Source organism: Pholcus phalangioides, unplaced genomic scaffold, assembly GCF_987345545.1.
Source record: "Pholcus phalangioides strain wild (caught in Gottingen) unplaced genomic scaffold, Ppha-v1.0 ptg000007l_1, whole genome shotgun sequence".
NCBI classification, from domain to species: Eukaryota; Metazoa; Arthropoda; class Arachnida; order Araneae; family Pholcidae; genus Pholcus; species Pholcus phalangioides.
In genome coordinates, this window is record NW_028301600.1 from 62,743,337 (window position 1) to 62,989,503 (window position 246,167).

The following is a 246,167-nucleotide window of genomic DNA, read 5'->3' on the forward strand; positions in this document are numbered from 1 at the left end:
GCTTATTTTCGGTGCTTAAGCCAGACATTGTACAGTGAAAACTATAGCAGTGGTTTTCAACTTGGGACCCTTGTGGTCCTGGGATATTCTAAGGGGGCCACGGGTGGAAATCAGACGGAAAGGGAGCCACGACAAGTGCTACAGACACGGTGCTGAGGTTTAAGGTGCTCAGTCACAGAGAGCGGTTAGTAAAGCTTTTAAATGTAATATGTGGGGTAAAATGTGACCACTTTCACAATCCAGCAGAGCTGTCCATAGAATGATGGCCATCTTAATCGAATTTTCTTGCAATTCCCACTCGAAATGAATTTAAACCATGGCGTTGTGCGATCGGTGGTGTAGATTTGTTATCGTTCACTATTCGAATAGATCAATCGGGTAGCACCATTCCGCAAGCGTCCAATCAGAACGCTGCATTCGTATCGCACGCAGGCTCTCAGCTTCATTCTGATCACAATCGAAGTTCTTCTGATCACATTTGAAGTGAACAGACGTGCTTTTTCCGCTGAGCAACCGAGAGTTAAGATTTGGTATTCAACCCAAGTGGGATACTCGGTCAGCGTGATTAGTGGTTAAATATTTTTCCTCTGAAAATGATACATTTTGCATTTCGACACCCATTGGTGTCGGAAATGCATTAAGATTTTTTGTATTTTTCGTGTATTTGCTTTATTCGTTGGTGACGAATAATATTTGTGACATATATAGCTATCATATTATATTCAGATAACGTCTTACTTAAACTTCATTTTTTTCATTTGTGTAAAATGGAATATTAACTTTAAATTTTATTGAGTACTTAGTTGTTTACGTGGGACGAAAAGTCAACATAAAAAGTATTTTGTTGGTAAACATAAAAAGTCGGTAGTTTTTTGTGACATTTCTTAAAAAAAAATCTGTTCGAATAAATAAGGAATTGAGCATATTCAGAAAAAAAAATTGTATTGAAATTTCAGCGGAATTTAGTTATATCTCCCGATGTAATATGAAAGAAATTACAATATGAAGCATTCTTATAAGCCCCATGATATATGAGTATAAAAGCGCCACCCGTGAGGGTTATTATTAATTATTATTGAAATAAATCTTTACATCTCAAAAATATAAATACACACACTTTTTTGTGCTTGGAAATAGTTTTTTCATTGATATTTATTTTTTCTATTCATTACTGTCATACGTGAGGTAAAACATTTCGAAGTCACTTTTAAACAGCGATTCGAGTCTGTCATGGGCTATGACGTGTTGAGTTTGAAATCATTTCACCCATTAATTTTGAATTTTAATAATTTTAATATTTCTCGACTAATTTTCAATTATTTCTTTCATTAATTAATTGATTAATTTTTCATTATTTCGTGTTTTCATCAATTCCGAATTTTCATTAATTTTTGTGCTAATCTGTGTGCGAATTGCATCTTATTATGCGTTTATATTTTTGTGTGAAAAATTTTCAGCATTCTTGTACATTCTGTAATGATGTGTGTGTATGTCCCTTTAGGATGTCGATCTCTCCTTTTCCCCCATATAATGTATAAAATCGGTCTCAAAGGACCTCCAAAAACGTGTTGTGCCTGGGACAAAGGCATCGTTAATACGCACCGGTCATTGGGACAAATTGATTAACATTTCAATTTCTCTGAAACATTTTCATTCTTGAAGGGTAACCAGCTTGGCACTTTTTTGACATTATTAGGGAAAAAATCATGTAATCAATATCTTTTAGCGCACCCCTAAAAGCAGCTTAAAAGTACGCCGAATCATGGGCACACTCGGGAAATTGTAAATGCTCGGAACCAATTGTTATCTTACATTTCAATTTAGAGCTGTTTTCGCAAAAAAAATTCGACAGTCTGTTAGATTAAAACGAATGAAAAGACCAAATGAATTGGTTTTTTTAGTCCCATAATGCTATTGATATGACCCTCATTCTTACTCGTATATAAATTAACTTTGATATTCATAATATGCACTTTGCAAAAGGCATCTCAAACATAATAATAATGAACGATCACGTTCACTATTATTGTGTTTCATGAACATCGTGACAAATTTAGAAATTTGTGCTCTGAATATGAGTTTTCAATACGAAAACCTACAGAAATTATCCTAAATGAGGGAAATTCAGTAACTTTTACATGTTTTTAATTTTTCTTCATAAATTGAAACAGATTTTTTTAATTCTTATGTAGTCAAATATACATACTTATATTTCTTTATAAATTGTATTTGCAAAAGATTAAATTAGATTTTGTTTGAAAGTGTATTTATAAAGAAATGTAGAATAAATAAGGGTCTTTTAACACACAGATCATTTTATTCAAAGTATCTTGTCTCTGTTATGTATTTAATGTTGTTTCTTAATTCACACACATGAACTAATTTTCTTGAGAATTTATATTAATCTGTAGCTTAGTTCCCTGATTTTTGGCAAAAAAACTAGACAGAATAAGAATGCAATTCGGTATAACGGAAACAGTGATTGTGCTGCTATCTATGTGTAAAAATGTTAACTGCTAGGAAAACAAAAGGTATACGCGTGAAAAATTTCATTTCATTTCTAATTCACTATCGTAACTAATGAGAGAGAGTGTGTGTGTGTGTGTGTGTGTGTGTGTGTGTCTTCATCTTTATAAAACTATAATACTAGTACTCTGTAATTGATATTTTTTTAGATAAAGTATAAACAATTTTTTTTAATCAAATTTCTCATGCCTGAGCAGATTGATATGCAAACTATTCGAAATAGCTGATAATCATCGCAAATTTTTTACATCTATTTTATAATATCCGAAATCAAAACAAAAAAACTTTAGCTGATAATCAATGAACTTTATCAGCTTTGTTAAATAATTTTGATTAATAGTAGTTAAAAAAAAATTTTAGAATTATTTGAAGCATAGAAGTTATATGTGAAAGAATTTCACAGGAAAAGAGTCCTGCAAAATTCCTGGTGTCTTAGAGCCTCCAAAAAACCGTGCCAAAAGGAGCTTGCGAGAGGGAAAGGGGCTAACGTCGTGTTGAAATATCACAATAATTAAAATAAAAACTTTTTAACGTTTTTTTAGCAAAAGATAAAGAATACACAAAAGAATTTAATGATATAATTCCATACTATACCAAATTATAATGTAAATTAATGAAAATATAAGATTATTCAATATTTTCACTAATTTAAATTGTCTTCACAATATATCTTGATAACTGCCACAATCATAAAAAACTTTTTTGAAATGAGATATTTTATTATCGTTTTAATGAAATTTAAAATTTGAAAATCATAATAGAAAAATGTACTGTGCCAATTTAAAATTTAATTTTACACATCACTTAACATTTTTATCTATATTCATAAATTTAGAATCTGACGCAAAAAAAAAAAAAATCGCTTCTCATTCATACCGATTACACTATCCGATATAAATTTTGACGTATAACAGCTGTGATACCGCACTTCAGAATTTACTTCTCGAGTGATACCCAAAAATATTTCTTTACCAATAACATCTCTTTCGGTCAAAACTTTGAATGTAACCCGATTATTTTCCAAGAATTAATGGATTTGCGTCCTTTTATAATTAAAATTACGATAAATGTGATTAATTAATCAAGTGTCCAATATGACTCGAACCAGTGTGTTCGTCTTTAAAGACAAACCTTTGAGACATAGATCCAGATTGATTTCATGAAAACGAATACTCCTCATCTCTAACTTATTTAAGAGAAGATAATTCGTTATATATTCGACAAAAGTGAGTATCAACTGCTTGTACAATTAAGTAATTTGAAAAACTAAGTCTTTCGGTGAAATCACAATCAAATACTACCTAAATCTCTAGGGAGAGAATCAAATCACTAAAACTAACTTCGCGACGTCCCAAGAGACTAGTGCAATTATTATGTCAAATACACTTAGAAAACTGTGAAAATAAGAAACAAGATTTCTCTTGGAGATAATCGCATTATGGTTAATTCGAGTAAATTATAATATTATTTCTGATGGCAAACATGTTTCCGTAGAATACTTGGGCCGCGATGTGAAAATTATCAGAGCATTATAATTATGTATATTACTCCTTGGTGATGGTATTTTTCTCGTTGAATTCTACCCATTAGTAAACATTTTGGTGACAATTCCGCAGATCACTAAGCAGGAAGCGATCCAACAAAGTGTCACGCTTTTATGATTCAATACTTTTACGCCGGTGAAAGGTCATCTTTCATAAACATTCGTCAGAGAGAGATACAATTAAACGTTGAACGCCACCAAGAGTTTATGTCGCAAGATTTATTCTCTTTTGACCTTTCAAACAACATACTAGAAGTCCCATATCTAGTTAATTACATCTCGTTGTAATTTATATGGTGCTTGATTTTCTTTTCCTATTTCACATCAAAATAATCTAACGTAATTGTTGAAGAAGTTTTATGTAATATCATTGTTCGTGTTGGTTTTAGAGCTTTTACTTTGTATTTTTCACGTTCCATTTTTTTCATTTGCAGATGAAAAGAATTTCGAGAGTTTATAAATAACCTCATATTTTATACAATGTTTCATTCAAAATATTTTTTCTTTTGATTACAATGAGAAAAAACGAATAACTTCCGACTGCAGATAATGAATTTTTTTTATTAGAAGAGACATTTTTCGTTCTATGTTTCATTTTAATTAAGTTTCTGCTTATTATTATTTTTTTTTACATCTCTTCAGATAGAAGAAGTTCCCCTCAAGTCTAAATAACTGTTCGATGTGTACAAAAAAAATTATTTTTTTAGCGTTGTTCTAACGTGAGATTCGGCGTGAATAAAAATACTGGTAACATACTGAAAAAACATTATCAAAATTGATAAGAAGATGCTGTTTATCCATCTCTTTTAAAAATAACTTTAATTAACTGGTCGATATAAAAATGTAATTGCAATGAGTTATCTATATAATGAAAATAATACAAATTAGCCTAACAAAAATCCGCTTCCAAAATCTGGCTCACAGCCAATACACTGAGTGACGTCTTTTCAAGGATCCAAGAGACCGAGTTCTCTTTGTTTTATGGATCATAAACAACGGGTCATAAACTATTCCAAAAACAAAATTGTGTATTGTTATTCATCTGATGGTCAAAGTACAAGAAAATATCATCTTTGAGGTCAGATTATGTTTCGTATTTGCATATAATGAGATAACATTACTTTGATGACGCAATAACTTTATACCACTTGATCATTTCAAAATAGTAATCTATATGAATGTATGGTTAATGACTTTTACGCTTTGTTTAAGTTCACTATTCGATTTCAAATATATTTTAGTAATAGGCATAAAATCAAAGTTCTCGTGGACCCTAACATATGTATATTATAATCAAAGATTTTTTTTGTCAGACTCATACAGGGTGATTACTTAATAACCATTGCCGCATTTTATTGCGATCCGTTGATCCTAGAGGCATACTTCCAATTAGAAAAATTATCCAAATAACGTGTATATAGAACTCAGATGCATCATTCATGTTGTAAGGGATTGTGTAGTTACTAAAATAAAATAAAAAATTAAATTTTTATATTGACATCCTGTTAGAATGTTGTTGCAATGTATCCCCTGGGATCAACAAAGAAAATTCCACGTTTATAAGTGCAATATTCGCATAGATATTATATATAGAAACATATATATAGCTCTTCAAAAACTTTGCTCCAATTTTTGAAATCAAATATCTCTCAGTGAATGAAATATCTCTTCCACTTAGAACAGTGGAATTTTCTTTGTTGGCGTCAGTAAAGACAGTGCAACAACTTTCTAATTGCGTTTTTGATCACAAAGAGTCCATATAAAAGGTTATTATTTTTTATTTTAATAACTATTACTATAAAATAACAACCCCTTGTGCAGCATGAATAACGTATATATATATATATTAAGTGCTACACGTTATTTGAATAATTTTCTAATTGCAAGTATGCCTCTAGGATCAGTGGTTTGCCAGTAAAATGTGACAAGGGGAATTAAGTAATCACCCTGTATATTCGGCTCTCATAAAGGCATATTAAGAATTACTAATATGAACGTGGTATAAAGAATGGGAAGTTTACGGCTGAATTTTTTTTTTTAATGGAATGAAAATATTAAATGAAAAAATATTTTTTTTCCAATTTACATGGTAAATTAATGTAGTGAGTAATCTTAGTTTTCCTTCTTTACTTACCTAAGAGAGAATGGCAACGGAAGAGTGAAAAAACGGACAAGCGATGACCAAATCTATAACAAAAAAAACGTCACCATAGTAAAATATAATTTGGTCTTATGAGGCAATTACTGTCATTTCTTCAGTGATTTATTCTAGCAGGATGTCTCCTGATCAGCATCAGGCTTCCCTTAAGTAAAGATCACATTTTTCCATAACCTAAGTCTCACAACTCAGCTTCTTTCTTCTCATCGAAGCTGCCATATGAGACGATTTTTTCTTGTTACAAGCTACCTTATCTCACATTCATAGTTGACGCGTCAGTCGATTAATGTTGATTTGTTTCTTCCTATTCGGGTAAATAGATATTGCTAACAAAAGAATGAAGAGAAACAGGGATGAATTGACTTAGATTGAGGCTAATTTCGAAAAGAGAGGGTATTTGAGTTCTCTCATTTACGAAGCAAAACCTACAATCTTCTCTACTGTCTATTTAAAACGTGTAGATAGTAAAATTTGGTCCATAGTTTTGTATTATTAAATCCGATTTTTTTTATTGTAACTTCAAGTATTGTTTTGTTTCAATATTTGATTTTTAAAAAATTATTGCAATATTTATAAACTGAAGCAAAAAAAGTACAGTGATTATACAAGGGTTTAATAAAAACAATTTCTTAACTCAGAGAATTTTGGCCACCCAATTCAAACAACAAACACTTCAGATAATGCACGCACCAGTTACTAAATAAAAAAATTTTTACCGAAAATTCTCCGATAGGTGGCACAGTCACTCACGACAAATCATATTTATTCAATATTCCTCCCTCTTCTATTCACGGATATACGGAAAACAGCCCGTAACCTGCCACATGTTCAGCTGTGGAAAACACGGTTTTGCAAAGTGCTGTTAACCGAGAAGATTGAACATCCATAGAGTGATTTGTCAAACGGCGATGAAGCGGCGGAACTTCATTTCGATGTCCTTGTATTTGACGTACTCAGTATAGAGATTTAGAAGTTCGTCTGGTGTTCTACCTTGCATAATCATATCCAGGGTGCCTTAAAAATGGTTACACATTTGTGAAAGGTGACCAAAAAATAAAAAAATAATAAATAAAAGATAAGTAAATGTATGAGTGATAACACAGGTACAGGGTGGGCAAAAAGTCCGTAGAAACTTTAAAAATGAATAAAAACCGAAATAAAAAACGGTTTGCAGGGTTAGTATCGCTAAATGGACGCCAGAACTTTGCTACTGGACTTATCCCATTGCTGAGATCTCTTCCAGCCCAGCTTCGTGGCAGAGTCCGGAACACTTTATTTTGAGTCAAAAAAAAAATTTACGTTCAAAATGTTTACAAAATTTCCCCAGACAATTGGGTATTGTCGCGATTAACAGATTTTGTGGTGATAACAGTAGGGTGACCATACATCCCGTATTTCCCGGGACAGTCCCGGTATTTTCTGTTTTTTTGGCCATCCCGACTTTTTGGCAAAAGCGTCCCGGTTTTTCCCGTATTTTTCACGAATCCTACTTGAATTTTTATTTTTTATTGAAGTCAAAGATTGAAATTTTTTTTCAACTCATAAATTATATTATGATAATTATAACTATAAATGAGAATATTAATCTCCCACATTTGTCTTGGTGAACGTTTTTTTTCGTGGAATTCATTTTAATCCACTGCAATTTGCAGTAGTGATTCATTTCCCGCCATTGTGATTTTTCCGCAAATTCAACAATATTTGGTAACTTTTTCGGTTTCGGCGTCATTTTTGGCAATAATTGGCGATGTCCCGTTTTTTCCCATATATTTGGAATCTCAATTTCCCGTATTTCTCTGGAGAAAATATGTTCAGCCTAGATAACAGATGAATGGGGTTGGTAGTTGGAGAAAAGTTCCGGAGTTTCGTTTAGAAGAATGAATGTACATTAACGAAGGTGTATTTTATTAAAAGCACTTTTTTGTCTGTGTGGAAGAGGCCCATGCCATCTCATCCGTTATCTTACAGTTATCGTATTATATACAAGGATGCATGCAACAAAAAACAAAACGAATATCTTACTGTACAATATAAGGTTAGCATAGCTAAGGTCAATTTTTTTTAAGACAGGAAAAAAACCCTCAAAAAACAGCCCATAGGTGGCGCCGGTACGAGCGACTTCGGTGGAAATATGCAAGTGAGACGGTAATAAGAACTTGCGCTCTTAATCCGCACCCAGTTCACCGTTGTAAACCGTGTATGTGGACCTGCTGCACTCTGCCGTTGCTGGATTTGTGACTCGCCTACAATGCGTTATCCTCTTTGGTCCTGGTCATTTGGAACACATACTGCTGTAATAAACGATTTGGAGGTATTCTGTTCGTTATTTGCGTATCTTTTCTTTGACTTTTGTACGTCAGCGCCACATATCGGCGGTTTTTAGTTATTTTTTTCCTGTCTTAAAAAAATTAGCGTAATCTAGCGATGCTAAGCCTACAAACCGTTTGTAATTACAATTATTTTTCCGGTTTTTATGAATTTTTAAAGTTTCTACGGACTTTATGCCCACCCTGTATATATATATATATTTTAGATTTATTTACGTTCTCAAACATTACAAATTCATTAATTTTAATGAAGTACAGAATAAATATCAGGCAAAACGTTTATCTTAATGGGGAAAAAAACAAAATTCGATGTGACAATGTGTTCACGGGCGATTGATAATCTCCAAAAAATAAAAGCAGTTTTTGCTAATTTCACCAAAAAATTTCAAACGAATAAAATTTCAAATTAAATAAATGTATTAGCTGGATAGTTGCATGAATCAGGATTGTTGTAATTATTTATTTGTAACCGAATTCTGAAAAAAAATCCTTTGAGTGATTTTTTTTCCTTTTAGCTCATTAACAGCTCCGTAATCTATTTACTTGAAATTCTGAAAATAACATTAATTAAAATTCTGCCCATTTTTTTCTTTTTGCGGATCTCTATTATTTTCCGAGACGTGATGAAACATTCGAAGAATTTAAAAGAAATAAATCATTTCCAAATCTGTTTTCAAAAATTTCATTTTGTTTTCAAAATGAGAAATGAGAAACATACATACATACACATATATATATTGTTGATTTTTCATTTCACTAAATATTTCGTTGAATTCATTGAAACAACATTAACGAGAAAAAAATAAACTTCATTTGTACTGAAAGATTATTTATTTCGATAAATTTTTCTAATCTTTTTTTGCTTTTGTTACTAAGTCTTATATTTTCTCCAGCGTCAAAAATAAATTCTCTAATAAACAAGTAATTATTCACCTCTGCGTACATTCAACTTGATCTTTCATGTATGAATTATACCTTTTAACGTTGTTAAAGATAGTCATCTATCTGCAAGTTTATGAATGGCTCTTATCCTATATTTGACATCAAAACCTATTATTTGCATTGACTGAACTAATTAGTTCTTGATAATTAGCTACGTCATGTTTCGATAATTAGCTATGTCGTTATTGGGCTCCATTCTTGAATTATTGTGTGAAGCTTCCCACATTGAAGAGAAGCTTTAAAACGTAATTGCCATCTCTATTCCACTGCAACTACTTTTTAACAGCATTAGCTCACTTATAGAGAAATAATATGATAATTAACCAAATGAATTTTTTCACGCAGAAAAAGAAATTATCGCCTTAAAAAGTATAATTCCCATCAGCTTATTATCATCAATAAAAATCAAAATTTCAATTTTATGCCATTACGACAAAATTAAATTCTAATTATCATCTAATATTAGAATTAATCTAAATTACATAGGTAAGTAGATAACACATACGAAGGTCGTTGACTGAAAACATTGAGACAGATTCTCGATGTAAGGGTCTAAGGGTGAATAAGACTTTTAATTCTGGATCCCATGTGAGAATAGAAAATTCGTGTGTATTCTCTAATATCGAGTCGGTCTATTGTAAAGCAGACACGCCCGATTCATTAAAAACAATTGCTATTCCCCTGGTGGAAAAATTAAGTTGACAAATCTAACTCGTAACGAAGCTAGATAGAAAAGAAAATACCAATTACAGAGTTCTAGAATATCGTTGAATATTCTAGGATCGGCACCACGAAACGGAGCATAATAATAACACTAGAAACATCAGGAGAAAGTCAGATGTGTAACTACGCTTACTGTGTGGTGTGAAACGAAAATATTAGAAATTATATGCAGTTACGATATAGAACAGTATTCACATACACACGGTAGAGTCAGCAAATATCTTGCAATTGTTTTTTCAATTATTAAATGCATCTGTAAGCATTCATTCTCAATGACTCTTTCGGATTATTATTATAAGTTTCTTTGTTTGATGGTACCGATTTTACAAATTCGACGATCCCCAGCAATTTGGGGTTGGCATTTCTTTTCCTACTTTGCTTCATTATCCTTTTTCATTATCTAACTTCTTTTAATTCATGTTGTAATTGTTTCTAACAGATCTAGTTTCATTACAGGTGTATTCATTATACCTCTCTTTTTACAGTAAAATATGTCCATATGGATTTCATTTTGGATCCTGTGCATTTGTCGCAATTTGAGTACACCAAGTGTGCATATGCATACTAGGTCAAACATTCCTGCACCCTGAATTCAGTTTATTCATTTATTTTAAGCATGTATTAGTGATATATATAAATATATACTAGGTGTCATAAATTTTCTTTCTTTGATAGTTTGAAGGGCCGTTCGTGTTCGGGAGGCTGTGATGAATGAATTGATGCTAAATTTGGCAAATACTTCTTTTTCAGCATGTAAACGAGATAATTGGCATTCCGCCACTGCAATACGTTACAAAATTTCAACTAAATGGAACGGCAACATAAATTCCATTGTGGAATCGGAACAAGTAGGCCTACTATCGAAACCCACCAAGTGCGACGGAACTGCATAAAACCTCCGAAAAAGCACAAAATGAAGCGCGAGAAGCAAGAGTGTTTTCACCGCTAGGTTCTTCGTTCTCAACAAAACACGAGAAAGAAAGCCTAACGATATAGTTCGGTGGAAAATAGGCTTTCTTTCTCACGTTTTATTGAGAACTTCGAGGTAGATGTGAGCGAAGTCAGGGCCATGCTATGTTCTCTTATTTCACGATTTTTTTCGACTTTTTCGGAGATTTTATGCAGGCTCATCTAAACTTGGATCACAAATTCCAAATCTCTTCGTGGTTTTTCCATAATACTCTTATTCCAATTTTCACATAAAACTTTAATGTTGCCATTGCATGCATTATTTCGAAATTTTGTAACTTAAATCGCAACTGCTGCGTATTTTGAAGTGACGGAATATCTCGAGAGCACGCTGAAAAAATGATTTCCAAATTTCTCATCAAACCATTCATCACGGCCTCCCGCACGTCCCTTCCAACCAACGAAGCTGCTTTCTTCCTCTTTATATTTAGTTCATCATTTCACATATGAATTGTATTTGGTGAGACATATTTATATGTTGACCTTAGATCAGTGTAAATATTGCAAATTATGTTGTGTAATAAAATATAGCATTTCAATCTCATAAGATATGTATGAGATGATAGCGGGCTGCGACTCATAAAGAAACGCAGTATTTGGTCTCATTTTTCCATATGCGTCGTAAAAGTAAAGTTTAGAAATTAAACAGTAGGTTTTTAAGAAAATAAAAATGCATTCAGTGAAAATGAAATGTCAGAACACACAGAGAAACTCTGAATATTTTATAAGAAGCAAGCAGCATGACGAAGAAGAAGGTGGCGTATAAATATTTTCGAGAGATCGAACATGTTGGTTATTTCTGGCATCTCTCGTGTTCCTCTCTCGTTCAACATTCAACTTCAAAGTTTTCAAGAATATACATTTTTTTTTTCAAATACATATCAATATAGAAAGACATTTTTCTGTTTGAAATCTAGTTTATGTCACGAAGACAAACGATACTTTCTTTAATTCATTGTTTGTACGAGGATGTGTAACATGAGCCCAATTTCAGATGAGAGTGAAGAATAGACGTAAATATTTGAGTAAATCAAAACGTCACGTCTTCGTATGAAAGTTATGAAGTAAAAAAAAACATTATTTTACAAACATTCACAATTTTAAATTACAAAAACAAATATCCTATTCGGGGGGAGGTGGCCACCGCTTTTCCAAGCCGTGCCACAATTAGGATTATTTTCGATGCGCGTGCCACTCTTTGAATTTTAACGCATAGACCATACATCCTGTTTTTACAGGACACGCGAGCATTCTCTCCGATCCTGTAAAATCTTGTTTGGCTACCCTCTTTATTTTTCGTAAAAACGTTTTACTCTTTTGAGTTCTAAATTGTTTTTATTTTCGAGTTATAAATTCGATTATCGCAATGAATGTTGTGTGTGTACGTACACGGGTGGCGGAAGTTTTTGGAAATTGTGAGTACTCATCTTGATCTTTACGTAGGACATTTTGGTTTCTGAATCAATTCAGGCGTGCTCAAACCCATGCCATAAATTACTGTGGGACAGCTCCGATGCCCCTGTGCACGTATATCGGTAGTAGAAGTTCATCTTACCTACACCATTTTGGGCATAGACACAGGAACCTGAGGACTCGGGGTGCTTTGGCTGCCCCCCCCCAATAAACTTTGTGAGAGGGCTTACCCCCCCCCCTCCCCAACCCAACACCAAGAATTCATGGATATATTATCCAATTTCATTATTCAATGCATGCCCCATGCGGACGATCCTGAATCTCGTACACATAGGACGTCCAGCAACTATGCCCAAACATGAAAAACCGAACAGAAACGCATTGAATAGAAAGATATCACATGATTATTATTTTAGAGTGCTTATATATCATACTAAATATAGGTTTAGCAGCCTACAGTTCGTAAGAAAACGATTGTTTAAAAGTTGGAGAGAATTTTTCGATTGAAAAATGGAATAGAAAACTTTAAATAAACTGTAATTTTTGAAAGGCGTTCACGTGCCACTCCTAATGCTATGCCATGCCAGTTGTGGCACGCGTGCCACAGGTTGGCTACCCCTGGTATATCGGGTGTCCTGCAAGTGCTAATGGGGCCTTTGTGTCATCAACCGTTCGTCGTAGAGGTATGATTCCGGTTTAAAAAAAAAGTCAACAGGCGTTCAAAAATTGCCCTGTCCCAGTTTTGAGAATGGAGATACAATGTTTCACAAAATAAAAAAAAATCCAAATTTTTATAGGGTCCCCATGTTCTCAAACTTCCAATCAGAAAGCTGTTGCCCTGACTCTTTTGAGGCGAACAAGTTTTTAAGTGCTGAAATATTCGAATTCAAAAATCAGAGACGAGACGGCAAACAAGGACTGCATAAATGAGGGAAAGGAGCGTTGTACACTAATTTTTGCTGTCCTTTCATAACTTTTATTCGATTTTTGAATTGAAATATCTTAGCGAATATTGAAACGGAATACGGAAACATGTAATTTATTTTATTCTGTTGTTTTTTTATTTATTTTATTCTGTTGTTTTTTATTTATTTTATTCTGTTGTTCTGAGAAGATACACTGCAAAAGCTTTCTAACTGGAAGTTAGAGGACAAGGGGTTCCTATTAAAATGTGGATTTTTTTATTTTGTAGCACACTGTATTTTCATTCTCAAAACTGGTACAGGGTAATTTTTGAACGCCTGTTGACTTTTTTTAAAACCGGAATCATACCTCTGCGACGAACGGTTAATGACAAAAAAGGCCGCATTAGCACTTACATGACACCCCGTATATAGAAAGACATAGAACAAAAACTGTAGTACTCATTTTGATTTTTAATTTTGCAATAAAAACTAAGATCAATTAGCAACATTTTGATCATTTTTTCATTAACCAAATGTTTGTATTAATTGCGCATTTGTTGCTGTAGTTTCTTTTATTTAATAATTGAAATAATTAAACGTAAAACACAAAAATATGTATATGTTGGAAATGCTAAGAAAAACGAATAATTAAAAATTTAACAATTTATGAAATTAAAAATGTTTAATAGTCTATATTTTTTTCCATGATTATTTTGTGAAAGAAGAACCCTTTGTCGTGTAAAAACACTTAAGGTCACTTTTTAAGTCAAGTGCTTTCAGTCGTTGATTTCATTTTAACTCGCTTATGAAAAACTAGCTGTTACCGGGGCTTCGCTGTCGTGGATTTAGTAATCTGAAAGTTACTTTGCGAGGATTCCCCAAAACACATTTGAACACCTCATGACCCTCTGGGGGGCTGAACTTTCAGAAATGTCATCTTAGTGGGTATCTACATTATAAAATATAATACTGACCATAATTTCATATTTATAGCTTCAGTAGTTTCGGATCGGCCATAATTGCCTCATATAGCCTTTGAATCTCCTTATGACCTCCTTAGAAGTCGAAATTTGAAACTTCCTTCCTTAGTGAGTCTTAATATCATAAAATAAAACCACTGATTAAATTTCGGGAGCGGTAGCCCAGGTCGATAAGATACTCGCCTAAAGTACCAAAAATTATTTAGAAGTGTCACGTGTTCGATTCATTGTCAGAAACTTTCCTGACACAGGGATACAACAGAAACGGCAATATGACCACGGAAAATGATTACTACCGCATGAGTTATGATTACTCCGAGGGGTTAGCGCACCAACGTTTCGGTGAGTAAGAAAAAAATTCTTATGCCGTTCGGAATCGGCAATAAATTGTAAAATTGTAGGTGCCGGTCTAATTAGCCCTTGTGTGCAGAAAATGACCGTGGTGCGACAAAAATAATCAAATGATCTGACTAAATTTCATGTTTATAGCTTCAGTGGTTTTGCCTCGGCCATGATTGTTTCATATATCCTTTGAACCCTCTTATGACATCTTGGCGGTCGAATTAAAAAAAAAACCTTTCTTAGTCTAGGTTATAAAATAAAACTACTGTCCAAATTCCATAAATATAGCTTCAGCGATTTCGGCTCGGCGTGATTTCTCTATGTAGTCTTTGAACCCCCCACCCCCCCTGACCCTCTTAGGGATCGAATTTCGGAAAACTCTTTCTTAGTGAGTCTTTACGTCATGAAATGACTGGCCAAATTTCGTATTCATATTTTTCAGCTGTTTTCGCTCGGCATGATTTCTCTATACAACATTTGAATCCCCTTATGGTGCTCTTAGGGGTCGAATTTTGAAAAACCCCTTCTTAATGAGTCTTTGCATTATAAAATGAACCTACTGATCAAACTTCTCATTTTTATATCTTCAGTGGTTTCGGCTTGGCGATGATGAATCAGTCAGTAAATCAGGACATGTTATTTTATGTGCATAGACTTATGTAGACGTGAATCAAGATTGCGGTGTTCACCCTCTTCTCTTAAAAGCCAAAAAATAATACGGGAAATACAGTATTACGAGTTCTGTCCCGTAAATACTGTAGGTATGGTCACCGTATGACCTTTACTGCCTCCAAGTCGTTGTCCTCTTTTGTTGGAACCTTGCCTGAATGCACTACAGAGGATCAAATAACTAATGTTGAAGAAATTCTAACAGCAGAAAACAATAAAAAAAATTCATTGCTTCGTTTCTTTTCTCCATGATCTTAAAGACAGTGATATAATACAAACAAAATCGATAAAAATCGTAAATCTGATTGAATTGGTCAATGTTTTTAAACTTAAATATTTTTTTTACAATAACAATAAATTGTTTTTTACTGGAAAATAAGTGAATTATTTAATACACTTGTATCTTTTTGTTCAGTATAGTTTGATCATTTGACAATTTTTGTCGCACCACGATCATTTTCTGCACACGAAGGCCAATTAGACCGGGACCTACAATTTATTGCTGATTCCGAACGGCTGCCTTTTTTAATACTCATCTTGAGGTTGGTGCGCTAACCTCTTGATGTGGGTCACTCTGAGGTAGTAAACTTTTTCTGTGGTGATATCACCATTTCTGTGGTACCCCTGTGTCCGGAAAGTTTCTGACAAGGACGAACTCCGGGTATCCAACTCGCAACATCTCTAAACATTATTTGGTACTTCAGGTGAGTATATGTTATCGACCTAGGCTACCGCGCCCTTCAGTATAGTAATTTTTTTCATTGAAAAATCCTCTCAATAACTTTTGAAATATTAATTTTTAAGCTATAATGTAATTATAAATTCTGCAAATGTGCATAAATATATTTTTGAATCATTATTACAAATTTTAAATCAATTATTGTTCCAGTTTGTTTAGACTAAGGAACGAACTATATTTTGTGATTAGCTTTTTATTAAGTGGGAAATACCCAACCTACTGTTTGAGTATAAGATACAAAAAAATTGAATATGTTACGATTTTTCATGAATATTTTAATATCCGCCTAAAAGTTCAATATTTTTTGTTTTTATTGTATTTATAGTTTTATTTTTCATTTTGAATTACTGTGCTTTCCCATTCCGTATTTCATATGAGTAAAATTTTTCAAGCGATATCGGAAGAGACTGACATATTTTATATTACAATGGATGCTTCGATTTTTATCACTGCAAATACGTTATCTTTCAATACTTTAACTAGTTTTGAACTAGCAATTTTGATTTTGTTTGGCTTCTTGATGGTTTTATTTTTTTTATTTTGGAATTTCAAAATCACTAAACGTTCTTTATTGCTTTTGCTTGAAGATTGAAAACTAGTCTAATCATTAATAATACTAAATTGATAAAGCAATAAAGTTTCCATTTATTTGCATGCTATCGAAAATTGTTTTATCAAACGTATAAAATATCAAAGCCCATTTTTCTTATGATTTGGATTACTCTTAACATTCTCAGAAATTGAACATCAACAATTTTATCTGCAGTATATAAATTTCAGCTTCTGAGTAAATTAAATATTAGATCTCTAGTACAATTTATTACTAATTATTAATCGTCTCATGAAATTATTAAGAAAAATATTGTTTACAGGGATTAAGTTTTAATTACGTTTGCATCATTTTCTCAAACATATTTAAATATTTTCTTTATATGAACAAAAATTTCACCCATAGCTCATATAAATTTGTTTCAAAAGTTCATTTCAAAAAATAAATAAATTATATGCAAAATATACATGATTTAAAAAAATACCTCTATAATAGCGCATATCAATAATTTATTTTATCTAATATTAAAGTATGATTTCATTGAATTATATTTTAATATTGGATAAAATATGTAGAATGGTATTAGAATATTTCCAGTGAAAATACACGCTTTTTTTCCTATGCAACATCATTTGATTAGTCATTGCCGATTCTGTTACCATACGACAACATCTTTTATGTATATTCTGCAACACATGCTGTGCATCAAAGAATTCCAATTTTCGAAAATAGGAAAGAATAAATATGAAAATAATTAATTAAAGGAAAGCACTGGAGTTAGAATAAAAGTAAAATATTTGTTATCATAAAATTTGCACAAAACATGTAGCATGTTTTGAAATGAATTTCTGTTTATCTGAAGATGATGTCACTCTCCACTATTACAACCAAGGTTTCGATAGCTGGCTGAATCGGAGTAAATCCAGGAGAGAAGATTTTCAACGGACCTGCAGGGAATCGAAAATACGTCCTCTCACTTCCTAGCGTATTTGACTACAAAGACAACGAAAATCCTCTATCCTTAAAAAATCTGGTCTCAGAATGAGCAATGAGAGCTACGGACTGACAAGGAAAGAATTTAAAGGTGTCATCCCAAAAAATTATGGAAAAATTGAAGTACGTTCATCTAACCCAGAACACAAAAACAAAAAAATAGCGGCAGAATGCAATTATTAAAGCCACAAAAAATGATTGAAAATGATAACAGTTGATTACTCATCAGCTCTCGCGCTTCTTGGCGATATCTATAAGAAACTCTCTTTTCCCTCTTTCCTCAGAAGCGGATAGTCACCATTTTTTTGCAGTTTGTCGTGCCTTCCCCACGAGATTTCCCTACACATCAGCAATTCACGCTACTGATATATCTAATAAGAGCGGTTACGGGCAGTCAGTTCTGGCGCAGTCTGGTAGAGTGTCGGACTGACAATTTGAAATTACGGGTGCGATTCCAGCTTGTCGCGACTGATATATATGTATATATATATTTTTTTTTTTTTTTTTTTTTTTTGGTTTCTCATATTTTTTTTTTCTTCATGATCTCTGATTTATTCTTCTTGGCTATTACCAACACCTTTCATAGCAGAAAGCCTCCGCGCGAAGCTCGCGACGTCACTAAATTCGTCTATTTCACCTATAGTCATTGAACATACTACAAAAAAGGTAAAAATCTCGCATACGTCGGCCTGCTTTATCCGATGGTTACAGGTGAAATGGACGACTTCAGTGACGTCAAAGCTTCGCGCGGAGGCTTTCTGCTATAGAAGGTGTTGGTGTTACCCAGTAATGGGTTCGTCCCCCAACCACGAACGACGCCGCAGTCCTTAATATAGTCATTACTGCTTCCCATAGGAAATCATAGATACACTACTGAATCTTATGTCTATGCAAGAAACAAATCATATTGTCGTCAGGATACGGCGAGAAATCTTTTTCCTTTTTTTTGTTTTTGAACCGCAGAGAGAAAAAAGTTTTTCTCTCTATTTAAAAAAATGATTACAGCATCGTAACCGCCCCACGCGATAGGAAAATAGTGATAAATGACGAAATAAAAGCGAAATCGCATCACCGTCATATCGGGAAACCCGCCCATATAGTTCTGTATAATTTACGTCGTAATAATCCATGTAGTGCACACGCACGACAAACTGCAAAAAGAACCGGGGCTGCAGGAGAGCATTTATCGGGGTGCGAGATGTGGAAAAAAAATTACATGTTGACATTATTCAGAAAAATTTAAATAGTGCTATAAAATTGAGTTTTTCAATCCTGAAAGGAAATATGAATCCAACCTATATTTTGACACCTCGTGTCTTGGCCTTCGCTTGCAGAAATACGTCACGTGGAATTTGCGTTGTGAATTTTTTTTTTCGATTAACAATCGTACCTTCTTTTCAATTGCGGTTGAGAAAAATACCATTATTCAAATATTTAAATAAACTATTTAAATTTAAACTGTGTGGTTTGTTTTTACATTGCTACCTTAGCATGTGGTGCTTAGATTTGATAATGTAGTTAACATGTGACTCCGGAAAAACGTCAAAAAAATTTGAGTCAAATGTCGAAGAAACATTAATTTGCAGTTGTTGAGACTGGGATATATATGTATATATATACAAATGAGGATTTATTTTCAATGAAAATTTTTTTTCGAAATCTCAAAAAAATGGTGAAAAAAGGTAACTTTTATATATATATATATATATATATATATATATATATATATATATATATATATATATATATATATATATACTGTATATAGACAGTTTCGATTTTGAATTAATTTTCGAAAAAATAAAGAAAAAATTATAAAATATTAGTCAGCCGAAAAGGGCATTAAATGATAATAAAATAATTCACAAATATCAATGGAAGATCAATGGAAAATTAATGTAATTAATTACAGAAAAAAACTGAATTTCGCAACGCATAAAAAAGAAACCGCATTATCCAAGGGGGTGCGGGGAAGTTAAGTCGCATTGCACTGGGGGATGCAGGAAGGAAAAAACGACAAGAAACACTGTTTTAAAGACTTTCTTGTTATTTTCCTCCAGCTTTTTTTTCTAAGAAACTTCTCACTAGTTGTTCTCTTTTTTCTCTTTATTTCACTGTCTGTGCTGTACCGTCATCATGTGTTGTTCGAATGACGTCACTAATACTGCGGTTATAGTGGAGCGAAGAGGTTAAGCGGTACGAGGATTTCGACCGGGAAGAAAAAATGCATAGAGGGGGAGGAAAAGATGTCTGCGTATTAAAAAAGAAGAGGAGGATTAAAAAAAATGGCCGGAGGGTTTCTGAAATGGGGGTAAGGGGGTGATGAGGATGATCCCTCCACAGAAGAGGGAAAGAAAAAAAAAGGTGAAATGGATCAATCAGCAGATAGCGAAATTCAGCAGATCGCGGTGAAAACAAACCGGATTGTTCAAGTTGCGCACCTCGTTGGGTGGCCTCTTTCTCTTCTTTGTCTCGCTGCTCGAATATGTGAGATTTAGAACAAAACAATTGCATTGTTTTGTTCTACATCTCAAGTTGACACGTAGTCGACCGCGAGGTACGGGAGTGCATAATAGAGACTAACGACGAAAACAATTGCATTGTTTTGTCTGCAGATTGGTCCGTTTCTCACTGTTTTTCTTTCCCTCTTCTGCGTAGGGATCATCGTCATCATCATCACACACTTATATATATATATTTCAGAATTTCTCTGGCCGTTTTCTTTATCCTCTTCCTCTATACTCCTATGCATTTTTTCTTCCTAGACACTATTTTTGAAATTCGTATCTCTTCGTTACGCTATAATCGCATCGTAATAAGACTGAATGAATGAACGCCAGGGTCTCTGCCACCGGACTTATCCCGTTGCCGAGATCTCTTCCAGCGCAGCTACGTGGCAGAGTCTGGAACATAGTGTGTGTGAGTGCACCTAACAGTCTGAGTGTCTAGCTAGTGTTGTGTATGATATTTCAGTGCTGTCATCTGTACTTCAAATTGTGAGTGAAGTGTAATGATTGAATATCGCATTCGCGCCTTGAAGTTGGGAACCACAGAAAACCAACTTCAGCCGACCACCACTGTGGGGTTCGAACCCGGATCCTCGCATCGCGAGTCCGTCACTATAACCACTCGACCACCACAGCGGAAATAAGCCTAATAAGACTGTAGGGTGGCCGGATTTTAAAATCCATTCATGGCTTCTATTGGCGCGTTCACATTATTAATATTTACTAATTTTTTGTGTGACCCGTAATAATAATTCCGTCGAATAATTTTATACTTTTGTGCACATTTTAATGAGTAGAATTATTGGTAATTTTTTGAAACTTTTTGCGGATGACACCTTTGGTCCCTTTCCTTGCGAGTTAGGTCTGGCTGTCCATTTACGGCCCCGTTCAGCGCACACGAGCTCTAAGGAATGAAGACTCGTTGTCTTTGTAGTCTAGTGGTCCAGGGTGCTCACCTGGCAAGTGAGAAGAAGAGCGTTCGATTTCCCCAAGGGCAGTTGATTATTTTCTGGATTTATTTGCGCATCAGACAGTTGTTGAAACCTTCGAATTATGTTTAGGCTGAAAATTTATTTTCGGATCACTAGTTTTTTTTTTTTTCATTTCTTCGTCATTCTTCTCAGAAATAGTTATTAAAGTAAATCTGTTAAAGTACAATTAGCAAAATAAAGCAGATAATCAATATTTCGGAAAAGAAACCAAAGAAAAAATCGGCCTCGAATGTCACAATTTTGATAATGTTTCATGATAATGTTCAAATTGTTACTCGTTTATCGAATTAGTACTTTGAATGACTGTGATGTAAATTTAACAAAAAATCTCGTATAACAAAGAACAATCACGTAGGTCATACACACTCAACCTATGACTCACGGGCCAAATGTGGACCTTGAAGTTATCTGATGTAGCCCGTGACTTCAAACCTAATTTTGTAAAAATGAAGTGACATTCCCAGATCACCAAAGTTATTTGTGGTGCAGTTCCCGATCACGTGTGAGCCACGGCATATTTCCAGATCACTTGAGTGGCCCATGGTACATTTTACGGATCACTTAAGTTGCTTGCGGCACGTTTCCAGATGACTTTATAGTGACCCATGAAACGTTCAACAATCATTTAAGTGGCCCATGGCAGATTTCCCGACCACTTGAGTAACCCGCGGCACATCTACGGATGACTTAAGTGACACGTGATGCATTTACATCTTATTTAAGTGATCTCGCAGCACAAGGGCGTAGCGAGGGGGGACTTGGGGGTCTGGTACCCCCCCCCCCCCGAAATGTGAGAAAATGACTGAAAAAAAGGGGAAAAGGTGGCCAAATCTATTGTTCTATCACTTTGATCGCCTCCCCCGAACGAAATTTCTGGCTACGCCCCTGCAGCCGCACCGTTCTAGATGTAATTAGAACTGTGCTGCAGGGTGTAATTAAAACTGTGCTCACTTAAGTGGCATGTAGTATATTTTAATTTCAATTAAGTGCCCGCGATTCATTTCTAGATTACTCAAGTGGCTCGTGGCACATTTACAGATTGCTCAAGTGACCCACGGTGCATTTAAAGATCACTTTAAAGGCTCGCGATACGTTTTCGATTGATCCAAAAGATTGATCACCCTTGACGAAGATCGTATCTTGCACTCGTAAGTTTTCTAGTAAATACATGATTATTTATGGATTATTTATACAGATTCCTGGTAAAAACAGGTTTTAATTTGGCGTGCAGCTGTGTGTTTGTGTGTGTGTGTGTGTGTTTATTCTAAAACATTTCACTCTCCAGGGACATTTTATCTTTGTCTTCGACACAATTGCTTAATTTTAGTGGACGGCCTTTGAGGAAAATTGAAATATAGCACCGAATTGGTGCTCTATTTCACTCTTTTTCCGGTATTCCAAATATTTGTATATTCCTTGTTTTATTTTGTTTTGGTTTTTTTTTTCACTGTGTAACCTTTCGCAATAACTGAAAAGATTTGCATTGGATCGCTCCGGAAAATTAATAGCTGAAGTAATTCTTATGTGTACTAAGTAATATATACAAAAGGAGATCGGTAAAAAAATTTTAATTATAGAGTTTTCCTATTTAAGTAATTGCAGAGAAAATAAAATCAACAACATTCCTATTACTATTTTGGGAAGTTTTTGGCATTCTGCCAATGTCTTTTGTCCATTCATTTCTTCGTACCACAGTCATTTTATGCAGTCTAATGGGCTAATCAGACTAAGATTTATGGTTAATAGCCAGTTGAAGACAGCTAGACGAATACATCCCCGCCCGAATCCAGACCTACACTGCAGAAAGTAATGCAGTATTTATCCTACTAATGTCTTTTGTTTTGATATACGTTTTTAAAATCTTACACAAGAGCATACTTTGAATTGCACTAATCTTTTTTTCATATATTTTTTATTTTAATATTTTACGGTCCTGTTTATCAACATTTGAATTTCTCGTTTCAGTGTTTTAGTGTACTTACATATTTTTTTAAAACATTTAGACTGTTTTTGGAATTTCATTGTTTTACGATGTACAAAAATACCAAATAAATTCAAGGGCTTCCTCATTTATTCGTAATAAAAAGGTATTTTTATTTTTTTCGGAGATTGGCTGAGAATTCGGCGAAATCCGCCAGATGAATAAAATAACACTGAGGAAATACTCCATCTCTCTCTCCACTACGATAATCTTCTTGTATCTTTTAATATATTTATATCTCTCGAGAAACCAGGAAAAGGTGTCTCATAAAACATTTATGTCTCACGTTTTCACAGAACATGTCTGAGTGTCTACCGATGGTCAGTGAAAGATTCCGGTAGAAATCAACTGAAATAGTAGCTAAGATTTACTAGAAATAAATTTTATCTTATTTGAGTATGAGTTTCTCGGGATTCAGTGCTTCTTTTTTGTGAGAACTTTTATGTGGAAAATTTCCATACCCATCACAAGAGTTCAGGGAATCACTTTAACAAATTGATTTTTATATTAATTTACACCAAATCATTGTCGCAGAAAATATGTACTCTCTTAATTTTAAAAATTCGTCAACGTCAGCAAAAACAAATGTATGATGACGAGGAATTGAAGATTTTTTTCACCAAGAATAATTTTTAACATCAGCAAAAAGGATTTACCTTTCTAACAATGAGCTATACAATATCGTCACGGATATGATAGTAACTTTGCTAGTTCCGTTCAGAAAAAGTCGCCATGCGCTTTTTTAACTCTAGTGTTATAGTGTGATATGCATATTGAAAATGAAAAAAAAGTAAATATAAATATCAGTTCCACGTGTGCATAATTTTGGTGCATTAAAGAGTAGTGTTGGTGTTTTCGGTTGTCTGGCAAACAAACGAAGAGGATCAGATTCCATAGAGACATCAGAACCTTATACGGTCAGACTTGGTTAATTTGAAATCCAAAAGCACTGAAAAGAAGTTCGAATTATCCAAAACTCGAATTATCCGATTAATCTATAAAATGACAGCAAATTGCAACTTAATCATCGACATTCACATAGTTTAATAGTCAGTTATTAAAATTTTACCGTCAGTTATGAAAATGTTATTACTTGTAATTTATTAATAAAATAATTTATATATACGCATATATGTACAGGGTGATTCAGAAAAGGTGAGAAAAACTTTAAGAGGTGATAGTACACACCAAAATACAAAAAATTGTCAAAGAATGAATGGTCTAACATGAAACGAAAATGCGCTAGCACGTTTCGAAACGATCGTTCCGCAAACTTTAAAACGACATACCTGTTGAAATTTATCGGGAGAAAAAGAACACCATGCATGGAAATGCAACCTGAATGAACGAAAGAACTTTGCCACTGGACTTATCCCGTTGTCGAGATCTCTTCCAGCCCAGATTCGTGGCAGATTCCATGCAAATGTAACCTGGGGAAAAAGAAGAAACCGTATGCAAATCTGCGTCATAGTGAATAAAAGGCGCGGACGCCAGCCCTGTGAAGCTATTCCAGCTTGCAACCGTTCTAACAGTTACAACGTACGGGTGTAATGGCGTACTTTAATAATACTGAAAATGCAGACATGTATGAATGAAATGCATGACTACTTCTTCAGTATTACTAAAGTGCGCCATTATCCTGTACGTTACAACTGTTAGAACGGTTGCACGTTGGGATAAATACACAGGGCTGGCGTCCGCGCCTTTTATTCACTGCGACTCAGATTTGCATACGGTTTCTTCTTCTTCCCCAGGTGACATTTGCATGGCATGGTGTTCTTTTTCTCCCTATAAATTTCAACAGGAATGACGTTTTAACGTTCGCGGAGCGGCCGTTTCAAAACGCGCTTGCGTTTCATGTTAGACCATGCATTCTTTGATGACAATTGTTTGTATTGGTGTGTACTATCACCTCTAAAAGTTTTTTCCATCTTTTCTGCTGCATTGTTCCACTGTTCTAACATTAGCTTCATGGCAGAATTTCTTGACCATGCTCAATGATGGATTTACGGAAACAATTCATGATCATCCATTAAGAAACTGCGTTCCAAATTTTGCTTATCATTCTTATGCGATCAAGGAAATATACTTTCATTAACGTATTATAATTTGTACTTTTCGACACTTTTCATGTTCTTAATAAGATTCAGATTTTAAAAAGTAAGCCTTGATCCATAAGTTGAACAATATCATCGGTAGTATCAAGTTGTACATATTCTTGATGCACTCCACCTGAACAATGTTAAAATGGATATTAAATTATCAAAAAGAAAAATTAAGAAACACAGGACTTTTTTCAAACTATTATTTGTCTTTAAAAATTTCTTATTTAGCAAATCGAGCAAAAAAAACCTTTCTTCTTGTAGAATTTTTCCAGAACAAAATTGCTTATACAAAAATTATAATTATCACAGAAAAAGGTTAAATTATCACAATAAATTAGGTCCTGATGACGGCTCTCCATTGAAGAGCTGAAACGCGTCGACCATTCGACCAATGGAATTTATTTGTCTTGAAAACGTGACAATTTTTGTATAAAAAAATTATAATTTTTTTCCCTCCAACTTCGAATTATCTAAAACATTTGAGAGAAATTCGAATTAAATAAGGAATTTTAACATTAAATTCGATAGGAAACTCAAGGGGATTTCGTAAGAGTTCGAATTGCCCAAAATTCGAATTAACTAAGATCGAATTAAACAAGTTCTGCTGTATCATTTTTAGCTCTTTTCAAATACAGTCAAACCTCTCTATCTCGAAACTGAGGAGACGGAAAAAAATTTCGAGATAGAGAGTTTTCGAGAAATAGTTTTTTTTGGTAAAGAAGGAAAAACAAGCCAATAATGGCAAAAAATTCGATTAATAAAAACTAAAAAAATACCGTACTTTATTTTACTATATACTAATGAAAATATTGGTTACACAATCAATTATACAATCGATGTTCAATCACACTGTATGCAAATACACTAAAACACGTTTGAATTGTTTTTTGTTGAATTTAATTTAATTTGCATACCTTATTTAAAATAATCCTTAAGCGTTGATTGATGCATATTTTTTGCTCTTGGAGCCTTCAAAACCTCATGTATACTAGCAAGAAGAGAGAGAACTGCAAATATTTCTGGCCCTATCTTCTCCGATTGCTAAATGAAATGACGCAGCGTTTTTGCAGTATGTTTGGCAGTTTTCACTGTTAGTTTTTCTAGTTTCTCTGAGTCATCTTCTACTGTATTTTTGTCATCCGAATCAACCATAGTTCATTCATTATTCATAATCAACCATTCACCAATAATTTCAGTTTCAGTTAAGGTGCTGTAAGTTTATAGTGAAATTTTTCCGCAAAATCTAAAAATGAATAAAATTTACAGCTTCTAGCGTGTTTGAGTTCAGTGTGATGCCTCAACGTTTTCAAACTCGAGTGAACCACCAGTCTGATCATTCATAATGATATGAAATGATTGGTTCCACACCCGCAGCTTTCTTGAAGCAATTATGAATTGTCCATTGACTGACTTTTTGCCATGCTGAACAAGCCATCTACATGGCATCCACTCCCTACCCCCCATCAATCACATTATCCGCCTGTAGTTGGCAAGATCCATCAACACAATGGGCTGTAATACGAATGATCCTTTCTTATCAGTTTCCTACATCTCCGGAAAAAAGCCAGATTTGCACGAAAGAAAAGGAATTCTCGTATTTTTGTTTTACTATCATTGGGTTTGCCTTCTAGATAGAGAGTTTTCCGAAAATTACATCGAGACAGAGAGGTAAAAATGCAAGGATTTTTTTAATTTTTCGAGACATAATATTGCCAGAGTTAATTATTGTGAGAGAATTATTAGAGTTTTTCGAGAAATAGTTTTTGAGAAAGAGAGGTTCGACTGTATTACCAATAGCAATCTCAACGGTTACGGATAGTAGCTGAGAATGTTTTTATAATACCAAATATTACGCTGGTATATTTAAAACAATTTTAACAACTGTTGATAGCAGCATTTTTATTCACTCGTGTACCGTTATTACTACTTTTGTATATAGAATCGTCGCAAATAAGGAAATAAAGCAAAGAGGAAATCTCAACTAAACCTTGGTATGCATATTGTAGAATACTATTTCATTTGATTAAGCATTGTTAGTATTGGTGACACTTACGCCAAAAAAATTTCAATTTGTGTGACAATAAATTTGAGTAGAAAATGAGTTCTCTCCCTCGGGTATTGCTCCAAACAATATTAAAATGAGGGATTTAAACAACTGCAAAATCAATTTTTTTTATGTAAAGGAGATTGATTTTCTGATGCGTCCGAAACAATATGGGATAAACTAAATCGTTTTATTTACTAAAGAAAAAGTTGCTGTTTCTTTTCTTAACTAGTGAGAACGAATATCACATCATTCATATGCAAATGAGGTAAGACAACTAAAAAACTTCAATGAAGACAAATTAGCTAGAACACAATACTGTAAGGAAAAAAAATATTATTATCATTCTATAAAATGTAAAAGAAGGTAATATGGATTTAGGTGATGAAGCAACGGCATATCCCCCTTTTAGAGTGCTAACAAGCATTTCCAATTATTTGTTCACAACAAAAAATCAAGTTTATTTTTTATACCTTATATATTTAAAAAATAATTCTTTTATTTTATCTTTTTGTCGGGAATTCCCCTGGATAGAAACCTTCAAGAGGAAATATGATAACCTTGGGTGGAAGTGATCGGGAAGATATGCACATACTTAAATGAATGACAGCCATATTTCTATTGGCTGTGTTCTACATTTAAGTATTTTAGTTTATTTTTTTAATTATACCCATCTTTTGGTTGCTACATTGTAAACCGCACTGTTATACATTGCAGACCGGTTCTTTAAGGAAAATCTCACTCATCACACCGGCTACGTAACTATAACACGAGTTAATAGGAGTTGACCAGTGAACAATAAGTTAAGAGCTATGATACACGTTTTCGTAGGTTTTTTTCAGTATTACTTCTTTATATGAACAGGCTTCCCTCGCTTTATGCGATTAATTGGTTCCGCAAAATAGTAAGACGAAATCACGTAAAGTGAGTTGAATTTAACATGGGAAAAATATGGATAGGGGTTAGTTTTCTTCAGAAGGATTTAAAAAATTGAACCCAACAACAAAGGAACTTTTATTTTATTAATTAGTTATTCACACTTATGTACTGTTATATCAATATGTTCGGCTGTCCCGCCTTTACAGGCATACGGCAAGGTGGGTTCGACGCAGCGATCACAGTTTCACAGCGATAAAAGCAAACCAACTCTCTCGACAATATACTGAGCTTAAAGAAGTTAACAACAAAAACATATAAAACACTTCAAAGTAAACATACAAAAAAGTAATTATGTGACAAACAAAAACATTAAGACTTAAAATTATCTTTGAAATAAATAAAAGCTTAACATATAATATTAAAATAAAATGAAGGATATAAAAATATGCAGATTAAAACACAAAAACATTAGAACTTAGAAATCCAAAAAAAAAAAAAGACATTCTAGACATACAAAACTTAAAAAAAAAAATGTTTATATAAGCACTCCATATCAACTTATGTATAGAGTGTTCCGTTGAAGTGGCAACAAACTAACTCATAGTGGTGATATTAGGCATCAAGTGGAACAATAATTTCCATAAAAGTCAATAATAAGTGCAAAAACATTTACTTGACATCATGATTACAATAAAGCCTGTGCAGCACAGTTCAATGTCAGAAAGTAGACGAAGAGAAATGGTTACAAGAGATTTTGTACTTATTATTTTACTTTATTTCTTACACCAAAAGTTGTAGTCATGCTGTCAAATAAATGTTTATTCTAGTTATTTTTTGTTCCGCTCGACGTCACATCCTTCATAGTCATTTTTGCCATTTTAACCGACTACACGCGGTTTGCGATACTATGTTCTACGGAAATTTTTGTTCCTCTTGATGCCTAATATCACCCCTCTGAGTTTTTTACAACTTCAAAGCAACACCCTGTACATGAATAAATCCCATGTATTTACGCAATATGAATGAATTAAACTAATACTTTCTGTCTTCACTACTTCTGATTGATTCTAATGAGTTGAGTGTAGATGTTTTCTTTCCTAAAGAGATCTTTCCCCTTGTATAATAGGCTGATGACACTTTGAGGAAACGTTCGAGATTCAGCTGACAAGCAGCATTTTTCGTCTCATTATAAAAACTTAATATCAAAGTCAGAGAATTCTGCATATTTCTCGCAAATATGAAAATTCCAGTTTCACTGGGACTGCTTTTTTTTATTATATTTCTCATGGCATTGTCATTGTGTTACCAAACATTGTTCATCAGTGAGATCTGAGAATTTCTCTCATATTTGTCTCAGCTACATCATCAAATCTACTAAAGTGAAAGGATTTGACTTTTATTTTTTTTATAATATATGAAATGATTCAACTATAGTATATAATTATATATTATATTTTTTTAATACCTTCAATATTTGCAATCCCGTTTCCAGGATTTAGGTTAAACTCCAAGCCGAATTTCGCAGGTTGGAATTCCTGGAATAAACTATTAAAAATCATGAAAATAGCGAAATCACGTAAAAGCCACAAATATCTGTATTTGTATTTTCTTATCTCTCTTTCTTGATTATTTACCTTCTTCCTTTATCTTATAGGGCGATTTGCCTGTTGGGACTTCAAATTTTGTATTTATAAGTGAATAATGCTTAACCATCTCATGTAGTTGAGTCAAACTTTTCAAGGTATAGTACGCATGAATGGCATGCATCATGATTTTTTTTTCCGGAGTTCAACCTACGTGTGCAATCTCGACCAAGTAGAATTTTATACCTCAACTACATGAATTCCGGTAAGCTTCTACTGTTATTAAAAATGTTTTGACGATGTTAAATGTCTCATCTTATTTTGCTTGTTGACCAGTATATGCCTTTGACAGTGACCCTCAACAAGAGCTAGTCAACCCTCTAGAAGTCTAGATCATGAATGGAACTTGAAAGGCAAAGCCTTCCTTTCAGTCGATAACACTTCTTGGGATTCTTTTATGTTCTCTAGGTGCGTAGGTATTTTCTTAGACGCATAGCCCTTACATATAAAAGCCGGAAAATTACGCGAATACAGGTTGCTTCTTCGGAAACCGTCCCATGCCTTACGACGAGGTTCTCCCGTGCGTGAGTAATGTTGAGAAATAACTCGCAGTGAATATGATCCAACATGTCAGGTAACCAAAATTCAATTAACGAACTCCATAGAGTCTTAATAAGAGTTATTTAATATTCACATCTTGGTAAGAGTTGGATTCCTAAATATGTTCTTTGTTGTTTTATTAGACATTTAATTTAAAACTACATTGGACATTTTGTTTGTTTGTGAATGTTGATCTTACAAAACCGAAAAATCCGAACAAAAGTCTATTCGGATTATAGAGTTCATTTTAATACAAGTTCAAAATATTTCAAATGATGAAGTTTACTTTGAAAAACAAAATTTGGGGGGATTTTTCTGCACTAAATTTGTATAAAGTAAGTGCAGAGAACACGAAAATTATTAAAATGAGTTTGATGTGAGGAATAGTAGAAAAGAGTACAAAAGAGCATCTGTTTCAGAAACGTTATCGGATGCCATCTGAACACTGTCTCGAAATCTTTCATTTTATAGAGTTATGTAAGAACCATAAAAGTTTCTAACGGCTGGTATGCTTCATATGGAATGAGTATTTTCTACACCAACGAATGTTTTTTCATAGAGTATACTATGAAGTATTGAAAATATCGTATAACATTGCATATTACTATACAAAATAAATTTCATATTTATTCAAGTACACGTTGCATAAAATTTCTTTGTATTGTTGTGTTTAGCTATGGTTATTTATATCTCTTGGCCTACTATTATTTTATCCCCTTAGGTTGTGCTTTTTCAAGTATGGAAATTTCTTTCTTTCAAAACTTTAAAAAAAAAAGACATACAGAGAGTACTCTCTATGTATCGGCAGTGTCGAGTTTTACTTACATACGCACGTACGGGGATGAAAAAAAATTACGTATGGACTAAAAATATTCAAAACACATTCTGAACTATATACAGTAACACGAAACTCAGCGTGAAATATTCATGTTGAAATGTATCATGTAAAATGTATTCAGTAGAGATTATATGCCAAATGTATCCCATGACAAATTCCTAAAAAACGATATAACGGTTCATACGAATACTGTTCCTGAGTTGCATTATATATCTTTTTGGAAAATATGTCGCAGTGCAAGTGAAAACGTAATACCACTTGGCAAGAGATCAAAAAATGAAACATAGGCTATTCCCATTTGCTATTTCTAATAATAAATTTTCCATACGAGTAAGCTAAATTTATGTTCTCAAAAGTAAAATATCTTTCCTATAAATATTTTTCCTAACACTACAAACACATAAAACGCATACAAAGTGCTTATTATATTACAATAAATTACTCGATATCAGATAACTAATAGTTGCTAAATTAAAGGATTTTCTCTGTGAGCAGTAATTCAAGAATAACATAAAAAATCTATAAAATTCTTAGCGTTTGATTTTCTGCACTTAAAAAGCAAAAATGAAGTGAGGGGAACGGTCAAATTAGAATTCAAAAACTCAGTTAACTCGCAAAAAAAATATTTCATAAAAAGCAAAGTTTGGTACCCTAATAGGGGAAAGTATTGCACTTCCATTACGAAATCTGTCGATGATTCTTGCGACAGAACACATTATTGAGCAAGTCACGTTCGTATCAATTTCTGTAGTTTTCTCGCTGTGTAGATTTATTGGAGTTTTAGCAATTGCTTGCTATTTTTACACCAAAAGTTTTACGAAAACAACAAACCATAATTTAGTGGAATATTGATGGCATACTTGTGATTGGAAGAGCCACACATTATTTTCTAGTATTTCTAAATGCTTCCAAAGTAAAGTTGAATGTAAAGAAAGCATTCGGAGTTTTGAGAAAATAACTAAATTTTTTTTAACGAGAAAAAAATTCTGTAAGATTCGACTACTAAGTATCTTTTATAAGTATCCAAACTTTTCTGGATTAGGGCTGCCTTTACTTGTTAACTAGGAGAAGACCCTTCAATTGCTTCATTATGAGGACTTGAAGGAATAGACCAAGAGTAGAGGCTTAAGATTCAATCCGTACCTTCTCGTGGTGCAGCCCGTAAGTAGCCATGTTTAACACGTGACGAACAGACGCGGATGAGCTTCGTCCAACCTGCACTAGCCAGCGTGGAGGATTACGAACAAAAACCCCTCAAAAAGAAACACGAACTCTGTCTCTAAACTAAGGCCCTCAGTCCCCAGCAGTCTGAGTGTACCTGGTTACGGCAGCGACCAGCAAAACATGAAGACAGAGGGTGCTAAGAATCTCTGGGTTGATCCAGGCTGTCATATGATGATAACCTTGGCCACTTATAACGGATGATTTCTTTCATCAGCAAATCGTTTACAGAAGTTGGAAGAACTGAAAAAAAAGAATAAATTGGGACATCTTAGGCATCTGTGAAGTAAGAAGAAGGGAAGAAAACTGAGCTTGTGCGTGCCAGTGGACATGTATTTCTCTGCAAAAGAACATATAATGAAAGAACTAGTGGAGTAGGATTTCTCATTTATAAAAAATGGAATGAATGAATCGATAGCACATCGTTGAATTCGATAGCACATCTAATAGAGTTGCAAAGTTGGTTATGCAAATATCAAGCAGATACCGGATGCAGATTATTCAAGTCTATATGCACCAACCAGAAGCTATTCTGAGGACGAAGTAGAAGACTTTTATGAAGAATTAGATGTGATGAAGAGTAAACGAAACCATCATATCAAAATAGTAATGGGTGACTTCAATGTTAGAATTGGAGAGAGAAGAAATGGTGAAAGCTCAGTCGGAAGTCATGGTTACGGTGTACGAAACGACAGAGGAAACAGACTCGTCGAATTCGCAGAGAGTGAACAGTTATGCATCATGATTTCGTTTTTTTAAGAAGAAGCCCCAAAGAAGATGGATGGGGAAGCAAAACTGGAACAACAAGCCAGATCGACTACATCCTATCTAATAACAAGCATATGATCCAATGTTGCAGTGTTCTCAACAAATTCAATACAGGAAGTGATCATCGACTGGGGAGATGTGGAATAATGCTTAACACTAGAATGGAAAGAGCAAACTTGACAAAAATACAAAATCTGTTATCGATATGACAAATCTTCGAAAAACATTGATATGACAAATCTTCGAAAAACATTGATATGACAAATCTTCGAAAAACATTGATATGACAAATCTTCGAAAAACATTGATATGACAAATCTTCGAAAAACATTGATATGACAAATCTTCGAAAAACATTGATATGACAAATCTCCAAACGCATCGATATAAATTCTAGTTACAGCTGAAGAACGATTTGATTTTTCATATAATACCACTGAAGATGCAGATGTCTCCATGATGAACAGAAATTTAACCATGAACCTAAAAGAAGTAGTAAAATAAGTCTCTAGAGAAAAAGAAATCAAACCGGTGAAGAAAATAACAGAAGAAACAAAGAAACTGATGAAAGACTGGAGAGAATGTCAGATTAAGAAGAATGACCCTAAATCAAAAGTGGAATATTCAAGACTTTGTAAGACGGTAAGAAATCGGATTACAAAAAATGTCAGGAAGTTCAATTGCGATAATGTAAAGAAAGCACTGGAAGATAATAGGAGCTTAAAAGCAGCAAAAAAAAACTGTGTTGGAAGAAAGGAAATTTTTTCACTAAAAGGAAAGATAGAATCATCACAAAAGATAGAAGTGAAATTATTAGTATTGTTGAAAAAATGTATAATAATCTGTACAAACGGGAAGAAGGGGATCGGAACAGAGAAAAGGGCGCAAGAAGAGAATAAAATGGAACAGAATGGTGCATAAGTAGCACCTGTGCTGAAAGAAGGAGTCTACAAGGCTAAGAGATGTATGAAAAAAGAGAAATGCCTAGGTGAATATGGGGTTTCAATAGACATTGTTAAAGAAGCAAGAGAAAAATTTGCCAGTATGCTGGCTGCTTTGTTCACAAATTTTCTCAGAAAATCGGTTGTGACTGAAGACTGGAATAACGCATGATGTTATTCCAGTCTTTTCACAAAAAGAGCGGAAAAAAGGGCATCAAGAATTATCGACCAATCAGTTCTTTCTCTTCTGATTCAAACGTATCATAAATTTTGAAAAAGTTCACAAATATTAATTATATTATAATTTCTTTCTCTGTTTTGTTTATATGTTGACACCTTCAAACACCAGAACTGTTATGGGAATACTGAATAATTAATATTGGTATGCACTGCATACACCAAGAGGAATACGAAAAATACTACGAGACCTGAACCTAACTGAGAATTATAAATTACTTGTTGGTTTTCTGCGAGTTCTTCTGAAACGAGAAATATCTACCGAAATATAAACATTCCTTGCGAAACGGATGCTTTTCTTGCCTTTTTGAGCAGTATGACTTTGGTCTCTTATCCTTTCCAAACTTGAGCCAAACCTAACCGTTAAAATAGATGTTTCGATTGATTGTGTTTATGTACAGCAAAATGCGCTTTAAAAAGAAAAAAATGGGTAGGCTGTGTCATAGACAAGGCCTCAAGTTTTGACGTGAATACGTTTATTGTGCCTTGAATCGCGTGTACATTATCATCAACTTTGTCTTTGGAATAGCACGATACCAATGTCGTCTAATTTCGTTGTGAAAGGTTCAAGACATAACGGTATACAATTTGTTACGAATCAGGGCAACGGGCCTGGTGCCCAGACGGGAAGACATATTAAAGCAGGAGTGTATTATTGGATTTGTATTTGCAATGTGCATCTGACGACCTTATTGCTTTGGACTAGCGTTGCGTACTTTTGAGATATGGCTGAAAAAATATTGTTACGAATCAGGGCAGGGGCCTGGTCAACACACCCTTATAGATAAGATCTTATGTATGGGGGCCCTAGTGCCCAGACGGAAAGAGATATTAAAGATAGAGTTGTATCATTGGATTTATCTTTGCAATGCGCATCTCATCTGACGACACTATTGCTTTTGACTTGCGTTGCATACTTTCTGAGATATGAACGTTTAAATAATTTCGTCTCGCATCTTTTTGTGGATGTTCCCAGCATCGTCAGATCCTGTCGCGGACGCAAAGTCAATTTTGTGCCCGAGTGGCATGGTGATAAGATGTTCGTCTATCATCGTGAAGGTTGTTGTCAGGATCCCGGGTTCGAACCGAAGGGAGGATATAGATAAGACATTTTCCCTAACGAACTCGATGCTACCATCGATAGACAGCGCCTTCACTTCCAACCCATCTCACTAATGGCAGTATATAGCGATATGGCCAGAGTTGGTGTTTGGTGAAGTAGCATCGTCAGATGATTTAAAAGACTTATTGACGTCAAAATTGAAAAAAAAATCAATTAATTTGGGTCGATATCTTTATTAGAACCATTTGAGTTAGGTACACATACCTCAAGTCTTAACGTGAAAAAAAATCATTAAAAACCGTTATGTGTATGTACGTACCTTCATAGCGAAGAGGTTAAAACCTCTCTTATAAACCCTTATATACAATTGTAGATACCTTATATATATATAGTTGGTATGCAGTCGTAATAACGATTTTCTGAGCTCAAGATATGTTACAACAATTGTTACTGCAACAAAACATGTTCCACATGATGGCTATCATTTTCAGATACCATGTGGAATAGCAAGATTGCATGTTCCACAGCAAGTTGTTCCACTCGGCATTTGTGAGTATTGACTGCACCATCCAAGTTAAAATGCGCTTCGTCTGTCCAGAAGAAAGTCCGAGGCCATTCTGAATCGACCTCAACGCGAGCTGAAAACTGCAGTGAGAACCGGAGTCGAGCGGCATAATCATGTGGAAGCAACCGCTGCACAAGTGAAAGTTTGTACGGATAATATCGGAGGATATTCTGCATGATCTTATGGACAGTTTAACGTGACCTATCCAACGCCTGACACTACCACGAGAATTTGAAGCTCTGTCCTCTTCCACCTGAAGAGAAACCTCCTGTACTGCGTTTTCTTCCTCTTCCAGGACGAACAGCCAACGATCCTGTGGTTTCAAATTTCGTTATCATACTCCGAAGGTTTTAACATTCATTGGACCTTTTCGAATCCTCTTCCAAGTCCGATATTTCCGTAGAGCAGTTACTGCGGAATTGCTGTTTTGGTAAAACAATTTGACCATGAAAGCGCGATCTCGTAAACTTATCGTCATTGTGAGCAGCAAACACATTCAGAAACTAGATCTCTCCGTGAATGTTTCTAGCTTTTATAACAGCTGCTGCGTGACATCACATAAATTTACATGTTTACTACAGGTATTCAAAGTGAAACGCCCTATGGTGTCTACAAGTAATTACCCCCTGAAACAAAACACATTTTTCCCTCTGAAACAAATTTCCATCACTTCATGAAGAAATTTCACAAAATTTCACATTTTTCTGATGACTGGTTTCGCCTGTAGGCTACTTTAAAATAGAGTCTTTTAATTATGGACGCCGTGTATATTTTAGAGAGAGAGAGAGAGAATTTGTGTATTTTCATCTATAAGAGGATCAAGCATCATGTGTAGATGAAAACAAAAATATCTGGAATACAGAAAAGTATAGGTTTTCTGAATATGCGAAAGTCACTATGAATGAAAATTATTTTCTAATTAATGACATTACGTTATTCGCGATAATTGTTTCTTAAATAAACTTTGGAAATATTTTTCTGTAGCCTTTTTTAATATGCTATTTTACGTGAACTTTGAGAATATTCTAACTCATGGTTTTGTATGTGTTTTTATTCATCACATAAAGTGTTATAACAAGTACATATTATTGTGGAAATAAATATTAACGAAAAATAATCTTAAAATAAAAATTTACCTAACTCTCGAAAATTACTGATTAATGTAACTATAAATGTAATTATAGTAAATGTAGTTATAGTAACGTATGTGTTACCATAACTACATAATATAATATAAGTTAACCAGTTAAAATCAATTCTTCTTCCATGTAATATAATTTCTTTATCAATTACTTAGAAAATGCTACACTGCATTCTCGTACAAATATAGTTTTAAAATGACTGAATCCAAATTCAATGAGTAATTTGCGTTTGCGTTTACGTAACTCGCTTTTGAGCTTTCATCGAAAATTTAGCAAACTTCTATCACTGATTTATGATTAATCTGGAATTTACACAGTATACAATTCAAAAACGGGGAAATCAAGCTCTCATATAGTTTTAGAGATCATATATAAGAATACATACATGTGTATGCTTATGAATCTAATTCTGTCTTGTTTTACGATAGTTTTCATGCAGATTTGCAAAAGTATGTATATATATATTCAAGGTATTGATAATAAACATTATTTCTCTCATTTTTTACTAGTTGGTATGAAATTTCCAAAAAAACGTAAAAAAAAACTTTTCTAATTAATGTTGTTTTATGAATTAAAATTATAAAAGGTAAACCATGTGAATGAAACGTAAAATTAATTACATTTACATATTTGATGAAATATCAGCATAAGTTATGAGCAAAATCTTCCTGATCCATAACTCAATTACTTTATGGGGAAAAAGCAAGAAAATAGATGGAAAATAATTAACCAGCATGTTTTTGAACATATAAATATAAGTACACTAGAGCATCATTATGTTACACACTATCCGTTAAAACAATTCTACGTTAGCCTACCAAAAAAAAAATTATACATAATTCCCTCTGAAAGTAATGATCGAAAAATATTCATTATAGAGGGTCTGCAGGTTCATTAAAATTTTCAAAATATTAGAGATGCAGTCAATTAATGTCGGAATCCGTAGTAAAGCGGATTTGATGAATCGAAAAAGTTTTTTTTTATGATATTCGTTTAGATGTTTGGTATAAATAAATTAATAATACCGGGGTGATTCCCTAAGTCCCCTTGCCGCATTTTACTTGCGAACCTTAGAGGTGTACTTCCAGTTAGATAAAGCTTCCAAATAACGTGTAGAAATCAGACACATCATTCATGTTGCAAGGGGATGTGTAGTTGTTTAAATACAAAAAAATGCATTGTATACGTACACCCTGTCCTCAAAACAAAATTACAAAGTTGTTACCCTATCCTTCCTGAGGCCATTAGAAAATGTAATATTCGTGGAGATATTTGAAAAATCAGAGAGATATTGGAAAAAAAACTGCATATATAAATGAAAGAAAAAAGCGTTTTTTGTTAGTTTTATGCTGTTCTTTCTCCGGTTTTTGAAATCAAATATTTCAGTGAATATTGCGCATAAAAATCATGGAATTTTTTTTAGCCCTCGGGACAGACAGAGCAACAAATTCGTAATTGAGTTTTGCAGCAAAGGCTGTTTGTATTGAAAGTTAATTTTTGTATTTTAATAACTATAACCCCCCCCCCCCCCCGTTTGCAACATGAATGAAGTATCTGAGTTTTACACGGTATTTGGATACTTTTTCTAATTATAAGTATGTCTCTAGAATCAACGGTTCACCAGTAAAATGCAGCAAGGGGAATTACGAAATCACCCTGTATGTGAAGATAACCATTTAGGGGGGATGAAGGCTAGACAAAAAATTCAAACAATAAGAAGAGAGAGAGAGCACACAATTTTTATGATTAAAATATTCTCGGGCTAAGGGGCACCCTCATGAGTCTGAATATAGACTCAACTCATCAGCAGGAGATGAAGTTGACTGCAGTGAATAAAGCCCAATCAAAACCATTATTGTGCTGGCCTTGACCGAATGAATCATGAAAAAAACACTATGAGTTTAATCCGACGCAGGATGGCTGAATTTGACTTGCTGGGATTGATCGTTTACTATATATATATATCAAGACCAGCAGTAATAGTTTTGACTCTGTTATTCTGTTTTGCCCGCTGCTGTCAATTTCATCTAATATCTCCTGCCAACCACTGGTGCCGCAAAAACTTTGCTTCATCCTCAAGAGCACCCGAGATTGTCTTATTCAGTGAACGACAGCCGCGAAAAAACGTATCAGCTAACAACGTGTATATTTGTTACGAAAAATATACTATATACTGAGAAAATTCGAGAAACAAAAATACCTTTAAAATCTAACCTGGAAATTTGTTATAATGAAAGAAAGAGAAAAATTATGATGAGAAATAATTGAACTGAAAATGCTCTAACATTCGTCTTTTTTCTCTGGAAAGTTGAGTTATAAGTTAATATACCGCGGTGCATATTTTTTTGCATAAAAATGCAATGAACTCTCGAAATAGAATTTCAAATGAAATCATCGCATGCAGAATAAATGAAAGAAGATTAAATACTGCTCTGACGTTAGGCAAAATTCTGCTCAACGTTATCTGTACCGTGAATGTAATAACTCAGGAGAAAAAAATACTTTATGGAGATTTTTTTTCCTGTCCGAGAAAAAAAAATATATGGATAGTAGGAAAAAGAAAAAAAAAACAAGATAGAATTTTAAAATAATACAGAAAATATTCTAGGGACCGTGACCAAAAAGTAAAATGGCGAACCAAGGCAGATAAGGTTTAGTTCGTGTCACGCGTTTCATAAAAAATTCGAATGCTCCAACCGCAAAAAAAGTTTTCATCGCTGCTTGTAGTATTTTCAAACGACTTACAAAAACTAGAAATGCACTTGATATGAAGTTCTTTTTTTTTTAAGTCTGAACTCAAAATGCAACAACGTCTGCGTTGCCATAGTGACAGTATTTTTTGTCTGATCTATTTATAATGTTAAATCACATTTTTCAACGTAAGTTCGAATTTTTTGTGTGTTATAATATAAAGAAACAGAATTTTTGTTATTATATACTGCATCATCGTAAGATCTTTTACATCAACTTTTTCTTTTCTAAGTAGTTTTCGAGTATTTTTATCAAGCCAAAAGTTATCATTCATTTATACACTATGCTTCCAATTTTTAGGCACAGTACCATAATTTGATTTTCCAAAAATACTATCAAACTTGAAACAAAATTAATTTTGAATCACAACGAAAAAAAACGCTCAAGATTAAATATAAAATATATCTGATCGCGAAAATCACGACAGATTACGCTGAGTTAATAGAGATGTAAAAATAAGGTACTTTCACAAAAGTTTAGGCGCAAACGACATTTCACGCAAATTGATAGCTGTGTGAGATTTGACGATCAAGAGTACATGTCAGGTGTGCAGTGTAGAAGCAAAAAAGCAGATTTTACCTCTGACTCAGAAAGCCAAAGTGATCGCAATCAACCAAGCCAGTAGTTTGTAGCACAAAAATAGAGTGTTGAAGAAATTTGGTTCGCTTTCCAATCAGGGCCGGACTTACAGGGGTGCGAAAAGTGCGGTCGCACCGGGCCCCAAAATTTCAGGCGCCGCAATCCAAAAAAACCCAACCAGTTTTTTTTTTTTCCAAAAAAAAAACCCTTTCCTTTCCCAGCAGATGTTTGAGAAATTTCTGATTAAAATTAGTTTTTTTCCCATTAAACTATTATTGATTGTTAAAGGAGGTTTTCAGTTGAAAGCCCTTATACAGTAATATCATTCTTAGTGTTATTAGGTGTGGCATTAGCTTATTTTAAAAAGGAAATGAGTATATGCAGGTGGGGTCGCATTCTTTACCCCTGAAAAAAAGTCTGGTTTTTCTTTTTGCCATTAAACAATAACAGAATTAACCAAGAAAAAAACATGCTTAGGGCATCAAACGAAAAGGGGCACTACAAAAGAAATCTAGTAATTTTTCCCTTTGAAAACCTCTCCATAGAGTTACCGTCTGTAGTATGGACATCTCTAGGTGATCTAGATGATGACTGTCTCGGAGCGAGGCAATTTCGACTGTTCTCCAGAGTGTTTATTGCATGCCTTCCTGGTAACCTCTAAACTGTCATGTTTCTTTAGGGAGGCTTGAGTATTTTTCAATCCACCATCTAAATCATTCTTTTATCTATTCCGGAAGGCGGATATACAATGTGTTAATTCTAAATTTTGACAATTTTTACTACTGAACATCCGAAAAAAAACTTAAGACGTTTTTCTCTGATTTTTTTTCTTAATCTAATTATTCACCTAGTATAGTACCAACATAAGATATAGTATTTTGTTTCATGAATAGAAAGTTCATGCATAGAAACATAGCACAAAGATCCGAAAATTTAGGATGTCGGCTACGTTGCTTGCAGCCCCGGTAGTTCATTTTCTGATAACACAATGTGTTTGCCTACTATTAAATAAATTATATTTGAGGTTTAGGCATAGGCGGAGATAGAAATGAAAGGCTGGGGGACGCGTGATGATGATGAGGATACAATTCATGCATATGCATATACATTAGATCAGTCGGCTCCGTCATTGGCACTGGGGAGGAGCATTATCCCGTCATGACCCCCTCCCCTTATCTCCAACCATGGGTTTATTCTGATTGAAACTAGTGTTGTTAATATTCGACATCCTTTACCAGGACGTCTTTTCGAATTAAAGCCTGGTTTTCCTAGAAGCAGAACTTCTGCGCCGTGTGCAGCGTGAAACCGCAGATTGGTTAAAAACTTGAAATTCAGGTTTTTTTAACCAATCAGCGTTTTCACGCTGCGTGCGCGGTAGAAAGCTACTCCTAGGAAAACCCGGCTTTAGAATTCGAAAATTCAGATAAAAATTCGAAAATTGAGATTGCAATCTTGGATTTTATTTGTGGCAAGAAACTCTTGGTTTTAAAGAAATAAAAAAGAAAAAAGAAGAGCTCATATATACAGTGAATCCCAGTAATAGCGTTTCCAAAAACTTGTCATGAAAAACGTTGTAGTCGTGGGAAAACACTTTAAACGGGAAATTTCGAAAGTGTTAGTAAATATTAGGACGAAATAAGTCGAATTATTTACGAAAATAAGTCGTCCGCTAATGGGGAGTTTTTTTTGCTATGTATTTGTCATGCTATGAGGTCTCCCTGTCCTAAAATTTCCAGTTAGACAGTTCATGCCCTGTCTTTTCTGAGGCCAACAAAAAATTCCAAGTTTCTAAATGGATTGAGATATTGCGATTCAAAAATCGAAGAAAAGTTGGGAAATGACAGCATAAATGAAGGAAAGGAACAATTTGTGTGTGTGTGTCCGTTGGTTTTTGCTGTTCTTTCATAACTTATCTTCGATTTTTTAATTTAAATATGTCAACAAAAATCGTACTTGAAAAACGTCCAATTTTTTCTGTTGGCCTCAGGAGATATAGGGCAACAACTTTTTAATAGGAGGTTAGAGGACAAAGGAACCGTATAAAAATTCGGATTTTTTATTTTATTTTGTGACACACTGTATTTCCACTCTAAAAACTGGTACAGGGTAATTTTTAAAAGCTTTTTCAGGATTTTTTAAATTGGAATCATAATTCTACGACGGACGGTTGATGAGATAGAGGCCACATTAACACTTACAGGACGCCCTGTGTATCATTTTTTTCCGTTGTGTAAAGATAAATTATGCAGTTCATTTTCACTGTATTAGTCTATGAATGAATCAATATATGATGTTGATTTCTATCGAAGTTAATTGACTAACCACAAGCTGAACAGAAAACATCACCGGAGAAGTATATTAACTATATGATTAAACAATTTACCGTCCATTATGTTAATTCATAACTTTATTGATTCTTTTTTCTAAACCGTATGATATCAAAATATAGCTACATTATCCGCAAATGGCTGCTAGAATATTAAAACCTCAAGCAACTTTTGTTTCTCTATACTTCTTCTTACAAAAAACTGAATATGGCATGTTCGAAAACTCAAGAAATTTATTTGATTGATGACCCGAAAATTTTTCGCAGAACTCGATATTTGAAATGGACAAAAATCAAAATTTTTTACATATTCTGAAAAAAAAATTCATTTATGGAATTTTATGAAAACATATAAAGTCATCAAGTTTAACTATCCGAGATGTAAACATAAAATTATGAAGATGTGAGATACAGAATTATGTAGTTTAATATACAGGGTGATTCTTTTCAGAAAGGCCATTCGCTATATATTGGGTTGTTCGGAAAGTAATTTCGTTTTTTCCCACAGAGGATTTAATTGTATTTTTTCACAGCCAACTTCACACTTAAACCGCATAATCATTATATATTTTGACAGCTCATATTGCAAGGCTAACTTGTGAAAAAGTTGGATTGATTCTACGCAGTAGTGTTTGGTTGGTGCCCTTTCAAATATGGAAAGTGCATTTTCGGCATATTTTACTGTTTTACTATAGAAAAGGTAAAAATGCTATTCAAGCAAGAAAAAAATTATCCGATGTGTATGGAGAAGATGTATTGACAGAACGTCAGCACCAAAACTGGTTTGCAAAATTTCGATCCAGCAATTTTGATGTTGAAGATGCACCAAGTTCTGGAAGGAAGTCAAGTTCTCTTGAAGCTGATGAAGACACAATAAAGGCATTAATTGATGCAAACCGGTGAATAACAACTCGTGAGATTGCTGAGAGATTAAAATTATCGAATTCGACCGTTCATGATCATTTGAAACGCCTAAGTTTAATCTTAAAGCTCGACATATGGGTTACTCATGTTCTTATGGAAAGAAATTTGTGTCGTCGTGTTGACGTTTGTGATTTGCTTCTGAAGTGTGAAGAAAATGATACATTTTTGAAGCGCATCATCACTGGGGACGAGAAATGGATTGTCTACTACAATGTTAAACGCAAGAGATCATGGAATAAAAAAGAAAAAGTAAAAAGTATTTTTTAAGCTTCTACCGGACAGACAACACAACGATCAATTCTGAAGTGTACTGTCATCAGCTGGACAAATTGAATGATTCACATAAACACAAAAGGCCAGCATTAATCAATAGAAAAGGTGTAGTGTTCCACCTAGATAATGCGAAACCTCATACAAGTTTGTTAACTCACCAAAAGCTTTTACAGCTTTGATGGGATAATACTGCCACACCCACCATATTCTCCAGATCTGGCACCTTCTGATTATTATTTGTTCCGGTCTCTACAAAACTTCTTAGACGGTAAAACCTTTACTTCAAATGAGGAGGTCAAAAATCACCTGGATCAGTTTTTTGCCAGCAAACAACAAAAATTTTATGAGCGTGGAGACATGCTACTGCCAGGAAGATGGGAAAAGGTATTGGACCGGAATGGGCAATATATATTTCAATAAAATATTTATTCACTATAAGAAAATCGTATTTAATTTTCATAAAAAAAAAACGAAATTACTTTCCGAACAACCCAATATAATCGGAATTCACTAATAATTCCGTATTTGATGCATATAACAGCTAAACATTAAGACAAGTTAATCTCTTGACTTTGTAGAGTGGCGCAATAACTTGTGAATGGCGCAAACAGGTTTGCTGCACATACGGGGCTAAGTTCAAGGACACATAAGCGCCCAAGATCCTTTGGATTTCTTCTTTTCAAGATTTCTGAAAATCTGATTCTGGGGGTTTTCTGAAAAACAGAGTTTGCACATCAATCATTGAACGACCACAGACACCCTGCCTCACATCTCAGAGAGGTATCAAAGCGTTCCCGAAGGATTGGTGTATACCAGAACGTACACAAGAAAACCTTATACTCACACAATACAAAATTTTATAACATTTCTGCTACGATCAGGGCACTCACCAAAGAAACACAGCAACACATCACTGAGAATATGAAATATTGAGTGGTCACGTGCCATCAAGAAAACGTCACCCAATTCCAATACCTGCTCTAATCACAATGAAAGGCATTCGGACGTACAAAACATAATCCAAAGTCAGTTATATATCAAACACAATTATATGTATGGTGTCATTTGTGATATACCTTATTTTGTGGAGTTGGTTCTACAACCTCTGACAATAAAGTTCGGTGAATGAAGTCAGAATGGCTGATCTGGCAACACTGGCGAAGCAAAACACTGCACATGCGTAGCGGCAGGTGTTGACCATCTGCCACCACCGTTGTTCAGTTGAGCGTCGTTTGCGTTCCGTGAAAAACTTGTTTTACAAAGTGCTTGTTTAGTGTGTTGGTTCTTAACTGAGAATAGGAAAATGAACGAACAAAAGATCACTGAGGATCAATCCTGGTGTCTCAGGTACGACCCTGAAACGAAACGGCAAAGCATGGAATGGCGTTCTCCTGCATCACCTCGTCGGAAAAAAATCAGAGCAGAAAAATCACGCATCAAAACGATGCTAATCACGTTTTTTTGATAGTCAAAGCATTATCCACAAGGAATTTCTACCTGAGGGAACGACGATGAATGCTGCAAGGTACATTGAAATTTTGACCCGTTTCATGAAACGTCTACGCAGGGTATGACCTCAGTACGCACAACAAAGTTCATGGTTTCTTTTTCACGACAATGTTCGCCCTCACACAGCCAATCCTCCAGACTTCTTGCTATTCCCACGCCTCAAACTCGCTTTGAAAGGAAAGAGATTTGGTGATATTCCTGACATCCAACGAAACGTGACGAGGCTTTTGAACTCCATCCCAAAAGAAGACTTCTTGCAAAGTTTCCAGGATATGTATAGGAGATCTCAGCGGTGCATAGTAATGGGAGGTGATTATTTCGAAGGATAGTAAGGTAACTTTCGTTAACATTTCAACTACGTTAATGTTACAGGACTATTCACCGAACTTTATTGTCAGAGGTTATATATAGATCACCTCGTATAATCGATGTTCTCAACTCACATTTTCTACTCTGGTCAAAAAGTATCGCACTTATTGCCGTTCAATTTTTTTTTCAATTCAACAACAATATTAACTGTTTCAAGCAAACAGTTAATATTGAAGAGAATTTTTTTTATTCATATCAAAAAAGAAAAAAAAGAGCATGGCATATTTCTTGAATTTCATTAAACTCACGTCTTGTTTAAAAGAGTTAATAGTTATTGATAAAAACACATTTGTATTCAACAAATAACTTTTTATCACCAAAATTTTTCCTATAGCTGAACAGTCAATTAAGTCAATACATATAATGAAGTGAGCACATTTAAAACAAATTGGAATTGCATTTAAAAAAATGCAAGCAGAGATTTGCATATTTTATAATTCATACTATAAAAAGAAAACTTCTCGTCTTTAAATACATTCAGTCAGCGGTGATTTTGCATTCATGTCAATATGGGAAGAAAAGTACGAAAAAATTACCCATTTTCCCTCTGAGACAGATAATCTAAACCACCCGAAGATAAATGCTAAATAGATTCTCAGACATCTTCAAAAGACGTTATATACGGCTACGTCAATGGTAATTCTTTACACCACTATCATCTTTTCTGAAGACAATCAGCTCTCCGACAAGACTCCTGTATCAGTCCTTATGTATGAAATCTTTCAATTGAATCAATATTGCGTCTGGTCTCATTCATCAAATTTAGAATCCGTACCTTAGGATTTCTAATGATCTTTTCATTACACCATCTCAAAAGCATTTTCAGTTGTGAAATTCTTTAGTGCTTGGGTGTTGCTTTATTTGAGTAATTCATTGTTTGCTTTAGAAGTATAATAAAAGAAGTTAGTTCGTCTCTATCTTATATCGACATTTTCAAATTTTTAAAATATCAAGTCCCCATCATCAAATTGAATGTAGCATTTGTTTTTCATTTAAAATAAAAATAAATCAAAATATCTTTGATGCAATTTCGATTCCTCTATCGACAAGTTGTGTTCTTCAAATACGCCAATATGGAGATAACGTAACTTTTTGTAATTTTTACATGTATACTTTATAACATGATTTAAATATGTCCTATTTTTTGATCGATTTGCAAATTATCCAACGTTTTTCAGATTTCTCTTAGAATCGATGTAATAATTGCTTTATATAGCAATGTGAAAAGGGGTTCGTAACTTTTCCATCGGTGTTTGTTGAAATTGTAAGAGAAATAAACTACATTGTAAGTCGAAGTGATTTATCTACATTTGATATATGTACTCATTCCCAAATTTTAATTTTTTCCCACTCTTGAAAAACAATTTTACAGATCTAGATGTGTGTCTCTATAATAATCTCCTTTTTTGAGAAATTTTAATATTCGTTTATCCGAAAGAATTGGAGAATTAAAAAAGATAGAATTAACAATTTCAATATTTGTGAGATAAGTGCACGTAAAACTACTTTAAAAAAAGAATGAACATTCAAAGATTTTTAAGTTGTCAAAACAAACAAGTGTCATCTAGTAATTTTGATTCCACTGTGACGTTTGTCATTTGCATTTCAATAGAGGACTCATAGTTATAATGAGCAATACATCTCTAGTTTCTGCTGTTATCTTTTTCTCTAATTAAGAGCTACAAAAATTTCTATTCGGTTTCATTGATAAAATGAATTAACTATTTCTTAGAGCCCCGGGTCATTTGCTCTTCTTGTACGCAGTGAATCCGCATTAAGTAGATTAAATGAGCTCTGAAATTTTCGTTTTTTCACCGCACAAAAAGATTTCTACTCATGAAAGAACATGCCTTTTTTCCTTTTTCCTTCGAGCTTCAGCCATTTGCTTTCACATAATTGGAAATGCAGAGGTTTTCACAAACCGGCTATTAGTATCGAATTATTTCTTTTTTATTCTCATTGACTTTTAATTGGCGTAAAAATTGAATTAGTCAACAAGCATACATTGATAAAAGTATTTCACGTCTTCAAAATTTCTGGTTTCTCAGTTACGTAACTTATTTATATTGATTTTTTTTGCAATAAAGAGACACCATTAAAGTATGAAATAGAAAGTGACAACAAATCTTTTATGGCCTCGTTCAAATAAACTTGGAGAAAGATTATGTAAATTTGGTTGTATACGTCTAGACAAATCTGGGTGAGAAATACTGAGCATAGGTTGCTTTTACATCCCTGCAGACTTATAACTAACTCTCCCTTTCTATGTCACACACTTTCCCTCTCAGTTGCATTCATTACTCTATGAAGCTTTTATTATTCATGACAAATTTTTCTCAGATATTGATGCCAAAACTTTCTCAATTCCAGAAGAAAAAAGAAAATTTAAATCCACGCATTAACCATGCATTTTAAAAAAGAATCAACAAAATATTTTTTTTTCAAATAACTAATAGCACTAAAACGTAAATACAATTTGACGTGTATTTCGAAAAATTCATCTCCTCAATTACTCAATAACCACTTTCCGTTGATGGATTATTTTTTTGATTTATGATCGTGATTATTCAGTAAGAACTAAATATACGTTTACCTAAGTTATGAGAAAATTGTTGCTATGTTATTTGAGCCTGGATTGTGATTCCACGGAGGATCAATTACATAATTATGATAATTATGCTCATGTTTCTTTTCAGTTTATCTAAATAGCAACGAGAAAATCTTTTTCTATCTCTTAGTGTAAGATATTCGATAACGGTCCCCGTTATAGATCTATCTTCTCTCAAAGATTATTTTATACTCAGAAAAATACTTTGAAAAAATAACCATTCTAATTTCAATGAAGTTTTCTGATATATTTTACACAGTATTCAAATTCAATAGTTAAATCGAGAAGAACTTTCTTTCTTTTGAGTACTATGAGATAAATTAAAAGTCCTCTCTTATGGTATTTCAAGTCACTTTTTAAAGTATATTTCATATTAAAAATTTCTTATGTCTATATTTTTTCAACCTAGTCGAAGATATACAGTATTTTTCGTAACCACTGGAATGTTTTTGACCTAATATTACGTCGCAAAGTGTATGGAAGAGAAATAAAATACCACTCTTTCACTGCTATTGTTATCCCGGGTGCTTATGATTTGAGGTTACAAAGTAAACCCTATGAACCTTTATGTGAACCCTTATGAATTTTTTCACTCTAAATGCTTGTTACTCTGTTTGTCACAGCGCTCTGTAAACAGATTTTCTAAATTTTCTAATGACCTTCCTCGACATCTTAATATTTTTCATTCATCTATTACCGATTTGAGAAGATTTTTGCTGTATTCATTGTATATATTATTTTTGTGTAAGTTTTTGTATTTTGTGTATTTTATTATTTTATTCATATTCTGTGATTATTATTATCTTCTGAGTTTTATTATTACTGCAAGCTGTAATTGGGCTTTAGCCTGTTACTTGGTGTTTTAAATAAATAAGAATTCATGTTTGTTTTTTAATTGATACATACAGCAAAACATCTTTTCATCGATTGAGAATAGAGTGTAGTTCTGGTGGCATTATCATGGGGGGGGGGGGGGGGTAAAGGATTGCAAGTTGGAGAAGTAGTGATGACTATTACAAAAGGGTTACGCCTCGCCACTGGAAACTCCCTTGTCACCAAGAATGTAAAAGGGGTCTCCTTATGCTTTCCATCGGGAATCTGAAAGTACTCATCTGAATTCCTGCCATCATCGAGGAACATCATTGAACTTCGATTGCAACGAGACGTGCGCATGGGACTTGATGATCATCGTAACGGCGTAAACTCTCGTCTCATAATGCACTAGTCATCGTAGAACTTCAATTATCGCTCCTCTCCGAGAGAAAAGATTGATAAAACTTATATGCAAGTCAATTTTACTAATGCTCCAAGTCTACATGCTCTTTCGCATTAAAATCATTTTATTTTGGATTCAAATCAATGACTCAGGTTCCTAATCCTAATGATCATGTTTTCTGATTTTTGAGTCAATCTTGTTTTGGATTTGTGTTTCAAACTTGGGATAATAATGATGAGCAATAAAAACTGAAAAAAAAATCAAGGCAAAAACTATTTTTTCCAAATAATGGCACTCTTCTTACAATGCATCACGACATACATGCCCCACGAATAGCAAGCAACTGGCTCCAGGAGCATTTTATACAGTGAGTTCACAAAACTTAATGGGAACGCCCACTTCGAGCTCGGAACCAACTTCCAGGCTCTATGAGTACGTTTCAATATTCAATTCCTCTACTAGTAGTTTACCACACATCAACTCTGGTCGTATCGCCATATCACAATTTACTGCCGAACGATTTGTGTTAAAAATGAAGGGTCCATCTATTGGTCGCCTCAGTCTCGTTACAGAAAAGGTTCTTTCCCAGGATCGAACCCGCGGACCTGACGGCAACGGTGATAGACGAGCATCTTACCACTGCACCACTCGGGCGTTAGCAACAGACTCAGGATTCTTGAATGGCAATTACACCATCTCGGTTCTAGAACCGAATTGAACGAATAAGACAACGTATGTGTCCAGCTATAAATTGACCAGCAAGCTTCTAGATTTAGCTGTATATAATAATAATTTGCCCTTTCAGTATATCCCAATACTTTTCTAATAAAAATAACTGGCTTTGCATTTCTACTCAGAAAGTTTCTGTTGAGTTTCTTGTCATCGCTACGTGTTTCTTTCAAATTTTTCTGTTATTCCTCAGGACAATACAAGATATTTGTATCCACAAGATGTATATAGATATATATATACATATATATCCGATAACTTTTTCTGAATTCGTGAATTCTCATTTTTCTAAGAAAAATTTTAGTTTGCCACTGATTTCATAAGTCCTTTAATGTCGAGCAGAAAAAGAAAAAAAAATTACAACTTTTTTTTCATTTTTCAAGTTTTATAAAATATACCATCTTATTATGGTTATTGGTTTTTTTTTCTGCGAATTTTGCAAAAAAACAAAATGGATATTTGTACTCTTATAATTTTTTTTAAACTATTCTTTAAATTTCATACGCATTAGAGCGATACTCATTTTCTACTCGCTATGAGATCCGAACCATTTGGGTTGGGGAGGGAGATAGACAGCATATGAGTTCAAGGAAATTTATCGCATGAGAATTATTCTACGAAAGAACATTCAAAGAAATAGTTGCGGCAGTTTAAATTCATTGGGAGAGTTCTGGAGGTTCTTTTCCGATTTACTTGGTTCAGAGGAAAAAGAAGGTAATGCTCATATACAAAAAAAAAAATTCGTGACAAAAATATACTCTATCCCGAAAAAATGAGCAATTTAAAAAAAAAGTGAAATATGATTCAAGTACAGTTAAACTCGGTTATAACGACATCGAACATTCCGCGGAATTTTGTCGTAATATATAACCGAGGTATCGTTAAAATCAAAGTTGACGTGTTCAAGACATTTTGAATTAAAAAATATGATCTGATGCAATCAAATAAAATGTATGAAGTTTTTTTTAACTCCTTAAGCGGTTTTTAAAATTTTCCTGATCCGTATTATAACTGCCACAGTGGAAATCACTAAGCCCTCTAGAAATTGCCGCCTATTTTTCATGAAAAATATATTTTTTCCCGATTGCGTGAGCTGATAAATCCCCCCCCCCCAGTACAAAATAATGATTATAATAAAACAAGAAAACTATCGTTTTCTGCTATTTATGCTGTAGGCATAATCGTATATTGCCTCGAAGAGAATGAAAACATCCTTTCTCTCTTTTTCTGTTATCAGACTTCATCTGAACAAAAGCTGACTCTGCCCACTAGAAGTTGATTGGCTGACGGGTGGGGGAGGGGGGGGGGAGGAAAACCTGTGTTCCGACAAAGCTGCCTGCACAGAGCTAGCTGCGTTCATGATTGCCGGAATGAGAGGGTTTTACGAAGACGAGATATCTCGGTATTGCCACTGTAAGAGTTAAAATAGGGTGACCATATTTGTTGAAAAAAGTACTGGAAATCGAGATCATAAATATGGGACATCGACAATTCTCGCTGAAACTGTTGCAATTTTCGGCTGAAAAAATCACTAGTTATTCCTTATAAATAACTCTCGACGAAAAATGCAGTGCTACAGCAGATCTGCAGTGATTTAAAATGTATTTCACGGGATATAAAAAAGGAAACACTGCCAATGTCGTCATAACAGCATCACAGGTCCCAAGTCAAAGTAAATTCTCTAGTAGGTCCCTGGGCAATGCCAACACCTGCTATAGCAGAAAGCCTCCGCACAAAGCTTTGGAAGAAGTCGCTGAAGTCGTCCATTTCACCTGCAGCCATTGGTTTCAACTATTAAGAGGGGGATTTAAAATAAATCCGGGCAATAAAAGTTAATTTATAAATTTAGAAATCATCAAAAATAACCGATTTTTTTTTTGCAAAGAATGATAGACAAATTGAACTAAAATGCTGAGGAACTAGTCAGAATGTGTTACTGAAACCACGAAATAATAAAGATTTTATACTGTGTATCTTTTTAAAAGAGAGACTAAAAAAAGCAATCTGTCCAGAAAGATATCTTTATCTGAAAGCCACTTCAGAGATTAAAAGAATCGGATTGATTGATCGAACTCCAGGGAAGCAAAATTTAATTTCATGCTCGTTGAAATGTTGTAAGAAGTTAATCCCGATTACATGGTTGGTTGGCTTGCTTCCAGATATAAGACAGCAGGTTTCAGAAGAAAACTCAATTAACTTTATAGCTGTTTAAATCCTACAGAATGTAGTCATTAACTAGAAATCAGGGGAGAAAAGTCAATCTACCATATTTACAAGTTGTGACATTAACTTTCTTACTTATTTTTTTATTGTTCACATTTTTATTTAGCAATTTCTTTTGTAATGGGCAGCTGCCCGTACAGAAATAATAAACATTTCACATTTGATTCAAATTTCATAAGTGAAACTTCCTGTTCATAACCCTTAAATACGTAGTTTTTCATGTGTGTGAAGTACGTTTTATAATTTTCATCATTTTTGTCGCACCACTGTCATTTTTTGCGCACGAGGGCTAATTAGACCGGGACCTACAATTCATTGCTAATTCCAAACAACATCCTCTTTTTATACTCACCGAGAGGTTGATGCTCTAACCCCTCGATGTGGGATTCCGTGCTGCAGCAATCTTTTAATTTAGTGATGTCACCGTTTCTGTTGTACCCGTGTGTCAGGAAAGTTTTTTGCAAGGACGAACCGGGTATCGAACTCTCGACATTTCTAAACATTCTTTAGTACTTTAGGCCAGTACCTTATCGACCTGGGCTACCACACCCGCAAAGCATTTTTTGAACTCGTATTGCTGATTCACAAATTAATAACTGCTCCACACTGTTCTCAAAGACAGTGATTTTAAGGCGCTTTACCCGAATCTGGCATTGGTTTTAGTTCATCAGAACACGATTTTTTTTGAGCAGTGTAATTTTACTCATATTTTCTGATAAACATGGTGGGAAAAAGGAAGTCAGCACACTAGGAAGTTTACACTTGCACATAATTATAGTTTTTTTTTAACCCTTGAATTCAAAAAAAAAATTAACACAAAAATAACAATTTGAGCATTTGCGGTTAAAGTTTCAATGAAAATTCGTCTATAACTACGTATATCTTGGATTTCTTTTAGAATCCGATAAATTCCCCCATTAAGATTGAAAACTTATGATTTGTCATTTCTGAAAATTTTTATTATTTTTATTTTAACTGTCTCTCTATAACTTTGCAAACTTCAAAGTATTTGACTCGCTTCTATGTCAATATGTAATATCACACATGGAAGTCTCTAACAGAATAAATATGCAATGTCTGACTAATAAGTTGAAATAACCTAATTTTGTTATTGCATGTGGTAAAGAAAACTGAACTTGATTAATATTCTTCTTTTTCTTTCAAAGTAGCTTCTTAAAAAAATCCGAAAATTTTATTTCGTATATCAGAAGAAAAGAATAACGCAGTGCTTGAAAAATTACGACCAAAATAAGATTGATGAGTTCAAGCAAGTCTGTAAGTTACATGAACTGATAGAAGCATGCATGAGAAACTTTAATCGAAAAGATTTTTGTTTATCTTTGTACTGCTTCTGCTGTATACTCGTCTAAAAAATAAACTGTCCTTTAACAACATAATTAAAATGTGGAACTTTTTTTTTAGTTTAGAATCTATTTTAATGCTTAGTACAGACACTGAACAAAAAAAATGAATTAAAAATGCTAATAGGACGTCATATTTTCACATTAATTTTCTTTCAACCAAATTTACTCATCGCCAGTCTGAAAACTAAACTGTGGATGTTGTTGTTTAATTAAATGTTGTTTTTTTTCGTATTGCAAGAATATGATATCTGAGATATTACAAGAAAACGATAAAAAATTAATTTCAAAACTATCAAAATAAACAAACGATTAAACGAATTACTAAAAAAGCTCATGGAAGTGAAAGAATTCTTTTTTTTTTTGCTGTTTCATGCGATTTACCAAAAAATACATGTAGCTGCATAAATATGTATATCAAATAAATGAATGATCAGTTTTCACATTCACACTGATTACTATGAATTTTTGACGAACGCATGAGTACATTTTTTTAATGTGAAACCGCATTGAATTTTCGTCTTATCTATCTTACTTCAGAGAACATCACGATAACAAAAAAATTAATTGCTTTGTTAGGTTTCTTTTCACATGTTCCAAATCCTGACAGAACTCATATTAGTGATGGTGATGACGTAATTACTTGTTGTGGGGGGATGTTGCCTGGGAAGGGTCATTTCGTTAATCAGTAAAGCCATCTATTTTTTGAAAATTCTTTGAATAATTTTTGTCTTAATAATATTTTTAGAATGAAAGATTGTTATAAACTTTGAATTTATCAACCAAAATGGATATATATTGGATCAGTTAAGTCGAATTAATTAATTACTACAGACCAGTTAAAATATAAACATGTAAAATATATACACAGGGTGAATCCGACCTATTATGTCGAAGGAAAGGGGGGTGATAGACGAGCCCAAGTGGATCATGAAGCAACCTACCAACACTGTCCTATCTCGAATCGTTTTCGAGTTATGGTGGATAATCGATTATGGGGAAAAAATGCGCGAAGTCTGAAAAAAAACCCAGATTTGTGAAGTTTCTGAGAGACCATCACGCAAACCAAGCACATAGTTGGAAAGCGCAAAAAAATCCTATAAGGTCACACCAATTTCATTGAAATATCTGGATTTACAGCTACAGAAAAAAATTATGTAATTTTGATCCTATTTATCGATTCATTCATCTATATAATTGTCGAACAGGCCATCTAGATATTTTTTATTCCCCTTTGGAGAATTTCAGAAATCACCTTTTTAAACTATAAAATTTTTGTTTTTGTACTGAATTTTATATATTTTATATTCAATTTTGTATTTGTTTTTATTTAACTTTTTTTTGCATTTTATTATCAACTTTATTCGGTTTAAAACTTTTTTTTTTAATTTTTAGTCCTTCGGGGCGTAGGCTACTGTATATTTTTATTTGTGTACATTATGCATTTTTAAGCTTTATTTTGTTATTATTTGCTTTTATGTGTGCAATATTTGTTCTTTTTTTTACTCTCTCCCCAACTATAACTGGATTTATTCCGTTGTTGGAATGATGAATAAATAAAATTTAATGGCCAGCTACAGGCGCTTAAAGATTGGCGAAGTTCAAAATCGAATTGCCGTCAAAATTTTTAATCGACAATTTTGCAAACACCCTTCTAGCTAATTTTTCGATTTTGAACTTTGCAAATCTTTTGGCACTTGTAGCTCGCCATTAAATCCAGATATTCCGATGAAAAAAACTGATGGTACCTCATAGAATCTTTTCTGTACTTTCCAAACAAGTACCTAGTTTGCGTGTAAGTCTCTGAGAAACTTGAGCTCGTCTATCACCCCCTTTCATTTGGCCGAAATGTTCGGATTCATCCTGTATATATATATATATGTATATATCATTCAACTTCAATAATTTCGTAATTCATTAATATCAGCTTTAGTATCAATTCATAATAATATACGAATTTCTTCAGATACACAAAAAATAAATAAATAGCCAAGAAATATTTTAATATTTGACAATGTTAGTTCAGAGATGGAGATAGACGTCTTTTTCTTCCGCCCAATATTTTTCCTTGATGTTAATTCATCTTAACAGTTTGATTGTTAGCTTTTCATATCTTTCTTATTGGCTAGTCATTTGAAATTGACACACTTCTAACTCTTGACTTTAATATACTCTGCCTTTAATAAACTCAAAAAAATGTGAGGTATGTGAAGAAAATAGGATCTAAACCTCTATAACTTATAGCTGAGCGCGAACTGATACAATTAACCGAATTGAAGAGAGAGAAGCTAACTTTTATTTATTTAACTTCAAAAGTGAAGAACTCACTCCGTCGAGAATACATAACTCATTTCGAAATTCGATTATCACAAAATACTAATTCGGAAAAGAAATGTGATTTTAAAATGGTGGCTTAATTTTTTTCAGACAGTAGAAAGCCATTCTTCTACCATAATTTCCAACAATAGAACAAGCAGTTTAGTTTCATACAGATGTGTCACTATATCTCAAATTCCACTCACTAGTTGTGAATCTCTCTCTCTCTTTTCCAGACTACTAGAAATTCGACAAAGAATATAAGAAGCGGAAAATACTCAAATTAAATTTGTATAAAAAGAAAGTCTTAAATGAAATTCTCCTAAATTCGGAAAAAACTCATCAGCGAATTCTTTAAGTATTCCTGCCTCGCAAAGAACGTGGAAGTGATCAGAAACATTTTTTTTTTCCATTTCGTTTCTGTTTTCTTGCATAAATGATTTTTTCCCAGTGTTATTTTCGTTCCGTAAATTTTTGTTACTATTTTCCGTGTAATTCTTTTTTCCCCTCCTTTCTTTTTTTCTTGCAAGGGACCAGTTTTAGGGCGACAGTTACTTCTGAAGAAAATTAGTCGCAGTCCAAATTACAAAAAAGGTGCGTAAAACCAAAAAAAAATTCTCGTAAATTTAATTGCTTACTTAGAAGTTCGTTACCTTTTTTCCGCCTTTTTGAGTAAAACAATCAAGAACAATTTTGCTCCAATTTCAATTAATATGGTGATACTCTCTGCATCTTGATCCTTTTATTTTGTTCTCAAGAGATTTTATAAATATTTTATGCATATTTTTGAAACAAAATTCTGCTTTTTATTCCATCTAAGTTTGAAAGATGCTTAAATTGATTTTCTTATTTTTTGAGAGATCTTAAGGTATTTAGAGCTGGTGACGTAAAAACAAAATACCGTACATACACACACACACACACAACACACATATTTTAATCCTCTCAAAAGATTGAATGCTATTTTAGGGATTTTTTTCCTGCTAGCTAATAAACACGAAAATAGCGTAGGTTGTGGTACGCAGGTGAAATATCGTGAGCAAAAAATAATTAATGTGTTATTTTTAGTTATAAAATATGTGTAATCCAAATTTTATCACACGCGATTCATATGCGTCAAATTTACTTTGTCATGCTTTAAACTACTTTTTTAAACTATTTTCATTAGCCTAAGCACGTATTTCCCTTTTTTGTATAATTTCTTTTAAAACGTTTAAAACATTCAATTACAGAACCGTTTTGTTATTTTTTAACACTGTTTATCACTAGTGAAATTTAGATAAAACGTTTCCAGTTTTATATTGAAAAATACCAGCATTCGTTGTGACCAGTATATTCCTTATATATTCACTTCTACCTCTTTCCTGTTTTTGTAACTAAAAAAAACAACTTCTATCCACAATAGTGATAAATCATTCAAAAAGAAATCACAACTGATAGGAAATTTGAATAGCCGTTTAAAATTACACTCATGTTCATAAATTAAGAATAATTCAGAATCACACGGAAATCGAAATCTAAAGTAAAAATTTCACCTGTCGAATTATCACACACATCTGCAAGAATGATATGCAAATTTCAGGAAGCGACCAGATGATGCCGATAGTACGTCACAATGACGAGAGTGTAAGAGGGGGGTATATAAGGAATGGTGGCAAAGAAGTAAAATTGTTCACAAGAGTTCTGTAAGGCGCTCAGTGCCATAAGCGAATAGTTATGACACAGAGGACGCATGTGGATGATTTTTTACGTGTAACTATCGGCCGCCTGGAATGTGGGCGTACTCAGATGAAAGTATCCGAGGAACTTGGAATTGCCCAAAGTGTCATCTGTTCTGTGAATGGTATGTCATCGAAACATTCGATGACAGGTTTTATAAAATGAGTTTAGTACGCTAGGCTATAATTTCATGTACTCAGTAGAAATCAGCGTACTTTGTTTCATACCTTCCGTACGCAATTCTAGTTTATTTCGTTTTACTTTTATTCGGGTTACACATCTATGAGTTTAGGAGCAATTAATTTTGTTAAATTTTTCTCTTTATACAAAGTGAAAAATACATAAATTGATATGTATAATCATCTTTTCAGAAGTACTTGAATTAGCTCGAATTGTCTTATTAACCCCTTTATTTGGCGGCAGTGTTTGTCTCAAGCACGATGGTTTTGTTATATTTTTCAACCAAAGGCATTTTATATTTTAAGTTATTTTCGGCATTCAAGCTTCTAAGCAACTCCTAAACGTTTGATTTTTCTCGTGAAGTTTCTACGATGATGGCTGCTGATACAGCAGATGGCTCAAAAGTGCACGTGTCTCCTACTTTTTGATAAGTCAAGCGAGGACTTGTTAACTCCAGAATTATAGAGTGAAATACCACGTATGGAGAAAAAATATTGATGTGTATTCCTGAACAATGATATAAAGTTACGTTTTCACAAACAATAAATTATATTTTTATAATACAGTCGAATCCCGTTATAGTGAAAATCTCGTTTTAACGAACACTTTTCTAATCCCCCAGATAAGTTTACATAGGAACAATGCAAAAACCTGTTCGTTATAAATTCCTTTATAACGAAATCCGGTTTTCCGAATTCTCCGGTTTCTTGGAGCTCGCAATAACGGGATTCGACCGTATTTAAACTATGTAATTCATATGTATATTTTATGGGATTTTTTTCAATAAACTAATAAATGCTTTTAAAGTTCGGAAAGTGGTGAAACTCCGAGAACTACCGTAGTTCCTTACCGATATAGGCACTGACAAAGAGCACAAAAGCAAAGCAAAAACAGATGAGTGCCAAAACATTTGATTTGGGGAAGTAAGACATTTCATCAAATATATATATATATATATATATATATATATATACAGGGTGATTATAAAAAAACTATCCCGACATATGGGCCCCTAAGTATCATACCATTCACAGAAACTGAATGAAATTTTGGCATAAGGTATTTTGATGTATGCGCTCAAGAATGATATGGAAAACAACAGTGTCACTCTAACAGTTACGGTTACAGTGAGAAAATTTCGAAAATATCAAATGGCAACACCAAGTTTTTTGTATTGGAATGCGATCTCCATTGTGAAAAACCCTAAATAGCGTTCGAACGGCAACTGTAGCATGAAAATCACCGGCGGTGGATAAGCTAAAAGTGAGGACAACCAATAAGGACAGAGAAGCAGCATAAAATAAAGAATTTTATTGTGTTTCACAAATTTTCCACATGACCTCGTGGAGGACTAATCAGGCTGGGATCTCAGCCGAAGAAACGGTGTGACGAATGAAACGAACATTAATGCTCTGGTGCACGGCAAAGTCCTTTTTACTTTTTCCTTGCCTAGCTCCGGGGATTTTCGTGCTACAGGTGCCATTCCAACGCTATTTAGTGTTTTTCAGTATGGAGATCGCATTCCAATACAAAAAACTTGGTGTTGTCATTTGATATTTTCGAAATTTTCTCACTGTAACCGTAACTGTTAGAGTGACACTGTTGTTTTCCATATCATTCTTGAGCGCTTACCTCAAAATACCTTATGCCAAAATTTCATTCAGTTTCTGTGAATGATATGATAGTTAGGGGCCCATATGTCGGGATAGTTTTTTTATAATCACCCCGTATATATATATATTATATCTTGTGATCTCATTTCAATTATTTTGATACCAGTGGAAACAAAACTGCTCTGCAATACTTCATATGATGTTTTGACATGAATCTTGTAAATGAAGTAGTGTATCAGATTCCCCGGTATTTTGTGCAATCGATAGATTTAAGCACTTAAAATGCACGGCTTGGCAATGGACGTGAGCGCAAAGAAACAAACCGTGAGTCAAAAAAAAATCCTTAGAGTGATTGTAGATAATCTTATGAATGCTTGCAAGAGAAAGCCGTAGGCAATCTATGGACTTGAAACCAAAACGTAAGAAGCGGTTACCATTCCCTACGCAGGACAATTGATATGATTCGTATGACTGCTGGCCTGAGCATAGACCAAAAGGACGATGCAGATTCTGCAAAAATGGGTATTCAACGGTTTTGCTCAAATTGTAAAGGGTTGTTAGTGTGTCACATATTGGATTGTTTGGAATCCTTCCATATCAAACTGTAAAGTGTTCAAAAAATTGTTACCTTATTATATTCAAATTATTTAGTAGCACCTGGGGAGGGGGGTATATTGTTATATATATACATCCCGTATTTTATTTTTTTTTCAAATGTTAACAATAAATTGTTTTTTCATATAATGACATTCAAGACACCTTTACTCTATATAACTCCTGAAAATTTTTTTTCTTTGCATATTTCAATGTTTGCCAATTAAATGGTTAAGAAAAAGCCAAACTGCAACGTAGATTATGCGTAAACTATACTCATATACACAGCGTATATCCAAGCTTCAGAAATGAGCAATCAGAATTTTATAACGGTTAAATAGAGTAATTTTAGAGAATTCAATGTTCAAAATGCGAGGAAGAGATTGAAGATTGGTCACAGACTGTGGAACATTTTTTCGAAAAAAAAATTTAGCGTTCAATAGTGCTTATATATATATATATCCGCAAACCTACATCATAAATATTATTTATCCTGAATGATGCGTTCTAATCATATCTAAATTTAAAATTCACTGCGCCAACTCCACAGAGTACGTATGGGGTAGAAAACACATGAAAAGCAATGAGTTGCTAAATTTTTGCTAAATTAAGGTTTCGAGATTGATGGGAATGGAACACCACTGAAGAAGAGAAAAATCAACGTCGTCCAGAAATTTATTAACATCTTCGCTTCATATGTTGAAGTTCTTTATCGCGATTTTTATTCTAATAAATATGCTTTGAATCACTTTTGAAATGCTAGGCAAAAATTTTAACATATCTGTCCTAATAAACAATTGCAATATTAGTTATTTTGAGGTAAGGTCAACATATTTGGTACTCTGACAATAACATCTAAGCTAATAGTATCATAAAGCATCATACTTTTTTCTTACCCACGGGGTATTAAATTCTAACACAATTGACACGTTTAAAAAGAAATACTTGCTTGTCGAGTCCGTGGGGCGCATCTTAAAAAAAAATGCGCCACACGGACTCGACAAGCAACTTAGGCCCCCACAGTGAACGATAATGGCGTCATTAGCAGTGAACGTGTTAATTGGATTGCTGTATTTTTGAAATATATGACATCCATATTTGTTATGGGCATATTTTTCTCAGCCAATCTCGTTGGGCATTTTGCCTGTTAGGGCCTTGTATTTGTATTTGTAATATACATATAGTATAATATAGGTATATAAATCTCTGTTCAATGTGGAAATAGAAAAATAAACTATATTAACTTACGTCATGTTAAGCATATATGTGTGTTTCTTATTCACATGCACAAAAAATCTTTCGATGGAAGTCTTCCTCTTCGATATGCAATGATTTTTTTCTACTTCACTCATTTTTTTGAGATTATGTTGCCTTCGAGCAGATGTTTTTGATAAAAATACCTAAAAATATATTGGGCCATTCACTTGGGAATTTACGCGTAGCAAATGCTATTATTTCAAGAAACTGATATTTCAATACAAAACATCATACTTCTTCACAATCGCATCGATATATCTGAAAATGTTATAAATGCACTTTGAGGATGCGCACTTTCAGAAAGCACTATGCAGTGGTATCAAACCGAGCTTGTGTTAGTCTGCAAAAAATACCATATTACATTCAAAAGCAACGGAAAAAAAATTCCAAATAGCGCTGCAACGGATGTGAATGTCATAACACAAACTGCAATTTTTATACAAATTTCAGCTTGAAAAATGTATTCTTCTTTCAAAAATAGTGTTTTTTTTTTTTTTTAGATAAGATCCCTAGTGAATCGCCTTGTATCATTTATCTCATGCCTTATATAAGTCTCAACGCATCGATCTTTATTCTTTTTTTTCTACTAATCTTTCTTTGAAGTGATGAAATATTGAAAAGGATGCTTTTAATTTTCCTTTTTTATTTAATGCCCCTACTCCTATTAAAAATTCAAAACATAAGTCTTTGAATTTTTCATGGTATGGGATGCCAAAAATATCAGTTCAATTCATTAATGATTATAATCGAGTGAATGTGAATCACTGCCGGTGGAAAATTATCTCGTTAAGACATCATGTTTATGTGGGAGTTTCATGAACCATGAAGTTTTGTAAGCGTAATGAAAATGATGTTCTTTGAAACAATTAAATTTTCTGATCTTTAGGACATTCAGCTTGTCTAAGATACATAAGGCAATGTAATATTTTTTTATCTCTCAAGGATATTCAACAGTGTCTCAAAATGTAAAATACAAATCGCTGGTCACGGCTCGTAATAATCAATTAGCCGCAATAGATAAAAGTTAACTTTCGAAGCTGTATAAGCTTCAGCTTTATTATGGAAAATTACGGATAATATAAAATTATTATTTTTTGTACTCAAAATAAATGACTGAAATCTCATGAACGTTCAATATATTGTATATAACGCTGATCTTCTATATTAATGTTTATCTGAAGTTCACTCACCAGTGCCGAGTCGGCACACCCATTTTAGCAATTTATGATATGGTATATAGTAGTAGACTGACATTCTGGTTTTTTCACGCACAAAATGAAGCTATTAACTCGAGTTGAACTACATCTTAGAAATACAATAAGTCTGGTGATGGCCTATTGTTTATCTCTCTTAGTCAATGATGTTGTTATATAAAATGAATTTTATATGCAATTAAAATTTCTATTTGTACATCTATAGCGGTCGTTTCAGCTGACATAATCAAGCCAAAATAAAACAGAATCAACTACACAGAGATAAATACATTTTATTTCATGCATGGAACAACTTCATCAGTGCATAGAAAACACCAATATATATATATATTCATTTTTTATGTATATACGTGTATATGAATTTGTAGGTATATACGTTATTTCACAAAAAAATTAAGATTTTTTTTTATATTTATTTTGCAAAAAATCATCACAAAGGTGAACACACAAACATAAAAACAGTGCAAAATACATCTTGTTCCATTTTGTTTTTCAAGCGAGTTCATGCACGGATCTTAGCAGCGAAGAGTTGTTTGAACGCCGTTCGAAAATCAGGACTGAAAATAGTGTAAATGACGGGATTTATCATGGAATTGGCATAACCCAACCATAGGGCAAAACTAAAAACTTCATTACTTGGCTCGCAAGTCTGGCATAGGGGCATAAGCAAAGCAATTATGAAAAAGGGTAACCAACAAATGACAAAAATTCCTGTAATAATAGAAAGTGTTTTGGCTGCTTTACGCTCTCGTTTAGACCTCAAGTTAGACCTGCGCTGCTTCTTACGTCTTAATACTTCCTCTTTACTCATCTTGTTGGTATAAAGAAGCAGATCACTCGTGGAAGTAGCGTCTATGTTCGCATGGGAGGATGATGTGGTGGTAGTTGTGGTGGATATGACTGTCATTTCAGTTACAAGAGGGGCTAAAATTGTGGCAGAAACGAGTTTGGTTTCCGCTAGAGCTCTTACACCAGGTTTATGACGTATGCGCTTCCTAGCCACCTTATATATTCTCCAATACAGTAAGAGAATTATTATGAGTGGAATATAAAAAGTGGCAAATGTTGCAAAAAGTTGATACCCAACATCTTGACTCACAATGCATCGTTTTTCATCTTCAATCCTTATTCTGTATTTATCATCTTTCCATCCGATCAGGGGTGCGATGGACACTACTAAAGCGATCAGCCAAACGAGTGTAATCATCAGCCCAACATGCCATGTTCGACGTTGACGAACGTAGTCAATATTAGTAACAGCCCAGTATCGATCGATAGCTATCGCTACCAAGTGAAGAATAGAAGCTGTGCAACATAAAACATCGCAAGATGTCCAAATATCGCAAAGCACCGGGCCTAGCATCCATTCTTTACTAACTTCATAAATTGCGCCGAGAGGCATTACCAAGCAAGCAACCATAAGATCAGCTACCGCCAAAGAAAGTACGAGACAGTTCCCTTTGGTTTGCAGTGTTTTATCTTTAGATATGGCAACAATCACCGATATGTTACCAATCATCGTGAACATGATAAGCAACGCTAACGAGAAAGACAATACTGCAGCCGACATAGAATCTATGGAAACTTTCGTGTCATTCGTAAAAATTGACGCGTTGACCGTTATATTTTCAAACATTATTTCATCCATAGCATCGGGGAAAGACAGATTGTCTGAAAAATCACTAATATTCACCATTATCATTGTTCCTACTTGAATGTTTTTCACAACGGAATCAGTTAAACTTATCTCTGAATCCATCTCACATGCGTGTGGATAACAGAGAAGAAATATAACATAAACACTGCTCCATAAATAATGCTTATTAGCAAACATTTCTACTTTACTCTGAATGATATATTATTTTTATTAATATTCTTTTTCTGTAATTTCATTGGTTTCGAATACAAGATCAAGCTCGTTATAAGTAAAGCACTTTCAACTTATCAGTAAAAGTTTATTTGAAATTAATTACATTACCATTTGAAATATTTTTTTATTGAAACGGTAAAAAACCATACTGTTGCAATTTAATTTTAATGAGCTACGTCATTAAATATACGAGTACTTTGTAAATTATTATATTATTTTGGTTATGGACCCTTACACGAATGAGCTCAAGATTTTGTCGATGTTTTTACAGAAACGCTACATGTATAACGAGACAAACACGATAATAATACCACTTCACAGCTGGTAGATCGATCAAAAGGTTATTTGTTATATTTTGCTTGTGAGTTTCGTAAAAATACACGGGTTCGATAATTATCTTTCTCTAGTTGGTATACAGAAAGACTTCAATGCGTGTTCTCACTCCACAAATAGAATTAAAAATCATCATAGAAGAATTGCAGAGCATACATTAGCTGCATTCAATTTATATATATAGCACTCCATTATTTATAATTCAAATACAATACTGAAGTGAACAATAGCAGTAAATTTTAAAGTTTATTTATGGCCTCATCCATGTGCATTACCATTGCAATAGCCTAACGTAGTAGTTACATGCAATGATAGAGCCCGTGATTAAAAAATGTTATGGATCAGAAGTGCCACAAAGTTCATATTATACTTTCTTTATCGAAAATATATAAGCACATATCAGTCATGAATTCACACATTCACATAAAATTGTTTTTGCAACAACAAGCAGCCAAAAAACGTGATTCGATGAGAAAACACCGTCTTACTTAGGTAGCCTCTTTCATTAAATTGACAGGTTTGGGTGACTATCTTAGCAATGCATGTAAATACCTGAAAAAAAATTTAATGCGTTAATTTCACGACAGTTTATATCAGTCACTTTTATTTCAGGCACGAGTAAACGTATGAAGGAAAAAAATATATTTAAATAATTTACTAACCACTTTCATATTGATTAAAATTGAGGAATATTTCGAATTTGTAAAACAAATGACTATCAATTATAAGATCTTTTCTAATTCACAATAACGATGAAATTCTTTATTATATCAACATGTACAATATTGTTAATTTTTTTTCTAAATGCTGTTTGCATGTAAAGCACGTTCAAGTGAAGTCTTTTCAATGCATCTAATGTCGTGTGAGACATTGTATACGCATCAAATCTTTGCAATGAAATCACAATTTTCCAACTCGATTAAAATAACTACTCAAAATATTAACAATTCTTTTTCACCGTTTACCAGACCTATATTTATTTTTTTCTAAAAAATTTCAAAATCAAATTAAAAATCTTGATTCACAGATTAAAATAGGAAAAAAAATCATTTTTCTACGTTACCCAAACCAAAGGTGAAATATATATGAAATATATTATTTTCCTTCGATTTTTTTAGGTAAATTGCTATCACATATTCATTTTTTCTTCGAGTTAATCAAACAATTGTTTTTATACCCAGTGAAGAACGAATGGACAACGGTCAAAGTAAGAATACATTGTTAAGTATATCGCTTTTTTTCAATGTCCTGATGTCCGAGAGAAAGGATTGAAGATACAAGTTCAGACACAAACAATTGCTTTCAGAGCAATAAATATATCTTTTGATTATTAATATATCATTTTTTTTCAATTTTATTCTTCTTTTAGATCCAGAAAGACTGAATGGCACAAACTGAGCATTATTTAAAAAAAAAAATCTTCTGTACATTTCTTTTTTGTAATTTTCACGAACGAACTCATTGTTCAAGATCAAAAATACAAATTTTTCATTATAAAGCTAGATTATTTTAAAGCTATGTAGATTATTCCTTATATATTTTTATAAAATCCTTTACGGTCATAATACTGTATATATAACGCATGCTTTACCAAAACATTTCTACGTATCAAGAAAACATATTTTTTAACTAGAGTTAATTAAAATAAAAATGTATATGTGTAATCCAACATTAAATTCTTATTTCAAGTATGCCTATATGAATAAGTGCGCACATTGATCTCCATTGCTCTCATTTTTCTTTTTCGTAGTTTCGTAAACATATATCAATTACTTTCCTGGCCACAACAATGTTAAATTTACTATAAAGTTTATATATATACAATACATACCAAAAAAGTATAATTTATTAGAACATACCTGAAATGACCTGAAATTCATATACAATGGTTTCCATAAAACAACTGTACAGTATATGATAAATTATATAAATAATATGTGATAAATATGCAGGCTGTTTGCACAGCGGATCTCTGTAACCCTAAACTTTCGAAAAATATGTTTAATTACAAAAAGTTTTCAAATGACGTGCAGTTACTTATAAATCTCAAAATTTGTTCAAGGGGTCGTATACGTAAAAAATGAAGAAACTTACTTTTTATACAGTCCCCGCATGCTCAAAAACCGGATTGAAAAGTTGTTGCCCTGTCTCTTCTAAGGCCAACAAAAACATTCCACGTTTCGAAGTGCAATATTCACTGAGGTATTCGAAAATAATTCGAAAAACGGAGGAAATTCGAGAAAAAAAGAGCTCTAAATTCAGAAAAACCCTTTTATCCGCATTTAACGCTGTTTTTTCCCAAATTTCCTCCGTTTTTTCGAATTCAAATTTGTCGGTGAATATTGCACTCAGAAACGTGGAATTTCTTTGTTGGCCTCAGAAAAGACAGGAAACAACTTTTCAACTCGGTTTTTCAGCACGCGAGGACTGTATAAAAAGTAAGTTTCTTTATTTTTCATGTATACGACCCCTCGAACAAATTTTGAGATTTTAAGTAATTTCATGTCATTTGAAAACTTTTTTATTTGAAAGGATGTTTCGAAAGTCAACGGGTACAGAGACATCCGCTGTGCAAACAATTTGGGACAGCCTGTATAGCGAAGATCAATATTAGGATGAGGTGGTCAGTTAGTTGTATGCGAGTCTTTCTGTGGTCTATAGAGTTTGGCAATAATTTCTAACAACATAGCCGTAATTCTAAAGGGAAGCCAAGAGTCATGACAAGCTCTGAAAACCCGATATTTGATGTTATGCACATGAAGGAATATACAACCTAAACCCCCAATAAAATTAAGGTTTACACTTGTTGCATCAACCCATAGGCGCAGATAGACTTGGAAGTCTGGGGGGGGCACGGTCATTATTCCTGGGGGGGCACGATGATGATGATGTCAATTCATATATACATTTATACATTAGATCAGTCGACTCCACCTTTGACGCTAGGGGGGGGGGGGGCAATGCCCCCTCACGCCCCCCCCGTATCTCCGCCCATGCATCAACCGGAAGGATATTATCATGTCTTCTGCTCGCAGAAGACTTCATCAAGGCAGTCTATCTGTATAATAGAATAGACGATCGATCATTTGAGTACTGTTCAAATTTCGCCACAAGAGATGGTGCTTGCAGTGGCAACACCTTCTATAGCAGAAAGCCTCCGCACGAAGCTCGTGACGTCACTTAAATCGTCCATTTCACCTATAGTCATTGGGTACAGTGCAAAACAAAGTAAAAATTTCGCATACGCAGGGCAGCTATCTGAATTCCATCGAACATGTTTGAAATGCGCTTGTCTTGATGCCTTCATTACGTTCTTTGTTTGGCTAGGGGTCATTCAAGTATTACGTCAGCATAGGCATAGGGGGGGGTTTCGGATTGGCTGACTTTTGATGACAAGGGAGGGTTTGAAGATATGAAATATTCTAAGCGGCTGACGGTGTGGGGGGGGGTGTCAAAATGGCTAAAAAACTGCTGACGTAATACTTGAATGGTCCCTAATGATACATTTAATCACGATATATATATATATATATATATCGTATATATATACGTTATATATCGTTATATATATATATATCGTTATATATATCATCATGGGTTCAGGAAGGGAAAGTCACGTGTAACTAACCTACTTTGTTTCTATGATCACATGACTAAGGCTTTGGGTAAGGGCAAAAATGTACATGTTGTTTATCTTGATTTCCAGGAGGCATTCGATCGGGTCCAACATGGTAAACTCTTGAAGCGGTTACACGAGATTGGGACTGGGGACAACACTTGCTGAATTAGATAGAATCATGGTTGAGAGATAGATCACAACGGGTTATGTTGAACGGGGAATTATGTGATTGGACAGGCGTAACTAGTGGAGTTCCCCAAGGAAGTATCCTGGGCCCTATACTTTCTTCACTTTTTATCGATAAACTCGATCAGAGTAGTGATGGGATTGTTAGCGAATTCGCAGATGACGTGAAGCTAATGGGGGTAGTTGGGAATCAAAGGGATAGAGAGTTGCTCCAGACCAGCTTAAGCAGGATTGCAGCGTGGGCAAATGAATGGAGTATGGCGTTCAGCGTTGACAAGCGCTTGGTCGCTCATTTTGGTTCGAACAACCTACGGTTCTCTTACGAGTTGAATGGTGTCACTATCCCGGATGCAACTGGGGTCACCGATTTGGGAATTCTCATTGACGAGCGGCTTAGGTTTTCTGAACATTGTTCAGAGGTGGTAAAAAGAGCAAACAGAATGCTCAGTTTTATTTTCAAAAAGGTGTCTTTGCGTTCTCTTAAAGTCATTCTTCTGCTTTTCCGAGGCTTAGTTCGTCCTGCACTGAAGTATGCTGTAAAGTTTTGGAGACCATACCTACGGAGGGACATAGACTTAGTATAAGGAGTGCAGAGAAGAGCTACCCAAGTCATCGTTGGCACATGCGGCTTGAGTTATGGGGAGAGAATTTATTTTTTGAATATGTTTACATTGGACGCAGATGTCGGGGAAATATGATCGAAGTTTCAAAATTTTCAATGGTATGGATAGGATGAATCATGATTTATCAATTCGCCGTCAATCAACTGCTTTCACAAGCGGACACCAGTATCGTTTGGTAAGGGAAAATTCTAGGTTATGGTGTCGCAGAGAAATTTTCTCTAATACGGTTGTTAGTAAATGGAATCACGGGGGGTGATTCCATTTACACGGGGGGGTGATTCCAATATATATATATATATATATATATGTTATAGGCATCTTTTTCTCAGCCACCTCGTTGGGCATTTTGCTTGTTGTATTTGTTGTATTTTGTCTTGTATTTGTATTTGTATATATATACAGGGTGGTAATTATCGACAGCCTAATAATAACGCACGTGATCCCTTGTGAAAAACTAATATGGAAAAGTGTTTTCAGTTTTTTTTATCTCAATCATTAAAAATTGATGACGTCACTTCAAAATCCTGCCAAATTCACTAAACGTATAACTTAGCGTTTAGCGTTTGTGGAAATGCTAAAAATACATTAAACCCCACATAGAAATAAAAAAAAACGAAAAAGATATAAAAACAAGTTTTTTCCCTCGCACTTTTCAGCAAAGAGAAAAAACTTTTTCTACAAGTCAATCAGAAATATATTCTTTGCATCTCTCACCGCCAGCTTTACAGAGGTTATAGATAAGCGTAAAAATAAGAACATAGTGAGAGCGACGAGCAAAGCGACGAATGAGAAAGAAGAAAGGCGAGATGAGAATATATAGCTGCGAGCAAGGAACATAACACACATAGTGAGGGCGTTTGATGTAGCAGAGAGTATCAAATAGAAACTCGCAATCAGCTTGGTTTTTGAAATTAAAGAATGCTTAAAAATTTCATAATTATAAGAACCATTGCTCAGACAACAGTTTAGAAATAATAGCGTTGTGTGAATATCGCCTTTTTAAATATAACTACTGGAATATTCCTCATAATTTTGGTCGCTTTCCTCCCTACATCTTTTCCCGCGGCACTTGAGGGCGATAACTTCTCGAAAGATCAATAATATTTTTTATCAAATTTATGAGTAAAAAACTGAGAAAAACATCAAGTTTATCAAAGCCAGCCCCCCACCGTTTAAATTTGTATTATTAGCATCGGCGGGAGGGTAGAAGTGGAGAATTCCCCCTGCTCCAATAGCTTCATTTTGTATAAATATATGTTGGTTTCATTTTTTTACACAAGAAACGTAATTATTGACAGAACATGCATGATTTTTAATTCAGACTACTCAAATTTATTTTCCCACGCACGGTGCATGATAAATTAGTTTAAAACTCAAAATATAAATCATTTTTGGTTTGGTTAAGCACGTGCGCACAAAAAAAAGTTTGCCGGGAAAATGTATGAAAATTATTCGGTACTTGCTGTTTCCATTTAATCATCAACACCATTTTGAAGTACATCGAGCACTTAACATCAACGATTCTGGTGACATTTTTGACCTCACTACCGCTTTTCAATAGCGAAAACAAGCCCTTCGACGACCATCATGAAACTACACACAAGCGAGCAGAGCAGCGAAAACAAAACATCTTAAATGTGCTGCTCTTATCGCTTGTCGCGGAATTCCCGCCCTGCTGCGGTGAGCGCCACCATACGCAGGCGCATTGGAATCAGTGTGTTTAGGCAGCTCGTATCTCTTCTCCCCTCGTTGCTTTGCTTTCCGTCTTACTATGTGTTCAGAGTCAGTCATTTTGTTTTGCTCTTCAGAAAGTACCCAGTCTATATATATATTTTTTTTTTTTTGCTATAATTTCTAATTTGAACTATCCTTAAAATTTTTTGAGGGGAGGTGAAGTTATTCTTCAAAATTAATTTTTCGAATAATATTGGCTCTAATAACTAAAACATTTTCATATTTCCAAAGAAAATGTTTATGGTTTTAGGGTATATTGATGCTGCTGATTTCAAAACTGTTGTTAGTTTTGCCGAATCGGCTCTAGTTTATGAGAAAATGCATAATATCAATATTTCAATATTGTCTGCAGCCATTAATTTTTGCGTGGAAATTTTTTTTGGGAGGAGAGATTTTACAAAATAATAATAATAATAACAAATAAAATTAGTTATCCACTGTGAATAGGGTGACCATATATGCTTCATTTTTTCCCGTATTTTCCGGAATAGTCCTGATTCTTTCTGTTTTTTTCCGTCCCGAATTTTTGAAAAAAATTGTATTGGTTTTTCCTATTTTCAGTCGAAGTTAACTTGGATTTGTTATATAATCAAGAACGTTTATACAAGTAATTTTCAACGGATTGATTGAAAAAATGCAATATTATCATATAAAAGTTCCGAAAACTTCATCACACCGATCACCCCCCACCCATAGATCTGCACCTGTTTATGGTATTACCATTGAAATTTAACTTTCACTTCATCCCAAAAACAAGCGTAGATCTGATAAAACCAATGCCAGATTCGGAATCAGTGCCACAAAAGCACCCTAAAATCACTGAAATTTTTTTAGAACAAACAAAATCAATCTAGATTAGTGGAATCACCATAGAAAAAATCCGAAGCAAAAAGTATTTTGAATAGGTCAATTCATAACATAAGAAGTTTGATTAGAAGTTGTCATTATTTTACTGTTTCCACCAGTCCCATCCTCGTCAAGCTATAACTTTCAAAAAATCCAAAAGAATATTGCTGTTTTATTGATCAACATGATCTGATAATGTGATTAAAACGACAACGCAAAATAACGATCGCTTTGTAAGCACGTACACACTGCATGCACCTTCAATCAAAAACATTGACTTGATATTGAAGGTAACCAAATTGCCACATTTTGGCAAAAAAAAAAGTGTTAATTTGGCTAAAAACATTTCGAACAGATCTCATTTGGGTAACACTTTATAAATCTGATGATAAACTTGCCAACACAGGGGACGAAGCTTATACGTAAGTTATACGTAATAACAAGGTTATAATATCATATTACATGGAGAGGAAAAAACGCCAATCGTGAAGGAAGAAGGCAGAACTTGGCTTCTAATGGGATTGAATATTTCAGTTAATTTTTAAGAAGTGACAAAACCCGCTGCTGGCGGAGAAATGTGCTTTCGTTCGGAGTTTCACATATAACTGACCGTTAGAAAAATGACACGTCAAAAAATTTCAAAAGCTTATAATTCACTTAATATTCGTCCGATCCAAAAACGGAAAACACTTTTCCGTATTAGTTTTTCATAAGGAATGATGTGTCTAATGATTGGGGGGTCGATAGTTACCAGCCTGTATATATTTACTTATTTAATTGCCACCAGGATTGCTTTATCTTTACCATTTGTCATATATTTTCTTCAGCGAGCACATATGTGCTACCGTGCAGAAATGTTTCCTAGTTTTCGTGTTCTAAAACATCATCATCTGCGTTTTCTTTTAATAAAATGATCAGTGATAATTTTCGATGCGAAAAGTTATTTTGGTTTGTGTGAATATTGAATTTTTTTCTCATACTACCTACCTCAGTTGGATTGATAGTTTATAAATTGATACAATTTCAAAAATTGGAAAAAAGTAAGTTCAGTAAATTATCGCTGTTGTCCTCTCAATTATGTTCATAATGCAGCGTGTTTTCTTAATATTTTTTTTCTCATAGTCTCATCTCCCCGTAAAACCATGTAGTCAAGAAAAATAAAACACTAAATCATGTTGAGTTCATCTAACTCCACTAGGAGAGAAATGGAACATTGATGATTAATTGAGTGAATTTTGTATGAATTAGAACAGTTTACGACTCGATAATTACCAGTTACATCTTCGCAAGAGTTAATTAGTAACTTATCGTTGAGGCTGGATGTTTCTCTATAGCCCATACAATATTTCGCTTCTCAGAAATATTTGAACCAAAACTGTGTATTAACGCTGTTTCGGTGATGCAGCTTCAGAAATTTGAGTTCACATTTCAGTGATGATATAAACGGTTAACCATACAGAGGCGTGAGAATTTCAAATATGATGTGGATAAAACACGAACGAAGCACGCATGTTTCGGTTTTCAATTATAATATAATAGCCAAGTAATTTACTGGTTTAGAAACACGCAAAAGTTTGAAATTTTAATATAAAGGGAATTTGCTGCGCAAAGCCTGTTCTAATAGTTATATATATAATATCTATCGTATTTCTATAACCCTATATACAAAACTTATTTTTCGTTCCGACGTAACAAATTCCAAGGTAAAAAAGGGTGCCAGTCGGATCACTGGATAAAAATATAAAAATATACGTAAGCTGCCTTCCTGTAATAGTCCTAAAAAATAGTAAGTATATTTCACACAGTACAGCAACGGCAAAATGATCTTCCATAATTTTATTTACGTATTCCAGTCGACGGATATTCGATTTCCTCACTTTTTCAGTCACTTCATACACTAAAAAAAGCCTCACTAGTTCAAAGAATGTATTTCACCGAGGGAATGGACGTTGCCTTTTTTGCGGTAATTCAATTTTCCTCGAAAGTACCATTCCTATAAAAAAATCATTTTCTTCCATCAAAACGCATACTTGCGAACAAGCTACTCAGAAACAGTAGCATTCGCTCCGACACATAAAATGTAATGTTCTAAGATTCCATAGCGGAGAAAGTGATGCTTTTACGAAGTGAAAATTGAAAATATACTTCGCTCGCTTGACTAGATAAAAGTTTCGGAACATGCGTCTTTTTTTTCTTTTTGTTTTTAATGATATTTCGTTGGCAGAGAACCAATAAATTGGGTTTTTTTAAAATATTTTATTGCTGTTATATACAGGGTGCATAGTAAACAGAGTGTATAACATTTTACTGGCGAACCGTTGAGCCTAGAGAGGCCTACTTTCAATAAGAAAAATTATCCAAATAACGCGTAGTACTCAGATATGTCATTTTCATGTTGCAAGGTGTTTTTTTTTTAATAGTTATTTAAATAAAAAAATTAACTCTTTATACTCTCCCCGTGTGCTCAAAAACCCAATTAGAAAGTTGTTGCCCTGTCTCTCCTGATGCCAGTAAAAACATTCCACGTTTCCAATTCACTGAGATTCGAATTCGAAAAACGGAGGAAAGTTCGGAAAGAACAGGGTTAAATTCGGGTAAAACAGTTTTCCCGCATAATAAAACACATTGGTGACACATTAATGACGCTAATTTTGGTGAGAAGGTTTCCCAAGTCGGCAATAAAAATCACGCGCAGGATTCTCAAGCACGAAGTTGAAAGAGAGGAGATATGTGGGAAACAAGTGCGACATGTAATGAGCTCGGTGTATCTATTCCGTTAAAGCAGAAATTTAGTATTTGAGTAATTTAGAATTTTTCCCAGCAAAAAATGGGTTAATTCATTATTTTCGAACCATATGCACCCTCGGATGGTTGATAGCACATATCACAGTAAATCCATTGGAAAAATATTATAATTTGCTACTGGGATGAAGTGCTATTGTGCACTCTCTAAAAGCACCTCCAACCCCCTTTACTATTGCGATTCGACCACACAATACATGACCAAAAATGCTTTTGTTTAGGTGTCTTATATCACCTCTTAAAGTTTTTTTCATGAATTTAAAATCACTCTGTAGTTCACATTTTGATCAATTCAACTGATATCTTGATTCTGAGAAAACAATCTGAACTATCTTTTAGTCTACTCCTGAATTATCACTCATTAAACGTGTATTGCATTTCATATGTATACACAAAGTAATCACTCAAGTCCCTTGGCCGCAAATTACCTAATTACAGTACCATGGTTCATGTCGTGAATCGTGGTGTACATCAAGAATATACTGTATATTACCTAACAGTAAAATTTCAAATATACATTTCTGTTCGTTTACATATGAATCTCATCATCTAAATTAAGCAGAGCAATGAAGATTTTTATTCAGCGTATGTCTAAAACCTAATTTAAAGTAGTGATTAATCAAATTGAACTTCCTTACCTTTACAGGTAACGATTTATGCTCATTTGTAAGCATGGTTGAAAGAAAACTGAATGCATACAAGTTATATATTTCTAGTGGTTTTCCCGATCTATTCGCATTAGAGTCAGGCGGGGTAATTGGGAACGATTTTTGGTTAGTTCGAACATAACACGTAATTAATTTGCTGGAAATGAAAATTTGCTTCTTTTCAAGGATTATACATATTCTGTGTGTGTGTGTGTATTTCTCTTTAGTAACTACCACTATCAGGTAACCAGAGTTAATAAGTTGATTTAAAGCCACCGATGCCGGTATTCAATAACCCCAAAATTTTGGGTTAATTGAAAACATGCATTTCAGTTACATCCCAGCCTAAAAATTAAATAAAATCAGTCTACAACTCTAAATTGTCTTCAATATTGAACACTACAGGATATTCGACTCCGTCAATCTGTGTTTACAATTACCCCTAGGGGTCGTTCAAGTATTACGTCAGCAAATTTTTAGCCATTTTTGACTGTCAGCAAAAGTGAGCAAAAAAATCTGACCCTCTCCCCCTCCCTTGTAAGCGAAATTTCGTCAGCACCGCCATCGATTTCTGTTAATTTCAATGCTGTCTGAAGGGTAAGAACGCAAAATTTCTCAAAAAAAATTTCGCAAAATTTTCTTTAAGCCATATATGATGAACCCTTGACCCGCGGACCACATGCGGCCCTGAAGTGGTTCATTTTTACGGATCGTTTAGGTGACCTATGGCACAATTCCAGAGCATTTAAGTGGCCCTTGGCCATAGGTGTACACAGAATTTTCTCAAGGGGGTTCAGAATTTTTTTCCTTCTGGGGGGGGGGGGGGTTACGTTTTTTCCTGAAAAATAACACCATAATCTTGTCTGTGGCACATTCAAAGATCACTTAACTTAAGTAACCCGCAACACAGTTCCAGAATACTTAAACGATTCGTGGCACATCTAGAGATCCCTTGAGTGGCATGTGGCACAATTTTAGAGTACTTAAGTTGCCCCCCAATGCGGTTATATATCACTCAAGTTACCCGCGGAACATTCCTAGGTTACTTAAGTGATCCGTGGCATAATTACGGATCACTTGAGTGATACGTTGCACAGTTCCATAGCACTTAAGCAGCCGGGACACATTTCCTGAGCACTTGAATGATCCGTTAAACATTTAGAGATCGTTGAAAAGTGGCTCGGTAAGGGATTTATCATTAGGGAGAATGTTAGTTCAGGTGCCTACAAACTAGCGAAAGATTTTTCTCGTTTTTGGCGCACCGAGTAAGATGTCATTAAGAATATTTCATATTTTCATAAAGGGTGGTTGATGACGTAAGCATCATCCAAACCCTCCTCCCCCTTGTCATCAAAAGTCAGCAAATCGGAAACCCCCTGCCCCCCCCCCCCCATCGATGCTGACGTAATACTTGAATAATCCTTAGGTCTTGTTTCCCATTTCCCCTATTCAAAAAGATAAGCAAAATAGTTTTAAAAAATATATAAGTAAAGACACACTTTAGTCAAAAAATGTAGTTCATTAAAACATGAAGTGAATTCCGGCTAAAATTTTAACATAAATGTTTGGAAAATAATAGAAATAGGTACTACAAAAAAAAAAAGGAAAAAATTCAACCGACAAAACTTCAGGCAGATTCTTACAAAAAAACAACATGAAAAATTGTGTACCTTAGACATAAAATTCGATTCTCTCTAACGTTTATATGACCTGATAAAAAGTAAATAGTGTTTCTGCCCCTTTTGGTATAGTTGGTAATGGAAGAATGGCTCTTTCACCTGGTCTTTATTAATTGAATACTTACCCTTTTCCGCCAATACGAATTTTTTCTTTACGCTGCCAATGTATTTCATTCCCATGACTTTCTACTCTTCGCCAAAAACTATATCTACTTTGCAAAAGTAATAATAATGTTGTTGTTGTTTTTTTCCGAGAGCCTTTTATAATATCGACTAATACATAAATGTCAGCAGACAGACCTCAATCGAAGGTTCTATACATTCAATCTCTTCACAGGCGTCCGTTTCCAGTTGTAGAGGAAAGTCCTCCATGTCGGCCATCTTCAGAATCCCCTTCCAGTATTCTTGATTCTTGGTCAATGTGAGTTAATTCATCATCACTCTCTTTTTCCAGGGTGTCATCTTCATTTTGGAAAGCCCTTTGATAGGGCTTTTCTTGGTGGCAATACCGCATTTGGCCAGAATGTTTTATAAAGAAATTTGAACAATTTCTGTTACTTTAGGAGTTTTACAGCTCAAATCAGTGGTAGATGTTGAGGGTTGACTGATACTGATATTTAAAGCACAATCTCGAGCATCAGCTTCTTCAGTAGGCAAGATACCATAAGAATCACGAAACAATTCTTCAGGTAGTCCTATATTTCCAGTCATTTAAACCGAAGTAAATAAAACTGCATTTTCAATTACCCCATGCTCTCAACATTTCGGCGTAATTGAAAACAGCATAGATGGGTCACCAGAAAGACTTGAAATGAAAAAAAAAATACTACATGAAATTGTGACTGTATAATAATCACATAACAACAGAATTTGACCCTTACCTTTTTGTAGCAGCAGGCGGGGAAGCAAAACTTGAAAAACGAAAGAAACGTGCAACAGAATTTTGTTTGTTGCAAACTATCAGTTGTTATCTAGGCCCAATCACCCTCTATCGAAGAGGCGAGAATTAGCTCAGTGCTGCCAACAATAATAACCAACTTATCCGTGTTTGTTAGATTTCAATAAAAGCCACCGAACTGCTTGCAACTGTCTTGTTTCCAATTACCCCGCCTGATCCCACTTATCAGTCATAATTGCAGTGATTATTCGATATTTAATGGAAACTGCAAAAACTGTAAACCTATTTTAATTTTCAATTACACGGATCACCCATTGTCATAAATTGGACAAAGACTGGGATTGAATTCCTTTATTTGTGCAAAGAGATACTGTAAATTGAATTGTATTTTATGGGAATGTTGATTTTCTTTGTATAAAAAAATGAACTTGTAATATTCAGGATGTCCCAAAAAACATTGCCAAAATGAAAGGGCAATTCAGGCATACGATAGCATTCCAAAATCGCATAGGAACATACATACGCAAACACCATCTGAAAGCAGCAAACGCCATTTAAAATAATACGTAATATAAGGACAACGAAGAAGACTCCTCCTACAATAATTTACTTAGGAACAATATTACTACAGTAGATGCTCAAAGTTTTTACCACACACTGACACGCGTATTGCATCGTCGCTGCATGGACTGCTGCACCTTCTCAAAAACGCCAGGTGTATGAGGCGTGTGTATTTAACCAGGCGAATTTACGAGTGTGTGACGCAACAACTCACTGTGGCGGCTCTGGATGGCGTTTGTGCACGAATGTTCCATGTGTGATTTTGGATTGCTTACGTATGCCTCAATTGCATTTTCATTTTGGCGATGTTTTTTGAAACACCCTGTATTTTATATTTAGGTAATTAGTATAATTGTGATATGATAACCTATTATATTGATGCGGATGACAAAATTGTTTTCATCAAAGAAACTTTAATTTATATTTTAGTGATTAATAAACTCTTAAGACAAAATTGTAAATTCAATTATAATATTTGAATTTTACCAATATTAAATGATATTATAATTTAGTGGAAATGTAAGTGTTTTCTATAGATTCGGTGTACAGATCGAACCCTAATAACAAAAAATATCAATTACCGAAGATTGCTGCAAAAGGAAATAAAGGACGATGTAAATAATTCTCCGCAATTCCACGTTAGTAGATGTTTCCCGAGAATAAAGAATTATCACAAGAAGAAATTTATTCTGGCCCATACATAAATCAAATACGATTGCTTTTACTGCGTAATCTGGCCATGGAAATGAATTTCGGTGAATAACAGAAGGGTTACAAAACATAGAAGGAAGACCAAAATAATATTGCATTAGTATGGTGTTCACGCCTCGAGATCCACTATCCAGTACCCTAGTGCACGCAATTTTAAAGAGAAATTGAGAAATTAATGCAGATTATATTGATGTTTTGATCACCGGACTGGCGTATGTAAATGTTATAAATAGTGTACGAGTAAAACCGAAGAAAGCACTAAAGCCAGCTCAATCTGTCCCAATCATGTGATTGAAATTATGTTTTGAGCACTTTTTCGTCTGTTATGAACTTATTTCACTTTAACCCTTTGACTCCCATCAATAGTCAAAGGGTCAAATTGAAAGGGTAACCGCTTTCATTTAAATCCCTGTAATATTTCCCACATACGATGTTGAAGTGTTGGTATTTTGAAGTATAAAAGCTGCATAACTACTTTACGAGGACAATATGACAGCATAAGTCAGCACACTGCATTACATTTTGTGTAAAAAATAATACTTTGTAGTATACCTTTAACAAAGTATTCCCTAACAAATGTATAAAACAAATTATGGTTTTTCTTTGTAATAAAATAAATAAATATTTATGAAACTGTAATTATTCAACATATTTAAATTGGTATTTTTTATTGTAAGCGTATAGTACTGACGATTTATAATATTTTAACTACCAAATCCTTGGTTTTTTTTTCAAAAAATGTTCGTATATAAACTTCATTTGTAATTTCAAATTCTCACTTTTTAATTTTAAACTGCATGATTAATTGTTTCGTATAATCATCTTAGGTGATGTTTGCACAACTGTTCCTATTCGATCTAACTGTTGACTATGCATCGATAGAAATCAACATCAAACTGGGGAAAGGAGCTAAGGGAATACGCCTGAAATAGCTCTCTCAAAATGGTTCTGGAACTCGAATTCATATGCTCTTACCAGGCAAGTCCAAAATCTCTACGTGAATTCTAATACACGTTTCCTTCAATAGTCAGTTCCAATGGATTATTTCCAAGATAGTTGGCAATCCCTTTCATAGTTGAGTATCTATGAGCTTCATGAAACTATGCAAAGTCAAAGGAAATTTAATAGCATCTGCTATCGAGTGATTGTGATACAAACATAGCGACTTTAACGATATCGCTGCATTTTGAAAATGCATAAAATATGTAAAATATATTTATTCTATATGGGGCCCCATAGAAAACATTTCATAAATTGTAAATTTTAACTTATTGACCGAAGTAATGAATGACAGATAATTTAAATATTACCGTGCTTTCGTGATATACAAGTTAATACGCATGCAGATACTGCATTGCATGATATTGCAATTGCATTGCGTATATCCATGAAGTATGCCGGAAGTAAATGGCACCATGTCACAAATGGGAAATTTTACAAGACAGCCGTTCACACCCACAAAGATTTATTTCAGTATGTCTTTCCATGGAGCTCACTTATTTCATGAAGTGTGAATATATCTCTGTTATTTATTGAAATAGGACTTGATGCCCTATACCTATGTGTAGTGTAACGAAAGTACAACAAATTAATAGCGTTATCCCAATATTGACAAAAATGGACGTAGTGCCCTTTACCTCCGGCATACAGATATGTGAAATAAATATAGTAAGTATTTATATAAACTTTCAATAATGATATTAAATATTAATGTATATTTGTTTCTGTAATTAATCAAGGATTTTTCTTAAACAGTATTTCAGACACGGGGTTTGGATCTCCTTTTGAATATAATAGCTAAATATGTTGGCGATAAAATCTATGCCCACATGATAGAAATAAGTACAAATATATACATCAGGCATAGAGAATATATATATACAACAAGGAAAAATAATAAATAAAAAAATAATGTGTAACGAAAAGAAAAATGAATAATAAAAAAAGGAAATATTTAATGAAGCCAAATTGAAACGTACATATTTTTTCGGAACATGTTAATGCCAATGATTTGCATAATTCTGAATGACTTAAATGATGTCATAGAATAATGTTTTCCACGTTTTGCAAACATCTATCACCATTTCATAAATATTCATACATCATGTAATTCGGTTCACGAAAAACGCTTTCCCGAAAATCTCATAAGTCAGTATCCCGAATAAATTACAAATACGCAATAAAATTCTCTTTTAGTTATGCATTTTTTCCCTATAAAATCTTGCGTAATATATTGGATGAAATATTTGGACAAAATTATTCGTAAAAATCTTGCTTCGTACCGAGGCCATACATTAAATGTTTCATGGAAATATATTATCGCTCTGGCATATTCTACAAAATCTGTCACTTTTTTGGCGAATACTCTTTTTTTCGCTATTATATATTGGATGTAAAAACGACAAAAGAAATTTATTTTAATTTAATATTGGAAAAAAATTGAATTTTTTTCTGCATTAAGTGCTAGAAAAATCTAATTTGTTTTCTCCCCTAAAGTGTAGATAATGTGATTTTAGCGTTGGCTGAATATGGCTTAAAATTAACCGATATATATATATATATGAGTACAGTTTTTTCACTTTAAAAAAATGTATAAATTATGTAAGTAATATAACTTCTTTATGCCATCTTTCGCATTTTCATCTCTTGAATCACCATATTAAGTTTCCAAACTGTGAGAAAATAGCTTCTCTTGAAACATAGTGAGTAGAAAATTTTTCGGTTCGTCTTCTGTGTGATTCTGAAAGCTCGTCCGAAACTCATCTAGCAATCTAATTTCCTGCGCCCAAGAAACTTTCCGAGCAAGAAATAAGCTTTATTCCGCAAGGCGTAATATTCACGCAAACGGTACAAATTAGACTGAACCAGCACAAGAAGGATAAAGATTCAAAATTTGGGAAACGGGTTAATGCATGAAAGGTTTCCTCAGGAGATTGGCAATAAAATGTACTAATTTTATTGAAGCTCATTCGTTACCAGCAACCGTTTTTCGAATGAAACTGTCAAACAAAATCTGTAATTAAATTAGTCTAAAAACAATAATACCCTTCAAAAAAGTTACATTCTTTACCCTCCATGGTTCACCCCAATAAAAACGTATTGAAAAAAGAATTATAAAAAACGGATGTAAATTAAAGCTCTCTTAGCATATTTTGAATTGCTGGAGTGGATTAAAATTTAGTTAACTGGAGTGGATTTTTTTTATTGAGCTAAAATGGTTAATTATGAAGACAAAATATAGAGTTTGCTTTGATTTTATTTTACCTATAAGCAGATAAAATCTTGTTCAGCAAAATTGAATAGTTTTTACGTTAAATATTACTTCCAATCTCCTCCATTTGGTGCGATTTTATAAGTCTCTGAACCCGTAAAATATTTCAGCAGCTCTGAATAAATGACACCGACAAGGGATCCACTCTTTTTAGATTAAAAAAAGTATTTTATTTATATTTTGTAGCCGTATTTTGTACTCAAACGGTGACCATCAAAACATTTACTTTCTAAAGTTCCCAAAACTTGAGAAAAAAAATTATGTAATGTGGTTATTTTTGTAACAATGCACATTAACAACCTCTCGATACCTCTCGCTAACGGACACTCTTTGGACCGAAAATTTTGTCCGCTAATATAGAGTGTCGGTAAATAGGTGGTAAAATACATGTTGCCGGTTGAAGAAATTCAAAAAAGTGTCTGTTAACGGGGAATGTCCGTTATGGGAGGTTCCACTGTATTCGCCATGTATATTCGAATATACACGGGACTTCGAGGGTTAATACTTATCTATACAGGGCATGCTGTAAGTCTGAATTCGGCCCATTTATCTAATCAACCGCTTGTGGAAGAAGTATTGTTCGAATTTAAAACATGCTCAAAATGTGTTCAGAAATCGTCTTGTATCAGTTTTGAGAGTGAAAATACTGTGGATCACAAAATAAAAAAAATCTCAATTTTTATGCTGTCCCCTCCGTCCTCTACCTTTTAATTATAAAGTTGTTGCTCTGTCTCTTCTGAGCCCAACAAAAAATCATTTGTTTTTAACTGCAATATTCGTTAAGATATTTGAATTCAAAATCCGGAGAAAAGTTGGGAAAGAACATCATAAACTGAAAAGAGTTGACAGGCTTTCACGGCCGGATTTTATAATAAATTTCATCCCTTTTGGACTGTTATGCTGTGTTCTAAGCTTCTTTGAAGCAGACGTTTCGTCCACTGCTGCGTTGTTCACTGATGCTTTTTGCTGGAGACGCAAAACGATCAACCGCGCCGTTGTGACGTTGAGCAAGTGACGTCAATGTTGATGGGACGTGGCGGCTTCTGAGTGGGTGAGTGGGCATCGGAGTCTTCAAATGTGAATGACATTCCCGTTACAATGATATAAATGCAATAACCACAAGTGTCCTTCATTCCGCTATTCTAGCGATGGTGCTAGGCGGGAGGTCACGAATGGTTTCATAATAACCATTACACACACGTGTAGTTTATATTTTATATATATTCATTTTTTTAAAATATAAATATAACCAGCCAGAGCGAGAGTCAACCAAAACAACAAGACTGAAGCTAATCCTTAGCTAAGGCTCTCTCCAGACAATCCCCCATGTAAACTAATCCCACATTGCTCACCGAAATAGGTTTAGAGCGAGACGATTTGGCCTGGCAGTTATATATATGTACATGCGTATTTCTCTTTCCTCTATTCAAGTTCTTCATGCATTTCATGTCCTCAACACACGTGCGTACTCATTGTCGTATTCATGTTGCTAAGCGAGATACCACGGGTGGTTCCTAATTGTATATATTCCCCCACAATATTTCTATTTTGTATATTTCCATCAAATCCACCGGAGCCAGTGAACTCACCCAATAAAACTGATGCTGGCTTCTAGTCCGCAAGTTATCAAATCCATTTGCTCACCAATAAGGTGTGTGTTAAGGGAGATGACTAGCTCCGATGGATATTTTACATTTCACAATAAAATTTTCATTTCGTTTTTTTTTTTGTATCCTGTGTATATAATATGGCAAGTGTAAGATAACAGATGAGATGGCATGGGGGTCCCCCCCTCCAGTTGCTTTTAAAATGTACCTCCATCCTAATATGTGTACATTCATCTGTCTTAACAAAACCCAGAAACTTTTCTCCAACTCCCAACCCCATCTTGTCTGAAATCACCTCAAAATTTGTTAACCGTGACAGTACCAAATTAACCGGGGAAAATATGTTGTAAAAATTTTGTATGGTTTTTTTTTTTCATTTTTGATACAAAAATAAAGTTTTCCGGAGTCTGTCATGAAGCTGGGCTGGAAGAGATCTCGGCAACGGGATAAGTCCAGTGGCAACGTTCTGGCGTTCATTTGTTCATTCAGGAGAGACAGGGCAACATTTTTTTTAATCAAAATTAGAGGACAGGGGACCGTAGGAAAATTTAGATTTTTTATTTTACAACACACTGTATTTTTACCCTCGAAACTGGTACAGAGTGATTTCTGAACATATTTTGAACATTTTTTCAACTAGTACCATACTTCTACGACAAACAGTTGATAAGATAAAGGCGGAATTAGGAGTTGCAAGACAACCTGTCTACCTCTTGCCTTTCTTCTGCATATTTCATTAACAGATGCAGGATTATTTTTCATTGTATATAGTTAACTATTTTATTTTTTATGATAAAGAAATATTCTGTAGTACGTAGTGAGTAGAAATTCGAGAATAATTTTTTAAGTCTGTTAATGTTAAGTGCACGAAAAGCACAAAAACTTTCGAAACTGTATTATCAATTCCAAAAATATATCATCATTAAAATAGTGCAACTACTAAACAAATGAACTCACTGCATCAAGTACAAAAAAGTAGTCAAAAATTCATGAAACAAGCAAGTTTATAAATACTGAAAAAATTCTGAAACGAAAAACAGTAATTGCTGCTAGAAAACAAAATGTTTTTCATCTTCCAGGCTCCATTAGTTCGACAACTTAATTTTTTTTTCTTCCCATGAATTTTGATGTTACCTTTCTTGGTTCAAACCTTATACGTGATCAGTGTGTGTTTTTGGTAATGTACACACATTAAAATTCAGAAAGTGTAATAAAAATAAATATGTCTGCTTTTTTTTTATCATTTCAGAGATTTTTTCTCTCTCTTTCTCCAGTTTTTTTTTCTTCCACGTAAAGAATTCTTTCTTACTCGCTTTTCATAGCTTTAAGTCAACAACTATAAGCCTTTATTTTTGAATACTACAAAAGAATCCAGTGTGTCTGGGAAGTTGGAATTTAAGCTGGAATACACTTTAATTATTTCAACTGATAATTACTTAAGTAATAAACATTCATATAATTTATTAACACTACTGTTAATTTGTTCGATTTTATCTCACAGGTGTATACGAGGCAACTATCATAAATTTTTTGAACTGACATTGTAAAATATTTCAACCAAGTTTTTAAGTTATTTTGTTATGAATCTCCTTCTGATCTCTTTAGCATCTCATCGTTTCTGAAAATGTCTGAAGGTCTTCTGTGAGAAGTCCAGAAATCCTTTAACAGTCCTTTTTCGTTGCAGCTCTTGTGCTGCGCCGAATGTCTTTTTAAGTCCAAATGTACGCTTTTTGAGCTGTCATTTGCTTATAGGAACTATCGCAAAGTCACAAATGGCCAAATGAGGTGAATAGTGTGGATTGGAAATGTGGTCACTTTTTTTTTTTTTTTTTGTCAATAAACTGCTGCATTCTGATGGACGTGTGACTGGATGCGTGCCGTTATGTATCTGTTCCTTACAGCCAATATCTGTTGGCGTTTTTGCATAAAACTATCTCGTAGACAGTCTGGTGTTTGTAGAGATTGCCTTAGATGGATCACTATTTTCACCAAGTTTGCATTTATTATCTGATCTCCATGTGAATACGTTTTTGGAATTTCTCCACATTTCCAAGGATTTTTCTTGTACAAATATACTCACAGTTCCCTACCTTCCAAAAATTTTTGGCCACTTTTATAAAACGAATATGTTGCTCACAAACTTGCATTTCCAGCAGACCGTTTTTTTGGCCGTCAAAAGGTTGCTATTACAAACACAATTTTTTTATCGCCATGGGCTGATTAAACCTTTTTTAATCAATCTTAGACAGTTTTCTCCATTTTTAAACCAATTTCATATATTTTTCCATATTTACCTTGACAGCAACTTTCTTTTGTTTTGAAAATTTTAATAGAAGAAAATCTTTTTTTTTTTGAAAATGTGAATATTAATCACAAAATATAGTTAAAGATTGAATTCGTTTAACTTTTTGTGTTTTAATTCATTTATTGATTCCACCCATCATTGAGTGACATTCACAAATGTAAAATGGTATATTCCAAAATACTTGAACTTCCTATATCAATTATGGATTATATAAGTATCGAAAATTTACTACTGATCATTTATCAAATATTTTATAATTGTTTTTGTATATTTTTACTTAACTTTACTAAAGAGTTTTATGCAATTTTTTTGTTGTTTTATTTTAATAAATGTGATACTCACGTATTCCCACAGGATCTGTGAGATCTTTCCAGGGAGTTTGTTAGTGTTTGTAGACATCCATGCCCGAACCAGGATTCGAACCCAGACCTACACAGTCAGAGGCTAGCTCCTTAACCACGTATATACAATTATACTTTAAAAATTTTTATTTATTTATGAAATAAAAAAATATATATATAACATTTATTCATTATGTGAAAGTGTTGAATTTTATTAGGATACGATGAGGATCTTACGCCAAATCCGTGAATATACAGTGTTTTTCATTGTTCTTTGATTCGCGGCGCAATCTAATAAATCCGGCACATATACATTTTTTTTTCTAATTATAAAGGTTTCCATGAAAATATTCCTTTTGCAGCATTTACATTTTTCTCGAATCTCAAAAATTGGATTTTTGTTCTTAGCTTCACACTAACTAAATTTTCCTTTCCTTTCCTTATTTCACAGTGTATGCATAGTATACTTACATTGAATCTATTATTGACTTTAAAATTTGAAAGTGCCGTGAAATACTTCCACGGATTTCCCTTTAATGCCAAATTTTTACTATCCCACAATCTGAAAGAAATGAAGTTAATAAAATTTGAAGAGGAAAAAAGAAAGATATAAGAAGAGTAGCGATTAATTTCCTTCTTCGAAGAAGAAGGAAATTAAATAAATGCGAAAAGTTAAATTTCGATTTCTTGTCATTTTCTAAATAGTTTGTTTGAAGAATATTATAAAGAAAGAATGACTAACTACAAATATGTTTACGGATACCATTATTATGCTGAAATTGGAGAACGTTTGGTTATAATAAATCGAGTTACGTGTTCAGTTCGTTTTATTTGTTGATTTATTTTTTCACTGCACACATTATAGCAGTAATGTCAATTATATTTATTGATGTCACTCGTGCGGCAATTCGGTTTAAGGTAATTCTATTTTTTAAAGTAAATATTTGTTGTATATATAAAAAAATTCAGAAAAAATATTTCATCAACCTTATATTCATATGCATATGCACTGGAAAGATGAATCAACTTATGATTCAATTTGTATTTCAAATTGGTATACTAATAATATTTATAACATCGGTAAGCAATGTAAAAGTATGTAAATTGTATTTTGACCATTTTAGTCATCAACTTGATAACTTGAATCGGAAAAATTACTCTAGAGAAAACTAGAAAGTTCTAGACGAAGACTCAGAACTTATGAATATAACATCAGTGTTTTTAGAACACACGCCTGTGCCGATTTGTAATTTCTTCCACCATAACCTGTGGATTTAATGAATTTCGCTATGCATGACTGTTTCTGAAATAGCCTCACGCTATTTAATATTATTCCAGCCTAGCACGGAAACTGCTTTCCTGATTCTGTTCGATTCCAGAAATTCGCAGTTGTTCGAAAACGCTAGTAGTCACGTTGAATTCATTAGTAATGTACTGGACACGTTAGTTTTGTCTGTCTTTGAATCGATTGGACAACATAATAGCTTAAAAGGCTATTTCTGTGTGATAACGATTTTCCAGTAGCTTCGCTAAAATTAAACGTTATCAAGATTTATCTGTTATGCGGGAAAATTCTGTTCAAAACGGCAGTTCACAATCACGAGAAAAATTGTCGTTACAACGGACTTCTTGTTATAAGCTAACTTTTTGCTCTGTTTTATTACAAAAATTGCTACTTTATTAGCATTAAAACATCTTTTAGTTCGTTTCGTTCTAATATTAACGGGGCGCGGTAGCCCAGGTCGATAAGATATTCACTTAAAGTACCAAAGGATGTTTAGAGGTGTCGCGAGTTCGATACCCGGTTCGTCCTTGTTAGAAAACTTTCTTGACACAGGGGTACAACAGAAACGACGGCATGACCGCAGAAAAAATTGCTGCCGCAGGGAGTCCTCCATCGAGGGGTTAGCGCACCAACCTCTCGATGAGTATGAAAACAATCCTGCCGTTCAGAATCGGCAATAAATTGTAGGTCCCAGTCTAATTAGCTCTCGTGTGCAGAAAATGACCGTGGTGCAACAAAAATGATCAAATGATTTAATACTAACAAATGAATTGACGTTCTAGTCATAAATTTGATTCTTGTTTTCGCAGCAGTGTATTCTCTAAAACGTTTTTTTTTTTTTTTGCATAGAATTTCGAATTATCAAAGCGATTTAGTCAATCAAGTGAACGATCGAAAAATCCCAATTATTATACCGGTGCTCATTTCCATATAGCTGTTATAATCATCAACAATTTCGCGCTAATTGGAAAGTTTTCAGCCTGATTTTTTTCAGTCATTCAGTAACGACTTTAAACTGCAAGTTCTGGTCTTGTGTTGGTTTGTGTTGGTATCTCTTGGTTACAAGTCGAATCATCATATGTCCTATGTGCATAGTGGGGAAGCCCAAAAATAGGAAGAAGGGGTGAAAACGATTTGACTTTTCGGTGTGAATTCTTTGAAGTACCTCAGAGTAATTTTTGCAAGAAGCATGTGGCATGACAAGACATTATATTGAATTCTAGAAAATACAGTAGGAAAAACTAGCATTTTTGAGAATTCTTTTGACGTTATAGCGAATGCTTCCTAATTTTCAACAAGCTATAACCGAATACTTTTTGTATATTCAACTTTAGTTGTTTGACAATCACTTGCGAATCACTCGTTAAAACCCGTACTCGTTATAACGAACTTACTGTAGTTCAACTATATTTCCGTATCAGCTGATGAAAAACTTGTTTTATTTCAAAATTATAATTGAGTAATCGTGCTAAGATGTCACTTTGTGGGGACAATTCTATAATATTATATTATAATGCCCAAGATTGAACTACATTGCAACTTTCAAGTCAAGGATGATTGTGATTCAAAAATTTTAAATGCAAGACTAAGGTATTGTAAAATCAAAAATTGCAAATACCTGTAGTATGATTACACTACCTGAAATGATTTCCACGTCAGTATTCTGTGTTACATTGTTTTAAATTGAATTTCTGGTTGGACAAGGGCATTTCAAATTACCTCAGACCTATAGATTTTCCTGTGTAATTTTTTTAGTTGATGTAAAAATGTATAAAATAAACTAATTTGTTGTTTTATAGAGATACGTGAATTAAATGGGGACTGGCTCAGATTGGCAATATCACATACTTGTAGAGCATTAGAAAGAATACACGTATAGATTTCTATTCAAACTGAAAAAAAAAATTGTATCAAAAATAATGATGAAGTTGGTACTTCCGTGTACTGTTGTGTTATTTTGTTAAAAATTATTTTTATGAATTGTTAATAATGTCATAATGATTGAAATATGCTTTTTTAATGGTCAAACCACTGTATGGCAACAGCAACAAATTGTTTGCAACCTAAATTTCGATTCCAGATAGCCTATAGAATTAGCTCTGCGCTGAATTTCCCAGTTAAATTAGCTCTTTATAGTGAGTGAAATGACTAGTGCGGCCAAAGAAATTCATGACTGAAGTATCTAGATGAAAAATCTATCAAGCTCTATGATTTCAGACTATTTTTCAAAAAAAATTTCATCTCTATCGACTACTGATATCATTCGTTCAGATGAGAACGATATCTGTTTTTATAATACCGTCATTTTCAATTACACCGAAATGATTTCTTGCTGGAAACATGGACAAAAAAATGTGATTTTTAGTATTTTACAGTCATAGAGTGCCTCAACAATATCAAATACATTTTAACAAAAATGGATTTACTCGAGTGAGAACATCCATTTTGAAATTCGAAAATACTGCATAGTTCGTGCATATATTAAAAAAGTTGTGCCTCTTTTCTTCTGTCATGCAATACTCGATAGCGTATAAGAATGCTATGAACCATGAATATCGATGAGGTCTCGTTTCAAGTGAAGACCGATAGCATCAGACTCGCATCCATCTTACCTCATATTTTACGAATTTCTTCTCGTATGTCATCGATATCGGACATATTCATTTTTCATTTTCCTTCGAATCTCATTCGTATTTTTTTCCCGTAAAACAAAAAAAAATCCTACTTTTGTTAAGCGTAAGAGCGTTCATATAGTAACTGAACATCCTATTCCATTCTTTCACTAAAAAACAATTGCACAATCAATTGCTGTTCTTGAACATTTTGGCTTCTTTAGTATTTCAATCTTGAACGGTAACGAAGCATTAACAAAAAGAGAAAAAAATCACTCTTTCAGATTATTTTGTTCATTCTATGTATGTATTTTTTTTTTTCTCAATGTTCTTTTCAAAAACGAACAGCAGATAGAATTTTTGCAAAGATAAAGTTACATATAAGACGGAGAGTGTACTGTTTCTCTTCTTATGGGGACAGAAAATGTATTATTTCATAGGTTTTTGTGAACACAAATATAAAAATAACAACCACAAAAAAGCCCTTTTATCATAGTATTCAATAAAAAAAAGACATTCATTCTCACTGTAGAAGAATATAGATTTTCAATGAGTTGGCACAAGAATATTGCTATTTTATGTATCTCAATTTCATGCGTATAAAAGATTAGAAGGCTTATGAGTTTCATACTGGAAAATTTAAAAACAATTTTCATTGAAATCTTTCTTTCTATTATGTATTCTCTCTTTTTTTTAATTACGTACAAACAATGTGACATTCTTTATGTTTTATTACTTAAGAAGGTGAAATTTAATTAATTATTGTGCGGTCGAATATAAAGAAACTTTTTTAATGGAATAAAGTTATCAGAGCTTCGTTACGTTGTTTTTCCCCTCGATACCTGGTAGAAACAAACGGATTTCTATACCACCGAGCACCACTGTTATTTTTGATAAATTGGTTTTTTTTAACAGAAACACTGTTGCCATCGCATTTCCATCCCCCAATATGTTAAAAAAATATCTGTAATCTCTTAGAAGTGAAAATATCTAGCCCGTGAGCTCAATGTAGTTACTTTTTTATAAAACTTGAACATAAAAACTTGAATGCGAAATAGAATGATTTGCACTAATACATTTACAAATAACTAAATCATTTATTATGTTTGATGTAATGTAAGCCTTGATTTTTGATAAAACATAAAAAGTTGAGCTCTGGTTCTGACGAGAGTTGCGTGGTCATAAACTGGCAAGATTTATGAACAATTAGATTATTTACCCCATTTGGCGTGACACATTAGTAGTGTTTCAAGCAAGTATAAACGTCATCTCACCAACATATTTTGGAAAAAGTTTTTGACGTAGAATTTTGTGGCATGTCTATAAAAAATTCTTTGAACCACTAGACTTTTCTCAGTTAAAACGTGTTACTACGTAATTTATAAACGACGAAGTACAGAAAAATTGAAACTAAACGCATTTAATAAATCACAAATACTAACGAATAAAATTCTACTTTCAATAAAATTCTACATCAATCCAGGAATATTCATCCTCGATTTATAGATATATTCATCCTCCAAAATTTCGTAAAGTGATTTTTCTAAAAAAAAATGTAAATATTGTATCGCTATTTGACAATTTTAGAACAAAGAATTCCTAAAATTCTAAAATATTAATTGGGACAACTTACTGCTCCGCATCAATATAAGCTTTGTATAACAATTTTAATTCTATTCGATTAATATGAAGAACCTGTAAACTGTTTTCGGTTATATATACACAGCAGTTCATTAGTAATAAGTGGAGCTAGAATCTATATGACTGCTTTTTTTTGCATATTTCACTATTTTTACGTGATAGAGCATATTTTAATGATCTTTAGGCATTATTTTGTATATTTCTGCATTTTCAATGAGAAATAATTTTGTCTCCTTGCCACCCCATCTTCTGCTGAAACTTATACAAGGTTGGGATAAATAAAGGAGGATCTAGTGTTCAGACATCTGTGAAAAAAAATCCCCAGTTCCTTCTCCTCCCTTTATTCAAGCTGAAGACGGAATTTTATGAAATAGAACACGCTAATCGTGTTCTCAAGTTTTCCCGGTGATATCGCTCAAGTTATTCTTCCACTGTCCCCTTCTCCATAATTTTTGTTCATTAAATTTATTTATAATTTTTGTTCATTAAATTTATTTATAATTTTTGTTCATTAAATTTATTTATAATTTTTGTTCATTAAATTTATTTATAATTTGTTCAATGTTGTGTTCAAGAAGTGCTGCCATCTGAATTTGCATTCGGAAGCAAAAATTCAATATGTTTTATGTTTTTTGCCTGTATGTATTACCACATCCCTACAGAAAAACAAGATCAAATACAGTCGAACTTCATTAAGAAGTCGAAAAAAATACAGAAAATATTTCGTACTAAACAAATTTTGTGTTAACCAGCAAAACAGTGAATTCATTACGTCCAATGTAAAAAAATATTTAATTCGTATTATTATATAATAGTGAAAATTAAACGTCCATTTTAGCATTACGTTTATAGATAAATATGCATTTTATTTTTCCCCTATAGGATATGCTTTTAGGCAGTGAATTCTTAGTTTGGTACACAAACCAAAATGATTAACAAAAAAAGCTGCATTGCTGATTCTGAGAGGCGTATACATATCAGGAAGTTAGTAAATTGAAGAATTTCAGTTCAAGCTACAACTCATGAATTGAAATAGTTTTAATTGCATTAATATTTTTCAGTGGTACATCATTTCACTAAATCTAACTTCAGCGAAAATGGAAGAGGGAAATTTTAAGATTATTTTTCTTGTTTTATAGAGCATATTTTTAGTTTTATGGAGCATATCTTTCATGGAGCATATTTTCAATCAGTTTTTAGGTCATAAAAATCCTAGCCCTAGTAATAAGAATTATTTTATTTATGAAAAAATAATGAGCATATGTGATATGGCTGTTCTGTGTTCAGAAAATATATTCTGTTTCTCGAGATAAATATTTTTTCAAACAGTTCTCTCAGGTTTTAAATACTTTACGGCTAGAGAAAAGCCTAACTTGAATTGCGTGATTCTCTCTTTCATGGCGGGAAATTGTGCAAAGCACATCTTGAGAATAAAGCGATATTTTAGAGAAAGAGTACTTGAGTAGATTCTCATAGGATGAAGATTTAAGTACGTCTTTTGAAAACACGTTCGCGATATTAATGTTTTGCATCAACATATTGATAGCGTATTACCGTTTGATTCTTAACTAAAGCATTGAAGGTACTTTCAGAGAAATCTAGTAAATGATAACTTTTATAATTCATGGAAGCAAAGTTCTATGAAGTGTTTAACCGAAGGAAAGTACTTATCATGAGTGGTTTTCCTGCAATTTTAAATAGAAAGCCTTTTCCAGTCACTACCAATCTCTTCCAAAAGGCAAAGGCAAGTTTTGGATCATCTTCGGTTACTTTTACAATGCAATTCCTTCGAGTGACCAGAATAATTCATTCTAATTTGTGAAGGCATCAGTATGCATGATTTAGATGACTATGGTTCAGAAATTACCCACATGGGTAATCTTGGTACGGCAAATGATTACATATTCAAAGAAAGTGTTATCTGAGCATTTTCGATCCTTCAGATAAATTTTAAGTTATTGTCACAAGACGCGTAAAATTCACTTACATTGTTTCAAAGTTAGCAGGTATATTATGAATACAAATTCGGGCTGAAAACATTGATGCGAGCCTATGGGTATACTATAATTGGCACAACGACAGAGTATAAATTTGCAAAATCTAGTTTTTTGTGATATTAATTGGGGAAATGATTAAAAATTTGCATAGACTAATTTCGTGTTCGTTTTTTATGGAGATGTACAGTAAAGTCTAAAATTTGAAATTCTTTCAAATTTTGATTTGACAGTAAGTCTAAATTTGAAATTCTTTCGGAATTTCACTGTATATTTTTTTATTTCATTCACTATTTTGTCAAGACGTTCGAAAGGCTATAAACTCGACAAATCACTAAATACTAGAAGTTGAAGCATTAGGTTTAGATTGTTTTGTAAATGGAGAGTAAAAGTGTCTGAATTCATGCACATAACAAGATAAAGAGTAAATTCTTAGCCTTATCTCACTTTGTATGAGATGGTTTCAAGTGATATCGAAATCCCTGGAAGAATTTGACATTTATTGGTGAAACGATAAATTTCAACATCTCTTTACCTAGGATATCTCCAGTGACTGAATGTTTTCCAATACTGTATATTCCCAGAAATTCGTTTCAGGCCACAGGTTATCGTTTGCTACTTTAAAAAGGAATTCCGAGCAAGTGAACTTTCTACGCGTTTGTTTCGCATTAACGACTTCGGAAGAGTATATTTTTCGAACTTAACCGAGTCTCTCGAGTTTTTTCCGATATTAAAATAAATAAAAAAATATAAAAATTCAGTCTTTTGGAGTTAATATCTGAGAAAAAAATCATGAACGGAAACAGTTCAATGCATTTTTTTTTCTTAAACCCTTTTATCAGTAGACAAAAAATAATGTAAAAAAAAAAAAAACCCTAAGCTCTCTCTGTTTAGTGGGAATTAGTTTTAAAGGTCTTATGTTTTTGTGCTTTTTCATAATACGTAAACATTACGAACACATCAACAACTATTGGGATAAAACAAGTCGGCCTGCTAATGTATCATCAGTTTAAATTTGTCTTTAAATGGTTTTGCAATAAAAAAATTATCGCCCTTAAAGCTGATTTGACATGAGTTCATAAAATTGAAAAAAAAACAACTTTAATTATAGTTGACAGGTTTGATTATGTGACTGATTTTAAATAATCTTGAATATTAGTAACAAGCATTTTATTTCTTAAGAAAAAGATTCCCTTCGATATGCTGTATTACCTCTACAATGTTAGCTTGATATATCATCCAATGATACCACTAAAAAGTGCATGCAAAATAGCAAATTCTAAGAAAGATAAATTCAAGATAAAACTGCTCATGAATATTTGATGAATCCCTTGAACAGTTGCCAAGTCAAAAAATGTAAGAGGCAAGTCCTTCATATTATGGCTCTGGCGAATCTTAAATTCCCAAAAAAACTAAACATCGCATATGTTCAAACAAATACGGCGTTATAAAAACTGCTTTCAGATTTACAAGCTTTCTCACGTACGTTTCTTTAAATCTTTAAATGGACGAGAAAGTTGAGAAAACATCAAGTTAAAAAAAAAACACCAATATTTTACAAACAAAAACTCATTATTATTAATATGATCTTCGTAGCGTACAGTAATAAAAGTAAAAATGTTAGGCAATACCTTCTCCACGAAATAACGTATAGAAATAACATTAAAAGGCTCATGTGAATATCAATGTGAAAAAAAGGATTATAAACATATATATTGCAGAAATAATGGTGTTACCAAATTATGCGTTTAAAAGAACCCGCCAGTGCAGAAAATATTACGTATTTAGCTGTAGTATATATGTGTTGTAATATATAAATGTAATTAGGATTTTAATAATAATAACTACACTAATAATCATAATATTATATTACAATCATAATATTATATTACAATCATAATATTATATTACAATCATAATATTATATTACAATCATAATATTATATTACAATCATAATATTATATTACAATCATAATATTATATTACAATATATTACACTCATAATATTATGGTATAATAATTTTGGTAATTTATTTATATTTTGATTTTCAAATACACGTGTAATTACAGAAATTTTTACAACGTGATAAAATAACACGTTATGAAAATTACATTTTTACCACGAATCTCAATTCACACTTAAGCAAATACAAAATAAACGTAAAAAAAGTCTTTACAAAAAATATTATTCAATTGAAATTTTTTTTTTCTGTCAATGCATCAGAAACATTATATGATGAACAAACCTTGTTTTGCGATTTAGAAACACCAGAATAATTCAAGTTTTCTTTTTCAAGTAAAATATTTTCTCCCCTTATATAGATTTTTCTAATATCATTAAGAAATGTTTTCTTCCGATTTTATTCGCTAAAAACAAAAACAGGTTGATAAGCAATTTCATAGAGTTTTGACAGTTTTTCATTTCCATCGAAGATCAAAATGCAACTTGCTTATTTCCTTATACTTGTCTCGTCATTCTCACGAGAAGAGGTTAATTCAAAATAACTTCATTTTTTTCTTATTTTCGGAAAGAGTGATCGCATTTTCTTCCAGTGATTTTTTCCACTCCTTCTTTTCTTTACACATACACGTTTAATTTAGCGCTTTTGTCTTCTATCTATTGCATTTTAAGACAAGTTTTTGTTTTCCTAAAAATTTTATTCTTTGTTCTCTAGGAGGGCATCCATATCCAAGAGGGAGTAATATATATATATATATATATATATGCGTTCTTTATGACAATGTATTTTCTTTTCCCGTTAGTGTAAGAGCATACGCATTATCTTTTCCAGCTGTCAAGAAATGGCAATATCGAAGACTGGAAGGGCTCTTGATATCTCAAAAATTTAAAAAAAATATCGAAACTTTCGATTAAGAGAATATTTATTGGTATTTTACAGACAAAGTAATTACAAAATAAAAATTATGATTAAAAATATATATATATTGATCAAACAAATAATAATTTATCGAGACAAAATGAATGTATAATATACTTTTTCAGAATTATGTAAGACTCTTGATTCCTTTTAGTGTATGATATTTATATTTATTGCATTAGCTGACGATTGAATTAACTATAAAATCTATTCAATTTGATATGGAATGGAATGGAATTCCATTATTTATGATTGAGTAAATATGGAAGAAATTTCATGTAAGTGAAGTAGTTTTTTTTTCCAGATTTCGGATATTCCGTGTTTTATATAAATCGTATATAGATAAGTTTTTTCTGATCATTTGAAATATATAATTTATTTTTGATTATTTGAAATACATAATTTAATATTCAATCATTCAATATTTGGATAGACTAGTTAATATTCAATCATTCAATATTTGGATAGACTAGTTAATATTCAATCATTCAATATTTGGATAGACTAGTTAATATTCAATCATTCAATATTTGGATAGACTAGTTAATATTCAATCATTCAATATTTGGATAGACTAGTTAATATTCAATCATTCAATATTTGGATAGACTAGTTAATATTCAATCATTCAATATTTGGATAGACTAGTTAATATTAAAGCATAATAGCTTGTAATTAAGTAAAACCCCTCTTAATGGACACACCTAAAATGTGGTTACCCCGTTTTTTGATCAAATAATAATTAACTCTTGTGTAATAAAAGTATGCATTCCGAACCCCTGATTAACGGCAACCCCTCTTTCACGGACGAATTTTTTTATCCCGCTGGTGACTGCAAAAGAGAGATTTCGCTATAATACGAGTGCTCAACATAGTACGGTAAACCCTGTCAACATAGACAACTCTGTACCCTTGGCAACTCCCTATATTGGGCGGATTTTAATGAAATCAGTCATAATTCAATGACGTAGATTGTCCACAATGCTGTACCTTGAGCAGATTGAAATGGGACCCTGTGTGTCCCACTCAGACAGGTTTTACTGTACCTTCATTGCGTAACTTAATAGATTGAACCTGGACGGTTATGAACGAATGCCATTCTCGCGTTATATGAAGTCATTCCAGCAAGTGTCTGGTCAGTACCTACATACCATTATTCCAAACACAAGATTTCTTAGGTCAACCAATACATGTACAGCGCAACTTCGGTTTATCGAGTGATTCGCATAACGAGCAAAAAATTGACGCTTTGTTTTTATTTAGTTTCACGTTATCAGAACTAGGCCGATGGTTTTTCGCTTTCGTGCTGTGGAATTGTGAATAATATTCTTCCCTACAGTCACTGGTCAGCGTGCCTCACACGGAAAAAGAGCACACTTGGTGTGAGTGTGACTGTTTACGATACGAAACTAGATGTAGCATTGTAACCACGTGTATGTGACTTGAAGATCTCTCTTTAATTCTGCTTGGAGAAGACTGTGAGCTTCTTGCATTATTGAATGTGATTTTGAGGGGCTACCTCATGAACAGAAGCCACCATTTGGCGAAGATATTGTGTCCTTGGGGATGACCACGTAACCAGTTATGAGTAAGGGCGACATTCAAGAAATAGTGGAGGAACATGGCCAGGAGTTGACTACAGACAAGCTGATGGATCTCCGTTTCGAGCAACAGCAAGAGCTTATAGACAGAATCTCGTCTGAGGAGGACGTAGAGAGAAATGATGAGGAATTACATTTCACATCAAGTGAGATTAGAGAGATATGTGAAATGTCGGAATCTGTGAAAAGTTTTATAGAAAAGAACCACCCAATAAAGCTGTAGCAGTGCGAGCAATGAATCAGGCAACCACAATGCAATTTACCATTTCTGAGAAATCCTAAAACGGGGGCAAAAGCAAGTGTCATTGGATAAATTCTTTTTCAAAGTCAACCAAAAGAATAACTTTGCAGACAACACCGAGTCCGTAAGTCATCCTAAACGATAGGCGTCTTAACGTCGGTTACAGTAAGTTAATTTAAAAACATTATTGTATTGTATGTTTATTTATGACGTTATTGTATTATTTTATTATAAAGTATTCTATTGTGTATTATTTATGTTATTATTGTGTTGAATTATTGATTGAATGTCATTGTTTCGTGAATGAATAATTGTGGAACGAATTATTCGACTTTCCATTATTTCCTGTAGGGAAGCTTGAATCGATATACGAGTGATTCAGATAACTAGCACGTTCGTATAATGGTTAAGTTTCACTGTATTTACTCGATTCATTGTTCTGTATTTGTAAAATTGATGCATGAAATTCACTAATAACAGAATAAAAACTTCAAGGAGAAAAAAAATTGATTTGGATCGAATTTTTTATAAATCTAATGTTGTATATATATATAGACGGTATTTTATCACGTCTCCTATTTGAACATTTGCACACCGTAAAAAAAATAACTTATGGTTTTATAGGATGTTCTTATCTACATGTATGAACTGACCATATAATACCCAAGTTTTTCTATAAATCCCAGCTTTTCTCTCCTGATCTTTTATTTATGAATTGCGCTGTATGATCTTGTTGAGCTATCTTGATAACCTCATATTTTCTTCAGGAAATAATATGGGCGTGACAAAAGTTCTGGTCGGCAGCTCATAATTCGAACAATGCCGCGGGAAGAAAAGAGAATTTTAAATATGTAAATCAGGTTTACTCGACGGAAAATTGAAGTGGCGCCAGATATCACGCAATACGGAAAGGTAGTTGCCACATCCGGTTTTCCGTTTGCTTTCACTTTTTCTTGAGCTTCTTAAGAAAAAATATAAAATGGACAGACGTCCCATATCGCCACAGAACGTGACTTCTCTTGCTCAGGCTGTTCTCTAAGGCTACTGAGTAGTTGCCATCATTCTTGAGATAAGCAAACTTGTCGCTTGGAATATATTGAACATTTTTCGTTATTTTGATTCTTCTTTTTTTTTTCATTTATTTATATGCCTTGGAAGTGTTTCTTTGTGCTGTTTTTCCTACTTGAAAATTAGTATTCCAACACTATTCGGACTTGGAATCTCGTATCTAGAGAAGTCACCAAATAATAGCTCTCGTTGAGACGGTCTTAAGCTAAACACATTCTCTGGTTCTTCTTATGGGAAACAAAAAAAAAATAAGCAGAGCTGAGGGAAAAATACAAAAGAGACAGGAAACTGCGAGAAATAAAAAACGAATCGACCCTTGAAACCAAAAGACAAGGGGGAGCCGAGATAATCGCTTAACCTGACCTCAAGAGATCTGCTGAAGGTCCAGGTTGAGGGCTAGATAACTTGTGAGAGAGAAAACAACGACCATTGAGCTATTTTTCTTTCACCAAGCTCAAAAGGAAAGTGATAAAACGCTGCGTAATATTTTCTTGATTGTCGGGTTCTTTTAAAGCCTGTAATTAATTTCGGGTGCTTTTAATAATTGTTTTAGCGAGTTCAAGTATACTTTCACGGGGGAAATAAATATTTTTAAAAACTAATTTCTCTCTCATTTCTGAAACCGTTCATGATATTTCAAATTTTTACACAATTAAATAATATTACTGTATAAAAGTCCACTATAATAAGTAAGGCATATAACGAGAATCTCGCTATAACGTGAACCATGGTGTCAGTTAATGATGAATGTACAAAAAATATTCGCTTATAGCGAGTTATTTATGAATGAAAATCAGATCACACATTCTCTGTAACGACAACGAAAATTCTCGAAAAGAAGTGTTTTTTTTCCTTTCTCTAATAATTATACATAAAATAAACTGGAAATAACAGCATTTTTTCTATTTCCTTCACCCTTTTCATAGGTGTTAATAAACGGGGCATGTTAGTACCTCTCCATAGATAAGACGACTAAACATTGTATCTTATCATCTTTGTTTATCTAGAAACATATTATTTTATCTTCAGGTGTGTTGGCTGGGTGGGTGGGGCACAACCTCTGGTTTTAGCATCGTTATGGACACAGGGGAAAAAGGTCTTTATCATTTTCTCTGCCTTAAATGTTATTGGACATTTTTATAGTCCAGTTGCAGAAACTACTACTTTTCACAAAGTGCAAAATTTTTTAATACAATCAACACTGTGTATGCATAAGCAGTTAACTCTAGATACATATTTCAGCAAAAGTAGCTCAAAATAACAGGGACAGAAAGGTGAATTTATTTACACAGCCGATCTCACTTATAACATTTTTCAAAAAACCGTCACGGAAAAAACGTTGTAAGCGGGAAAACGCTTTAAACGGAGCATCTCGATGAGTATTGGTAAGAGTTAAGATGAAAAAAATAAATCGTACTAAGCTGGAAAACAATCTGAGTAAAATCCATTACAGTTTGTTTTTTTCTCGATTTATACAGGATGGTAACTATCGACCGCCCAATAATTTCATACACGTGATTCCTTGTGAAAAACTAATACAGAAAAGTGTTTTCCGTTTTCAGATCGGAGGAATATTAAGTGAGTTAGAAGCTTTTGAAATTTTGTGACGTGTCATTTTTCTAACGGTCAGTTATAGGTCAAACTCCGAACGAAAGTACATTTCTCCGCTAGCAGCGGGTTGTCACTTCTTGAAAATTAACTGAAATATTCAATCCCATTATATAGAAGCCAAGTTCTGCCTTCTTCCTTCATGATTGGCGTTTTTTCCTCTCCATGTAATGTGATATTATAACCTTGTTATTACGTATAACTTATGTATTAGCTTCGTCCCTTATGTTAGCAAATGTATCACCAGATTTGTAAAGTGTTAGCCAAATGAGATGTGTTTGAAATTTTTTGGCCAAATCAGCACTTTTTTGACAAAATGTGGCAATTTGTTTACCTTCAATATCAAGTCAAATTTTTTGAGGGAAGGTGCATACAGTGCGTACGTGTTTACTGCGTGATCGTTATTTTACGTTATTGTTTTAATCAGATTACATGTTGATCAATAACATGGCAATATTTCTTTGGATTTTTGTGAACTTTCATTGAAACTGCCATTCGTAAAAGTCTTCAATGAAGGATGTAAAAATTATATCTTAACGAATGTGTGACTGGTGGAAACAGTAAAATAATAACAACGATTCAATCGGGAAAACTTTTAATGGAACTTATGATTTCGGTTTTTTTTTTCTATTGATTACACTACTCAATACTGATTTAGTTCTAAAAACATTTTCAGCGATTTTAGTGTGCTTTTGGGGCACTGATTCCGAATCTGACATTGGTTTTATCAGATTGGCACTAGTTTTTGGGATGAACTGAAAGTTAATTTTTAATGGTAATACCATAATCCAGGTGAGGATCTATGAGGGGTGGTGATCACACCGATAAACGTTTTTGATTAAATAACTAAAAAATAGGAAAAAGCAATACATTTTTTCAAAAAATTCGGGAAAAATTCGAAGAAAAAAAGGATGTATGGTCACCCTATTCACTCATTATATTTACTTATTGCTATTATTATTATTTTGTAAAATCACCGTTCCCAACAACGATCTCTGGATCCGCTCATGCCACAAGCAACATACAAATTACATTGAAACTGCGCGAAATGTAAATCATTATTAAACTTAATATCAATACATAAAGATCACTGATGTCCGGTAATGATGTGTTGAGTAAAATAGGAAAGTAAACAAAAAGTTAAAAGAAAAATTTCCACGCAAAATATTAGTGTCTACAGACAATATTGAAATATTCATATGCATTTTCTCAAAAACTAGAGACGATTCGGCAAACCCAACACCAGTTTTGAAATCATCAGCCCCAATATACCCTAAAACCATAAACATTTCCTTTGGGAACATCAAAATGTTTTTTATGGTAGTTGTTAGAGTCAGTATTATTCGAAAAATAATTTTGAAGAATAACTTCATCCCTCTCAAAAATTTTAAGGGTATTTTAGCATACAATATATAAACTAAAAAGCTAAAAAATAAAATAAAATAGACTCGGTACTTTCTGGAGAAGCAAAACAAAATGACCAACGTTTATCTATAACCTCTGTAAAGCTGGCGTTGTGAGATGCAAAGAACATATTCTGATTGACTTGTAAAAAAAAGTTTTTTTTCTCTTTCCTGAAAAGTGTAAGGGAAAAAAACTGGTTTTTATAGCTCTTTCGTTTTCTGGATTTCTGTGTGGGGTTAATATATTTTTAGCATTTCCAAAAACGCCAAGTTATACGTTTGGTGTACGATTGGTTAATTTGGTAGGATTTTGAAGTGACGTCATATATTTGTAAAGCGCTATAACTCATTAATTATGGATCAGATAAAAAAACAAAAACGTTTTTCTACATTAGTTTTTCACAAAGAATCACGTGTGTAAAATTATTGGGCGGTCGATAGTCACCACCATGTATGTTTCTACTGTGCAAAGCAACTAAACAAAACCAGAATGTGAAGTACAACTATACTATCTCCCGAGAATTGCTATGGGCGTATTCTCTTAGCGCCATCTATTATTAGATAGTGATCACCTAACTATAGATAGCGCTTGTTCTGTTCACTCCGAGAACCGCTTGAACAAAGATGGATCGGCATAATCACAGTTTCGTTTATGGCAACGTTTCTCAGTTTTTTTTAAACCTTCAGGACCCTCGAAATGTCTGTAACACTTCAACGGACCTCTCACAGAGGTAGTTACAGCAGTTACGTTTTAATTTTTGCCACCCAAGCTCCCTTTCCTCGGTCAACGCTAGGTTCCCCAGAATAATCAAGAACCACTTCAAAACACTGAACATGCACACACCAATATCCACAGCTTTCCTCTGACATGAGATGGCGACGCCAAATTTGAGAACCATTAACTGACAGTTTATGGGTATCATATTTTATTCACACCCATGTAAATATCGTTAATTATATTGTAAAATACGTGGACAATTTATTTTCACTATAATTAAATTTTTAAGTCTGTTTGAAGACCACCTGCCCCATCTTAGCGGAATACCTGTAGTCAGCGGACAATGAGGTTGACAAATGCTGCTTCAAGTGTATTCTCCTCATAAAACTCGATTTATCGTGCATCGGTTATAACGTATATCGGATATTGCAAATGTTTTTCAAGTTCCCGTGTTACTTCGTTATATGCGGGCACGACTTTATAAGTTTGCTACATATTAAGTGAGCATAGAAATTAAGTTATGTTTAAATTATAACATTTTGATTCAAAAGGAACAATTCCTCTTATTGATAAGAAAAGGGGGGGGGTGTGAGTGTTTTTTAATGGTGTTTGTATCATAAAGGGAGGAATCTGAATGGAATTGCAAAATTATACGTATTCAATAGATATGTACAGAAAATTTCAATCATTTTGTTAGAATCAGAGGGGAAAAAAACCTATATCTAAGAGGGAAAAACGTTTTATTTTAACCAAAACAAAGAAATTCAAAAACCAATAAACCTAGCCATACTAGGTTAGTTTAAACTCGATTATTTCAAAAAAAAGAAATTTTTCGACCCCCTCATCGACTTTTTTTTAAACCATTATCGTATAGGGATAGTTATTCTGCTGTTCTATACAGAGAATATATCCCAACTCTGATACAATAAATTTCGATTTTGGCAACACAAGTGAAAACAATTTAAAACGAAGTCTGTACCAAGAAATTAATGAAATACAGGCCATAATGAAACTAGTAAAAACTGTTCCGGCAATAAATGAGGACACTATCGCTTGTATCAGTCAAAATGTTTGCGAGATAAGCTTCTTTTCCTCTTTGATGCGGACGAATTTCCTGACGGAAAAATTGATATTTAAAATGATTTATCTTTTTTATACGTGTAAAACTTGATATCCACAAATATAGCTTTTCCAACTATGAAAAGTTTGCAATGTGTTACGGAATTTCTTATCCAAGATCATATCTGATATATCGAGCTCATTCAATTGATTTTTGTTACCTAAAATGCCTGTACAACAGCATTTTAGGTATTGTCTTTTTAAATGTGGTATATATTTTTTGAAACAATGTGAAATGACCGAACTCATTTAAGCTTTGAAACACAAGATAATATTTTTTTTAGCAGCACCTCTTTCAACGAGAATGAAATGGAATAGAAAAGAATTTTGAAATGCATTTTGAAATATGCATTCAAATATGCATTCAAATATGCATTCAAATATGCATTCAAATATGCACACACAGTCAACATCAATTACTCCAATACAAAGAAAAAAAAAGTATGCACGTTGCCACCTGGTCTGCAACTATAGTGTTTTGAAATCTGAATGTACAAAAGGTAATGAACTCTAGGTAAACAAACTAACAGAACCAATTAACCAACGACCTTTAAACTTTTTTTTCTTTTTTTTACATGTACACTTCCCTTTTGGCAATATTCGATAGGGAGGAGGCTGAAATACATTTCGGTCAAAAAAAAACTAAAACTGCTAGGCACACTCAACATATCATATAAATTCTCACAAACAATGGAAAGAATAAAAAATTAACTGCAGTAAAGTTTCTCTAACGTGAAAAAATTCTTTGCATCATTAAATAGCAGTTTATTTTGTGTATAAATCTACCATGTGTAGTTATAATTTAGTTTTCATTTTAAACAGTACTTACAATATGTAAATCCGGAAAGTTCCTATTTTTCTGCATACTGTGTTTGGAATAAATTCATACAGGGTGATCAGCGAATAAGCCCTTATTTCAAAATTAAATATCTCTACAACAAAGATCAATAGAATTATGCGGTAAACGGTACGTTTATTAGCAAAACTGTAAGAATGTTGTGAAGAAATTTCGAAAATTTATTTTTTTTTTAATTTTTTAAAATTTAAAAAAAAAAAAAACTGGAGATTTTGGGGTTCCGAAAATCCTCATTTGTGTGAAGAGGAAACCACTGTATTCGCCTAAAGTTACTGCATGAGCTGCGGTATGCGCCATGTGTGCTGACAAATTGTTCCAAAATTGTAACGTAACGTTCAGTAGTAATCGTTTCTCGCACGAAGAAGAGGCCGATAATGCCTCTGGCGCATACCGCAGCCCATGCAGTAACTTTAGGCGAATGCAGTGGTTTCTCTTCACACAAATGAGGATTTTCGGAACCCCAAAATCTCCAGTTTTGCTTTGTTTTTTTTTAATTTTAAAAAATTAAAAAAAAAACTAAATTTTCGAAATTTCTGTACAACATTCTTAGAGTTTTGCTAATTAACGTACCGTTTACCGCATAATTCTATTGATCTTTGTTGTAGAGATATTTAATTTTGAAATAAGGGTTTATTCGCTGATCACCCTGTATGTACAACAATGCACACAATTATTATAGTACAGTATAAATATCATAATTTTATTAAATGCATAACACAGTGAAACTTTCTAAATTATATTAGATACATAACTTCCATTAAATGTTAGAGTTCAAGAAAAAATCTATCTAGATAAAAAAAACTGATATCTTTAAAAACAATGATTCTGAGCAAAAATTTCTTACGTTGCGTTACACAGACTGGAATAAAGAACGTATTTTTTATTTTTCTTTATTACTAATGCGTTGGATTAGGAAATAATTAATAGATTTTCTTTTCATCCGGAAGTATTTCAGAGAGTTCAGGAGATAACTGTTATAGTATTGCATGTGGATTTACTTTTACGACAATCATTTGCCGCGATCCTATTTTTAAACTTTACGAACTGGCCATTTCCTTCCAGAAGAAATAAAACCATTGATCTTTCGAGTAAATCTTCGCACCAGCTGATGCTGCAACTTCGGTATCACCTTGCGAATGTTCTTTATTCCTTCTTTTTCTAATAGTGTTTTACAACGCAACGAAATAACTACATCCATTCCACTTAACGTGCCCTTATTTCACTCAACAATGTATAAAAATAGGATGCAGCAAAATTTAATGAATCAAATTAATAACAATGCGCCGTACTAAAAATAAATTGATATTTCGATATGAATTCGAAGGTTATATAATCGAAGTCAGAATTTGAATAATAATCATGCATGATTTCCATATTATATCTAAGCGATATACAAATAATATTGAAAGCAACTCAGTGTACCATCCTAGTTGTTTGAATATTTCGACGTTGCTGTTCCAATAGATTTGATGCATTAATCTGACGGCGATTTTCGTTTGTTAATGTTGCGATGTTCGTGAATTATCATGATATTGCGTTTCGCAGCACTCATCTCCAAATAATATTAATTTACATTTTCTTGCCTCACTGTGTCCTGCATTATAAGTTTTCCGGAACGTGTCACTGAATTGAACATATGTTATTAGAGCCATGGTAGCGTAAGTATTGAATACAAAGATAGGTTTCAGAAGAGCAAGATATTGAAATAACACACTAATAATATGCCTACGCATGTAATATTTACAGTTATATCATGATTTATATACACGCACTATTTTTTTCTACCTACAATTTTTCCCTTCAGTATTTTATTCATATAAGTCGAGGATGAGGTAAATAAATGTCATACATTCGACGTGAAATATAAATCCGGGTACCACTCAGAATGCTAATGGAGTCTTTATAAAATTATAAATCAATCGGACATAATGTATTTGTGTAAAATTAATTCCGATTTTCAATACGAAATTTTAAATTATGATTTCGTGTATTTTAGATGCAAAAAATTATTAAAAAAGTAAACCAAACGAAAAGCAATTATTTTTCTTTTGAAAAACAAAGATGTTATTCACGAAAAATATTTTTTTTGTAGCTTTTATTATTTTTCCAGTAGATCTCTTTCCCTTTCTCTAGCTTGAATGTTTTTCCTATTTTAATCCCGTTTGAAATTCTAGCTTCCACAATCGCATTTATTTGCTTTCAAGAAATATTTAATTTTTGTAAAGAGAGACGGTTAGGGTTTTAAATCAAAACGCAGACGCTATTCTATATGCGTAGGTTTGAAAATCGCAAAAAAAAAGACTTTTAAAACGACAATTTTTTTTCTTATAAATATACAAAATATATTTCTCGGAATTTCTATTTTCTGTTTTTCCAAGAATTCGTAAGCAATATAAAATTCTAGTTTTTCAACTTGACATTACATGTTGAAAATATGTAATTAAGAAATATAGTTCAATTTTTATTTTGGAAACCTTATACGGCATAATCATGCATTTTTTTTTTTTTTTTTTTTTTTTTTTTGCTGTTTCTTTTCCAGTTGATTTATGCCACAAATGTTAAACTTGTTCCTTCACAGTTATGTATATGTAAAAACATCTTTAAAGTTCATGTTACTATTTCCATCTCATATAAATAAAGCAAAGAGGTGTTCTCGCATTAACTCACCAAATACAGGATCAGTTCAAAAACTTATAGTTGGCAATTGTTTGTCATCGAATTCATTTTCTATTGGCCATCTTTTTCTACATCTATTGCATAGCCTTAATTTTCATGCAAGACTTGACTTTCTATCGAAATGATTAGTTTACTACTTTTTCGTACATAAAAAATTTATCGTGCCGCAAAAAAAATGCATATTCAATGAACACATAAGGAAAAGGTCATAAAGACAAAAAATAAAATATGAAGAAATACATCGTAGAGATTATTTGTGTCATTTATACTTTTTTTGAAATGACAGACAAAGTTCTGGGTGATTTTGTTTAGAAATCCGTATGAACTGAATTATTTTCCAAAGCTCAAGACAATAGTGATGAAGATGAGCACTTATGAGTGAAAAAAGAATACGGCACTAAACGAATGGGGATTTCGTCGATGATTCTTTCTAGGAATCAATAATGACCCCATACCACAAAACGTAATGAGTTTTGTTCAGCGACAAGTTTCAAACGTTCTTTTGAACAGAAAAGAACTATAGTATAGAAGCTGTTGCTTATTTAGTTGTAGGAAAAATAAATGAGGCTGAAATACGTAAAGCTATGAAGGAAGAAGACACGTAGTATAATGACAATGAAAAAAACACTAAAATGCACCCCCATGACGAAAACAGTAGATTTTCAAATCTTACGTACCAAGGTTCATTAAACCTAATGATGTTTCGGTTTTAACACTGCTGTTTTTCTGTTCATTTATACTAACCAGTTCAGTTATTCCATTATGCAAGTTGGTGAACGGTTAGTAGCTAAATTGAATCCCGTTTTTTTAATGCTACTAGCGATTCGGAAATATGAAAAAGAAAAAGAGTTTTTCAACATTATTCATTAAATGAATTTTCATAATTTCAAAAAACTTAATTTTTGATCTGTAAATGCTTCAAACTTGATTATGAAAATATTTTTTTTTTTTACATTTGTATCTCTATCTGAATTTACATCATTTATGAAACGCTTGTAATATGCAAATCAAATCTATCTGTTGTCAATGTTAATGAAAACCGCGTGGAATATGTTACTTCTACAGACTAATTTTTCATGACTTAAATCAAAAACAAGTATTTTCCACCAAAAAATAAAATCATTAAAAAAAAATGCGACAGAAATTTTTTCAACCTATGCACTAGATCAGTGTTTATTAGCCAGAAGTGGTCCGCGAAGATTGGAATAGGTAGTTTGCAAGCAGACTTGAAAATTGAATTCTATTTAATGGGAGTTTTTAAGTTGTATGCTGCTATATTACACAGGGTGATTCTAAATTCGAGGGAAAACTTCAAGAGGGATAAAGGCACCTAAACTAGCATTTTTGGTCGTAGAATGTGTGGTCGAATCGCAATAGCAAAAAGGCGGAAGTGGGTTTTTAATGAGTGCACACAGCACTTCACCAAAACAAAATATCATATTTTTCCGACGAATTTGTTGCGATGTGTGATATCAACTACTCGAGGATGCAGGGGGTTTTAATATGGTAGGCTTTTTTATGGTGCAGCCTGGTTATCGCAAAATCTATCACAATTCATTGCACCGCTTGTCACAGAAAGGATCAGGAGAAGGGCGATGGGGGCGAGCACAATAAACGCACCTCCCAATAAATTGCACAATAAATCACCTCCCAACACATTCCTCTGGACCCACGCCTGGCTTGCCATTGTTTGGCACAACATAACGTGCGAATAAAAACCTAACTTATGTGTAAAAAAAGTTTGGTTTTCATTAGTTCATATGCACCTTCGCATTGTATTTAAGTTTGATCTTTATTCACGTGAGGACCATCAAGGTTACTCTGCGCCCCAAACAATTGCAAGCGGTATAATATCTAGTTGTAGAATTTGCGTTACCCAGATTGCGCCATGAGTACCTATTGAGCCTGGGGCAACCAGCGTTAGACGGCGCCTTCATTTCCCACCTAACTCCACTAGTTATAAATTGTCATATGGCGATATATGATTGGAGTTGGTGTGCGGTAAAATAGGTTGTACCATGGGAAGCCTACCACATTACAACCCCCTGCAACCTGGAGTGGTTGATAGCACATATCGCGGCAAACACGTCGGAAAATATATTTTTTTGGTGAAATGCTGTTGTGTACTCCCTGAAACACCCTCTACCGTGTTTGCTATTACGATTCGACTACACATTGTATGACCAAAAATGTTTGCTTAGGTATCTTGTCTTGAATTGCTCATAAAAATTTGTTTCATGAATTTGGAATCACCCTATATTTACATATAAACCCAAATAAAAAACACATGATGTAAATTGGTGGTCCGTGAAATTGTTCAAGATACTTACAGCCCGTAGCCAAAAATTTATTTCACGGGTGGGGCAGAGTGATTAGAACAGTAGACTTGACCATATTATTCCATACATTTCAACAGTTTTCTCACATTTACGGCTTTAGATATTTAACAGGTTCTTGGGTTGGTTTAGATCAGCGGTTATCAACCTTTTTTGACTCGCGGAGCCCTTTTCAGTGTAAAAGTTTTATGGCGGAGCCCTGTTTTTGACGCGAGGAGCCTTTTTTGTATATAATTTTAATTCTGGAACCCTGTAGACCTCTTTTTTTTATTTATGTATCAAATTTATTGATTTATTTTATTTTCCTTGAGTCACGGTGGAGCCCCTGGGAAAATCACACGGATCCCCAAGGGCTCCGCGGAGCACCGGTTGAGAACCGCTGGCTTAGATGATTAGAGATATAAGGAATAAGAATAATAGTTTTCTTGATGCGACCAAACATCAAATGGCGAAATACAATGAAGACGTTGTCTGAATCGTAATGAACAGAAAACGTTTTCAGTCTCACACACACACCTTAGCAGAAAGAGTCTGATCGCAAAAAGAATTCTAAAGAATAATCGATTTATCGTTGCACGTGCTTTTACTTTTGAAACCATGTCTTCAAGAAAATTAGAAGTGCAAACGCTACCCCTTACAACAATAGACTTTCTGAAAGCCTCGAACTAAGTCTGCTTATTAAGCCACCCCGTGATTTGATGTCATTACTTTAGTGGTTGGCAATGCCTTGCGACATGGTGATTACGGTCAGGACTGTGATCGGTAGTTAGACTCCATATATCGTTAGTTAGACTTTGATATTCACTGCTAGATCCAAAAAATGATAATTAATATTGTTTTACATAAAAAATACACGAATTAAAGAGAGAGAGAGAGAGAGAGAAAACGGGTTCTTTTCATCACTGCTTTCTTGAAATATGCAATCGATTATACTAGTCAACAGTTTAAAAAAATGCTTAGTAAATGGTTGATTTAATCTAATTTTAGAGTGCTAAATTCAGTAAAAAAAGTTTTTCTCTATCACGTCACAATTCTTAAATACATAACTGAACACAACACAAAAAAATACAATATTTGCTGATATATTAACTGTTTTTAAATAAATTTTTAGAGTTTATATGTTTCCCTGTTAACGTATATGTGAAAACACTTAAATTAACAACATATTTGAAAATTTTATGGTTCATTTGATTCGATAATAATAATTTCTGATTTTAAAATAGCACTTCGGCATGTAATAATTGATGTGAATCCCAAGTTCCTTACATTACTTGATTGCATCGAGAATATTGTTTTTCTAAAGTTGCCTGCAGGTACTCTAAGACAAAGCTTATGTCTTGCTTGATTTCAGTAATTCAGTAAAGATATTATCGTCAAACTTATTCAATATACTCCCGATTATAACTTCATCTCTAATTTCATATTCAGTGCCCATATGCAGTGAAACCTCAATATAATGATACTCTGTGAACCAACAAAAAATATCGTTGCACAGGTACTATCGTTATATATAAAGACCTGTTCCATTGATGGCAGGTGGCATTATCATCACCTGTCGTCGTCATCATCATCAAATTTATGTTATAGTTGTCGGCTTTTCAGAATCGACATCGTTAGTACCATCAGAAAATGTACTTTTGTGCATTTATTCGCCGTGAAAAATTTTAATTGATTAGTTGATTAGAATTCAGTTGCATGCATTGCTCCTGTAAAGTTGTTTGCCACATTTCCCTTTTGTGTCTTACACAGAAAGTAGCATTAGCATGACTTCTTTAGCTTTTGGTGATCCTGTGGAGAAAATTTACCGATGTTATTAGACGCCTTCACAAGAACGAAAAAAAGTGACGAAGTTAAAATTAAATTCAAAACGAATTATAAAAAATTGTCGTGTGTGTGGCGATTTTTGAAAAATCTCCAAAAAGTATCGTTACAGAGGGATTTATCGTAGTAAAGCATATTGTTTTAGAGAAGTTTAACACTGAACTATAGGCAAGTCCAAACAAGATTTCAAAAAAAATATATCGTTGTCGAGAGATTTATCGTTATATCGAGTATCGTTGTAATGAGATTTCACTGTATGAGAAAAATTATTCTTAAACCAGTAAATAAACTAAAATTGAATATGCTTATTTCGATATTTGACGTTGAAGTAATGACGGAATGTTTACGCGACAAAAAACAACTCACCCATATAGCTACAAATAGATTTGTTTTGTTGAAGCATAAATTCTCGTATATATACACACGCGCGAAGAACAAAAAAATTTAAACAAATCGATGTGTTTAAATAAAAACTTCAATTTGAAAGAGTTGGACCCGTACCAAAATTTTGTGAAGATCTTATATCATATTTATGATAGTCATAAACAAAAATGTTTTTCTTTGAAACAACTCAGAAGACTCGCATTGCGTTTTAAATTTTTCCTAGAAAGAAACTGCTATTAAGCTGGTATTTCTGCATGTATTCTTTTACAATCGTGGAAAAAGAGAATTCTTAACTTCTCTATTTCGCATTTATATGTAAACTTCCAAAGTTGTAGAAGTAATTGACCTCGTTACTGCAACTACCTTAAATGTTTTGTCAAAGACTAAATTTGAATTAAACTTCGTGTTCCGGGGTGATATTGAAAAATCCGTTGATCAAGACATAGGAACCTGATCTAATTAGTTTTCTTGTTACAAAAGAATGTTTGAATATAGTAACAAAAAAATATAGATTTTTTTTCGTTTCACCAAAATAAAAGTAATGTAGCCAGTTTCAAGTTTAAACAAACTTTTATGTTATAGATAAAGGATGAAAAGCCAGTATTCGCTTCGTAGCTTTACTGCAGAAGACTCTAGCTCTGTAAAATTGATTCAGCTGATCAATATGACTTCTGTTCTTTTGTTGACTTGAAGCTTATACGTTGAGAAAAGCAAACATTGCGAAAGTTCTACGCGAAGAATAAATTTTGAATCGAATTTGTTCTTCTATGCAACAAGCATCAAAGTTTCCAATAAACAAAATTTTCTGAAAATTAAATCATCTTTCTTCTTTTTTGTTCCTCTTGTTCTAATTTCGGTGAGTAATAAATTTGCAAGATATGCTTAGAATAAAGCACTTTTAAATGTTCCCATTCGATTGTTTGAAATCATCACCAGTCTTTTATACACAGTTCTGAGGCAAAAAAGAAAAAATTTCATTCAAGTTATTTTCTTTAATTTAGAGTTTTTTCAATTATCTAATAAATAAAAACAAAGTATTTCCTTTCTTTCTAAGTTATGTGTTAGTAAAATGAACCTCGAACTTGGATATCTGATCATTCGTAGGAATTTTATGGATTTTTAAAGTTTCAAAAAATCTATAAATTTCAAAAATCTGAATTCAACATTTTTTTAAATACTTCCCATTAGTCAATTGCTAAATCCGAGGTTCATTTTACTAACACATGTCGAATGAACATTTCTGCAAAATTTCAGAACTTTTGTGGCAGTCGTTTTTTCTAGTCTTACGGATGAGCTCAGAAACTGCAATTTGAGATAATCGCGATGAAAGCGTTTTTTCTTGTATCGTTTACACTATAATTTATTTTTAATTTTATTTTGAAAAGAAAAAGAAATTAACCTGCTCGGCAAGAAATTTTTTTAATTTAATTTTCACAATTGAATGAAATATTTTTTAAAGTCGCATAAGAAAATTCGACTTCAAGGGTCATGACACCCCTTAAATGAATAAATCATCCCCAACAATTTTAAGATGAGATTTTTTTTCCAGTTCCGATTCAGAAGTTCTGAAAATTTAAATGTTGCATCACGGCTTTTGATTGAAATTCTGCAACCAATTAACTGAGTAACACAACAAATATAATAAATGAAATCGATCATTGTTGCAAATTGTCACGATTACAGTAACAATTACAGTTTAAAATTTGTAAGTCATTTATATTATGAATTGTGCGTATGAAACAGTAGGTTCCTACTCAAAACCATATTTGGAGCAACAGACAGTAAAGACATGGCTTACCGAGGGGGTAAGCATGATTTTTCGGAAAAAAAATTAAGCAAAAGGGGTGACAAAATTAGTGTGCCTAGGACGGCGACATCCTGAAGTCCGTCTCTGTTAAGAGGGGTCCCGTGGCAATTGCCCCCTCCTTTCTTGAATGACAAGCATGATTATTTTTAATTGTTCATCTTTTTGGCGCAGTTTGACCTAATTGGTCCTTGCGCTACAAAAATCAAAATCCAATGCAATAAATACACCCCAGAATAAACCTTCATTTGAAAAAATTACCAAGTTCTGCGTGAATTATGTAGGATGGAATAAAAATTACAAAATAGTCCAAATCTTTCTTGTGAAAAAGCAAAGTAAAAATTTATTAATATTTCATCGCGATAAAAGTCAATTGCAGTCGAAAGGAAATGAAAATCGTCATTGCAACATGCAGAAATCGGTACGAAAATATGACTCGATGAGCAATCAATAGAAAATATCCGACAACCACTAATTAATTTGAATATGTCAATTCATAAAATGACTAGTTTGATTGAAAGTTTCTGATCAAACCGTTGTTATTATTTTAGTGCTTCTACAAGTCACCTTCGTCAAGCTACCATTTTTGCAATCTTTGAAGTTTATTAGTCGTGACTGTGTGTGTTTCGATGAGATTTTAAAATAACTCAAAAAGTATTGCCCTGTTTCATTGATCAATATGTAATCTGATTAAAGGACAGCGCATAAAAACGATCGCGTTGTAAACGCAATGCACTGTATGCACCTTCCCCAAAAAGTTTGACTTGATAGTGAAAGAGAACAAATTACCACATTTTGGCAAAAAAAGTTGTGATTTGGTTAAAAAAAATTTCAAGTACATCTCATTTGGCTAACACTTCACAAACCTGGTGATAAATTTGCCAATATAGTGAATGAAACTAACACGTAATTACACGTAACAACAAGGTTATACTGTCACACACACACTACATTGAGGGAAAAAGAAGCACCGATCGTGAAAACAGAACGCCGAACTTGGCTTCTAATGGGATTGAATATTTCAGTTCATTTTCTCATTCTTGAAAATGAACTGAAATATTCAATCCCATTAGAAGCCAAGTTCGGCGTTCTGTTTTCACGATCGGTGCTTTTTTTTTATGTGTTGTTATTCGGTTTCCATTTTTAACCATTGGTCTCCTAAAAAACGAAAGTACAGTTCTCCGCCAGTAGCGGAGAACTGTACTTTCGTTTAGAGATTGGCTCCTAACTGACCGTTACAAAAAAGGAAACGTCACAAAATTTCAAAAGCTTATCACTCACTTAATATTCGTCCGATCCAAAAACGGAAAACACTTTTGCATATAATTTTTTCACAAGGAATCACTTGTGTAATTATTGGGCGGTCGATAGTCACCACCCTGTATACATTTACTTTAAAAAATCAATTCAATAGAGATTTGAGAAGAAGGGCCTCTGCGTGTGTGTGTGTGTGTGTGTGTGTATAAGACAGCGAGGGCCACGAGAAGAAAATATTGTCCTTATTTAAAATAATATTGAGAAACACTGATTTTCAAAAAAAAAGTGCCACTAACATTTTAACCACGTAACATCCCTTACATACGTTGTTGGGTAGAAGTATATGTACAGCCTTTATTTTGAACATGAAATACCAGACAGATACCCACGTTAATATTCCTTACGGAACCTCTAACGTAAAGGGTATCTGTTAGAAAAGTAGTAACACCTTATCTAGCCCATCAATTCATCCACCTCACCTGATCAAACATGAAAACCCTTTTTCGAAGTATATGGGGTGGAGGAAATGATAATATACACTCTAAACACAAAATAATGTAAAAATTAAACGTTTGTGGTAAGCACAATGCACGTCACGGTCCAAATACATATGTATGAAAAAAGGTGGGGGAAACATCAGTTATATATGTTATATATCAGTTATATAACACTATGGTAAACAAAAAACAATGCAAAAAAAGAAAAAGTATATAGGCTGTATTACTGACCGCTTTGCGAGATTATCAGATGACAGCGCAAGTGCGGGACAACTAGTTGTTTAAATATGTATAAGTACAATACATTAATTTTGAATATGAAAGTTGAATATAATTATCGAATCACACCAATACTAACGCAATAGGCAGCTGAAATATGTAATGCATATACATAATAGTTGTTGTTGAAATTTTTTAGATTTGAAATCTGAAATATATAAATATGATATACATAATTTGTATGATTTTATAATAATATAATTTATTAAATATATGCGATTCGTTTCGCCCCTGTAAAAGTGTTTACTGCATTGCACTTTTGCGTAATGCAATAAAACACTGCTTTTACAATATGTTCACTAAAAAATGTGGATATAAAAAAATTATGGCTTTCTTTGTGGTAAAATAAATAAATATTCATTATTATGTATTATTCAACATACAGGGTGCATAGCTAACTCCTCGAACCGCAAATTATTCGTGAATTGTTGATCCTGCAGGCACACGTCATTCACATTGCAAAGGGTTGCATAGTTATTAAAATAAAAAAAATAGCGTTTTATACGAACAACCTGTGCTGAAAACCCTATTATAAAGTTGTTTCCCTGTCTCTTCTGAGTCCAACAAAAGAAATCCCACGTTTATAAGTGCAATATTCTATGAAATATTTGAATTTAAAAAAACAATAAATGAGCGGAGGAAAAAGCAATTTTCGTTAGTTCGTGCTGTTTTTGTCAATTGTTTCTACTTTTTTGAATTCAAAACTCTCAGAGAATGTTGCACTTAGAAATATAATATAATTTATTTTGTTGGCCACTCAGGACAGACAGCGTAACAACTTTCTAATTGAGTTTTTCAGCACAGGGTGTCCATCATATAAAAAGTGAAAATTTTTATTTTAATAACTATACAACAACCTCTTGCAATATGAATGACGTATCTGAGGGTCACACGTTATTCTGATACTTTTTTTAATTACATCAATGGTTCGCTAGCAATTTGCGGTTCTAGGAGTTATATATACACATTGTATTTGAATTGGTATTTTTTATTTTTATTTTAAGCGTATAGTGTTGACGAGACTTTCAAGTACCACGTTAATTAAATCGTTGTGTACGAAATAATTTTTTGAAAAAAAATGGTTTTAGGCCTTAATTATAGAACTAAATTGGCCCACCAAAATATTCCCATGGTAATTATTTCATTTTTTCACAATGTGGTAGATAAAGGGTTGAGCCACAAAAGATTTTTTAATATACATTTTACATAAAGTTAAAAATCAGTTATTTTTAAAAGGAAAACAATTATCATATTCTCACACGTAATGTACATACATGAATAAGCTAATCTGTATTCATTTATACTGCTTTATCAGAATTATCTCAGAAATGTTCACTTCTACTAAAATAAAGTCTATCTTCGTGTTAACGAAAATACAGCAGTGGTGATAGCGAGAAGTACAACAAACGGGATTAAACGAGTTGTCCTCATCCTATGCTATTTATTTCCCGTTCCGGCACTTCACCAGAGTATGAAATGTTTATTACTGCGAATTACGTCTTGTCGGGTTATAATTTCATGTCCGCTTGAATTTATGATGACTCACCGTGACATCTGTTTGTACGTGTAGAAGAGGGAAATGAACAAAAGTGAATAAGCTTTCGTGTGAAAGGTACTTTCTACGGGTTGATGATTTTTGTATACACTTACTTTTGCTCAGAACAATTAAGGGATATCACTGTTTTTTTATGTAAATTGCGAATAGGAGAAAGTTTTTTTAATGAATATAAATAAATATGTATACAATATACAGGAGTGTAAAAAATATATAAATCAAATAGATAAATATTGAGAGAGAGTTTCATAACCCTTTTTCAGAAAGAAACACTTAAAATAATTTTAGGAAATTTTAGGAGATTAAAACTCTATTTCCCGAGTGAAAAACATTTAATCAGAGAATGCGACCTTCGCTGACAGAAAGAAATGTTTTTCTACTGCGATTCATGAAGTCTATGAGAGTATCAATGAAGGATAGTGAGAGACACTCCAAAAACTCTTCAACTGTATCTCATTGTGTTTGACCCACTTCCAAATGACGAATAGCCGTCCAGGCCACTGATTTGTCTGAATCACTTTTTAAAGAAATTTCTTTCATCGATAAGACACATTCAAAGCATGTTAGTTGTTGTTTTCCCTAGAAAAAATTGTCATTTCACTTTCTATTCACCGAGCAGAGTCACCCATTTATGTCATTTTCAACGTTACATAGAACTACTTCTTCATCATGCGTTCAAAAATTTTGGAGATCAGCATTTTTCCTTTCCATTCTATTTTTCCATTCTTTCATATTAAAACGAGGATATTACCTAATTGTCTTGAGCGGTATATTTTATACATACGTATACACTCATTACGTGAAAAGAACTCTAGAAGATAATTGCAAATGAATACATATAGTCAGAAAAAGAAATCACTTTGCTTTAGTGTGATTTAAATAAAAACCACAAACAACTCTTCCCCACTTCAAATCATTTGGTGAAAAAGAGAAGATGAAACCAAACGTGAATGTGAAACAGGAATAAAATGGAATAAAATTCATTACAATTCATGAAGTAGGTATTCAAGAGAGTAATAATTGCGATTGCTTTGAAATAATAAAATAGTGATTTCTCCCTTTTTTTCAAGATGAACGAATGTTCTGTAGTTTCATCAACGTGATCAATTTTTAATTGTTGTTTACTCATTCTCTGTAATGCTAGAATTAATTATTATTTGTAGAAAAATGTCCGCCAGATGTTGTTGAGTGACAGTTTTACTAATAAGAGCGACAGATATTTTATTTATTCGTGCAGCAGATATTTTTTTATTTACATTTTTTTTGCGTGTTTAAAATATTTTAATTTCACTTACGAAGGGCAAAAATATTAAATTCTATTTATTGTCAATTAACTATTTTTCCGTTAGCTTTTTTTTATATTTTATTTCGTATCTCGTAAATCAGCTAAAAATTCTAAAGAATCAAAACGAAAAACTCCTGAAATAAAAATTTATCTAAATTCATTTTTAAGTAAAAAGAAATATATATATATATATATATATATACACACACACGCATTTTCAACGCAGTGTGAACAGGAGATGAAAAAAATCCGAACACCTTCCTAAAAAGGCGGGGAAAATCGTCGAGTATAAAACGGAGGAATCATTTAAAAAGAGATGGGAACTGATGGATGGTCTGTCAAGAACTGTTCAGACCTAAGTTTATATGATTTATGAAGGAATGGATCTGAAAATGAAAACTTCGTTAGTCTTTTCGTGCTATGGATGCATCTTCAAAAGAGAGGTGTTTAGTCTGCTGATCGCATTTCTCGGCAACGTTTGCCCGTTCTTCACATGGAAACTTGATTTTTCAATAAAAAAATATGATACGAATTAGAAACTAAGGACAGAAACAATTGTTTTTTATGTTGCTCTTTTTTCGAAAACAGATCCGAATGAAGAACAAAATTATACTTTCTTTAATTCACATTTAACGTTTGGCAATACTTTTAGAAGTTTTTTCCCACAAGTCTCCATCATCTATGTCACTTTGAAGAACATCATGTTTATAACTGTCAATATTATACGTAATAATTCGATGTGCTAGGTTTGCTTAGTAACGGCAGATTAGTTCGTACGTGATCAATTGTATTTTTCATTTTGTAAGACCATTTCTTATAGTACTGTATTAGTAAGAATACAGTATTCTAGATAATGATATAAGAATTTTTCGGCTTATTTTTTTATAGGTTTGTTTTCAACTTAGTAAACTTTTCATATAACTTCAGTTTTATTTTCATTTTATTTATTTTCTTTACAACAGTTTTTCGCTCATGTTTTGAAGTTTTATAATCGTTCATCCTATACACATATTAAAATCATTGAAATAAGCTTTTTTGTGAATATGGCAATTAATAAAATATTTACTACATTGAAGCAACTGGAACTGAATTCAGCTTTTTTGCTAAAGATCTTTGAACGATATTTTCAAATCATACATCAAGACTTTTTAAATATCACGATCCCATTATATAATGGGGTAATATATCCCTTTATGATATACTTTATATATTCCATGATAATATATCCCATTATATGATGATCCCCCCATTTATACTAATAAAAATTTACGTTTAATTTCTATTATTTGTAAATTTAAATTTTGTACTGCCTCTTCTCACTCATTAAGCGTTTTAGAATTAATTTCGTTAGTTTCTAAGGATAAAATAATGCTTTGGTTTTCAAAATTACATTGATACATAATCTATCTGAACTATAATAAAACTTCCCACTTTCGTATCAAGAAGCAAATGGAATTGATAAGTGGATCTTATGAGGATGTTATACTCCAATTTGAATGATACCTTGAGGCATTTCTGTATTTCTGTTCATTTTATAATCACGCGACGGAGAAGGTTTGCTCTCATTATTAAATAATTTCGGTGACGTATACTAATGGAAACTGCTGAGTGGGTATTCAAAATAAATTAATGGTTCATGCTCTCCGAATGAAATTATTCGGTGAACGTGGAGCTTGGGTAGGTTCTTTGACTATTAATAGAGTCCAGAGAAAGGTACGGCATTTAAATTATAGATTCTGCTTCATCAATTTTGATACACGCTTTAAGTGAACATTACAATTTCGTGAAATTTTGATATCCATGCTTCTTTGTGCACTTAAGGACCCGTTAAATTTTGGATGTATGGGTATATTGAACAAACGTTTGATATAACGATTGATTCGTATTTTTCTCTCTTCCTATCTACATAATTTACTCTAAGCAGACCTCCCGCTTCTCAAGAATGAAAAATTTCATTGCGGTTTGTTACTTTTCACATAAACAATTGAAAACGCAATTTGGTTTCTATCTTGTCATTGGGTACAAAATAATGAATCATCAAAATTTAATTTTAAAGATAGGAAAAGTTATTAACAATTCATTGCCACGAAAAAATAAAGCAAGTGTTTCCCTTTTTTTCCTAATCGTTTCAAATCAGCCATGCATATGAATTATTTGATAATTGCGTAACAGATTAGACTTTCAACGCGTGTCTTATTAATCGAATCGAATGAAAAATATTTGAATAGTATGCTGTGTTTCGTCATTTATTTGATAAAAATGAATCATTTTCAAAATATTTCTGTATACTTTAATTGAAAGTAAAGCAGGATTTATACGAAACTGGTTCGTACAAAATTTCAGAGTTTCTGAGAAATGAAAATTGTAGCAAATGCTTTAAAATAGAATATAAGTATTCATATAAACAATTTTACTTATTTTCTTGTGATATTCTCAGTTATACTCATACATTAAATTTCGTGAAATAAAAGGAGGAAATACTTTCGCTTCTCCTTTCAGGGAATTTTTTTGGCAGGTTTATTTGTATTTTGTTTTACTCGTCTTTTTCCCCTTGATTTGAGCACCTTTTTTATACATTTACTTTTTGAATTCACGTGTGCATTTTCTTTTTCAGTTTTCACCCTTAAAAGCTTCACGTTACATGCTGGAAAAAGTTTTAGAGTTTCAAATGTCACTTATTCCTTTTTTCTTAATATATTTGATCGGTGAGACTGGAAAGTCTTCAGTTTCTGAGCAGGCATCGAGTTAGCATGAACGTATAAAGACTCATTATAGCTTTCAATTATTATCTTCATTCTTTTGATTTCTTCGTCCTCAACTACATATATATTTTTAGAAAAATATATTTCTTTGCCTTTCATATATCCCATTCACACAATAGGGGCGAATTAGAAAGAAATTTATTAATAAAACCGTCATTTTGAAATTGAATAATGAATAAAAATGAAATCGACATATGTTTTTGTGGAACCCTTTTCAAAAGAAAATTCTATGAAAAAAATTAACAGTTCTTACTTCTTTTTAGATCATTAAAATAATTTGGATTTATCACTAATATATTTTTTAATATAAAATCAAGCGTGTCATAAAACAATGATATGAAGTTGGTTTTTTTGTTTTTTTTTCTCTTTCAGCTCACAGTATTTTTATTATACTTGTACTTTTTTTCAAATTTGGGGTACAAATGCAACTTGACTTTTCTTTCGAAAACGTCTCAGTACAACGTTCCGTAAGCCCGATGCATTAAGCATTCACTAACTATCCATCTCTTTATTTCTCCCTAAGAATACAAATACAAATACAAATACAACGCCACAACAGGCAAATTGCCCAACGAGGTGGCTGACTTAAGAACATCATGGATCACGAGCCATTTTTTGGAGGCCCTACCTACTACTACACCACAAATGCACCCCACCCACACCCCCCCCCGCGGAACCCCCCAACGAATCGGTACATGCTGGAATGTGCGTGTACGTGTGGTGAAACCTGACGTGAAGTTTTGTTGTTTCTCTGTAATGCTTGTTATGTGTAGTGCTGCCATCTGCCACCAGTTTTTCTAACTATGAGTGAAGCGTTATGATTGAATGATTTATCGTTGTAGGACTGTTGCTCTCTGTGGCGAGACTTTTTAATGGGGAGATCGGCTCGCATTTGCGCCTTGAAGTTGGGAACCACAGAAAACCAACTTCAGCCGACCACCACTGTGGGGTTCGAACCCGGATCCTCGCATCGCGAGTCCGTCACTATAAGTCACTATAAGTTCGAAGTTAGATAACATCATCTACAGCACACAACCCATTTCGATTGACGGCCACGATATAAAACTAGCAAACACCCACATATTCACAGATGGCTCCAAAACCGATGAAGGCGTTGGGGCAGCCTATTATGTATACACGAACAATACAGAAAAGCAAACGTGGCAAGCGGAGCTAGATAAAAACAATAGTAACTTTCAAGCAGAATTGTTATGCGATAGAAGCAGCTGCACAATACGCAACGGGAACAGAAGAACGAGTTTTAATAATAACTGATAGCCGCTCTTCCCTTCAAGCACTTCTAGATGAAGCAAATAGAAACACAATAGTACGTGTATTGAGGTGGCGTCTATTAGATAACCCAAAAATTTTCCTAGGCTGGACCAAGGCCCATGTACGTAATCCTGAAAACGAGAGAGCAGACTCTCTAGCCAAAGCTGCAATCAACTGTGACAATAAACTCGATAACTCTTTCCCACTAACGCTCCTGAAGCGATAACGTAAACAAGCAACCCTCCAGAAATGGCAGCAAATTTGGGACCAAGGAACAACAGCTACGAAAGTGCACGAAATTATCCCTCGAGTCACATACAACACACTAAACTGGAATAGGGAGGTGACTATCTTCATAACAGGACACGGCCCATTCCCTATATATCTACACGAACGGAAACGCCGCCGAACAGACAAATGTGCCTGTGATATGGTGGGTACTCCAGTTCACTATGCCACAGAATGCAAATTTACAAAACATCTACACATGTACAAATATTCCGAAAACAATAGAAAACAATGGTTAATTCAAATAATCAAAAACAAAACACAACAGCAAGGATTACAAGCTTCGTCAGATATATACACGCCAACGAAAAACAAAAAAATCTGTCTAATGTTTTAAATGTTGCGAAAATAAGGGGGCGGGGGAAACAGAAATGGATAAAAACAACAACAAAAATTATATCCACATATGACTGCCACTACTAATACATAACCATTACATGTATAAAATATAGTATGTACTAACGAGATCCGAACAAGAATTTTTATGACATCGAATGAATTTTTATGTATCGCGGAAAATTTTGTTGACAGTTTTCGAAATAGGATTGAAGAAAAAAATTTTAAGCCATATTATAAACATATTAAAATATATATATATATATATATATATACATATAGTATCGTATAGTATACTATACAGATATATATATATCAGATACTATACATATATCAGACTGTTTTATTACAAGCTCGTTGTAATTTTATTAGGGGCCTGAATCGTTTTTCTAACCGATGTCAATGGTGTGATTATAGAAGGGAAATTGATTTCGTACATGTCATTGCAAACTGCAGTCATTTTGCTGGCCAACGTCTCACAGTTTTTGGCTCTCAGTCATTATCGTCGTGTGTGATTTATCCAATATTTTACAAGATGGAAGTAACTCATTGTTTCAGTTCTTTTTTTTTTATGTAATTTTAATTAAGTTACAACCGCACTAAAACTTGCCACGAAATGACAAACATCAATGGCTTATCTCTCTCGCATTCATATTTTTTTTCCCCTCAGCTCTGTATTTTTTTTTTTTTTGCTTTATTTATTTATTTATTTTTAAAGCGTTTACATTACATTCTGCATCTAGATGTTCGTCTGTGTTGTCCAACCAAGCGTTCCTCTTTTGTAATAGCTTTTTTGCATTGTGGGCTCCGCTTAATGCACAATAAAGATATTATTATTATTATTACACCCCGTATAGTGAATGTATAATGCATCGGGCTTATCAAACACTCCAGTGAGACTTTTTTGAAAGAAAAGCCAAGTCACATTTGTATATATAGCCCACTCCCCTTTCTTTTTTTCTTAATAAATGACAAGCGGATCATTTTAATTATCTGTAGTGAAAATTTTCTCTCATTTGGAGACGTAGAACGCACTACATAGCTCTCCGAAGTGGGGAACTTATTTCTCGCCAACCCTGTATTTGTTATCGACCGTCTTTTTCCATCACTATCTAAAATGAATATCATTCGATATTAGCTAGCGGTACGTTTAGCGCTATGTAAATATGGAAAATATGGATTAGTATGCGATACTAATAGGAATGCGTGTAATCCAAAGCTTTGTGAATGTCTCCCTTCCATATGTGTTCATTAGAGAAATAAATATAGACTTGTTTATATATAATGTTTATAGTTTTACATGATGTGCAATCGTACACTTTCGCTTAACTACTTGCCTGACGGGTTTTTAATTTTTCTGTACAGAAAACGCCAGCTTTTTTTTTTTATTTGGTTATTCTATTCATATGTCTATGACTAGGAATAACAGACAATTTAAGAAAATCATACTCAGTTTTTTAATTTTTTTTAATTTAAAGATCTTAAGATTCTGATTCACTTATTACCTTTTGTTAAATGTTTACTTTTTGTTAGCGCCCTTTAGGAGCAAAGATTAAGAAAACAAAAAAACACTGGCAAATCGGAATAGAAGCGTAAAAAAATTACTGGAACAAAAATTAGTCTCTATTGGGGTCCCAAATACTGCTATAATAGCAGTTCATACCCCCTTCATCTAAAATACCTGTTATGTACAACAAAAACTCGTCTTTTTAAAAATCAATCGTGAATTTAAGTCGGATAAAGAACATAAATGCATTTATACTTGATAAAAAATAGTCAATTTTAAATTTAATGAATAAAAACTTATGTATACATCATATACATGCATGTTTCCTCATAAAAATTCACATAGTTTTTTGCCGGAAAAAAGCCAGCATTACGTCAAACTCTTAAAAAAATCATAGACATTGTCTTACGTGTACACGCTGTAGAATGTACTTTTAAAAGATAGAGATTTAAATTTAGTTCGCAGGTAATAGTGTATGAGGCAATTATCACAGAAGTGTAAAAACAAATAATTTAACGATTTGAAATTGTGTTGTTGTCCTACATCAAAAAGACATTCAATATACTCACCTACTAATATGAGTTTTCCTTCTCCGGTCAGTTAACGATTTTATGACTTTCCTGCACGTTGTCGATTAATGTTTTTGAGTAATATATTCCCTGAAACCGTGCCGCGAATTCCAAAGTAGATCCAACTCATTCGCAAAATATAAGAATGGTCTCTCCTGCTCACTTCAAGTAGCTTTTTACAGAGCGAAACACATCTTTCGAGCACAACCTTCACTAAGCTGTAATTTCAGAATCTCAAATGTTCGTCGATTGATCCTAAAGAGCCACTATAACAATACCATCTACCAACCTGTGCAGGATATTTAGAAATTATCATTTTTGAGCTTTTATTGCAAAATACTTTTGACTAGGATGATAATGACGGGAAGAGTTGGAAATTGAACCTCCATATTGGAGTACCAACATATTAAAAATGCCTTGACAACTATAATAACATCTACGTATCGTAAATTTAAATTCATTACGTCAGCTCTAGCTACTGAAATTGTTTTTTACCATTTTGGTCGTACCAAATTCATTTTCTTTTCTGCATGTACGACTTAGATCTGAATTTGAAGGCAGTTTTGAACACTTTGCAAGGAGATGTGTGACTGAATTCTTTTTAAGAAAGGACAGTCGTCTAGCAAAAATAAAATTGGATGAACTTCAAATTGACACACAAGGTAAGGCACATTTATCTTGTGAGAAAATAATTATTTTTCAACCTTGAATGTTTTTGAAAACAGAGTTGCACCATCATTTTTCGGTTCGAAAATCATTGTTGCTTGTGAGTACTGAAGTTTTCATTTCTATCAAACTGTGAAAATGAACATAAATCATTGCTGTGAATCCGTAATCAATGTTTTAATAATATAGTTCAATTTGTAAAAAAAGAACACAACCCCTTTGCTCTTTTCTTCACATTTTAAAGTGTATTCCCATTAATTTAAAATTTTGCTAAATCGTATCTGAACATACCCTTGTCCTTTCCTTACTATTATAAATTTTATTTATTTATTTATTTTCATCGGTGGTTCAAGAGATATATCACTTTCAGAAGAATCAGTTACGATCTGTTCTTCGGACATTGCGTTAAAAAAATAGTACGTATTAGTAAAAACGTATTTGCAAAGAATCTTTGTGAGATTGCTGGCTTTGCTTCTGGACATCTTTGGAGTTATTGGTAAATAAGTTCATAGTTTGCTGAGAGCAAACACTTTGCTTTCACGAAGAACCAGTTTCCGGAAATTCTATTTACACAAGCAATCAAACCGTTCTGATTTTCGTGAGCCAAATTTTCATCACTAAAGGAATATAATATTTATCGGATATATATGTCATCCGAATTGCTCAGTTCGTAAGTTGATGTTTCTATTGTGTGTTGTGAAAGACACAATTGCAACAGAACTGTAATACAATAACTCTCAGATTGTTATATATTCAAGCCCTGACTGTTTCTATTCAATAAAAAAGTCTCTAGTGTGAGCTACATCGTTTATTTTCATTTTTGATTTTCTCGATATCAGTTTGCGTAACATTTTGTTAATTATTTTTTTTTCAGAATTTTTTCTTTCTTAAGTTTTTACATAGATGCAATTTTGGGTGCATTTGCAGAGATGTTTAACAAGACTATTAAAATATTAATTTAGGAAACATAGGAAATTTATATTAGAAAAGGTTTAATATATTTGTATGTTCTGGAGAGAAATATACGTAATTAAGACGCTATATTGAGTTTGTTTTCGTGCCACCACTAAATATTCATGGAGCAATAACATTCAGCTTCCGTCAGTCGATTGCAAACAATTTATGCATTTATTGTGGTACTTTTGTTACCAGAATAGACAGATAAAACAAAACAACTAATCAGTTTTAATCATGATCTATGAACAAATGCATTCTTATTATCGATAGTATTAAAAATGCTCATCTAAAGATTTTGCTGAAAATGATATTTCCTCAAGTTATTTTTATAATTATTTTTTTCTCCCTCATCAGAGAGTAATTGTAAAAACATTTTAGGAATAACATATTCTATCATAAGACCACATTTTGTTTGAAATTTCGTATTTTAAATTATAAAATTATCATTTTCGATTTATTTTCTGATTGAAAACATGATAAAGGCGGGTGCCATTTCAAAGTTTGGCAGAAAATGTAAAAAAAATTTAAAAACACAGGGAGAGAACAGAAAGTGACAAGCGTTTCAGACGTGTTAAGTTATATAAAATTTAGTGTTTATGTAATGAGAGACATGCAAGTCAGATAACGTAAATGAGTTGATCAAGTAAGTTCACTTATTGCTTTATAGAATTTTCTTCTTGAAGACACAGTACTTTATTCTTAAGACTATCAGTTGCTTATAACTTGCTGTTAGTAAACATATTTTGAATTATTTTTATATATAACTGGTGTAAAATGAAGAATTTGATTGGAAAATTTGAGATACATACTTTCATGAATTTTTCATGATGACTAGTCGGATTCTACATTAGTTTGAACCAATACTAGACGAAAACTTTTTATTTAAATAAATTTTTTATGTGTGTAAACTAACATAAAGTTATTTTCAACTTTTCAACTCAAAATTATTTAATGTACGTTTTTAATTTCAACGAGATTTCATTTTCAAAAAAAAAATTATAAAAAATTAATATAATTTAATTTAAAATGCATCATTATAAATTATCGATTCAATAAAAAAGGTGCGAGATGCAACAAGCTTATTTATAAGGAAAGCACGTTTGGTGTATATAACATTCAATATTGAAAATGAACTGAGTTGAAGAAGTCTTCGTTTAAAATCTAATTATCTGACTTGATATTCTATACTACACTAATTTAATATTCTATTTGATGGGGGACCATTAACGGTGTAGTTTCTTAATTTACATTCTAATACTGTTACTTAAAAAAGAAAAACTAGCTTGACTTACTTTCCGAAGAGGTGTTTATTGGTGAAGTAAACAATATACAGTATTAATTTACCAACGTATATATTTTTACTTCTTTAAATAACGTAAAAATAGTTTCGAATAAATTTTCTATCTAAAAAATATCTCTCCGTTCTTTTTGCTCGAAACGCTACTGAAAACTTCAAATTAGTCTGCTTAACAGAGTATTTGTAAGTTTAGAAGAGCGGAAATTTTAAAGGAAATTGAAAATTTCTAATTAAGAGAGAGAGAGAGAGAGAGAGAGAGAGAGAGCATGTCCACATGTGTTGAAAGTGAGTAACAGATTTCCAGCAAAGATTTCGGATCCTCGAATAAAATTTTGTTTCAGGAAAACATTAAAATTAAGCCCTAATTGGCTCAACGGTTCCAATTTAATGTAATAAACATTAAATTTCCAATAAGCTGAGATGAAGGAAGGAAAACAATCTTAGTATAATTGGATCTTTGGGAAACTCTCGGTCTTTTATTTTGGTGAAGTAATTGATAACCATGGGTTATTGTAATGATTTGTTTTCGTAGCAGATTTTGCAAATTAAAATGAGAAATATATCTTAAATCTCTAGTAGGGCGCGGTAGCCCAGGTCGATAAGATACTTTCCTAAATTACAAAAGGATGCTTAGAGGTGTCGCGAGTTCGATACCCGGGGTTCGTCCTTGTCAGAAACTAGAAACTTTCCTGACACAGGGGTACAACACAAATGGTGATATGACCACAGAAAAATATTACTACCGCAGGGAGTCCCACATCGAGGGGTTAGCGCACCAACCTCTCGGTCATTATAAAAAAAATGGCTGCCGTTTGAAACTGGCAACAAATTGTAGGTCCCGGTCTAATTATTCCTCGTGTGCGGAAATGACCGTGGTGCGACAAAAATGGCCAAAATGATAAGGCTCTTGTACGTTTGTTTCTATAAAATAGTTGCTATTCTGGTATACTCCTATAAAAAGTTTTATGAAAGGCCTATTCTTTACAATATTGAAACGCCGTATTAGCAATATTATATGTAGTAACTCATACTATTCTCCACAGATTTGAAAAGATGAAACCTTCCCTTTTAAAACTCTGCAGATAAGTGACAGTATAAAGCTTGGTTTTCTGCTCTTACTTTTATGCTTCTGATTTTTTGAGCAGAATGCGATGGGGTTGCTTTTGCACTTTGAACAGTTTCAAATCTTTTCATAGCTTATATTGCCGACACAGTTTTTAGAGAGTTGACCTCACTAGCCTTTTCTTAAACTCTATTGCATCCTTGAGAGAGTATTTCCGGGTTTCTTATACCACCGGTAAGATTTTAAAAATAAGTCTCTGGAAACTGTCAACCAAACTTTTAGATAATCTTATTAAAAAACTTAACAGTTTGCAACATGAAAGTTTATAACTATTATCTTTTTTTTCTCAGTCCCGTTTTGGCATATTAATAAATTACATAATTTTATTTCCATGCATTTTATCTGCAGTCTTCAAATGAATTTACTTTTAGGAAAGAAAACTAGCACATACAAATGAAACTGTGACAAACGTCTGATTGCTTTGTGAATGATATGGGAAAATTGAACGGGGGAAAGTTGGGGAAAAAACAACACTAAATGTGGGTAAAACAGTTTTCCCGCATTTAATGCTGTTTTTTCCCAACTTTTCTCCGTTTTTAGAATTCGAATATCACAGCGAATATTTTAGTTAGAAGCGTGGAATTTTTTGTAGGAGGACAACAACTTTCTAATTTTGTTTTTTGGGCACACAGGGTTTCAACATAAAAAGTTGTTTATTTTATTTTAATAACTATACAACCCTTTGCATACTATACATGCCTGTAGGATCGACGGTTCGTCAATAAAATGTCCCATACGCCATGTTATCTATGCTCCTTGTATATTGGGTGTTTTTTTCGATTCTGGAAAGCAGCATAAATATGTTCTCTTTACTAAATGAAGCGCATAGAAGATAAAATTTGTGTGAAAAAACGCAAATTTCACAAGTATGTTTCATTTTTTTAAAAGCGAGAGAATCTTTTGGATTTATAGCATTTTCTAACACCACAAGGGATTTCGTTTTCTTTTTCCCTGCCCCTGTCATGAAATACAAGGTAACTCAATATATATTCCATCTTTAGAACTTGAAGGAAAACATGTACTGACATTGTGATGTAAATAAAGGATCCAGCTTTGCTCTATTTTTTTCTCTACTGTGAAATGAGTTTCTTCTCTCCTAAGAAATACACAAACCGAGCAACAAGTAAGTTTTATCCCACTGTTCAATCTTTTGTAAAACTAGAAATCTAGGATATAGAAATTCAGATTCAAGAAGGGTTTTCATGGGGAAGTATTTGTATTTGTGTGTAAAAAACAAAGAAAGTGATCAAAGAAAAGAACTTTTAATCTCGGAGAAAGCACAGTTCTTCGAATTTCACTTTCACAGAAAAAAAAAAAAAACATTGTTTTTTTGCTAAATATTGTTCTATACACACAAACTTGATGAACTTCAAACGTAAAGAACAAAAACGTTAAGCATATCGTTTTCTCTAAATATAAATGAATGGAACATGACGTTTAGCGTTGACAAGTGCATGGTCGCTCATTTTCGTTCGAACAACCCACGTTTCTCTCACGAGTTGAATGGTGTCACTATCCCGGATGCAACTAGGGTCACCGATTTGGGAAGTCTCATTGACGAGCGGCTTAGGTTTTCTGAACATTGTTCAGCGGTGGTCAAAATAAGCGAATAGAATGTTTGGTCTCATTTTATATTATGTATAATATATATTATAACTCTCATAATATATTCACTTTCTTCTAAAACCATTCTTCCGCTTTTCCGAGGCTTAGTTCGTCCTGAACTGGAGTAAGCTGTGAGGTTTTTGAGACCATACCTACAGAGGGACAGAGACTTGGTTGAAGGGGTGCAGAGAAGAGCTACACGTGTCCTTATTGGCACACGGGGCTTGTGAAGAGAGACTTCATGTTTTTAATATATTTACGTTGGATGAACGCAAGTGTCAAGGAGATATGATCGAAGTGCTCAAAAGTTTCCACTAGATGAATAGGATGGACCATGAATTATTAGTACACCGTCAATCGACTGCTTTTACAAGGGGACACCAGTATCGATTGGTAAGGGACAATACGAGGTTATGGTGTCGCGTGGAATTTTTCTCTAATAGGGTCGTTAATAAATGGAATAGCTTACCCCCGGAAGTAATAGTAAATTCTGACATAATTGACACATTTAAAAATAAATACGATAACATGTTGGGGTAAATCGAGAAGCTATCCATACTTTGAATTAGACAACCATAAGTATATATTCTTTATGGGCATTGTATAATATTTCATCATGTATATACATTGTTTGTAATTGCATTTTTAATTGGGTTGCTGTATTTTAGAAATATATGACATCCATATTTGTTATGGGCATCTTTTTCCCTACCACCTCGTTGGGCATTTTGCCTGTTGTGGCGTTGTATTTGTATAAACTTTTATACGCCAAGACTAACAAAATTTCGTCTTTTATATGTTTTACATCTTATTCGATACGATTTAATTCATACATTCACCTAATTTTGAGATAGAATAGCTGAAAAAATTTCCTTTGATATGTGACACCGCTATGTGTTTCGAAACTTATATCTTTTCATTTTTCGAGAAACGTCTTGCTTCTTGCATTTTTTTCGCTATAAGTAGCTAAAAGCTGAAATATTTGTCCTTCAAATGGTTTGTTTCTTGTGTTTTACTGATAATTAAATATTCACAGCATTATTTTATGAAGAATGCAATACACATATACAGGGTGATTCAAAACCCAATGTACAAACTTTTAGGGGAGGTAGAAAACACAAAAACCAAACAGAATCACATAGGAGTGTATGACCGTAAACCCCATCCCGATCAGCTGGAGGATAAACGAAGAAGCAAAAATGACAAGCCCATAAATGGGTGAAAAACTCTTTATTTACCGATATTTTACACGAGGACAGTACGTGTACACGTTTCGTTTCACAACAATTGCTCAAAGTTCTTACCAACCGCAAGCTTCACTACGGCGACGCATTTATTGTCGAACCCTTTCAAAAATACCAGGTATTTCGCGACCGTTAAGAACGAACGTTTTTCGCGGATGGTAAGAACTTTGAGCACTTGTTGTGTAACTTAACGTACTGTCTTCGTATAAAAGTATCGCTAACTAAAGAGTTTTTCCACCCATTATTGACGTGTCATTTCTGTATCTTCGTTTATCCTCCAGCTGATCAGGTTGAGGTTTACGGTCATACACTCCTATGTGATTCTGTTTTGTTTTTGTGTTTTCTACCTCCCCTAAAAGTTTGTACGTTGAGTTTTGACTCACCCTGTGTTTCATTCCTCTTTTTCATAAAAACATTTTGCTATCAAATATCCCTGTTTAGTCAGAAATCTATGAAACATTGAAGTGAAAGAGCTTTCACTCATCGAGTTTCAACTGCATCTTTTCTCTTGTTTTGAAAATAGAAAAAGTTTCTATCTTCTCTTAGTTCTCTTGTTTTGAAAGAACTTGTGGCTAAGGAGACTCTAGCTTGAGGTATCACTAGAATTTTGCAATGAAAGGTGAGAAGAAATTTCATTTTTTAGCCTCTATATTGACAATAATGTCTTTGTGTTTTGATGAAAAATAGTTTGTTACAAGCCGGAGCTGTTCTGGTATTCTTGTAATACCATTGAAGAATGCGACATGGGGATAAATAAAACACTAGAATCCTTAAAGAAATCGAACAACTCCGTCCAATAAAGATATCTATCAAGAATTTCATGTCGTCACTTGAATTGGCGATGCCAATTAATTGTACTCCTTCCAGGTTTTTGAATCAGGGTACGAAGACAATAGAAAATCAGAAGTGTGAAGCAAATGAGTTATTTGCATTTCATTGTTTGAATCACGATTCGAGTAATATTGAATGGGAAATGTCACATTCATTTCAACACTTATATCTTCAAAAGAAGATTAATTTTCATTTGAAAGGTTCGTTATTAATTTTTATTGACAATCTTGTTTATGATTGACAAGAATATTATGAATTACTTTAAAATGTCTTCCGCTTATCATCATATTGACAGAAATAATTAATTTCTTGCTGACGGTAATGCATGTTGTCTGTCTTTCTCGATTTCCTTTTTAGTAAAAACATTCACACTCTTGTCATAACTAGGCTAAAACGTGTCTCTAATTTATTTAATATGAAGGCATTAGAGTGATTTTTATGAATATTCTGTTATGTGAACTGTTATTAAATATAATTTAACTTAATGCAACTAGAGTCACCGATTTGGGAATTCTCATTGACGAGCGACTTAAGTTTTCTGAACATTGTTCAGCGGTTGTCAAAAAAGCGAATAGAATGCTTGGTCTCATTTTCAAAAAGGTCTCTTCGCGTTCTCCTAAAGTCATTCTTCCGCTTTTTCGAGGCTTAGTTCGCCCTGGACTGGAGTATGCTGTAAGGTTTTGGAGACCATACCTACAGAGGGACATAGACTTGGTTGAAGGGGTGCAGAGAAGAGCTACGCGTGTCCTTATTGGCACACAGGGCTTGAGTTATGAAGAAAGACTTCATTTTTTGAATATGTTTACATTGGATGAACGCAGGTGTCGAGGAGATATGATCGAAGTGTTCAAAATTTTCAGTGGGATGGATAGGATGGACCATGAACTTTTAGTACACCGCCAATCGACTGCTTTTACAAGGGGACACCAGTATCGATTGGTGAGGGACAATGCAAGGTTATGGTGTCGCAGGGAATTTTTCTCCAATAGGGTTGTTAATAAATGGAATAGCTTACCCCCGGAGGTAGTAAATTGTAACACAATTGACACGTTTAAAAAGAAATACGATAAACATGTTGGGGTAAATCGAGAAGCTATCCATTCTTAGAATAAGACAACCATAAGTATTCTTTATGGGCATTGTATAATATTTTATCATGTGTATATATTGTTTGTAATTTGTGTTAATTGCATTTTTAATTGGGTTGCTGTATTTTTGAAACGTATGACAACCATATTTTTATGGGCATCTTTTTATCAGCCACCTCGTTGGGCATTTTGCCTGTTGTGGCGTTGTATTTGTATTTGTATTTGTATTTGTATTAATCCAATTACATTCTGGAACGAAGAGAATGAATTTTTTCAAAATATGTCAATCAAACTTGTAGTATATGACTTTTTTGACATCGTTTGCTAGAAAAAATCACCATATATCTGTATATCTTTTATTGCATGTTTTTCGCGTTAACCGCAGTAAATATTCGATTATAGCACATAGTAAAATACATGTTTTCTCCTTTGAAAGAAGTGTATTATAAATGCAACGACATATTAAAAATAGAATACAAATTAATACTTTAAATACATTGTTGTGCATATGTTTAAAGCGTGGCCATTTGTGCTTTAATAACCTGTAGACCAGTGTTTCTTAACCTTTTTCAGCTCATGGCCTCCTATGGATCAGATTTTTTCTCGTGGCCCCCCTCTACCCTCATCCAAGATTGAGATACTTTTATTTCTTTTATTATGAATGAAAATTTAATAAATCAGATCAATATCTGGAATTCTGGCTAGGCATGGATTCAAATGGTGGATTATCATCCCTCTCAGGAGTCAAATTATATGGTAAAAAACGGTCTGTGTAAAATACAGGACGATCCAACGAACCTGCACGATAAATTTACAACCTTCCCAACACATTAACCGTTGCTCTGGCAGCCCTCCATATTTAGCTGGAAATAACAGCTTACATATGAAAATCATAGTACCAGATCCCATATAGTGCAGTCCCCTCCCTCCATTATAGACATGAAGACCCGGGTCATGCCCACATAGACCCAAGGGTTAAGATGCCCCTGGTTCTATGGACGGATCTGATGGATTCTGAAAGTAGTAATATTTTTCAACCATATTTCCCTTTTAAAGCTTTTCTCTTCACAGCTTTCTATGACTCCCTTCACCACCTGTCGTGGATCACCTTTCTTCTGATTTTCTCCCGTGCCCCCCCCCCAGAATATCTCAGGACGGCAATGGGGCCATATGACCCCAGGTTGAGAACCACTGCTGTAGACTATCAGTCATCTAGAAAACTTTCAACACTTCCAGCAATAATCGATTATTTACATCAGTGTTCATTCGATTCAGGTATATTAAGGCAAATAATACTGTATTTTCAAACGTAATTTACTCAGTTGACATTTTTTGTAAATAATAACTCTCGTGGAAGGAAAGTAAAAAAAACAAGGAAAAAACACCGTGAGATTAACAAGAATATTCGGAGCTCCACTACATTATCTATCACAAAATGACAGACAGCACTTCATCAAGTTTCCGCTTTGGATTTAAAATAAAGAATGAAAAAAAAACTAATGCATATTCCAACTTCGTTTTCAACCACACGAAAAAAACATTTAAAATGAACTTATTCCCAAAAGGTAATGTGTAAATAGTACCATAGATGTATATAGATAGAAGTCAAAAAACTGTGAACTACACAAAAATTGACAATTGAAAATAATTACAACGAATCTCATAGTTGAATGATCCTCAGGTTTGATCCGTTATTTTTTCTATTGTTTCTCAAAAAAAAATCAAGATGACAAGTTTTTTTTTTATCCGGCTCGAACCCAAGCGTTGATGCGATAGAAAATCAATGCTGAATTTATGTATTGAATTGCAATCTTCTATCCGTCCTACAGAGGACGCATTCCTTTGAGGTAAGCAGAAATTTCTAGAAAACTTTTAAATGCAAAAAAAGAGTTATTTTATCTATACAAAAAAAAAATTATCTCTATTGCGTTATTGATAGCAAATGTAGTTTGCAGTTGGAAAATATTTAAATATACAGTGAAAGAAAATAAAAGAAACCAAAAAGCAAAAAAAAATAGTGACATTTAAAGTTTAGCGCATACCTATCCTATATATCATATATTTGAAATACTGTATATGATTCAGAAATTGGGTCACGATGATAATGAGTTTAATAAGACATATTGAAACATGCTAATTGGCTAATCAATTTAGAATTCCGAGAGATGATAACGACGTTAAAGAGCTGTTACCAGAATTTCATTTCATATAGTTTTACAGCGTGTATATTATATACTTTAATTATATACTGTATATTATAAGCTTGACAAGTCACGGAGAACCCAGTTTGAGTGGGTTTTCAATTTATATGTTAATTCAATTCCTTATAACTCATATCGTAGCGAAAATAAAGTCTTTATAATGACCATATTAAAACAGGGGAATACTTCCTTTTAATAAATTTTTTTTAATAGTTAATAATAAAATAGTTAATAATTTTAAGATAATAGTACTGGTAGTTTAAAATAAAGTAATAATATTACTCATAACAGAAACTTTTTTTTTACTTTTACGTTAACTACATCATAAGTTACATTATTATTTGAATAATTTTATGATTTCATTACATTATTTTACGTTCAAAAGATATAACTCCTAACTTTTAATAAAATAAAATCTGTAAAACTATTCATAAAGAGATTTACACAAACTATTCGTAAATCAAACTATAAACGAAGTTTCTCCAAATGTTATGCTAATTCCTTCCGAAACTTATTACAATTTCTCTTGCAAGCACATCAAGCGTATAGGATATTTAGATAAAATACTTTTCAGATCTTCCAATGTTTTCTTTCAATTAACAGTTTGATAAATTTTTTGTCAATATTGAGGAACAGGATATTAATTTTCAAATGATTTGAAAATTTATAAACGTCTGTGGAGGTGGTAAAGTTTTGGATTTTTACAAAACTTGATAAACAAATTATTTTCGTACAATTTTCGGTGTTACTTCATTTTAATCCATCATCTTGGTACTTCTGCTGAAAAACGCACCAATTAATCTATGGTGTTTGAGCTTTTTTTCTGTGAATTTGCAATGTTATTAAACTCAATGATTTTAACTATTCTACACAGTAAAACATTCTATTTCCTACTATACCATTTGTTTTTTTATCATGTATGCGGAAAATTTCTGTATAGAAATCAATTCAATTTGCATGATTTTTCCAAAGTTAATTTAGAACTAACGTAATTCGGTTCAATAGTTAATTAAGAAGTGAACGTCTCGATCCCCCAATGTCAATACAAATGCTAATCAGTTGATGTATCTCTTTGTATCTATGTCATTCGAGACAGTTTCTCTGTTTGCAATTTCTTTGAAAATCGAATGCGGAAACACATACACAATCTTACACATTTTTTTCTAAATATGTCTCAACTGTGTATAATTTCTATATTTATAATGAAATATACATATTTTGTATTTTCATTAATTTAGTTAATAATATAAATAGTTAATAATATATATATAGTTAATTTATATATCCTATAATTTTTTTTCTTCATAAAAAGAGGGTGGAACATTTTTCTTATTTTTCTTTTGAAAAACCATTTGATAATCTTCAATATTGTTAATTACTATTTATCGAATGTTTCTCGTTGTTTTCAGTCACGTGCATATTACAGTAAATATGATAAATCGGTAATTATGTATAATTACCAATCGTCTCGGTAAGTTTTATAAATTTTCCAACATTTATCCCTTTTACTGGTGGTTATGCATAATTCCCGATGACTGAAGTCGGTAAGTATGATAAATATGGAAGAAATCATGCGAAAATATCACTTAAATTCGATCAATTACGTGATGGATGCACTACACTTATTTTGTCATAAAAATTAAAGTAATTGTTGTAAGGATAAAAAATATACGCTATTTTTTTTCAAGCTTTGTAATGTTTTCTTCACATTTATCAACATTTTTAAGCATGATCAACATTACCAATCGAATTCATCATCCTGGGCTGAGCAAAATATGTGGTAAATTTAAGTAATTCATTGACGATTTGTCATATTTGCCAATACAACCCAGGAATTAAAGATAATCACTGGTAAATGTGATAAATTTGCAAAATTTATCAAACTTACCAAAATGATTGGTAATTACGGATAACACCAAACCGGTGATTATGGATAATAACTGGCTTCATCACATTTACCATTGCATACATATCTTCAGTACAGAAGACGTTTAGTCTTCGGATATCTATGAAAATACGAAGTGAATAATATTTTATGCACTTGTCAAAGCTGTCTTATAGTGAATGGTATTATTTTATCTTCGACTGAGAAACATAGGAACCAACAATTTTTTTTTTATTTCAGATGTATTTGAGCAGAATAATTGGGAGGTTCGGCAATGATCGTCAGTTTTTCGACTTTCTTGATTTGGGAGAACTGATTTGTAGCCTCTTTTTTTCTCATATTTCTTTCAAAAGAAGGATCAAAGAGAAGGTTTTCTCCATTCTTTGCTTATTCGAGCGTATCATTTTTACGTGAATTTCTTTTCTTACTCCTTTTTCGTTCCATCATGACCTATCTCTAGTAGTCGCATCTTTTTCGTAGCAACGCGATGATCCTTAGTCTTTAGTTCTTGCTTTTTTGTGTAGCGTGAGTTTCTCTCAACCAAGTCGGCCCCTCGTATGTCATTACAGTATTTCTACGTACTGCATATGCCAAAGTACTACGCAAGCTTTCAGGAACGGAAAAACTGGGAAATGATCAATACGAAAAAAACGAGAGGGGGAAACATGAATGACTTTTTCGTTGTTACGTCCTGACCAATTTTTAAAAGTAAAACTTTAGTTCACGAAAAAAATATTATTTTTAGTTGTAGCTTTCCAAGAAGTGACTTTCGTTGATTGGAGGTTGATTCGGTGTAAAAAGACGTCTAACTACATCTGACATCAGAGGCTTAGTGAATTTTTTTTTTCATTTAACCAAACTCGATAGTACCAACAGGACGTTAAAATGAAAATTAATGAAATTTTTTTGTGTAATGTGGAAAATAATATTATTTTCTGTATTATATATAATATCGATTTTTGTGAAATTTAATACATAATAAAGAAACCAAGCACACAACCTCAAGCACTAATGAATAATGCGAGTTAATTCAACACCACCTAAAGAAGAAGGCCGCCGCATATAGGCGGGGATAGACTTGGAAGTCAGGGGGGCACGTACATTATTGCTGGGGGGCACGATGATGATGATGTCAATTCATGTATACATTAGATCAGTCGACTCCGCCTTTGACGCTGAGGTGGGGGGGGGTGGAAATGCCCCCCGAATCTCCGCCCATGCTTCCGCACGAAGGTTGTGACGTCACTGAAGAAGGCCATTTCACCTATAGCCATTGGATATGCTGCACAAAAAAGGTAAAGGTATCGCATGCATCAGCCTGCTATATCCAATGGCAATAGGTCAAATGGCCTTCTTCAGTGACATCACGAGATTCGTGCGAGGGCTTCTTCTATAGGTGGTGTTTCTTGATTCCGTTGCCTCATATGCAGCAGAGTTGCGTCGGAGGATTCAAATCAGTGTAGTATCGAGCTATCAACAATCTATTCAAACGGTATCATGTTGAATATTGTTTCTCATAATGTTTCATCCCAGTATGGATTTCCTCTTTCATGCTCATCATGACCGCTCAATGTTGTTCCTTTTATATTATCTATTATATATGAATTTCCGCGCACTTTGATTCACACAGTATTGCATCATTGGGGCATTATATTGTTAAACATTTTCTTCGTTTGCATATTTTTGTACATACAGTGAAACTTCGCTGCAACGATACTCGATATAACGATAAATCCCTCTAAAACTATATTTTTTCAAATTTTATTTGGAATTGCCTATCATCTAATATGAAACATCTCTCAAATACAACGATATCCTTTACTACGATAAATATCACTATAACGATAGTTTTAGGAGATCTTTTAGAAACCGCTACAACGAGATTTTTTATATTTTGCTCAAAATCGTTTTGAATTTTATTTTAACTTCGTCGCTTATTTTCGCTTTTCTGACATTCGTCTCATAACATAGGTAATTTGCACCACAGAATCACCGAAAGCGCTAAAGAAGTTATTGCTATCACTATTTTCTGTGCAAGACACAAAAGTACAAGGCAATAAAAACTTTACAGGGCAAAATGCATCAAACTGAATTTTATTCATAAAATTTTCTAGTGGTACTAACAAAGCCGATGTAGAAAAGAGTGAGGATTAACGAGGGTGCAACTGTAGTAAATTTTAGTATGATGAACTTTTGAGCCAAAACAACAACAGCGTGGTGCTTAACGAGTCAGGTCAGATTTACTTTTGGGAGTAGGATCAAGCGTTTTGTATTGAAATCTTTATTATAAACTGTCTTCTTCAAATGCGTTTTAAGCATTTTACAAAAATTCTAAAAATTACCGAACGACCATGAAGAATTTTTTTAAGCGTCCAAAAATGAAAGACAAACAGTACCTACCCGTTTTGTGGAATTTTTATATAAAAAAGCCATTGAAACTGAGGCATTTGAATTTTTTCAACTTCCAATAATACTATAAAAGGCACGAATGATTATAAAATTTGTCGGATATACTATAAAATTATTCAAGAAAATATTTGAATTTGATTTTTAGACTCTTTCTCTTTTTATTCATCCCAGTAATCAAGCTGAAAGATTTGTCTACAACGTTTTTCTAACATGGAAAAATTTAGCTGTTCTTAATTAATTTTTGGGTGCTGATTCCAGATCTGACCTTAAAAAATTGTCATCACGTCTAGTTTTTCCGTTATATGGTATTTAATTTTGTGAATATCTTCCAAAATTTACATATGCAGAGTATATACGCGTGAAATGACACTAGAAATCATATTTATATTTTTGTCATCTAAAACTTGGGGAACGGCAACACTGATTTTATCTCTAATTGCAACCGGATTCTCCGTTTTTTTAATTCAAAAAAAATACACAGACTTTATGCTTATGTACAACACTTTGGTCAAAAATTGGAGCTAAGTTGTAACTTAAATGTCGCAGATGCATTTGATGTTCCGAATACGTTTTGCTATATGTTTTTCTGCCACCATTTCACATTAAATTGGGGCTGATCAGAGGTGTACGCGGGGAGAAGGGGGTTGTACCCGTCCAATGACAATCAAAAATTTAAAAAAAAAATTTTTATATTTTCGTAAAAAATAAAATATCGAAAGACTAATAAACTACATTTATCAGTTGTTTTAATCAATTTTTGTTAACTTAAATGTTTTCTGAAGGTCAATAACTAAAAATTTATTTGGAAGAAAATCCTTGTGACTCCTCTCCCCAAACCTTTTGTGACCCTTTCTAAGTTGATCTGTCATACGAACATATGAACAAATGTGGGCCAGGTTTTTCGCACCTAAGGAAAAAGAATTTCCGCAGTTAAATGAGATAAAACTAAAAGAAGGAGTATTTGTGTAGGTCCTCAAATAAGGAAACTTTCGAATGATTTTGTTTTCACATATAACTTACTGCATTGCAATCATTTACATTTTCAATGAAGGGATTTTTTAGGGAACCACACAAAAAGAGGAAAATTGACAACAGCTTGTTCAATACCAGTTCTGTTCGTACAAAAATCTTGGATATTGAATGACTCAATATCCAAGAAATTCATTTTTATTTCTCCCTGATAACCCGGGAGTAGTCAGTGATGAGCAAGGAGAAGGATTCCTCCAAGACATTCGAACTATGGAGAAGGCAGGGGGTTATATCAAGGCAGTTAGGACCCTTCAATGATGAGTGATTACTGTTGGTTTTTGCAGACAACCCAATACATAAGAGAAAAACAAATGGACAATTTTTGAAAAATACCGAAAAATTCGTATAAATTTCGTTTTGTGTATATACATGTGTACTCTATAGATATTATATGTATGTGTGTGAACAAATTTTTTTTTCTATTTCATATATAACGATGTATGAATATGATAAAATCACTATCGTAAGAAATGTGGCATATTCTTAATAAAGGCATATTCTTGATAAAGGCATATTCTTGATAAAGGCATATTCTTAAACATATATAACAAATAAATTTGTTATTAAGAATATACCAATTGTCTCCATTTTCAAGATGTGTAACTTTTTCATAGTATATATGTATTTCAGAAAATAGCCATCATGCATACATACAAACTGTACATGATGGAGATTTTTTACATTCATATTTGAATTCAGCACCCCAAAATTTGTATAAGAAAACTTATTTCACTCATGTTATAGGAAAAAAAGGTAAAAATTGTTGACCGGTGTGATATAATCATTCCAATAATACTGTTACATTGTAATACAGTATCAAGAAATGTATTTTTTTATAATATTTTAGCATATTTGCAAAAATTAAATATTCCATCAATATCTTTCTTCCTCTGGAATTTCTGAATTTCAATCTTCTACCTGACAATTACTATCTGAAAAAAATCTTAATTTTTCAATACCCAGGGAGAATGTGTTTATTTATGGTTATATTTAGCGAGAAAAGGCTTTTGAGCTTTCGTTAAAAAGAAAAATTACGCTAAATAAGTTATAACAGCTGATTAACTTTATTAATTAGAAACACATTCAACTGAAGAAAAAAATCCAAGTTGTCGGACGTGTTGCGTTAATACTTATTTCAGACGAGGTGAACCGCAATCCAATTATCTTCATTTCGTAATAAGAAGATGATAATTATATTTTTTATAATTTCTTCATTTTTTAGTATTAGCTCACGTAAGAGGAAAATTAGTTTCGAAACTATAAGATAGTTTCAGTTAAGTTTCATCAGAGAGCCTATGAGATCGTGAGATGAAACGTGAAGCTCACGAAATATCTTTTGCCATTAAAAGAAAATTTGAACAAATTTTACTTCAAAGCATTGGTAGCTGGTATGCATTTGATTAAACAGTGAAAAGGCAAGTTAGCTGACCATTTTACCCTGGAAATACTTCCATCAGCATGAGCATTAGAATGCCATTAAGGTTACACATTCCAACATTTTATGCTAGTGCCTCAATCGCTTTTATAATTATTCCTCGGCAACTTACTTTAATTTCACAACAAATTTGTATCACTACGCAGTCAATTAAAAATACTTCAAGGTGGGAATAATTTTTTCAAGTAATTTAACTCCCATTTACTTGATATTTTATTTGAATTAGTTTTTTATTATTGTCGAGTTCAGGTGCGCAAAGAGTTAAAGCGCAAATAAAATAGCTGGTGTACTTAAGTATAGTAATAATAAATTTTTATTGAAAATTTCAGTAAGTAACTTCTGTAATAACAGCATATAAAATTATCGCTTTCTGTATGAAAATTATCTCGTATTCTTCTGGGAAAAGAAACCAACCGGTAATTTGATAAATATAGAGATATAAAAAACGAAAGCAATACTTTTTTTATCACGCATGTGTATTCTCAATCCAGATTGAATAAGTAGACGTGGGTATTGCTCTAAAATTATCGAAATTTTGCAGAATGGATAATTCCAAGTTCCAACTGAGCTATGAAAAGAATTATTATTGTTGAAGATAGAACATCGAACCCAAATAAAAATATTAGTGTTTCAATTCCAACACTATTCATTGTATGATTCGGTTCAATGTAGGTGTAAAATACTCAGCCCTATAACACTGAATTTTGCTCATTTTTTAGTGTTCCCAATCCAAAAAAGTTCTGTGTTATATTTGATTTATTTTTCGTTCACTTGATCATTCTTTCATCTATTTTTCCTATCTGAGGTATGAATTTTTCATCAATGAAAAGGTATAAACACTTTTATTCCTTAAAAAAAATTTACCAAATACGTCACAAGATTGCCACTTCTATTTTTAAGTGAAAAAATAAATCTCCAACCACGGGACCATTCTATTTAAAAAAATGCAATCTATATCACGTCAAGATATACTTAAAAAGATCTCGAAATTGTCAATTTTTTAACTGAAATTGTTGTTAGTTATTGCTGGTTATATTTACTTTGGAATAAAAACTTGTGCACAAAAAAGTTTTCTTCACCACCATCCTCGACTCTAAGTGAAAAAATGCATAAGAATAACACATTCTTAATATATGATACTTAATCCCTAAAAATGCAAAACCGTATGAATTCAATAAACTTTAAACATGTCCAATTTTTTTTTCAAAGTCTACATTTCTTTTATAACTTATATTCGACTGGGATATGCTGGAAGTAGTGTTCAGGATAGCAAAAACATGTGGCAAATCAATTCTGGGAATAAAATATACTGCTTTTCGAAGGAAAAAGTTATACCTGCATATTATTATTAATGAACATAACATTATACAAATAGAAAAAATGCATCTTTTGCAAATTTTACCATATTTCTGTGTATCTTTTAAATGTGACGTTACAAAAACGCATTTCTTTTTTCAACGGGAAATAACATCTTGATGAGATTAGATTACCCTGCGTAATGAATTTCGGTCTTCGCATTTTCTTTCATAGGCCTCGGCCAAATTGCATTAAATAGATGAAAACAAATTAATAATTAGATTAAATAGCTTTTCCTACAAATGAAGAGAAATTTCTAGAAAGTCGACTAAATTTAGGAGATATTAGATTTTTTTTAAAGATGGTTTGATGCTTTCGAGACATTATATATTCGATACCAATAAATAGAAAACCGGAAAAAAAAGTTTCAACTTGGGGCAAGAAGTGGGATTCTGAGACGATAATCAGGAAAGACTTTTAATTTCCGCTTTCATGGACATGTCCAGTTCAACAGGATTTATTTTCTGCCTAGAGCTATTTTAACAAGAACTTCCGAAAATTGTGTTAGCGAAATATTCGTTGACATTTTGATCATGTTGCAAAATATCGAAAGAGAATGAAACCAGCACAGTTCAGCATTTTGAAACTAATCTCAAACAAGAAAGATTTTCATCTGTTTTTACGAAATATGGCAAATTTAAAAAAAAAAGGTATCAACACTCCTTTTTTTTTTAATGTGGCGTAATCATTTCTATGATGGTGCAATGTAAGCAGAAAAACGCAGTGAAATTACCAAAACTAGGGTTAGTTATCTTTTGCGATGCCAAGTTGATGATCAGACGAATATGTTGAAGGTTAAGAAATAACTTTCGAATTGAATTTCTAAATAAATTTTTTTTTTTAAGGTTTTAAGTTGGTTTTAAGTTTATTTTCTTAAAAACTTCACTCATACTACCACTGAATATACATTCAGGCTCAGTGAAATAATGATAATCAAAGCGTTTATAAAAACATTGTGCAAAAAATATACAGTTATCTAACTACTCTCAAATCAATATTTATACTACAGCGCCTGACATTGAACATTATAAGTTCAGCATATAGTGTATAAAACTTGCAGTCGGTTTATTTATGAGGGTTACATATTAGCAATGTTAGGAACACAAAAGTGACATGTCAACCTGAAATGTTTGCTTTTGTGTCGAGGTGAAATAGCCCAACACCATGCTCATACTCTAGAAAATATCAGCCATAATAGAATGAATATTTATCAATCTAGTCTAACAATAAGCTAAAAGCCATTACGGTGTGGTTGAAGCCGAGCAATGTTTATACTCATACATTGTTAAAAAAATGGCCGAACTTTTCAAGAAGCTTTAAGAAGAAAATCCATTAGATCAGAGCTTGAGAAAGCAGTGCATCTATAAATGATTGTATAGAAATATGAAATTATGGTAGGAATGCGTGAAAACAAGTTTTAGGAAAACGGGATAAAATACACATAAAAAATTACCCAAGCCCTCATTCGATGATCGATTTCTTTTTCAAATAAAAGTTTCTTCTGTTTATTTCTGTTCTACTTTTCAAAAATGCATGGCCATTTCCTGACTCTTCCATGGCCCTGAAGTTTAAATAACGTATATGAATTGAAAAGTTGTTTTTGTTTTTTTTTTGAAAAGAAGCAATGAAAAAAAAAAATTCTGTTTCAATTCAGAAAATGCGAAAAAGATAGTTTTCTTTTTTTCTAAAATGTACTTGTTGTTTATTAAAATAACTACATTAATCCAGTAATTTAATTTGGCAAATTACTAATGCTTTGGTGTCAAACGTAAATTTCACCTGACTAAAACTTACGGTCATTTCATGGACTTAAAATAAATTGTTCACTTATTGAACTATTTCAAAAAGGTAGTGATGCAGTTTGAGAGGGAAAATACTACACACACTTACCTTCAGTTTTTATTTGTTGTAGTTTCACTTATTTAACTTGCTCTGATTTTCCACGAATGTTCAGTGACATGGGAAATTCTTACCGCTTTGTTCAGTAGAAAAAATATAATACTGTAATTGACGATTAATTGATATTAAATTTTTCTTTTCTTACCTGTACTTCTTTCTTGAAAGCGTCTCAAAATGAATATGCAGAGAGTTTTTGACTCAATTTGTGGATGGTGTGGCTGGATATGTGAATGGTTGGTTGCGGAAGGAAACAGAAACATTACCAAATTTTTCTTGAAGATTAATTATATTGAAAAAAATAAATAAATAAAAATTGAAATGGAAATTTTACTTACAAAGTAATTAAAATCAGTATGTAGGTGTCATTTTCCAAAATTACATTTCATTTGTGGATTTATGTATAATGATATTACTGACTTACCTGATTGCTGTCAAATTCTTGGAAATGATAACATCATCCTCAGACTGGAATTTCAATACCAAAAGTTCACCTTTATAGAAATAAGCTTCAGTTTAATATAAACTAATACCAATAACCTTCAGATTCAGTCAATTTTTCGAAATTGCAAATTGTGAATGTAGATGGTGAAAGTATTCAGAATAAAATAACGCAAAACAGCACGAGATTCGACACTTACCGTATAGATCATGTTAATTACTCTGTCTACACTTCCATAAGTTAAATCAAATAAATAAGGGTTCATCGTGCCATATGTGATTACTCTTAATGGGTATAATTGAAAATAAAACGAATCAATATATCTTCGTAGAAAAGATATGCACAATATAACTTGATGGGCATTACACAATGTAACATATATAGATCACTAAAAATGCAATAGATCATTGTTTGCCTTACTTCTTGGCATTACATATCTGATAAATTTATATTTATAGCCAAAAAAATTTTCAACCTAAAAAAAATTTAAAATTTAAATGTATAACTATGATTTTGGGGTTTCGCTGGAATCATATATTTTGCTTGAGTTTAAATTATTAAAGAAAAAAACAGTATTAGTATGTCTAGCAAAGTATGTTGTTTCTATCTTATAATAAATAATAAATAGGTTATTATGCACAATAACCGATTATTATGCATACTCACCAGTCGTATTGGTAAGTTTGATAAATTTATCACTTTTACCGATGATTATGCATGATAACCAGTGCCGTTGTTGAATTTGATAAATATGAAAAACTTCCAAATTAGTCTAGTATGTGATGAACATAGAGTCGGAGCTCGAATATAATGATACAATGCATGTATGGATTATCAAGTGAAGTATATCATATAGTACGATTTATCAGGTTTACCAATGAGGCAACATACAGATACAGAAAATATTATACACAGGGTGAATCCGACCTATTCTGCCAAACGAAAAGGGGGTGATAGAAGAGCCAAAGTGGATCATAACACCCCACAAACCCTGTCCTATCTCAAACTGTTTTTGAGTTAGTGTGGATAATCGATTAGGGGAAAAATGCATCAAGTATGAAGAAATCAGAATTTGTGAAGATTCTCAAAGAATATAAGCAAACTAGTCACACATTTGTAAAGAACAAAAGAAAATGTTTCACAGTGACACCAATTTCATCGAAATATCTGGTTTTAATGGCGTGCTACAAGCGCTGAAAAATTGGCAAAGAGTTCAAAATCGAATTGTGGCCAAAAGTTTTAATCGCCAATTCTGCAAACGCCCTTCTAGCTACAATAGATCAAATTTGCCAAAGATTTGTTCATTCTACCAACTTTCAAAACAGCCTAGAATAAACCAAATTGGTCATCTAGTTCAGGAGAAATTTAGTCGTTTGTTTGCAATATATCACTGAAATCTGCGTTCGTCGAAGTAATTTTAGTAGGTTTTGGCGACAATTCGATTTTTCACTTCATCGATTTCTCAGAGCTTGTAGTTCGCCATTAAATACGGATACCCTGTAGATAGAAGTAATGTCACCTTATAGGATTTTTTGTACAAAATCAGTGTCGCCAAAATCCGTAACCACCAATTCCGAAATTTCGTGGAATGTCTACTTCGACAAACGTCGATTTCAATGCTGTATATATATATATATATATTGCAAACAAAAGACTAAATTTCTTCTGAACCAAAAAACCGATATGGTTTATTGTACACTCTTTCGGAGGTTGCTGGATGGACAAGTTTTTAAAATTTAACCGATCGTAGCTAAAAGGGTATTTGCGGAATAGGAAATTAAAAATTTTGGCGATAATTCGAATTTTGAAATTTGCTAATCTTTCAGCGCTTGTAGCTCGCCATTAAAACCAGATATTTCAATGAAATTGGTGCCACCTTACAGCATTTTTTCAGTTCTTTCCAAATATGTGCTTAGTTAGCGTATAGCTTTTTCATAGTTGCCTATGGCGATAGATCTGAGTTGTGCTCGGTATAAAAAAAAAAAGCTTTTTCATAGTGACGGACTCGCATCGCGGGGACCCGGGTTCGAGCCCCACCATCGCCACAGTGGTGGTCGGCTGAAGTTGGTTTTCTGTGGTTCCCAACTTCAAGGCGCAAATGCGAGTCGATCTCCCCGTTAAAATGTCTCGCCACAGAGAGCAACAGTCCTACAAACAGTACAAATATTCAGTAACTACACATCACTCACTTCACTTCTGGTATATAGATGGCAGCACTGAAAAATCATACACAACACTAGATACGCACGCAGACTGTTAGGTACACACACTTACACTTCCGGCACAACTCCCTAGGTAGTAAATTGCTTATGGCAATAGACCTGAGTTGTGCTCGGTTTGAAAAAAAAAAAAAAAAAAAAAAAGCTATTTCGGGAATTTATGGTTTTTTCAGACTTACGCATTTTTTTCCATAATCGATTATCCACCATAACTCAAAAATTGTTTGAGATAGGACAGGACTGGTAGGTTGTTTCATGATTCACTTGGGCTTGTCTATCACCCCCTTTCGTTTGGCAGAATATGTCGGATTCACCCAGTATAATCGCCGGTAAAAGTGATAATTTCTTTACTGCTTATTAAATTTACCAACGATGCTTCTCGGTACTGTGCATAATCACCTGGTAATGATAAAAACTGAATACTTTAGGGAAATTTCTCAAATTTGCCAAAGTGTTCGGCGATTATGCATAATAACCGTTATCTTGTATAATAACCGTATTATTACATTTACAGTTACATCTATACAGGGTGAGATTACTCAATCCCCCTTGCAGCATTTTACTGGCGCGAACCGCGTTGATCCTAGAGACATACTTCCTATTAGATATGCCATTCATGTTGCACAGGGTTGTATAGTTATTAAAATTAATGAAAAGTATTTTTTTTACCCGGACATTACTACTCTACTCAAAAACCTTGCAAACAACGAAGAAAGAAAGAAAGAAGGTCAAAGAAAATTCCTCGTTTCAAAGTGCAATATTCACTGAGACATTTGAATTCAAAAATTGATGAACAGTGAAAACTAACGGACAACGTTTCTTTTCCGTTATTTTTGCTATTCTTTCCATATTTTTCACCAACTTTTTAATTCACATATCTCAGTGAATATTGCAATTAGATACGTGGATTTTTTTTTTGCTCAGGAGAGACAAGGCAACAACTTTTTAATTCGGTTTTTAAGCGCACGGTGTCCGTATAAAAAGTTGATTTTTTTTATATTTTAATAACTATACAACCCCTTGCAACATGAGGGACATATCTAAGTTCTAAATGTTATTTGGAAACTTTTTCTAATTGGAAGTATGCCTCTAGGATCAACGGTTCACCAGAAAAATGCAAGGGAATTAAGTAATCACCCTGTATAGAAATAAGTGAAAATTTTTCAATTCAAATACACAGCAGAAAACGAGTACAAACACTGGAAAATGGAGTATAACAAATCGCCAGTTGTACCGACGTAAAATGATTGCGGTATTGTCAAGTTCTCTTCTCTTAACAGTCTCGCCGTGATTTATTTGAGTGGAATCAGAGGAATCATAATCTTCCATAGTGTGATGCGCCAAAAAATGAGAAAGAACTGAGTTAACAAGTAGAAACTTTCCAAACGATCTTCTCAGAGATAATGCTCCTTGGCACGAACGTGGGTTTCTTCACCATTTGTTTCCCGTGTTCATAGACAAAAAAAAATAGAAGCTAAATCTATCGAGTTTTCTCAAAAATATTTTGTAAAAATCTACAGGCTATCCCTAGAATGATCTTGTTAGCAAAGCCTTTACTCGTAGATCGCAATACAATTAGAGGTTATCTCGAATGAGAGAAAATGGTAGGAATTATTTTGTCAATTATAATCACTTTCGATTTCTTCTATTGGATAAAAGTTGACGTCTTCAAATAGCGTAAGTTGATGAATCGTAATGGTATTAAGGAACGAAGTAAAAATACAACGCAATAAATATACAGATAAAAGTGCGATTAATTTAAATGTCAAAGTGAATTATATACATAGGGATTTCAGAATAAAAATCAAAATAGAACTCCTATAAAATAGTGAATACATTCCAAGAAAATCTCTTAAGCGGGTTTGCGATAGGAAATAAGAAGGTTAAATCTTCAAAGATATCTGACACCCTTATAGAAAAAGTTATTCAAAAGCAAAAACACCTTAATAAGATATATAGAAAATCTCACATTATATACCTTTTATTTATTTCTTTTCAGTAAAATACCCTAACATTTTATTTTGCTTGCGTAAAAAATTTCTACGGCATAAGTTTTGAAATATCACAAAACCCTTTAAAAATCTCAGCGGTACGTAAATAAATTATTAACGCTTTATTAGAAATCTTTTGCAATCATAAGGGATTTACCCTCTTATTCATTCTTATTTAAAGATTTGAATCGAAGCGATTGAATACGACCGCAGGTATGCGCTTTCCTTTTTTTTCAATTTCTAAACACGTGTATTGTTTCATCAACCTTGTACTTTATATGGAGATGCTTTAGTTTCCTTGCAGTCGAAAGGGAAAAAGTAATAGTTATTCAGCTTGTCAAATTCCTCGACTGTCCCCAAGCAATCGACAATCTGGTGAATGGTCTTTTATCAAGAATGACATTCCCTCATTAATCATTCGTGTTCTAAGATAAGGCAAGACTATCACAATCGGTTCACCAACATCCTCTGCGCCCAATCTCATTCATTCAGTCTAAATCATCTTTCGAAATTGTCTCAAATAAATTTTACATCTTTTTTCAATCTACTTTTCGATATATTGAGAAATTGCGTTTCTTTCTTTCCAGTAATACCAATTTAAAATTTCAACGAATGTATCATCTTTCAGATTTGATGAATGGATCACTTTAATTGATGAAAAATATATAAAACAGAACTTTTTTTATGAACGTGAATAAAAAAAATCTTCGTTGCAACCAGCTATTCGGGTAAATAAACCGTTGTTAGTATAGGAAGACGTAATAATAGAATTTTATTGTACACAAAACTCGCATTCGAAACAGTGAAACGATTGATATTAGGATAATTAAATGCTATTTCCTACTGTATGGAGTAAAGTGGGGGCTAATGGGACAAATTTTAGCTTTTGATGTTTTCAAAATGGAATAAAAAATTTAAAAGAGTAGGAGAAAAACAGAATTTTCAAATTTTTATTAATCTTTAAAAATTTGTTGTTTAACAACTTGATCGAGAGAAGCCAGATTTCTACAGGCTTCTTGTAGAATTTTTCCAAACGAAATTTGCTCATACAAAAATCCTGATTTTTTTTTTCTTTCAATATCGAATTACCCAAAATATTTGAAAAAAAATTCGAAATTAATTTTAACATTAAATTAGATAGAAAACTCAAGGGCAGTTCGTAAAAGTTCAAATTATCCAAAATTCGAATTAACCAAGTTCTACAGTATTCTCAATTTATGCGATAACAAAGTTTAATTTGTGTGTCAACGTTATTCTGTTTGAAAAGTGTTTATGTGTGGCTGTCCTCACTAGTGTTCACGTTTCTCAAAACTAACTAAATACTGTTGAAATCACGATAGATCCGTCCTTTATATCACGTTACACGCTTGTTATAATCGGCTTATCCCAATAACCGTACAATAGAAATAGGAATTTCACTATGTACATTATGTATGCTAGCTAGAAGAAATATTTGGTATGTGTTTACTCGCGAGTTGTTATTAATGTTTACAGACATATGTGAACAATTTCTCGTATAATAAGCTTATCACAAAAGCATAGCGATTAGTTTGTGTCTGCTCGAGGTATTCGCGAGTACTTCCTATTAACCCAAATAAAAATTCTATCAGGTAGGTGCATCTTGTAGGCACATATTAAACATGCTATGGTGGAATAAACGTTGTTTGGAGACCATATGTTATATTACGATGCTTCAAAATTTCGGGTTTATTTCTAATTTGTTATTATTATGAAATCTTTATCAATTGTTTTTATTTTACATTTTAATTAGTGGAGATGAGACCAACTTTTGTGCTGTGTCATTTTAGGTAATGGTTTCAAAATCTTTCAAAAATTTTATTCCAGTTTATTTTTATTAGTGAAATATAAATGAATTGATTGTATAAAATTCGGTTTCTATAAGATAAGCCGTCTGAAATAAATAAAAAAATCACCGTCTGAAATAAATAACAAAAATCGCAAAAAAATTAATATCAAATTTACAAATAAGTAAACATTAAATTTGCAAATAAATTGCGAATCGAAATTTTAAATTTCAGAATTTGTTTTTATCTTTTGAACAAATAACAAGGCAAACTGTCGAAAGAGATCAAATTACATGCATAATGATTCTCGAAAATAAGAAAATTATTTTTTAAATTTATGTCGTAGAAATTTAAGAAATTATTACAATTTTAAGAGCAACAGAATAAAATTTTGAGCTATAACTTGGAAAAAAAGCTCTGATCGTTAGTGATTGAAATACCACTTTTGAATTTCATTTTTATGTGGGGATTTTTTTTTTTTGTTGATTTTTTTTTTTTTTTTTTTTTCATTTTTAGTTTTCTCTCCGTTACCGAAGAGTAACATTTTGGAATTCAACCATTAAATAAGAAAGAAACAGTAAAGCCGATTGACAGTCAACTGGTTAGGGAGCTAGCTTCTGACTGTGCAGGTCTGGGTTCAAATCCTGGTTCGGGCATGGATGTCTACTAACACTGCCAAATTCCCTGGTCGGATCACGTTGATCACTTGGGAATACGTAAGGACCACGTTATTAAAAAAAGAGAAATTCTATGGGTAAATATGAATAAGATTTAAGCACAAAATATTTGTGCGATATTTGATATTTCCAATCGGCAAATGGTGGCTTGTTTTATCTTCTTCCAGAATAGAATATAGGTTTGGAGTAGTATTAGTCATTAAAACACGAACTCCCCCTGACGTGCTTAGGTCATTAACAGAAAAGTACCACCAAAAAATGCATATAGAATGAAATCCTCCGTAGATTTTGACACCATTTATTAGAAAAATGTAATTCCATTTTACGGAAATATATGAAATATATTCGTTGTTACAATATTCTGGGTGTGAGTTAAATACAATAATGGCACCAAAATCTTTTCTGTGTACTCTAAGTACCTCTAAATTCCCTGATCTAGCACTGTGTATAATGTAGCTACCCGATAAGGATGAATATCAACTCTATGGCTTCCGGTATATATTCTGTTAAGCTCTAGATAAACTGTGTAGTAATATTTAGTCACGTATAGCAGACTAATATATCTGATATACGGGGTGATTATAAAAAAAACTATCCCGACATATGGGCCCCTAACTATCATACCATTCACAGAAACTGAATGAAATTTTGGCATAAGGTATTTTGAGGTATGCGCTCAAGAATGATATGGAAAACAACAGTGTCACTCTAACAGTTACGGTTACAGTGAGAAAATTTCGAAAATATCAAACGGCAACACCAAGTTTTTTGTATTGGAATGCGATCTCCATACTGAAAAACACTAAATAGCGTTGTAATGGCACCTGTAGCACGAAAATCCCCGGAGCTAGGCAAGGAAAAAGTAAAAAGGACATTGCCGTGCACCAGAGCATTAATGTTCGTTTCATTCGTCACACCGTTTCTTCGGCTGAGATCCCAGCCTGATTAGTCCTCCACAAGGTCATGTGGAAAATTTGTGAAACACAATAAAACGCTTTATTTTATGCTGCTTCTCTGTCCTTATTGGTTGTCCTCACTTTTAGCCTATCTACCGCCGGTGATTTTCATGCTACAGTTGCCGTTCGAACGCTATTTAGGGTTTTTCACAATGGAGATCACATTCTAATACAAAAAACTTGCCATTTGATATTTTCGAAATTTTCTCACTGTAACCGTAACTGTTAGAGTGACACTGTTGTTTTCCATATCATTCTTGAGCGCATACATCAAAATACCTTATGCCAAAATTTCATTCAGTTTCTGTGAATGGTATGATAGTTAGGGGCCCATATGTCGGGATAGTATTTTTATAATCACCCTGTATATGTAACAACACTCGTTGATAATCAATGGCAACATCAGTTTCCTGGTTTTCAGGCAGTGTGATAGCCTACCAACCTCTAGTGCAGAGGTCTTCAACCTTTTTCCAGTCGAGAGCACTGCTCTTGCTCATCATCAAAAAAAGAGCACCATTACAACAAGTTTAACATACGAATGCAGGAAATGTCGATTTCAATCCTTGAATGCAATTTCTCCAAGGTGTTTAATTGGAACGTTGATCAATTGCTCGTGAGAACGAAATTGGACACGAGAATCGAGCACTCTGGGTACTTTACTTCAAGGATCACCGTGGCACTCGCGAGCAACGGGTTGAAGATGCCTGCTCTAGTGAAACAGATCTGGGTACGGGCATTGGCATTTGTCAAGCTATTCGCAGGCTTTCATTTGTAGGACTCTGTCTAATTGCAGCTTTATAAAGCCAACAGGCGATTAATTAGATCTTCGTGTCACCAACCCCCTCCCCCACTTTTCATTTAATTGTAATGATATCAACTTTCAAAGACGTTCAAAAAATCATGTTTTTAACAAACTAGGAGGAATTCAATTAAAATTGTTTTCTCTGACAAATGTGAAGTTGGAACAAAAATGAAAAGGAAAAGTGCTAAAGTAAAGTTTTTGTATACGGGCCTGTCCCAAATTTTTTGCACAGCAGATATCTCTGCAACCGATGACTTCAGAAACATACTTTCAATTACGAAAAGTTTTCGAATGACTTGCTGTTACTTAAAATTTGTTTGAGGGGTGGTATTCATAAAAAAATGAAGAAAATAACTTTTAATATGGACATCCTGTGCTCAAAATACAATTAAAAAGTTGTTGCTCTGTCTTTCCGGAGACCAACAAAATATACCCTCTCTTCAAACAAAATATTCTACGTTGATTTTTTTTCATTCTTTCCCAACTTTTCAGGAGAACAGTTGGGAAAGAATGACATAAACTAACGGAAAACGCTTCTTTCCTTCATTTTTCTCCTGTATTTCAGTACTTAGTAAAGTGGAATTTTTGTTGCCCTCATAAGAGACAGGCAAACAACTTTCTAATTCGTTTTTTTTAGCTCACAGGGACTGTATGAAGAGTTAATTTATTTATGTTTTATGTATACGACCCCGGAAACCAATTTTAAGATTTTAAGTAACTGCACGTCATTTGGAAACTTTTTGTAATTAAAAGTTTGTTTCTAAAGAATCTGAATCTGCACTTTTAAACTTTACTGAATAGGTGTATAAAAATATCGATTTATCTCGAAAAACTATAGGCATTTTCTTAGATATTAGAAAAGCATTTGATATTGTCGATCACAGAGTTCTGCTCCCTAAATTGCATTCTTGTGGTATCAGAGACAACGGTTTTAACATTTTCCACTCATATCTTACTAACAAAACTCAAAGAGTAAAATGTAATGCTCATTTCAGTAATTTTATGAATATTATCAGCGGAGTCCCACAAGTATCTGTATTAGGTCTGTTATTATTCATTATCTTTATTAATGACTTATGTAATCTTAAGATAAATGGTAAAATCATTAAATTTGCCGATGATACTGTCATTCTCTACTCTGGAGCAGATTATCAACCACTTACCACAACAATTAATAGTGATCTAATTACAATTCAAAAAACTGGTTTATTAATAATAATCTTAAGTTAAACACTTCTAAAAGTAAATTTATTAATTTCTTTTTACGTAATATTCCACCTCTTGAACATAACATAATACTCTATGAACCAAATTTTATTAATTATAATTCATGTAATGTGTCAGTGGTTATAGTGACGGACTCGCGATGCGAGGATCCGGGTTCGAATCCCACAGTGGTGGTCGGCTGAAGTTGGTTTTCTGTGGTTCCCAACTTCAAGGCGCGAATGTGAGCAGATCTCCCCGTTAAAAAGTCTCGCCACAGAGGGCAACAGTCCTACAACGATAAATCATTCAATCATAACACTTCACTCATAGTTAGAAAAACTGGTGGCAGATGGCAGCACTACACATAACAAGCATTACAGAGAAACAAAAAACTTCACGTCAGGTTTCACTACACGTACACGCACATTCCCACATGTACCGATTCGTTGGGGGTTCCGCGGGGGGGGGGTGTAGCAGCAGTAGTCGGTAGGGCCTCCAAAAAATGGCTCGGGGATCCATGATGTTCTTAAGTCAGCCACCTCGTTGGGCAATTTGCCTGTTGTGGCGTTGTATTTGTATAATAAAAATTGTTTGTAATTGCCAACGTCTTGAACAAATTACTACGATAAAATACCTTGGTATTCATGATGACCAGAATCTAAAATGGCTTTCTCGTATTAATTATTTAAAAGCTAAATTGCGTTTCGTGTTATACAAGTTTTATCATCTCAAACCTATCGTGAGTAAAACCTTTCTACCAACCTACTATTACTCAATGTTTCATTCTCATTTACTGTACGGTCTCTCAGTCTGGGGAAGCGATTATGTATCTAATGTCCCTCCTATTTTGTCTCTACAAAAAAAATTATCAGGCTACTGACATCTGATTATAACACTCCATCTAACAAACTCTTCCATCAACTCCAGATCCTACCTCTACGTTACTTATATTTTTATAGATCACTAATGATAATTAAGAAGAATCAATTTACTTTAACCTCAAACTCAGCCCACACATCCGCTCGCCTTAATTCCACTTATTCACTACCTCTGGTTCACAAAACAATACTAAAAAAACATTTCAGTTTTCTCGTTCCGAAATTTTATAATACCCTTTCCATTGAGATTAAAGAGGCAACTACATTCTCGAGTTCCATCTTTTCCAAATTCCAGACATTGAGACCCACTTTTGATTTCATCCTCAAAAATCCTTTTTCGCTTAAACATAACTCTCATTTTTTCCCCTTTGCTTTATCAACTCAATGTACGAACTAAATGGAAAAAAAAGAAAAAAAAATTCTGTCAAATAGTATATCCAACTTTTTGCTCAGAAAAATTCAGACAATTGATAATGCATTGCATTGGCACAGATGTACAGTATTGTATTCCGTATATGTTTGATTCATGTTGTCATATTGCATAAGTGTTACAGAACCTTCAACCCCGTTACATATATATTATTCACACCAATTGTATATATCTTGCCACCACCTATTGTTATGCTAAATTGAATTCCATTTATCTCCTTCCTTTCTCTTATTTTCTTTTGTTTCTGTTGTTTATTTTTCACTTATCATTATAATACATATTTCTAATTTTGTTTCATTAATTATAATTTTTCTATCTGTCAAGAATTTTAATTTATTGTACTAATCTTAACACACACAAACATTTTGACTGTAACAACTAGTATGGGACTAATGTCTCCTTGGTTGTTTTGTACTTCTAGATGAATGATATTTTATTTTCTTGTAATTATTTGAAAAATAAAAAAAAATAAAAGTCAACGGTTATAGAAATATTATATGGAATTTTTAAATTGAATCAATTATGAACGATCATGCATAATGTCCCATACATCTTATTTATTATATTTATTAGTACGAAATGACGATCATGCATAATCACCGTCGCAATGACGTACTAAATTCGCAAGAAATGCACAAAATTTATCAAACTTACCAAAATGGTCGGTAATTATGCACAATAAAGCCTCTTAATTATTTCAGTTTTCACAAATTGACTTACAATAGTGAACACGTGTAATCATAATGCCAAAAACGACAAACACGCATATTTTCTGTGTAACCCCATTATATGTATATACATTTCTTTATAAAGCACAGTATGATAAAAAAAATTCAGTCGACCCTGGAGCAAATAAGTTTTTGTACTTTCCATGTATTCTACAACTATAAAATCTCAATGTGTCAGATATTCCATATTTTCATAATCTTGTACCTCATATTGATTTAATCTTATTATATCTCTGGTGTTTGTAATGTCTTCGAAATGGGATAACTTTTCGATAGAAAAAAGTTTCAGTATTTGCTGTTCATTTATTCCATTCTTTACTGAATATGGTAGCTCTTTGGCTTCTTTGGAGGTAAATGCAATTGCCGAAGCAGCAAGAACTAATGGTACACGAACCATTTTTTTTTTCTATCGTTTTCCTGAGGGACTTCTTTCCCATGAATTGACTTTTGATTCATAGTCATAACACGCACCAAATACCATAGGAAAAAATGCATTTTATTCTCTCGTCACCAAAGTGATAGAGTTCCTAAACACACAACACCAGCCAAAAAAAAAAATTGTTATAGTACACTCTCAGCATTATTTTTTATTCCCAATACCCAAGAAAAACCTAAAGAATCACGTGCTACACTAAACAAAATAAAAATATCATGTCACACATATATCTTGGTTCGTGCATTTGCTTTGTCTCCGTTATGTTTCATCAAATACGTATGCTCCCGAAAGTTTTAAGCAGTTGAGCGGTGCGATGGTACTTGCTTTAAGCCATTATTTCCCGCTAATGACCACAAAATTCGTGTAAGGTAAAAAATAATATATCAGAATACGAGACCACTGCTGTTAGTTTGAAAAATGGTCCTTCTGCAATCCCGGTCCTTTTGCAATAGGACCTGTATTCGATTGCCAGTGGAGACAGCAAACTTTTCTTTCCGAGTGCACCTCGGCAATCCAGAAAAGTCCTTTCTTTATATACAGTCAAACTCGGTTATAATGGCACCGAAGATGACGTGATATTTTGTCGTTGCCAACCAATTATAACCAAGTTGTCGTTGCAACCAAGGTTGAAATTTTTAAGATTTTACAAATATAAAAAATATAATCAGACGTAATCGAAATACTACACAAAGATTTCATTACAATTACGCGACCATGTTTTATGTATAAAAATTGCTGGAAATTCGAATCATAAAGCAGGAAACATCACAAATTCTCTCAAAAATGTTGCAAATTGACAGTGAAATCACCAATTACTCCTAGCAAACAGCCACTTCAAGCCCTTCTTTGCAAATCTGCAGTGAATTAAAATGTATTCGTGAAAAAAAAAGGTTGAACATAGCAACACACACATATGCATTATAAAAATTAATTATGCAAACTATCTTTGCGTCCCCAATTTTAGTAATAAGCTTCGTTGAAAAAATAGAGAAAAACTGGACACTTTTTCATAGGAAAAGGTCAATAAGGGCAAAATTTTCTAGAAAATATGGGGATGTCCCATTTTTAGGTCGTATCAATGAGCAAGTTAGAGCGTCAAACATGTGAAAAATCTTGTCATCGTTAATTATGAATAGAATAACAGGAGCATTTTCTGAATGTGACGAGTTCTGATTACAGTAATTTTTTTGGAAAACGCTGTAAAACGCAAGTACAAGTGACGAAAAATGTATCGTTATATCCAAGGTCGTGTCATTTTCATCGACGTTGTAAACAAGGTTCATTGGCAATCTTCTATATGGAAATCATCGGCAGCCGAGAGATGTCATAACTAGGGCTGGGAATCGATCAAAATTTTCAACAGGTTAATCAGAAAATCTCAATCCATTAATCTACTGATTAATCGAATATTTTTTGCAACCATGAAACTATAATAATAAACTATAAAAATACATGTATCTCATTCATTTTTCACACACCTATTTAGTAGATTTAAACAAATATAGAAATAATCAAGAAATGACTGCTCGCTTGAAGCAACTTCATATAGTGTTCCACAATCGACTGAGGGTTTTCAAAACGGGATAACAAGAAAACTGTGACAGGTATTAAAGTCATTCAAGCGAAATATAAATATGGAAAGTCCCGAATTTCAGCTACGGCATTCATGTTGCATTCACGTTGTATAGTTATTAAAATAGAAAAAAAATACTTTTTTATACAGACACTATATACTCTCTCGAGAGAAAAAAATCTCTCCCAATACCCTAATGTTTTTTATATTAAAAACTGATGAAATTCTATTTGAAATATGGAAAAGAAAAATTCATCATGAGCTCGGTTTCTAAGGAATCTACTTCTTTTCGACTTTCTAATTTTCGAAATGTAATAAATACAGTGAAACCTAGCTACAACGTTACTCGATACAACGATAAATTCCTCTAGAATGATATTTTTCCAAGACTTGTTTGGGATGTCTATGCGTTAATGTTTAACTGCTGCCTGTCGGTATAACGATAATACTTCTACAACATTATTTTTTCTTGGTCCGCAAAGTATCGTTATATCAAGTTTTCTATGTAATTGTATTGCTGCATGATATAACGGCAAAATCCAAAGCAGGGTGAATGATTAAGGTCTATCGAAAAGAATAAATTAGTAAGAGCATAAAAATATTACGTGAAAAAAAATACAATTAATGCAATATCATCATTAACCTCGGGGCATCAAAAGTATTCAACCTTAATTATCTTAAGAATAAATTACCTTCCCTATTTTTTTATGATATAAAAAATATGCGGAAAATTTTCCTTTTCGATAAGTATCATCATTTTTCACAATATCCATCAAATAAAATCAATCTAGATCTTTCGATAAAGAACATTCTTCAAAATAAACTTTATAAGAGCTTCCTTTAAATTAAAAATATCTGCTACATTATTAAAATTCCAGAAAACATAAGTTGCGATCGATTATATATGAAATTTAATCTCATTTCTAACATGAAAATACTTTCTCATATATGAGATTTAATCGCATTTCTTCATGAAAAACATATTCAATAAGAATATGTGGTGTTTTATTCGTATGATGAAACCATCAACAAAACATTTTTGAAATGAATTCGAAATCCCACGCAAATATGAGAGCATATATGTCTTATAAAAAATATTTATCTATTATAAATCTACGATTCCTGGATTATTTAGTAATCGTTCGAATGCATTAACATTTTTATTTATGCTTTAAACTGACTAATAAAAAAAATAAAGTTCTTTTAATTCATTGGTCAATTTGATAAAGAAATAACACATTTTTGAATAATATAGCTCATGCAATAATATAGCTCAAGAAAAAGACTAATAGGAGAGAACAGGTATTTTTTGTCATTTTACTCGACATTGTTCTTGTAACATTACATCATTGCTTGCATAATTCTATAGTGTATAAAAATGATTGGGTACGGTATAATTTAAAGTTGCTTGACAAAATTGTTGCGCCCGATTATAATCCTTTCGTACTACTACCTAAAACTTTAATATTTTACTTCTTATAATATCTATTTCGTATCAACATTTATTTTTTTTTATTTCGATTATTCCAACGTCTAATCAAAAAATATCTACAAAGATCTCTCTCCATATTATTATTCTTCGTTAAAATTATTTTATTTCATCTTTCCGTTATAAGAACTATCAAAATCAGATATCATGTAGATAAAGCTCTCTAATGTAATTTAATATATAACCCCATAATGAAAAGCGTTTGAATATATTCAAATCCTAAACACAAAAAAATCGTGAACATAAAAAATAGCCCTAAATCTACCCTACTGACTCATTATACATATTTTATGACCGTCATTTCATACTTATAGAAATATGGAAGTTTTTTTGGCATGTTATTATATATAATATGTTATTATATTAATATATAATTAACTTGAGCTAAAAGACCGCTTCTTTTTCCGAATTTCGTCGGTCGGAAATTTTTCCTCCTTTATTTCTGAGCTTAGATTTGATTATGCCCTTCACTATCGATCCATAATCTCGGGCCGTTAATTAATATGGTAGAAATTCCAATGAATATTGCATTTGCGGATACTTAGAAAATTATTCACCAAAGTGATGTTACATGAGAAATTTGCCTTCATATGATGAGCTTATTTTCAAAACAGAACTTTTTCCATTTTTTTGCTAAATTTACAGTAGAAAGTAGCCCAAACGTAGTTTGGCATGTTTGCTAAAGTAGAAAATAGCCCAACAGGTAGCATGTAGAAGAACATTTAAATATTTTTTCTGATCAACATTCAAGGGACTTGCCCACATTTGGATTTTAAAAATGTTCCGTTTTGAAAGAGAATTAGTGGAAATGTAATTTTTTGATTAAAATTTGAGCTGGTCAAAGTCCGAAAAATTGGAAATTTCTACGTCACATGTCGATTCCAGAAGGTTTTCAGGGGCCCAGAAAGGTACCTTTACTCACTGCTCTCTTGTCGTTAACATAAAAAAAACACAATCATTCTACTTTAGAACCTTCAATAATAGACACTCCCGTTAGCGAACACCTCCACTCACGGATACAATTTTGAATTACATCGACACAGGACTTAATGTATCTTAACATCCATTAACAGACACTCCTCGTTTGCGGACAAAATTTTCGGTCGCATGGGTGTCCAATATCGCGAGTTGAAAAATACTGAAGTGTATTAAAAGATGGATATGTTCCCTTTTGATAAGAATGACTGACTTTCCATTGCTGTTTCTACCAAAAATATTTCCGTTTAAATAATCCCGGTTGCATAATCTGACAGAGTTTATCCCAAAGATTCATAAACAGTTAAAAAGTGCATTTCAGAAAAAAGGTTAAATGTTCCCTTTTGAAAATAAGCTCTTCATATATTGGTAACAACAAGGTTGTACGAATTTAGAAGAAAAAAAAATTTCCTGCAATATCGAATATTTCCTCGAATTATTTGACATTAAATGTATCTATATAAGGACATTTTTAAATAAGATTAATCCTCTATTATAAGTGTGTTTCAGAACTTTTGTGTACCTGACTAACATGTCAAATTGATTAGGTATGCAGGTGAGAACATACATACACGCTCGATTGAAGAAATTTAAAGGTGAAATATACAAGTATGTTTTAACCTTAGTTGGATGAAATTTTGTGACGCGATTATGTCTTTTTTTTCCTCTTCAAAACGTAGCATCTAATGACTCCATAGGGAACAATCTTGCTTTGGAGACGGTTCGCGGGAAAAGAAATATAAAACTGCTTCATATGAGAAAGGTATATTTATCACAAGTGAACATCGAGGTTGGTGGAGTGAGGTACACTTCTCGAGAACTGCTAAAGTGTCCCTTCAGTGCACGATTAATAGCTGAAATATAATTCGTTTAAGTCGTATGCCCACTGCGTCAATTTATCTCTTCTCTTTCTGAATTATTCAGTGCTCATCTTGTTTTGTCCCTGAGTTATGAGGATTTTGAAACTCGTTTACTGTTTCTCACCATTTATTTTTTAATTCATCACCTGACACTGCAGTGATATTATCATGATTTTCCAATGGGAGCATGTTGAAATGTTCACTGCATACGGGGTGGTTATAATTAAAGTGATCTTACGCAGATCTATGTCGAGCCCATTCTGGATGACGCATCTTGTTGAAACTCGCTATATATGTTATGGGAAAAGTGATAAATCCGGTTATTATGCATAATCGCTGAGTATTTTGGTAGGTTTGTGTCGTTGGTAAATTTGATAAATTTTCCTAAATTAATCACTTTTTACCGGTGATTATATATAATACTCAAGCGTCGAGTCGTTGATAAACATGATAAATCGTACTGTATGATATACTATACATGATGATTCATACATGTATCGTATCGTTATATTACGATCGCAAAATTTGTTATCATAATATCGGAGTCCAACTATATTCGTCACACATACTAGCCTCATTTGGAATTTTTTTCATATTTATCAAACTCACCAATTACACTATATTATGCATAATTATAAATATGAGCGATGAATTTGGAAGTGTAAAAGAGGAGTTACCGTTACTCAGGGGTTTGAAAATCATGGTTTTATTTTACATAGGGAAATTACTATTTGGCCGTAAACAGTATAAATTCCCCCTAATCATTCGACTCTATTCCAATAGCTCATTTTCCTAAAGTGATTTGTTGTGTGTGTTGCCAGTTTTAATACTACAATTTCCAGTGTTGGCTCAAACATTTTCCGCTACTTTAACGAAACCCGTTTGTTTTTTGAAGTTACCCTCGCGCGTACTACTTCTTGATCTATGCATTTCACTAAAAAAAACTTTATAGTTCAACAAAAGCATTTTATATAATGTTAATCAGGATGATATTGACTTTGAAATTTAGTACTTATCTAAACTAAAACATGTACTGGATTCCTTGCACAAACGAAAGTTTGACAACAACAAAACAAGTGTATTTAACAGGGTTATGAAAACAGCATGCTGCAAACTAGCGGTAAGTACTAGAGCTGTATTGAAGGTGGGCTTGTGCCTAACTATTGCTGCGGCCTGGAATCGCCGGCTACTATGCTAACCTGAAGCACGCATATTTCAATCATTTTTCCGTTTTCGGGCAAAGTAGGTCCGTGTTTACGGCATTATTTAACATACTAGCTACTATAACGTGCTTTGAACATATCATTGACGCAAATGGAATGCACCTAAAGAAAATGTTGTGATAACAAACTTTTTATGTTTCCAATTTGTGTTTCTTGTTCTTTATGCGCGACATTTTCACCCGGTGGTCAAAATTTCAACTATTATATTTTACTGAAGTTTTCTTTTCCTCATGGTACATACACCGTAGAAACCACGTTTCAACGAAATTCGTCCACCAGAACGAACGCTACATTGATCTGAGTGGTCACTTGAATTATAGCCACCCTGTATAGCATAAGCGAAATTGTAACGCGATACTAACTTTTACAATGTCTTTACCGTGAGAAATTTAGAGTAGGTAGTCTAGCTACTTTTCATATCATTAAACTAAAAAATATATAATTTAAATTGTATATTTTTATCAACTAAATCCCTTTCTCCGTACAGGTTATGCAATCATTATAAATTATAGACGTTATATAGTATAAATGAAACTTAATGGTACATCTTTCCCTTATATGACAGATTGAATAGTTGTTTCATATCTGCTATTCAATATTTATATGTCGTTATATGTAGGGTGAGTTGTAGGATACAGTAAATATAACAAAAAATCAGAAAAAATAATATCCGTCAATACAAGTATCTTAATTTTTTTTAAATCAATCTTCACTTTTTCGAAGTTTTAAAGTTTGTTCATTGCAAAATTTACATAGTGAAATATTCAGTCGCATCATTCAATATTCCATTTCTTTATTTTAGTGAATAAATATTGAGCTGAGAGAAATGAGAAAATATATATAGCACTCTTGAAGTTTTTCTCCTCAGTTATGTTGAAATTGCTTGACATTTGTATAACAAATTAGTAGTAGTGAAATGTGTGTTTCTTGGCCGTAGAGACTTCTATGGGAGAGTAGTAGCGAAATGTACCTAGAAACACACATTTCACTATTACTCAAATTCGTTTAAAAATTTATCATTCACACCGCGGTCATTTTCTGCACACGAGGGCTAATTTGAACGGGACCTACAATTTATTGTCGATTCCGAACGGAAGCCTTTTTCTAATTATCGAGAGGTTGGTGCGCTAACCCCTCGATGTGGGACTCACTGTGGTAAAAATCTTTTTCTGTAATCATGTCGTCGTTTCTGTTGTACCTAGGGTTACCAGATTCGCAAACTGAAAAAGAGTGACGCCTGCGTACGCACTCTTGGTGACGTCATTTATCTCAATTTTCTCAATCGATTTCGCCACTATTCCGCCAATGAAACCGGCCAAAACAATTTTTCTTAACTCTAAAATGGAACCGCTAAAAAAGCAGAAACAGAAAAACTTAGGGAATTTCGACGGCTTTTGGTGAACGCATGTGGGAAAAAAACAAAAACACTCATATCAATGAAGAAATATATATGTTTCAAAGTGGAGAAAAAAAACCTTTTTCCCCAGAAAAAAAAGTAATTCCGGAAACCTTAAAAGTAGGACAAGAGGGTGAATTTTCTGAAACGTAGGAGGACGCTTGAAATGACATCAAAAAGGAGGATGGTTGGTTACCCTAGTTGTAGCCCTACGTCAGGAAATTTTCTGACAAGGACGAACTGGGTATTCAACTCCCGACAACTCTAAACATCCTTTGGTACTTTGGGCGAGTATCTTATCGATATGGGTTACCGCGCCCATTTTAAAAATGAATAAGAGAAATTTAATAACTTTTCTTAGTGACAATGTCATGGAAGTAATGAAAATTTGATTCATTCTGACCATAGAACAGTATCAATTATAACGTAACTATGTTGGATGCTCTTCAGCTCCAACAAATTAGATTTTTGCCTTCTATATCCTACTTTTGATATAGTTTGATATTTTATTGAGGCTTCTAGTTTTTTTTTACTCCACGAAGTAGGCGTTTTCTTAACCTTTGAGACAAGCACTCGGTGGCCAAGCTTTTGAGGATTAAGAACATTCGCAGTTTTCAACCATTTACACACGCTACTGTGGATGCTACACTGTGTGTATGTGCGTGGATTTTTTTCTCTCTCCCTCTTCTCAAAGTGCTTACTTACTCTTGTTTTCTCAAGAGCGGAGATTATGTGCTTCATCGGATTTACTGCAACTTCGTTCCAGCTGTGCTTTGGTGTTTTTTATAAAATCAAACCAAAGACTTTCCTGATAGTCCACTCAATTCACTCTACCGAGATTGTTTATTCAGAATTTTTTTTTTTTTGTTGGCTTACCTCTTAAGATCATTAGATCAACTTGCAGATTTTGTTAAAATGCTCAGACAAAAAAATTTATATATATATTTAGGTTTTTCTTATTTTTTTTCTAATATCCCGGATGTTAAAAAAGCACTGTACTGAACTCAAATTTTTTCGACATTTAAAGTTCCTAATCTTCAACCATATCGGATATTAAAGTCACTTTAAGTTAAAGTTCGAAGCATTTTCTTGATTTTGAAGTCTTAAATCTTATTTCCCGATAGTTTGCGATAATTAGCCACGTTTAACAGAAGCTGAACGAAAAGATATCCACCTCGACCCTTCTCCTGAACCAAAGTGATTCTCGAGGGGGGTTCCAATATCTCTAGTACAGGGATTCTTAACCTATGGGTCGTGACCCAAACTATGGTCGTAGGGGCTTCTTTCTGCGATGGGTCGTACAACTCTGATAGCAATCGAGTTTTTTATCCATTTGTTGCACCATGGCCCCCAACGTCTTAGATCTGAGCTCCTAAGGTGAAATCTTTGACGGGCCCCTCTTTAGAGAATTTATAGTTTAAAAAACAAAAAATAATAATGAGATTTTCCGGGCTGGAGCGCTATCAGACCTACTCATGGGGGGGGGGGCACGTGTTGCACCACTTGTTTTAGAGGCATCTCAAAGATTTCGGTGGCCGGAGCTCGGACCCACTTGAGCCATGACTTTATGCATAGTATTTTTCGGGAGAGTTCGGCATCCAGCATGGCTTGACATTATCACATAATACACAGGAATTCTGAAAATTATCTACTTTAAATTATGACATTAAACAACCATTATTTGAAATTCAGGCGTGATGAGAATTTGAAACGTAAGAACAGCCTAATTCCAGAATTAATGAAAAATTACTCCAGAGCTAATGAAAAATAATTCTAAAATGAATAATATGGGAAATTAGTGAGAGAAAAAAGTTCCAGAATTCTATATGAAAGAATTGACTTCAGAATTCCTGATAGCTTTCAAAAATTTGCCCCCTCCCCAGTTTGATTCGGGTCCCTGGAATGAGGTCCGGCTGGCCCAACTGTAAAAACACTGTTAAATGGTTTCACTTGCTGCCATCTATACCCCCAGTCCTCAAGTGTCTCAAAATCTAAGAGTGCGATCACGTTAAAACAGTTAATAGTCCAATTATAATCAACTTTGCATTTATTCCTGCGTGTGTATATTCACATTTGGAAACTAAACATTTTTGTGATCAGGAATAATTGATAAGAATTTTTTTAAATAAAAATAGACCGAGATGGTTCACGAAGTTGATCGAGGCGTTGATTTTGGGTCGCTTCTGAAAAACGTTAAGAACCCCTGTCTCAGTAAGGACCAGCTTGAATATCGCGATAACACAAAAAAGAAGGCTAATGCCCGTTGTGGGATATACTACCAGCAATGCACATTTCGCTGATAGCATTTATTTCAAAAGCTCACGTGAAATATATATTCATTTAGTTAAATATTTATCACTAAAATACCCATACGTTATCATCACCGATCACCTGTTGTGATCAGTGGTGATGATCACAACAGTGGTCATGATCAGCAAAAAGTGCAATTCTCTATCATTTGGCATGAAGCTTGTTCCGATTTAGATATCATAGAATGCTACTATTGGAGAGTTTTTATTGTCATATCGTAGCATTTAGCACTATAGATGTTTAATAGATGGCGCACCAAACAAGATCACGAAAACTGAATCCTGAAATTTTCTGTACAGATGGTGCTGAAAAGACACCTCTACGCTCATCCAGTATATAAGAACATTCTCTTCACCTCCATTACCATCATTACAAGATATATGAAAACGGGTTTATGAAAATATACCCAGCATTTTACAGAAACGTGTGATGTCATCCAATTATGTATCGGATTGTAAATACTATAAACTACTGAAATATATGACAAGCAAAACTATAGTATTTTTTTCTTTAAATTCAGTATCAATATCACCACAAATTCTTTAGAACATTAATGTCAGTTCTGAAGATTGTTTATGATAAAATGTCATATACTTTCACCTTTACATTAAATTCTGCTTTTGTTATGTATATACTACCCCTAGCAGAAAGTGCTTTTTCACCCACGAAAACGCTCACAATGCTACGTTTAAAACGCAAACAACAAAAATAAAAAAAAATATATATTTTTTATTAGAGTGAAAATTTTTGTTAAAAATCAATCATTCTGAATAAATGAAAAAATGATAAATTTATTACAATTTTACCATGAAAATCAATTTATAAACTTGTAACACCCGATAAAATAATGTTCGATCACCTCAGTTTTGAGGAAAAAAAGTGATCGATTACGAAATCTAAAATAAGAAATTTAATATTTCGTAACTCCACCTTTTTCACCCGGATGACGGCTTTCATCCTATGGGGCATAGAAACAATAAGTTTTTCGCGCGCAGTACGACGGAGAAATTTCTTCCCAGCTGTCTCTAATTGCTTGCTTCAGTTCCATGGCGTTATTAGGCCTTTTGGAGTCTACCCTCTTCTTCAACTGGTACCAAACATCCTCGATTGAGTTCTATCTGCTGGCAGGCCAGTTCGTCGTTGAAATGTTAGCACTTCTTAGACACCTCTAAACTTTTTTATTGTTGTGGCAAGAGACATTGTTGTCTTGAAATGTAAAGTCAGTCGAATCCCCAAACCAACACTGGGAATCAAAAAGTTTTCAAGAATGTCCATGTAGACTTCTGAGTTAACTGTATGCTTGAAGATGCATAGTTCCCCTGATCCGTCAGCTGTCATGCAACTCCACCCGGTAAACGAGCGACGAAATTCAGTTCTTTTATCAATGCACTCATCTTTAAACTTTTCCCCTGTTCCTCTCCAAACGAACTTATTGTAGCTATCTCCAGTCCCCAAGCTGATTCTTGACTCGTCACTGAAAATGACTTTGTTCCAACCATTCATGCCCCAGTGGACGTTGTTTCAACACCATAGAAACCGAGACCGCTTCCACTGCCAAGTTAAATGAGGTTTAGGTGTTGATTTGCAGTACCTCAATACCTTTTCTCGCAGACAATTGCGTACGGTACGGTTGCAGACATGAACGGTGTACTTCACCCACTCTGCATTCAGCTGTTTCGAGGTGGCACGGTGATTTTTCTTGGCAATTGCGATCAGTTTTCCATCATCTCTTTGTGGTACTATGAGGGCGACCAGATCGAAGCAAATTTCCTATACAGCCAGTCCTCCGATATTTCATCCAAAGACAGCACAGCGTTCTTGCAACCTCCCTTTGAGAAACACAATCTTTCAACATGGAAAAACTATCCGTTTTTTAAAATCATTAGAAAAATATCTTCTCGAAGCCATCACTTATACTTCATAAAATATTGTGATGATAAAACGCCTTTGTGTTCACTTTTTATACATTGTCTGGTTACTATGCGCTTGCGCGAACAGTTTCATTTGCATGATTCGAGTCAACACATTTGTTTGAAACAGTGATCGATCATTTTTTTCCTCAAAAGTGAGGTGATCGAACATTTTTTTTCTCGGGTGTTTATATATTGAATTTTCGTTGTAAAATTGTAATTAAATTTATAATTTTTTTCATTTAAATCCGAATTCGAGATGATTGATTTCAACAAAAATTTCACTCGAAAAAAAAATTATTTTTATTTTTAAACTTAGCATTGCTAGTGTTTTCGTGGGTGAACGAACACTTTCTGCCAGGGGTAGTATAATAAAGTGCAAAAAAGACATGCGACACATGGTTATGAAATTTAATGTCACCACTTTTTCAGTGTTTGCTAAAAAATATGTAACAAATGTATTTTTAACCCTTGCTACGGAATGCATTGCTTAAGTAAGAATAACATGTCATTCAAACGTCAAGTTTATCTTTTTTCTCTCGTAAATTTGGAAATATTTACTAGACACTTTTGAATATTTATTTTTTAAATACATGTGAAGTGCCACACCAAACAGAAAGACATCGTTCTATATAATGTTATATTTTCTATTCAACAAATTTTCTTTTTGAGAAAATCCGCTGTATTGATTGGAGGAAGTTTAAGAAGAAAAGTTCGCTAACATTTTCTTCCAGTTTTGTTTTGTTTAATTCACGAAATATACAGTATCTTCTGCTAGAAAATTTGGACAAAGAGACAGGAAAAATGATAACGATTGGTTACAAGAAAGTGCGCTGAAACAGAAAGGCGGAATGAGTTGAAAAGCTAAGCCAGATGGCAATAATATACGACCTTAGTCCAAGAAGTTTAGAAAATTGAATTTAAAACAAAGAAAGTTCTTTAAAGATTAACTCATAAAAACTGCACCATCATCTGCTGCTGGCAGTTATGAAATGGTGAAGTTATGAAACTTTGTGCAAAATAAATTTATGTTTTATACCGTCACGTAATATGATCTAGAAATTATTTTCTCTCATCAAACTGAATCTACAACGGGCAGTGATTCTCAACCTCGTGCGGCACCATCTTGAGCGTGACATGTTACAAGAAAATGGTGGAGCGAACATGTGAAAAAAGATACAAAATAAAATTTAAAAAAGTAATTATGGTATTTTTTTTGCGTGTCTGTTACTGCCAAAGCCCGAAGTGCGGCCAATTCGTGACGTGGCCGACCACTTCGAGAATCGGGCAAGAGTTTTGCCCAAAGTCCGAATTGCAGAAATGATTCGGACTTTGGCCGGCCATTTCGCGAAATGGCTGGAGATCCCTGGCCAAAGCTCGATGCGCTGAAGTAAGATGGCCCGGTAGGGGCCTAATAATTTTTTTTTAATAGCCAACGTGTGATGCATTTCTATATATAGAGTAGCTATATTGGATTAGCTCCATAAGCGAGAGAAAAAGTGAAATTTGAGGGGAAAAACTATAAAAAAATTATATATATAAACATATAGTTTTTTCTGCCAAATTGTAGAGAAAAGTATGATTACTGCATCGTGACTGTGGTTTGATGAGTTGCCATAATTAAAGCGGACATAATTATCACGAAAAATTGCGCCAACTTGACGATGATCCCGAATCATGTCTTCTGTTATCGATCTTCGGCCAGGGATCACCGGCCACTTAGAGAACTGGCCGGGTCAATATTAAACAAAATTGGCCAATTCGCAAAATGACCGGCCTCGTCGTGAATTGGTCAATTTCGGGCTTTGGCAGTAACATATAATCGGCAGATGGGAGTTCTACTACTTGGAGAAAAAAAATGTCATCGTATAATCCGCATATGCAAATTTCTTTTCGTAATAGTGAATTCTTACTACAAATACAAAATCTGAAGCCACAAGAGGCAGATTGCCCAACAAGGTGGATGAAAAAAAAATTGAAAAAAGAAAAGAGGTAAGAGAAATTAAAAAAGATAAGTTAAAAAAAATTAAGGAATAGAGAAGAAGTTGTTGGTCTCGTTTTTGTAGAAGAAATGCCGATTTTTTTACATTTCTTCTACAAAAACGAGACCAACAACTCCTTCTCTATTCCTTAATTGTTTTTAACTTATCTTTCTTTTTCAGTCTGACCAAAACATCATGTATTTTTATACCATAAATCGGCTTTCTTCACATAATGAGAGATCTACAGATGCACCAGCACATTTGTTTTCGTTACTGTATACTTGTACTTACTGTATACTTGTACTTACTGTATACTTGTACTTACTGTATACTTGTACTTACTGTACACTTGTACAGTATTACTGGTGTGTTATCCAAACTCGAAATATTTTAAAAGAAATATTTCTCGCCGTTACCAAAGGTATCAATTCCAAAAAAAAAGAATCAAACAGATTCTTCCTTTCGAACTCAAAGCACAGCTTTGTCACATAAAATTCACTCTTCGTTGGTTTGAAATGTCACATTCCTAGACACACAAGAATCTCACTTGCCTATTCATTTAATCCTCATGACATAAAACAGTCCCGTTAGGTATTGAGTAGAAACGGCTGTTATGGAATAACATCTTTGTGCTCCGAAGCATTCTTCGGAGAGAGAGCTAGATGTTATAATCTTCCGAAGTAATCTGGAAATCAATATAATCCCGACTTCGGTAAAGTTGTCCTGTTTGAGATACACAAAATCATTTACAGCTTTGATAACGACTTCAGCATCGTGAGATTCGTACAAGGACGGGAGCTGTTGTATAAATTTAGCATTCTAAGATTACCAGAATTCTATAACACTCAAACGGCATCAAATCGTAAATTAAACCCTGGACATAAATAAACAAGCATTGACTGTGATAAATAAACTGGAAAAAAAGTTGCTAAAAATCACATTGAACTAGTGAAAAGAAAAAACTACTTTAAAGTTGAACTCGTTAAAAATTCCATTCGATCTAAGAAAATGGAGAGTAGAATGTTTTACATGGCACTTAGTATTATAGATCGAAAACATGCGTATATGTAAGGAATTAATTAATAAGAAATAAAAAATTTAATTAGATCTGCCTGAAGGTTTACAATGCGTACACCTCACTTTTAGTTCTTAAAATCTCCCATTGACCGAACTCTTTACAGATCGAGCAATGTAGTTGAAATGAAAATAATAATATAAAAATTGTGAAGTTGAAAAACTGATATTAAATATTTCTATTCATTTAAATTTACCAGTGTTCATTTTCTCGTTCCTTTTTTCAATAAAATGCATTTCCCCCCCTCCCCCCATGCAAACATTCACCAAAAATTGAATCCACGATTCAAGAGGAAACAGGGAAGAAGAGATTATTCCAGTTCGATTATGTTTTTTTATATACTTTACTTGCAAGTACAGGATTACTTGCCCGAACAGTTTTCAGTCATTTCATAACAATAGACGATGTGATATAAGTATAGGAGAAATTGGGGGAGGGGTGTCTATGAGTGAATATTCATCGTTATAGTAGGTAGTGATATTCGGCCGAAGAACGGATATTTCCTCTCATTTGTCTCTCGTTTTGAAACATGCCTCTTGTTTAATTTTTACAATTATTTTTAATTAAAGGTTTTAAAACTAAGGTTCAGCATAATATGTATGCAACAATGATTCCTATATTAGGTACTGTTTACATAACATTGTAAGTAAAACTTGCTGTCGGAGCAACCAACCCCCGCTCCCGCTCGAGCATCCACAGTATTTTGTATGCAAAGCTCAATCCGAGCAGCCTGTGGCTTCCAGATACTGCAACAGTGCCCCTAGGCTAAGAGTCTGGTGGGCTCCTGATCTGATTTTTCACGGTCCCTACTATAATGAATTTATAGTGCAAAAAATATAAGATTTGTATAGATGTATAAAATTTATACCTGACCCCTAGCTGGAGCCCAATCAACCTATACTTGCTGGAAAACATGGAGCCCACAGGTCTAAAACACTTCCAACATACACTTATATATTGTTTTTTAACACATAATATTTTACTTGATAGTATTTCTAATATTCGATAACGCACTAGTCACAGATTCAAATCTTGTGTCTACGAAAGTATATTAATATATTTATCGAGGAGAGAAAAACAAATTTGGATGGAAAAGCGTGTTTTTATTCACTCACACAAAAGGTTTGTAGTGTTACTTTAGTATCTAAAATGGCACACCCACACACCCACTCGGCATAACAAGGCAGCGAAGGAATGGTGTTTTGCAATTTCCATGCATCTTCTGACGTAATATTACGTCAGAAACATTCAAAGTGTTAAGCACCTCAATTCAATAGCAATATCCATTGATGTGATCTGCATAGGAACATTCAATAATATACCCGTGGTTAACTTCGGGAGTATGGTCAAACCTATCAGCGAATAATCTGTTAAAACGTGATTTGATTACTATGATGTGATTATATTAGTGTAGTTAATTGATGTGTGGTAACGCTGTCATTGATGTGCTGCGTGAATAATCCGTGTGATAGTTTGGAGCGAATTAAGCTCCGTCTATTAGTGAAAAGTAGGTATTTATATACTAATAACGGTAACTAAATTATTGGAACATATTCGATGAATTATGTATACTATGTCCAGTGAAATGTTATAGCGGAATATTTTTTCAACCAAAAAGCTCTTGTCGCCAACCTAACAGCCTGGCAGCATATTTTCTTCCTTAAGCCTCTTTAATGTCAATTTCTATATAAACTACACACAAATTTGTAAATTACACAGATTACGTTTTACTTCATTTTCCTCTTTCAAAAAAACCAATTTTTTTCCCACAACGAATTTTTGATTTCCTTAAAGTTATTTTCATAGCTTCGTGTATCTTAAATATTAGATTTTTGTATAACAATGAGGGATCTAAATGGATGAAAAAGTCAGTTGTTGAAACTATTCAGAATATGTAGACTATGTATTCTATATAAACTACACACAAATTTGTAAATTACACAGATTACGTTTTACTTCATTTTCCTCTTTCAAAAAAACCAATTTTTTTCCCACAACGAATTTTTGATTTCCTTAAAGTTATTTTCATAGCTTCGTGTATCTTAAATATTAGATTTTTGTATAACAATGAGGGATCTAAATGGATGAAAAAGTCAGTTGTTGAAACTATTCAGAATATGTAGAATATGTAACGTTCAGGAGAAAGAAATCGGGTTTTCTCCCAGAATTTTTCAATTCCCATACATTTCCGAGAAAACTGATTTGAATGCGAGTATATTTATATTTGATTGCACTCGCACATGATTATGAAAGCAAAGAGAATTCAGAATTTTCACTAATGTATTCAATCACTCGCTTCGTAGTGATTTGTAAGACTGAACAAAATCTCCGTGTACCAAATAAAACTAAAAGTTTCCACCGAAAAGTGAACTAAAAAAAAAATATATGACCGATGCTTAGCAGCAGAATAATACTTCTGATAGAACAGCCTGATATTTTTACGGTTATACTTAGATATCAAAAATACAACTATCTGAATAAAAGAAAGAAGCAACGGGTATTTTTTAGGGAATGTGTGCATATACGTGTAGGAGCTTACAATTCCCCAACATCTCATCCCTAAAGGCATACTAAAGTAGAAAGGAAAAAAAACTCAGCGAAAATCCCTTAGGTAGAAAACAGAACTAAGCTATAAGATAGTGAACACAAGACAAAATGGCATATTACTCGGCACATGTATGTCGTATGTGTCATCTAAATATTGCTCTACAAACTTTTAAAAAGAAAATTATGGTTTGCAAGCGTCCTTTTTGAGACTAGAAAATTTCATCTGAGGAATGGAAATATCACCCTTTATCAAATATTTAGTTTTTTTATATTTTATTCTCTAAACAAAACATGCTGGAGCCGTAGAACGTATCGATATTTTTCGAACACGCACTCCTAAATATTTGACGACACATAAATATTCTTAATTTAGTATATATTTAGTTTTCCATCAACATATTCAGTATGTTTACTTAATGTTTCGTCAAATACAATATATTTTCTCAAAATTTTTCGCGTCAAAAAATGTGTATGGTACCGTATTTTTCCCATTAGTTATACCTAAGGTAGAAAGTGTTCAAATCTCATTCCTTCCCCCCACGACTTGTGTTCTTTTTTTATGTGTTCGAATTTCAAATTTAATATTTGTGAGGCATTATTTGTCAGCAATTTCAACTAACTAGTTCTATAAAATTTCATTTCTTTCCGCTGGTAAATAAGATGCAGTTGAATGAAAGAAACTAAGTACTGTATAGGTTGTCCCAAATTGTTTGCACACATGAATGAATGAACGCCAGGGTTTCTGCCACCTGACTTATCCCAAAAAATTACAAAACAAAATTTATTACAAAAAATTTTCAAATGACGTGCAGTTGCTTGAAATCTGAAAATTTATTTTAGGGGTCGTACACATAAGAAAAGGAAGGAATCAACTTTTTATACAGTTCCCGTGTGCTCAAAAACCCAATTAGAAAAATTCTACCTTGTCTCGCCTGACGCCAACAAAAAAACAAATTCCACGTTTCGAAGTGCAATATTCACTGAGATGCGGAAAAAACGTTTTACTCATATTTATTTTTTTCTCAACTTTCCTCTGTTTTCCGAATTTGATTATCTCAGTGAATATTGCAGTTGGAAACGTTTTTTTCCCCTCATGATACACAGGGCAACAACTTTCTAACTGGGTTTTTGAGTACACGGGGGCTGAATAAAAAAGTTAATTCTTTCCTTTTCTTATGTATACGGCCGCTAAAATATATTTTCAGATTTTTAGTAACTGCAGGTCATTTAGAAACTTTTTTGTAATTGAAAGTATGTTTGTGAAGTCAACGGTTGCGGGGATATCTGCTGTGCAAGTAATCTGGGACAGCCTGTATAAGAAATCTCTCAAATAAATTTTTTTTCTGGACCGATAGTTCTTGCAAATACTATACGTGTAAATAAATACTACTTGGTCTGTTTTTAAGGAAACATATGGCAAGAATTAGGCTGTTCTCTCTCTCGTAACAGACGTTTGACTTCAACATAAAGCCGTGAAACATTGCAAGCTTGTAACTAAATAGTATCAAACTTGTAGCTAAATATTATCAGTTTCTCGAACGTTGACGAGTTCATTTTCACGTTATGAGTCTTTTATTTTTGGTTTCTCTGCAGCTATGATTGACTTATCATGAGAAAAGATAATGCTTATGGTACTCTCTTCATTGCCATAGCATCAACGTACATTTTCTAAACTTTCATTTTTCTACGTGATTTCGTGAGGTTATAGTTTTTACTAAACTTTATCCGATTGTTAAATGAAAATAATCTATCTAGTAGTATGAGCATTTAATTTCGAATTTTTTTTTATAATCATCATATCTGGTTTATTCTAGCTTAATTTTTTTATAAATATTATAGCAAAACTTTTATCACTTTATCATAAAAGATATATGGTATTATTTTTCGGTAAGATTATCAAACAAGATTTCTCGTAATGGAACTTTTTTCAAAGCAGTAGGTCGGGAAAAACAAAACAAATTTTAGCAGAACAAACTCTTTAAAGAAAACCGTAAACAATGTTAGAGAAAAAAGAGTGTGATACTGAAATCGATTAAGATGCTCTACTGCCTAAACAGATTTGTGCAGAGATTAAAAGTGGGAAAAGTGATTATCTCCGTAGGAATTTCATAATTGAAGTACTGTAACATCTTCAACAACTGCATCTCTAATTGAATCAGACCGGAAATCTTTTTTTCGAGGTACATTCCCGATCTGCCTTGAAAGTACAGCAGGAAAAAATACTATTTAACTAGATTAGAAGAATAGAAAATCTGGACACTTAACAGAGTTGAAAGCAATTTATGATCGAATAAAGTTCTAAAACTTCGTCGAAAGGTCCAAATAACTTCATCAATCAAATAACTTGGAAGAAAAATGTCCTAATTATTTGATCGTATAGACCATTAACCTTTTCTTTTATATTTCTACTGACGTCGTAATGAAATTTTTACTTGGCGTAAGTAAAGACAGGAAAATCCATGCATAAGATGACTACAACGAAGTTTTTCTAACAATAGACTTATCTTGTTTGTGCATAGTCTGGCGCAAAGGTGCATTTTTATATTTGCATTACCAGGGGAAGCCCCATTTCATGCTCTCCTGACTTTTCATTAAAGTAAACTTAGGCAGGTGAAAATTCGGGGGTGGAACCACACATGATTTATAAAATTCAATTAGCTTCTGGGAACGGTCTCGGAGAATTTTTCTCTTTCATACTTACTCTATTTTTCAGTAAAAATATAATTGGTACGATAGCTGATCACACAAAGTTACAAGGCGCTTTCATATGGAGAATTTAGGTTTGTGGTCAATGCACTACCTGTTGTACCTTTTACATTTCGACTACTCCTGAAAGTGCGAGTTGGTAATATAATATCGATATTTCGGTGCCAATTTCTTCATTTCTAATAATTTTATGTGTCATTTTAATATAATACGAGACAAGAGCATACGGTATTAATATCAGCTGATATCGAGGGGGCATTCAATACGCTTCGTTACGGAAAACTCCGGAAAATAATCTAGCACTGCCAATACCAACAGAGCGGAAGCAGATACTGAAGGCTCTCTTGAAGGACCGAAGAGTTCTGATGGAGATAGAAGGAGAGACGGTGGAGCATGTACAGACAGAAGATGCCCACAGGGATCATGCTCTGGCCCCCTCATGTGAAGTATAATGATGGATGCTCTGTTAAAAGAAAGATGGAGGGAGAGGGTCAGAGTGCAAGCGTTCGCAGGTGACCTACTACTGCTAATCTCGGAGCCCAGGTGGGATGATGTAGAGGAAAGTGCTGGTGTTGGAGAAGAGCTGGAGACGGTTGCAACATGGTTGGAACGACCTAGAGCTAGCGCTCGACAAAAGTGGTTACATTTGGTTCAGCACACGAGACAAGTGATCTAAAGTACGGATGGGAAACCAAAGACTCACATGAAGAAAAGAAATGAAATATCTTGGGGTGCTGATCGACAGCGACCTGGATTGGATTTCACATCTTCGACAGCAAGGAAAGAACGCCAATGCAAACCTACAGAAGTTGATGGCCGTAGCAGTTCCAAGATGGGGAATTAACCAGAGAGGATGAGAAGAGTGTTCTATGACCAGGTGGCAACCAAGACAGTAACGTATGGAGCAGCCGCGGGGTACTCGAGCGCGACAGAGAAAATGAGGGGACAGCTTGATACCATCCAAAGAGGGTTCCTGTTCTTTATGACAAGGGCGTATCACAAAATATTGACAGCGCGGATGCAGAGCATAGCAGGGGTGCCCCCCCCTTGAGTTTGTATACTGACTTCATATGTAAATCAGCGAGAATATCCAGACTCAATAGAAGCGTGACAGTTGGAGAAAGGTTGATAGTACTAGAGGAGGTAGAGGGAAGAGCTATAGAATGGGGTGACCACCCAGCTAACGAAATCCAGGAAATTTCGAAAATTTATTTTAACTAGGGGTTATTAAAACAGAAAAATTATCTTCCAAGAACTTTACAATTACTCTAATCATACATTTATTATGAGTATATAATTATAATGCATCATATTATGTTATGTAATGTAACACATTCACACCATATTTAGCCATGAAATATTCAAACAATAAGCAAAAGTTTCATTTCTAACATTCTTGAAAAACCTTTTATAATCTTATCACACAAAAATGTAAACACTTACATAATATTTCAGGAATAAAATAAATTTTTCAAGAAAATTGCAAAACCTCATCGTCAATACTTTTTCTAAGGAATGAAATTTCGTGTAGAGTATATATGTAATAATTTAAAGTATGTAAATATATGTTACATGTGACATATGTGTAGCCTCTTCACTCCAAAGTATTCATATGTGAATCTTCATTTTTTAAAGCATTAAGTAGTTTTTAGAATGATTCTTTTTTTCAATTTAACATCTGAGGTACACATAGTGACTTCAGATCTTAACTCAGATGGTCCTAATAAAGATATTGACTGAAAATTAATTAATCAATTCATTAACTGATTTTCTGGTTTGAGGGCAATTTCACATGCAACAAACACAAATCAATCAATAAAAACATTTCTTTTCTGCAATAGTTTTAGCTCAGGCGTGAAGAGAGGTAAAAATACTACTATTTTTAGAGGTAGTTATACGTTTTTATGCAATACTGACATTGTCTATGTGGGGGTGAGTTTTTATTACATTCTATTTATATAAAATATTTGTTGTCATATAAATTCCTCATTCTGAAAAGCATATTTTCTTAAAGTTGAGCGAAACTCGAATGAACTCACTAATTCGCCAATCTCGCCAAATCTTGTGGAGACGTATATTTCAGTTAAAACTTAATAAAACTCATTACTGCAATCATTAATTACAAAAAATTCTATTAAAACATTTAATAATGACTCGTGACATTTGAATTTTACCAAAACTTGGAACTTTAATTGAATTAAATCCAAAATGGAATCATTAAAAACTGAGACTACGCCAGAAATCCATTAAATCGTCAATTTAATTTTCCAATTTTTAATTTATAAGAAGGGAAATAAGCAAAAAAGTATTCCCTTGTGAAAGGATACTGGTCACCCCCTTTCCTAAACCGTTCAGAACATCCGAAAGCTGCACAAGTGTTGACCATTCTAATCAAAAATAAGACAGCACATGGAGATCGTCGTATGAACATCCATAAGGAAAGCATTCCCAGCGAGATTCCCTAACCAGACTTTTGACCGGAGTCACGTGACTCCGATTCTTTCTTCACATTGTAACCCCTCGCGCTCTCTCTATATACTATTATAACTCTATGGTCCACACCAGTCGCTTTCATTTAGTAAAGCCACGGCCGGAATTGGAGAACGAGTGGTTTAAAAGAATGGCCAAGGATGAGAAAACACTCAGAAACATCAAGGAACTGGTCGGCTTTCTGGAAGAGAACATGGAGTGGCTCCATAATAAGCAGAGGAGATCGGCAGATCAAACGACGAGCCCACCTGCACATAGGAGAAGGAGGATCAGAATTCTTCAGGAGACAGGACGACAGGGAGAAGAAGAATAGAGTAAGGAGGAAAACAACGAGGCAGATGACTTAGGCTCGTACTCCGACTTCCAATGAGGACGACGCGAAGAAGGAGGAAGGCAGGAAGTCAAGAATAGGACTCTAATAAAATAAGGGCAAATGCTGTTCCGTATAAGCAACAGTCGCGAGGCAGCTCCCTTAAAACCATGCCAGTTGGGCAACAGCTCGAGAGGCGGCTGGACTTCGAGGGCTGGGCGGCAACTGGCCAAATGTCAGGCAGTTCAGTGTATTTTGTGTAATGTACACTTTGTATACAATCGCTTTCGTGGCCGGGGGATTTGAGGCGACACACACTCATACTTCCGGCACAACTCAATCGGCAGTAAATTGCCTATAGTGATATAGACCGGAGTTGTGCTCGGTTTGAATGAATGAATGTCCGTACCGTATAATTGTATTATTGGCCAAGTGAGTGACCGAATGATTGGCCAACAATCAGTGAGTTTGTGAGTGTCTGAAAAGTTGATTCCCCCCCTTCACACACCCCTCTTATAGGTGGTTATGTAGGGTTATGTAGTACTTTAATGGGCCCTAAGAATTTGGAATTTGCTCTGTAAAGCATAAAATAATTTTTTCCAAATTTACGTAGCTGCGAAATTTTTCAGCTGGAGTCAAACCGTCCTTAAGGAAAACATTAAAATCCCCAATTTACCTTCTCCGCCCTCTCCCACCTCACGTACGCCAATGCATTTGTGACAGCAATAGACATTATATGCTTTGCGCAAATTTTTGCTGCATACTCACCTAACATTTATACAAGGGGTGAAATTTCGGATGTGAAATGAGATATCCGGTCCAACTCACTTGGTCACTCATACGGTCACTCACTTGATGATTCATGCGATCACTTACTTGGTCACTCGCTTTGTTACTCCTGCAATCATTTATACGGTCTGGGCAGGTGAAATGCCAGCGGGTAAATGTCATTCATACGGTAGCTCATACAGTCAAGACAGGTTAAATGTCAGGGAGTAAAAGTCCACCTCACTTGATCACTCATACGCTCACTCATTTGGTGACTTGTGCCCATCATATGTTAACGCATACGGTCAGGCAGGCGAAATGTCGGGGGATAAATGTCCAGCCCACTTGGCCACTAATAAGATCAGTCAATTGGTCACTCATATGGTCAGGGCAGGCGAAATGTCAGGAGCGAAATAACCGGAGTGAAATTTCCGGGATTGTGGTCCCCGGCGAAGGTGCCGGGGCGAAACGTGCTAAAGGCGAGATGTCGGGGACGAAATGTGGGGGGCAAAGATTCCGTGAACTGAATTCGAGAAACGGAGGAAACTTGGGAAAAAACAGCTTTGAATGCGGATAACCCTTTTATCAGCATTTTTTTAATGGTGTTTTTTCCCACCTTTCCTCCGTTTTTCGAATTCGAATATCTCAGTGAATATTATGATTAGAAATGTGGAATTTTTTTTTGTTGGCATCAGGAGAGACAGGGCAACGGTTCACGGAATCTTTGCCCAAGACATTTCGCCTCCAACATTTCGTCCCCGACATCTCGCTCCTAGCACGCCCTGTCTCTCCCGATGCCAACAAAAAATGATAGATTTCTCGAATTCGAATATCTCTGATTATTGCCCTTAGAAATGTGGATTTTTTTTTTTTTTTTTTTGGAGAGGAACAGGATAGACAGTGCAACAATTTTCTAATTGGGTTTTTGAGCACAGGGTGTCCGTATAAAAAGTTAATTTTTTTATTTCAATAACTATTCAACCCCTTGCAATATGAATGAAGTATTAGAAATCCACACATTATTCGTGTGCGTGGAAACTTTTTCTAAATAGAAGTATGCCTCTAGGACAGTGGTTCTCAACCTTTGCGAGCCCGCGGCCCAGTTTCATTAATTTTTGTGAGTTCAAAGCCCAATTAAACACACGACCAACAGAAAATGAATGAGGAAAAAGAAAACGGCTAATCACTCGCGGCCCGGTGGTTGAGAAACACTGCTCTAGGATCAACGGTTCGTCAATTAAATGCCATACGCCCTGTTGCCTATGCACCCTATATATGTCGACATAAATTATTCAGTTATCCTATTTCTTAGAAGTCTTAATTGTTCCCAATATTTAAAAATTGGTTCATATACGTATATTTGGGTAAGTTGTGGGTATGGCACCGAAAAGTAATTCTATACAGGAGATCTTCAAATCTTCTATGTGTCGGAAACATAACTTCACCGACAACTAAGCACGTCTGCCACTTTGCAAAAATGTTTACAGATTTTTTAAAAATATTTCATCTTTTCATTATGTCAGTTAAACACTTTCGTGGGCCATTTTTCTTTCGAATTTCGCAATTTTTTTCCGTTTTCTTGTCATCTATTATTGTTTTGAGAATACCATTACAGGAAATAATTTTTATTTTATTGAGAATATATATATATATATATATATATAATATTGGACTATAATAATTTTTGTTTGATGGGGGTGGCTTGTCTTATTCTCTCTCCCTGAAAATACATTGTCTCCCAGTCATACAATGGCAACCGAATACTATTATAATGCAATATACACTTCCAAAAGGAGTATTTAAGAAGAAGTACGTAGAGAGTGTAGATCCCGCGACCCACGAAAGGGTCAAGCTCAATATACATATCACTGATTTTCCCTATTTGTGAGGTCTTATTGAAAAGGCATTTGCTTTTCTCTTGAAGAAAAATTCAATAATATAATTTATACTGCACAATGCTTATACTTCCCGTAAATGACATCTGCAGCTAAAATATTCCTTAAATATCTTTCAGAAAGAAAAATTCATCGAGAGATGAGATCGTTTCCTTCATTTTTATTTATTTTCTGTTTTTATTTTGATGCATTTTTAAGGTACAGTATGAAGCGTTAAAAAAATGACATGCTGCAAAATTGAATGTAAAAAAACTAAGATGATTTAAATAATTTATACAATGAAAACATATTACTGAAAAGTTAGAGCAATTCATTGTTATTCATTCCGCGAATTCTTCATAACTCATCACTGACCCTCTTCCATTTTCTGATCACATAACTTGAATTCATAAAAGGAAATGACCATTTTATTTTTTATAGCACTAAAATTGACGTATGATACCCCAGGAAAAGTGTATTCCCGAATTTTTTTTCCTCCGATAAACTCTTCATATATATATCCTTTTAAAGAAAGTAAGCCACGGCAACAACAAATAACACTACTCATAAATCATTGATATCACTATATAACTTCAGATCACTGAAATATTTTCAACTACGTTTTGGTAGTTCCAATAAGATATTTCGGAAAAAAAATACCGATTCCATAATCTTCTCATGTATCTCATTCTCACGTCTTTAAAATTTGATTTTATTTTTTCCTCAAAAAATAAAAAATATATTTGTTTTATTATTTTACTTTTTCGTGATTTATTAAGGTGTGACTATGAGTTGTTTTTATTTTCTTTAAAAAAAAAAGCTTTAAAATTGTTTCTCTAAAAAAATAGCGTGAAACTAAAGCATTATCAACAGGTGTTCGGAAAATTGGATATTTCTTTGTTCTTAGAAAAATTGCAACCACGGCTATTGAAATAAATTACGTTGTTTTTTTTTTCTTTCTTGTTTGCGCTGTTAAAACTAACGAAAAATTAGAATCGCTACAAAAATCGGATATGCAAATGAAAGCAGATCTATATATATATCGTGAAATCCTTTCTTTTTGTTTAGTTCAACATACAAAATTTTTATGATAGTTTCGTTTCCCATTTTCTATCTCTGAAAAAATTTAAAAGGATTCGATCTTATTTGTATTTGCTATTCATGTAATTCTCTTCTGTACGGTATTTTCACATTTTGTTGGAAATGCAAATATTTCACTTTTTTTTTATCGTGAGTGTTCGTATTATTTGCTTTCATTTGGTCGAGCAATTAGCATATTTTTTCATGTTTCAATATATAACAGTCAGTTTTTTTTTAAGTAAACAAAATTTTAAATGTATTAAAAAATGAGCTATTTGCATTTTCAGCTCATAAAATTTGATTTAATAAAAATTATATTTGTTATAAATTGAATGAACTATGCCTTCATTTCTTAGTGTATTGTTGGCTTTTCTTACAGCTACTAGTGTTGTATGTCTCCCTTTTTCTATATAATTACCACCGGAGAAAAACTTAATTACAAACCGAATGTGAAAAGCGTATTTTATTCGTCCGTTTACTCAGTTATAAAAAAAATTAAAAAGCAAATATACACTGCATATTGTTTAATTAAGAGCTTTAGCGATAGGTTACACATGCTTAAAAGCATAGCGATTCATAAGGGATGGAATTAATAATGTCACCAGTGGCAGAGTGGGACTCAGTAGAAATTAGCCTGTTGTGTCTTTTGCAATATTTTTTAATATTACGAAAAATATCTATATCGCTACGTAGTTCTTGTTTTTTCATATGCTCTCGAGTTTAATTACATGCATTTGTTAACTAGGAAGTAATTTGCTTTATGTTTCTAAGTTCTGGAGCTCCACCAACAACACTCTGAAGCTAGATTGGAATGAGTGTTTGTAACAGTTTATATGCAGCAAATAATTACTTCTCGTGTGCATAAGACAACGGAAACGACTGAAAAAGCAGAGAAACTATTTCCCTTACATATATGCATAAATAAGGTCTGATTTTTGCGTTTATGTACATTCCTTTAACATTCAAAAGCCCTGACACTGCAGTTGCAGAAATTATTTTCTTAAAATCAACATCGATTAGAAAATATCATACCTGCAGGAGAACATTTAGAAATATTGAAGATTTCATCATAAGTTGAGTTAAAGTAGCCTGCATTTGTTTCGAAAACAGCTTCGTGCAATGCATCAATATAGTAACCACAGCTGAAGTCATCGAATTATTTTTCTGCGAATGAATGCAGCTGATTTTGAAGATTTCTTTCCGATACATTAGTTCCTAAAACTTAAAAGGCCTTCATCAAAAATGCACATCTAAATGGCTTTTGTTGATAAGGTGGTTTAATTCTCGAAAGACTCGAACATCCCTTATTTGTATAAAGCACTTTAACGCTAGTAATCCATCTCCGTAGAAACTTAGCCGAGTAATGTTTCCTTGTAAAATGGAAGAAGCTTAAAATGTGAGCGAATATTTAATATTGGATTATAAAACGGAAAGACAATATGAACATTACAATCAATAATAGTACAATCATCTGATGTACCTGATAAACGGATTATTCTCCCTCCAACTTAAGCCTCTAAAGAATTTCTAATATACCCTATTTCTAAATGACCAATTAAATGAGCTACGTTGAGAAACTTATTTTATTTCATTTATTTTATTTTTCTAAAATACAGAGGACGTTTATTTCATTTTTCTTTATTACGTTTCAAAAATTGAAAAGAAACATTTTATTCCACATGATGGATAAGTAAATTCATTCTCTTTTATAGAGTAAAATAGAATATGACTTTTCCCGCAATGAATTGGAAAGCTGATATATAAAATTTCATCATAAATAAATTGAACCATTTTCAGAAATTCTGTGGGATGTCTTGCACTAATCTTTCAGTTTATACTTTAAAGAAAATCTTTGAAAGGAAATAAAAATGAAATGTTCTTTCCCCTTCGCGTTAGTACTTCAGATCCTGATGGGAACTTTTGAAAACCCTTAATGTGTTATTAAAAAAAAACGTATGTGTTTTGTGTTCATAGCATGTGCCGGAGATAAAAGCACTTTACGAATAAGTATACCCATGGCCCTTTTCTGGAATTTTTTTCTTTCTTTGTTAATTGTTTCATTATTACCCATTGGTTCTTGGTTGCTGTATTTAAGTAACATGAACATCCCATATTTATTATGGTCATTTTTCGATACAATATTATTCGTTTTTCTTTCTTTTCATACACCCCTCGTTGGATGATTTGTCTAATGTGACTTTAAAGGTTTTATTTATATTTATTTGCGTCATGATGCTTGAACATTATTGATGAAGTTTCGCAACATACATATAGGAAGTCCGGCTATTATGAAATAATCGGGTAATATGAAATACTGGTTTTTCTCCACCTTCGGGTATGGTCCCTAAGTGGAACAGTGATAAAAAACTTCAAAATGCCTCCATGATGTCAATGTGGAGTCAATGTCGCTTTGTTGCCACCATCACCACGGCTGATATAAGAGAATATTTGTTTTTCCTTTCCAGAGATTTACTCAGGCAAATTTTCAAATTGTTTATTAATTATTGGAAATGTGCCCAATAATTTGAAAATAAGCACAATGTACATCACAAGTATTGTATTTTATTGCGCTGTGCTCATTTTTAGCTAGCAATTTCCTCCGGTTAGATGGAACGCTATTTCTTTACAGATGTGTATTGGGTAATATGGAACACTATAAGGATTTTCTGGGTTGGGCTAGAACACGGGGGTAACCCGCGGCACACGTGCCACAATCGGCATGCCATGCTATCAGGAGTGGTACGCGAACGCTTTTCAAAAATTAAAGAAATTCTGTTTTCATTTTTCACAATCAAAGAAATTCTTTTTTCATTTTTCACAATCAAAGAAATTCTTTTTTCATTTTTCACAATCAAAGAAATTCTCTATAACTTTTTAAACAATTCTTCTCTTATGAATGATGGTCTTGTGCTAAACCTACATATAGTATGGTAGGCCCTCTTAAAATAATAATTATGCAATGACTTTCTATTCAATGCGTTTCTGTTCGGATTTTCATCTTTGGGCATAGTTGCTGGACGTCCCGTGGGTACAAGATTCAAGATAGTCCACATGGGGGGGGGGGCATGCATTGTATAATACAATTACATTTTATGCCCATGAATTCTTGGGATGTGCGGGAATTGGGGCTAAGCTTTCTCAAAAAGTTTATTGGGAAGAGGGGGCCCAGCACCCTGAATCCTCAGGTTCGGGTGTCTATGCGCCCAACATGGTGTAGTTAAGATGAACTTCTATCGATATATGTACATACACAATCTGCTTTGCGATAATCGAATGTGTGACTCAAAAATAAAAACAATTTTGAGCTCAAAAGAGTGACAAACTGAACATATTTACAAAAGCAAGAGGACAGCCGAACAATATTTTCCCGAAACGGAGAGAATGCTCATATCCCGTAAAAATGGGATGTATGGTCTGGGTGTTAAAATTCGTAAGTGGCACGCGTATCGAAAATAATTTTGATTGTGGCACGGCTTGGAAAAAAGTTGGTCACCCCTGGGCTAGAATATCTTTTCAAGATGGAAGGTTTAGTAATATAGAAGAGAAAAGGTTCAGAAAAATAATGAGTTTCCTATTCTCTCTATGGGTTCACCTTGACTGTGTTGGGCATGGGCGGAGATACGGGGGGGGGGGGACTTTGGGGCATTGCCCCCCCCCAGCGTCAAAAGTGGAGTGGGCAGATCTAATGTATATATGTATGTATGAATTGACATCATCATCATCATCATGCCCCCCCCCCAGCAATAATGACCGTGGGCCCCCCCCCCCAGACTTCCAAGTCTATCTCCGCCTATGGTGTTGGAGCAGAATAGGAAGATTGCATTTGTGACTCTCGTGAATAGACTATGGCACCACCGCGTTATCAACTACAAAAACAAAAGATTAAATTTTCATTTTTCATTGCCATAGGCTCATTAAATCTTGTTTATGATCAATTCAAATTAGTTTTCCGCATTTTGAACCCCCCCCCCCCCTTATTCCATATCACCCGACGAAAAATATTTTTTAAATGTCTTTTTTCTTAGACATATTATTTGTTTTTAAACACGATACACTTGTTAATGCAAAGGCAAGAATCCAAACTTTATAGAAATGCAAGTTTCAGGTTTCTATCATGTTTTAAATTGGAATAATTGGAAAAATGAAAGTAGTATTCCATATTACCCAACTTCCTATACGTATAACAATCCTTATTTTTGTCCATTTTTTACAATAGATAGTAATCTTGTGTGTAAAACTTTTATTCTGATCTATGAATTTATAACTGTTAAATTAATTTTCTCCAATACGCTCCCCCTCTTAAGGGGACAATGGCTAAATTCGGCAAAAGTCCATACAACCTAGGCTGTGCCCGGTTTCAAAAGAATAACATATAAAGATTGTAAAATAAGAATTGTATGTCATGTCAATTATGTCCTTAAAAGAATCTGCTACGTAACACTTCATTCCAACAGCGGTGAATGACGTAATAATAAGACAGATAACATTAACATTTTTTGAATCCTGTCAAGACTGCAAATATTAATTTGTCATGTTATAACTTTTATTTCGAAAACTGGAAAAAGGTAGAGAAGAAAGTATTTTTTCCTTCAGTGATGTGAGACTTAAGGCTACATAATAATTTTGTCGAAAATGAATTTAAAAATTTCAGTAGAGAAATGGAATACGAAGAGATAGAACAACTTGAAAATAGCTGACTTGAGATCTGTTTCTCATAATAAGAGACGTGACTACCTATAGGAATTTTCCATGCATCACTTCTTTACTGAATGAATCAGTTGTTTCTTCTTGTGTGTGTGTGTGTGATGAACATATATATTTTGAACTTAATTCAATTAAAATTTCTGTAGATAGGTGAGAAAGAACGGCATAAACTAACGAATAAGCTGATTATGCTGCTCTTTTACACCTTTTTTCCAATTTTCGAATTCAAATTTCTCAACGAATATTGCAGTTAAAAACATGAGATTTTTTTTTTGTACGGCTCAGAAGAGACAGTGCAACAACTTTCTAATTGAAAATTAGGGGACGAGAGACCGTATACAAATTAGACTTTTTATTTTGCGACACATTTTAGTTTCACTCTCAAAACTGGCGCAGGGTTATTTCTGAACACATTTTGAGCATTTTTTTAATGGAAACCATACCTCTAAGACGAGCGGTTGATGAGATAGAGGCTGAATTAAGACTTTTAGGACACCCTGTATATTTTTGAAACAATATTTTAAAAAGGTTTTGTAAACTGAATCCTTGCTATTTTGTAACAGAACAAATTCAAAATATTAAATCATATTTAAATAAATTACATTTACTTACTCCATTCCATTGTGCCAACCAAATGCGTATCTAGAACAATGAAAGTGAATTTTTGAACCACCCAGCTTAAATTCCGTAAGAATAGTAAATCACGCGGACATTTCCTCAGTCTGTTAATTAACTCGTTGATGTGTGTCTTATCACATTATCATCGCTTTCCAGATAAAGGCGAACCTCCTAAGACAATAATATGCATCACACATCAGATTGAAACGTCAACCAAAGCCAATCCAACGGCTAAAACGGATGTTTGCAAGGAGAGAATGAATTTATATGCAAACGTGAGTTCTCTTAAATTTTCAATGTCAGCAAAGCAGTGTCAAAACTTGCGAAAATTAATTTCCTTTCCTTTTCCAATGTCTGCTTCATAATGGAATGCCAGATTCATTTACAGTCGATTTCGTTCCAGTACTGTGATTCATCGCAGGAATTTTTAGCAAATGTACCGCCACTGATTTTTTTTCCTGTTTAGTGTACGCTAAATTTATAATTTCTGACACCGTACAAAGCAACTCGGTCTATTATAACACCACATAGATTGTTAGAGAGGTATATGTTTAACAAGACTTTGATTGATTCACATTTACAACATCTAACACTACATGCTTGAGAAACCAACACACACACATATGCAAAAATTCAGGTTGATATTAATTTGATCAATTTCATCCTCAGAACGCAATAAAAGTGATGCATATATGAAGCAAAGTAAAACACAAAGTAAGAAGATATTGCTGGATTTTTCGTGGAGGCAAAATAAATAAATATATATATATATATATATATACGTATATACACAGGGGTTGGACAAAATAATATGCACACCTGTGAAATGAGACAAAATCTTTATTAATAGGCTGTTGGCCCTCCTTTTTCATTAATAACAACTTGTATCCGTCGTGGGATGGACAAATACAAGTCACGGGGATACGTAGCCACTCCTCCTGCAAAAAGACCACTAACTCAGAACGTGTCTTTGCAGGTGGAAACCTACTGCACATTTTGGCCTGCAAAATACCCCACAAGGTTCAATTATATTAAGATAAGGGGACCGAGCGGGACACAAGAGGTGTTGCAGTTCATCATGGTGTTCATCAAGTCAGTCTCCAACAATTAAAGCAGTGTGAATGGGTGAATTATCTTCTTGGAACACAGGTCGAGAATCAGGGAACAAATACTGCCCCATTGGATGAAGATGGTCGGCCAGAATACTGACATAAACCGCTGCATTAACCCGCCCATCCAGGACAACAAGTGGGCCGAGACCACGGTGAGACTTCACGCCCCACAGCATCACTGATCCCCCTCCATGCTTAACAGTAGGAAAGAGACAATCAACGTCATAGGCTTGTGCTGGCGTTCTCCAAACGTAAACACGTCCGTTAGAATGGAATAATGTGAACGACGATTCGTCTGACCAGATGACATTCTCCCATTGTTATTGTATCCAATTCTTATGTTCGTGACACCATGTTCGTCGTTTCAAGGCATTGCACGGTGTCACCAATGATTTTGGAATAGCCGCTCTACCGTGTATGTTTGCTGCATACAGTTTACGGCGGATAGTTTTTGCCGATACACCTTCCTGTAGATGTGTGTTTATCTCAGATGTTATCTGGGATGCTGTTATCTTGTGCTTTCTGGCCACAATCCGCTTCAAAATCCTTCTGGGTCTATCGGCCATCTTCGACTTTCGACCACTGTTATGCTTGGTAGATGATATCTTTCCCTGTTTGCTATAGGCTGCCATTACTATCGACACAGTACTTCTCTCGACACCAACAAGGGTGGCCGTTTTCATTACTGTGGCCCCGGCAAGACGGGCTCCAACAATCATGCCCCTTTCGAATACTGTGAGGTCAGCCATAACGAAGTTTTAACGCCCCAATATACATCGCATCCGAACGCTATCACTGCTGCGACTACACTGATGTGTGCACATTATCGCTCACCAAGTGGAACTCTTCCACGCTAGAGGGCGGGCGTATACGACAGGTCCCCTCGAGTGTTGTTTTTTGCACAGGTGTTCACATTATTTTGTCCAACCCCTGTATATATCGGGTAGCTATAATGTCTTTAAAATACGAGTACCTTTCCCGCTCATTGATCAACTAGTGGTGACGTGATACTGCAATGCATTACTGTAGCACAATACATGGTGACAAATTCCACATTAAACTATCTTTTCTTTCGGATACACGGTTTCACTTTTTCAGAAGCGCTATTTGAAACTTCAAAAGAACTTCTAATATACATGTATATTCTGTGAATCAGGTAGGTCAACCATGGTACGATGGTGATAAAATTGGTGAAATTAGGGGACCCTTCTCTGGAGTTTTTCCTTGCGTTCACTCATATTTCAGGCAGCTAATTTTTCTTCCATTCAAAATATCATCCATATGACAAATTCAACTACGAGTATTGTGATTATACAAACATCTTGCTTATACATGATGCAACAAATCGTATCACTCCATGTGTATGACTCCTCCGCTGCTACAATTGCGGATTGGCATCTCTAGTAGAACGTTTTTACTCTCTTCATTCTCTTAATTATCTCGGAAGAAAATACTATTATTTTTATCAATATTTTCTACAAAAGGAAATTTCCGCCTTTCCAACAATAAGTGTATCTCAAAATGTTGAAATTACTTTTTTAATGTTTTCACCGACAACAGTTCGATGCGAGTCAGTAAGCGAGGGAGCGAGCGATTGAGTTACTGAGTCAGTGAGTGAGTGATCCTAAAGATATGGCGGAAAGTTTTAATAATGAACTTTATTAGAAGAAATATAGATGATACGGAAGAAATTACAAATTTCTGTTACACAATACAAGAGAGTATATTAAAAGGAATAATAACAGAAGTGAAAAATAATAAAGTAAGTGGAGATATACGCGATATATTAACCCCCCTAAAATGCTTAAAATCATCTTCTGTTATCACTTTGATATAATAAAAAACATTGTTGATCATCAGTAACCAATGGAATTTTTATGATGAACTAGTTGTTATCCGCGACTTTACTGGTGTGGATTCTGCAATCTCAAATTTACTAGCGATGATTTCCCCCTATACCACTTGAACACCTCATGATCCCCATGGGTGATGAACTTTTAGAAATCCCGTCTTAAACATGTCCTAACTGATTGATTCATCATCGCCGAGACAAAACCGCTGAAGCTATAAATATGACATTAGGTCAATATTGTAATATAGACAATATAATATAGAACAATCGGATTTTTTAATCATTTGTCACTACTAGGTTAAAAACTAACTAACTAACCAATTCACTCACTCCCTCACTTACTTACTCACTAGGTCACTCACTGGGTCACTCACTCACTCACATACTCCTTAGGTCACCCACTCACTCGCTCACGGACTCAGTAGTTCGCTCACTCACGGACTGACTTACTCGCTTATTGACTGAGTAACTCACTCACTCACTCCCTCTCTCACTGACTCAGTAACTCAATCGCTAACTGACTCGCATCGAACTGTTGTTGGTGAATTGTTAGTCGGTGATTTTTCCGGCGGTGAATTTTCCGATGGTAAATTGTTGTCGATGAATTTTCCTGACACGGTATATACCGATACTCTAAGGACCTAGAAAAATATTGTTGTAAACGTGTTATCGTTTTAGACAGTTTGAACGTTATGCAGATTTGTCGTTATACGCACAGGTTTCACTGTAGTATGAACCCATCAAAGCTACATAAGTATAACTTTATTTTGGCATGTGGAAACTCATTCACCAGTGAATATATTTCACGTTTTTCAAATCACCGTAGAAAATTAATCTTCTTGTAAGATTTCGATTTTTACTTTACAGTCCAATTCAATCACACTGAATTTTCAATTCCTATATATATATTACTTTGTACCAACTAAAAAACTTCGTGCAAGCTATTGATTTACATGGAGTGAAAGCATAAGAACAAAAGAACAGGGTTCTCATTTTCTCAAGATCATTAATTTTCATGATAATAGATAATTAATTCCTCGTTAAACCTCTCTGCGTAAAAATGGATAAAGTTAATTCGTCTCACTAACAAGACAAATTTAATGTTAACAAACTCATGATTGCATAAAAGAAGGTGAATGCGAAAGGAGACAAAGTATGTGAACGGAGTTCAATATAAACTACCTTTCAGGAAAACACGTGCTCAATTATATTTTTATCGTGCAATCATAGTATGAATTCTTTTCCAGTCAACAGAACTCCTAAACTATTTGACGATAGTTTCCCGTTTATCTCGCTCCTCTTAATTCAAACAAATAAATTATCTACATTGTGTTTCCAACCTGTGTGATGCTTATGATTTAGAATTAAATTTCTAGATATTAAATTCTGATTGAGGTGATTCGAAGTGTAACATCCCTTTATTTGGAAAAAAATTAAGTTTTCATATTTACTGACCATGTTTGTCTAAAATGTTATTGTTTGTAACAAATGATTAATCAAATGTTAAAATCTGAATATTTCAGGTGACTCAAAGCTCTAGAAAACATGTAGGAAATACGTTGCGCAATTTAGCATAAATTACTTGAAATATCAACTCTTCCGCAATATTATTTAGCTATTAAAACTTCAATCGTAATGATTACTCCATCTAATTACGAATTAGTTAACGAGTTGGCATCTCACTCGTTTCTCATTTGAAACAGTATCGCTTCATTTAAATAGGAGTAACACAAACATCTGGTCTCGATAAATCCAGAATTAATTGATTCAGTCACGGTGTATATAGTTTAGGTTAGTTTAAATTCCAGCAATGTATTGATTGAAGAATTTCTCCAATTTCTGATATGAAAGATACGGATTTAGTATACACACGATCACACGATTCACTGTTGGTTTAAGCTTTTAATGTCATTGTATCTGACACATTAAATGTTAGAGAACTGAGGGAACAAAATACAACACATTATAAATTATCATTATAAGCCATAATACAATATGGAAGTATTTCCTTATATGCACAAAGTAATTCGGTATCAACATGAAACTAAATGTACCCATTCTACGCATTCGTGTGGATGCTTTTATAAAGATTAAAAACACTATGTTCTCAGAGTGAAAAAATGAAGCTTTCACCTCTGGTATCATGTCATATATGTCAATATGTCAAAGAAATAAGAAAACATTTTCCCGTGGCACAACAAGCATGAGAGACCTTCAGGCAAATCATATAATATATAAGCAATATGCTAGCTTTTTATTCTATCTGTTGGAAATTGCCTATCCTTTGGAATGATTTACTCTCACTAAAAATGTATATCTACTCGGACATTATGAGTATACAGGATGCAATGCTAACAGCTTACTTCCAATTAGAAAATAATCCAAATGACGTGTGGACCTCAGTTACGTCATTCATATTGCAATGCGTTGTATACAGGGTGGTTCAGAAAAGATAGGAAAAATTTTAAGAGGTGATAGCACACACAATACAAACAATTGTCTTCGAAGAGTGCATGATCTAACATGAAACGCAAACGCGCTAGCGCGTTTCGAAACGGCCGCTCCGCAAACGTTAAAACGACATTCCTGTTGAAATTTATCGGGAGAAAAATAACACTTCCAGCATTTTTCACGTGCTATGCATTTTAGTTCATCATGTTGGGCTTTATTGGTGCATATATGCTTATTTTATTGTTTATTGTATATATATAACTTTTTTTTTCATCAGTTCTATTGATTATTTTAATTTGGAATTACATGCGATGATTTTTTTTTTTTTAATATATGTTTTTTTTGGATTTATTGAATTTTATTTGTGCAAACGTGTTTATTTTATTGTTGTTTTGTGTTCGGGGATTTTTTTTTTTTTTGTTCATTTATTAGTGTCATCTTTTATGCATTCTTCTCCTTGCAGATGTTCGTGTGTGTGATTATGTTATTGTCTTTACTGATGTTCCCTGCTGTCTTTTTCCAATTTTATTGATTGTTTGAATTGTGCACCTGTGGAGTTGGAGCCTACTAGCCTTGCACAGGTTTTGTATATAATAAAATAAATAAAATAGAAAAGTAACACCATGCATGCAAATGTAACCTGGGGAAGAGGAAGAAACCGTATGCAAATGTGCGTCATAGTCAATAAAAGATGCGGACGCCAGCCCTGTGAATTTATTCCAGCGTGCAACCGTTCTAACATTTGTAACGTACGGAATAATATGGCGCACTTTAGTAATACTGAAAAAGCAGACATGAATTTCATTTGCGAAGTTTCAAACGGAAGTACCACAGAGGTAGCACGAATGAACGGTGAGCGTTTTTCCCACAAGCGGTAGCCCAATCCGAAAACATTTGCGCGCTTGCATCGGCAGCTATGTGAAACGAGATCCTTTCTTTCTTCCCGGTCTGATACAGGTCGTACAAGGACTGCCAGAACAGCAGGTGTGGAAAACGAGATTTTGGAGATGGTGGCAGTTCTGCCAACTACAAGCACATGAGTTGTGGGCCGTAGCCTTGGTGTGCCACAATCCACGACATGGCGGGTGCTGAAGGGTGAGAGGCTGTACCCATGCCATTTTCAACCAGTCCAAGCATTGAATGCAGAAAATTATGCCTGTCGCGTAGACTACGTCCGCTGGCTCCTACAGCAGAGTGCAGAATGCCCAAATTTTGCGGCAACTGTTCTTTTCTGCGATGAATGCCCTTTCGCACGAGATGATGCATCTAATACCTAAAATGAACATGTCTGGGCGTCTGTAAATCCACATGCCGCATATCCACATGTGCGTCAGTGACGCTTCTCCATCAATGTTTAGGCAGGAATCATAGGCGACCACCTAATAGAACCGTATCTTCTGCCGGAACGCCTTGACGAGGGCAAATACCGGACGTTTCTGCAAGAGGTGCTGCCATACTTGCTGGAGGATGTTTCAACTGCGTATGTGGTTCCAGCACGATGGAGCTCCAACCCATTTTGGGCGACAGGTACGGCACTATCTGGAGGCCACTTTTCCAATCCGATGGATCGGACGAGGTGGTCCTGTAGCTTGGCCACCACGATCGTCCGATCTGTCATGTCTCGATTTCTTTTTTGTGGGCACAGCTGAAGAGTCTGGTGTATGAGACCCCCTCTTGACTGTGAAGAGGACCTAATCGCAAGACTTTCGGCTGCTGCTGGGGAGGTTCGCGATATGCCTGGAATATTCCAGAGCATTCGCCAATCCCTCCTTTGCCGCTGTTCTTGCATCACCGTTGGCGGTTGTTCTTTTGAGCAATCATTGTAAATTATTCATTAAAATTGTTTTTTTAACGTGTATGTTATTCTTGTGTTTCTCCTCGTATCCTCGGATTTACTATATTGCGTCCTGTAGCACGTTTGCATTTCTTTCTTTCTTAGACCATGCATTCTTTGATGAAATTTTTTTTTTTTTTTTTTTATACTACCACTTCTTAAAGTTTTTCCAACCTTTTCTGAATCACCCTGTATTTATTAAAATTAAAAAAAATACTTTTTATAAGGACACTTTGTGCTCAAAAACCCGATTACAAAGTTGTTCCCCTGTCTCTCCTGATGCCAACAAGAGAAATTCTACACTTCTGAGTTCAATATTCGCTGACATGTATGAATTTAAAAAATGGATAAAAATTGACGAAAAAACAGCATAAACTAGCGGAAAGTGCTTTTTCTCCCAATTTGTCTCCATTTTTTTTAATTTGAAGTTTCTTTTATAGGCCTCGGGGGAGACAAAATAAAAACTTGTTAATTGTATTTTTGAGCACAGGGTGCCCCCTTGCAAAATGCATGACGTATGTGCGCGATTACTCCTCCCAAGAACTGAATAATATGGGAAAATATTGCTACGTCTCGTATTTTATGGAGCAATCAAACGAACCTACACAATAAATTGCCTCCCAACACATTTCTCTAGAACCGCGACTAGCTTGTCATTGTTTGGTGCAGCGTGATCTTGATGGTCCACGCACGAATAAAAACCAAACTTTGGTTTAAAAAAAAGTTTGGTTTTATTCGTGCATATGCACCTTCAGATTGGATTGGAGTTTGATTTTTATTCGTGTGAGGGTTATGCTACTCCAAACAATGACAAGCGGTATAATGTCTTGTAGGATATTTTGCGTTACTCAGGTTGCACAATGTTTGAGACCTACCACATTACAACTCCCTGCTCCCTCGAGTGGTTTATAGCATATATCGCGGCAAATACGTCGGAAAATATGATATTTTGTTTTGGCGAAATGTGCTGTTGTGCACTTCCTAAAACACCCTCTACCGTGTTTGCTATTGCGATTCGACTACACATTCTACGACCAAAAATGCTTGTTTAGGTGTCTTATATTACCTCTTAAAATTTGTCCCTTGAGTTTAGAATCCCTCTGTATGTTTAGGTAAAAGAGATTAATGGTAATTATGCTTCATCACCAGTCGTCTCTGTAAGTTTCGTAATTTTGTTGCACATTTATCGCTTTTACGGACGATTATGCATAATTTCTTAAATGATGTTGGTAAGTTTGATAAATATGGAGAAATCATGTGAAAATATCTCCTTCATTTAACCACATATCAATTTTTTCTGTATTCCATACTTGCTTTATAAGCATTTTCCTTGATTCTTTTCATAAAAATTAAACTATATTAAAATTAGTGTGAAGATGATGAAAGCCAAAACTATTAGTCTTTCCAAGTTGGCTTTCTTCAAATGTATCAACATGTGCAAGCATGTTGGGTTATATCAAAGATCGAATTCATCATCCTAGACTGAAGTTTATGCATATTATCTGGTAAATTCGTTAACGATGTGTCATATTTACTAATACGAGCTGTAGATTAGCATAATTACCAGTAAATGTGATAAATTCGCGAATATATCAGCAAAATTCATCAAACTTACCATAATAGTCGGCCATTATGCATATTTCTTTAATATGAATAATATAACATACGGGGTGCACAGAAAAGTCCCTTTATCCTTGAATAACTCACAAACCGATGATCCTACAAGCATACTTTCAATTGTAAAAAGTATCCAAATAACTTGTAGACCTCAGATACGTCATTCATATTGCAAGTGGTTGAATAGTTAACTTTCTAATTGGGTTTATTAGGACGGGGTGACCAAATAAAAAGTTTTTTTTTCATTTTAACCATACAACCCCTGAATATTTGAATGACATACCTGAGGACTATATGTTTTTTGGGTACTTTTCCAATTGGAAGTATGCTTCTAGGATCAACGGTTCGCGAGTTATTCCAGGATAGAGGGACTTTCCTGTGGGCACCCTATATATATTTAATAAATAATAATTCAAAATCTATACAGTTGAATTCTAATTCATGAAATCTTACAGGACCGACAGTTTTATTAATCAAACAAACTGAAGAAACTATTAAATCAGGGTTCTACCGAGAAGTAGATTTTGTAACACGTGTTCTTCCTCTCTCTCATACACCTGTCTTACACTTAGTATATGCACATATCAGATCAATGCTTCCATTTCATTAGATATGACGTACTATTTTGTTTAAAGTTTTGCTTCACATTTTCGGTCTCTAAATCGAGATTTAGCGTACTACAATGTGTAAATAATTTTATTTTTGACAAACGAGTTGCGCTATAAAATAATAAGTATCACAAACCCTTCAAATGGTGTGAAAATAGTACCACAAATTTGAGAAGTTTTTCTTAGTATAACTAGCCTAAAAATCTGTCTTGGGTATCGGCTTAACAATTGCTTCTGCGGATGAAATGAATGGAGCCATGGTCTTTTTAGTGTTGACAAATGAATGACCGCTCATTTTGATTCGAACAACCCTCGTTTCACTTATGAGTTGAATGGTATTATTATTATCCCGGATGCAACCAAGATCATCGATTTAAGAATTCTCATTGACAAGTGGCTTAGGTTTTCTGAACATTGTTCAGCAGTGGTTAAAAAAGCGTGCAGAATGCTCGGGGGGTTTCATTCTTAAAATGGTCTCATCGCGTCGCCTAAAGGGGGGGGGGGTGCTTGGTGAAGTAGTATTATCGTGTAGTAAGGGGCAATTCCAGAGGTTTTGGTATCACAGGGAATTTTTCTCTAATAGGATTGTGAATAGATGGAATATCTCAACCCCGGTTGTCATGAATTCTAGTACACTTGACACGTTTAAAAAGAAATACGATGCTTATAATGGGAGGAATCGAGAAACTATCCATACTTAGATATTTTTATGGGCAGTTGTATACGTATAGTATTAATTATTCTTTTTTTTATCGCGATATGTGCTCTTATATTGGATCGCTGTCACCTCGTTGGACAATTTGCCTGTTGTGGCCTTTGTATTTGTATTTGAAATTCGATTGAAGACTTTATTGAAGTGAAGTTTACGTTAGCTCTCACTTTTCAAGAAAATTAGTTGGAATAGTTGCATTTATGTTATACAAGTATGATGCGGTTTCACGAAAAAAAATCCGAATGCCAGGAAGGAATTCATAATTATATTAAAGACATAACCCGGACAATCTAGGAAAGAAATATGAAGTTCTAGTGAGCTGAGTTGAGCTATATCAAAGGGACATTAAGTCATTAGGAAGATTGAATTTCTTTACACATATGAGAACAATGTCTCTTTACGTTCATAAGAGAGAATACATAACTCCACCTCGGAAGATAAAACTTCTAAAAAATAAATAAATACAAAAAACTTAGCCAATAGAAACAACAGTCCTGTGTGCCCCCTTTTAAATAAATTATAAGGTGGGCATGTCCCGAGGGAAAAATAAATTTAAGTAAATGAAAGTACAGAAATTAATTGAAAGAAGATGATGGATCACGTAGGGAAATACACAGAGATGCACAACCGTTAGGAATGAACCATAAGCCACCCGCGAAGACACTTATTCTATTAAAATCAATATTAAAAGACTTGAGGAAATTTAAAGACGATATTTTCTTTCTTTTACATCAACGGAAAATAGACCACCAATATTATGCCTAATATGCAGAAGGGTTTTCTCAGGCTTTAGGGAATATTTTTGCGTGCGCAACAACATTGGGTATGTTTATTTTTCCACGTTCTATGGTATAAAAATATATTAAAGTGAAAATTTAAAATATGGTAAAAAAATACAGTCCTCAGTCAGTGCTTTTTATTGATATGATTATCATTTCAAATATTTTCTGAGCATATGTTAAACAGTTTTGCTTTCTTTGAGTGAGATTCTTCTTCTCGTAAAATATAAAAATATCTGATATTTTCATAACGAATACAGATAAATCAGAATATTTCTGTTGCGTCGTTTTCCGGTTAGGGAGTGAAATTCTCTTGATATCAAAATTTCTGATTTGAACTTGGAGCTGATTTTTTTTAATGAAAGAAAAGCGCAGCACAGCAGTAGCTTGCTTCATTGATATCAAAAACCTATATCCGTATACCAAAAAAAAAATTAGATTTTACATATCAAATCATTGAGTGGTGATATTCTCCTGAATATGCATTTTGCTTTTATATCCGAAAATCCTCATCCCTCACTAACGCCCGATAAATTTCTCAAATGTGTAAATCGAAATTCTCTAAAAAAAGTTGCATGTTTGCAAATGTTACTTACAGCCACCTTATAGAAACTGAATCGAGAGTCTTGGAATATTTCAGAAAAAAAATTATACATGTATATACTGTATATATATATATATATATTCGATGGCTTTTTATATTTAGATATTACCGTATACAAATATGCGTAGGAAGTAAAAAAACTGTAAGCCACCGATTTTTCTTGCCTGCATTTAAAACTACTAAATTCCTAAAACCTTAAAGTATGTCTAATCAGAGAAAGCAAAATAAGAATGACACTATAAATTATTGACAACGGACATTCCACAATACTAAAAAATACTTAATAATAAAAAATATGTTCAGTACAGCGAGAAGGTATTACTCTCTTTATAAACTGGGAAAAAAAACCAAAAGTGATATTAAGGAGGGGAAAAAAGCTATTAGAAGATTGTTTGGCAAATGAAGCTATGAATTCCATGAAATTTCAATAATGTGTTCACATTTTTCCATGAGATTGAAAAAAAGTGTGTTCATTTAGCAGTGTGTCAGAAATCTTTTGAAGATCTATTTCATTAAGCTCTTCATTTTCATGCTGCTAAAAAAAGGGTAATTATGTGACTTAAATCATTTTAATAGCTCTGGTTATTTTAAGTATTTTTCTTCCATTTAATTGAATGTTGAGCTTATGTCTTCCCTTAAAATAAACCCACGCATTTTACTTTTGTTTCGGGCATTCGGATTTTTTTTATTCTTTTTAACGTCATTGAACCTTCATTTTTGAGATCTTTTCATACTAAAAGGTAGGGTTTATTTTACTTATATTTTTAATTCGAAACTTCAGAAATTACATCATATCTTTTATAGTGATTATTACACACTTAATCAGTTCAATATATAACTAATGAATATAAAAATTATATTCCAAACCCTAAGCATCATTTTTGCTTTAATATTTTTGTAGTTTTTCCTCTTTTTGAAGTCATTTTCAAAGGTGAATTTTTTAAAACCACTTCCACAGTTTCGGTTCCCCAAACCCATAAAGGTGCACTATTGTGATGAATCGTCTTGGTTTTTTTTTTATTTCCAGCAATTCTATTGTCCTGGAACAACTTCAGGCAATCACGTTTAGTGTGTCGAAAATTCTCGTGCTCCGATTTTGTCTCTTAAGCAAATATCTTAGGATAGGAAGAACAAAAGAGGTTCTGTTTTCAAACTGAGGTCACCATTTCTCGGGTGTAATGTTCCATCCAGTCTCCTACATTTAGCAAATCAGAAGTTTAGTTTTTCTTTTTTTACGTGTCATTACTTGTTTCACTAATACAATACAATATACAAATTGATATGATTTATATCAATTTAGAGAATCTAGTTATTTGGAGCAAGAGAAACTTTTAAATTATGGTGGTTCTATGTGTATGTGTGTCCTTTACAGAATCCGGCAATTCTCGTCCTTGACAAGATAAATTGTATCCTTTTTCACAGGCAAGAGAAGATCAATAACACATCTTTGTCTAACACTCAATTTTTCTTATATAAAAAATTACCCGCATAAAATGATCGCTCTTGTTGGGGACATTAATCCTGTTCAAAATTTCTCAGATACTCTCTTGGGTTTTAGACAAAAAGTTTCATTTATTCAAAATGATTTTAATGCAAATTAAATTTTTTTCGACCGTATGTCTTCTTATCTACGTTAACCTAATTTAATTTTAATAAACTTTTATTATAAACCAAAACTTCATTAATAGACATAATACGCTCGTATCCCTTCAATATCATAAAACATGCGATTTCGCAAACTCATCAAATAATATCCTCGTAGTGTAATGATGATAATAATCAACACATTCATAAATCGATAATATGTTGTCCTTGAATCTTTTGTCAGACTGATTTGTATTCATTATAAACATTAGATCCAAATGCATTAAAATAATAATTAAGCTCACGACATTCGAATTTTTTTTTCTGTTGTTCTGAATAACAACATTCTTCTACCCTCCAAAGAATTTTATCTTTCATCTCAACGTTGGAGACGATCTTCTATTATTCAAACGGCTTTATATATGGGTGATTCTCACGAAATTGGTCTAAATTGTGTCCCCAGTGTAGTTTACATTAAATATATTTTTGACACAGAACTTTTTTCCGTTACTTTCTATTTAAATTCCAGTTGCTGAAAAAAATCGCCACTCTGTTTTTAATTTTTTCACCTCTCAATAGATTGTTTTTTCAATTTTTATTTATTTTTTTTATAGATTTTTTTTTTAGTTTTCTGGAACAAATTTTTATTTGTTAAGAAAATGTCTTTTTCCTTGCTGCAGCCCATTTTCAAATTTCAAAATGATAACTTTCTATCCTAAAACAAAAATATATTTTTAGTAATAGGCCTATATATTTTTCGGACCAGTATATTTTCATATTTCATCTTTTTTATAATTTTAAATATTTTTTATCAATGGTTTACAGGCAAATGAAAATATTTTCCCCAGAATTTTTTTCATTTTTGACATTTGGAAAACATTGATTCACGTCCTGCAGTCCCAGCTGTCACCTATCAAATTTTGTGTTGAGAAGGTTAAAAAGAATGTAGCCATCACTTGAACCTCCTTTTAAATCAATTAGAATTGTAAATTAATTCGCAAATTATGTTTATTCAGAAAAAAAGAGGCGAGTGTTTTTATTAAATGTTCTTCTCCTGGCTACTTTTTCAAGAAAAATATATAATTGAAAATTATTTTCACTTTAATACGCGTTTCAGTTCAAGAGACATCTATTATTTCTGAAGAGCACATGTTTTCAACATTCTTAGTTTTTGATCAGTGTTGCAAAACATGTAAAAATGTCTTTCTCTTGGCTGTCTTTCTCCTGACATTAGGTAACCAGAAGGGAGGTTCGACCATAAGTTAAGGGGGAAAAAAGTAAAAAAAAATCTAAATTTCTTGGTTAAGCTGCAGTAATGTTTCATCTGAAGGTTTTATGTTTGAGAGAAGCATCTCGTGCTCTAGCGAAACAAAGACAAATTAGAAATCTGTTGTCCCTATAAAATTGACGATAAAAGGAGCGAGAAACACAAATAAAAAAAGCAATAAAAATACAATTGACAACAAAAATTGTTCAGAGTATCAGTGCTTGTCCAAGTTGAAAATGAGCTACCAAAATGAATGCACACATGTTGCGACTGTCAAGCATTAATATCAAGTGAAGTGCTGAAACAGGCAAAATTCCTCGTCGGATTTGCCCGTCTCTCAACATGGTTAAATTTAAATTAATTTTTTTCACCATGAATTTTTAACAAATTTCATTGCTGACTATATTTCATTTATTGGCAGGTAAAGAAGTATCCGTCAATTTTTTTTCGTTTTTTTTGGTTCACTTTTTTTGTTTTTCGGCAATATTCTTTTCATTTTTTGTCCAATTTCGTGAGAATGACCCATATAGTATGTCAATTTCGACAAGATTGTTACTGATTCGCTGAATTCCGATCCCTGCCTGTCGTCCAAAGAATTTCATCATATTAGTCCGGTAATAGATTTGTGTTTAGAATTTGTAGTTCCGTGATATAATTTTAAGAGGTGAATATAAAAAATAGCTTTTCGTTGCGTATACACATTCTAATATGCACTTCATGAATCCTATTTTTTTTTTGTTACTAATTAAAATATTTTTACTACCTCCTTAGTAAACAAAAAAACAAAATTTACTTAATTATTGTAACACCTGAAACCGTCCTCCTTTTACAAAACATGATGAGAGAAACGAAAAAGTTTAAAAATAATAGCATTTAATACAATAAATTTTTGTTTTGTCTTTATTTCTGTCTTTTTTATTACATATCGATGTAAATGTCTTAACTCCAGCCTAGTGTATTTTGCACACCAATTCAGACTCCCGATTGAAAACAATTTGATTTTAATCTCATCTCATCTGATGATTTGATGGTGACATTGTGAACCTCCGGATTTATCATTTAAAACAGTATAACTGAAACTATGTTTTAGGAATAAAGAATATAATGAAATTTTCACCCACGCTGAAGTGAAGTTTTTCTTTGTGTTTATAACGTTTTTCTTCAATTTTCTCACTAAATTTGTGGAGAAAAAGGATTTTGGGATGATGTGCACTAGTTGATATCTTAGAGAAAATGAGAGGGTTAAATTTATTTCCTCTTTTTTATTCTCTACTCCACATAATAACATTGTTTATGTATCATTTCACTTCTCTTGAATTTGTCATAGAATAAACATGTTATCTATTGCCGTTATCATATAAAGCAGCAACCAAAAACTTCTTCGGAAGATTAGACGATTTCGAGTTGAAGAGCCGTAGAAAAGAAATTTTATTGTTTCCTCACGTTTCGTCCAGATCCACGACGGACATTTTCAATAGAGACAGAATAGCATAAATTTCCCACTGTTTTTTGACTGCCCATCTGAAGAAAATCACCACAGTCGTGAATAAAACGTATGGTTATAATAATTCCTTTGGACTGCAAGTCTTTACCTCAGAACCTTCCAACCTTGCCACCATCAGAGGAAGTCTATATTCTTCTATTGGACTTTTTTCTATTCTGTTTCATGTAGATAAATTATTTTCTCAAAAGGTTGTTGATGATGGAAAAGTTGAAAACCTTGAGGTTTCTTTGAATCTCTCAGAGTTCAGGTTGAATGTTTTTTTATATCCCTAAATTATCCTATTTTTTTTCATGCTAAAGACACACTAAAATGACAGATAGCCCTCTAAAAGCTGTAAATGACACTTTTTATGTCGATTTTTTTTTGTCGAAATGATTTATGAGTCAGAAAAGGCGTCGTTATTTGGCTTTTTAATCGCTTCCATTCTTCGAATAAAAACGTGATATTTGACAATTCAATGAATATTTTTGTTCGACCAACTCCAAATTTATGGTTTAATATTTAATATTTAAAGGGAAAGAGAACTCGCATTTTACTCACAATAAAAAAATATAAGAGAGAGTTTATTTCTCTATATATTATAGTTTAGGTATATGATTTTACGCGCATGAATAATCTGTAATTTACATTTTTCTATCAGGAAGTACTTCTATTTTTCTATTTTTATTCAAAAACGAATGACCAAAAAATTCAAATGAGCTTTGTTTAATTAATGGGTCTTGTACGAGATAAGATACTAATCGATCATCCATGGCATTTTAGAACAGTGCGACAATGTCTTCATAAAACAACAAGACGGTATTTATGGGGAGGAACAATAAATAAATTTTTTACGCATTCAATTTTTTTTTTTGTATTAGAAAACTAGTTAAATTAAACTTTTTCAGATCATTTCTTTACGATTACTCCCGCGTAAGACATCATACACATTATAACCCGGTTTCAATAATAATTTCGAGTTTTAATAACAAAAGTCTTAAAATATGGGAAGATAATTAGTTGTGTATTTCTATAGTTTCAGCACAAACGAATCACTCTAAAAAAAATTTCACATAAAATTGAAATTTTACCTACAGCAATAACAAATAAATGTAATTTAATTTTTTGTAAACTTAAAACTTTTAAGAATAGGAAGGAATATAAAATAGTTTTTTACGCCCACAAAAAAAAAAAAGAGTATAAAATTATATTTCCATTCATTTCACATTTCAATATTTTTTTGTTAAAATAAATATTATATCATATATATTGACAATATTTGATATAGGTTTATTTTTATAGTTAATAAAAGTTAAAATGTAGAAATTTGAATTTATTTTTTAAAAAACTGACCTTTTCTACGTAGAAATTTCTTTTTTCCATTCGGTTGCAAAGCGTCGTCGAATGCATGAGCTCCCGAAGTGAAGGGAAACTCTTTCTTGTCAGTTGCCAATGAAAGCAGAAAAAAAAAGTTGCTGGCTGTGTGGAGATAGAACTGCGATCCGAAGCAACTTGGTAGTGTTTTGGTGTGCGGCGGAGATCTGCTGGAACCAAGTCTGCTGCTCACTTCCCTCTGCTGTTTTCCAAAACCGCTATTGATTGGGCAGCAGCATCACTTGCGTCATTCAACAGATGCAACGACTCATGCTACTGGTCGTTCCTGGGAAAAAAAAATAAGAAAAATATGATCAAGTGGAATTCAAATATTTTCACTTACCTGCTGAGGGTTTCCATTGGCACATTTTCTTTTATTTTTTTTTTTTACCTATATGAGATGTTTCGAGCATCGAAAGTGACGAAAATTGTGTTCGAATAACAAGTATTATATGCGACATCTATAAAAGATAATATAAGTACTACAAAAAAATGAAAGCTTCTAGTACTTTTTTTATTTAAACAAATGACAAAATAAATACACACATACATGATAGACAAAAAAAAATTTTAATTACAAATATAAGGATATAAAACACACACAATATAAACACACAAATAAAACATACAACACACAAGTTAAAACATGCAACATACAAATAAAACATACGACACATATAACACAAAATAAAACATATAACACAAAATAAAAACATACAGTGAAACGTCACTAAAACGATACTTCAATATAACAATAAATCCTTCAACAACTTTTTTTTTTCAAATCTTGTTTAGAGCTGCCTATGGTGTAATGTTTAAATCCTCTCGATATACATCACGATAAATTCCTCTGTAACGATATTTTTTCAAAAAATTTTGAAACTTTTGAAACCGCTATAACAGTATTTCACTACATCCGCTCTAGAATAAAATAAACTTTAATATATTTTTAAATTTCTCATCAGCTTTCGTTCTTTCGAGGATTCTTAATAAGATCGGTATTTTGTACCACATATCTATTCATGGAAAGTGTCAATGAAGTTGCCGTGAAGCTACTTTTCATATAGTACAAAAAAGTGCTGTGTGACAAACCACTTTACAGGGTAAAAAACTAACTGAATTTTATCCACCAATTAATCAATTAGAGTATTTTGCTGTAAATAAATGCATTTTACGGTTGTATTAACAACGCCAATTCAGAAAAGATGCCAAAAACAGCATGAATTCGGCTGTGCCTGATGATAATACTACTTCTCAATATAACAATAACCCCCTCTACAACGAGGTTTTTTCTTGGTCTGCAGATTATCATGATATTAAGGTTTCACTGTAATATACAAACAAAAATACATACACACAGGAATTCAGTTATTAATTAAATCACAAAATACATACACACATCATGACATGGACGAAAAATAATAATTCTAATTACAAATACAAACATATAATATACGCATAAAAAATCATATATTACACACAGGAATTTTGTTTAGCTCTTTATTAGACATATCTTAATGCATACTTTTGTTATACAAGGTTGAATCACTTATTGTGGAAAAAAAGATCAATTGAATTTTATTATATGCATTACAGTAAGACCTCAATTAACGGAGTTTCGGGTTATCCAAGGTACTTTTCGGAAACTGATTTCAAAAATAAGGTGCATTAAAATGCTTACGAAAATCCTTGCATAGTGGCAAACTGTTTCGCAGAGTATCTACACCAGTATTTCAAAAAGTGAGCGATATATCGCCTTTAGTGGGAGCAAGAGTGTCGGTGGAAACTGCAGGTGGGGTCCTATGGGTTAGCTTAGCGGGGTGGGGGTACAATAGAATTTTTTTTTCGGAGGAGGTAGATGAGACAAATGAGTTTCAAAGTCAGATTAGATAAACATCTAAAACCTCCTGCTCGCGAGCACCAGGACAATGTGCCAATATTAGGGCTGGAAATAGATTGAAATTTTTAACTGGTTAATCAAAAGAGAGACAGACGCTTTTTTCTCAGCTTGACACATGAAGGAAACAGATATTTTCTGGATATTATGCTGAGATGAACTCGGAAAGGAAAGTCATCTTGTCTCCACCGAGACTCGAACCCAGGTCCTCCTGCATATAGGTATGCAAAAGGGCCTAGATCATCAGCTTTTATAAAATAAAATTACATTTCCACATGCCAAAAAATGTGATAAAAATATTGATTCAAATATTTTTAAATATGGTCACTTATCCAAAATACTACAAGTAGGTACATAATTTAAGGCATTCAATCTTTTTCTTGAATAAATCACGTTAAACTTTAAACTTTTAAGAAGATTGTAATAGAATTTTAATCGAATTGAGATCGAGTCGATTAACTCCACTAAAGTTATCAACTTCGATTAACAATTAATCGAATGACCGACCCAATTATTCGACTAATAGGACCAGCCCTAGGCAATATTAACCTATGGGCCTACCCAGGTATTGTACGGGGTGGAGATTGTAATAGGAAGATTTGATACTATATGATTTTCAAGAGTAACCACAGTATTTCAATTGGTGGGCAGGTACATCCAGCTGGATACAGGCCCCACACACAGATCATTAATTTGCTTATAGTGCTTCCCTCCAGAAATGGCAGTAACTTTGGGACAAGGAACAACAGCTAGGAAAATGCACGAAATTCTCCGAGTCACATACAACACATTAAACTGGAATAGGTGACTATCTTCATAGCAAGACATGACCCAATTCCTAAATATCTACACAAACGGAAACGCCGCCGAACAGACACATATTCGTGCGGTATGGTGGGTACTCCAGTACACTATGCTACAGAGTGCAAACATACAAAGCATCTACACATGTACAAATACTCCGAAAACAATAAAACACAATGGTTCACTCAAATCATCAAAACAAAAGCACAGCAGCCAAGGATTACAAGCCTTATCAAATATATACATGCTAACGAAAAACAAAAAATCTCTCCACAAGATTTATAAAATAATGTTTCTAACTTCTTAACTTTTGCAAAAATAAGGGGAGGACAAAAACAACAACAAAAATCATATCCACATAAAACTGCCACTACTAACACATTACCATTACATGAACAAGATATAGTATGCACTAACGGGATCGAGAACAAGAATTTTTATGACATTCCCGTAACAACAATGTAAATGTGACAACCACAATTGTCCACCGTTCAGCTCACGTAGCGGGGTGCTGGGCGGGAGAACACGAATGGTCTCATAATCATCGCATGTAATTTTTATTTTGTATACAGAGTGATTCAAAACTCACATACAAACTTTTAGGGGAGGGGTAGAAAACACAAAAATAAAACAGAATCACATAAGAACGTATGGCAGGAAACCCCAACTTGATCAGCTGAACGATAAACAAAGATGCAGAAATAACAAGCCAATTATGGGTGGAAAAACTCTTTATTTAGCGATGCTTTACACGAGGACAGTACGTGTACACTTGTTGTGAAACTTAACGTGTACACTTGTTGTGAAACTTAACGTGTACACTTGTTGTGAAACTTAACGTGTACACTTGTTGTGAAACTTAACGTGTACACTTGTTGTGAAACTTAACGTGTACACTTGTTGTGAAACTTAACGTGTACACTTGTTGTGAAACTTAACGTGTACACTTGTTGTGAAACTTAACGTGTACACTTGTTGTGAAACTTGTGCGCGCTTGTTGTGCGCTCGTGTAATCGCTAAATAAAGAGTTTTCCCACTCATTATTGGCTTGTCATTTCTGCATCTTCGTTTATCCTCCAGCTGATCAGGTTGGGGTTTCCAGTCATGCATTCCTATGTGATTCTATTTTGTTTTTGTGTTCTCTACCTCCCCCAAAAGTTTCCACGTTGAGTTTTGAGTCACTCTGTATATTCATTTCCAATAAATATGACCAGCCAGAGTGATTCAACCAAAACAACAAGACCGACGTTAATCCTTAGCTATAAAGCTCTCTTCAGACAATACCCCATTTAAACTATAATCCCACATCGCTGACCAAAATAGATGTAGAGTGAGACAACTTGGCCTGGCAGTTATATATATGTATATAAATGTATGTATATATATGTGTGTGTATATCTATATTAATTATTATTGTCCTTTGTTCCAATTCTCCACGTATTTCATGTCCATAACACACGTGCGTACACCAACAAGGTGTTAAGTGAGAGGACTTCTGATGGATATTTTATATTATACAGCAAGGTTTTTTTTTTTCGTTTTGTTTGTTTGTTGCATCCTTATATATATAATATGTTAAGTGTAAAATAACAGATTAGATGTCATGCCCCCCCCCCCTCCAATTGCACCTATAATATACCTTCATTAATGCAAATTCATTTTCCTAACGAAACCCCGCAACTTTCCTCTAATAACTCTAAACCCCATCTCGTCTGTTATCACCACAAAATCTGTGAATCGCGACAGTACCCAATTGTCCGGGGATAATACATTGTAAAAATTTTTTGTATGTTTGTTTTAATTATTTTTTCACTCAAAATGAAGTGTAATAATTGGGTGGTCTACCGAGGTCTTTCTAAGACCTCGGTAGACCCCCATCCTGTCTTACTTAAGGAGGGGAGGGGTGTCAGCTAAGCTGTTTTGCGTCCACTCCACGCATATCACGCATTGTTCTTGAGTGATTTGCTTGTAATTTCACAAAGCCTTGTGAAGTGACTCACTTGGTCCTTCTTACAAAAAATGATTCTTTACGCTGTCTCTTTTTTCTGAACTAATTATACAACCAATTATGAACTTTTCACAGAAACTCAGATGAAACTCTTTTGATTGTGAAAGCAACTTTCCTTCTGTTTCACTAACTGTGGTTAGTAAAGTCCTGCAATAGCAATGTCACATTAACAAATTAATGAATAGGAAGACAATAAATGAAATGAAACAAATATTATGAAATGAAACAAATATTATGAAATGAAACAAATGTTATGAAATGAAACAAAGATTATGAAATGAAACAAATATTATGAAATGAAAAATTAATTTAACTTATCAAATTTTCTATATCTAATAATAAGTTAATTCGACAGGTAAATTTAAATGAAAACAATAACTCGATTTGGTTATGTAGATAGTTAATATCAAGTGTAGATTCCATTTATTTTAATTTGTATTTTTGTCTAGCTTTTTCTCTCCCATCTATATTATTAAAAATTTGTCATTGATTTAAAGTGAAATAAAAACCGTATCATGAAATTCTCTTATATCAGCTTTTGGTAGCCATAATTCATTTTTTAAATTAATAAATAAATATATTTATACCTATTTGGCCGATATACTTCGCTCTTTTTATCTTTCTTCCAGGTCAAAAGAAACAAGAAGATATATGTGCGTCACCTATATACATAGATGCCATCATAGGGTCGAGAGCAATTTACTAGCTTTTAGCTACTGCTCTCTCCCTGTCCCAGCTTTCTCCATAACATTATGAATTAACTGTTCTACCGTGTCCATTAAAACATTTTTTTCTTTCTCTTTGCATTTCTTTCAAATATTGTAAATTATGTAATTTAATTGTAAACTCTAATTTGTATAGTATTGTCGTAATTGACTGGGGACAAATAAATTATGTTACGTCATGTTATTACATCATAAATGTAGAATTTCCAAATATTCTCGTAATATGCTCCTCCCGAAAGGTACCGATTGCGTGATTAATAATTGAATAAATCTATATGTAAACATTTAAAGCTATGTACAGGGTGGTCAAAAAGTCTGTAGAAACTTTAAAAATTCATGAAAGCCGGAAAAATAACCGAAATAAAGAACGGTTTGCAGGGTTAGCATCGCTAGGTCACGGGAATTTTTTTAAGACAGGGAAAAAAAATAACTCAAAAAACAGCCAATAGGTGGTGCTGACGCACACAAGTCAAAGAAAAGATACGCAAATAACGAACAGAATGCCTCCAAATCGTTTATTACCGCAGGATGTGTTCCACATGACCCCCACCACACTACTGCTGCACTTTGCCGTTGCTGTTGTGGCGCTACTTGTCTTGTACAATTTTTATATTTTTATTATATTTTTTATGCCACTTACTAGCTAGGCATTATCTAGTGTGTTCTTGTATTGGAGTTCAGTCTGGCTCCAACTGTCGACCGAACATGTCCTAAAAGTCTCTCTCTCTTCTATTAAATAACTAAAAAAAGAAAGGAGTCATGACTGTATGTTTCCGAAATAACAACCAGACACATCCACCAGCACTAGCATCACCACAGAATTGGTGACCCGGACGTGATCTGAACACGCAACCTTCTGATTGTGACTCGCCTGCAATGTGTTGCAAGCATGGTGGTCATGTGGAACACATACTGCTGTAATAAATGATTTGGAGGTATTCTGTTTGTTATTTTCGTATCTTTTCTTTGACTTGTGTACGTCAGCTCCACCTATCGGCTGTTTTTGAGGGTTTTTTGTGCTACCTTAAAAAAATTCTCGTGACCTAGCGACGCTAAGCCCGCAAACCGGTTTTTATTTCGGTCATTTTTCCGGTTTTTACGAATTTTTAAAGTTTCTACGGACTTTTTGCCCACCCTGTATTTACATGTTTATTCAAAGAGTAATTGTTATTATTTTTTTTTTGTTACTTTAAAGTGTATCCCAAAAAAATTTTAATTAAAAGTATTATATATATATATATATATATATATATACATATTTTATTATCCGGGTGTTTTTCATGATGATTAACGTTTTATGCATTTCTTTATTCGCGTATATACATATAATGTTATGACCGTATATTGTATACTCGTACATAAGCCTAACCCCCCTTCCCCATTTAGGAACATACGTAAAATACGAGTATATACGGTATATTCTTGAAGCTATCAACCCTTGAACATGATTTTCTACAAAAGCATATCAACCATAAAGAATACAAATATTAATTCCTATATTTATGGATAATATTCATAGTAATCACATAAATTTTCCCTTTCTCGTATTAAAAGTAAAAATGTAAAGAAATTACTTTCAAAAAGCTGTAGAATTCTATAAAACAAATAATGCGCATTATTTCTCCTGATAGTTCAAAATCAAATCAAAAAAATAACGAAAACTCTTAAAAAAAAAATTAACATGCTCCAAAAAAAATGGCATTGGAGATTCTGAATTTCAATATTATTTATCAGATTATAACGATTGAACTAAAAATAATGTAAAAATCAATATAGATTAGAAAAAAAAATGTCTTGTCATGATCGAATTTCAATTTTTTTTATTTATTTTAGAAACAAATAATAATCATTTTAAACATCCGATATCCGAGAGAAAAATGCATGGTAATTTTCGTAGAACTTTTTTTTTCCTCTGGAATTATTACTGATTATTTGTGCTTGGTATTTTTTTGCAAATTTAGTTTTATTTCAACTAAATTTTTACAAGTTCTCTTTTGAGTGATTTCGTTACAGATTCAGTTTCTATGTTTCTCATGCCATAAAAAGCAGATAAGAACTCCGATGAGTGTTGTCCTCAGCGTTTCCAATAACATGATAGGTGTTGATGGCGCCTTCACTCAACTCCATTAACTAGATTAAGTGTTACGATACTTACTAGAAAAAGAACTTAATTAACTAGAACGATTAACTAAGAGGCAAAGAAAAAAATTCTGGATTATCACTTTCTGAATCGAAAAACTGCCCTTTATAATTCATGTTCAGAAAAAAAACGAAACTGCTTTTTTCGCCTCACACTTGCTAATAAAGTTTCAACATTAACTCATCATTTAATATCTATTCATCAACCAATCATTATAAGCCCTCGAACTTAGAAAGTATTGCGTAGTTTTGCTCTGGAAAAATAAAAAACAAAGGTTATGGAAAATAAAAAACCCATAAATAACAGTTATGACGTTTTTAATCTTTACTATTAATGACTATATAAAATATCAAAAAGTTAAAATATAGTCTTCCATAACTTGATATCTGAATGCAGTGTTCTTAGTACCTATGTATAAGTGCTACAGTGTTTGTATTTTTTAAATATATGTAATTTTACAAGCTCGTATGTTGATGCGAGAGAATATGTTAGTCTTTATTTTTAAATAGGAACAGTTTGAAAAAATTTACAAAATGAAAGCTAAAAAACATGAAAAACATTTTCTTATTGTTCTTGAAATAATAATTCATCTTAATGTAGTACTTCAAGTAGTCAAAATCGATCCAGAACACTTGGCAATTATTTTTGAACAGACATCACGGGAAAGTTAAATTTTAGCGAAGAAGGGTATGGAACTTAATCATACAAATATTTTAGTGCGTTTTTAAACTGTGGTGTTCAAGCAAAGAAATATGGTACTATACATTCTATGCGCTCAACACATACATACAGTATAATTTGATAAAAAATTTATACAAAGTTGTCAAGAGATTGAAAAATAGAAATACAAAATCTGAAGCCACAATAGGCAAATTGCCCAGCAATCTGGCTGGGAAAAAATAACGAAAGATATGAATAATGTTTTTCAATATTTCATGAAATAATGACATTTCCATTTATAAGAAGTAGATTTTAATTCATTTTTATTTAACTAATATGACAATTCCTATTGGCTAATTATATCTAATCATTGAACTTCATACAACTTCAAGAATATACAGGGTGCATAGCTAACAACTGGCACCACAATTTACTGGCGAATCGTGGATACTAGAGGCACACTTTCAATTAGGAAAAGGTTTCAAATAACGTGTAGCACTCTATATGTCATTCATGTTGCAAGGGGTTATATAGTTATTAAAATCATATATTAAATTTTTATACGGACACACTGTGCTGAAAAACACAATTAGAAAGTTGTTGCGCTGCCTCTCTTGAGGCCAACAAAAGAAATTCTGCATTTCCAAGTGCAATATTCGCTAAGATGTTTGAGTTCAAAAATTGAGAAAAATTGCGGAAGAACAGCAAATAATAAAAAAAGCTTTTCCCCCATTTATAAACTGTTTTTCCGCAATTCAAGTTTTTGAATTCAAATATCTCAGATTTCAAATATGTATATTGCACTTAGAAACATGTAATTTTTGGCGCTGCTGGCCTCAGGAGAGATGGGGAAACAACTTTTTAATTGGGTTTTTGAGCACAAGGTGTCCGTATTAAAAGTTAATTTTTTTATTTCGAATACAACCCCGTGCAACATGAGTGACGCATCTGAAGTCCGCAAGTTATTTGGATGCTTTTTCGAATTCAAAGTACCTATGCCTCTAGGATCAACGGTTCACCAGTAAATTGTGGTGCCAGCTGTTAGCTATGCATTCTGTATACTTTAAACATCGCATAAAATGGTTCTTAGCTTATGTTATTACCCGTTTACCTTATCCGCTGCTGGTTCATGCAATCTTCAAAATCGACTTCATTTCTTAAGCTACGAAATTAAAAGGTGTTATTTATCAGCGGTTATTATCAGCCACATAACCCAAATGCCTTAATCAATCAAACTAAATCTTGTAACCTTGAGAGCTTTCTAATTTTAATGCATCTTGAAAACTTATAATCACCATTAATTAGTCTTATGAAGATTAAGAAAAAAATATTTTTCGGTTCGATCATTACGTTCTTCATTACACGCAACAGAGGTTAGTTCAAATGAAAATTATTTTCCAAGGTCCGCGATAGTATATACATATATATACTACATATTATTTTAAAAGTCGCTATCGTTTTTGAATGCAATAAGATTATTCTAATACTGGAACTGTTCGTTTTCCTAACTTTTTCAAGCTTACATGGATACATTCGAACTTTTAATGTAATGATAACTTAAAAACTAGAATTCTTCGTTATAAGCTTATGAGTATATTTTCATAATATACCCATGTATAATATAATATGCAGGGTAGTAAGGAAAGTCAGTAGGCCACTTTTTATTGAGGAATCGTTGATCCAAGAGAGGCGTAGGCCTACTTCCAATTAGAAATAGTGTACAAATAACGCAGACCTTAGATGCGTCATTCATATTGCAAGGGGTTGTATAGTTATTAAAATACAAAAAATAACTTACTATAAGCACACCCTGTCCTCAAAAACTCAATTAGAAAGTTGCTGCCCTGTCTCTTCTGAGGCCAACGAAAAAAATTCCACTCCTCTAAGTGCAATTCACTGGGATATCTGAATTCAAAAATTGAGAAAGAACAGCAAATAATAACGGACAACTCTTCTTTGCCTTGTTCATGCTGTTCTTTCCCAATTTTTGAATTAAAATATCTCAGTAAATATTGTACTTAGGAACGTGGAATTAGTTTTTTTGGTATCAGAGAATAGAGTTCCCATAATAGACAGGGCAACAACTTTCTAATTAAGTATTTGAGGACAGGGTGTCCGTATAATAAGTTAGATTTTGTATTTTATTAACTATACAACCCCTTGCAATATGAATGACGTATCTGAGATATACACGTTATTTGGACACTTTTTTTAATTGGAAGTATGTCTCTAGGATAAACGGTTCGCCAGTAAAATATGGCCTACGGACTTTTTCTCCTTTTTACCCTGTATAATAAATGTAATATATTTTATACATTTATTTATAAGTGTTATTGTTTATCTGTTTTGATATGCGTAAGTATGATTGTTGTTCTCGAGATGAGCTTATACGAGTATGTGAAATTTTTCAGTATATGAATTTCTCATGTTTCTTTTAAACTTAACACTCCTTTTAAATTCAACTTATCCTGACTTTTTAACGGGTTTTAAAAAAAGATTTTTAGTTGCATGTGAAACACTGTTCGATATTTCTTTACTTTTTCAAGCCCATAAATCCTTGAAGTGTCATTCCATTCCTCACATATTGATGGCGAAATCATTGTAGTTTTTTTTTGACATACAAAGCACCAGTGTTTTCGAAAGCTTTGAAAAATGAGTCAAATGTCCATAAAATTGCAAATCTTTTAGCTTCAGTTCCAAAAGTTTCAACATTGTTACAAAAATATGGCCTTTGGTCTTTGTAGTTGTTTATGAATTATGTATAATATTAAAGGAATCTCATTGAAAGGTGTTCCTAACCTGCCAATCAAAGTCAGCGGCATGAATTTTAAATTTTCATATTTCTGGTGGGTTTCTTTTTTTTTTACGAAAAAAGAAATTGTAATAGGGTGTAACGGTATAATGATGGCTTCAAACAAGTTTATAAATAAATGATAATAAAAATGAAGAATAATACGTATTTGAAGTCCTTCAAATATGTCCAAGTCTGGACGATAGTCTAAACGAATATCTTCGAAAGCACGAAGTTGAGTGAGTCTCAAAGAAAGCACAAAGTATACATTGATTGATGCACATTTGATTGATGCATTCAGTATTGGAAAAACTCTTACAAATTTAGGAACATGAAAGTTATGTTCAGTAAAACCTTCCATAACGGTCACCTCCGATCAACAGTAACCTCTGAAAAACGGCCACACAGAAAAACACATTTCTGAGAACAGAACGTATCCCATTGGATTAAAATTAAGGTTAACCTCCGAATAAGGATTTCGGAATAACGGCCACTTTTGGAAATTAAAATTATGCATTACCGCATGAAGAAAAATAGCTCTCAAAATTTGCTTTAAAGGAGTTTTTCATTCCTTGAGCTCTTCTACCATACAAATAACTATGAGTTCTTCCCTACGTCAGTAGGGTAAAATGTGGTCCGCGGACCCGGGGGGGGGAGTTTCCCAAGTAGATGCTAACAGTTGTGCTAGACCAATGTTTCTCAACCGCCGGGCCACGACCAAATACCGGGCCCTGACATCAGTCAAATCGGGGCGTGAATGATTCATCGTTTCATTTTTTCCCATTTATTTCCTATTAGTCGTGTTTATGAGCGGGCCTTTCACTCAAAAAAAGAATTCAACCGGACCGCATTCTTCCAAAGGGTTCCAACCACTGCGCTAGACGCGTTTCAGAAAAGAACAAAGCAGAAATTATGGTTAAAGTTTAGCAAGCGGCTATATCATAGACCAGGGAGTCCATGTTTTCCATGCTGTTTGACCAAGGGTGCTCGGGTCAGCACTAATTGAAAATACTACCCTAGAGAGAGAGAGAGAGATAACAACAAAAAATGGCTGATTGTGTATCGGACGATGAATGATTTCTGAAGAATGCATCGAGGATACAAGGATTACAGCACAACTGTACGCATTTTTCTTCATGAAATGCTTGAATGAAATTAACAATAGAAATCACAAATAAAAGTTCCTCATGAAAAATTCACGCATCTCTAACACAAAATAACTTCATGTGCCGCAAAACAGCTTCTTCTAATTAATTATAGTAGGGATTTTTATAATTTTACGTGCAATAAAAAAATTTAATCTGTTTTAGAAATACTGTGTGTGTATGAACCTCCAAAACCTAAAGACGAACACCTTTCTGATAGATTATTGGGCTCTGCAGCACTGTAATCTATCAAATCTATCCAATTAGTAGTGATTTGCATATCTGTAGACATTTAGATAAATTCTGGAGAATGGTCAGATTCTCAAATCGTGAGCTATAAATGAGTTTTTTGTCACATTTTATGGTGAAGACTATAATACAGAAATTTTCCGTAATAAATCCTTGGCCTATAATATTGTATAAGTAAATGTTTGGATCCTCTGGCTCATTCAAAGTCACGCCCAAAAAATTCAATTTTTTTTATATTTTTTTTGTTGCCTTCATCCAAACATTTATCCATACTTTGTTGATGGCAATCATAGTTTTATGGGCAAAGTGTTACATTTTTCTTATCGTTTTTAGTTTTTCTCGTGAAAATTTCTTTTATTTTGGGTCGCTACATTTTTAGATATATTCGACATCTATATATTTTATGAAAAATTTTTCTCTCGGCCACCTTATTGGGCATTTCGACTGTTGCGGTCTTTGAATTTTTATTTTTATTTGTATTTTTTTCTTGCTGAGTACTGGTGAGCTTTCACTGAATAACGGCAAAGGCAGAAGAATATCACCAATCGCGAAAGACATATCACTTTCTCTAACATTCATGGCTATACTTTCTTAACATAATCTCGGGATTGCAGCATATCTTGACATCTTGTCTGCATCTGCGGAAGACGCAATGAATATCGAAAGAACAGTTTCGAAAGATTTGAATAGCTCGGATGTAAAATAAGCATTTATCTCCCCGAACTTTTGTGAATTGGGAGTTTGAACATTCCTACTCGGAAGAAAGTATGTTGAAAGGATTTTTTTGTTTAGACTGAGAGAGCCGTTTTTTATCCTACATTTTATCCAGTTTCGTTTCCAAACAGACCTCTCAAATGTATCAAAGTATCAATGTACTACTCTGTTCCTCCGCCTCCCAACACTCATCCTTGAGATACTTTGAAAGCTACGTTTTGAAGGTAAGGTGAGATGTTTATGGTAACATTTCACATCCTAAAGCTGCAATGAAGACTTAATGTCTCTAAATACTTTTTATAGAGTGAAAGAAGTTACTCCTCTTCAATTCTCAAAGTTCCCCTCGTGCAAGACTAACAAGTAAGTTATGAAACTTCTCTAAGTCGGCCGCTCGGCATTTCGTAAAAAAAAAGTGGATGTCTGCAGAGATGACGACCGAATAGTGGTTGTATGACAGGCAAAACACATTTCAGATTAGGTTCTTTTCAAAATAATGGTTTTCAAAGTCACAAAAAAAATCGTAGGCTTAATTTATTTACAGTGCCCAAAAAAACAGATACATATACAATGAAACCTCGCTACAACGGTACTCGATATAATGATAAATTCCTCTGCAACTTTATTTTTTAAATCTTGTTTGGAATCGCCTATAGTCGGTAATATTAAACTCCTCTCGATACAACTATATCCTTTACTATGATAAACCCCTCGATAGCGATATTTTTGAGGAAGATTTTGAAATAACCACAATGTTATTTTTATTTTTCGCTCGAAATATCCTTCAATATATTTTTAAACTCGTTATACACGTTTCAGTTCTTTCGTGGACGTCTAATAATATCGGTATTGGGCGTCACCTAATCATCGAAAGTGTTTGCATCGCTACCTTTTGAGTAATACACCAAATTGTATTGCGATAAACCCGCATTTACAGGAACAATTCATCTAACTGAATTTATCAGCTAATCAATTAAAAAATTTTGCGACGAAAAAATACTCAAAAGCGCATATTATGGGGGTACCTACAACGCTGCTTTATAAAAGATGTCAACAGCAGCATAAATTTTATGACGCCTCTCGATAATGTTGCCTCTCGATAATGTTGTCTCTCGATATAACGGTAATCCCTCTACAACGATATTTTTTCTTGGTCAGGTATCGTTATGCACATCGAGGTTTCTGTGTATTTTATGCAGAATTTGAAATACTAGGTCATCTGAGTCCTTAATCTGCGTTATCAGGAATCTGTTCTTTCCTTATAGCAAGTACTATACATGTTCTTTCCTCACATTCCTTTTTACTCCCTCATTGTTGTTCTACTGAATCACTGAGTGCTAAAAAAGTATCCATATATAAGCCAAAAATTTTTTCCTCATCCTTTACCAATTCAGTAAGGGTAATAGGTTATTTGTCTAGTTTACCGTTTCACCCCAAGAGCAAATTTTTAAACTGTCTTATCAGCTAACAGCAACAGTATAGCATTAACAAATAGCCTATTTACGAATGTTTTCAACCTGATAGTGTCGCACATGTACAGAAAATCGAATCGATCCGAAAAGGCATTTATGCTGATGTATAAATATAAGGCAAAGAAAACTATCAGCTCTGAATGAATTGGGAAGAAAAAAACGCATAAAAACTTGTTTTTTCAACTCTTATCTATAAGGAAGTGGCCACGGCCACTTCAGAGGTGATTTTTGTTTTATATCTATTTATTGTTCGTTCCGAGAAAAACTGGCCGCGGAATAGAGGTGGCCACCTACAGAAATTTTTCACCGTATTTATATACCGTAATTTTACAGAACTATGGTCCAACATAACACCATTTTCTAGATTTGTCATCATAACTTCCGTATTAAAGCTATTCAAAAAAAAAATTTTGTTTTGCTGATATTGCCTGTAGAAAGATTACGCATTAATATTAAACTTCTTTTATTCCTTATGTAGCACAAATATGGATTTTTTTAAATTAAATTTGAACCATAGCTATGTTGTAAAGTCCCAACTATTGTCCATCCAATATTTCGTGTTAAAAACGCTTAAGAACCATTGTTGAGAAAATGTATTTCAACTATATCATACAATGTTCAATCGATTTTTATAAAACACACAGATTTGCAGAATACCGAGGCAAATTACATATTTATTTTAATGCAATTGTTTGTTCTTACAAAAAAAATTGAATTTAAAAAAGTAATTTTCAAAATAAAATCAACGAATATTCGTCAAATTATTAAAACAAAAATGAACCATTTTCTGTTTAAATTACCAGATTTCCTTTTTCTTTTTTTTTTTTTTTTTGCTTAACTCCATATGTCCTTAAGCTCAGGCACATGGAAGAGTTCCCTTGTGGTAACTTTGTTGCTTTGGTTTTTGTATTGATTGTTTAGTACCCTTTACCGGATAAAAAAGACAGTCTTCATTTTCTGGCCAATTCCATAGGTTGCCAGATCTTGTCATGCATTTTACATGAGCTCCATTGGCCTGCACCGTCACAACTTGCCCAGGCCAGTATTCTTCTTCATAATTTACAATTACAAATTCATCATTTGCAGGCATATAACCATCACTCAGGAGCTCATAATTTATTGGGTCCTCAAAGAATTCATCAGTGTTTGACAAGTTCACGGAAAAAAGTATCAGAAGCCAAGGAATATCCATCTTCTGGAAAAATGGTTGGACCATAGCTGAAAGCAAAGTACTATTATCTATTATTTTTCCTATAAATATTTTTATACATATGCAACTGTAAAAATTTTTACTAAACATATGTAAATACTAAATTACATGTAATATAGAACATCAAGACCGCAGAACATCTTGTTGTAGTAACTTGAAGTATTAGACAGGGCGTTCTAACCACATCTTACATATTACACTATCTATACTCTTTGCTTTAGTATTTAAATAGTCCACAAGATGTTGTTAGCATTTCGATTATCGATGTTTCAGTGCGCATGGGCGTTTGGATCATAGTGTATATATAGCAACAACTTTCTAATTGGGTTTTAAGGACAGGGTGTCCGTACAGAAGCTAATTTTTTTATATTCCAATAACTGGAAACCCCTTGCAATATGAATGAGGTATCTGAGGTTTACGCATTATTTGGATAATTTTCTAATTGGAATTATGTTTTCAGAAATGAATGTACTTGTGTACCACGTAATTATCAGACAGTCAACTTTCTTGAAATCTTCAAGAGTGGTAAAATATTATGTATTAAAGTGCATATAATTAGGTTTGGCTTGAACACATCAAGTCTCTAAGCAGTTAATAGAAACGCAAAGAAGGAACCATCAATATTTTTGACGAATAATCCTCAAATCCACTTATCTAGATTGTGAGAGAAATGTTTGTTTGATTCTCACGGAATGCTTCCATTATACAAATTGATCTTCTATGTTTAGGTGTAATCTTAAATATCTGATATTCATATTTTCGTCATGATGTCAGCATATCACTTGAAAAGATAACTTTCGTCACTTAGAATTACAGTCACTTGATCTACTTGTCGAGTGAACTAAAGTTTTTGGAGAAAAAAACTTGCGTTAATCATAATTATTTCGGTTCTGCTATTGTAACATTTGAAACGTATTATATTTAAATATTTTTGTAATAAACATACAAACTAAAGTCAGAATTGAATGGTGGAGTACGTGGGTAATTTTTATTGATTCATCATAAATCACACATTTAACGAAAAACCTCTAAACTTTTCTCGTGCTCTCACATTCAGTTGTTTGTCAAAATTCATCATAACACTACATTACCTTGAAAACCGATATTTTCTGGATATTATGCTGAGGTGAACTTGGAAATAATAGTCATCTTGTCTCCACCGCGACACCAACCCAAGCACTCCTGCATACCCAGCAAGCATGCTACCATCTACACCACTGGAGACACGACCCTGCCGTCCTTATTTCACGCACTGTGGCGAGTGACGCTGAAGTGGAGGCATTAGTAGCTTCTCTTAACTTCGATAAATGGCCCCCAGGTGGGACGGTAGAGAGAGGTAGACGGCTTTTTCTCAGCTCAAAATATCAAGGAAACAGATATTTTCTAAATATTATGCTGAGGTGAACTCGGAAAGAAAAGTAGACACAAGTAAACTGATATATACCCGATATATATAGTCCAAGATGCAGAAATCTCTTAAGCTATTAGTGCAATATTGCTATTGTGTGCAATAGTGCATACAATACCAAAGGTCCAAAATTCAACGCCATACACTAGGAACTTTACAACTCCAGATACACGTTTCTCTCACCTGCATATTGACATCATAGGACCCCTTCCTATGTCACAAGGAATACATTATTGTTTCACCATCATAGATACAGTCGATGGCCTGAAGTCCGATTTCCCAACATCAACACCAAAACAGTATGCAAAGCACTATTTTCGGGCTGGATTAGCAGATTTGGTTGTCCTTCTACTATATCACTACAGAACAGGGATGGCAATTTGAATCATATCTATTCAAGGAACTCAATCATTTTCTTGGCACAAATCGAATTCGCTCTACAGCTTTTCACCTAAGATTCAATGAGAGATTCCACCGTTATTTGAAATCGATAATCAAAGCTCTTGAGAACCATAACTGGACTGATACACTACCCATAGTGATATTAAGTATCAGAGCAGAGCAATAAAATCAGACATCGGAGCTAGAGCATAGAACTTGTCTCTATGCCCTATGGTGGTGGTCGAGTGGTTATAGTGACGGACTCGCGATGCGAGGATCCGGGTTTGAACCCCACAGTGGTGGTCGGCTGCAGTTGGTTTTCTGTGGTTCCCAACTTCAAGGCGCAAATGATCCGATCTCCCAGCTAAAAAGTCTCGCCACAGAGAGCAACAGTCCTACAACGATAAATCATTCAATCATAACACTTCACTCATAGTTAGAAAAACTGGTGGCAGATGGCAGCACTACACATAACAAGCATTACAGAGAATCAAAAAACTTCACGTCAGGTTTTACTACACGTACACGCACATTCCCGCATGTACCGATTCGTTCGGGGTTCCGCGGGGGGGGGGGTTGTGGGCGGGGTGCATGTGTGGTGTAGCAGTAGTAGGTAGGGCCTCCAAAAAAAAAAAAAAAAGGCTCGGGGATCCATGATGTTCTTAAGTCAGCCACCTCGTTGGGCAATTTGCCTGTTGTGGCGTTGTATTTGTATACGATACTTCGTTACGTCTACCTGCTGATATCCTCACAAACTCTTTTACGCCATTAGCAACATATTTTCTGAATTTCGTGACGGAACGCAAAGAAAATATGCGCACATTAAAGCGTGTGCCTACATCAGCACATGGTCAGCGATGTATGTCCATCTATCTCTGAAAGATTACACACACGTATTCTTGCGAGTAGATTCTGTGCGTCCTGCGCTATCGCAGCCTTACACGAGACCACACAAAGTGATCGTTTGAGATAACAAGACAGTGACTACTAAACTTCCGAACCAGACAGTCAATTGATCAAGTGTCAATTGATCGAGTAAAACCTGCATTTGTGGGAAGGAAAAATTCAGATACGACAACAAAACATTCTGAACCTATGACAACATCAAAACATTATGAATCTGTAACAACATTAGAACAAATCAGAATTAAATTTCAGAGTTTTCGGGTTTTTTGGCCGACGTGAAATAGTTTTTGTCTTCCGACGTTTCGTTCGCACGAGTGGCGGACATTTTCAAGAATTGCGTAACGCGGGCAAAAGGCTACTACTTACGCCTTCTCCCTGCTTGAGTCGCACTGCCTCAACAGACCAATCCCGACGGGGCAGGGCGATTCAATCAAGTAATAAGGTGGATTCTATAGTATCAATATACAAAGGGTCACCAGTATCGTTTAGTAAGGGCAATTCCAGGTTGTGGTTTCGCAGGGAGTTTTCTCCTAATAGGGTTGTTAATAAATGGAATAGCTTACTTCCGGGGGTCGTGAATTGTAACACAATTGATACGTTTAAAAGATGTACGATAAACATAATGGGATAAATCGAGAAGCTGTCCATTCTTAGATAAGACAACCATAATCTTTTTTTATTGGAAGTGTATTATATATTATTAATTATTAGTTTTTTCTTTCGTGATATATGCTTTTATATTGGGATGCTGTATTTTGGTTATATTTGACATCCATATTTTATACGGCCATCTTTTTCAGCCACCTCGTTGGGCAATTTCTCTGTTGTGGCCTTTGTATTGGTATTAGTAAATATAATAATATTTCTGTTTTTATTTCTCATAAGATGACAAGTTCATTATACTGTATTTCTCGTGTGATCTTTTTTGTGTAGTGTTTCTCTTTCATAATTTAACCGTGTCCTGATCTCCTATACAATATGTCCATCCGAACCTGAGTGAAATAATTTAAAATTTAAAAAAAGGAAGAGGACACACACCACACGAAAACAGTGTAATAATCTCAAAATTTTGTAGCTGTTTTGCGTAGTACTCATACCATCTCAAAATCATCACTATTTCGAGAGAGAGAGCATCATATGATGTAGTTATTTAGCGAATACCTGTTCACACTCAGTAGTTGGTTGGTAACAAAAATTGCTAACACCTAGATTTGGTAACTCTATATTCCTATTTCATTTCAAATGACGCTATCTCTCTTTCAAGAAAGATACGAAATTATCTTGAAAATTTTCTAGGTGTTTCCGTTTCCCAATCACACGAACAAAGTTGGATCATCCTTGCTCTTAAAAAGTAATCTCGAACTTTCAGTATATAAAAACACTGAAGCAATCTGTCGCCAAGCGCAAAACTCAATATCACTCTAGTAACACCTGTACATTTTGGTTCTTGTACTGTCAAAAATAAACACCGAACTCATATTTTAGTTACATTATGTTACTGAGTTTCGTCGCTTGCTTCTCTGTAGTTTCAGATATTCTGCTTCGTTTTGATGCATAAATTTTCAGCAACTAGGGAATTTTGAACGTTTTCTTTTTCTCATAGCAAAAAAATATAATACAACTATAACTTACTTGACACGGTTAGTTGCGTATAGAATTATTGATCTTTTTTTTATAATCATTCTTTGAGAGTAAAAGTTTCTTTTTAAAGAATCATGAATAAATTTTTCATTTACTTTTTTTTGGCGTTAAATGACACGTATGGCACCATTTATCTTTTATGCTAAAAATGCAAATTTTGAAAAGAAGATCAGAGTGAAATATGTACGCTATAAAATCGTATCAGTTTCTCATTGTGTCGTATTTACATCAATAATCACCATTCTTGATGGAAATTAAATCACTCTTAGGCAACATTTTTTTACCATTTGTCGAATGATTAATAGAGTTTTTGCTCATATACATTAAAAAATATGCTGCAATCGGGAAAATATTAGACCCAGAACACTCAATACTCACAAAAGGAATAAAATGTCAACAGCACTGAAAACTATCGAATGATCAGCGCAGTATTAGCTTTTTAATTGAATGTTTGATTTTTTTTCAGAATTTAATTTTTTTTCAAAATGTTAGATTTTCTTATATCAAAGCAATTTTCTACCGGAAACGTGCACTTTTAAATGGTGATATAAAGAATATTCCTGGAAAAACTAATGCATGAAAATTATTCTTCAAATAAATTTTCAAAACCATTCTTCAAACAAAAATTCTCAAACAATTCTTCAAACTAATTCTCAAAATCATTCTTGGAATTAATTCTTGGAAATCCTTCTTACAACGAGTTTTTCATTAAAAACGAATTAGAAATTGGCACACATGAAAAACTATTTGTAATTTATTAAAAATATTTGTAAGTTATTCTATCAAGAAAAACAAATAGTTCTCGTGTTAATGAGTCAATGTAGACGTATTTGGTAGACAGAAGCTAAGCGGGCTATAGCCCAAGTCGGAAAATTCGGAGGGTCGGCAAATTTTGGAGAAAAAGAGAGAGGGAGGAGAGAAAAATAATTTTTTTGAAATTCGTATGTTTCGCAAACATGTGTGGAAGTGTCATTTATATTTTATTTCCTGAGTAAATAATATACATGGTGGCAAAAAGCCCGTAGAAACTATAAAAATGAATAAAAACCGGAAAAATAACCGAAATAAAAAACGGTTTGCAGGGTTAGCATCGCTAGGTACGGGAATTTTTTTAAGACGGGAAAAAAATAACACAAAAAAGTAGCCGATAGGTGTCGCTGACGTACGCAAGTGAAAGAAAAGATACGATAATAACGAACAGAATGCCTTCAATGCGTCCATCTTGCAAAAACGTGACGGTAGAAAACGCGTGTCTCTTACACGCAAACAAAACGTTGCTGTATTTGTGACTCGCTTGCAATGTGTTATCCCCTGTGGTGGTGGTCACGTGGAACATATACTGCTGTAATAAACGAGATTTGGAGCCATTCTGTTCGTTATTTTAGTATCTTTTCTTTCACTTGTGTACGTGGTTCAGTGGTCTGGATGAAAAAAAAAGTTCTTTTCGTGACTAGAGGCTGCCGCACCCTTCTCAGCTGACCACAAAGAACATTTCAAGGGGCTCAATTTCGGCTCTCTCTTTGAAAGTAAAAAAACAGTACATACACACAGTAAGTACAATGCAGGTTTTCTGAATGCAAGAAAGAAAAAGTATTTTCTAATTTTAACGACGCCATCCATATGAGGATGTGTGTCCTGCTGTAGGATGATTAAACCAACAATAAAAAATCTTCTACAACTAAGATTCTTCTATTAGCGCCGGTCGGGGTTTTGATGAAAGTCTTTGAGCCATGATTGGCCATCAGGAAAACAGAAACAGTGTTATGTGGCTATAAATTGAAAAAGGATGAGTTCGATTACAATACGATTTTTTTAAAATTGTTCTGAGAAACGAAACAGAATGAAGCTGGTCAGTCCAGCTTGGCGATCGTCGGTGGGAATAAAGATCTGTTTCGGGTTGCTGATATATGGTCGATGTCAGCTTTGCCCATCAAATCGTTTCTGTTGTGTTCTGCCATAGCACTGGAAGCCTAAGTTTTAGGATGCCAAAATATCGCTGCAGATCGATTAACAAAGCTGCAACTAGATGCTTGGTAAATCGGGGTAAGCCCAAATTTTGGCACCCCCCTTTTAATGTCGAATTATGCCCCTTGTCCGGAGCACCAGATCCGCCTGAACCCCTCTAGCAGCAGCTCTGTCGATTTATCAATCATTATAACAAATTACAGTATCAATATAATCATATATTCTGATATAATCAATTATGTAATTCCAGTATATCGTAATCAATTATGTAATTCCAGTATATCGTAATCAATTATGTAATTCCAGTATATCGTAATCAATTATGTAATTCCAGTATATCGTAATCAATTATGTAATTCCAGTATATCGTAATCAATTATGTAATTCCAGTATATCGTAATCAATTATGTAATTACAGTATATCGTAATCAATTATGTAATTACAGTATATCGTAATCAATTATGTAATTACAGTATATCGTAATCAATTATGTAATTACAGTATATCGTAATCAATTGCAGAACGGATTATCGTTTTCATGTTGTAAAGATCGCAAATTTTAGTTGCTTTTTTCGAAATAAAATGGTCATTCCCAATAACGGCCACGTTTTCACGGTCCCGTTAGTGGTCACTGTTGAGAGGTTTTATTGTATCACTTTTCAATAAAACATTTTCTTTGTTGTTTACATAGGCGGGGGGGAGGGGGCATGATGATGATGATGATGTCAATTCATATATATATGCATATTCATTAGATGAGTCGGTTTCGCTTTTGAAGGTGGGGGGCGTGCCCCTTCCCATGATTCCTCCCTGTACCTCCACCATGGCCGTTTAAGATTTATTAGTAATGGTATGGGAGAGGTAGAGGGGAATAAAAAAAGTTGGAATAAAATATGGGAGGAGGGCGGCAAAAACATGAATACTGCTCTAAATGTAGACCCTACAATATGCCTTTTTTTCAATTACAGTGATATCCAAAGTGAATTGGATGAGCGCAAATTAAAATGCAAATCATGAAGATTGCACATTACATTAATTACAGAATTTTTTAATTGAATCGTCGAACTAATGTCTATAATGGCTAGGATTATCTTTAAAATTCAACGGTGCAATAGTTATGCCGGTTATCATTTTTGTTCAAATTTTTCTCTACTGCCACATAGAATTAAAATGAAAAATTTAAATTTTATATGAATTTAAATTTTTCATTTAATTCATCTCTCGGTGTTTGTTGTTTTTTTCCTACACAATAAATTGATATGCGTCACAAGATTTTTTTTTACCTATCCTCTTCAAATTTTATTCTTTCTAGACATTTATACCTCATTCTGGACGAAGAATAAACTGGGACAGCCATACGTCATTATCATCGACCGAAAACAAAAGACACTGCAAACAAACTATTTGCGTTCAAACCTATTCAAGAGATCAAAGTACCTTGACAGCATCCTACTTGGTTTTCCAAGTTTGTGACAGAACAAAACAAACTCCCCATTTGCAGAAGATTGATGAATATAAATTATAACTTCTCATCCCCTGTTCTACATCCAGTGTCAAAAAGTTAATGGGTAACTGTAGATTGTGGTTGGCCAAACACGGAAGCTCTCTTGAAGTTTCCCTGATCTTGAAGCTTTATTTATTGCAATCAGTCCTGACAAGTTTCCTGAATCCCAGTTATACGCTGAATTACGATAAACAGTATTTCGTTTCTGTCTATGATAGAAATTTTTTAAACTCTTGCGTGTTGGTGTTTGAGAGAAAATGCTATAACGCGTGGATCATCAGAACCAATAACTGAAGTTCACAAAAATGAAAAAATGAAAATTTTCTATTGGAATAAGTTATTTCGTTTAAATAATATTATAGGTACATTTAATATTATTGTTTATCTAGTGTATTAGACAAATTTTGTTCAAATGTGCTGTTTGAATACGTGATTCCATTTTTTTCCATTTCAATAATTATTTATAGTAATTATCAAAGAGAGAGAGTTAATTTGCTTTAGGGATAACTCATGAAATGTTGATTTCCGTGACGATTGTTGAATTAAAAGGACTAATAAATGTAATAATTAATTTTTTCCTTATGATAAATACTAATTGCGACTCTATTTTTTGCAAAATTCGAAATTTCCCTCCTCGACTTTTTCTAATTTGTCGAAACGAATTCTTTAGGGCAAAAACGAACATTTTAGGTCACTCCGTTTATTTTTAAAAAAAAACGTCCACCTAGAACTACCGATTGGTCATTTTGACCGCTGTTAGAAATTTCGTTTCTTAACCAAATTTTACAGTAGGCTACGAATGCACTTTTTAGGAAAAATATATAAAAAAGTACTTATATTTTTTTCTCTCTCTCTCTTTTAAAACTAGAAACATGAACTATATATAATATTTCATGTTTCGTTACATTTCAGGCGTAAGCACACATACAGGGTGCTTTAAAAGAAGATGGGTCAATTTATAAAAGGTGGTGGAATGCATTGAATTTTTTTTTTTTTTTTGGTCTCACAAATGCTTGGTAAAATAGGGCAAAGTATGCCTGAGTGCCCTTGAGGGTAAAACCAAGGATGTGAATCACATTTTATTTTCTACCGTGCATTCTGCGGCTGCAGGCCCAGGTCGTGGTGTCAAAGGGTCGACTATATGGGAGTAAAAATTGTACAGTGACCTTAGATCCCGTATTTTAGCGGACAGAAACCTCGTTTTCCAAATTACTTGGGATCATTATACATACCTTAGGGGGCTCTGTTTCCCCCAAAACCCCCATACAATAATATTTCAAGACAGGCAACCCTTGTTCTTATGACACTTGTTTCAATTCAAAATAAATCCACATTTGCGGTTGTATTATGTATTTTTGTGATACCGGTCAAAAAGACCACTCCGGTGGCTAACCTGAGACACTCGTGCCACAAGTGGCACGCGAACGCTTTTCAAAAGTTAAAGAAAGTCTATTCCATTTATAAATGAAAATTCTCTCCAAATTTTAAGCAATCTTTTTCTTATGAATGATGGTTTTATAGGCTACCAAATCTATATTTAGTGTAGCAGGCACCCTTAAAATATTAACTATGTGATGACTTTCTATTCAATGCGTTTCTTGAGTTCGGTTTTTCATCTTTAACTGACATTTAATAAATAGAAAGATCTTTTGATTAAATTAAATAAAATTTCAATTTAAATTATCTGTTCTAGATACAATTTCGAATTCAAAAGAGTGACAAATTGGTCATTTTCAGGAAAATAAGAAGACAGTCGACAGTCGTTTTGCAGGAACGTTGAGAAAGCGCGTCTCTCTCATAAAATTATAGTATTCTGAATGTCAAAATCCATAGAGTGGTACGCAAGTCGAAAATAATCTTAATCTTAATTTAGAGAGATATACACTCATTGCCATAAAAATTTGCGCACCAAGAAATAATTGTGGGATTGAAACGAAAGTTGGCCTGAAGGTACATGTCGGGCAGATATGCAAATGATTAGAAATGCGGCGTGATTGCGCATTGCGTAATGCCACTAGAGGGCGTTGAACTTCGTTCTCCTTGGAGTATAAAACAGGTAAGCAAAGCTTGCTGGAGTGTATTTAATCGTTTGCAAAGGAAATGCTGAGGTAGACATGCCGTCGAAGACCATATGAGCAGTTGTCAGAGTTCGATAGGGGAAGAATCATCGGGATGGTGGAAGCTGGGTGGTCAGCTCGGCGAGTAGCTCGTCAACTAGGCCGTTCTGATTTTACTGTGAGTAGGTGTTGGGACCAGTGGACAGAAGAGACGTCATTTACACGGCGACCAGGTTCAGGACGCCCTCGACAGACCAGTCGTCGAGAAGACCGTCACATCATCCGAAACGCACGCGTAGAGCCAACTGCCTCATTGGCCGCTATCCAGACACAGGCAGCAGCTTCACTACGGGCCCCTGTGTCTTCCCGAACCATCGCAAGGCGCCTGGCTGAAGGACATCTGGTATCGCGGCGCCTATTACGTGTGCTGCCAATGACACCCACCCACCAACGCCTCCGTTTGGAGTGGTGTCGAGCACGGCGGGATTGGACTGCAACGGAATGGAACCAGGTCGTCTTCAGCGACGAATCGAGATTCAACTTGAGCAGTGATGACAATCGTGTTCGTGTGTGGAGGCCCAGTGGTGAACGTTTCAATCCTGCCTTCGCTTTATAGCGACACACCGCTCCCACAGCTGGTGTCATGGTATGGGATGCCATTGCTTACGATACACGGTCACCCCTAATATTGATCCATGGCACAATGACAGCCCAGCGGTACGTCCATAACATCCTTCAACCACATGTGTTGCCACTCATGGCAGGGCTCCCAGGAGCCATTTTTCAACAAGACAATGCTAGGCCACACACAGCAAGGATGTCACAAGACTGCCTCCGCCACATTACCACCCTTCCCTGGCCTGCTCTATCCCCAGATTTGTCACTAATCGAACATATCTGGGATCATTTGGGACGGCAAGTTGGACACCCTACGAGGTTGGTCGAACTAGAGGCGCATTTACTGCAACTGTAGAACGAGATGTCTCGGGACATCATACGGAACTTGTATGCCTCAATGCCCGCTCGTATCGCATCGTGCATTCGCGCTAGAGGGGGTCCAGCAGAGTACTAAAACTTCTGTTCATCTGTACTTTTTTCTGCAATAAATGATCCTTTTTCTTGGATTTTCTAATCACTTACTTATATCAACGTAGTACTTACATGTGTAAAATTTCGTTTCATTTTGACGACTTCTTCTGGGTGCGCAAATTTTTATGGCAATGAGTGTAGATGGCTTTTTTTTTTCTCTCAGCCCGAGATATATCAAGGAAACAGTTATTTTCCGGATATTATGCTGAGGTGAACACATAGTGCGTGACCCTGCCTTCCTTATTTCACGGCACAGTGCGTGAAATAAGGAAGGCAGGGTCATGTGTCTCCAGTGGTGTAGATGGTAGCATGCTTGTCCGGTATGCAAGAAGGCCTGGGTTTGAGTCCCGACGGAGACGTAATGACTTTTCTTTCCGGGTTCACCTCAGCATAATATCCGGAAAATAACTGTTTCCTTGATAATCTTGATTATTTACAAGCATGGGTTGAAAAAGGTTGGCCACCACTGTTCTAGGAGGTATGGAAATTCCGGTAGTTCTCGTATTCAAAAAATTGAAAAACATAGCAATAGGTTTTTTTCTTAAAAAACGCTTGTATTCACCGTAAAATCAAAATACGTCTTTTTCAAAACAATTTGTATCAAATCAGAGTTTGCAATAAGTATCTTTGATTACGTTGGTTAGTGAAGTAATTACATTTGCTACATAAGAAAACCCACTGTAAAAGTGCATTACATAACTTACTCCCTTTTTTCTCAAAAATACTGAGAGAATAACATTATAATAATACCATATACCGTCTTTTTTTTGTCCAGATAAATGAATTATACTAATACGGTATATAACTCTCATCGTGCCTGAATAAAGTAAATATGCAACGCTCTTATTTTTTAATATTATACCTTTCTCGTGTGTGTGTGTATATATATATATATATATATATATAAAATCAAAATAATCAACATACAAATACTTACATACTCTAAAAAAACTTACAACATAATCTAAGTTAACAGTTACGATGTGGCAAATATATCAAGTGCTGTACACACATCTCTTTAATTATATACTTTTTAAAATAATGTTTTTCTAATCTGTTGCTTGACTCCTGAGAACCGATGCAGTATAATCTCATGTATAGAAATACTTCCATTTAAAGAGTTGGCAGTTTATTTTTTTAGAGGATCGCCTGACCTGAGACAACATATACTTTGCTAATCGAATATTCAACTGTTATACTCAAATATTTGAAACGAGCTCCTTTTATTAGCAGAGCTCTTCTAGAGGTTTTCTTCCTGCATGGAAAATCTAATACAGTAACTGAAGGAAAGTATTTCTAAACCACGAATTTAATCTTCTGTAAAGAATACAAATTTATCAGTGTTCAGATAATTTAAACAATGCTTAGCGTCATTTCCGATTGCAATTTTTCGTAATTATAATTACTAGGGATCACTTGTTGCTGTGCAACCACTTCTCACGCTCGCAGAATAGAGTATTCCAGTCTCTCTAAGCCTGAAGTTGTTTTTTAAAAATTTTGTGGCAAAAAAATTATCGTGTCATTTATTTTGCACTCGTCATCTGGGAAACCTTCGCCTATTTACCTTTATTTCCCAGATCATACCTTTCTCGTTTAGTTCTTTTTTTTAAGTAATAAATTATCCCATTATTTATCTCTGGATATTTTTCCGTGAAACTCCGTCATGGAGTTAAGCAATATATGCAGGCACGTATGTATGTTTCTATGCATGTATTTTTCCTCTCATGTAGAATAGCAATTGCAGTAAACTTCATTAAATTTTTATTAAGCTCTACTCTATCATTGTTTAATTTTTCTGATTAGAAAGATTTCCCACGGAGAAACTTGGCACTGGGAATTTAAATGATCAAATATGAAGTTGCACACCTTTGTTTATGGTCTCTTAACTAAAAATAAACTTACTTTGGAAGATTAACCTCGAATACAATAAATTGTATACGAGTACAAATAATTTTTTTATAAACTTTCTATCGAAGATTCAGAATCGCAACCAACATTTCAGATACATTTATTTCTTTTCCAACTTTATAAATCGAGAGCAATTAGTGTCGAATTTGTATATCATAAGAAATATCGAACTTCCTCGACTAAAGAGCAAAATATATCATTGAATTCATTATATTAATGGAAGTCTCTCTTCTCTCCCACGCAGCACATAATTGATGATTACCATTATGAAAATTGTGGTTCATTCAGAACTATGCACATGCAAATGATTAGTTTTTCCTTCTGCTTTTACCTTTCCCTCTTGCCCTCCAACTTCCTTTGCACCTTTTGATATAAAGTTTCCACTGCTTCCTTTTATCTGAATAAAAAATATCATATTCATAACCCACTTTTTAAAATAATTTTGTCTGATTTGGTCACTATAATTTTGAAAATTCATAATTCTGAACATGTAAATTATGGAAGCATAGCTCTTCGTAATCAGCTCATAATTTCAGTTCCTGAGATCTGATTACCCCTCGTGAGCGTGAAATGACCTTGGAGCGACAAAATGATCAACGATCGAGTAGCATATCGGTTGCAGTGCTTCATCGTCTAAAATTTAAAATAATTAATGATTTAGTTTGACGCTTCATGAGTTGAAACAAATTAAACTTAAACGTGGTGTTGTATTCGTTTAGAAAATGTTATAAAGAGAGTTTCTTTTCACCAGAGCTCTTCATTGAATAATATTTATTCATCACTTCTGTTACATCATTGATATACTAACTTATATGCGTAATTTCTAATTAGTTTCAACCTAAATCTGTCAAAAAACATTCAAACTACAAACTCATCGAACAAACTTCCATTGAGTTTTAATACGGAAGTTTTAAATTTAAATATGTATATTTACTTGTTGATTAATTAATACAAATAAATATACATATTCAACTTTAAAACTTCCGTATTAGAATTCAATATGATGTTATTTGATGAGTTTGCAGCTAGTTTGTACTTGGTAATAGAATTTAATTAACAATATTTGTTTTATGAACATTAAATCTCATTGAAAAGTACAAATTTTAATTAAAAATTTAAATTGCAAATTGATAGAGCAAGTTATTTTTATTGTTTCAGTTATTATTTCTGCAAATACAAAGGATATATATATTACTTTGTTTTACTTATACACAAATACGGCGTACACTCATTTCTCCTGAAATGAAGTTTTTGAGGTGATAATAAGATGAGTGATTCAGCACTATGCTAAAAAAGGAATTAAGTCCATCTTGTATAAGAATAATATGCAAATATAAAATTTACAATAAAAGTATTTCGTTTGGCTAGAAAGTTCCAAAACTATGTTGATGCTGCCGAAAATATTTTATTTAATATATTTTTCTGAGAACTTACACTCACGTGTGAACAGGCATCATCCATTTGAATCCATTTGTGAAAATCTCTTTCCAAAACAATAACTTAATTGGACCCCTTTAAAAACTAAAACTATAGTAAGAGAAAAAACTGGAAAAGTGATTTTAGGTTTGGTTGATAGGTTGGAAGAGAAACCTATATTTGGTTTATAGTGCCATATATATACAGTATATACGTATCGAAATCGGTAGAAGTATATATTTTTATTCTGCCATCAACGAAATCGCTTCCCGAAAAAGCCGGAGAGCAAAAGTCGTAAAACAGCCGTCTTCCAGCAAATCCCAAACATTTCAGGTGATATAAATTTTTTGAAGCAGTTCTCTCTCATCGGAAAATACTACACCTGATGGATGCCTTCGAACACAAATCCACTTATCCGGCTGTAAACATCTATAACAGTATGTGATATTGCTACATCATTGGTAGAACTACATTCGAATAAAATAAAATGGTCAATTAGATGTTTTGAAAAGTGAAACTAAGATACGAACATGGTCGACTAAAATGCGAAATCAACGTACACTCCGGCGAAATTTGTTTTTTGTGTTTTTTTCAAACTAAAAAGATAAATTGTTCCGGTACACGTATGAAGAAATGGTGATGTTTTTTTGAAAATCTCAAAATCAATTGCAAACACAGTTTTCAACAGTCTTCTGTGATTTGAACAAAGTTTTCAAATAAAAAATAAGGGATTATTCGTTGGAGAATTCAATAACAACGGTTGTGAACGTCTAATCAGTTTTCATCAATTTCACTTGATTCTAAATTGATTTACAGTATTTTATTGTCATTGCGATGAGGAATTCCATATTTGTTCATGACAACCTGATTTTTGCTCAATGTCATATTGGTGTTGGCTACCACTGTTAATAATTTATTTTCACATCCTAATTCATAGTATTAAAGAAGTTTGGTCTGAAGTGGCAGCTTTATTACTAACATTCCTAGTTGGACTCTGCTTTTTTCTTTCACTTTTTTTAAGACAACTTTGTGCGATCGATGTTCCATCTGAAGATACGATAACCATGATTTAGAAAGAAGAGTATTTTGTGTATCATCAATTACGTTACAACAAACTTCGGCAAGGGTGTTCGATCACTTTTGTCGCTCAGTGCATGTCCCTCTTTATCGTTTTTTTTTTCTAGTGAAAAAAACATCCGTACATCACAGCAAATAGCACTAAAAAGAGTCTCGAGAGGTTTTCCTACCTATCTCATAAAGATTCCTGCACCTTTTGACGTAGACTTCGACAGATGTGCTTCATGGAATTTATGAGTACTTACTTGTAAAAGAATGTGTATAAATTAATAAAAATTGCCTTCCACTATCCCTAGAGTGCAAATGAATTTTTGTGACTGTTGAATAGAAGTGATAAAAAGATTTTTTTTTTGCTCAAATCTTTGCTCATTATTTAGAAATAAGTAAGCATCAGAATTTCAGAGGCTCTGAGATAAAGAATTCCACCTGGAGACATCGTTTTTACTAATATCTCCGTAAAAAATCAACGTTGAGCGTATGACGATATTATGATATTATTCTTGGTTTTTTTTTTTTTTTCGATAGCCTTTAAATTTGTTTGGGAATAATATTGAGCTTAAAACTCTGGTGCAGTGGTTCTCAATCTGGGGTTATATGGCTCCCTTGAGGCTCTAGAATATTCTAAGGTGGCCACATAAGAAAATAAAGTAAAAGAAAAGCCATGGCAAGAAATTGAGGGGGGCACGGATAAGTATGTGTGAAAAAAATACAGATGTGGAGAAATAAAGTATTTAAGTGAAATACGCTGAGAAAAACTGACTGATGAGACTGTAGCTCGGAGGTCCGGAATGTTCGGGGGGAGGGGCCATGGGCAACGAAAGATTTAAAAACCCTGCTCTAGTGTTAATCGCTCTGGAACGAAGTATATTAAATAGTTGTTCCTCTCTAAAATATTTCGTTTGATGCACGTAAGAATAGTAAATTTTATTCGAAACCACCTAGGAAAGCTGTGTATCCGCACTTCTTTATTTAATATAATAAACATTGTCTCTTTTAACCCTTTCAGACTCGAGCATTCATTTTTTGGAATTTTCAATACGTTTTCACATTTTTGATACTAAAAAAATGCATGAAAAACACAAATGTCATCAAATCTTTATTTTTTTTCAAATTTTCAATTTTTTATGAAGAAATAGTCCACTTCGTTTAAATTTCTTCAGCCTGGATGATGCAGGTATATTCATCTTTACATACAGTTTTTCTAGAATTTTATTGCTAAATTTTACGTAATAAATCACACTTTTCCCGGAGGCACTTTCTTCTCAAAGCCATCTTAAACACCCTCTGAAAATTTAACTTCAAGTGCTGCCCTCTGATGAAAGCCCCCTGAGATCATATTCATCATATTTCTAACTCAAAATTTACATGATCCTTTAAACCAGGGCTTAACTCCCTTGAGGTAAAAAAAAAAAATTTCTACAGTGAGAAAAATCAACGCACACATTTGTGCGTGCAGAGTCTGAAAGGGTTAAGAAGTTCTTCAATCATATGGAAGTCTTCAAAAAATGTTCTAAATCTTCTGAATAAAAAATTTTAATATCTTCAAGCTCCTTAACAAAAATATATGTATTGACACAAAACATCATGCAATGCAATATTAATCTGCCGCCGTGGATTACATTATGCGAGAAAAAAATTTTATACCGAACTTACTGCTATTTCTGATGTCTCAAAAATAGTTCGCATTTATTGGAATAATGTAACTGTCAACGGCACACTCTCATTCTGTTGGAAGAAACACCTCAACGTAAAAACCCTGTAAAAACTGAGTAAAAATCTTTTTCGTGTACGTTCCCTTCTTTGAAGGAGGATGATGACAGCAAGTCTTTTTTACGCATTTGAAGCGATGAGACACCATAAGAATATCTTGCCATGAGTGCATATCATTGTACGGGACAATCCTTCAATGCTGGTTGAGTGCTCTGCATCTGCCAGTACTAAAGTAGGAAATGCATCAAACTTCTACTTTCATGCAGCGAAAAATGAAACAGCTTTTCCATTCACGGTAAAATGTAAGGTGCAAAACAGTTCCTCATTGAACTATTTCTCAAAAATAAGCCAAAAGATATAAGAGGTTACGGGTATGCATTGAGATCGGGTTAGACAATTAATATCTTTTATCACATAATACCATTCCTATTTTGAATTTTTTATTTATATTTTTTACTTCTTTTTTTTTTTTGTATTTTATTATACAATATACAGGGTGATTCAAAACTCAACGTACAAACTTTTTTGGGAAGTAGAAAACACAAAAACAAAACAGAATCACATAGGAATGTATGACCGTAAACCCCAACCTGATCAGCTGGAGGATAAACGAAAATGCAGAAATGACAAGCCAATAATGGGTTGAAAACTTTATTTAGCGATACTTTATACGAGGACAGTACCTGTACACATTAAGTTTCACAACAAATGCTCAAAGTTCTTACCATCCACAGTTATGCACGATTGAGGGCGCTTTTATCAGCTGGAAGGCGCTGGTATCCAACACTTGGACTATTTTTGAAAGGGTTCGAGTTCGACAATCGATGCGTCGCCGTTATAAAGCGTGTATAACTGTGGATGGTAAGAACTTCGAGAACTTGTGAAACTTAACGTGTACGCGTACTGTCCTCGTGTAAAGTATCGCTAAATAAAGAGTTTTTCCGCCCATTATTGGCTTGTCATTTCTGCATCTTTGTTTATCCTCCAGCTGATCAGGTTGGGGTTTCCGGTCATACATTCCTATGTGATTCTGTTTTGTTTTTTGTTTTCTCCTTCCCTAAAAGTTTTTACATTGAGTTTTGAATCACCCTGTATATTTATTACGCTTTATGCTCGGAGCCCTTGTAGCAGGGGTAGATAAAGATGGTTATATATGTTATTGCCAAAGCCCGAAATTGGCCAGTTCGCCGTAAACTGACCCGGCCAAACTGTCCCCGCCGTAAACTGTCTGAATTGCGGGTGCTGACCAGCCAGTTCGCGAAGTGACTGGAAATCCCTGGCCAACGTCCGAAAAGAAAAGGTGTGATTCGGGGTAATCGTCATTAGGCGTATTTTTCCGTAAGAATTATGGTCAGGTTAGCTGGGACAACCTATCACGTCGTAGTCACGATGCGGTAATCATTTTTTTTTTTCAAAATTTGACAGAAAAAACTGTTATGTCTATATTATTTTATATTCTTTCAATATTTTTTTTTCTCTCAAGTTTCTTTTTTTTCCCCTCATCACATGGACCTAACCCAATACAACTTCTATATATAGCCATTTATCACATGTGAGCGATGAAAAAAAAATGGATTTGGGGTTACCGGACCGTCTTGCATCAGCACATCGAACATTGGCAGAGATCTCCAGCCACTTCGGGCTCTGGCAGTAACATATATACAACAAAAGTAATCAAAATTTGAACAAAAATATTTGTTTGTAACACATTTTTAATACATGATATACAGATGTGTGATCTCATGCAAAATATACACATACATACATATAACGTGTTCAAAACGAACATAAAATCGAGTAAACTACAATTGGGAGGGAAGAAAAAATAATAATTTAAACAAAACAAAAAAAGCTATATCCTTGTATATATAAGAAAATCGTTGCCCTACATGCCTAAGAAATGTAAACAAGCTTTCAGAGCGAAACGCATTTCAGTAAATCCGTCATCGATGGAAAAATCGGTCGGAGAATAATTTTTTCCTAATACCGACGAAAAGGCTGTGCAGTTACAAAATATATGAGAAAAATCGGGAACTCTGCGTTCTTTTCACAAAAAGGGCATTTCTATTGAAAACGATCAAAATCACGAATAAAGTTTAAGCGTACTTGAAAAAGGCGGGAAATGTGACTATAATTATTGAGACTATTTAGGCAATTTTCTGTAATAAAGAAATTTTCGAAATATTTAAAGTAAGGGTTACATTCAAAAACAGAGAGATTCTGTTATAAAGTTCATCCACAGAGGACTCGATGATAGTTTTAAGGACAGAGTCCGGTATCTCGAATCCACTCAAGAGATCAAGGGTCTCGGGAACAAGGGAAAATTTTATTTAAGTACAAACCATATATATATATATATATATATACAGGGTGGTAACTATCGACCGCCCAATAATTACACACGTGATTCCTTGTGAAAAACTGACGAGGAAAAGTGTTTTCAGTTTTTTAATTTGACCCGTAATTAATGAGTTATAAAGCTTTAAAAATTGATGATGTCACTTCAAAATCCTGATAAATTCACCGAACGTACACCAAACATATAACTCGGCGTTTTTTTAAATTGAACAATAATATAACTCTATGAAATCGTGAAATCGAGAAAGCAAACCAGTTTTTTCCCTCTTTTGTTGTTGTTTGTTTTTGTGTGTGTACCAGATCTGAAAATATACCAGATCTGAATAACAAATCGAACCTTGTGACGTTTTGAGGGAATATTTTTACTTTTGTTTTCACCTTAACACTTTAGCCTTTCACTGAATCCTTGAGATTTTTAGCCGTGGGGTTATCTCAAAGCGTGTGTGTGTGTGTGTGTGTGTGTGTGTGCGTGCGTGCGTGCGTGCGTGCGTTCTAAGGTTGCAGAGTTTTTGAATTCATCCGTAAGATTAAAAAAAAACTACTATGTCGCCCCGAAAATTCTGAAATTTTCCTCAAATGTGTTACTCGCTATGTGTTGCTATTGACCTAGAGAGTGTGTGAGCACGTCAGTAAGCAAAAGAAAGAGATTTTCATTACTTTCATTTTCATAGAGAGTGTCCAAGCATGTGAGTGTTAAAAAAATGAGTTAGAGGGCAAGTGACCACGTCAGTGAGAGGTCAAAAGAATACATAAGCATGTGAGTGACCAAAGAGTGACCTAGAGAGTGTGTGAGCATGTGAGTGACCAAAAGAATGAATTAGAGATACAGGCGTGTTTATAGGAGTGGTGAATTCGAGGAATGAGTAGCCAAAAAATTAAAATAAAATGGGGCAAGGGCGCCAAAATTCGTGTAGCCCAAAGGCAGCAAGACAGTAAATCTGGCTTTAGGTATGCTACAACGTGTAATATTGTACATCTTGCCCTATAACAATAAAAAATACTAATACCAGGCGCGATAAAAACAGCAGCATCGAGCATCTATTCCTCAAATATACCAGATCTGAATAACAAATCGAACCTTGTGACGTTCTGAGGGAATATTTTTACTTTTGTTTTCACCTTAACACTTTAGCCTTTCACTGAATCCTTGAGATTTTTAGCCGTGGGGTTATCTCAAAGTCGTGGTCTATCATGATAACACGAAATTTTCGGTTGATCTTGAAAAAAGTGCATCAACTCACGCGTGAAACATCTCAAATATTTCTTGACAATAACACTATTTCGTACCATTTCACACGATTCAATATCTTCCTGATATAAAATACATACCTTCATTCGTATAAGCAAATCCACATATATTAGGATTACTGGTGTATGCGGAATCGGAGAAGAAGATATAAAATACATGAAATGTTGTGGCACACACATAAAGAAGTTTGAAAACTAGCATAGAACATTCATTCTGCTTTCTTCAAATGAAG

At 33.6% G+C, this 246,167-nt stretch overlaps 1 pseudogene across 2 annotated transcripts; it reads right to left on the reverse strand.

The window, feature by feature from the left end:
• Positions 1-63,369: 63,369 nt before the first annotated feature.
• On the reverse strand, positions 63,370-209,614 carry LOC149085607 (5-hydroxytryptamine receptor pseudogene; annotated as a pseudogene). 2 transcript variants are annotated; one of them, XR_016192870.1, is made up of 3 exons: positions 209,432-209,614; positions 148,140-148,209; positions 63,370-65,761 (listed from the first exon to the last, which is right to left on the reverse strand). The product of XR_016192870.1 is annotated as a 5-hydroxytryptamine receptor pseudogene, transcript variant X1 (transcript). The 2 variants fall into 2 exon arrangements; XR_016192871.1 differs by lacking the exon at positions 148,140-148,209.
• Between the last annotated feature and the right edge of the window lie 36,553 nt (positions 209,615-246,167).